General features: G+C 42.1%; 2 protein-coding genes and 2 long non-coding RNA genes across 4 annotated transcripts; 3 read left to right on the top strand and 1 right to left on the bottom strand.

The window, feature by feature from the left end:
• Positions 1-23,698: 23,698 nt before the first annotated feature.
• Positions 23,699-26,812, top strand: LOC133373190 (uncharacterized). Its single transcript, XR_009759625.1, has 4 exons — positions 23,699-23,817; positions 23,946-24,155; positions 24,959-25,044; positions 26,372-26,812. It is a non-coding gene; the product is annotated as an uncharacterized LOC133373190 (long non-coding RNA).
• A 1,054-nt stretch (positions 26,813-27,866) lies between these two features.
• Positions 27,867-31,601, top strand: BHLHE22 (basic helix-loop-helix family member e22). The gene has a single exon (XM_061602714.1). The coding sequence runs from the start codon at positions 28,559-28,561 to the stop codon at positions 29,486-29,488; it is 930 nt and encodes a 309-aa protein (XP_061458698.1). The 5' UTR covers positions 27,867-28,558; the 3' UTR covers positions 29,489-31,601.
• A 3,839-nt stretch (positions 31,602-35,440) lies between these two features.
• LOC133371974 (uncharacterized) lies at positions 35,441-50,995 on the top strand. The gene is made up of 3 exons (XR_009759436.1): positions 35,441-35,631; positions 49,491-49,550; positions 50,594-50,995. It is a non-coding gene; the product is annotated as an uncharacterized LOC133371974 (long non-coding RNA).
• Positions 41,435-210,822, bottom strand: LOC133371970 (cytochrome P450 7B1). The gene is made up of 6 exons (XM_061600067.1): positions 210,242-210,822; positions 92,392-92,528; positions 67,829-68,425; positions 67,132-67,338; positions 52,939-53,117; positions 41,435-45,036 (listed from the first exon to the last, which is right to left on the bottom strand). The coding sequence occupies exons 1-6, from the start codon at positions 210,805-210,807 to the stop codon at positions 44,749-44,751; spliced, it is 1,974 nt and encodes a 657-aa protein (XP_061456051.1). The 5' UTR covers positions 210,808-210,822; the 3' UTR covers positions 41,435-44,748.
• Between the last annotated feature and the right edge of the window lie 77,536 nt (positions 210,823-288,358).

Genomic DNA, 288,358 nt, shown 5'->3' on the forward strand with positions numbered 1-288,358 from the left:
GTCTGTTGACATCAGCTCCAGGAAATGGAGTTTTAGACCCTTCAGAGGCTCACTGTGAATTGTTTACAAGGCACTTTGAGGGTAAAGTTGCTCACCTCTGTAGCAATCTTGATGCCCCATCCACTTCTACTGTAGTCCACAATGAGGTGTCCAGTGCAAAGTCTACTGCAACTTCTTGGAAACGGTTTCAGTTGATGCAGCTTGATGATGTAGACAAGGTGCTTGCAATGATGCTGCCAGCAAACTGTCTTCTTGACGCTTGCCCTTCTTGGCTTATTAAAGCTTGCTGAGGGGGGTTGACCAAGTGGATCCAGAGTGTGGTCAGCGCATCATTGCAGGAGGGAGTGGTTCCAGCCACCTTGGAAGAGATGGTGATCTGACCATGTGATGTTCCTGCTTATATTGTAAATATGGTAAGTGCTGGTTATATAGAAGATATATGATAAGTGGAGTGAAAGAGGAGGGGGAATACATGAGCAGTAGAATGCTGAATGATTGGCTGAGCATTTGAATGGCTGGGAGTATAAATGGAAGAATGACAGTTGAATCTGGGTGGAGGTTTGGTGGTGAATTGAGGTGGTGGCTGTGAGGTGGTGTTTGGAGGTTGGTGTTGTTGAGAGTGAGTCGGAGTTCTGAGGCAATTAGTAAGAAGTCAAGTACATAACAGAATATAGATGAAGCCATACACTTGTGAAACATTTCTTAAGTAATCTTGTTATTTCTAATACTACATAAATATTTCTTGGTTAAACAAAAGCCTGATTCCTTCAGCTGGGAAACACAAACCAGGGGGGATAGCAAGTAACCAAGGCTGAACAGTTGTATCAAATGGTGGCAGCGGCGAAGGAAAAGATATTGTATCCAGTACGACAGAGAAACCCAGGGCTGTAAGCTTCAGTGCAAGAGGCTGCAGGGGGGTTTGGGAATTACCTATACCCATAGACACAAGGTATCGAGATAGCCTGGCAGAGACTAAGGCACAGTCTAAAGGTTATAAGAGATACAGAGTGTTGGGTAGCCTAGCAGTGGGATCTTTTGAGATCAGTGCTAGTGCTGTAAAGGGTAAGAATAAACCTGACGTTCCTGTCTGCTGGTAGCCACAAAGTGAGAGCTTCACAGGTGGTGCTGCGGAAGGACGCCACAGACCACTCCTGAAAAAGCCCACCCTGGACCCATTGGTTTGTGACAACTACCGACCGGTTGCAAATACCCCCTTTTTAGGGAAGGTGATTGAGAGGGTTGTGTCACAGCAATTGCAAGTACTCTTGGATGAAACAGATTATCTTGACCCATTCCAGTCTGGGTTCAGGCTGGTTATGGGACTGAATCAGCCTTGGTTGCCCTGATGGATGACCTTTATCAGGAGAAGGACAGGGGGAGTGTGACCCTGTTATTCTTACTTGATCTCTTAGCGTCTTTAGATACCATTGACCATGGTGTCCTTCTGGGCCAACTTGGTGAGATGGGTATTAAAGGCACTGTTTTACAGTGGTTCCAATCCTATCTCCAGGGTCGCTCTCAGAGAGTAGCATCGGTGACTGTGTTTTGGCCCCCTGGCAGTTGTGCTGTGGGGTGCCTCAGGGTACCATCCTGTCCCCCATGCTGTTTAACATTTATATGAAGCCCTTGGGAGCAGTCATCAGGAGATTTGGGGCAAGGTGTCAGCCCTATGCTGACAACACCCAGCTCTATTTCTCCGTAACATCTGAATCAGGAGAGGCTGTGCAAGCCCTGGAGCAGCGCCTGGACTCGGTGGTGGGCTGGATGAGGGTCAGTAAACTCAGTGTGAATCCTAACAAGATGGAGGCCCTGTGGGTTGGTGGTTCCAGAGTTCGGATGATTGGTCGGTTGCCTGCTTTGGATGGGGTTGTACTCCCTCTGCAAGAATAGGTTCGTAGTTGAGGGGTGCTCCTGGATCCATCTTTGTCACTAGAGGCCCAGGTGACCTCCATGGCTAGGAGTGCCTTTTACCAGCTTTGGCTAATAAGACAGCTGCGGCTGTTTCTGGACCGGGATTGCCACTCCCGTTGTCCACTCACTGGTAACCTCCAGGCTGGATTACTGTAATGATGTCTATGTGGGGTTGCCCTTGAGGTTGGTCCGGAAGTTGCAGCTGGTGCAAAATGAGGCTGTGAGACTGCTCACTGGGCAGGGTATCGCCAACGTGTCACCCCGTTGCTGAAAGAATTGCACTGGCTGCCCATTTGCTACCAGGCCAAGTTCAAGGTTCTAGTCTTGGTGTACAAAGCCCTATACAGCTTGGGACCAGGATACCTGAAAGACTGTTTTACCACTTATATACCCAGTCGATCACTGCACTCTGCAGGTGAGGGCCTCCTGCAGATATCATCTTATCAGAAGGTCCGTTCTGTACAATATAGGAAACGGACCTTTAGTGTGGTGGCACCTACCCTGTGGAATTCCCTTCCCTTAAATATTAGACAGGCGCCATCTCTATCTTTTCGGCACCTATTGAAGTCTTTCCTCTTTAAACAAGTCTTTTAAGTTAAGACCTATCCCAGTCTGCATCCGTGTTGGAATTGCATTTAATATGTTTTTTTAAAAAACCTTTTTTTCTAAACAATGCGTTTTTAACCTTTTTTATTTAAGATGTTTTTAAAGCTTTTTTTTAAATAATGTTTTAAAAGTTGTTTTGTTTTAATGTATTTTAAGGTCTGTTTTTATGATGGTTTAAAGTGTTTTTACTGTTTTTGTTTTCTGCCCTGGGCTCCTGCTGGGAGGAAGGGCAGGATATAAATTAAATAATAAATAAATAAATAGATAGATAAAATTTCACAGAGGAAAACCATGGTCCGGATCTGGATTATTTAAACCTGAGGCTGCTTTTTGCCACACTTTACAGAGAAAGGGCTGTCATGTCCAGTTTAGCCCTTGGTGTATGTTCAGGTCTTGGGGCCATCCTGAATGGCAAAAAAAGGGATAGCAAAATGTGCAATACCATTATGAAGGCCTCTGGGCTGGCCTGGCATAAAGACAAAGTCTCTTTATGATTGCTGTGCTTTAAGTTGCATTTCCAGCTCAAGTTGCATTTCAGGGCCAGAACTGAGGTCAGGGTTACCAACATCAGAAAAGTAACCAAAGTTTGGGTGGCTGAGGCACCAGTTGCCAGATATAAAAGGGAACAGACAGTTTCCCCACCTCATCTGGTTTCCCTGCCCATACTTTTAGGATACTTTTAGGACATAACCCTATGGTCCCTGGGAGGGTGTCCCATGTGCAATGAGATATTTTGTATGCCCCTCTCTGAGAGTGGACAGAGGAGATCTGCTCTTAGAGAGGTAGATGCCACCTCACAGGCCTCCTACCTGTGGCTGCAGAATGGTCCACAGCACTTCTGGATGCCTGATGTGAGAGAGGACAAAAATGAGACATGCCAGGGCTGTGCCAGGAGAGCTTGTGGATCCGTAGGATCTCAAGCCCTCCTGTTCCCCCAGAACCCTCCCTCCAGAATGGGGGGGCGACTGTGCCAGCCCTGGAGCTGTGATTATTTCCATCCAATTGCAAGCAATGGGAAAATTTTTAGAAAGAAAAATGGCCACTAAAGTTAACAAAAAATAGAAAAAGGAAAAGCCACCTTCCCCTTACCAACATCAGTTGACAGGACATAGGAAAAGATGGTCCCTTCACCTTGTTTCCTCCCTCTCCCTGCCCCATAGAATTGCTCTGTTAGATTTTTCAGTGTTGTTTGTTGTGCATATGCCTACTGGGTAAGGATGTGGGGGGAGGGGTCTGCACATATTCATATGTGGCATCAGCCCATGTGAGTGAATTTCCAAATGGCCATTGGAACTACCCGCAGTGAACAAGTAAGCCAGACAACCATTTAGGCTCCCTGCTCCCTCTCCCGCATGGTCATGTTTGGGTCTCAAATGATGGCAAGCAGGACTGGTGCTGCAGAAAGAAAGAGGGTGGCACAGTTGAAAAGGAGGAGCCACAGTGCCAGGCCATGACATTTTGCTGCCTAAAGGGGAACCTGGGCCCCACCAGCCATGCTCTAGTTCCTGCCTTTACCTCTCTGCTGTGATTGGTAGGGGCCCTGATACCATACATGGATGGTACTCTTTGGCAGCTGGGAATGTGTTAGCACATGAAATAGCTCTATCGGCTTATGCACAGAGCAATGTCTGTGATCACCACCACTATGGAAATCGCCACAGGATCTCATTTACAGGTACTAGATTTTTTAAAATAAAAATTGGCAATCCTCCCTGGGCTAGAAAACACATCCTCTATGTCTAAATTTGGGTTTGGCTCTTACAGACTCTCAAGTAACCAAGAAACCAACTTTTAGAACCGATGCTTTTAATTGCTGGAATCTTACCAATGTCTGAACAAAGTAGCACATGTAGGCTTATTGTTACTTGAATTTTAACGATTGTTAAAATGTCATAATCCATATATAACTTCTAGGTGTGTTAGGAAAGGAATTAGCTGCCACTGGTCAGAGTGCAAGGCAGTTGTCTCAAAAAAAGAATGGTGAAAACAGTGCCCCAGGAGTTTCCCCAATTCCTCCATTTTTCTTATGCTACATGAAGAAATAAACCTGCTTCACCATTGTGATACTTCCTGATACCATCAACATGAAACTTTATGCATTTAAGACATAGCTATGGTGGTTTAAAACTGGAGGAACATAATGATAAATCAGGCTGAGAAAGCTAAGCACTTTCCTTCTAAGAAGCCCTTTTCAGAATTTATTTCAGAATTGTGTCCAAGCAAACAGAAGGACTCCCAGATGGATAAGATGACCTCAGATGTCTTTTCCATCTCTAATTTCTAAGATTTGAATGCACCTTATGGTCCACTAGGTAAATAAGCGTTAAGTACGGATGTGTGAAACATGTCCTTTTATCTTGATGAAGTTTTCCACTTTGCCTCCCCATGCTCTTGGATACCCATATAATCTTGGGTACAGGTGCTTTCCCAAATAACTTCTGTGCGTGGGGGGTTTTCCTCCTGATAAAGCACAACTCTCATGGCAGCAGATCCTCCATGGCGCAGAGTGGTAAGCAGCAGTAACGCAGCCGAAGCTCTGCTCACGGCAAAAGTTCGATTCTGACAGGAGGAAGTCGAATTTCCGGTAAAAGGGGTTGAGATCCACTCAGCCTTCCATCCATCCGTGGTTGGTAAAATGAGTACCCGGCATATGCTGGGGGGTAAAGAAAGGCCAGGGAAGGAACTGGCAATCCCACCCCATATATACAGTCTGCCTAGTAAACGTTGCGAGACATCACCCTAAGAGTCGGAAACGACTCGCACTACAAGGGCGGGAACACCTTTACCTTTACCTTTACCTCATGGCAGCAGGCTAGCACTGTTGACTGTACTGCTAATTTTGGATGTTCATACATACTGAAATGTGCATCTCACTGGGAATTATGCAACACTGACTAACATTTACAGTTGGGTATGCGTTCCAATGTTCACTCAGCTTTTGTTTTCCCCCTTTTCTGTCCAACTTGCACAAGAATTGTTGCATCTAGTCATTTTCCCATCATTTTCTATCATTTCTTCTATCATTTTCCCCCAACAGAAGGTAAAATTGCTTCAGATGGACATAAGAGAAGTTCCTGAAAATGATTTTCATTAGGAGTGTGTACCGATCACAAGACTCAGCTCAGACCCTGATTTGGTGTTTTGGGAAACAGCTTGCTTCAATCTGATTCAGTCAGGGGTTCCAAAGTCAAATTTCACTTTGGAAAAATGAAGTGTTGCCCCCTCCTCTAGTTCACCATTATGGGGGGAAATGTTAATGGCTATATCTTTTTTAAAAACAGACGCACAGAGACACAGAAGGAAAGGAATTTGCAGGCTTAGTAGCCCCTCCAGAGTGGATATGGTATGACATATGCCAGTGAAATGTAGAGTACCAGACAAGGACCTGGGAAACTAGGATCCAAATCCCCACTTAGTCGGGAAGCTCATTGGGTGACCTTGGGCCATTCGCTATCTTTCAGCCTAACCTACCTCACAGGATTGCTGTGAAGATAAAATGTAGAGGTGAGAACCATGATCTCTTTGTAGGAAAGGCAGGATATAAATGCAAATAAATGAAGGTTTTTTTTCTGCATTGGGCACCTTTAAAGTTTATTTTTTAAAAAAGGTTCTGCTGTTGCTGCTGCTGCTGCTGTTGTTATTGCTGTTGCTGCTGTTGTTATATTATTGTTGTTATCAAAATTGGATGGAAGTTATAGGCATGAAAGCCTCTCCTGGGGGGATCAATCCTACCAAATTTCAGAAGAATGGGTGCAGTGGATTTTCTGCAAGAGCATCCTTTACAAGTCTGCAGTGATTCACCTAATCACCTTAGCATTCACCTCATTACCTTAGCATTTTGTGGAAAATTTGAATGAAAAGGGCATACATGAGAAAAGTGTCTCTACTGAAGAAATTTGCAAAACTACAGACAAATCAGTCCAAGGGGTTTGTTTTAGGTACCTTTAAAGTTTAACGGGGGTGAGACTAAAAAAAGGTCCACGTCCATAGCCTGGGGTACTCCTGGATCCAACATTGTCACTGGAGGCTCAAGTGGCCTCAGTGGGTAGGAGTGCCTATTTCCAGCTACAGTCCCTTTGGGCTACTGTACTCGATGCTCTGGAAACTTCCCGATTGGATTATTGTAACATGCTCCAAACCTTCAACTGGCCCAAAATGCAGAATCCATATTACTGCTGGGGGTTCTATTTTGTACTCACATAAACAGCTGCAGTTCTTGCCAGTTTGTTTCTGGGCACAATTCAAGGTGCTCACATTAGTGTTTAAAGTGCTAAACGGCTTTGGCCCCTAAGATCTTAAAGACCGCCTCCTTCCTTACAGACCCTCTTAGGTGTTATGATTGGTAGAGGGAGTCCTCTTGGTAATTCCACTGCCCTTAGAAGTTTGAGGAGTGGAGGTTCGAGAGAGGGCATTCTCTGTGGCATCCTCTAAGCTGTAGAATTTTCTCCCCACAGAGGTGCTTCTAGCACCTTCATGCAGTTTTTGTCTTTTCCCTGAATAATAATAATAATAATAATAATAATAATAGCTTTCCTCCCTGTGGTTTTCTGTCAGCAATTAAATAACATAAGGACCTATTGTCATCTAGGAAGCATTTATTGTGGAAAGAGAGAGAAAATATTAGCTAAGCATAAGATGTTCAGTATACCACTTTGCACTATTGTCATATCTTAAGGATGCTTTTGTATATTACATTAGACATTACTTTCCAATTTGTCACTTCAAACAATAAAGCCAAACCTTTAGTTATTACTTCAACATCCCTCCCCAAAGCACTGGAATTGAATAGACCTGCTAAAATCATTCCCTCTGATTAGAAGTTAGACTTGCCAGTCACAAAATGTTTTCCCTGTCCCCTTCCTGGCATATTCCTTGTAGACAAAGCTTGGAGACAAAGTTTTGCTTTTAGCAGACACACTGTCTGCAGTATTTTTTTGACATCTGAATCTCTGAGGTGCCCCAAATTGCTTCAGAAGACCCTGCTTCATTTCAGAGTTCTTCAGAGAGATCCTGCTTCATCTCAGACAAGCCCTGAATTGCTCTGAAGTGGGCCATCAACTTCAGTTAAGGATCAGAGGCCCATCCAAATCTGCTACACATCCATAATTCCATAAGTACAACAATATCCAAGTCAGAAGTCAAACATTGTGGATTGTTATGGCATTAAGACTTTAATTTTTAATCTGTGCTTTGCTCTAGATGTTATCAGGCATACAACTTATCAAACACAACTTATTTAACCAAGAAATTAAAATGATCTTCTATCTAGCAGTTGTTGGTCTCTAGTTGCTATCACCAAATATCTGAAATAGAGGTAAATTATTAAAACAGAGGCAGCAGCCACATGGGGCTCATCAAATCAAAGAACTTCCAATGCATCAGCTTCTACATCTATTTGATTGTGTGTGTGTGTGTGTGTGTGTTCAATTAGAGTCCTGACAATTTCTAAAAAAACAAAAACAAAAAACAACTAAAAACAACAAAAATGTAATGTGTCCTTCACTTTTGGGGATCTCTTGGCCCCAACTGCAGTAGCCCGCACAATTTGCTGTGGTCATTTCCAGCAATATGCCTGCCCTTACTGTGAGGTAAATTTGGCTAAAAATCCTTGTAGGACACAGAGAACAAGCTTTGCTTTATTATTGGTTACTTGTTGGAGTATAGTGCTGTTTTAGATGGCTGAGCTTTATGTATTATTTGCCTTATATGACACTGTGAGCACTTTTAGTGGAACTGCCCATGATATTTATTAATATTAAATGTATTAACTCACTGCTCTTTCCATTTTGTCTTCATTCTGATTCTCTTTATTATGGTATTTTGCTGCTTTAGATTGTTGAGTTGTATTTATATACTGTTTGCCTTGTATAATACCGTAAGCACTGTTAGTTGAATTGCATCTGAGAAAACACCTTGGCCTTCACAGTGTTCTTTAATCTTAGGTACCCAGATGTTCTTGGAATACAACTCCATCATTTGTGACCATTAGCTAAGCTGGATGGGGATGATAGGAGTTGTAGTCCACCATTATCTTGAGAAGACTACTGGCACCCTACCCTGCTTGCTAAAGCTTCTCTTTTCCTTTAAAAATGTTCAATCAGCCTTCCACAGCTTTTTCCTTTAAAAATGTTCCACCAGACCCTGATTCTAGACCAAGCCTAAATATGGTTCTGGTTTATGATTATTGTTTTGAATTCAAATGCAATTCAATGTAAACAAATGTAAAGTGATGCATGTTGCGGCAAAAAAAAATCTTACTTTCACATATACACTCATGGGGTCTGAACTGGCAGCTACTGACCAAGAACACAACCTTAGGGTCATAGTGAATTGCTTGATGAAGATGTCGACCCAGTGTGTGGCAGCTGTGAAAAGGGAAAATCCATGCTAGGGATCATTAGGAAATGTATTGAAAATAAAACTGCCGATATCATAAGGCCACTATACAAATCTAAGGTGCAACCACATTTGGAATGCTGTATTCAGTTCTGGTCACCTCACTTCAAAAGCGATAATGTAGAGTTGGAAAAGGTTCAGAAAAGGGCAACCAAACTGATCAAGGGGATGGAGCAACTCCATTATGAAGAAAGGTTGTAGTATTTGAGGTTTTTTAGTTTAGAGAAAAGGTGAGTAAGAGGCAACACGATAAAAGTTATAAAAATTATGCATGGCATGGAAAAAGTGGATAGAGAAAAGTTTTCCTCCCTTTGTCTTAACACTGGACCTTGTGGATGTTCAATTAAGATGAATGTTGGAAGATTCAGGAGAGACAAAATAAAGTACTACATATCATGCATAGTGAAGCTACACAATTCACTCCCGCAGGAGGCAGTGATAGCTATCAACATGTATTGCTTTAAAAGAGGATTCAACAAATACATGGAAGATAAGGCTATCAATGGCTACTAGCCATGATCACTATGCTCTTGCAGTTGGAGGCAGTATTCTTCTGAATACCAGCTTCTGGAAAGCACAGAAGGGGAGAGCGCTTTTGTGCTCAGGTCATGCTTGCAGGTTTCCCACAGGCATACAGTTGGCCAATGTGATAACAGGTTTCTGGACTAGATGGGCCATTGGTCTGATCCAACAGACTCTTCTTATGTTCTTATGACTTTTAAAGCTTGGATGTATTCCAGATTGGACTGAGAACTTCTTTTTTTCAGAATCTAAAGTAAACTTCAGAGCACGTGCAATCAGTATCCAATAGACTAGTGCCCAAAGGCAGCTACTGTTGAAATACATGCAGGAGAGTTATTTGATGTTAAAATCAATTTCTCTTGCTGAAATTTTTATAGATTGTTATAGAACTACATGAACCACAAAGCAAGATGACAAAATGTAAAGGTTATTTAATGGTGGGTTTTTTATTTTAAAAAAATCTATTTATTGAATTCTATGAAAGATATATGACAAGAAATACAATTAACACAAGGAAAAAATGGACCACATAAACAAATAAAATTTTTGCTTGGTGAGAATGTTCCTTATTTGGATCAATTCTTCCAGGATGCTTCCAGAGGGAGAATTTGTCATTGAGATATCACAAATGGGTCACTAGTAGCAGGGTTTCGTGGGGGGTTTTTTACTTATTGGATTTTTCCAGGAAAGTGAAAATCTGGATTAAATGCAGGGGCAACTGGCTGGCATTTTGATGCCAACAACATCACATGGGCAATGCAAAATAATCCTCATGAAAATTAATCTTTCGCGCATTGAGGAGAACCGATCTCACAAAATGCACCCATCAATTGCTTCTGTAAAGAAGTAGTATAGTTTTTTCCCCAATCAAGACTCCAAACTCTCTCTTATTTCCAGGTGAGTTTATTTATTATTACATTTGTATCCCATCCTTCCATCCAAAGGAGAATTGCCCAGTTTGCTTTGCAGCCGAATTTCCAAAATGCTCTCTGTCGTTGCTGATACTGGAAACTGTCATTCCTGGTACATAATATGATAAAACACATATGTTTAGAGATGTGGGAGAAACTTGATTCAGTTCACATTTAAAGACAAAAATACCTAATCTGGACTTTCCAAAACAATATTCAAACCAAAACACAACATTTTTTTTATATTTGCACTTCTCTGAATTTTGCAATGCAGTTCTCCAACCAAGAATGTGTATTAATGAATAAATGAGTACAAAAATGAATAAATTGTGCATAAAAATACAGATATTAGTGATAATGACATACTTGCATAGAAAAACGTGTATTTTAGAAGAAACGCACTAAAAAGCAGATGGTTTTTATGAGAACCTTTTTTAAAAAAAATGCAAACTGTTGTAGAAATATTGTCTATGGATTCACTTGCAGTTATACTGGTTTCAGTGCATCTCCACCTCTTGTGAATCCAGGGACACATGGTGTCAGTCAAACTCCACCCCCTTTTTACTCAGAACCTGGTATTCTTTAGATCAGATGTGTTTTCCCTTCAAGCCAGCTTCACACCAACTTCAAAACTGTTTGGTTAATCAACCTGTTGCAATTCTGAGGTGTGTCCAATGGAAATGCTTTGCTGTGGGTGGTCCTTAAAGGTCTGACATCATCAGATTTGTTTCAAGCTGCACCCAGACAAAACGGTCTTGCTTTGATCCCAGATTGGGAAAGTGGGAAACTGAGAAAAACCAAACCTACATGTGTGTAGTGCCATCAGCATATGTCACACCTACATTATAAGCTGTGATTTAACTTTCTGAAAACAGATGTAGGGTTGTTGTTTTTCTGAATGTGCACTGAAAAAACTCATAATTACTAAGCCAGCTCCAAACTGAACCAAGGAAGGTCCACTAATTACTAACTAAAACTGAAATGTAGGTAGCATGAACAGCTGATAAAAGGACAGTTTGCTTTCTGAAAATAACTACATTGGCTAAAAAGTACAATTGATTTCCGTCAACAGTACATTTGATTTCCTATGTGTTTTATATTCAAGTAGATTCAAAGTTGCATTTAAGCCTCATGTGTGAAGCTGTCCTAAATTGTGCAATTATTCTCTCTAAGTCTCCAATCCTATGCATATTTACCTGGAGTAAACCTCATTAAACTCAGTGGACTTACCTCCATGTATACATGCATAGGATTGCACAGTGAGCACAGAGATGCAAACTGTATCATTTCAGAGGGCAGTTGAATGACAGTTGTGCCTTTGGCTTTTGTAAGTTCCGGGTTAAAAAAAAATCCTGCTATTGATTGTTACATTTTAGTGGTTTTGCTGTTTTTGAGCATGTGATTTTAGATCTGGAGTTATTGTGCCATCTTGATCTATGGTAAGGCAGTGTGAAAAATCCTGTAATTAATTGATTGATTAATTAAATCAATTTGAAGGGCTTAATCCATCTCACATGGATGCAGCTGCATGGGTAAGAGAGAATTATCATATTGTGCATGAGTAACCTATGGGCAAGGGCCCTGGGGAGGAAAGGGACATCTGCATGTTTATATGGGAAGCATGCATAGTCCTCTTGTTAAAATACTAATCTCTCTCTCTCTCTCTCTCTCTCTCTCTCTCTCTCTCTCTCTCTCTCTCTCTCTCTCTCTCTCTCTCTCTCTTGTGTGTGTGTGTGTGTCCCCAAGAAGGTGAAGGAAGGGAATATAGCTCCATTAATACACATATTGATTCCCTTCCACATACATAGCTACACCCACAGGGAGAGTATTGGGCCCAAAGTAAGGTTTCCAAAAAAATAATTACAAGGTAACATGTTTAATCTATTATTAGTTATTGTTTTTCATCTGTTAATTATTAATTCATAGTTATTGTTTTCATCTAATTCAGTCTTAATGCAGACATATTTGTCTATTTTACAATGAAGACAAACTGAAATATAGAAATAACAGGAAAAAGATTTGGTACCTTGGATCTGCAGTTCCACATAATGTAACTGTAAAATACAGACTGAGATTTCTCTGTGCCAGCTCACATGTTCTCTTTTAGGGAATACCATTCCCATATCTTCAAAGCTTGGGAGATAAATAGCAAAACCTGGTTCTGGAAGGGAAAGTATTCTGCACAACTGATTACCATAAAAAGAAGAACATACATTTAAATCAAAAGTCAGTTGAGTTGGAAAAGGTTTAAGTTTATCAATAAATTATTTTTATGACTATAAAATGTATATAGGACCTAGAGCTTTGCTACAAGGAATCACTTGACTGTACCTGTATTGCTGGTGACATCTCTTGAAATATAAAGCTGACAATCAGGCATCTGAAAAACATGACGTACTAAAAGATTTTAATATGAATTTAGCAAAGTAATCAAAGAGAGGATCTACTATTTTATTTTTGTTATTTGGTAAGACACTAGGAGGTGACTGGAGAAAGAATATAGCTTACTTTTTAAAAATAGTTTCACAGTAAAAAAAAGATCTATTTGCATTAGATATTTGGATCTATGACTCTCAGATACAGGTAACTATATTTCTTGTATCATTTTTAGGTATAATGTTCTCAATAAATTATTGTATGGAGCTCACAAATGTTTCTAATTTGGGAGCCTGAGAATCTCTTGCTTGCTCACTGTCTTTTTGATATTTCATGGAAAGATGTATGATACTTTATCATCCCCTGTATTTCTGAACTTCAGAGGTGAATGCTAGTCCTTATGTACAAAAGGGATATATCAGCAGGCTTATTAGTGTTTGCAAAAGCACAAAAAAAGAAAATTGTACATTTGGCTTCTCTATATTAACTGGACAACCGTTAGGGGGGGAAATATTAAAGCCCACCCACCAAAATAGCCCAATGAGGACTGTTCATACTCAGTTGCCATGAATGGTGACTGGCTACTGGGGAAGAAAGTAGAAAAATAAGTGGGAGTGAGAATGGAATTGAGCATCCTGGAGGAGGGCATAAATGAATAACTGGAACGGTGAACAGAAGCATTCCATGTTGCAACATTTTATTGCAAGTCCCACTTGTGTTCTCATGCAGACGCTGCCAAATGGCAATGACTGCATTGGTGACCATATAAAGAAGTCCTAACCTGGAGAAAGTTATGATCGACTTGTTCCATTGTTTTTTGTTCTAACAGAGATTTAAGTATAACTAACTTTCTCAGTATTGGATGAGATCTTACTTTCAACATAGTATCAAAATGGCTTGTCCATCTTTACTGACTTGGCATTGTGGGTTCAGAGGCCCTATGTCCTAATCACTAATGTCTAGTACACAGTTTGGCAGCTTAAATGCCACTGAAGTTTATGTGAGTTTCACAGTATGCCTGTTGTGCAGGATTACAGCCAAACTTCCCTCAGTGACAAGGCCCATTCCTTTTCACAAGTGATGCTTAAATCTTTCTTTTTCTTTTTAAATGTCTGGAATTTCAACACAAAACCTACACCAGCTGGGATGTACAGCTGACTCTCTTCCATGTTCTATGCTACATTATCAATGTTTGCAAGCAGTGCAATCCCAGCTATAAGACATTCTTCCTAAAACCATGTGCAGTGGTGGCTGGTGCTCATTGGGACTGGTGGGTCGGAAGCCAAGGAGCCCAACAGAAGTGGAGACAGAGCCAATGACAGGCAGAGCCGGAGCCAATAACAAGCAGAGGCAACCAACTCTGGTTTTGTCCCCAACCTCCTCCTCACTGCCACGTTCTAGAAGATCAACATTAAGACTAAGAAGGAGGAAGCTGACTGGCAGTGCCACCCCCTGGACTTGTTGTAAGAAGACAGGCAGATGGAGGCTGGCTGATGGCAGACTGAGGTTGGTGGGGCAGTGCCCCACTTGTTCTAGTGGACCAGCCTCCACTAATCATGTGTGAAAAAAGGTCCTAAGAACACTAGCGGAGACCTAGTATTGACTCTGTCATAGCCAACATTGACTAGAATTTGCTATCCTACACTATGCAAAAATAAATTTCAATTATAACTTATGTCAGCCTTTCCCAACCAGTGTGCCTCCAGATGTTGTTGGACCGGCAACTGGTTTTCAGAAGCATACTGCCTCTGACTAGGGTGGCAGAGCACAGCCATCATGGCTAGTAGCCATTGATAGCCCTGTCCTCCATGAATTTGTCTAATCTTCTTTTAAAGCCATCCAAGCTGGTGGCCATTACTGCATCTTGTGGGAGCAAATTCCATAATTTAACTATGCACTGAGTAAAGAAGTACTTCCTTTTGTCTGTCCTGAATCTTCCAACATTCAGCTTCTTTGAATGTCCACAAGTTCTAGTATTATGAGAGAGGGAGAAGAACTTTTCTCTATCCACTTTCTCAATGCCATGCATAATTTTATACACTTCTATCATGTCTCCTCTGACCCGCCTTTTCTCTAAACTAAAAAGCCCCAAATGCTGCAACCTTTCCTCGTAAGGGAGTCACTCCATCCCCTTGATCATTCTGGTTGCCCTCTTCTGAACCTTTTCCAACTCTATAATATCCTTTTTCAGATGAGGCGACCAGATCTGTACACAGTATTCCAAATGCGGCCGCACCATAGATTTATACAATGGCATGATGATATCGACTGTTTTATTTTCAATACCTTTCCTAATTATCGCTAGCATGGAATTTGCCTTTTTCACAGCTGCCGCACACTGGGTCGACATTTTCATCGTGCTGTCCACTACAACCCCGAGGTCTCTCTCCTGGTTGGTCACCACCAGTTCAGACCCCATGAGCGCAGATGTGAAATTCAGATTTTTTAGCTCCAATATGCATAATTTTACACCTGTTTATATTGAATTGCATTTGCCATTTTCCCGCCCATTCACTCAGTTTGGAGAGGTCTTTTTGGAGCTCTTCGCAATCCCTTTTTGTTTTAACAACCCTGAACAATTTAATGTCGTCAGCAAACTTGGCCACTTCACTGCTCACTCCTAATTCTAGGTCATTAATGAACAAGTTGAAAAGTACAGGTCCCAATACCAATCCTTGAGGGACTCCACTTTCTACAGCCCTCCATTGGGAGAACTGTCCATTTATTCCTATTCTCTGCTTTCTGCTTCTTAACCATTTCCTTATCCACAAGAGGACCTCTTCTCTTATTCCATGACTGCTAAGCTTCCTCAGAGGTCTTTGGTGAGGTACCTTGTCAAACGCTTTTTGAAAGTCTAAGTACACTATGTCCACTGGATCACCTCTATCTATATGCTTGTTGACACTCTCAAAGAATTCTAATAGGTTACTGAGGCAGGACTTTCCCTTGCAGAAGCCATGCTGGCTCTGCTTCAGCAAGGCTTGTTCTTCTATGTGCTTAGTTAATCTAGCTTTAATCATACTTTCTACCAGTTTTCCAGGGACAGAAGTTAAGCTAACTGGCCTGTAATTTCCGGGATCCCCCCTGGATCCCTTTTTGAAGATTGGCATTACATTTGCAACTTTCCAGTCCTCAGGCACAGAGGAGGACCCGAGGGACAAGTTACATATTTTAGTTAGCAGATCAGCAATTTCACATTTGAGTTCTTTGAGAACTCTTGGGTGGATGCCATCTGGGCCTGGTGATTTGTCAGTTTTTATATTGTCTATTAAGGCTAGAACTTCCTCTCTTGCTACCACTATTTGTCTCAGTTCCTCAGAATGTTGATGGTGGCGGTTCTTGCGTGACACAGCATACGTTACTTTGGAGTTAAGTTGAGCAAGAAACTTCTCAGATGCATTAGATCAGGTTAAGAGTCTTTATTAAGACATTAGGGCCATCAGGCTTAAGAGTAAGTACATGTAGAGTTTCTTCAGTCACCCCCCCTTCTGGTACATCTCTCTCCAAAGGTAAACACAGAAGACAACCTCTCAGTTCAGAGGCAATATACAGAAGACACAACTTACAGACTCTGTTAGAACTTTCCCAGTTGCTATCTCACGTTACCATGACAACCACTGGCCTTGGAAGTCTGCGCTCTCTCAGGCCAGGAGATAACAGTTACTTCTCCAAACTTGCAGGCTTTATGGAAAACAACTAGAGACAGTAATGCCTATGGGTCAACAGCCCAACATATTCCCCTTTTTCCATCAAGACTGCAAAACTTTCCATTGCATCTATAACTTTTCCACTTCAGCAATACATTTCTACAATACAAAGGTAATACATTTCAATACATTGCATCATACAGATCCAAATTACATCTCAGTACATTGCAGTACATTTCAGAACATCTCTGTACATTTTGCTAGAACTTTATTCAATCAAATTTTGGCTGAACACAAGTCAAATACAGTGTCTCAGGATCCATTTCAACTTGTTTATGCATACCTGGGCTGGTAATTACCCCCACAGTAAATCTTTCAGGCGGTTTCCCTATGTTTGATCTTGTAGAATGTCTTAAAGGCACTAGGGCTTCTGCTCTCTCTGCCCCCCCCATTTGTGCTTGTGCTTGGCACAGCGTGCCCAGGATCCTCCATTTCCTCAGCCTTACGTTTCTTCGATCTTCGTTTCCCACAAAGATCTTCGTTTCATTTAAAGCATCTCTAAGTGGAATTTGTGTGCCTTCCACTTTTATGTCAAGATCTGGTTTAAATGTTTGCGCTTGTGTGTCACTTGCCCCTGTGTGAATGACTGCTTGCCTTTGATCCCAAGGCTTCTCTGCAACTTTAATGCTTCTGCTCAGAATTAATTGCTGTGTTTCTGGACACCAAACTCTGAAATATGCATTCTCTTGTGCTCTAGGTGCACGTTTGCCACGTCTCTTACCCTGTGGCTTGTCAATTCGGCTGTGATGCACTCTTTCAGGCATCAGCCTGACTGCATTACATGAATACTGTGGCTGTGAGCTTTTAACAGCTGTCTTCTTACAGCTCTGACCGTCATTCGCTTTCCGCCCCATTAAACTTAAGGCATCAGCACACTTCACACCCATGGTCATTTTAAACTGCCCTTGTGTCATGAAACCCTGACAGACAACTTTGCCTCTTTTCTGCACAAAACATTTTCCTCTGTCAAATGTCACACAATACCCAGAATTCACCAGTTTTCTGACTGACAATACGTTATGAGCCAATTCTGGTACAAACAAACAATCTGACAGTATTCCAAGTTTATCAAATTTCACCAGTCCTCGAGCCTCCACATTCTTCTGCGAACCATCCGCAAGTAAAACAAAGTCCTGCACATCTTCTGAAGTGTAAAACAAACTCCTGTCTGTGATTAATATATGGCTCGCACCGCTGTCAAGAATCCAGTTAACAGGTTCTAAATCTTGAGACTTCTGTTTACAAACAAAGTTCACACTGCCTTGTTTCCAGCCTCCGTCCCTGGAGTTTCGCTTGACTGCACAGTCTCTCTGGAGATGCCCACGAGCTCCGCAACCATAACAAGCCTTTAGCCGCTGCTGTTCCTGCTTGCTTCCGGCTGCCTCCCTCGGCACGGCACTTTTCGCCTCTTTGCTTCTGACAGCTTCCATCAGCTCGGCTCTCTGCGCCTTCTGCCTCCGCTGCCATTTCTGGGAGAAATCCTGCAACGCGTCCCACATCTGTTTAGCCGACGGCTCATCTCTCACACACATCAGTTGAGAATCCGATAGAGCCAAGATTATAAACGCCTGCGCCCTCTGGTCTCGACGCTTCCAGGCCTCGGTCGGTACCACCGGGGGGTTTCCTTCTATAACTTCCCATAAATCCTCTTTTACTAGGAAAGCACGCATCCTTGGCCTCCAACTGCTATAATTCTTTTCATTAAGTCGTTCCATTGGCAAGCCTCCAGACATGTTTACAGCCATCCTGCTCACCTCTGTCTGGCACAATCAATCACGCTGCCCTCTCTGGAACTCCATCTGCCATTCAGACCAGCAACTTACTCTTGTGTAACGCGCTGTGGATCTGGGCCCATAACCCTGTTGATGGTGGCGGTTCTTGCGTGACACAGCATACGTTACTTTGGAGTTAAGTTGAGCAAGAAACTTCTCAGATGCATTAGATCAGGTTAAGAGTCTTTATTAAGACATTAGGGCCATCAGGCTTAAGAGTAAGTACATGTAGAGTTTCTTCAGTCACCCCCCCTTCTGGTACATCTCTCTCCAAAGGTAAACACAGAAGACAACCTCTCAGTTCAGAGGCAATATACAGAAGACACAACTTACAGACTCTGTTAGAACTTTCCCAGTTGCTATCTCACGTTACCATGACAACCGCTGGCCTTGGAAGTCTGCGCTCTCTCAGGCCAGGAGATAACAGTTACTTCTCCAAACTTGCAGGCTTTATGGAAAACAATTAGAGACAGTAATGCCTATGGGTCAACAGCCCAACACAGAATCCCCTCCTGCAAATGTTAGTTCAGGTTCAGGGATCTGCACTATATCTTCCACTATGAAGACAGATGCAAAAAATTCATTTAGCTTCTCTGCAATCTCCTTATCGTTCTTTAGTACACCTTTGACTCCCGTATCATCCAAGGGTCCAATCGCCTCCCTAGATGGTCTCCTGCTTTGAATGTATTTATAGAATTTTTTGTTGTTGGTTTTTATGTTCTTAGCAATGTGCTCCTCAAATTCTTTTTTAGCATCCCTTATTGTCTTCTTGCATTTATTTTGCCAGAGTTTGTGTTCTTCTTTATTTTCTTCATTCAGACAAGACTTCCATTTTCTGAAGGAAGACTTTTTGCCTCTAAGAGCTTCCTTGACTTTGCTCGTTAACCATGCTGGCATCTTCTTGGCCCTGGTGGTACCTTTTCTGGTCTGCGGTATGCACTCCAGTTGAGCTTCTAATATGCTTTATGTTGGATTCCTGCATTGATCAGGGGGTTGGGCTTGATGGCCATGTAACCACCTTCTCTACTATTCTATAATTCTATGATTCTATAATATCTTTATAATTAAAAGACATGATTTTCAGTAGTATTAGTGTGCTGAAACATTCTCACTTACAAATGACTGCATCAACAAGTTGTTAGAATCAGTGATGGGTCATTATACCAACACTGTGAGTATTCTTTGATTCATATATATGACATCTGAAGCAGTGCTCAACAGAACAGAAACAATAAAATAATTGGAACAAAAATATTCCCCTAAACATAATAAAAATCAAAGCCAGCCAGTATAAAACAAAGCCCAAAACTTTTCAGATGAAAGTCAAAATAAAAAAATACCAGCTCCAGCTGCAGATAGCAAGCAAGCAATGACTTCTAGATGAGGCCAGTCCACAAGGGAAGATGGAACCAGGCATGCTTCACTTGGTAAAGTATTCTGCAGTGTGACACCAGTCATAGAAGTTATATGGTTCTGTGTTCTTTCTGTTTCTATTTTTGTAGAGGATGGGTTACAAAGAAGTGCTTCCCCCACAGATCTGAGGGAATAGGTAAGTACATACATATGGGAGGAGTGAACTTTAAGATATGCAAGGTCCAGACCGTGTAAAGCTTTAAAAATCTACATCAGCACTTTGAATTGGCCTTGGAAGCTAACAGGAAGCCAGAATAACTAAGCCAAGATACTAGTAGTAGTTGTTGTCATTGTCATAGTCAAAGTAGTAGTAATGTTTCAGGTTTTGTTCTCACACAGACCCCAGGGTAACTAAGAACATCTACAAACATAAGCTTAAAAACAGAGTTAAAACAATCTAAAATACAATATTAAAGAGACTAATTATTTTAAAAAGGACAATCAACAACAATTTGACTTCTTTTGATACTACATTATGACCAATGCTCTCCTTTTTTGTTATTTAATTGTTATGTACTGTTTTATACTGTACTGATAGTTGTATACCAAAAATGAAACAAAACTTTCTTGGAGGGGGAGGGAATACATCACTGTACACTTATACCAGTATCGTCACTCTTGTTATGTTCTGTAGGTTTGCACAAATAAACAGGTCTTGAGGTGATGTCTGAGTGAAATTAATGTGGGGAACAGCCAGATCTGCACAGGAAGGGAGTTCCATAAGCCTAGAATATGCTCCCTGGAACTCATTCCCATCATAAGAAGAGCTCTGCTGGACCAGGCCAAAGGCCCATCAAGTTCAGCATCCCTTTCTGACAGCGGCCAACCAGATGCTCATAAGATGCCCACATGCAGAACTTGAATGCAAGAGCACTCTCCCTATGTGATTGCCAGCAACTAGTATTCAGAGGCACACTGCATACTAAAGTGACCTGCAGCATTCTACACTAGTTGAAATTACTAAACTGTCTTCAAAGGTAGTCCCACATAGAGCTCTTTGCAGTAATCTGTTGGAGAGGTTACCCAACCACAGATGACCTAGGCCAAATCATTGCCTGGGACAAAAGGACAAAAGTCAGCTCAGCAGCTTAAGCTGGTGAAAGGCATCACTGGTCACTGCCTCCATCTGCAGCAGTTCTTCTAGAAGTTCTTCTAGAAGCTGCACACTTTGTCCTTTAGAAGAAAAGTCATCCCATCTGAAACAGGTGAAATCAAGGCACATGGGGAAAGCAGACTTAAGATATGCAACATGCTTGTATTTACGATCAGGATATTCTACTTTCAAGTGTTAGAGAAAATGATACTTGTCACACAAATACTAGCTACAATTTATTTGAACTTGTATTAACTAGTCTCAAAGATAAGTGAAGCAATTCTTCTGTTTTGCCAGGAGATGGGGCTGTGGATTTTAAATCGCTGACTAGAACACATAACGGAAAAACCCTTAAGTTCTCATCCAGGTTTCATTTTTTTAATTGAGAAGGACATTAAAGAGAACCACCAATGCTACATAACTTTATTCTATGTCTGAGTCGAAATAGACATAGTTTAAAATGCACAAAAATGGAATTGGGCGGGGGAGATAGTCTTTAATCACAAGCACATGATCTCTAAATATTATTAAAATGGCATTTTACCTGCATGTAAAATGTACTATATTTGGGGCCGTTTTATTTTGAGGCAGGTATTACCTTCTTTATTTTCGAGACAGATCTATATATGACAGATTACAGAGAACTGAAGCAACGTGTTCATTTGTACTTTGTCACGTGTGCATTGCATATGTACACCTTACTCTGTATAGCTGTAAAAAGTAATATAGAAAAGAAGTTAAGGAGGGCAACATAAAAATCCTGTGACCAGCTCCCCACCTCCTCAACATTCATCATGCTTCTAAACTGACGTGTCTCGGGAAGATTCTCACCTGGTTCCCCTACTGAGAAAGAGTGTGTGTGCTGTATGTATATTAATGGTCTGCAACATAAAGTTTCAAGTGAGAGCTTTACGTTTCTAAAAAGCAGGACAAACAGCAACAAAAGCCATTCGATGTTGGTCTACTGACAGAAATTCTATCCTACATTTAATGCTCTTCAACAAACCCATCCATATTTTCTCTTATGGTCTCCATCGCGTCATCTTCATCAAATGTTCTGGCGTTCTCTGCGTTACTCTAGTCTAGAAGCAGCGGGAACCATCAACACTAGCTACCTACAAAAAAAAATTGGACCGGAATTTAAGCGAACTGAAACTGCACTGATTTTTATAGTTATTCAAGAAGTTCTTATTTGGGACTGAGCTGTGAAAAAAACCTAAATCCTGGAAAATCTGGTTTGAGTGCTTGATGGATCGGTCTGCGAAGCATACCTCGAGTACTTTTTAAAAAGGTGTTTCCTGTTTTCTAAAAGGTGTTTTTTTCAACCCTGAACAAGAAACGTGCGCTCCATCAGCTCTCTTTCCCCCTCTTGAGGTTGTGCTTATGAAACTGTGAAATGCACAGCTCAAGGGATTGCTTTAATTACGGGATCAGTCCCTGGGGGTCGTGTTGATTTAACCCTGCTTGTGAAGGCAGACAAAAAGGGAAGCAATTTCCGAAGAAAAGGTACGACTCCCTCCTCGCTCCTCCTCCTCTCCCTCGCAGACACGGTGCTCTTCACAACTTTTCTGCCTTTGAGGACATCTAGAACCACTTCAGAGTCTGTTGCCGTCCAGCACGTCGAAGTCCAGACACGTAACGTATAAGAAAGGAATCATTTCAACGAGGGAAAAGCAGAGGAGAAGCGTAGGGACAATTTATTCGGAGCTGTCTAGATGTAGACGTTTTGGGTTATATTCCCACAAGAGCTTCTCTAGATCTTTTTCTTGGTCTATAGATCTACAGTCTCCCCCCCCTTCTCTTGCTCCGAAACATTGACCCAGCCTGTTATATAGACCACACACAAGTAACCATTTGGCGACCTCCCAACAGTCGCTAAAGGGAAGCAGGGCTTGGTGATCAACGCGAACCCCCACTGAATCCAGGGAAAGTTGATGCCATTTGTCAGAAGAGGCCTTGATTAGATCTCTCTCTCTCTCTCTCTCTCTCTCTCTCCTCGGCCTCTGGTTAAGCAGGGACAACACCAGAAAAACTAGCCACGGGTTCAATAACCCTGTTCCATGGGCTTCAGTGTGAGGTGTAACGCGACCCTAAGGGTGTTTATACAGAAGCCCGTCCGTCCCACAGAGTTCGAAACTTACTCCCTTGTAAACGGCGTAGGATTGCAGCTTTAAGACAGCGCGATCCTAGGCGTGTTTATTCAGAAGTAAGTCCGAGTGTGTTAAATGGGTCTTGTTCTTAGATAAGGAAGACAGCCTTAGTCACCGGTGCAATAATGCGTTGGGCAACATAGATTAACGCGAACCCGAAAGAAATCTTAACAAGGAGGGAAGAGGTCAGGAAGCTACTGGGTGCGTTTCGCTGAAAAAATGGAATGGAACCTTGGCGTTTTTACCTACAGCCCCAGTGCATAACTCGCACATTACTCGGAAGTAAGTTCCATGATTTTAGGCCAGAGTACAAAGCACACTGACTGGTAGTTCGGCTCTAAAATATGTTTACTCGGAAGCCAGACGGTGGGACTGGACTCGCAGCCACCTCACTACTTTTGCTGAGAAATCTGTGGTGCCTCTTGCAGGTAAATGTGATTAAACGTGGAACGCCCGTTTCCTATAGACGAGAAAGAATCCACATGTAATCGAGTCTCTAGCCCTTTGAAATGTCCCAACGAGATGAATGGAGTGGAGGGAGAAGAGGGAGGAAATCAAATATTGGTTTTACTACTAACCTCAATATCACCTGTTCTCGGAATGTCAAAGAAACTTTGAATATTTCCCAAGCTTTACAGAGCTTTAGGAATATGCGCTGTGAAGCTCTTTAATCTTTATAAAATACGCCTCGCTACGAGTAAACTGCTGCCTATGGCTGGCTACACATTCATCATGGGGTTTTCATAGCAAAAGAAAGCACAACTTTCTGCAGTACCTGGGGACATTGATTTACTTATTTATTTGCTGGGATATTCTCAAAAACAGGGGCGGTGGTATAGCTGCTAGATTGCGATCCGAATATGGCCAACTGAGTTAATCTCAGAGAAATTGAAATCTGTGCGCCTGAGGAGGAAGAAATTGTGTGTCTTCGGCTGCGATTGTAACCATAGACTCCTGGAAGTAAGTGCCATCGAAGTGTCATGAGATATCCCAAGAATATTACTTTAATCGGGATAGTTCCTAGAGCAGTTCCATTTATTTTTAAGAGCATACACCAGTTTGTTTGTTTCCTTGCCTACTTTTTAAAGCTAACGCTGGAATCCGACAACACACTAACGAGGCCTTAAACTCAGTTGAACACAGTGGGACTTACTTCGGAGTCAAGGTGCACAGGGTTTGCTATGAGTGTACTACCCGGTTTGCCACTTCATCAAGAGTTATCTATTGAGGTCTTTTAAGATTCCCCCGTGAATGGCTCCAGTGTCTTATCATCACTTTCTGGACTCGGAGGTGAACGGGTGAGCTGCCTCCGTTTAAAAGTATTGTCTGGGGGGGTGCTTTTTAGATGACGCGAGGCAGCTCTAATTGCTATTCTCATAAGTGCCAGTCACTATTTGATTTCTTATTTATTTATTTATTTATTTATTTATTTATTTATTTATTTATTTATACCCCGTCTTTCTTTCATCAAAGAACACAAGGCGGCATACATGTGGTTCCCAGGTAGTCTCCCATCCAGCCACAGACTAGACTCAGACCTGCTTAGTTTCAGCAAGGTAGTGGCCTCCTGCGCATTCAGGGACTCATGAAAATGCATGGTGTGATCTCGCTTTTCCTCTCTCAACACTTACCTGGAACATATATATTCAAGTGTGCTAAGGATAGGGAGTTACTCTGAAGTGGTTATCATTTGATGTGTTTTAAACATCCAAGCCTCCATGTGATCTGACAGTCCATGAAAACTGCTGGCTCTCCGTCTTTCATTAATAACCTGCCATATTTGGGCCTGTTGATGTTTAAATGGCTTTGCTGCTAAGAGAAGCTTGTAATGCTCATCCACCCCGGTTGCCTTCCTTGGGCCCTGCCTAACGTCAGGGCAGACCTCGGCCTGTCCAGGGCGATACTTTGCACGTACTGAATTGACTTTCCTGCTTTTGTGATGGGGCATAATTCTCCCAGCCCTGCCTGCTCGCCCCAGTTGCAAAGGGGAGGACCGCCCCGCAGTCTAGCAAAGTTCACCAGCAGTTTACGTTTCTTAGGCATAATGGCCAAGTTGCTTGATTTGTTAGCGCCTTCCGTCTCTGACTTCTTATCCCTATAGACTTGGGCGGGCTGTTTGCGACAACCGACATAACGGAAGAGAGGGAGCTTCGTCAGTGACATAGGGCTGCGCTACAATTAAACCAGGTAACGAGACATTGGCCAGATGTGTTTTCATTGCGCTGTAAGATAAACGCAGTCTTAAATGCCTGACAACTTCCCAGAAGCAATCAGCAAAAGTTTACGAGTGCATAAACCACAAAGACCAATTCCTCGGGTATTTTTTATAAGCCCTGCATTTGAAGCTTCCATAAAGTCTTCTGCCGGTTTCCAAACGAAAGTTAGCGGCGACTATTAAACAGCTATCTTCTCTGGGGAATTCAGGAGAGGAGTTTGCTACAGAGGAGCCGAGCGATTCAGGCGCAGGAATGGTTGTGAACTGTATGTGTTGTTGGAGCCGTGCATAGCTGGAAGGCTTACAGAAAGCTTGCCCGTCTTGGAGCAAGCGGGACAAACTACTGAGGATTGTTGAGGCGGTGTGTAGGGGCGGGGGAGGCCGGGAAGAGATGGAAACTCGCAGAGAGAGTACTGCTGCGTTTAATCAGGAAGTCATTGACCCTCTTTATGACGAGGATAGAAGGACGGACTCGCTGGGGAAAACGAAAGACACTCGGCGCCTTGAATCGCACTGTTGATGGTATGACCTAACAGTTCTTCCACCTGCTCATCTTAGAGTGGTCCACCTGTCCAGAGACTGACAGGGCATCAATCACTCAGCTAACCAGTCCCTCATTCTGCATGCGATCAGGCAGAGCTCTGGTAGTGATGATGAAATACCTTTAACACCACATCAACACTTGAGCTATTCAGCCTTTCCCAAACTGCTTAGTGGGCAAGATGAGCCGCCATCCGAAAAGTTTCAACGAAAAAGGGGGTGGGGTGGGGTGGGGTGGGGGTGACTGGAGAGTAAATGAAGCATCATAGATCAATGACGACGAAGCCGTCTGTCTTCTAAACACTAAAGCTATTAGCGGAAGGAGAAAAAGACTCTCCATCTCCATCACGTTTTAATAATAGTATCCCTCATCCCAGAAGTTGTAGAAGTTGATATTAAATATCCTGCTGATTAACAGGATTTTCAGGATACGGTTCTAGCGAAAATGCAGTTGCTAATTGAGAAACCAATAAGCTGTGTGACTGGCATGGACAGAGCCATTAGTAAGAAGGCTGTACATTGAAAGGTGGGGAGTTTGGGGTTCATCCAGGGACTTGAGTAGGAGTCAAATGCTGCTGCGGGAGGGGCGGGAGAAGAAGGGGGTCTCTTTAATCGGCTTGACTTGCTTCTTTGTGAAATGGAGAGGCACGAGGGCGACTGTGTGTATCACATTCGACTGCTCTGTAGATGTAAATCTCCAGTCAGTTGTGGGAAGAGAGATGGGAGGCTGAGGCTTGGCTTCTTTTCATTCTTTCCCAGGTGAAGAATTCAAATCGAGTCTGTTGTCGCCTGTTCCTTTTCTTCGCTGGAACAAGACACCCAACTGTTCTGATATTGCCATTCAAAAACAAGGTTCTGTGGCAAACCTCATTTGTGAATCTATTACAGAGATTAATAGATTATTTCTTCTTTTTCAGCTAATTCTCAATGGGGAAATTTAACCATATGGTAAGGAGAGAATTAGAATTTCATCACATTAGAGCAAAATGTAATGAAAAGAGTCCAACACCTGGGGCCAACTGTGAAAGACACAATTAAAAGGTTTTTAATGAAACCAGAGAAACCCAAAATTTCATAGCCTTCAGTTATTCTGTCACATAAGAATGATTTAATAGAAGTGTTGGGAAATATTATTTAGTGATATCATAAGAGTGGGGAAAGAACATATAAACATATATGCCCTGAGCTTTTAGAAAGCGAACAATGCAAAAAGAAAGAGCTGTGTGTTTTTTCCTTCTAGACTAGAGGATCAGAGGGATCTACTTTAAAGAAGAGTCTGGCTTCTTGGCTTCATACTGCCCGAAAAGTATGAAGAAGTGCCGGGGGAGGTTGGAAGCAGGTTGAGGATGACAATACGAATAAAACACGAGTCTGATGTAAAATAAATATCCATCTATTAAGGAAACCCCATCCTTTAAGCGCTCACTAATAAGAAACGCCGTCCACAAACTGTAAATCTGCAGGACTTTGATGGCAATGCCATCTTAAAACAAATTTAACCGGAAATAAGCCCCATGCTTTCGACGGTGGAGCCCACAACTTCCGAGTTAGGATCTCAGGCTAAATTCGGCTTACACCCAAGTCCTTGGTCTGAACGTGGTTTGGGAGTTGGGTGGTGAGAGGGAGGAGAGTCCTCCTTCCATAAGCACCCCAAATCAGTTCATTGAAGACTGTTGTTTTCCCATTTTTCCACTACAAATGAGTCTGATACCGTTGGAAGAATGGAAAGATGGGGAGAGTGGATGAGGAAAAGGTGTGTGTGGAGAAATCACCTTTCCAAAATACAAATAATAAAATAAAAGGGAGCGTTTACTTAAAAGTGAACAGTAATTAAGAGCAATGGGTTGAGCCCAAGGTGAAGTTCGACGGCCAATAAACAAGCAAGCAGTTCCTCCCCTCCCCTTTGTAAACAGGGCTGGCGTGGAGGGGCGTTATTCTGGTGTTGGCGCAAAGTTAGCAGAAGTCCGCTGGCAGCCCTGGGAGAAAAAGTGTACAATCCCCCACCCACCCCCGGCACCGCCGCTCAGTGATTTGCTGAAGAAGAAGGCAAAGAGCATTCTTCGACCTCAGTTGGGCTTTTAAGTGTGCTCATTGAGGAGTGAAAGTCGCCACACATGTCAAGCTTTAAAGGCAGTTGTTGGGTTCGTAATAGGACACAACGCCTTGCAAACATATGCGTTAAGCTGTGCCCACAGATGGCAGGGAGAATAATGGAGCAGGCGCCTTTTATAAAGCGCGAGCTGCTGCCTGTCTTCTCCTCCAGACCTGTGTGTGAAATGAAAACTCTTCAGACTCAGGGCCAAGCCTAGCGCCTGGGCTCGTTTGTGACCGTTTTAATCCTATTAATTAAAACGTTAACCTGATTGGATAGAAAGCTCTGTCCCAACAGGCGAGGCTTCTTCATAATAACCTTCTCAGCGAGATAATGAGGTAAAAGACTCCCCCGTCTGTGGCGGCGGCGGCAGCGGCAGTGGTGACGGACGGGCGGCGACAGAAGCAGCCGCAGCAGCAGCAGCAAGCGAAAGCTGCTGCTCGGCTTTCCCCCCCCCTTCTACCCTCCCTTGATGGGTCCCGGAAATATCTTGAAGGTGAATCCAAGCAAGATAAACGATACGAGAGGCTCGCTGGCAGCTCACAATGCTTGAGCCCTTCACAGGGTGAGAGGAGAGAGGCGCTGAGAGCGAGCGAGACGAAGAGAGGGACGCGCTCTGAGGGAGAGAAAGAACGCGCGCCAAAGAGGCCGGCCGAGCAGCCTCGCCTCAGAAAGACTGAAACGGCGGGAAGAAGAAGGAGCAGACGGAGGAGCCGCTCTCTGAGAGAAAGGGAGAGACCCCCTTCAGCCCCAGCCAGAGTCAGACCCCGGGCCCGACGCTTTGGAGGAGCGGAGCAGGAGAGGGAGGGGGACGGCAGGAGGAGCGGGAGGAGGTGAGCCCGCCAGCTGGGACCATGGAGAGGGCTCTGAACCTGCCTTCAGATGAGGACATATTCCACAAGAGTTTCAGCGCCTCGGCCAAGAGGATGGAGTCCGCCTTTCGCTCGCCTCCGGGGCTGGACCTGGCCGCCCATCAGCCGCAGCAGCGCGAGCCGCGGCAAGCGCCGCCGTCTCCCCTCAGCTGCTACGAGCCAGCCGACTCGGAGGTGCTGCTGAGGGAAGGCGCGGCTGGGGCGCTGGTGACCGGCGACCCTTTGGGTGGCTCGGTGTGCGTCAAGTACGGGCAAAGCACGACGAGTCGCAGCTCGGTGGCCGAGAGCAGCGGCGGGGAGCAGAGCCCCGACGACGACAGCGATGGGCGCTGCGAGCTGCTGCTGCGGGGCCCCGGCGGAGGTAGCGGGTCTGGGGTCGTTGTCGGCGCGGGGGGCGCCCTCCTGAAGGCGCCCGAGGGTGGCGCTTGCTCCAACAGCCACCACGGCGGCGGCGGCGGGGGCAAGAAGTCCAAGGAGCAGAAGGCGCTGCGCCTCAATATCAACGCCCGCGAGCGGCGGCGCATGCACGACCTGAACGACGCGCTCGACGAGCTGCGAGCCGTCATCCCTTACGCGCATAGTCCTTCCGTGCGGAAGCTCTCCAAGATCGCCACGCTTCTCCTTGCCAAGAACTACATCCTCATGCAGGCGCAGGCCCTCGACGAGATGCGCCGCCTGGTCGCCTATCTCAACCAGGGCCAAGCGATCTCGGCCGCCTCGCTGCCCAGTTCGGCGGCGGCGGCGGCGGCGGCGGCAGCCGCCTTGCACCCGGCGCTCGGGGCCTACGAGCAGGCAGCAGCGGGCTACCCTTTCAGCGCCGGCCTGCCGCCCGCCACCTCGTGTCCGGAGAAATGTGCCATTTTCAACAGCGTCTCGTCCAGTCTCTGCAAACAGTGCACGGAGAAGCCTTAAAAGAGACATGAACTCCAGCCCGCTCCCTCCATCCTTCCTTCCCTTGGGAGGACTTCTTCTGCAGCCGCCTTTAAGGGGAGGATCTTGGGGCAAAGGGGGGACTTAAGTGCAACTGAGACCTCAGCGAAATGTAAACACACGCACGCAAAATCGCAATTCTTGGGGTGGGTGGGTGTATGATTTTGGGTGAGTGTGGACAAAGAGAAATAGCAGATCGGGAGAAAAATCCTCCGTCCTCCACATGGTTTCTTTAAAACTTCCAAGTACTGGGAACTGCTATTAGCGGCAGAGGACTAGGAGGGGGGGTTGATTGGGTTTGGGCATGGGCTAGATGTGGTGGGAGCAAGTTGGATTGTAAACTCAGACAAATCAAGAAGGGCACTTAAAAAGTTTTTTAAATGTTATTTTATTTCATTGCTTCTGAGCCAGGAAAGAAACAAACTTGAAATGTAGACTTATTGAGATTAGACACGCGCAAAATTGCTCTGAAAATACCTGCATTTTTTATTTTCTCTGAACTTTTGAACCTGTGAAAATGCACAAAGTTTTGGTGAAGAGTGAGCTTAAAAAGAGATGACAAAACTCCTATTTGTGTGGATGAAGTGTTGCAGGTGTTTTTTTTTAAGATGTGCACCTTGTTTCTTTTCACTTTGCAATCCTTTGTACAAGAGGGCACTATATTTATTTCAATGGCCCTTTCACGTCAACAATATTCATTCTGTGTTGAAGGCATGGGTCTTCTGTGAATTTTCTTTTAAATGCTCCTTAAAATTCACATTAACTTTAAAAACTTTGTGCCAAGTGTTATAAAACGATTTGCTAAGGACATGTGAGCCAGAATCTTAATGTATCTGAGCTGCTGAGGCTTATGAAAGGTCATCTGGGTTTTAAGTTGCATCATCCCTGTATTTATAAATTGAGCTTTAATAAATTGCTTCAGTCCAAAAATGAGAGGAGAGGTGTATTCTTAATTGCTTAATGAAATGGGCTGTTGATGACTAGAAACAATCTGCAGCAGGAAGGGATTTGTTTCTAGTTGTTTACTGTTAGGAGAAGGCATCGGGCAATAGTTCTGGTCAAGAATTTGCAAAATGTTTTTTCCCAGATTGTAGTGACTGGTTTCTCAAAGAGAGTGAATAAGGTGAGGGGTTTTTTTACTATTGATTATGGAAGTTATTTTTGCTGAAGGTGGTCATCTTTCTTAGCTGTTCTTTCACATGCATTCCCCCTAAATGGTGATATAAGGCCCAGGAGTAATGTTGTATCAGTTTCCATAGAAAGTAGAATTCAAAATGAATTCATATGGATTGCTTTCAAAACCAGTCCATAACCCACTTAAACTGTGTTAGGAAATATTTTATTTCTAGGCCCCGAAATTATTTCTAGGCTCGCCCCTGCTGAGGGAAGGGGGGCGCTTGAATTTGGACCCAACAACTGTACTGGACTTTTAGCTGATTAATGTACAACCCAGTTAAGTGGAAGTCAGTTTTGCCCCAATTTGCATCTTAATCCTAACCACATGTATTTGGAGGTAAATCACACCATTCAGTGCAATTTTCTTCTGGCTAAGTTTGCTCAACAATGTGGGGGTCAAATATCTGTTCCAGATAAACAAGGTTGTAGTAGATCCAGCAATCTGTTTCAACAGAGGTTGTACAATCTTGTTTCCGAACATACTGCCTTGAAAATAAATACCACTGGAAGTCAATCTTCTTTCTAATATAAGGAAAATGGTGTGTTTTAGGGTCTGGGCCTTAATATCAGCATTTAAACTTCTGGTTTGTGAGTAGGATTAGCATCATTGGAACATAAAACATCTTAACTCTAAGTAACTTTGGCAAAAAAAAATATCCCTGAATTGTGGATCATGGTGCCAATCAAGTGTAGATCCAGAAAATCTTTCATTCCCTCTTTCTTCCCTCCCCACCTCGATGGGGCTTGGTATTTTCCGCTACTTGCTGATAATCCAAATTCAGTCTGTCAGCTCTGGATGGCAAAATGAGAGCCGTGATGGATCTGTTGGCAGGCCATGGATGTGTAAAGAGTGATATATGTTAAATAGGTCAATCTGATGATGACAGCGATGTATGATGGTTTGTATGTGTATCTATGTCGGAAAGAATCTTTATTAAAATATTTTGAACAAATCTTTATTACTCCGTGCTTTGTAAGAGAGGTGAAATGAATGCAACCACCCCACCGCTTTTCCTATATGCTTCGTTTGGGCAGGTCAGAAAAGGGGAGGCCCCTCTTGTTTAAAGGAGTGAAGTGTTGAGACGACCTTGTTGTTCGCCTATTTTCGGTCGAGGTGTAGAAGGGAGGGGAGGCTGCTTGCCCGGACGCATTCAGGAGCAGAAAAGGGGCGGTCAGTTTCTTGCTTTAGGAACACTGAAAGCTGTCATACTAGGAAGAAGACTATCTATGTTGGAAAAACTCCACCTCTTCTTGCAGGATCCCCCAAATGCCTCGGGTTAATCGGATAAGACCTGGAATCACGGACAGGTATGAAAGGACGCCTCAGCCAAACTCCACAGTGCCCTAGGCGGCGGCTCTGCTCTACCTGTGGCGTCCAGGCAGTTGACCCCCAAACGCAAGCAAGCCGCCCCCCTTCGCTAGATCCTCTCAGTCGGGGAGGTTGTTTTGGCAGGGTGAACGTCCCACATGTGTTCCTACACCTTTGGGGCCTGCGGGCTTCAGATTCCGGATTGTAGCTGTGGGTGGGAGAGAGGGTTCAGGTGTCTGGGGCCATTGCCCACTCCGGTCTGCTGGTCGATGTTGGTAGCGTCCTTTCGCTTTCTCCCCAGGAATGTCGTCATATGGTGTGACAGGCCAAGGCGTGCGGCGGGGGGGGCGGCTTAGGTGGGTAGAGGCTAAATGTTTGTTGCCCCACTTAGCATCGAGAGAAAGATGAATCAGAGCCTGTAACTTTTCAAGAATCATAACTATACAGAGCGGCTGAGGCAGCCCAGACAGGGTGGGCAGCAGCTCACCCCCAGGCGCCAGGGGAAACCGTCTCTCAGTATTTACTAGACAAAGCCTGGGTGCGTCTAATTACGATTATTAAAACAATTTCCATGACGATGTCTAATATTATGTTAATTTGAAAACAACTGTGTATGAAAACTGTCGACTATAATACCTAAATTCATTTAATGAAACACATCGTTAAGGCAATTAGACCTCCTGGATGTGATTAAGGAACATAATTACGACACTGTTCTGCGCCATAATTGGGTGTCTTTAATCAAGGGGTAAAGTGATCAGCAACACAGCCATTAGTTTGTATTGTTCTGTCTCTGCTGTCCATCATCCTGATTAGGAATTAAGCACAGCCAGAAGCCTGACTACCCCTCGATTGCACCCCCACGCACACCGACACGCACACTTCTTTTTAGGTACACTCATATGAACGTCGCGAGGCTCCTTGGATGCGAACTAGAGCCCCGCGCAGGCTTTCTCCCTTGCAGAAAAAGGCTGCCCTCCAAAGACGAAGCCAGCCTTTCCCCTGATGAGATGCTGCTCGGTTATTGCCAGGGGCTCAGGAAGGAAGGCAACAGGAAGGGGGCAGGTCCTTTAGCAAACGTGCAACTTGAGCAGCCAAAAAGGACTCTGGGGGGAATTTAAATCAGCGGCGGGCAAATGTGGCCAGTAGCGGTTCTCGACACGCGGCTGAAGTCCTGCCTCATCAACACACTTTCTGAAAAGTAAGTTCTATTCCACATCAATGGGATTTCCTCCCAAAGAAGGTCGGTTTAGAAGCGGGCTGTCTCTTATTCTCAAAAAATAGGCGCACCCCCTCCCCCAAATCGTGTTTGAGTCCCAGTAGCAAATGTCATTTTGACAGCATTGGCCCAGCGGCTTTACTTGGAAGCCGGCAGCAAAGCGTTTACACAGCTCGGTAGCAGCCGGAGGCTGCACTTCTTGATTCCGACAAGGGGAGCTCGACTGGAATAGTCCGGGTCTCTGGGCGCTGACTTGCACGGGGTGTGGACCACACCCTTCCACAGAGGGGGAGACATGGCCCTGGGTTTGCCTTTCCCAGGGCCCCTTCCTCTCACTCTGCCCCTTTTTCTACGGGGCCTGGAGAGCCAAAGTTTGGGGTGCTGGTAGGAGCAGCCCGGTGTGTCGCTTCTTGGGATGAGCCATCGTTTCTCTCTCCCTCCCTCTGGTGTTCTTCTCTCTCTTTCTGCTGATAAAGTGCTCCGGCAACTTGTTTAGCCTCCCTTTAGCAATGGCGCAGCTCTCTGGATTTTGACAGGTGGGCGATGGAGTTGTCAGCTGAGATAAGAAAGAGCCCTCCCTTACAAACGGCCTGACCTTACGTAGGCCGCCTTAACCGCCGACGAATCCCAGGAAGAGGGTGGGTGCGTGGGGGGGGGGGCTGCGTGGGGGGGGCGAAAGAGGACTCTCTCCCCCGCCCCGCCTTGGCCGATCGTCCACTTTCCGCGCAGAGAACAAAACAATTCACTAGGGCGGAAGACAGGGCTCGGCTTTCTCCTCAGGGCCAGGCTTGAAGGCTCCCTCCATGTGCCCCCCTGTAATTATGCGCCCTTCACTTCCCCCGTGTGGGAAACCTGAGACAGCTGCAGAGACTCGGGTGCTTCTGAACCCTTCGCTCCCATTACGCTGTACAATCAGCAGCGTCGCTGGGAATTGGTAGGGAACCAAAGCCCTTAGCTGCGCTCGCTGAGCAAGGCTGGAGCCTGGAGCCTTGCGTGGCGCATCTGATCTCTCTGCCCCCTCCCGGTGAGCCTCTCTGCGCGTGGCTCCTTCTCCCCCTCCCATTTCTTGCTTGATGGATCACTTAATCAGAAATGAATATTCCCCTTGAAGAGCTTTGGTTTCATTTCGAGCCACCCCTCCAAAACGAGGACCGTTTAGTCCTTCCAAGCGTCGCCCCCGTTCCTTTTTCACCTTGGTTGCCAAGGCAAGCTTCTCCCTCCCTCCCTTCGCCCCAGTTCTCATCCCGCGATTGTCCCAGCATGAGTGACATTGACTTTCCTAATGTAATGACTTATGAAAGATATAATCATGTGTTAAATTGAATCCTCCGTTTAACTGTTAATGGTGTGCTCTGGGCACATTTACGTATTAGATGCTATGGTAACTAATTACCACTAGAAAAAAAGGATAATACACTTTGCAGACTTTGACAAATAATTATGAGTGTTCACATCCCTGCTAGCAGTCAGTTGCAGCGGATCTGCTGGAATGAGTAAGGGATTAAATGAACGGATGGGTAAGTGAATTTATGTGCGTGGAAGGGATGAGATAATGAATAGCGGTCAAGTGAGTTTTCGTATTAAAAAAACCTGTAATGAAAATGTGATTTAGAATACGGGGACGGGGTAGGGAGAAAAGGAGACACGCGGAACGCTGCCTCTAAATTAAAAGCGCAATATAAACATCAGAACATATATATATATATATATATTTGCTTTAATTAAAAGAAGAAGCAGGCAAGGTGAATTATCCACGCGCCAGGAAACTTTGCGGCAATTAGCCCTGCCGATTCCGTCCGTTGCCCAGGCAGAGGAAAGCTCAGTAGGGAGACGCTAGTCCTCGTGCTTTTTCCAAGATTCGACTGCCATAGTACGGCATGGATTTTTGCCTTTGGTCGTAAAAGGCCTTTGAACCAGACAGCCGAAGGGAAATAAACTTTACAGAAAACTTTGGTCTTCTGTTAAAAGTCACGATAATGTTGGAACTTGGGGGAGGATAATAGGAGGTGACGGAGAAGTTCTGATTAACTTTTTCACCTCCAATCCGTCAAGCCAGGAAGCGGAGTCCACGACTGTTGCCGGGGCTCCTCGGGAAGCGATTAGTGACCGTTTCCTTCCTCGCTGGCGGCGTTGCTAATTGCCCTGGGACTCGGAGATTCCCCTCGGGTTCCTCCTTTTCCTCCAATGAGGCCGCTGGAAAGCGCCTTCTTCCCGCCCCTTGGAACGCTCGCCGATCCACCCTTTCGCTCCCGCTCACTTGGCTCGTCCCTTTCAACTCTTAGGCAAGGCTGAGCTTTTCCCTCCTTTTATTTATTTATTTATTTAAAAACCCTGCTCCCTACAAACCTGTCATCCTAGTAAAGGAGGCCCGGACAAAAGGGCAGCACCAGAACTTTCCCCCTTAAGAGTCCGCTTCAAAGCGTAAGTGATCTCACCGCTGAGCTTGTTTTTTGAACGATGGATCTAGTCTCTTTTATTCTCCTGCCCTTGTCCTAATCTGCTCGACAACCCCCCCCCCGACCCCAACAAATCCGTTAACACGAAGCACAGCTGATTCCAAGGCAGGGCATTTATATCTAAACTTAAAGGAAAGGACCACGGACCTCCAGCACTTAGGAAGCCTCACTGGCTTTCCAGTCCAGGCCCAACATGGTCCTCCTTGAGTTCAATGGGGTTGAAGTGGTGTCCGTAATGTCTTTCTTTCAGGCTTTTCTCTTCCTCCGCATTGTCTCGCAAACTCTAATTGAAGCTTGAAACCAAATTCCAAAGTATTGATGATGTGACCCTACTGAAAGCACGAGGACTAGCGACCACATTCAGGCTAAGGACCTCAGCTGAATTTGGTCAGGGTGGCTGCAAAGCCTGCTTGCAGACCGGGAAGAGGTGTAAGCCAGTTGGTAGCAGTATCTTATCCATAACAATTTCCCAGAGATCAGCTCCATTGCAAAGTTCCATTTGGAGAAAGCGTTTCCTAATGGGCCTAACTTTCATTGGAAGCGCCCAGCCTTGGAAAGAGTTAAATCTTCCCCTAACTGCCCTGCGGTTGTAAAATAGCAAGTAAATTTATGATGTGTTCCAAGCACTTTTATTGCTGTATTTTAAAATTCATACACACACACACAAGAACTAAGATGTGTGAGTAATTTGAAATCGTTGATGGCGGGGGAAACAGTTTAGCTGAAAGGGAGGCCTGTCTTATATAATTTTTTAAAATGTTTAAAAAGACATTTTAAAAAGGTCACACAAATTTAACAAGTTGGAGGTCTGCCATTCTGCACTCACTTACTTGGGAGCCAGATCTACTGAGCTCCATGGAATTTACGTTTTAGTAAAAATATACAGAATTGCTAGTAACCTTTACACCAAATGTTAAGGATCAAGTACTACTTAAGATTTATATTCATCTTGGGGGGGTGTTGACAGAGGGGTCTTAAAATGTATTTCTTTTTTGCAACTATTACTGTGTTTTAATTTATCCACTTCTCACCCATTTTAGTATTTAGTTCAAGAAGTTCAAGGATAACATTCTGGAAGATCAAGTGCATTTAAGTTCTTCCACACTACTGAATAAAAGTGGTAGATTTAGGAATGACTGGCACTGTGTCCTAATATTACCATATAACACAATGTGAAATGCATTGGAGAAAACTGCAGGATTACTTCAAGCCATAACTTTATATAATTGGAAATGGACAGCATTCTGTACCTTGAGATACAAGCGCTGTGCTGCCACATAATACAATTTAGGAGGAAATTATGTCCTTAACTATTAGTTCCTGGAACTGAAAGGAAATTGATCAGAATGTGGCATTGCATGTTATGGCATTTCATCCATAAAAAGGAGGCGGGCATCTACAGCAGAAATTCTCATATAGTTTATTATGACATTTTCCATCCACATTTTAAACAAATCAGACATATTGGTTCTGTATAATTCACTTTAGAAATTAACTAGGAAAAATGGATGATGTTGAGTCGGCATTAGGGTAATTCACAAGCAAGAAATAACAAAAAGTATTGACTTCCTGTCTGCTTGAGATTAACACAGCAGTTATTTGGAGAACTGATAAGAGCAAGTGCCAAAAATGTATCACCAATAGTAGTGTAATATACTTACTAATGTGTATCTAGCAACGTGGATTTTCTTCCCTCTGTGCCAGTAAAGAGGGCCAAATATCTCCATCCATTTTAAAAGTAACTCACATTCTAAATTAGCACTGTAGTTTCAAAATACATTTCTTTAGTGCACATGAATCTCAAGTTAGAACTGAGTGTTTAATTTTAATAAAATATAAAATATGCAGGCACAAAGATAAAGAGACCACATTAATGTGAACATGTAGAGGCTTCACAATGGGAGATGTGATCGATAATAAAAGGTTGATAGAATTGTTTTAATATGATTGCTTAATTATGACCACATTGCCTTTTCTATGTTCACTCAGTTTTTTCAGACATAGAATAAATGGTGAGTGCTCTGCTAGAAATTATAAAGCTTTAAAAAAGTGTAAAAATTACTTTACCTGATTACTATGACATGCTAGATAAATGCATGTAAAACCATCATTTTAAAGGGACATCCTAGAACTGCACCCATTGTAAATACTATTATTGTAACATTTAAACCTATTAAGACCTTTCATTCAGTGAATGAAATTTAAGCTAATTTTTAAACTTATCTTACATACAATTTACCATTTACTACCCTTTGTTTGATGTCAAACAAACATTAGCTATGAATATTACCCAGGGAAATTACTGTTATGCTTATTTTTACCTTGGCTTTATGATTAGGTCAATATCATTAAAATGTGGATTTAAGAAACCACCAGCATTCTATGCTTTTAGTATAAAGTAAGGATGGTAGTTTAATGAGTTGCTTAGCACTATATGGTTTTCAAAATATTAGTCCATTTATTAAATGTTACAAAGTTATGCAAGCTGTTTGCCAACCAAATATTTTTTCTATAAACTCCTATGGCATACACAAATGCATAGTTTAAATGGTCCGGTGCTAACAAGTCCTGTGTGACTAGGTCAGCGAAGGCTGTTTTTATAGAGTCACACAGGATGACAGGAATGGAAGAGATGATTGAATTGTTCACCAATAGCTTGATTCACACCATTTATCCTATGAGGCTGCTTGGATTTAAGTCCACTGAAGTCAATGGGATTAAGCTGGCTAGAATCCCAAATCCTTCCAATTGAATTAATTCATGGATTGTAAAGTATATGTATACTTTTAGGAACCACAAGTAAAGGCTAATTTCTATTTTGCCAAATTATATGGCAGAATGTAATTTATATGCCATCATTAGCAAACTCTCCACAAATAAGAGGTGTAGAAAAAGAACCTTTATAATGAAGTGACCCCTGGAAGGAAGAATAGAGTCAAATTTGTGCTTTCAGTGAGATGTTCCTTAGTGGAAGCTAGGCCAAAAGCTGGGCCTTTGAACCCCAGAAAAATAACCCCAAGTGATTATCAGTTGCTTATTTTTCTAAGTGTTTTTATATCACATTTTGATAATATTTTGAGGGTAATTTGCAAAAAATAATTTAAAAATGAAAATAAGGTAAACACCACAAAATTATAAAAGAACCATAAAGCAATAAAAATTAAAATTACATAGTAAACTCATGAAAATAAAACGTATTTTGCCTGGTGCAGATAAATAATACAACTCATATAACTAAGTTCTCTAGGTGGTTTACAGAGATGCAAAAAAGTATAATTGAAAATAAATTATGAAAATTACAACAAAACACATCTAAAACTAGCACAAATGCAATAGCTAAATAAAATTTAAAACTAGTGCAAAACTACAAGGGTTTATGGTGAAAGAATCTAACACGCCAGGAAAAAAATGTAATTGTAGTTAAAAGGAGTACAGACCTGGCACTAGGCAAGCCTCTTTGGGGACGGGATTCCACAAATTAGGGTGTCACCACCAAAAAGGCCCTCTCCGTAATAACCATCCACTTTAATTCCTTAAGCAGGGGAACCAGATGGAAAACCTCTAAAGATCTTAAGGACCATGAAGGATATATGGGAGAAACAGGGAAAGCATTCCACAGTTGGGATGCCACCATTTGGAAGGCCTTATCTGTGGCAGCCATCTGCTTCACCTCAGATGATGGGACACCCCCCAGGAGGTCCTTAATTGAAGATGTTAATGTATTGGTATTTTGATGTATCTTCATAAGGGTTTTAAAATTCAAACCCAGCACTTTTAATTGGGCCCAGATATGGGTTGGGAGGCACAGTACCAATAAAACATAATGATAGTGTCCAGTTTATTAGTGCAGTGTATTATTAACTACAGTTTCCAAACAGTCTTCAATGGCAGTCCTGTGTATTGTGCATTACAAATTATTTAATCTAGATGGAGAACTGAGACTAGCCTGTCCCTGCCCAGATAGGATAGCAGTTAGCATACTAGCTTGAGCTGATTAAAGTCACTCCAAGCCATAGAAGCAACTTGTGTCTCTAGTCTAGTGACAAATATGGATCAAGGAGCACATCCAAGCAGTAAACTTGTTCCTTCACAGGGACTACAACCCTACCTAGTACAGAATGAACTTCACTTATTTGGGCAGAAGAACCATCTACTCAATGTCCTTCTGTCTTATCTGAACACAGTTTCAGTTTATTGGCCTTCATCTAGCCCATCACCATGACTAAGCCCTGATTTACAATTTCCACAATTACTTGAATTTGATGAAAAGGAGAAAGAGATGAGTGCATGTTGATGACACCTCATCCTAAACATCTAGGTGATGTCATCTTGTGATTTTATGTAGATATTAAATAATTGGGGGTGGGGAATAGAATCCTGCAGAACCCATACCTTAAATGCCTAGGCTTGAGTGTTAGGCTTCCAGAACCACTGCAACATGGTCCCTCCAGTTCCCTCCTTATCCAGGAGGATGCCAGGGATGATGGTATCCAAAGCAGCCGAGAGGTCTACAGACATGGGGATCTTGTGGCAGTTCAGATGTTGTTGGACTCCATCCATCAGCCCCAGCCACCATGGCCAGTGGTCAGGGATGACCGGAGCTATAGTCCTACAACATTTGCAGGGCTACAGGTTCCCCATCCCTGGCCTAGGAGAATCAGCAGGGTCATGCTCCCCCTGTATGTCTCCTGACATAGGTACTCTATCAGGGTAACCAAAGCAAATATGCACTTATGGGTGAAAGTAAACAAATGTAGTCAGCAATGCTGTTATGCTGGCAGGAATCAAAATTACCCCTAATTTCAATTTTTTAGTGGTGTGGATGGAGCCAGTTCTGTCTGTCCACTAACAGTCTTGCCTATTGTGGTGCATTTACTTTGTGTCTCAGAATGGAATATGAGTCACTAGGTCAGAAATGGGGAACCTCAGATCCGGGGGCCAAATGCACCCCTGTAGGCCTCTCTGTTGGGACTCTCCCCAAGCCATACCTTTCCCCAGACACCCCCTCCCCAGGCCACACCCTTACTGGCCCTGCTTTACATCCTCCTTGAGTGTTTTTGCATGGCTGGAATGACTCCCTGATCATGCTTCTTGCTTGGATGGATGGGGGATAGAGGGGGTGTACAAGTGTTTATAGAATGTAACCTACTGTACAAAAGGCCTTTTCCCTTTGGCCTTGCCCATCACTGGCATGTGGCCTCCAGAAGGTTGCCCAGAAGGGAATGCAAAGCTTCCCCACTAGGAATTAACCCCACTTTTATCTAGACAGCTCTCCCCTGGATTCCTTTTCTCAGTCATGCTCTAGTGCAGCCTTTCCCAACTAGTGGGCCATCAGGTGTTGTTGGACCACAACTCCCATCAGCCTCAGCCAGCATTGCTGATGGTCAGGAAAGATGGGAATTGTGGTCCAAGACATCTGGTGGCCCACTAGTTGGGAAACGCTGCTCTAGTGTGATCCCCACTACCACCTCCAGAAATTGGCCATTTATATTTACCTAAATATTATTGCATATAATTATTATCTTGAAGTATTAATGCCCAGTATGGAGGAATTGATCAGTTAGCTGGCATTCTAAAACAGATAAAGTAGTGTCCCAAATGTACATGATATAGTTGTAAAATAATGGTTTCAATTTACTTGGTCAGAAATGTTCAAGTGCACATTTATCATGAAACAAATGAAAAAGCAAATAGTGGTATTGTTTAGAAATGCCAGTTTGTGATAGGGTCTTTTAATGTCAGAACAGCTAGCAGTAATGAGGCAAACGTTTATGACATCAGATATTTTATTAGTATAAAAATAGTAAATCAGAAAATATCATTACATAATTTGGCTTTAAAGATTTGATACAACTTATATCAGCTTCTAAAAATGTCCTTCTAGGATGTGGCTAATATACATACACCCTAGGGGATGATCCAATCAAAGTTAAGCACTGCTGAGTCCAACTATAAGTAAAGTCCAACTAAAGTCAGTGAAAAACAAATTAAAGCATGCACATGCTTCATCCTGTATCTGAAATAAATGATTTAAGATGTGCTCAACTTATTGTGCCTCTCATTTTCATATGACTAAGTGAAAATTCCTGAAGACATTTGGGCTGCAATCCTATAAATACTTGCCTGGGAGTAAGTCCTGTTAAACACAGTAAGCCTCACTTCAGAGTAAACATGTATAGGATTGTAATGTTAATATTGTCTAATCCTACAAAAAAATTAAGGATCACAGATTTCATGAATGACAGTTTGTAAGATTTTAACATCTATACATGCTAACTGAAACAAAGGGCCATATGTAACAAACTTGTTGCACTAGTGGAAGCCAGCACAAAGATGCCCGCTAGCACAATAGGACTTTCTCCTCCCTCAAATCTGCTTGGGAGGGTTGGGAGAAACCCCAGTGCACAAGGAGGGGGAAGGAGAGGGGATATTGTTACATCAGGCCAGCAGAACAATTTTCTTAGCACTACACTGAATACAACCTGTAAGTTTTACCTTCACTTATACTGAACTTCTTGATTTTTGTGAATGCTCAAGAGGATTATAATAACATACACTTACACTTTAGCTTCATTGCCTTGTAAAGTTTGCACATGCTTACCTGGAATGTGTTCCTGTATCCTTAAGAGGACACAAATGGCAGCAAGCAAAGAAGACTCCATTATCTCCTATCACAAAAATCCTGTTACATACTACCTGTCCTTCTGTGGAAGGACAGGGTCTTGCCATGACCTGCCTGCCATGGAACTAATAGAGCAAAATCTGCCATTTAAGTTACAGAGCAAAATTACTGAAAGAATTTCCACAAATTTAGAAGCTCATGAGCTGGTAAAATGGTACCAGTTATAAAAAGACAAGACTCAGTCATAAGCATTTCAGCAAAATCTATTTTAAGTTCTGATGAGTCTATTCTGCAGGGTTGGGGCTCTGTCTAGCACTTCCCAGTATGTTTCTATATGCAGACAGGATATGAATGGCAGGCGGGCACCTAGCAGCCAATTGTGCTTTTGGAGATCTCTTCCCTAGATTTCATTTGTACATTTACAAATCCTCTACTATTAGTTCCCACAGAGACACTTCAGCTACAGATCAGTGATTAATGTAATGTATACTTTGCCTTTGTATTTGACAAAGTGCCATAACGTCATATCGCATTATATTCCAACACATATTTAAAACTAGAATCCTAAAAGCACAGTGTGAATCAAAATATGGGTCGTGTTGAAAACAAGTACCTGCTTTTTATTTTTGACAGTTGCTAACAAAAAGGATGCCAAAGAAGGATTGATCATAATTCTACGAGGAGGCATTTTACAGCCCACATTTATACAACAGTGTCTATACTCAAGCTAATAAGGTGTAATAGCTAGGAGCTATGACTGCATATGTAGTGGCTGTAGTGTTTGTCCAGTCTTACAATATTATCAGGGCTTAATATGGACATGAAAGTTATATGAGAAAACAAAGCCTATTTCAAAGTGCAGGAGTATCAATAGTGACAAATAGTTTGTCCATTAATTCAGACTTTCCTAAATCTTGTGCTGCAGATAATTTCTTAGATGACCACAGATTCCTATATTACTGGCCACATTGGAGAGCCACTGGAGAAGGTTCCAACTTAAAACCTAGCTCCCTCTGCATGCTGATGCAGCTGCATTAAATGTGCAGGGGAAAGAGAAGATCTGCATTATGAGATTTGCACATGATCTGGAACAAGTCTGTTAAGACACTATGATTGGAATAAATTTTCAGTTTAAATTTAGTGTATGTCATTGCATCAAAAGGGCATTTAGGCCTATTCACTTCTGTTACTTTTATCATGATCTTGCAGACCACTTGGAATCACATTGCAGACCAGTAACAGTCCATGGACCAGAGCTTAAAGATCACTGCAGTACACTGAATGGTGAAATAGCAGCAAGGGAGTTTATGTTCATAAAGATGATTCCACATAAATATGACCCGACACAGGTATTTGTGATATTCTAAATCAAGGATTGTGGAACCACAGATGTGTTTGGATTACAACTCCCATCAGCCCCAGCCAGCACAGCCAATGGTCAGGAGGAAATTGTAGTCCAATAACATTTGGAAGGCCACAGATTCCTCTCACTAAATGGTGATTATTTATTCATGCAGAATATGCTATGAAACAACACATTTCTTGAAAATCTACAACATATATGGATATGTCCTTGAGTCCTTTCCTACAGATGTTAATATTGTGACATTCAGTACAGTTATGTTTCTGTAAGCGTTGACTAACTAAGGGTTGGTTATCACAATATTTTTTTTAGTCCGTGCAAACAATACTGAATATTATGGTTACACAATGACAGGGAGAAATGTAAGGAATGGGGTTGGGCAATAAGAGATGGAGAAAAATGTTAATTCCCCCCAAACATTCAGAACAAAGCAAAACAAAACAAATCCTCTAGTCCAGCATTTCCCAACTAGTGGGCCACCAGATGTTGTTGGACCACAATTCCCATCTTTCCTGACCATTGGCAATGCTGGCTGAGGCTGATGGGAGTTGTGGTCCAACAACACCTGGTGGCCCACTAGTTGGGAAAGGCTGTTTTAGTCCCTCCACCATATTAGTTCTCAACTAGAAAAGATTAAAATCCCAGATAAGATTCTATGTTGAATACAAATGGATGAATTTGTGAAAAAGGAGTAAATTGACATCAAAAGCAAGTTTTGTTGATGTCAGGTACTTTTCTTACAAGTAATAGGTGGCATAAAAATAACAGAGAGAGGATTGTTTGGGGAAGAGCAAGCCAAAGGTACTTTGTCAGTCCAAGCACCTACACCACCCAACTCAACAGGTGGGCCTCCAGATCTCCTGCCCTGCCATATAGCACCTGCTTCATTAGCAGAGCTAAAAAAGCAATAGCCACACCAAAGACACTGATGTTGATGGAAAATTTGTAAAAATAGAACATTTTACTCACATTAAAACATAGTTTGGCAGGAAGATCAATCATAATGTAAAGACACCTGAAAGATATGAATATTGTAGTGTAAAGGATGGAACAAAATCTGAGTAGGATATTTGTAATGTAAATAGTGGATTAGTGTATTAAGATCTTGGCCTGTAACGAAAGGCAATGTCAGTGTCTGGCATGAGGATACCGAGGCTCATTCTACTCTTATCCAGTCCAACTTGTTTCTCTTCCATTATTTCCCCATCAAAATATGTCAGCAATAAAACCAAAAATAGCTTAATTTCATTCACTGCAAAGAACCTGCCAGGACATTTGCTGATTCCAGAGCCAAAAGGCATCAGAAAGTATTTCAGCTTCCTTCCATGTTTGTAGAAGGTGGTTTTCTTCTTGCCATCCTCTATGAAACGATCAAATTTATATTTCTGAAAGACAGAGAACATGAGAATTAATATAGCGGAATAAATATAGTAGTTACAATGATACCAACAATGATCTGAAAAGCAGAAAGAGTAAGTAGCAGCTTTCTTTTTACTTATGTTACTTTTAGAAGGTAGGGCTGCACCTCTGTCTTAAGTGTGAAAATGTCGTAAGGACAACTATGAGTACAGCTCAAATCTGGAAGCACATCCTGAGGTTGCACATCTTATTTTGTAAACAGAGATCTATTAATCTTGCCGTGTTATATCTTCCACATATCCTAGACCAACTCACACAGTTTTTCTTTCCAGATTGCAGGCAACAAAACTTGACTTCTCACTGAGTTCAGTGCATCCATACAGCTGGTGACACACTGTGTCCTTTCACTTTTCCAACACAATCCTATGAATATTCAGCAAGTAATTTGAATGGGACTTACTTCCAGGGAAATGTGTACAGGATTGCAGCCTAAGTATTTCCAGGCTGTTTTAGTCCATACATGACAAGCAAATGATGTTGGACAAACAGGCTATTTGAGTTGTGATTATCCTGGTTCTGTAACTAATTAGATCCTTCCCAGAACTAAAAACATGTGATTTTAGGTATTGTGTATCCCAAAATAATCACAATTCCTTCCAATTAAAAGAACAGAATTAATGTCAGTAATTAGAATTTATTTTACACTAAGTGATGGAACATAACATCCATAGAAATAGTGGAAACAATTACAATAGCTGTAGCTCCCTCCCCGAGAGACACACACACAGAGGAATTTTTGCATGAAAAATGTGTATTAGACATCTTGACTCTCTTCGAAGTAGCTAGTAAAATTCAAAGCAGGGGTTAATCCCTCCGCAACACCCCAAGATAGTTAATTTGAAATTTGAAAAGAAGTCAGTGCAAAATCAAAAAAGTGCTTTGACAATAAAGGATAAGGGATGATAACTTTGAGCTTAAGAAACCTTGAGACTTTTACCCAAATTAAGTGAAGTCTTGTACCTCTTTAGTGGAGAAAAAAGTAATTTTCATGTGAAAAAAATCAGGAAGCAAACTGGTAATCACAAATTATCAGAGACAGGACACAGAAGATAGTGGACTTCTCTAGCTCTTTATGCTACTTTCAGTGACAGTCTGTGTGAAAAATGAGCTGGTACAAATAGACAGAAAAGTAACTGCCCGGATTGAAACATTGTATCCCCTCCCCGCTCTTCAGCCTAAAGTTTGCAAATACCAAATCTTATTTAAAGCAAGTCACACACAGTCCAGAAATTTGGAAAGTTTATCCTCAACACACTGAATTATCTGAATGACATACATTATGGAAATGTTATTAGACTTCTTTAATAAATCAAATTTGATTGATTAAGTTCAAATTCCAATCAACATTAGCAGAAATGACAATGCTGTATTCCATTGGTAATGGCTCTTACACAAGCGGCTTTATGATTTTTTATTTTTTTTTACTGCGAACAATGCATATCCATCAAGATGTTTGGAAGCTCGGAGGGTAGTGACAAGATCCAGGGCCTTTTCGGTGGTGGCCCCCAAATTGTGGAATAGTCTCCCAGAGGAGGTACACCTGGCGCCTACGTTGTTATCCTTTCGGCGCCAGGCTAAAACCTTTCTATTCTCCCAGGCATTTTAATTCATGTTAAAGTATTTTAATGTTTTAATGGTTTAGTGATCTTAATATTACATTATTGTTATTATGTATCTGTATTTTTATATTTTGTGATTTTTGTTGATTTATTGTATTATCTTATGTTGTACACCGCCAAGGGAGCCGTTGGTTATGGGCGGTTTATAAATGAAATTAAACTAAACTAAACTAAGATGCAGATATCTCCCACCAAGGAAGTGCTTCTTTCGATGGGAAAATCTAATTCCCATGGCACCAAACTCAATATTTATTTATTTATTGGTTCATTGAGTTCTACCAATGTATTTTGTCCCCTCTCAAGCTGCTTCAGGGATTGGAGGAAAGAGGATTATGATATCAGTTGTATTCATAGCTAGTTTTTGCAGGTTTATTCAGATTCTTATTCAAGTTGATTCTGGAAAGGGAGAATTGTATCTATTAAAATGTGCTAAATTAAATGTGGCAAGAGGACTTTCCAGCTGGCCCCCAATATTCTCTAAGTGTTATTACATCTGTCTTCACTCTAAGATTAGTGGTAGCTGTTGCATTTGTCCTAAGTACTGTTATTTAGTTTCAAATACATTGTAACTTTGTTACTGAATATTCAGGAAACATTGACAGTATTGCAAATTACCTGCAAAGGACCCTTTAAAAAAGAAAGAAGAAAACTGATATCTCCTGGATTTTGATCACACACCTTGATCTATGCAGTGGGTAGTAAATGCTTCTGAATCTAAACTACAGATGGCAGACCAGATTTCACAAATCTGGGCAACTCTCTGTAACAATGACTAATGCTGCAATTCTGTACAAATATTCTTGGGAGTAAACCCCAATAAACACAATGGGACTGACTTCTTTGTGCATATGCATAGGATTGCATAGTAAGGATTGTTCCATACCTTATGCAGAAGCCATGATACTGTGGGTTACATGAGGGTTTCCTAGAGCAAAACGTGTAAATGTGTATGTTCTTGCATCTTTAAGTACCTGTGTACTATGAGTTGGGGGCTCTACTCGGGCATTTACAGTGAACACATGTAGGGTTAAAATGGGAAGAGGGTTGGGTGTGCACTCAAGCCCCCGCTTCATTCCCACATGTGCCAGCTTCACTTTAGACCATTCCACATATCGTGCAAACGTCTGAAGGAGAATTCTAAGAACATTTGGGTGTACATGCTTAGAATCCTCCCTACAACCAGGAATCCTTACAATGCAACACATCAAATTTTAAGCACATTTACCCCCCAAACACATCCCTTTTTACATCTCAGAGCTGAATGCTGGAAGGTCTGAAGTGGGGGCCAGTATGCTTCCACCCCTCCCCACTTTAAGCCCACACATGTTCACCCCACAGGTGCACTTAGCTTGTATTAGAAACCAGGCTTTCAGTGTTGCAACTTCAGCTCTATGGAATCAATTATCAGCCAAAACGCCTGGTGTCATGATATCCCTACTGAATACATTTTTGTTTAAGAAGGATTTCTCTGAGGTGTAACTCAGTCATTTATGGAATATAAGTTGTATATCTGCAGAAATTGTTTTATTGCTTTTAAAATTTGTAAAGGCTTATTGTTTTTAGAGTTTGTTGCAATGATTTTATTGGGTTTAGAACTTGTGTATTATTCTGATTTTATTTGGTCCACTGCTTTGATGGCTTTATACTATGAGGCAGCCTTTAAGTTTGTTAAATAAATATTTAAATTTTAAAATGCATGAATAGGCCTAGGGACCCAAACCCAAACAGTGGTCCCATATATTTGTATAGGTGTTAAAAGGTGTGTGTGTCTATCAACCATATTTTAAATATTTGCTATATATTTAACACCAAAACCAGTAAAACAAATATATAAAACAAGAAATTCAGTAATAGCAGAGTCTAATCTTATGGGCCACGGATAGCCTAGCCCAAAAAAAAAAAAAAGTCCTCACAAGACATCTGAACAGGGCTGCTGTCAGATGAGTAGAAAGTGTCTGTTTCTACTGGGCCCAGAGCCATCAGGGGCCCACAATCTTCGCTTTCATTTTTTTTAAAGTTACGTTTCTAAGTTCTCTGAATCAAAAGGTATACACCAAAATGTGAGCCCCCCCATTTCTGAAAAATGAGCTAGCCCGCTGTTCCAAGTCCCCACTCCTTCAGCTGTTTAGCCAATGAGTGAAGTCAGAGCTGTAATTGATGACTGGGCACCATGAATTGTATTTTTGTTTCTAGCTAGTGGCTTCTTTCTCCTTACAGAATCCATTCGAGACCAGGTACTCCCCATGAGTTATTTTCTGCAGATTCTACTACATAATATTTGTGAGTGGGTGTTAAAGAATCCTCCACTCCCAACCCCCCAAAAGAGGCAAATGCAAACTGAAAGAGGCTTAGGACCTAAACTCCAGGCACTTGTTAAGAATTTACTGTAGAATTAACTTACAGTAAAATGGTATACGTGTCTACTGAGAAGTAAGTCTCTTTGTGTTTAATGGGGCTTACTCCCAGGTAGGGATGGTGTAGAATATTTGCAAAATCGGATTTGGTATTGAATTCTGGGATAATCCACAAGTTCATCTCATCATCAAACAGGCTCCCACTCTTTGCATGCATTCACAGCTGTTAGCGACACTGTAATATTTTTTTTAAAAAAATCGGCTGAGAGAATTACATAATTATTTATGTAATTATTTTTGTAATCTGCTGCTGATGTATACATTATATAAATATACAGTAGCATAATGAAGAAAATTATGTAATTTTTCAGAAAAAATAACAAAAAAAGGGGGGGGAGAACCAGGAATCGCAATAACTAGTGGATCACAATTCCTATTTTCAAACAGGAACTGGCAGCCCATTTGACTAATTGAAAAATGGAACGGAATTAGACAGAGAACCCCTAGGTAAGTATTGCAGCCTAGGCTTTCTTGTGAGGAAGGGGCAGAATAGGTTTCTTGGTGAGGGGGTCCTTGTGCACAGATCATGCCAAATGGGTGAAGCCTAGAGGTGTACTAATTGGAGGTGGAGAACAAAACAGTTTCTTTACAAAGATTCATCACTTTGGTTAAAGGAAGCAAATTTTGATGCCTATAATACAAGCAATAAGTCCCTGTTGCAGCCATTTTATGCCTTCTTCTATATCGTCACAACAACCATGTGAGGCAGGTTTGGTTGAGACTTGATGAGTGGCCCAAGGTGGGAAGTGAGCACAACAATGAGTTAACTGAGTTTAAAATGTGAAACTGCACACGTTCAGAGTATATATCAAGGTTGGCAAACCAGCTTTTGTTTGTTGAAAAAAAACAGGAGTGTAATGTAGTAATCAAAGCATGGAGGATTGGGGGGATGCTTGTTTTCCTGGCTCTGTGTGTGTTTATTTTTAGTGCCTCATCACCTCTTTTTTGCTGTGCTATATTACAAATTATGTAGTTACAGATACTAATTTTTAATATATGTCAAGTTGTCCAAATGTTTTGCTGCTGTTGTTTTTACAGCATGGAGCAGTGGAATGGTGGACTGGAGAGATATGTTCACTGTGTGCTTCATAACTGTTATCCAATCTCATGGTGTGCTGTTTTTTCCCCCTCTTTGGAAATACAGCAGTAGGATGTGTGGGTGGTTAAGCTGACTGTAGCAGCAATATGCAGGAAAGGGCGATTAGTTGCTTTTCCACCCACGGGGGCGAGAGGGGGGAATGTGGATTTTTGGGTGTGGGTTGGTGCTCCTGGTATAAACACTTAAATGCGGTGTTGTTGTTCAAAGAGGTTCAGAAAAGGGCAACCAGAATGATCAAGGGGATGGAACAACTCCCGCGTGAGGAAGGTTTGCAGCATTTGGGGCTTTTTAGTTTAGAGAAAAGGATGACATGATAGAAGTGTATAAAATTAGGCATGGGATGAAGAAAGTGGATACTGAAAAGTTTTTTCTCCCTCTCTCATAATGCTAGAACTCATGGACATCCAATGAAGCTGAATTTTGGAAGATTCAAGAAAGTACTACTTCACACAGTGCGTTGTTAAACTATGGAATTCACTCCCGCAGGAGGCAGTGATAGCCACCAGCTTGGATGGCTTTAAAAGAAGATTAGATAGATACATGAAAAATAAGGCTATGGCTACTAGCTCATGGTCAGAGATCATATGCTTTTGAATACCAGTTGCTGGAAACTGATATGTTCTTAAAGAGATCAAGGTGGTGTACATGGTTCTTCTGTTTCCATTTTATTCTCACAACAAGCCTGTGAGGTAGGTTAGGCTAAGAGTTTGGCACAAGGCCATCAAGTGAGCTTCATGGCTGAGTGGAGATTTCAAATCCTTTTTGCTCAAAAAGAAAAAATGTGTAGTTCTTATGGAGTATTAATAAATAACCACAACAAATGAATATGGTGCTTGCTTTTTAACTATTTAAATCTTGAATTTATCCAGATTTAAGCACCTGAACAGAATTGCTGTACATCTTAAATCACGTTTGACCCTCTCCATCTGACATACCATGCCTGGTCTTGCACCAGATGTAGCACTGCCAGCCTAAGATTAGCAAATGAAAGATCTACAGTAACACAACTCATTTACAGCTCATGAAACTTGAGTACTTTGCATGGATTAAGGTTGGCACTGGAGGACTGCAGGACTCTCATACCTTTAACAACTATGTGACAGGCAGGTATTAAAAACAGTAAGCCTTTTCTAGTATGGGGAAAGTATGCTGGACATTGCATTACTTGTGTGTGACCCTGATTTATTTTTGGGTTCTCCTCCCCCCTCCACTTATAAAAGAGGGCACAAATTTGCATATGGCATAAAAGGTGTGCAAATTTATATCATCTTTTGTGAGTGCAGCAGGGGCCCCAATCTACATACAGTATACTGGGCCCAGAAAATCCTGCATCTGAAACAACTGAAGCATGATGCTTCATATATGGCACAGGTAAAAGCAGTGCAGTGGCAATGGCAGAAATGTCCTGTTTTAGGATCGTTGCCCTATGATATTCTGTAGGGTGTGGTGTGACAAGTAAAATTTCCCCAGATTATCTCAGTTAGCCTTTCTCAACCTTTGGGTCCTCAGATGTTGTGGACTATGATTCCCATCATGCCTGACCATTGGCCATGCTGTCTGGGGTTGATGGAAGTTATAGTCCAATAATATCTGGGGATCCAAAGGTTGGGAAAGGCTGATCTAAGTGACCTTACAGGTCTATACAGGGGTAAGTAGTCTTTCAGGTAACCTCATCCTGAATTGTTAACGGCCTTATACATTAGTATAGTTAGTATGGAGAAATACAAATGTATTACCCCAAATAAACACACTTCTGAAGCAATCCTGAGTGAGGGTTAACATGGAAAGTAGAGTGTTGTATAAGTGGCCTCATTTTTAAAATAAATACATATAATGGTTTTCCTATTACAATATGTCCATGATTTTCTGGAAGTTTTGCAATTCAGAACAATCAGAAACAGACAGCAAGAGTTATTTCACATATAAGCAAAGAAAAAAAAAGTCCTCAAACCCATACATGACATATGTAAATCCACAGTAGTCATCTTATGTTTCTATTTTAAAAAAAAATCTTCTTTTATGGCCACCTTCCTCAAAAGAAGATCTCAGTAAAAATTTAGGGAAGGTGACAATACAATTTGCATGCAGGTGATGAACTTCTGGAGCTGCATTAAGAATGGGCTAGGGTGGATTAATTTCTAGCCTTTGATATTCATTAACTTTAGCTTCAGATGAGGGAAAAATACAAGGAAATGACACAATTACCCTCAAAGCTTCACTGCAGAGCAACAGCTTTACAATCTTGAGTTCACTACCCCATACTAATTGACCACTAAAGGGCCAATCCCTATAAAGAGAGGTGAAAAAGCATAAGGCTTAAGAAGACACCGCTATTATAAGGGCTTTAGAGAGTCAATGATGCTTTGGGGGCACTTAGCTAAATGGCCCACATTATTTGCTCTTTAAGCCACCTTCTATTATTCAGCCTTCTTTGGGCATCCAATGATCCACTTCCAAACAAAGCCTACATTTAGCCTCAAGTTTATGGTAGTCAAGGCACAATTGTCAGCTTCTCTCAAAGGGGTAGCAGTCAGTCTCATCACCATATTTCTCTCTACAGGCCATGAATCCTTTGACCTGCAGGCACCTTGAAAAGATCTGAAAGTAGAAAGATTTGTTCCACAAGAAGGAACAGCAGCCTCCACCCCGCACTTTTTTTAAAAAAAGATCTATATATTATAAAAGGACTGGCTGCTGAAATGTGCCTGAAGTGCTATGCGTAATACCAGCTTTTACCTTAGGAACTTCATAGACCTCAGGGTCCATGTGCAGAACTGGAGGATAAATTGCTACCCAGTCTCCTTTTCTTAAGTTGACTTCCTGATTTTCTTCAAGCTTGAGAATAAAATCTTCCTTGGCAATGCGAATGTTGGAGGAAGATGAACACAGTCGGAAACTCTCATTTATAGCACTTTCTGAATATAAATAAAGAAGAAAGGAAAAAATAAGAACCCCCAAAGCATTAAATATATAAGAGGTGACTGGAAGTTATAAGCTGTTTCAGCTGTCAAAAATCTATACTACAGGTCTACTAGAGCAGGCTAGCAAAGGAAGCTGGGGGGGGCAGGGAGAGCTAAATAGAGGTAATAAACTTTCCCAGAGGACTAGAGAAGAAGCAAAGCAATTCTGAACTTTTAAATATAATCCTTACTGATAGATCCAATGAATTTAGTTAGGCTCCAGGCAATACAGTGGATTTTGGGTGGAAAAAACATTAGGTGGGCATCATGTTGAAAACACCACAATCAAAGCAATTAATGCTTTTATGCATTTCCATACATTTCAAGGATTGTGCGCAAATACCAGATGCAGCATCGGTAGCTCTGTCCAGCCTGCTTTTCAAAAGCCCCAAGCTAGACTTCAACCATGCATTACAAAACCATCTCCTTGAATAACTGTACAGTCAACTGTGAGGCAAGAATATTGGGAATTAAAGAACCCTTAGTGATATCATCACATAATGAGTTCTACTGCTGGCTGAGCAAATTCAAATTGTGTGTGGTGCTTTTGACGAATTAATGGGGGGGGAAAACCCATATACAATGCAATATTCTGACACAAATCTGAAACCTTTTTCCAGAATCCCCCCATAACTTGGAAGGCTCTAGAAGGCAAATGTCCTTGCTTTCCCAGTGGCCTTCACCTCTTGCTCCTACCATGGCAGATTTTATGGCTAATTTCCGGCAATTTATCCTGGCAGTTTGAGGAGGAATTCCTTTGGGAATAATATGCATAATTTGCATAAATCATCCTGATAGCATGCATACCAGCATGTAGCTCCTGTCTGAGGCTGCATCTCTCACTTTGTAATCAAAACTGACTATTTTTCTACCAGCGTGGCTAGGCGCCGTAATAGGAGGCATGACTCCTTCAAGCCATCAGTGTGAAAATTAGCCTTTTCAATATCTACATCTATATAGATACACACACATACAAATAAGAGCTTCCTTTCCACAAAGGAATCAATAAATGGTTGCTTTCATTTTTAAAAAATATATAACCATCTAAGTGGAATGTGAAGCCCTGTTACGCCCTCAAACCCAAATGGTTAGTTCACTAGAGCTGGTAGCATTCCCAGCATGGAAATATCTGAAAAAGATAACAACAAATGTTCACTCACTAAAAATTAAATCTGATGCAGAGTGCAGAGCAAATAAAGTGGCCTTGGATGCTTTCTCGCATGAGTTTTCCCCTTAAACGTGCATTTGTCTAAAAAAATGAGATTGCGGTCAGCTCCGTGTGGCCAGCGCCATGATTCAATGTGACGTACAGTGAGGCTGTGCATATTCTTTTGGACTGCCTTCGTTATTATAATCAGGGAGAGTCAAATCTGCTTGCTGGTGACTCTGGTTCCAGAACATGGCCTCTACTGCAGATAGCCACAAGGCACCTGACATGATAGATTTCAACTGGCAGCACTCTGGCAACAAAAAACGTCACGCAGTACAAAGGAAAGGTCAAGACTCCACTCCTAGGCTGTCTCCAGCCTAGGAAAAATGAAGCCAACAACATCCTTTTAGTCTGCAGTGTAGAAATGGTAGCTGACATATGCAACACCATTGTACTCTGATGGAACCAAATGGGTGGGTGGGGAGCAAAGAAAGCACAACATCAACAACAGTAGTAGCGGCAGCAGCAAGCAAGCAAAATTACTAGGAAAAGTGCCACTGCTAAAATAGCCAAGTAACACAGGCAACATAGTCACGTCAGATTCGCCGGCATTCTCCCAGGAAGCATGGCAGTCAGTTGCCCAGTGCAGTATCACAAATGACAACTGGGCAAGCATATCTGATGCAGGAGCTAATCACAATAATAGAGCTCAGAGTGTGGCTTAGTGGTCAGATCATAAATGACAAATATGTTTTACCTTCCAGTACCAGATATGTGAGGGAAGGCAAGCTTGGCTCTAGCTCTGAGTGATCATGCTGATAATCCTTAGATGACAAAAGTAATGAGTCACATTATGATCAACAAAGGAGGATGGAGCTTGTGTGGTTCTGCAGCAGTCTACCATTAAAATAAACAAACAAAAAAGACATTCGTTTCCTCCCCCTCCCCTTCCCGTACAGTCCCTGTACTGCCCAAATTCGACGTCGAGAAGAATGACAATTGGATGATAAAACTGCAGCCTGTACTTGCTGTTGTCATACTTCAGTAGGCACAAGCCAGTGCTCCTGTCAGACCAGCTGGGTAGCTTGGGAGGCCTTCCATTCTGCACCATGAGGTACAGTAAATTATCCAGCATGGTAGAGCAACATCTGTTTCTGTGCTAGTGCCGAACAAACAAGGCAATTTAAAGCATACCAAGGGATAACCAAGCAGCAAATGAACATGACCCTCATTTTTCCTACCTTCCTACACACACACACACACACACACACACACACACACACACACACACACACACACACACACACACACACACACACACACACACACACGAGATGCTGAAACTTTAGCTACACACACAGAAAAGGGGCTGTCAGAAAAGTTGACATATTTTCTATGCAGAGAGAGAACAGACATCCCATAGTATTGTTTTTTCTAAAATCGGCTTCCCCCTTATATATTCTTTCCATTTCACCCTAGATCCTTTCTAAAAGTTGAAGCCGTTTCAATACACTTATAAATATGCAATCTTTAAACCTAATTTGCTATACTTAGTTCACATGCCTTCAAGCATTTGTCTTCCAATTTCCACTGAATAAATGCGTACTAATGAGAAATAGAGCAAGCTGCTGAGGCAAAGCTGGGCGACTTGAGCCTGGCCTGCCACCAGCTTGTGATAGGCAGGCAAATTGAGTTAAAATGAAAAGTCTTGTCAGCTGAAATACAACACAGTAGCCAAACAGCAAGCTGTCAATCATCCAGCTAAAACAAGGGACTGTAGGTAATAAAAGGTCATTGTGAATCATTAGTGAATTTGGCTTTCATAAGCAAGTTAATTTTAATTAAACATGATCTAGATCTGTAACTGTTTAATAACAAAACTTACTGCATGTAATGGATTGTTAATTTTATACTGAGCATTTAGCAGGTAAATAGGACCCTATAAGTATCAGGAGTGGCATGGAAGAAAAAAAGCTGGGATATGCAAATATTTTGGGCATGTATTTTCTGCATCCATTATGTAGTGACACAACCACATAATATCTGTAGAAAGATGTGAATCTGTAGTTTAGTTAAGGACTGAAAAGCTTCAAGTACATCACAGAATACAGACAAGGGGGACCTGTGGGAGGGACAAGCCACAGTCTATTGGCTCTAAAGGCCATGTGGAGAGGAACAAAAAAACCCACCCCACAGAAGGAACCCATGTGAGACTTCCTTATTGGGCTGGAGCAAACCCACCTCCAGCTAATGGTTGGGAGCAGCTTACATGACCATTGTATCTTTCAAAATGGCTTGCAATCCAATACACCGGCTAGTTTTTGTTCTTCTGCATTTTGGTGAAAATAAAGTTATTTTCCAAGCAATGCTCTTTTGGTGTAAAAGCCTGGAATGCTTCATGGAAAGAATAATTCACAATAGGAGTGTATGAACCAATTTAAAAAATCTATGCAACTAAAACAGGACCCAAGCTAAATGCATACTAGACATATACTAGCTGGTAAGACAGCTGTGGCCGTTTCTGGACCGGTATAGCCTGACCACTGTTGTCCATGTACTGGTAACCTCTGGGTTGGATTACTCTAATGTAATTTATGTGGGGCTGCCCTTTAGGTTGGTCTGGTACAAAATGCTGGAGCAGGGTATCGCCAACTGGAGCAGGGTATTGTCAGCATGTCACCCTGCTGCTGAAATAATTGCACTGGCTACCTATTAGCTACCGGGCTAAGTTCAAGATTCTGATTTTGGTGTACAAAGCCCTATACAGCTTGGGACCAGGATACCTGAAAGACCATCTTACCCTTTATATGTCCAGTTGATCAATACACTCTGAAGGTGAGGGCCTCCTGCAGATACCATCTTATAAGTCTGTTCTGCACAACATAGGCAATTGACCTTTAGTGTAATGGGACCTACCCTTTGGAATTCCCTCCCCTTAAATATTAGACAGGCGCCATCTCTGTTATCTTTTTGGTGCCTACTGAAGACCTTCCTCTTTCAACAAGCCTTTTAAGTAGAGACCTTACCTCAGTCTGCATCTGTGTTGGAATTGCTTTTTAAGATGCTTTTAAAGCTTTTTTTTAAAATGTTTTCAAAGATGTTTTGTCTTAGTATGTTTTTAAAGATATTTTGTTTTAATATATTTTAATGTTTGTTTTAATGATGTCTTATAGTGTTTTTGTTGGCCGCCCTGGGCTCCTACTGGGAATATATAATAATATAATAATATATTTTTACCCCCTTAAATCTCAGTGGTAGTCATAAAAACAGACCATTTCTATGTATCAGGTTCTGAATTAAAGCTCTACAGCAAAGCATAATGGCCAATTATGCATGTTGTTGTGAATAAATAAGTAATTTTTTAATTTTGTTGCAAAGCACACGGAGAACCACAGAAGTTGATGGTATTGTTATTGAGATCACTGAAAAAAATGTAAACTAGGCAACGGGATTTGATGAAGCATTATTTCCTTAGCATTTGCATTTTTAATTCTGTGATAAAAGCTGTGTCTGATAAAAAATGTTCCAGCATCTGGAAGATTTGTGATCAGCTTCAAGATTAGTTATATATTATCTATAACCAGGGCTGTGGAGTCAGTATGCCAAACCTTCGACTCCGACTCCTCTATTTTTCTACTGTCCGACTCCGACTCCACCCAAAATTTCTTCCAACTCCACAGCCCTGGAAAGGGCTGTAAATGTCTATTTAAATTGGAAGCTCTCACAGGAGCATTTTTATCGCTGCCTGAATATGCGCTGATCTTGGCATCACAGCATTTGTCTTCATCTGGGTCCTGTGTCATACACTGACACACAAAATGTTTTCCATCTTGGGTTATGGTGAAATGCTCAACTATAGCTGACTTCATGGGAAGCTCCTTTGACATCTTGAATTTATATTTTAAAAAATTTGTCAATCAAAATTTATTTTGCAACCAGAGTCAGAGTCTGTACATTTCTACCAACTCCGACTCTGACTCCACCCAAAATTGCTTCAGACTCCGACTCCGACTCCACAGCCCTGTCTATAACAAGAGGCAATACTGTAGTGGCTCTCAAGCAATTTAGAAAAGTAAGTAATCAATGGAAAATGTTTCATTAAAACTATCTTTCAGCACCATCTATGCGGCAGCTTGATAATCTATCCACAATGTTTTCACAGCTCATTGGTGGGCATGGATTCACCATCTAACAGTCTCTTTGATCATAGACTCTTATGGACACAGAGGGATAGAATGGAGATGAAGGAATCATAGCATATAAAACAGAAAAACAAACAGCAGGAATGCTATGCAAATTTTATTATATACAAGCATGAAAATGTATCCCCTTTCCATGTTATGAGGACAATTTGATAAAAGAAAAGATTTGAATGAGGAGTTGTAAAGTGGTTTAAATTTTATATCTCTGCCTGATCACTGAGGTGTTCAGGGGAGTCAGTGGTTCCCCATGGCTTGGATGCATGGCTCATATCCACCAGGAGCTGTGCATTCAACATTGTGGGCCCAGTTTAATGGTGAGTGGTGGCAACACTTGCAATCTCCAAAGGTAAAGAATTATATTTTTGTATGTTTGTTGGTGTTCTTCTTACTTTACTTCTTTCCTGTGTTACTAATGTTTCTACAGAAAATCCAAACTAGAAAATTTTATTTCCCTCATTATTCATCCCAGAAATCTGTGTCAAATTTATTTTTATTAATTTCAAAGCCTTTTTGTTGGTCAGTGTGATATGATGGTGAAGACAGCCTTTTGTGTTTCAAATTGGAGGTTATGTTTTATTTCTATTTTGGGTGCATTAACAGTGGAATCTGAAACTGCAGTTTGATGTAAAATCAGACTGATTACAATATGTTGCTACTTCAGCAATGACTCTAGCTGTTGGAAAAAAGAGGATGCATGTTTTCAGCCTGCTATGTTTAAACCACTTCATTTAAGGCAAGGTGGGCACGGTCAATTAAAAACATAGAGCACACCAAGCATTTTGCTAGAATATATTTCACCTCCCAATGTTTTATCTTGTGCAAATTGAGACACTCCTGAGGTCCACTGGAGACTCTTCTGCAGAAGTCAGTGCCATTATTCCACAATTATGTTTGGAGTTTTTTTTAGTCTAAATTTTGCAAAGGCTGTACTTCACGAGCTAGAGGGAGCCCCAGCTGACAAAGCGTCAAGGCAAGTTAAGCAGCAGAGCGAGTTCGGCAGCAGGGCGAGGAGGCCAGGGCTCCCCACTCTGCCCGTCTGTTCCCTGACTTCAATTAAACCGCAGTTTCCAACCCATTGACGTAATAAACCTTAAACAAAACTATGCAGGTAAGAAGCCAGCAGGGGTGTGGGGGCTTTCCAGTGTTTTGCACTGCCTGCAGCATGTACGACTATCTGCCTGTTGGACAGCAGTCATGGGTGTGCTCTCGGTGGAATGAGCTCCTGGCTCTCCGGGAATGACTTCATTTCCTTGAGGCCAAGGTGGCGGACCTGGAAAAGCTGAGAGAGGCAGAGAGTTGTGTGGAGGAGGCCTTCAGGGACATTATAGCTGTGTCCCACTCCAACGATGATAGCTCTTCTGCTATCATGGAGAACGATGGTCTCAGGGAAGGACAGCATCAAGCTGAGGAAGAGGGAAATGATCCCTTAGAAGGGACCCATTCCTTGGGGGATGAGCAGCTATCCTCTCGTGCCGAGGATATATCTCCAGGGGGTGGAGGGATCCTTGTAGTGGGTGATTTGATCATTAGGAACATAGACAGTGGGGTGTGTGATGGACGTACAGACCACAAGGTGTTTTGCCTGCCTGGTGTGAAGGTTGCGGACATCGCCCGTCGTTTAGATAGTTTGGTAGACAGTGCTGGTGAGGAGTCAGTGGTCGTGGTGCACGTTGGCACCAACAACATGGGGAAATGCAGCCGTGAGGTCCTGGAAGCAAAATTTAGGTTGCTAGGTAGGATGCTGAAAGCCAGGACCTCCAAGGTGGCTTTCTCTGAAATGCTACCGGTTCCATGCGCAGGACCAGCCAGACAGGCACAGCTCTGCAGTCTCAATGCGTGGATGAGACAATGGTGTCGGGTGGAAGGGTTTGGATTTGTTAGGCACTGGGGAACATTTTGGGACAAGCCGGGCCTGTACAAAAGGGACGGGCTCCATTTGAACCAGAATGGAACCAGACTGCTGGCACTTAAAATTAAAAAGGTGGCAGAGCAGCTTTTAAACTGACTGAGGGGGGAAACCCGACAGGAGCTGAGGAAGGTCCGGTTTGGACTAAGCCTCTCCCCTGGGATAAAATCCAAAGAAATGATGAAATTTTAAAAGGGGTAGGCCTAGAAGTAGGCATTGTGAGAGCAGGGGCACAGGATATCAATTCAGAAGGGCAAAATTACCACAGGCCTAACCACAAGTGCCAAAGACACTTGAAGAGAGACACTGCTTACAAGTGCCTGTATGCTAATACTAGGAGCCTCCGAACCAAGATGGGAGAACTGGAGTGCTTGGTCTTAGAGAAGAGCATTGATATAGTGAGCATAACCGAGACCTGGTGGAATGGAGAAAACCAGTGGGATACGGTTATCCCTGGATATAAACTATATCGGAAGGACAGGGAAGGGCGTATTGGTGGCGGAGTCGCTCTATATGTGAAAGAAGGCATTGAATCCAGCAAGCTCGAAACCCCAAAAGAGGCGGACTCCTCCACAGAATCGTTGTGGGTGGTGATACCATGCCCCAGGAGGGATTTAATACTGGGAACGATCTATCGTCCCCCTGATCAAAATGCTCAGGGAGACCTGGAAATGTCATATGAAATTGAGGAAGCATCCAAACTAGGAAATGTGGTAGTAATGGGTGACTTCAACTACCCAGACATAGACTGGCCGCATATGTGTTCCAGTCATGACAAAGAAGCAAAATTTCTAGATATTCTAAATGACTATTCCCTAGACCAGTTGGTCATGGAACCGACCAGAGGGACAGCAACCCTGGACTTAATCCTCAGTGGGGACCGGGACCTGGTGCGAGATGTAAGTGTTGTCGAACCGATTGGGAGCAGTGACCATAGTGCTATTAAATTAAACATACATGTAAATGGCCAATTGCCAAGAAAATCCAACACGGTCACATTTGACTTCAAAAGAGGAAACTTCACAAAAATGAGGGGATTGGTAAAAAGAAAGCTGAAAAACAAAGTCCAGAGGGTCACATCACTCGAAAATGCTTGGAAGTTGTTTAAAAACACTATATTAGAAGCTCAACTGGAGTGCATACCGCAGATCAGAAAAGGTACCGCCAGGGCCAAGAAGATGCCAGCATGGTTAACGAGCAAAGTCAAGGAAGCTCTTAGAGGCAAAAAGGCTTCCTTCAGAAAATGGAAGTCTTGTCCGAATGAAGAAAATAAAATAGAACACAAACTCTGGCAAAAGAAATGCAAGAAGACAATAAGGGATGCTAAAAAAGAATTTGAGGAGCACATTGCTAAGAACATAAAAACCAACAACAAAAAATTCTATAAATACATTCAAAGCAGGAGACCATCTAGGGAGGCGATTGGACCCTTGGATGATACGGGAGTCAAAGGTGTCCTAAAGAACGAGAAGGAGATTGCAGAGAAGCTAAATGAATTCTTTGCATCTGTCTTCACAGTGGAAGATATAGGGCAGATCCCTGAACCTGAACTAACATTTGCAGGAAGGGATTCTGAGGAACTGAGACAAATAGTGGTAACGAGAGATGAAGTTCTAGGCTTAATGGACAATATAAAAACTGACAAATCACCAGGCCCGGATGGCATCTACCCGAGAGTTCTCAAAAAACTCAAATGTGAAATTGCTGATCTGCTAACTAAAATATGTAACTTGTCCCTCGGGTCCTCCTCTGTGCCTGAGGACTGGAAAGTGGCAAATGTAACGCCAATCTTCAAAAAGGGATCCAGAGGGGATCCCGGAAATTACAGGCCAGTTAGCTTAACTTCTGTCCTTGGAAAACTGGTAGAAAGTATTATTAAAGCTAGATTAACTAAGCACATAGAAGAACAAGCCTTGCTGAAGCAGAGCCAGTATGGCTTCTGCAAGGGAAAGTCCTGTCTCAGTAACCTATTAGAATTCTTTGAGAGGGTCAACAAGCATATAGATAGAGGTGATCCAGTGAACATAGTGTACTTAGACTTTCAAAAAGCGTTTGACAAGGTACCTCACCAAAGACTTCTGAGGAAGCTTAGCAGTCATGGAATAAGAGGAGAGGTCCTCTTGTGGATAAGGAATTGGTTAAGAAGCAGAGAGTAGGAATAAATGGACAGTTCTCCCAATGGAGGGCTGTAGAAAGTGGAGTCCCTCAAGGATCGGTATTGGGACCTGTACTTTTCAACTTGTTCATTAGCAGTGAAGTGGCCAAGTTTGCTGACGACACTGAATTGTTCAGGGTTGTTGAAACAAAAAGGGATTGCAAAGAGCTCCAAAAAGACCTCTCCAAACTGAGTGAATGGGCGGAAATATGGCAAATACAATTCAATATAAACAAGTGTAAAATTATGCATATTGGAGCAAAAAAACTTAATTTCACATATAGGCTCATGGGGTCTGAACTGGTGGTGACCAACCAGGAGAGAGTCCTCGGGGTTGTAGTGGACAGCATGATGAAAATGTCAACCCAGTGTGCGGCAGCTGTGAAAAAGGCAAATTCCATGGTAGGGATAATTAGGAAAGGTATTGAAAATAAAACAGCCGATATCATAATGCCATTGTATAAATCTATGGTGCGGCCGCATTTGGAATACTGTGTACAGATCTGGTCGCCTCATCTCAAAAAGGATATTATAGAGTTGGAAAAGGTTCAGAAGAGGGCAACCAGAATGATCAAGGGGATGGAGCGACTCCCTTACGAGGAAAGGTTGCAGCATTTGGGCCTTTTTAGTTTAGAGAAAAGGCGGGTCAGAGGAGACATGATAGAAGTGTATAAAATTATGCATGAGAAAGTGGATAGAGAAAAGTTCTTCTCCCTCTCTCATAATACTAGAACTCGTGGACATTCAAAGAAGCTGAATGTTGGAAGATTCAGGACAGACAAAAGGAAGTACTTCTTTACTCAGCGCATAGTTAAAGTATGGAATTTGCTCCCACAAGATGCAGTAATGACCACCAGCTTGGATAGCTTTAAAAGAAGATTAGACAAATTCATGGAGGACAGGGCTATTAATGGCTACTAGCCATGATGGCTGTGCTCTGCCACCCTAGTCAGAGGCAGTATGCTTCTGAAAACCAGTTGCCAGAAGCCTCAGGAGGGGAGAGTGTTCTTGCACTCGGGTCCTGCTTGCGGGCTTCCCCCAGGCACCTGGTTGGCCACTGTGAGAACAGGATGCTGGACTAGATGGGCCGCTGGCCTGATCCAGCAGACTCTTCTTATGTTCTTATGTTCACATATTCACAGAAATAGAAACAAAAGAAAATGATTTCCTATAGGAAACTTCACTAAAATTGCAAAGGAAATCAGACATATTCAAAATGACCATCTGAACTATATCAACTGTCTTAATGTCGCTTCCTCCCTGCTAAAACAAGATCAGCACAGCACATATCTTGTTTCTATTATTTGGGCTGATTGCAGGTGTTGCCGCCACTCACCATATATGCAGAGGCATATGTTACCAAATTCTTGCAAGCTACACAGGAAGTGGATTGGACTGTGAAATACCAACCCAAATGGTGTTTGCATTTTGACCAATTTGTAGGGCAGTCCAATATCTCAGAGAGGAGTTCAGGTCTCCTGCTCCCCTGGTGCATTCACTATAGCTGCCCAATTTCCCTGCTTTTTAAAGTTTGATAGAAATAGCTGCGGGGTATAGGTATGTTCTTAAACAGCAAGGTTTTTTTCCTATTAGTGAATTTCCCTTCTTTTTAATCTGGGAGGTAAGAAATGGGATCCTATGCAAGTTTGCTGAGAATGGATTGATCATTGCATGCTTATTGAGTTCAATGGGATTTACTCCCCTGCAATCATGCTTAGGATAGGTGAAACTGACCACAGAGGATGGAGAGGAGAGGAGGAGGAGGGAGGGGAGGAAACGCAGAGGGGAGGACTGGGATAGGAGAGGGCAGGAGGGGGAGGGGTGGAGAAGGACAGGTTTGATCATTTGCATGTTTATTGAATTCAGTGTGATTTACTCCCATGCAATCATGCTTAGGATAGGTAAAACTGACCAGGGGGTGAGGGAGGGAGGGCTGGAATGGGCACGGGAGGAGGAAGAAAGAAGAGGAGGGGGGAGGAGAAAGGGAGAGGGGAAGGAGGGGAAAAGCAGGTCTGATCATTTGTATGCTTATAGAGTTCAATGGTATTTACTTCCGTGCAATCATGCTTAAGATAGGTAAAACTGACCATGGGGAGGAGGAAGGGGAGGGGGAGGAGGGGGAAAGGGAAGGGAAAGGAGGGGATGGGGAGGGGCAAAGGAAGGAAGAGGGAAGGGGAAAGAGGGAGGGGATAGGAGGAGGGGATAGGAGGGAGGGGATAGGAGGGAGGAGAAGGGAGGGTGGGTTTGATCATTTGCATACTTTTTGATTTCAATGGGATTTATTTCTACGCAATCATGTTTGAAAATGGAAATGGGCTGCCTTCAAGTCGATCCCCACCTATGGCTACCCTTTGAATAGGGTTTTCATGGTAAACGGTATTCAGAGGTGGTTTCACCATTGCCTTTCTCTGAGGCTGAGATGCAGTGACTGGCCCAAGATCAGCCAGTCAGCTTCATGACTGTGTGAGGATTTGAACCCTGGTCTCTCAGGTCATAGTCCAACACTGACCCAGGGAAGGGGCAGGGAGGGGAGGGGGAGGAAATTGGTTGGGTGGGTGGGCACTACAGCAGGCACATGTAGCCTCCCAACCAAACTTAAACCAAAGCTTTCCCTGTCCACATCCACACCAGGCCTTTATTTCACTTTGGACAGTCATGGATTCTCTCAAAGAATCCTGGGAAGTGTAGTTAGTGAAGGGTGCTGAGAATTGCTAGGAGACGCCCTGTTCCTCTCACAGACCTTCAAACAGATTGGCTGACTGTGAAACCAGTCTGGCCACTGAAGCACTCTCAGTGGAACCGGAGTGTCCTCTCAGCACCCTTCACAAACTACACATCCAGGATTTTCTGAGGGAAGCCATGACTGTCTCACGTGAAATCAAAGTCTGGTGTGGGTGTGGCCCTCTGATTAGGCAAGGCCAGCAGCTGTGAGGCTTTTAGAACACTGACGGTTCTTACTGAGCATGCCCTGCGTTATCATAGGCTGCCAGTCAAAATTTATTAAATTAATTAAAAATCAGCCAGGCATTTTTTAAACTTTTAAACTGCAGGAGATGAAGGTCAGAGTATGGGGCAAGGTCAGTATTAGGATTACAGGTACTCTGTGAATATGGCTGATTTTTAATGAATTTCAACAGATTATGAGAACTCTCAGAGAAAAAAGTCCAAAAGGGCTCTGGGTTTTTTCCCTCTTTTTTTAGACTTTGAACTCTCTATTCTCTCTGACTGTTTTGTGTACTGCTATGAAAATTGAGAGGGTTGTTAAGCAAGCGTTTCTGAGTTCAGAACTATAAGGTTTGTAAGGTTTTGTTTTGAAATGAGCTTATGGGAAGCATCAGAATGGCATGGGGGTATTTTCAATCTAACATTGCAGAATGTGAAAAACCCACGCTGGCTATAGTATACAGCCACTCTTGTGGCTGTATAATATATATATATATATATTGAGAGAATGAGCTCCTTCTTCAGTACCTAAAGAATAGCACAAACTTGTTGGCTAGATGTCTTAACACAAAGGAAGCAATGAGGTATTGAGTCAGCAAAGCACCCATGGTCTTGGTTGATCCTATGGCTACAACACCATGCACATTTACAAGTGCATTACTTGGCATTACTGTGTTCAGCATCAAATTAATGTTGTTGTGAGATTACTGCTTTATGTCAGGTGGTTCTAGAGATTTACCTGAACACTTGAACTAAAGCTATATTCCTGTGCTACTTACTTGCAATTAACTGAATGCCACAAGATTTTGAACCAGTTAAAATATTTGCAATGGGCATGTGGTACAGTCTGAACACGACTGCACCACTTCAGAAAGCATGAGGTGGCAGGAACTGGTCATTTAAAAGGGACCTGACAGAAACACCTCCTTACACATCAGAGCTCCTAGCCTGCCTGCCTGCCTGCCTGCCTCTCTCTCTCCCTCTGATTCTACACTTCTATGCAGAAATGCTACTAAGCAACAACCCTTGCCCCCTGAAGTAAGCATTCATAAAAACGGGGTGCCAGCCAAGCTTCCTAACACTCCGCACACACTTAATTGTTGTAAATAACTATTTTTGACTTGAAAATATTTCCTTCTCTTTCTGCTAAATTAGTGAGCTGCCAATCTGGATCAGTTAGAAAACACACTCTCTTTTATGCCTTAAAAGCTATCATTGTAAAATGATATAAAATATAATTATATTTGAGGGTAAACTGATACTTCTTTTCAATTTGTGGAAAGATCTGCCCAATACAGCACTGATGCCTCTGAAATGCATTACGACTTCAGCAGATGTTTAGAATCAAACTTCATATGCATAAACTTTTAGTAAATAACTGCAAAGCTTTGATTCAGCCTTTTCCATACCTTGCTTAGTTAATTACCTGGGCTTTTTATGTTTACATGCAGCGTGTGTATCTCCAGCTATAAACTACATAATTTATAATTGATGTAAATGGTTGTTATTATGTCAATTAAGCAGCTGTGTTCTCCACCTTCTCACTAAATAGAATGAGTGATAAACTGAGATTACAGGGAGATACCTACTTTTCTTCAGATAAAATAAATTACCTAGGTAGACCAGGTTGTCCAATTGTTCTCTGGTGAGGCGGATGTGGTATCCAGGCCTCCTTTCTTGACCTGTTGACTGTAGCAAATGGTCAATTTCGTCACGCACCACTGCAAGAGCTTTTGGGTGCCGCAGAAGATAATACATGGCCCAGAATGTAGCTGGAATCGTGTTTCCCACAGAGGCCCACATGAAGGCAAAATGATGTGCTGGGAGAAAATAAGTGAAGAGGAAGATTAATAGCGTTTATTACACTGATTAGATTTGCAGTGTGCTAATTAAAAGATGTTAGGACACAGACCCAGCCAAGGATCAGTGAATGCTAATGAGGACCAATAGGCTTCTGAAGTCTAATTTTCTGCTTAATGAGAATAGTTTGAAATGTAATTTCAGGGTGGGGGCGAAATAAAGGGAGGAAATGCAGCTGAGTTATAATCTCTCTCATTATCACCATTAAATATCTTGTTTTACCATCTCAGCCAAAAGAGAGAGCGAGAGAGAGAGGGCAAGAGAGAGAGAGAGAGGGAGGGAGAGAGAGAATCAATTATCATATAGGGTTGTTTCAGAGTAAAACATTTTATCATTAACCAATTAGAAAAAACATTAAAAATGTTCAAGGTCGCTATTTTGTCATTTTATTTCAAAGGTCACTAGTAAATTATATGATTCTAGACAAGCAATCATTAAAAAGTTTGCTACCTGCTTTGTCGTAATCTCCAAGCAACTCATACATATCAAATACATCTTTTCTGTATTGGACCACTTCTGAAGTCCCCAACCATCTTGCCATGTTTTTAGGCAAAAACATACTGATTAGTTCTTTCCGTATCCTCTTGGTTGCACCTAGCAATTCAATGGGTACATTTGTGGCTAAATAGGAAAAGTTGGCATCAAACTTCTTAAACTTGTCTCCAACTGCATCAGTAACACTGTAGCCATCTGCAATGGGATCTCTTCCATATAGTGTTACAAAACTGGCTTCAAATATTAAGGAGAAGCAGAATTTGTGCATTTTCTCCATTTCCCAGTCTGTTGCTTGTGAGAATCTCTTCTCAAATAGACACTGGAGGTTTTTCATCATGTTGTCAGAGAGTACATCCAATGGCTTGCCTAGAAGATACTGATAAGCCCTGTGCACATTTTCATTCATGTCTGGCCAGTTCTGATTTAGGATGGATGTGTGGCCAAATGCTTGGCTCGATATTTGATTAGCAAGTTCTCTAAAATCCAGATACTTGCTGTTTTTGGTCAAAGAAACAAACTGCAGGGGGTTCATTAGAAATGTAATATATCTGCCTGAAAAAGAAAAAGAAAAGGCGAAACTCAGTTTAAGCCAACCATTCTTGTTTGAGTACTTCCCTGTGTGGCACTGGTTGAATGATCACTAACGTGTGACAAATGAGATCTCTGAAAATATTTATGTACAAGATATGCCCAATAGAGAAAATGCATCCAAATAAAATAAAGTATAATAAATGAATATAGATGCTTAAATACAATAAATGAAACAATCGAAATGGATGCCTGAGCAACAAACTAATGTAGCAAACAATAAATTGCATTATTTTATTATTTTATTTATTAAATTTATATCCCGCCCTTCTTCCCAGAAGGAGCCCAAATTGTGCATTTCAACCATTTAGGTCTTCCTTAGTAGTCCCCCCCCAAAAAATCACACAATTTGTCACAGTAAATCAAGCCACCTAGGTAATCCATTTTGATGATGTGGTGTGCTAACCACTCATGACAGTGAAATTTATATGATAATAAGTCATACTGAGTAATTTTGAAGATAGTGTACTTTTAGGGCATCTTACAAAGTTCTATTTCCAAATACCAGCTACAGCCCACAAAACATTATTCCATTACTGCATTGATGCTCCTGGTAACAAATTATAAATGGCTGGTCTGTGTTCTCTTTATATAATTCCTTACATTTTAAAACAATATGACCTGTAGGATGAATTCAAGACCATCTATAATTTATTTACAAAACATTCCAATCCGAAACCTAAGCCCTACTTTCTTCAATAAGATTTATTACCTAGTGAGGTGGTCTAGAGCAGAGAAGGGGAATCTGTGGCCCACCAGATGTTGTTGGACTTCCAACAGCCAGCAGCCAGGCCAATAGTCAAGGATTATAGGAGTTCTAGTCCAACAATATCTAGTGGGCTGCAGGTTTCCCATTCCCATTAGAGTAATTCTATGCATGTTTATTCACGAGTGTGTTCAATCAATTGCATAGGATTACAGCCTACATTATTATAATCCATCAGGCTCAATATACTAGGAATCTTGTGATCACTGTGGCTGGTTGATGCTAGTAACTGATTCCACTCAGATTGAAGAAAGGAAAAATTGCATGCATACTCATTCTCCTTTAATAAAAGCTAGAATCATTCTCTTAGACACAGTGGCTTTCCACCTTTAGGGAATTAAAAAAACAACCACCATAAACAAACATAAGCAGGCTTTTAACCATTTAAGTCTCTGTCACCTTTATTTTTAAAAGGATGAATTTCCAAGAGATCCTCTAGATGCTGTTGCTGACCATATAGATCATCTGTACATGCTCTTGTGACCTCCTGTCTGGACAACTGTATGTATGTGGGGCTGTCCTTGCAAATGACCTGGAGATGTAGATGTACTGCCCTCAAGTTGATTCTGACTTATGGCAACCCTATGAATAGGGTTTTCATGAGGCTGAGAGGCAGTGACTGGCCCAAGGTCACCCAGTGAGCTTCATGGCTATGTGGGGATTCAAACCTTCGTCTCCCAGTAAATAGAATGCAGCTACTAGGCTGGCAAGTGGAGCAGCCTTATGGGGCAATGTGTCACCAGTTCTGAAAGTGCTGTACTGGCTGCAAGTAAGCTACTGTGCTAAATGCAAGGTACTAGTATATAAATCCCTAAATGGCTTGAAACGCAAGTACTTAAAAGAGCACCTTCCTCAGTATCAACCATCTCAGAAGATCGACAGGTGAGGTCTTATTGGTGGTGCCACCGCTGAGGGCTGCTTCGTTGGCACTGAAGCATGATGGGACCCGTCACTGGTGGCTCCCCATTTGTGGAATGCTCCCGCTGTGAAATCTGTCTCCTTTCCTCATGATTAACTTTCACGAGAAATTTACCCAGGCATTTGAGGGCTAAAATACACTGTTCCTGGCAGCCCTGTGATCACGGGTTGAGATAATGTTTTAAACTGTTTTTAGAATGTTTTGAACTATTTTTTGAACAATTTCTTTAAAAAGTTTTATTACTAATGTGTTTACCATCCTGAGCTCCTTTGGGAAGAAGGGTGGGATATAAATTGAATAAATAAATAAGTACTTCATGTTAGGCGAGATGGTGTCCATTGGGGCTGATGGGCCAAAGGGGCAGGGCAGAAGAAGCCAGGAACTCACAGAGTCAGAGACAGAGCTGAGGACAAGGCTGCAATTCCATGTCTGTTGATTTCAGTGGGGCTAGTTGTGATACAGCATAGGCTTAATTTTGATTGGCACTGGCCTATTAATGAAAATCAGTTATCATGTTAACATTTACAATCCCTTATACTTATAAGTCAAGGTGGTTTAGATGTTTCTGAAACTCAAATGTAAGAAGTGAATATAATGTAACATGCACACACATGAACAGTTCTTACATCTGCTGAGCCCAGCAATAAGTAATATTTGAAATGGTCTTCATATAATTTCAATTGTGTATTAAGCTATGGATTCCTTGACAATGCCCACAGTAGTATCTGTCCACAAAAAAACTGGGGGAAAAGTGAGTTATTCTGTTTTGCTTTATTGAGCATGATAAGTACACTCAGGATTAGGCTTGCTACCATTGTCTTTTAAAAATAGTGGCTCTTCAGATGTATCTTCCCTCACATAGTACTACAATATTCCCCCTAAGAACAGTGACAATCTCTTGAGAAGGGAAAAAGAGAGAGCTGTTATGACTTATTTCAAGTGCCTCCACCTATCATGAGCAATACAGCAGTAGATTCCAGAGGAGGGAGTGTATTCTCTAACTCGGGTGTAACAGTTTTTTATTACCTGAGCTGGCAACCATGCCACACAGTAAAAAAACCCCACACACTTAGGTTGGCTAGTAAAATTATAGCCAAGTGGGGAACCGCATGTTGGATGCCAATGCTAATGAGTGTTCTATTGGTTTCAGTTACAAAATGCATTTCAGTACGAAACCGAGTTTCGTTTTTGTAACTATTACAGTTTTAAGGATGCAGAGAAAACCCATATATATACACTAGGATATAGTGCTGCAGCCAACAGTGTCCCTCCACTGATGGAAGGCACTGGATCAAAAAGCCTTCTGTCAGTGCAGTGCTGGATTTACAGACAACCTAAGTAAGCTATAGTTTAGGGCAGCCTTTCCCAACTAGTGGGCCACCAGATGTTGTTGGACCACAACTCCCATCAGCCTCAGCCAGCATTGCCAATGGTCAGGAAAGATGGGAATTGTGGTCGAACAACATCTGGTGGCCCACTAGTCAGCGGCATCACTAGCGGGAGTGCGGGGGGGGTGTGGACCTCCGGTGCGCACCCTCCCAGGGGCATGGACGAGGTGGCTGGGCTTGCGTGCGCGCACACTCGAGGCCAGCCACCCCATCCATGCCCCTGGGAGGGCACGTGCCAGAGGGGCACCCAGCCGGAGAAGGCCTGGGAACGCCGGCACGCCTCCCTTGCCCTGCCGACACTGCTCCCAGTCTCGCGTGCCTGCCTGCCTCTGAGAAGGAGTTGGAGCAGCCTTGCCGGGCAGCAGCACGAGGCGGCTCTGGGTGTCACCCCCCTCATGGTGACACCCGGGTGCAGGCCACACCCTCCGCACCCCGGTAGCGACGCCCCTGCCACTAGTTGGGAAACGCTAGCTTAAGGCCTCGGATTATGAAATGGAAATGGACTGCCTTTAAATCGATTCCGACTTATGGCGACCCTATGAATAGGGTTTTCATGGTAAGTGGTATTCAGAGGGGGTTTATCATTGCCTTCCTCTGATGTTGAGAGGCAGTGACTGGCCCAAGGTCACCCAGTGAGCTTCATGGCTGTGTGGGGATTCGAACCCTGATCTTCCAGGTCATAGTCCAACACTCTAACCACTAAGCAACACTGGCTTATGAGGAGCCTCTAAATACAAAAAAATTCAAGCTTTACATAATTGGTTAAAAAATAAAGGAAACACTTTCATCTGATATGACAAAAATATATTAAATATACTCAATATGTGAATACAAAACTTGACTATTTCTATTTTCATTGTCCTTTCCATTGGAATAATACATGTTGGTAATGCTATGGGGCCTCTTTGACATAGTTTAGGGTCCCATTAGTTCATAATGGTTATCTCTGTTTTAAAATTTTAAAATCAAAGCCAGCTGATCTTCAGCCATAATGATTCCTTTATATTTTATACAGAGAAAACAAGAGTGGGAAAAGGCCATGCTTTCTAGTGCAATACCTGCTTAGAGCACTGTCATGTTTGGACAAAAGGTTTTATTAGAAGAAATTTGCATTTTGAGGATTACATCCCCTCCAACTACTAGGTCATACTGTACAATTTGGCTTCAAGTGACTCTTTTTACCAAGTACACTGTCCAAAATTAATCCAAGGCTTTGCTAAGTCTTGCCCTTTTCCTCTTTATTTCTGCCCCCTGCTTATCCCAGAAACCTGTGTGTTTCGTTTAACAGTTTGGCACACATCTAGGTTAAAAGCCAGACTTTTAATTTCTTGGAAATGGGGCACAGCCATTGCTTCTTTATCCCAGAATCCTACATGTGTATACTGATATCTGTAGTACCCAGGAGGGACATTTTCATCCCACAGTCTCCATCTTGAAACTGAGTCTACAAGCTGACCTCATAGCTAGAATATCAACCTAACTTTTAAACTTTTTGGTTATTATTTTCCCTCTTATCCCCTGCTTTGTATCTGATGATGAGTTCTGGAAAACTTGAAAGACTGCCATACTTTTGTGACATTTAGTTTGGTCCAATAAATGTATTGCCCAGCTGTGGATTTTGGAGGGTTTTTCCTTACAGACCAACATGGCTACCTTTGCTCTTTATGTGCTTAGGAAGCCCATTAATTCTGTTGTGCAAAATTACTCAAAATTGGTAGCAGCAACCTTTCAAATACAAGCTCAGGAAAAAAATACACATCTCTGAACAGTTTGCACTCTGAGAAAGAGTTATCTTCAGAGTTTTGCTCAAAACTCTTTAGAGACTTGAGCATTATTTTTTCCTGGCTGCATCTCAATTTTTTTACAAGGAAATAATCTTGGACTCACTTTTTATTATAGGCATCAAAGTTGTGACCAAGAGACAGAAAATACTACATTCTGCTCTGGTATTTAACAGGCTGATTTTGAATGCTATTAACCTGAAGATGTCAGCTAGCTTCCCAACTCTGAGCATTCAGGGTAAACAATTTAAGATTTCTTTAAAAATTAATTAATATTAATTTAAACCATCTGTCCACCATCTGCTATTTTCAGATGAAAAAATATGAGCTGCTTTCTTGTGATCTTCACTCCAACATTTTGGAAAACAATTCCCAATTCTTATATATCTAAATATCAACATAATTTCAAACAAATCGCTATGCAAGGATGGGCAACTAGTCTACTTTCACCCCTGTTTTGAATACAGTTGCCTGGAATAAGATCCTATATGATGCTGAGATGAGTCCATAAACTTTACTCCCCTAGGAATTATCTGGATTTGTTTCCAAGTAAAACTGTTTAGGACGGAGCTTTCAGTGTTTTTATACATACTCATTCAATGTAAGCACATGCAAAAGTAGGGCTTCATGCAATACAATCCTGACAAAGAAAGTGCCAGGACATCAACACCTCTATTAGCCTGATGATTTTTCAGTTATTACATGCCAAACAGTGAAGCCCCATTTTGCAAAGTATTGACTGAAATCAACATAATGACTGGAATGGAAGAAATAAAAATAAAAATGCAGTATGTGTTGAATTTTAATAAGGAAAAATAATTGCATGCCAAATCAAATTATGTTAATTTAGAAAACCAAAGCACTAATAAACTGCAACCCACCAAAACAACCATTTTCCAATCCTTACTTTAAATGATGGAGGGGGAAAAGAGAATAAACCCCACAAGGGGTAGCATTTGAAAACCTGTGACAATCTGTCTACACAAGTAACCAGAGACCGAATCCTTTATTATAAACCAATTACATGAAACAAGTAAGGCTGCGATCCTACAAACTCTTAGTTAAGACTAAGCCCCAGTGAACACAGTGGAACTGACTTCTGTGTAAATATGCACAGGATTGGGCTGCATGGTGAATTAATTTCAAAGGCGATTGCTTCTATGTAAAGCCTTTGATTGGAATCACATCTGTATGCTCATTACTGTAATTTTTTTTTACACTAACAGCTGCCCCAACCAAAGAATCAAGTTTTATGTTACCCAAGACCTAAATTTGAAAACACAAGACATGGTAGGGGCAAGGCCTGTGGGAATGAATATGTGCATATCCAATCTTATTGCCCTTTCCACATTTGAATAATGATGATGATGATGATGATGATGATGATGATGTAGTGCATGGGTCTCGCATGGCTCTCAGGACTGCAGCCCACACATTCAGGATTGGGCAATCAGCCTGTTTAAAATTGTTCTGTACTTCACCCTGACCATTCTGCTTTGCATTAAAGAATTGAGTAGGCATCACCACCATCTTGGTATTGCTTTTATCCTTAGCAGCAGGCACTGCATAATTTACTGCCTTTTTTGTTGTGTTAAATAAATAATTAAAAATAATTTAAGCAAGTTTAATTAAAATGTATTTGTATGCCTTGTTTCCACAGTTTATGGAGACTTCCATAAAAATAATGTAAAATCAGCACAGCCAATAAAAAAGCTAACCCAAACCCAACTTTTAACTGTGGTATACTTATTTTTGTTGACTGTGAGAGTTTGATCTCTCTGCTTCCCCCATCCCCCAACAAGTAAATATACATAGGTGACGACAGATCTTGCATTTCCTACATTCACTTGAAAACAATCTCCATTCTTTTGAAATGCTTGGCCGGTGAAGCCACAGCCAGAAATACCTCAGAAGCAGTTCTACTTTGTGTCTTCAAACACCAAGAGCCAAGCCTTCACTGCAAAATCACAAGCCAAAGTATCCATCTAACTGGTTGTGGGAGCCGATTCCCATATCTGCCAAGGAGTTCAAGAGATAAGACCACAAGTCTTCCTAAAAGTAGCACGCTTTCTGCATTAGATCCATTTCTACCAGGTCAACACATCCCCATCCTCCAAAAAAGAGTCATTTCTAGATGATAGCACCTAAGGACCTAATCTGTGCTGCTTGATCATCTAGGTAGGCAACAGCACTGTAAAACTTACAAGTCTTTGCATTTTTAATCATAAGGCCACCTCTATATCTACTGAAATGCTGTGAACAATTTCAGAGCTGAATCCACATTAATCTATCATAACAAAAGCAACCAAGAGTCTTGTAACAAATGTATGCTGGCATAAGCTTTTGTGCACTGCAGCCCATTTCCTCAGATGCAATGTTTGTGGTGAAGCTATTGTATATTTTTCATTCAGCCAAATCTTTCATTACAGTCTTTACAAACCTCCACTTGGCCCCCTGTATATTTGGAAGGTGGGGAGGGATGATGATCACATTTATGTAATAGTGGTCTTATTAGGAAGATTTTGCTGAATGGCTGACAATGATGTAGAGTAGTGATTCATCAGAATGACTTTGGGGGAAACGATTCTGCTGCACCACCACACTAAACCAATTAGAGAACTATTTTCTGCGACAGGTCAGGAATTTACTTTGTTTCTTGTGGAAAGATGTGCTTTTTAATTTCTTTATTAAGATGACATCCATGTCCCTTAAGACTTTTTGGGATGACAATCATTTGCTCATCACATGGGAAAGTACAATCAGTAAATCACGCAACGCCAGAAACTCCAAGCATCATTCCGCATTTTCCAAACGAACTACTCCAGGAACTAATAATTAGAACAATATATATTGGCAGTATTTTTTGACAGGACATTTAGCAACTCACCAAGTGGAGAACATAATGACAGAAGATACACAGTGGTGAAAAATGAAATTTTACTGCCTTCAAGTCGATTCTGACTTATGGCGACCCTAAGAATGGGGTTTTCATGGTAAGCGGTATTCATGGTAAGTGGTATTCAGAGGGGGTTTACCATTGCCTTCCTCTGATGCTGAGAGGCAGTGACTGGCCCAAGGTCACCCAGTGAGCTTCGTGGCTGCGTGGAGATTCGAACCCTGGTCTCCCAGGTCATAGTCCACCACCTTAATCACTACACCACACTGGCTCTCACACAGTGGTAGTGCTGTGATATTTTGATAGTTCTGTATACATCAATTTTGCCAATTCAGAAAGACATCATGAAATGCTGCATATATTGGTATCTGAGGTAATGATGCACATTGGTTGTTATAGCAGTGGATTTACTACTCTTTCTCCTTTATGGGCTGCCAATATTCATTATTAACAATAAAAAATTGGAAGGTTAAACAATAAGTGTCATCAAGTCACAAAAAACACTAATGTTCCAAAGAAAGAATATTACATATAACTCAGTCTATTTTGCTCATTATTTTATGACCGCCATAATGCAATAGGTTAAAAGTTGAAATCTGAGTAATAAATAAGTTATGTTCCTCTTAATTTGGATGCACACTGAAATTAACCTAACAGGCATATGAAATAATTAGCTGTCATATGTTTGAAAGTGTATCACACTTTAAAAAAATTATTCAAAAGTAGTGAGAACACTGCCATACCTATAGAGTGTGTACATAATTTATTACTCTCATTTGCTTATATTCAAAAGGAAATAATACCTTTGCGGTGGGGAAACTGAGTCTCTAAAATGAATTTCTTGCCTGCTATTTCATAATTTGCAATTAAAGCTCATTTAAAATAGTTTCTTAAAAACATATTTAGAAGGACCACATTTGGTCCCCAGGCCTGACATTCTCTATCCCTTATTTAGGGTTTTAAAAATAATGACCAGCAGTTTGAATTAGGCTTTGAAAGAGACCAGAAGTCAATGAAGGAGGTACAATATTGGGGTCACATGCTCTGAAAAATTGACCCCAGCATGAAATTTAGGTCAGAAATAGGACAGATTCTTTATTCTTTATTCTGTTTTCAAATGATAATCCACCCATCATGTATATCAGGGTAGCCAAAATGTTCTCCTTCAGAAGCTGTTGTACTCCCATCATTTTGACCATTGATCATGGTAGCTGGGGTTGATCTATGCAGGTACTGGAGCAGGGTACAAGACATAAAATAAACAAACCATAAAATAATCAAGAATGAAATAAGAAAACACATCATCAAAGCAGATAAAAGGCAGGTAAGAGCAGCAGCAGAGCAAGTGAAAAATTACTCACTTAAAAAGCCTTAACATGCTTAAAATGCCTAGGCAAACAAATAAGTATGATCCAGGTGCCAAAATGATGACAGCATTAGTGCCAGACACATAGAAGGCTGCTCCATAAATGGGACACCACTACAGAAAAGCCTTTCTTCTGTGTCACTGCGTAGTGGACTTCCCCTAATGATGGAATGTGGAGAAGAGCTCCCTCTTAATGCCTTCATTAAGGCACAGACAGGTTGGATAGGAAGAGGAACTCCTCCAGGTATTTGGGTCCAAGCTGTTTAGGGTTTTAAAGGTAAGCACCAGCACATTGGATTGGACTTGGAAGCCAACAGGCAGCCAATGTAACTCTTTCAGAGTTACAAACTCTATCCAGCTATATTGATTAAAATTCTGACAGCCACATTCTGCACTAATTGAACCATTCAAGCCATATTTAAGGGCAGTCCTGTGCACAATGCATTACAGCAATCCTACTGGGAGGTAAACAGCACATGCATCACCTTAACACAACTATCACTGCCCACAGGAACCATTACAACTGGTTAACTGGCTGAAGCTAGAAAAAGGCATTCCACAGCACTGAGGCCACATGGGGTTGTAGTGAAAATGCTGGATATAGGGGTACCCCCAGACTATGTACCTGTTTCTTCAAGAGAAGTGCAACCTTATCTAGGATAGGCTATACACCTAATTCCTGGGCATGGGAACCACTTACCTGCAATGCCTCCAACTTGTAAAGATTCCCTCTAGGATGTACACCTTAACATGGAGAGGGGGTTTGAGAGTGTTGAAGAAGCTGAGAGCAATGCCGTCAGGAGTCTACACCAAGAGTCTAGACTCCGAGCAGAGTCTCCCAAGGCAGAATGGTAAAAGCTGAGAAACCAGACTAAGATGCATCCAAACTCAGAGGAAGGAAATGCTAATCCACCTCTGAATACCTCTTACCATGAAAACCCTATGAACATAGTATCCAAAATGCAACATGAGATAGTACTGCAAGATGAGTCCCCCAGATCAGAAGGCACTCAGCGAGCTACTGGGGAAGAACAAAGGACAAGTACGAGTAGCGCTGTGACTAATGGTGCAGCTGGGTCAAAGCCAAAAGGAAGCCGAGAGGCTGATGCGCACAGATGCGAAAGGAAAGTCCAGAGTTGTATGACGCACACAATAGGAACATGGAATGTGAGAAGCAGTAATCAAGGAAAGTTAGAAATTGTCAAGCAAGAAATGGAAGGTATCAACATTACAATACTTGGCGTGAGTGAATTAAAATGGACAGGACCGGGACATTTTCAATCAGGGAACTACAAAATATTTTATCTAGGAAATGAGAAATGAAGAAGAAACGGGGCGCTTTAATAGTGAGAAGTGATGTAGCAAAAGCAATTAGGAGCTATTACACAAGGTCTGAGTGAGTGATATCAATGAGATTAAATGGGAAACCTATTAACATAACCATCTTCCAAGTCTATGCTCCAATGGCAAATGCAGAAGAAGAGGAATTGGAGAGATTTTATGCAGAAGTACAGGAAGAAATTGATCACACACCAAAACAAGATGTGCTGATAATCATGGGGGACTGGAATGCAAAAGTAGGGAACAGAGAAGCACTAGGAATTGTGGGGAAATGGGGCTTAGGAGATAGAAATGAAGCAGGAGAAAGACTTACTGAATTCTGTGAAGCCAATAATTTGTTTCTTGCAAACACATTTTTTGAGCAACCGACTGTACATGTGGACATCACCAAATGGTCAATATAGGAATGAAATTGATTATATAATTGGTAGCAGAAAATGGAGAAATTCCATACTTTCTGTGAAAACAAGAACAGGAGCAGACTGTGGTACAGATCATGAACTGGTAATATCGAAATGCAGAGTAAAGCTAAAGGAGAACAACAAAGCAATCATATTGCCAAAATACAATTTAAATAACATCTCAGAAGAATATAAACATCAAATAAGGAGCAGATTTGGGACTTTAAACTTAGTTGACAGAGAACAACTATGAAGTCAGAGACATTATCAGGGAAAAATGCAGAGGCAATACCTCTAGTTAAAAAGAAAGACCTCAATGGATGATTGAAGAAACTCTTAAAATGGTTAAAGAGAGAAGGAAAGCAAAAGCAAGAAGAGATAGAAACACGGTCAGAACCCTAAATGCAACAATACAGCGACTAGTACGTAAGGACAAAGAGAACTACTACAATAGTTATTGTACAGAAACAGAAGAGGACAACAAAAAGGGAAGAACAAGAGCCGTATTCCAAAAGATTACAGAAATGAAAGGGAAATTTAAACGAAGAGTAGGGATGTTGAATAATCAACAGAGGAACACACTGACTGACGGAGATGAAATAAAAGGAAGATGGAAGCAATACATTGAAGAACTCTATGAAAGAAATGCAAGGATGACAGATTCATTCATGGAGAAACTGTATGATGAAGAACCAGAAATTTTAGAATGTTAGGTGAAAGCTGCTCTTAAAATACTTGAAAGAAACAAATCACCAGGAACAGATGGCTTACCAATAGAGTTGCTGCAAGCTACTGAGACTGAAGCTGTCCACATTTTGAAAAACAAATTGTCAAAAAATATAGAAAACTAAACAATGGCTCACAGACTGGAAGTGTTCAATATACATCCCAATTCCAAAGAAAGGGGATTCCAGGGAATGCAGTAATTATCGAACTATTGCCTTAATATCCCATGCAAGTAAAGTAATGCTCAAGATTCTGCAACAAAGGCTCTTACCATATATGGAGCGAGAAATGGCAGATGTCGAAGCTGGATTTATAAAGGGAAGAAGAGGTACCAGAGATCATATTGCAAACATATGTTGGATACTGGAACGGACCAAGGAATTTCAGAAGGAAATCACCCTCTGCTTTATAGATTACAGCAAAGGCTTTGATTGTGTAGATCATGAAGAACTATGGAATGCTTTAAAAGAAATTGGGGTGCCACAGCATCTGATGTATCACTGAACACAAACGTCAGGATCATTCAGACCATGGTATTCAATCTCTATGTATGGATGTGAAAGTTGGACAGTAAAAAAAAGCGGGTAAAAGAAAAATCAACTCATTTGATATGTGGTGTTGGAGGAGAGCTTTGCGCATACCATGGAGCGCGAGAAAGACAAATAATTGGGTGTTAAAACAAATTAAACCAGAACTATCACTAGAAGCTAAAATGATGAAACTGAGGTTATCATAATTTGGACACATAATGAGAAGACATGATTCACTAGAAAAGACCATAATGCTGGGAAAAACAGAAGGGAGTAGAAAAAGAGGAAGACCAAAGAAGAGATGGATTGATTCCATAAAGAAAGCCACAGACCTGAACTTACAAGATCTGAACAGGGTGGTTTATAACAGATGTTCTTGGAGGTCACTGATTCATAGGGTCGCCATAAGTCGTAATTGACTTGAAGGCATATAACAACAAGAAATGCAGTCCCTTACCAAATCAAAGCCCCAGATTACTGCATCTCCCATCTTCTGACATATAATGTACACAGTTTTCTGTGTACATTGTATGATAAATGCTGGAGCTGCAACCCTGGTCAAACCTAGGATGTCTATACCCTATTGAAGTTGGTGAATATAAATAGCTTTTTGGACTTCAGCTTCACTGTTTAGGATTTAAAAAGCTAACAGTCCCATTTTGCAACTCATACGCACAATCTCTTAGACGGTGTAACCTATTTAACTTTGGTGCATTTATGTGTTCAGGTGCAGAATAGGGGAAAAGGTAAAGATTACAGAGACAGGAGCAGCTCCTGTTATTCTGCATTTATGAAGATGTGTGTTCAGAGCCATGGGTCATTGGAGACGTCATTTCACTGTTCTCATTTTAATGAATCCATGAATTAATACATCAATCAGTTTTCTGCACAACTGTCAGCTCCACTATATAAAATTAGATAGAAATACATTTTGCTCTTTTTTAAAAAAAATCCTGGCCATTGTCTAAATGTGAACTAGCATTTTCCTCTGTAGATGATATAATTGATTATCCCTTTAGCAGAGAGAAGAATTTAAATAAAACATGTATAATTTATGTTTGGCCAAAAGTATACAAAATATATTGTATATCTATACATTTTATGCATATGTGGTGCATATGTGCAAATATACAACTATACAGTTAAGATATGCACATTCTATAGAGTTCTGCACTTAAACTCATTGAAGAGTAGCTCTTCACCAACCCTATGCAAGATGACAAAATGCTTCAGAAACCATTTAATATGGCATGGAGTTCATATATAATATTCCATCCCACTAGGTATATGCAAGCCCTCAGGTACACCTGTCCTGACACTGGGGATCCAGCCTAGAAATGCATTGCATATGAAGAAATGGCTTCATTCATTCATTCATTCATTCATTCATTCATTCATTCATTCATTCAGGTATTCTGTACCAAATGGTCACAGAACAGTGTACAATGTATTAAAACATATCAATTCACCTTTCTAAAACCAATTAAAACATCAGTACGAAATAGACTCAATGTAATACTAAAAAAATAGCAAGTAGTATAAAATAGCAATGGATACTATACATACTGACCTCAGCAAATTATACCTCCTCACCACTACAGGCCTATTGGAAGAGGGGTATCTTTACTTGCCTCCTGAAAGAGGTGAGGCATGCCTCAGTGATGAGATTGGCAGTGGGAAGATTGTTCGAAAGTTTCGGACTCTTTCAAAGTTAGTTTTGGCTAACATAAGGGGGTGGGGGAAAATTCCCCCATTTGTTCCCTCCAGCTACAGTCCCTGCACAACCTCCCATGTCTGCAATCCTCAGGAGTTGCTTTTGAGGGGTATGTTTGTGCAAGGGGCTGCAACAGGAAGGGATGGGAAAGTCTTGTAGCATGACTAGAGCTCAGCTCACATTTTTCTGAATCTAAGCCACTGCCTATATAGTGATGTGTATTAAATATTGGTTTTCATGCAAATATATGTCATTTTTAAAAACAAGTATGTACTACCACCACAGAGACAGTATATATTCCTAATATCAGCAATGAAAGCCCTTCTTCATGTTGTATTTCAAAAAGAGATTGTACAGTTGGAAAAGGGCATCTGAAATTATCAAGGGCTGAAGCAACTTGAAAGGTCACAACATTTTGAGGTTAGTTTTTTTTTTAGTTTAGAAAAAAGATGACAGTGTGTGTAGGAGTCATGATAGAGCTATATAAAATTATGCAAAGTGTGGAGAAAGTGGATAGAGAGAGGTTTTTCTCCATCTCTCATAACAGTAGAATCCAAGGCTATTCAATGAAGCTGAATGGTGGGATATTCAGGAAAGAAGTAGATATTAAGCTATGGAATTCACATAGCACATATTAAGCTATGGAATTCACTGCTGTAAGATGGAATGATGGCCACCAATTGAGTGGCTTTAAAAGGGAATTAAACACATTCAGGGAGGATAAAGCTAGCAATGGCTACCAGTCATGATGGTTGCATACCACCTCCAGTATTAGAGGAAGAATGTCTCTGAATGCCAGTGACCATATTTGACTGGACACTGTGAGAACAGAATGTTGGACTAGATTATACAGCCACAAGAGTGGCTGTATGCCATAGCATGGATTTTTCACATTCTGCAATATTAGATTGAAAATATCCCCCATAAGCACACTTCAAAGCAAAACCTTACAGAACGTATAGTCCTGAACTCAGAAATGCCTGCTTAACAACCCTCTAAAGTTTTCATAGCAATACACAAAATACTCAGAGAGAATCGAGAGTTCAAAATGTCAAACAAGAGGGAAAAAATCCAGACCCCTGTTGGACTTTTATCTGTCAGTGGTCTCATAATTTGTTGAAATTTGGGGCCCAGTCCTGGCTTTTTTATATTACTTTTTACATTTATAGATCAGTCACCACAAATAATGATAGACTGGGGCCTGGCCATTATCATCCCAATATATAAAATGGGTCAAAAGGATGACCCCTCCAATTACCGCCCAATTAGTCTGCTTAGTATAGTAAGCAAGCTCTATGCTAGGCACCTGTTGTGGAAACTTTGCGGCTGGCTTGATCGGGCAAACGTATTAGTTTAGGAGCAAGCCAGCTTTAGGTCCAGTCATTCCACCACCGATCAATTTCTGATCTTATATCATCTGATTAGGAAATATAGCTGTAGGCCCAATGGAGCTCTTTTTTCAGCTGTCGTCGACTTTAAATCTGCACGATAGTATCTCCCAGAACAGGCTGTGGGCAAAACTGGAGGCCTCCTCTCTTGATCGCAGACTACTAATACAGGCATACCCCGCTTTAACATACGCAATGGGACCGGAGCGTGTATGTAGAGTGAAAATGTACTTAAAGTGAAGCAATTTTCTATGCATGTACTGCACGCAATCACCACTAGATGGCACTGGCGTCATGCCATTAAGTGTCCATAATTGTGAAGCACGCGTATGTTAAGCAGGGTATGGTGGCGTATGGAGCATGTACGTTATAGTGAGGTGACGTTAAGTGAAGCGACGTTAAGCCGGGTATGCCTGTATTAATTCGCACCTTGCATGAAAATCATTCTCTTAGAGTAAGGTGCAACCTGCAGGGTCATCTGTCCCCCTCGGCTCCACTAAACAGGGGAGTGAGACAGGGCTGTATTATGGCCCCCCTATTATTTAATTTTTACATCAACTCACCAGTCCCAACTTTAACAAACCCAGACTTTCATCCGCCCAAATTAATGAACCAATCCATTCCTGCCTTATTGTATGTGGATGATACTGTTATATTATCTTACTCAGAAGTAGGACTCAGGAGAGCTCTTGGAGCCTTTACGGCATACTGTACAGAGGAGGAGCTTACAATAAAATACGAAAAGACCAATCTTGGTCTTTTCTAAAAGCTAGACTAAGCTCAGATGGAGGATCAAAGGGCACCATATTGAACAGGTCAAGGTATATAAATACTTGAGTGCAGTTTTTCAAACAACTGACCTGTGGAAAGCCCAAATTGCACATCTTTCTGAGAATGCCTAAGAACTATCTCAGGTATTCTCAGATTTTTCTTTTCGAAAGGGATTTTTCATATCCCCTCTGTCATCAAAGATTTCCAGGGCAAGATGTTGGCCCAACTACTCTATGGCTCTCAGATATGCATTTATGAAGACTTTTGCTCCCTGGAGGCAATACAGTCCAAGTTTCTACAATCCATTTTTGGTATCCCATGTGGCATTCCCAATGCCCTACTCAGATTGGAATCTGAGCTGGTTTCTCTTGAAGCATGAGCATGGGTAAATGCATTAGGTTTCTGACTCAAACTAAATTTCATCCTTCAAGGATAACCCCTTTGATCTTAACAGACAACCTGACCTCTGGTTGGGTAAGTATGATGGAGGATAAATTACATCTTTACAGGTTTTCTCCCTTAGCTCTGGTTCAGCTGGGACATATAAGGCCAAAGAAATGATTAAGAACCAGATTAAGGATGTTTCCCTACAAGAAGACAGAGCTTGGGCCTCACATTACTTGTTTCCAGTGAATCACAATAGGAATTTTGTCCCTGAAGCCTATCTTTATGCACTGGAGATCCCTAAGTATCATAGAGACTGGCTCGTTTTAACTCTTTACCATTAGCCTTGTTGGAAGGGAGATATTTGCGCATTCCTTATTCCTAACGCATCTGTCCATGCCAATCGGGCAAGGATGAATCAATCACCCATGTCCTGTTATACTGTTCATATTATAAGGACATTAGTTCCTTTTATATTGCTCCAGTTGTAAAAAAACTTATCAGGTAGATCTGATATATTTTATACCTCCTTCCTTCTCTCAGATTTGAGAAATGAAATAACTTTTAAAGTGGCAAAATTTTGTGCCTTAGCATGTACTATAAGGAAACAGATGGTTAATGCATCTTAATTTTAGTATACCAGGTTTTATTTTTTTAAGTTTGTTTATATATAAGTTACATAATTTAACTTGTTTATATGTAATTCTTCTGCCTTTCTGCATTTAAATATTTGTACTTGAATGGCTGGTCAATGACCATAAACAATAAACATATGATACAATTTGTTGAAATTAATTAAAAATCAGCCATGTTCACAGAGTACCTGTAATACTATTTCTTACCTTGTCCCATAAACTGACCTTCATCTTGTGCAGTTTAAAAGTTAAAAAATGCCTGGCCGATTTTTAATTAATTAAGAAATTAACATTGGAGTCTATCATAATGTCAGGCATGCTCAGTAAGAACCAACTGTCAGTGTTCTAAAAGCCAGAGTTGCAGCTGTTTGGTTTGCTTAATCAGGTGGCCACACCCATACCAGACCTTTATTTTGCTTTAAACTGACATGACTTTCCCCAAAGAATCCTGGGAAATATAGTTTGTGAAGGGTGCTGAGAGTTGCTAGGAGACTCCCATGCCCCTGAGAGAGCTCCAGTGGCCAGAGTGGTTTAACAATCAGCCCTAGGGTTGCCAGGTCAGAAGCATCCCAAAACCTGAGATTTGAGGGGCAGGCCCGAGTGATGTCATTAAGCATGATACATTAATCATCAATCACAGTTGCTTGGAGCATACAATTAAAAATATATCTGATTGGAAATTAAAATAGAAATCTTAGCTAAAAGATGGAGCCTGGGTAGGGAACATTTAATCTAGCCTACTTGCTTTCAGCAAGAAGGGTTTAAGTGCCACCACTTACTAAGGGATTAAGCCCCATAGAACTCAACAAGACTGACTTCTAGTAGATATAGTTTGGATTGTCCTGTTGGTAAACCTTGATTAGGAATCCTCTGCAAAGACATCCATCTCCAAGCAGGGTTGGCAACCCCCTGCTTGGAATGCCATGCCCTTATCTTTTAATGTGGCTGCTCCAAACATCATTACAGATTTGACCCTTCACTTCAGAAAGAGGTCTGACAAATGAGTAAGAGTAAGAAGTATCTTCTAAAATTGTTCTTTTCAATTCACTCTTGAATGCACATCATACCTAGGGCAGATCCACACCATTCATTTATAGCACATTAAACACCCATTTGAAGCACATGAATCCCACCACAGAATCATGGGAACTGCAGTTTGTTAAAAGTGGTGAGAACTATAACTGTGAGGGGGAAACGACACTTCCCAGGATTCCTGTCCGAGGGCTTCTACATTCTAGCCCTCAGGATATTAAAGATTCATCGGTAACCCGCTGTAATGAGTTCGCTGGGCACTTCCAAGAGAACATTTTATGCATCCGCCGGGACTTAGACTCCAATGTTATGGCAGTTGAACCTAATGAGGTATCCGGAGCACAGTCTTGTCCTCATTTACTGGATGAATTTCAGTTGGTACAGCTTGAGGACGTTGACAAGGTACTTGGACTAGTGCGCGCAACCACTTCTGCACTAGATCCTTGCCCCTCTTGGCTTGTGAAAGCTGCCAGGGATGGAACAGCCGGCTGGGCCAGGGAGGTTATAAATGCCTCCTTGAGAGAGGGAGTGGTCCCTAGCTGCTTAAAAGAGGCGGTAGTGAGACCACTCCTGAAGATACCCTCCTTGGACCCAGATGATTTGAACAACTACAGACCGGTTGCGAACGTTCCATTTTTGGGCAAGGTCTTGGAACGGGTGGTTGCCAGCCAGCTCCAGGTGCTCTTGGATGAAACCGATTATCTTGATCCGTTTCAATCCGGTTTCAGGCCCGGTTTCGGCACCAAAACAGCCTTGGTCACCCTGTATGATGACCTATGTCGGGAGAGGGACAGGGGGAGTGTAACTCTGTTGATTCTCCTTGATCTCTCAGCTGCTTTTGATACCATCGACCATGGTATCCTTCTGGGAAGACTCGCGGAGTTGGGAGTTGGAGGTACTGCTTGGCAGTGGCTCCGCTCCTACTTGGCGGGTCGTCTCCAGAAGGTAGGCCTTGGGGAGCATTAGTCGATACCCTGGACTCTCCATTGTGGAGTCCCACAGGGATCGGTTTTGTCCCCCATGCTTTTTAACATCTATATGAAGCCGCTGGGCGCGGTCATCAGGAGTTTTGGAGTGCGTTGTCACCAGTACGCTGATGACACGCAACTCTATTTCTCCTTTTCATCTTCTTCAGGTGAGGCTGTTGATGTGCTGAACCGTTGCCTGGCCGCGATAATGGATTGGATGAGAGCTAACAAACTGAGGCTCAATCCTGACAAGACTGAGACGCTGTTGGTGACTACCTTCTCGGCCCAGATGATGGATGTTCAGCCTGTTCTGGATGGGGTTACACTCCCCCTGAAGGAACAGGTCCGTAGCTTGGGGGTTCTTTTCGATCCGTTCCTGTCCCTTGAGGCTCAGGTAGCCTCGGTGGCACGGAATGCGTTCTACCATCTTCGGTTGGTAGCCCAGCTACGCCCATATCTGGATGGCAACGACCTCGCCTCAGTTGTGCATGCTCTGGTAACCTCTAGACTGGATTACTGCAATGCGCTCTACGTGGGGCTGCCTTTGAAGACAGTCCGGAAACTTCAGCTAGGGCAAAACGCTGCAGCCAGACTGCTGACGAAGACCAGGTGGTCCACGCATATTACACCTGTTCTGGCGCGTTTGCACTGGCTGCCTATTTGTTTCCGGGCTAGATTCAAAGTGCTAGTTTTGACTTATAAAGCCTTACATGGTGCGGGACCACAGTACCTGGCGGAACGCCTCTCCCAATATGAACCTACCCGCTCACTACGTTCAACATCAAAGGCCCTCCTCCGAGTTCCAACCCACAGAGAGGCTCGGAGGGTTGCAACGAGATCTAGGGCCTTTTCAGTGGTGGCCCCCGAATCATGGAATAGTCTCCCCGACGAGGTGCGCCTGGTGCCCAATCTTTTATCTTTCTGGCGCCAGGTCAAAACTTTTTTATTCTCCCAGGCATTTTAATATTCTTAATATTTTTAATACTTAAACTTATTTTAACATATTTCACTTGTAGCTAATAATGTTTTAGGATGTTGAATGTTTGAAATGTATGTTTTGATGTTTTTATTGTGATTTTATTGTATTTTATAGTTGTAATAATTTTATGCTGTGCACCGCCCAGAGAGTCTTTGGGCGGTATAAAAATTGAACAAAATAAATAAATAAATAAAATTTAGTGGAAGTCATGCGCTTTAAATGTGAGTTGGATGTGCTTTAAACATATTGTGTGAATCCACTTAATAAATTTTGCCTGCATGTAAATTGTTTTAATTAATTTTTCAAAATGGAAGTGAGCTATAAACTGGAGTGGGTGACCAAGGGCTACACACCATCTCTCAGCCTATCTACCCCTTAGGATGAAAACAATGGAGAACCATGACCACCCCAAGGCATACTTAAAATGTAGAGGAAGTATTGTACAACCATAGTGTGAAATTGGATACTTATTGGGACACAGTATGACAAAATATTTATATAAGCATGACTATCAAATATGTTCATTATTTACACAACATTTGCAGGTGTAAAAATACACCCCATATAATAGTTTATTGTCAAAGCAGTTGGTCATTGAGGAACATTTTTTTAAAAAATCAGTATTAGTTTCCTACACAATAAAAACTGTGATACCTAGGTAAACCCTGCCTAATTGCTTTAAAAACAGGATTGGAGAGGGAGAAAAAGATTTACAACACAAACACAAGTCTGTGCTACGTTTACTCATTAATTTACAGCACAATCCTAACCATGTCTACTCAAAAGTAAGTCCTAATGGAGTTCAATGGGGTTTACTCCAGGTACATGGGTTTAGCATTGCTTCACTGCCAGAAAAGCAAGTATTGGATTAAATACTTTCATATTTCATAGCCCAGGGTCTGACTCTTGCACACAAGAGAAAAAAAAACTTTAAGCCATATTACTTACGCAAACCGCAAAATCTCAAAGCCACCATTTTCTGATGTTGAAATTAAGCCTAGGCATGCCTGGATCAACGTCACAACCCTGACTTCATTTATTGGCTACAATTCTGAAAGGGCGGGGTTAGAGCCAGAGATTGGAAAAGTTACTTTTTAAACTACAACTCCCATCAGCCCCAGCCAGCATGACCACGGGATTGGGCTGATGGGAGTTGTAGTTAGAGCTAGGAGCTGTTATAAAGATCTGTAAAACAGATTTAACAGTCACGCGGGGGGACAGTTGACATTTTGGTGTGTATCTCGGGAACCAGACCACCTAGAAGCTTACTTTTTTTAAAAATTGAAACTGAGAGTCTGGAGATTAAGGAATGCTAGCTGGAGAACCAGAAGGGACACCCAAAAACCGGAGACTCTGGCCAAAAACCAGAGACCTGGTAACTGTAGTCAGCCCCTTTTCTGGGAACTGTAGCTCTGTGAGGAGAATAGGGCCTCTAACTCTCAGCATCTTTCACAAACTACACTTCCCAGGATTCTTTGGGGGAAGTCATGACTGTCTAAAGTGAAATAAAGGTCTGATGTGTATGTGGCCAGGGACAGCTTTGGTTTAAATTTGGATGGGAGACTACATGTGCCTGCTGTAGAATAAAAAGGTTGGGGAAATCCCAGAAAATGATGCTTTTCACAATGTTTTCCTTTTGGAAAGGAAAAGGTCTCTCCCTCAGTCCAGTGCCCACCCACCCAATCTCCTCCCCTCCCTCTCTCCTCTCCCTTCTACCCCTCCCTGCCCCTCCCCCATGCCAGTTTCACGTATCCTAAGCATGATTGTACAGGAGGAAATCCCACTGAACTAAAAAAAATGCAAATGATTAAACCTGTCCTCCTGTCCTCCCCTCCTCCCCCCTCCTATCCCCTCCCTTTTGCCCCTTCCCTTCCCCTTCCTTCACCCCTCTCCATCCCCTTCCAATTCCCTCTCACCTCCTTCTTCTCCCTTCCTCTTACCTCTCCTTTCCCTTCCCCCTCCCCCATGGTCAGTTTTAAATATTCTCAGCATGATTGCATGGAAGTAAATTCCACTGAACTCAATAACCATGCAAATGATCAGATCTGACTTTCCCACCTCCCCCTCTCTCCTCCCCTTCTCTTCCCTTCTCCCTTCCTCTTTTCCTTCTTTCTCCTCCCCTGCCCACTCTAGCACTCCCTAACACCTCCTCCTCCTTTCCCACAATCAGTTTCACCTATCCTAAGTATGACTGCATGGGAGTAAATCCCACTGAATTCAATAAGCATGCAAATGATCAAACCTGCCCTCCTCCTTCCCTCCCCCTCCTGCCCGGTGCCATCTCCCTCCTCCCCTCTGCCATTCCTCCTCCCCATCCCCCCCGTGGTCAGTTTCACCTATCCTAAGCATGATTGCAGGAGAGTAAATCCCATTGAACTCAATAAGCATGCAAATGATCAATCCATTCTCAGCAAAATTGCACAGGATCCCATTTCTTACCTCCAGGATTAAAAAGCAGAGAAATTCACTAATAGGCAAAAAAAAAACCTTGTGATTTAAGAATGTACCTATAGCCAACAGATATTTCTATCAAAGTTTCAAAAGCAGGGAAATTGGGCAGCTATAGTGAATGCTCCCCAAGCACCCTGGACTCTCCAGTATGGGGTTCCACAGGGGTCAGTTCTGTCCCCCATGCTGTTCAACATCTACATGAAACCGTTGGGTGCGGTCATCCGGAGCTTTGGAGTACGTTGCCATCAGTATGCTGACGACACGCAGCTCTATTTCTCCTTTTCATCTTCAGCTGCGGCTGTCAATGTGCTGAACCAGTGCCTGGCTGCGACAATGGACTGGATGAGGGCTAATAAACTGAGGCTCAATCCAGACAAGACTGAGATGCTATTAGTGGGTGGTTCTTCTGACCAGATGGTGGATGTCCAACCTGTTCTGGATGGGGTTGCACTCCCCCTGAAGGAGCAGGTTCGTAGCTTGGGGGTTCTCCTAGAAGCATCTCTGTCACATGAGGCTCAGGTAGCCTTGGTGGCACGGAGTGCCTTCTACCAACTTCGGGTGGTGGCCCAACTACGTCCCTATCTGGACAGGGATAACCTGGCTTCAGTTGTCCATGCTCTGGTAACCTCCAAATTAGATTACTGCAATGCACTCTACGTGGAGCTGCCTTTGAAGACGGTTTGGAAACTGCAGCTTGTGCAAAATGCAGTGGCCAGACTGGTAACAGGGACCAGACGGTCCAAACATATAAAATCGATTCTGGCCCGCTTGCATTGGCTGCCTGTATGTTTCCGAGCTCGATTCAAGGTGCTGGTATTGACCTATAAAGCCTTACACGGCTTGGGACCACAATACCTGATGGAATGCCTCTCCCGACATGAACCCACCCGTACACTACGTTCAAGATCAAAGGCCCTCCTCCGGGTGCCTACTCTAAGGGAAGCTCAGAGGGTGGCAACAAGGGAGAGGGCCTTCTCAGTGGTGGCCCCCAAATTATGGAATGAGCTAACTGATGAGGTGCGCCTGGCGCCAACACTGTTATCTTTTCAGCCCCAAGGTCAAGACTTTCCTCTTCTCCCAGGCATTTTAGCATGTGTTTTTAAATTGTTTTTATATTGTTTTGAATTTTAAAATTGTGTTTTAAATTGTTTTTAAAATATGTTTTTAAATTGTGTATTTGTTTTAATGTTTTTGATTGCTGTAAACTGCCCAGAGAGCTTCGGCTATGGGGTGGTATACAAGCGCAATAAATAAATAAATAAATAAATAAATAAATAAATAATCCCTGACCGCTGGAAATTCTGGCTGAGACTGGTGACTGCTGGAATTCAGCAACATCTGGAGACTACAGGTTCATGATGCACTCTAGACAATCAGTTCTGACGTTTTTACGCATATCAACTGAAAAAAGCAAAACACCCAAACATCTGACCATAAGTATTTTTTTCTTCACTTACTAAGATGTCTTAAAGAAATAAATAGTATGCTTCTCACCTGCAATATGTATGGTAAACACATCTCCATATTTCTGTTGCAAAGATAATAAAAGCTTGGTAGCATCATTTCTAAACTTCAGGGCTTCTCCCAAGAAAGGAAGCCAACCATTTATTAAGGGAGGCTCCCCTGGTCTCCTGCAAATAAACAGAAAGCCCTGTTAATTCATATATACTTAATGAGATGAATATTTCACCATGTTATGGAGTGTTCTAGTGTGCACATGGTGCAAGGTCTTCCCCATTGAGGCAGCTCTACTCATGCAAGCAAGAAGCATGTAGGGAGCAGTCTCATAACAGGGGAATTCCTTGGGACTGCAGAGTTCCAGCTGCCAAGAATGACATAAACCCATGGATTGGGCCAATTATGCTCACTGTAAAGTAAACATGAAAAGAGATAACGTGATTCTCTAGGGCAGCCTTTCCCAACCAGTGTGCCTCCAGATGTTGCTGGACCACAACTCTCATCAGTCTCAGCCAGCATTGCCTATGGTCAGGAAAGATGGGAGTTGTGGTCCAATAACATCTGGAGGCGCACTGGTTGGGAAAGGCTGCTCTAGGGAACCAGTTCAAGGATAAAATAGAATCGTAACTAATCCACAGCTCCCCTTTTAAATCTCTCTAGGGCAACTTTCCATATTAAAGTATCATATACTAATCAGGGTTGTCAATAGTTTTTTCTCTAGAAAAACAAGACAGATTTTATGCACCACAATGTATTAAAAAAATTAAGACTTATATTCTGCATAGATATATATGTCAGATTTTGCTTATCTGAACATATAACTTTCAATGGATTAAAACAAATATCTCACTAGAAATGCAATAGCAAAATTATACAATCACTAAGAACCCCAAGCCAATATGTAGTTCACAGTACAAGTGACATTTGTCTCCTTAGCAGCCCTGCTTAGCTTCCTGAAACTGATTTTATACTAAGAAGCCAAGTCTTTTATAGAAAGGATTAAAACACGAATATAAAATAAAAAAACACTCTGATACTATAGTCCCAGCTGGAAAGGTGATTTACACTACATACAGAAAAACTTGATTTGATTCATTGCAAGATGTTTACTAGCTTGAATCTAATCAAAATCAAGGGATCACATGTTTTGCTGGATTAACCCTATCACAGCTCTCATGAAATGTTAGGTTTTTTAAAATAAAAAAAAAATTTTTAAAAAAACCTGGTGTTTTGAACAATATAGCTAAAAGGTAAAAAGTCTTCCAGCTTTCATAAAGCCAAGATCCAATTTTTTAAAAAAATTGGTTGATTAATTCACTTAAACAAAAATGATGAATAGATTGAATCTGCATAAATTTGCATATAAGAAGAGTAATAGTTCTAAGGAAAAATCTAACTATTCTATTGATTTAAAAATTGCCATCTTACATAGAATGCATTATTAATACAGAATTATCAGTGTACATGGATTTTCACAAGGAAACAGAGACTTAACCCTGCCCGAACAACCTTATAATATAAATTCTTAGAGTTGGGGAAGATGGGAAGGGGCAAGAGAAGGGGAAGAGACATGGATAGCAGGAGAAATGTGAGCAAATTTTATTACACAAACTTAGGTTCGCCCCTGTAGATGAAGACTAAATATTAAGTTTAAGGTTTCAAAGGAGTTTAAAGATGTTTCAAAAATTTAACTATTATCATCGGCAGAACAACTAAACAAGGAGTTTCCACCTTTTTGGGCCCCGGGGCAAATTTGGAAATCTACATTTTTTTCCATGGGCACCACAAAATACCCATTCCACAGAAGAAAAACTGGTTATTCTCAGCCCCCCTTAAACAGGCAAAACACCTACATTCCTCTGAAACAAATAAAACACAGGAAAAAAGCAGGCACTCCACCACCTACAATCACCCCCTAAAAACCAAGTTACCCTTTTGGGAGTGGGAGCCAAGGGGAGTGTCTGAGGGGACCAAGGATCTTTGGAAGCCCTGGATCTAAGCTATCACCAAGAGCACTGAGTGCACACAATGTTCCACTCCCTGCTATGGGAGAAGGGAGCTCCGCATACTTGGGAGGCACTTCTCTCAGCCATTGTACACAATGGCCCACTTGCACACAAAAGGCTCCATCACTGGCATGAGATCTTAACCAGACTTACTTGGATACATAAAAGCCAGCTTCAGAGAGGAGGAATTCCCCTTTCTTGCATCCAGCAACGGTATCAACAACTGTCTCTTCCTTCCCAATAAGAACAGATCAATGCTATGCATGACTTCATTTAGAGTGTTATCATATAACAATATTTTATAGTGTGGACCTGATTCAAGAGAAGAAAACACACGTACACAGCATCACCTATGGACAACATCCATGTGTCTAAATTGTGGCTTCTGCCTGCAAAGTACACATAATCAGACCCTGATCCTTTCCTAGTTATTCCTTTGTGTATTTTTACCAATAAAACCCATGATTTAAACACATGGGCACCCTTCATGCAAAATCCCACACACAACACAACCTATTTTAAATCCCATTGATGTTTATGATATTATTTAAGGAGCCTAGGTACAGGACTGAAGTCAATAAGAATGTGTATTTTGTACTCAGGAATCAGAATCCCAAGTATAAAAGTGAATATATTGAAGAGCCTTAAGTAACGTCTGATCACCTGTTAAAGACAGTTTTGAGGACTCTGTCAAGAAGGTCCCTTTCCCCCATTCAATCCTGCTTGCCAACTGATCAGCAACCTATATTACTATATTAGAACAGCACAGAAAAAGTTTATTTCAATCCTAACATTATTTTTCCCCTAAATGGCTCTATGATCTGGATCAGTATCATATTCACATTACAGATGAAGCTTGGTCCCAACAAGCAGAAGAGCCTCCCCAAGTCAGACATGCACCCTCCACAAGTTGGAGGGCAAGTGGGATGGTGTGGGTGGGGGCACAGAGCTCAGAGCATCCAGTTTTGGAAGGTTTTTACATGTGAGCACAACACTTGAACAGGGTTACTGTGACCTGCCTAAGTACATAAGATGAGTCTTGCTGGATCAAGCTAAAGGCCCAGCCAGTTCAACTTCCTGTTCTCATAGTGGCCAACTTGGATACTCATGGAAAGTCTGCAAGCGGGATCTGAGTACAACAGATAACTAACAGCCAAGCTGTTAACATCAAACATTTAGGGAGCCTCTCAAAATATTTTTTCCTTTTGGTGGTCTCACTATAAAACTGAAACGTGGCTTTGCAGTCCATCAACTCTTGACCAGTAGATGTACGAACAACAAGACACTTTGTTGTCTTTGACACTCTATTTTCTACAGTAAGTATACAAGAAAATCTCTAGCAGTTACTGTCTGTTGATTTGGCACAAATATTGCTCTGGATACAGAAAACTTGCTAATGGTTAATTCTTTGTGAAATGACAAAATGAGAGAAAAAGTAGAGATTAGATGGGATCATCTCTGCAGTGTCATGGCAGTCCACATCTGTCTTACAATTAGCGTCTCAAAGCTACTAAAGTATTCAGATGGTACACTTGTATTTTGGGGTGTGTGCGTGTGGTGGTGGTGGCCAGCATTCACTTTCGGACAATATATTGCATAAGTAACATTGTGATAGATACATTTATATAGAAAGTTTGTTATAGTCTAATTTAATGCACCTAATTTCAACCTCCCTGCTCTGTCATTTGGTCAAAAGACATTTTCTTCACAGGCTTTCTGCGGGGTAGAAAAGAGGCAGCTCAGAAATTCAGGAGGAAATTAACTTAATGCTCCAAGTATGGAAGATCACATCAGAGAGACATCTTGACATTGCAAAGACGTGAGGTTTATCATTTCCTTCAGACATGTTTAGCTCAGCAGCAAGATGCTTAATACTGTAAAACAAGGGGGACCTGAAACACAATGTTGCAGGGTGGAATGCTCCTTTTCAGTGTTCCAACCAGCCTGTCATACCTTCGGACAGAACTCTCCATTCCACTCCCCCTCCCAATTTCTCACCACCACCACAGACCAGTGATGCTGGTGGCTCCAGTGTTAGTGGGGCAATACTGAATTCGCTCTGTGTTTTAGTCCAAACTTTCAAGGAACTATCCAACGTGCTTTCAGCTGCCCCACTGACATAGGAGCCACCAGCCACCACTGCCACAGACACTCAGTGGCACTCTGTATCACTGATCATTCTAAGTCCTTATGGGCCATTTTCTTTTTGGACTCATTAGTTCCCCCCCCTCTACAAACTTTGGAGGTCCCCTTAGCATGCTGCCCTCTCCCTCTTGTTTTTCAGTGGCTCCATTTTGACTAAATGGTAGGGTCCCTCTTTCCGGCACTTCGCTTTCCGGCGCTTCGCTAATGCAGTGGTTTTGAATTGTATCCATGTTCCATATGTTCGGTGCTTGTTCCATTTTTGCAGCAGAAAATTGCCAGAATACAGAGAGATGGTGAGTGCACAAATTGATGGCGCCTGACGCCCTTCTCGGATTCAGCTACTGATCACATCATCAGAGCTTGGAAACGTTCCTTTCTTAAACTACAGTTCCGCTGATGGGAGTTTAGTTCAAAAAAGAAAAGTTTCCAAACTCTGACGACGAGCTCAGCAGCTGAATCTGAGAAGGGTGTCCAGCACCATTTTCTTGTCAAGCGAGGCGGTGGAGGGCAAGCGAGCGCATGAGCGAACAGGCAGGGGGGAGGGTGAGCGGGCAAGGGGGGATGAACAAGGGGGTGGCGAAGGGCGAGCGAGTGTGCGAGCAAACAGTGGGGAGAGCGAGTGGGCTAAGGGGGACGAATGAGGGAGGTGGCGGAGGGTGAGCGACCAGGCGCAGGCGGGCAGGCAGCTCCCTGCCACGGAGCCTGCCGCAGAAGGGAAGCACTACTCCCCCACCATAACGAGGGCGAGTGAGCGAGCGAGCAGGGGGGAGAGGGCGATGCACAGAAAAGCGGGACATCGATCAGCTGTTGTGCGGGGAGCTTCAGGAGCCAAGCGCTGTCAGCTGGATCTCCCTGCACTACAGCTGATTGATGTTCCCCTTTTCAGCGGTTTTCGCTTTACGACAGGGGTCTGGTCCCTAACCTGCCGTATAAGTGGGGCCCTACTGTAATCCTGTCAGCACTCAGTGGTTGAGTTCACTAATAGAAGGAGGGATATCATGTCAAGGCTTTGCATATTTCAGAGGAAAGTAGAATACTGGTACTGCTTATGATCCACAATAGACTGATAACACAAATGCAAAGGACAGGGAAGGACGTATTGGTGGCGGAGTCGCTCTATACGTGAAAGAAGGCATTGAATCCAGCAAGCTCGAAACCCCAAAAGAGGCAGACTCCTCCACAGAATCGTTGTGGGTGGTGATACCATGCCCCAGGAGGGACTTAATACTGGGAACGATCTATCATCCCCCTGATGAAAATGCTCAGGGAGACCTTGAGATGAGATATGAAATTGAGGAAGCATCCAAACTAGGAAATGTGGTAGTAATGGGTGACTTCAACTACCCGGACATAGACTGACCGCATATGTGTTCCAGTCATGACAAAGAAGCAAAGTTTCTAGATATTCTAAATGACTATTCCCTAGACCAGTTGGTCATGGAACCGACCAGAGGGATGGCAACCCTGGACTTAATCCTCAGTGGGGACCGGGACCTGGTGCAAGATGTAAGTGTTGTTGAACCGATTGGGAGCAGTGACCACAGTGCTATTAAATTAAACATACATGTAAATGGCCAATTGTCAAGAAAATCCAACACGGTCACATTTGACTTCAAAAGAGGAAACTTCACAAAAATGAGGGGATTGATAAAAAGAAAGCTGAAAAACAAAGTCCAGAGGGTCACATCACTCAAAAATGCTTGGAAGTTGTTTAAAAACACTATATTAGAAGCTCAACTGGAGTGCATACCGCAGACCAGAAAAGGTACCGGCAGGGCCAAGAAGATGCCAGCATGGTTAACGAGCAAAGTCAAGGAAGCTCTTAGAGGCAAAAAGTCTTCCTTCAAAAAATGGAAGTCTTGTCCAAATGAAGAAAATAAAGAAGAACACAAACTCTGGCAAAAGAAATGCAAGAAGACAATAAGGGATGCTAAAAAAGAATTTGAGGAGCACATTGCTAAGAACATAAAAACCAACAACAAAAAATTCTATAAATACATTCAAAGCAGGAGACCATCTAGGGAGACAATTGGACCCTTGGATGATAAGGGAGTCAAAGGTGTACTAAAGAACGAGAAGGAGATTGCAGAGAAGCTAAATGAATTCTTTGCATCTGTCTTCACAGTGGAAGATATAGGGCAGATCCCTGAACCTGAACTAACATTTGCAGGAAGGGATTCTGAGGAACTGGGACAAATAGTGGTAACGAGAGAGGAAGTTCTAGGCTTAATGGACAATATAAAAACTGACAAATCACCGGGCCCGGATGGCATCCACCCGAGAGTTCTCAAAGAACTCAAAGGTGAAATTGCTGATCTGCTAACTAAAATATGTAACTTGTCCCTCAGGTCCTCCTCCGTGCCTGAGGACTGGAAAGTGGCAAATGTAACGCCAATCTTCAAAAAGGGATCCAGAGGGGATCCCGGAAATTACAGGCCAGTTAGCTTAACTTCTGTCCCTGGAACACTGGTAGAAAGTATTATTAAAGCTAGATTAACTAAGCACATAGAAGAACAAGCCTTGCTGAAGCAGAGCCAGCATGGCTTCTGCAAGGGAAAGTCCTGTCTCAGTAACCTATTAGAATTCTTTGAGAGGGTCAACAAGCATATAGATAGAGGTGATCCAGTGGACATAGTGTACTTAGACTTTCAAAAAGCGTTTGACAAGGTACCTCACCAAAGGCTTCTGAGGAAGCTTAGCAGTCATGGAATAAGAGGAGAGGTCCTCTTGTGGATAAGAAATTGGTTAAGAAGCAGAAAGCAGAGAGTAGGAATAAACGGACAGTTCTCCCAATGGAGGGCTGTAGAAAGTGGAGTCCCTCAAGGATCGGTATTGGGACCTGTACTTTTCAACTTGTTCATTAATGACCTAGAATTAGGAGTGAGCAGTGAAGTGGCCAAGTTTGCTGATGACACTAAATTGTTCAGGGTTGTTAAAACAAAAAGGGATTGCAAAGAGCTCCAAAAAGACCTCTCCAAACTGAGTGAATGGGCAGAAAAATGGCAAATGCAATTCAATATAAACAAGTGTAAAATTATGCATATTGGAGCAAAAAATCTTAATTTCACATATACGCTCATGGGGTCTGAACTAGCGGTGACCGACCAGGAGAGAGACCTCGGGGTTGTAGTGGACAGCACGATGAAAATGTCGACCCAGTGTGCGGCAGCTGTGAAAAAGGCAAATTCCATGCTAGCGATAATTAGGAAAGGTATTGAAAATAAAACAGCCGATATCATAATGCCGTTGTATAAATCTATGGTGCGGCCGCATTTGGAATACTGTGTACAGTTCTGGTCGCCTCATCTCAAAAAGGATATTATAGAGTTGGAAAAGGTTCAGAAGAGGGCAACCAGAATGATCAAGGGGATGGAGCGACTCCCTTACGAGGAAAGGTTGCAGCATTTGGGGCTAAGTTTAGAGAAAAGGCGGGTCAGAGGAGACATGATAGAAGTGTATAAAATTATGCATGGTATTGAGAAAGTGGATAGAGAAAAGTTCTTCTCCCTCTCTCATAATACTAGAACTCGTGGACATTCAAAGAAGCTAAATGTTGGAAGATTCAGGACAGACAAAAGGAAGTACTTCTTTACTCAGCGCATAGTTGAACTATAGAATTTGCTCCCACAAGATGCAGTAATGGCCACCAGCTTGGATGGCTTTAAAAGAAGATTAGACAAATTCATGGAGGACAGGGCTATCAATGGCTACTAGCCATGATGGCTGTGCTCTGCCACCCTAGTCAGAGGCAGCATGCTTCTGAAAACCAGTTGCCGGAAGCCTCAGGAGGGGAGAGTGTTCTTGCACTCGGGTCCTGCTTGCGGGCTTCCCCCAGGCACCTGGTTGGCCACTGTGAGAACAGGATGCTGGACTAGATGGGCCACTGGCCTGATCCAGCAGGCTCTTCTTATGTTCTTATGCATCTTCATTTCTGTCTTTGCTTAGGAGGATGGAGGTCATTTTGATGACTTATGGCTCTCTGCCAACTGAGCTGAAATGGCATACTACTATATCAATAACATATTCATATAATAGCCTCCAAGTGTGTGTGGGTACAAATTAAATGTTTCATTGTACAAAAGGTATAAAACATATCCTCCTGTTATTTTATGATTCTTTAAACTATAGCACAAAATCCATTTATTTAATATAGAATTTGGGAGCTTAGCTGACATCATCTGCTTGTCTCTGTTTTAGCTAATGTTTTAAACGTCTTGGTTCTATAATGGAAAAATAAGCTGACGAAACAGCAGCAACACGTACCATGTACAATAATATATTTAACAATAAAATGGTTCCTAGTGACTGAGCACAGAAGAGAACATTTGAAAACTAGACAATGTTACCTTTTAATAGTGCAAGCCTATGCATATTTCCTTGAAGTAAGTCAGTATTCAGTGGGACTTATTCCAGATGTGTTCAGAATTGCAGCCTTACAATGCAATTCTGACTTCTGTTCAGAATTAAGCCCCATTGTATTCAGTGGCATTTACTCCCAAGTAAGTATAGGTGTGCACCACAAAACAATTTGGGAAAATCCTTTGAGAGACTATATTTTATTGATTTATTCTTGAGTAATTTTTTTTATCATGATGCAGATATAGAAGACGTTACTCAATATAGCAGCCTTTCCCAACCAGTGTGCCTCCAGATGTTGTCGGACCACAATTCCCATCTTTCCTGACCATTGGCAATGCTGGCTGAGGCTGATGGGAGTTGTGGTCCAACAACATCTGGAGGCACACTGGTTGAGAAAGGCTGCAATGTAGCTACAATCCAGATGCTTTGGACTGCATCAGCCCCAGCCAGCATGGCCAATTGCTAGGGATAATGGGAGCTGTAGTCTGCAGGGGGTGAGGTTAGGGAAGTCCGCAATATAGTTAGAGTGAGACTGAGCTTCAGTACACAATACAATATAAATATACATTTATTTACTTCTCAGAACCCCCCCCCCCACATATTTATATAGTACTGGCCTTTCATAAAACACCAGGACAGTGTACAAGGACATGTATTCAATAAAATATAAAAACATATATAGTCTGCCCCCATCAGCAACCTAGCTGCTGAATTCTGCACTAGCTAGAGCTTCTGGACCAGGCTCGAGGGCAGCCCCACACCGAGTACATTACAGTAATCCAGTTTTGAGATTACCAGTACATGGACTACAGGTTATCCCAGTCCAGATATGGCTGTAGCTAGCATACCAGGCAAAGCTGGTAAAAGAAATTCCTAGCTTGAGAGTTCACTTGGGCCTCTAGTGACAAAAAATGTATCCAGGAGTACTACTAGGCTACGTACCTGTACCTTTTGAGGGAGTGCCACCCCATCCACAACAGGCAACTAGCCTATCTTTCAGTTACTTAGATACATGTTTAAGATACTAAGCTATTTATAGTTCAGGGCTGCATGGGTAATTTTGTTCATCAAAGATTTTACAGCTAATTGGAAGCCACTATTCAATCTGTGTACAAGGGCCATAGCTAAGTGGTAGAGCATCTGTTTTGCAGGCAGAAGGTCACAGGTTCAGTCCCTGGCATCTCCAGGTAGGGCTGGGAGAGAGTCTGCTATCTTTCCTACTTAAGTAGGGCTGGGAGAAACAGTTGTCTGAAATCCCGGAGAGTCGCTGCCAGTCAGTGTAGACAACACTGAGCAAGATGGACCAATGGTCTGACTTAGTATAAGGCAGCTTCCTATTCCTATTTTTTCCAGTTTTCACAAAAGAGGAAAAGGTGTTTTTAATTCACCTCTAATATAATTTCAGTGTAGGAATTAGACAGGCAAATTCTTCTTGTGGAATATAATACATCATAAAATGTACATCACCTGTAGTTGCTATTCATGAATAGAAACCTTCTGTTTAATAATGTCTGTTTACATATAGTAATCTCTTGTTTGGGATAAGCATTAATCCAGATCTGTCTACACTATATATACACACACACACACTCTTACACACAAGTTCATTACTTATGATAATCTCTTTTGTGGACAATTCTTAACCTTCATCCTCCTGCCCGTCCTAAATCTAGCAAATCCACTCATGGAGTGTGATGATTGATGTCTATTCTTAGCATAATTTGCAAAACGAAGAATAATTGAAAAAGCCCACTATGAAGATACCACCCTGCAGAGGACTAGTGATGTGACCACATGGTTTTCTGGAGAAAAAACAAAATTCCAAAGGGCCTGAAAAAGAGCACATAACATGCATTTCCTTAGAAAATCATCTTTTCCATTTTACAAAGTGCCACTGCCAAAACAAATGGTAAAAGGAGCTGATGGAAAACAGTATTCCTGTTTAGATTTCCAGTTCAGGAACCAGGGAATGTATTTATTCTCTTCATTAAAAAAAAAGGGGGGATGCAAACATAAATTAGCAAGATAAAGTATTTTGTTCTTTCTTTACAGATGTATAGCAAAAGCTAATGTGAACATGTCAGAACAGTTTGCATATCTTCACTCACTATCAAAATATTTAAACAGCTTCAAAGTGACATGCAGCAACAATCCTGAGGGCTTCTAACATTATTGAACACTTGGGACTGTAATATGAACCCACAGGCTTTTTGCCCCAGAACAATATGCTATAGAAACATGGTGCAGAGGCTTTTGTTTTTTTACAATAATACTTCAGAAGCAAGGACTAAGGACAATAGGATTTAAATACCTCATGTTTTCTGAAGCTTGTCTGTTACGCAGTAATGAAGAAGGAAATATTATTATTTAGATTACGTTTCCTTACTGAGCTTCACACCATGCTGTTCTTATCCAAATATGGTGGATTATTAACTAGTGCCTCCAGTTGCCTTCTTTTATCAGATATGTGCAATTCAACTACAAGAGACAGGGCTTTCTCATCAGTGGCATCTAGGTTATGGAATGCCCTCCACAAAAAGGATTGCCGGATGGCTACATTGCAGTCTTTTTCTTTTCTTTTCTTTTCTTTTCTTTTCTGCATTACAGGCAAAAATATTTAAATTTCACCAAGTATTTTAATCTTCTGAAAATCTTAGTCTGTGTTTATAAGGATTTTATCTCCTTATGATTTTTTAAAAAATCATTTGGTATTATATACATCTTTGTGGTGGACCTCCCTAAAATCCAATTAGGAAGAAGGATGGTATATAAATGTTTTAAGGCATAATTACATATTTAAAAAGAAAAAAAGACATAGACGTAACACCTCATCTTTTTTGAACTTGTGAAGTATACTCCCTTGATCACTTTTACCTCAGGCATGATAATTTCCAAACGATTAGTTTTTTTATAAATCATGTTTCTTGTTTAGTAGTATTAGGAAACATTAGTTACTCCTTATATAATTTTTAATTGCTTTGTGTCATACAATTTTCCTGGGGGCAACAACAACTAAGGACCTTTTAAATTTTCCACAATGCCCCTGGATATAGTGTTACTCCATGTCATAGTTGGGAATTAAAATGGCCACCTGCTACTGCCAGATAAGCTTGTGGAACAGGGGCCTATTAACATGGGCTGCTTTAACACTGCACTTTATTCCATTATTCTGACGATTTCTCACATGGTAATTTGCACACTATACTTGATCTTTCACACAACGTACAAGGTAGCTCCAGAATTCTAGTGGAATGTAATGCAGGTTTAGCACAAATTTCTGTGATGATACCAGAAATAATCCGTTAGCAAGGCCGGGAAAATCATGGGAGTTTCTTGCTAGCTGCAGCTGTTCATGTGACAGGCATCCCAGCATGCAATGCATTCCCGCTCTTTTGTCGCACGGGTTTTTTTTGCCTGATGAAAATTGTACTGGTATTCTGGCAACAGCACAGATAGCAGCAGCATTTCCCACACGTACCCCTGTGTCAATACAACTAAAATAATCTAAAAAGTCAGATCCCAAACGGAGAGGGTTTGCATGGTGACCGGACTAGATCTTAGACCTCCTACACAGTGGAGAACAGTGTGCATGTGTATAATGGGTGAGGGACAAAAACAAGTCATATGAAAGACAATTATGCAAAATACCGGTATATTGGCTGAAGCTGTTGTTCCTTAATGCAACAGGTACTGCAGTGTGAAAGGAATGTTAGAAATAGGGACAGAAGTGCTACCTTTTTAATCCGTTAAACTAACGCAATCAGCCCATGTGTGAAATCAGCCATGGAAAGGGGCTCACCCAAGGGCAAGTTGCTGAGGGTCCCCTCAAAATATGGAACCAGCCCTGTGTTATAGTGTGTGAAATACAGCAGCATCTTTATTCATCTAGTCCTAGATTATTAACTTTTTAAACGTTTGAGAGTCTAACTACATGTGTACAATGGGGCACTTTTTCAAGGATTAAGCTAAAGCCCCTGGAAGCTTCAATTTCCTCACAATTATCTCCTAGACCTTGAGTTTCCCAGTTGCCCTCTTCTGATTCTGGACTTTATTTGTTTAAGTTAAAATGCATTTTAACTTACTCTGGCTTGCACAGTAAACTTACAGTTAATTTACTTGTGTGTGTGTGTTTAACAGAAATGCTAATTTGCTGACTGGTATTGTTTGTAGAAAGCTGCGTTTGCAAAATAGCTGGGAAAACTAGGCTTTGTTGTAATATCCAGCTGTGCTAAAGAAAAGTATCAAACTTTGTTGCAACGTCCAAGGTGAAAATGGGAAAAACAAGTTGTGAATAACAACTCCAAATATGGAACTAGGAAGAGAGGGGAAGGTACCAGTGGGCATGGTTAAAGTGATGTAAGGAAAATGAAAGTGATGTAGTTATGATGATAATGATGCTAATGTAATTAACATAACAAAGCTGATAAAAAGGCCAGCAATGCTTGATTTTGCCAGAACTGGCCAGGCTACTTCTCCACGTGCACGTGTTAGCAATAAAGATACTCCTTCTCCATCATTGTTTCGTCGTTTCTGAGACTCTATTGGGGTGAGTATTGGGAGCGAACTCAAGCCACCAGGACCCCTAAAAGGGACTGGGGCGTTTTGTTGGTAACACTCTGACCCCACTTTAGGAAACTCCTCTAAAAGGTCCATATTCATTGTTTTATTTCTGTCCACGCCAATTTTCTTCTGATCCTGATTTGCACAATTTGTGAATTCTCCCCTAGGAAAAGAAAAGCATTTACAGATATTTGCCACCATGTTCATTTTAAACAGCTTTTAATATCTAATTAAAAGACAAGGTCTTGACAGTAAGGGCAGTTTGGCAATGGAACCGACTGCCTAGGGAGGTGGTGGGATCCCCTTCGCTGGATGACTTCAAGCAGAGGCTGGACAGCTATCTGCGGGAGATGCTCTAGCTGTGGATTTCCTGCTGTGAGCAGGGGGTTGGACTCGATGGCCTACAAGGCCCCTTCCAAGTCTATGATTCTATGATTCTATGAAATGCTTTTCTTGAAGTATACAAGACAATCACTGCTACTGTAATGTTAAATCATAATCATGGCCATTTAAACTGGAAGGCCCAAGACCGCAAAATATTGAATGATTAAACTGATAGGAGCATTCCTGTGTTCACGAAAGCAAACACGTGCACATTACAAATATCTGAAGGATCACTTCCTTCCCTATAGATCCTCAAGTGTTAAGATCAGCAGAAGGGGCACTTCTGATAGTTCAACTACCATCAGAAGTTTGGGGAGGGGGTGGAAGCCCAAGAGAGGGCATTCTCTGTGGCTAGGGTTACCAGGTCTCTGGTTTTTGGCCAGAGTCTCCAGTTTTTGGGGGGTCCCCTCCAGTTCTCAGACTAGCACCCCTTAATCTCCAGACTCTCAGCTTCGATAAAAAAAAAGCAACTGCCCCCTCCGTGCGACTGTTAAATCTGTTTTACAGATCTTTATAACAGCTCCTAGCTCTAACTACAACTCCCATCAGCCCAATCCAGTGGCCATGCTGGCTGGGGCTGATGGGAGTTGTAGTTTAAAAAAGTAACTTTTCCAAGCTCTGGCTCTAACCCCGCCCTTTCAGAATTGTAGCCAATAAATGAAGCCAGGTTGTGACTTGTTGATCCAGGTATGCCTAGGCTTAATTTCAACGTCAGAAAATGGTGGCTTTGAGATTTTGCAGTTTGCATAAGTAATATGGCTTAAAGTTTTTTTTCCCTCTTGTGTGCAAGAGTCAGACCCTGGGCTATGAAATATGAAAGTATTTAATCCAATACTTGCTTTCTATGTACCTGGAGTAAACCCCATTGAACTCCATTAGGACTTACTTTGAGTAGACATGGTTAGGATTGTGCTGTAAATTAATGAGTAAACGTAGCACAGACTTGTGTTTGTGTTGTAAATCTTTTTCTCCCTCTCCAATCCTATTTTTAAAGCAATTAGGCAGGGTTTACCTAGGTATCACAGTTTTTATTATGTAGGAAACTAATACTGATTTTTAAAAAAAATGTTCCTCAATGACCAACTGCTTTGACAATAAACTATTATATGGGGTGTATTTTTACACCTGCAAGTGTGTATGTGTGTGTGTATGGAGCCTTTCCAACAACCCTGTGAGGTAGGGTTGGTGACTGGAAACCAAGGCAGCTCACAATAAGAAATAAATCACTTTAAAAACCAATAACCATAAAACAAGTATAAACAATTGCAAAATAGCTTAGTGGCATGATTCCAAATTTTGGGTTGGGTGAATGAAGTTTATTTATTTATTATTTGATTTATATCCCGCCCTTCCTCCCAGTAGGAGTACAGGGCGGCAAACAAAAGCACTAAAAACACTTTAAAAATAATAAAAACAGACTTTAAAATACATTAAAACAAAACATCTTTAAAAACATTTTTAAAAGCTTTAAAAACATTTTTTTAAAAAAAGAAAAGGTTTAAGAACATATTAAAAAGCAATTCCAACACAGACACAGACTGGGATAAGGTCTCAACTTAAAAGGCTTGTTAAAAGAACAAGTTCCTTATCACTTGAGGGTACAGTTTTCCCTGGCTGAGTAAGCCCCATTGAATACATTGGGACTTGCTTCTGAGTAAACAAACATAGGATTGCACTATAAATATCTTTACAGGTTGTGTAAATAATAAACATATTTGATAGTCATGCTTATATAAATTTTTGTCATACTGTGTCCCAATAAGTATCCGATTTCACACTATGGTTGTACAATACTTCCTTTATATTTTAAGTATGCCTTGGGGTGGTCATGGTTCTCCATTGTTTTCATCCTGAGGGGCAGATAGGCTGAGAGATGGTGAGTAGCCCATGGTCACCCACTACAGTTTATAGCTCATTTCCATTTGCAGGCAAAATTTATTAAGTGGATTCACACAATATGTTTAAAGCACATCCAACTCGCATTTAAAGCGCACGACTTCCACTAAAAAATCCTGGGAAGTGTTGTTCCCCCTCACAGTTATAGTTCTCACCACTCTTAACAAACTGCAGTTCCCATGATTCTGTGGTGGGATTCATGTGCTTCAAATGGGTGTTGAATGTGCTTTAAATGAATGGTGTGGATCTGCCCTAGGTATGATGTGCATTCAAGAGTGAATTAACAAGAACAATTTTAAAAGATACTTCTTACTCTTACTCATTTCTCAGACCTCTTTCTGAAGTGAAGGGTCAAATCTGTAATGATGTTTGGAGCAGCCACGTTAAAAGATAAGGGCAGGGCATTCCAGGCAGGGGGTTGCCAACCCTGCTTAGAGATGGATGTATTTGCAGAGGATTCCTAATCAAGGTTTACTAACAGGACAATCCAAACTATATCTACTCAGAAGTCAGTCCTGTTGAGTTCTATGGGGCTTAATCCCTTAGTAAGTGTGTTTAGAATTGCAGCTTTCAGGAGCATCCATCTTTACTCCCCAAAGTTCCCATCTAACATTTCCGCAACACTAGGCTCCTTTCTCCAGTGGCTTTCCGGTGACTGGCCTGGCTTGGGGGCACTTAAACCCTTCTTGCTGAAAGCAAGTAGGCTAGATTAAATGTTCCCTACCCAGGCTCCATCTTTTAGCTAAGATTTCTATTTTAATTTCCAATCAGATTTTTTTTTTATTGTATGCTCCAAGCAACTGTGATTGATGCTTAACGTATCATGCTTAATGACATCACTCAGGCCCGCCCGTGACATCACTAGGGCCCGCCCCATGACATCATTCAGGCCTGCCCCATGACACCACTCAGGCCCACCTCCATGACATCACTAGGGCCCGCCCCTCAAATCTCAGGTTTTGGGATGCTTCTGACCTGCCAACCCTATCTGTGGCAGTTGTGGAATTCTGTCCCCACAGAGGTGCATCTGGTATTTTCATTACGTACTTTTTGTCACATGCTGAAGATGGCCTCTGTTTTAACTTTTAAATGCGTTCTGAAAACCTTTCTGTTGTGCCAAGCAATTAAGAACATGTTCTTTCACAATAGCTGCTCTTTGTTTATATTGTATTTTTAATGTTTTTATTGTATGGTTGTTTTGTTTTTAACTTGTAAGCTGCTTTGATGTTTTAAATGAAATATTTATTTATTATTTATTTATATGTTTATCAAATTTATATCCCGCTCTTCCTTCCACAAGGAGTCCAGCACAGCAAACAAAAATACTAAAAACACTCTAAAACATCTTAAAAATGAATTAAAACAGAACATCTTTAACAACATATTAAAACAAAACATCTTTAAAAATATATTATTTTAAAAACAGCTTTCAAAACATCTTAAACAGCAATCCAACATAGATGCAGATTGGGATAAGTCTCTATTTAAAATGCTTGTTAAAAGAGGAAAGTCTTCATTAGGTACCTAAAGATAACAGAGATGGTGCCTGTTTAATATTTAAGGGGAGGGAATTCCAAAGCGTAGGTGACACAACACTAAAGGTCTGCTTCCTGTGTTGTATGGAATGGACCTCCTGATAAGATGCTGTCAGCAGGAGGCCCTCACCTGCACACAGGGCCGGATTATCCATTAGGCTTAGTAGGGTGAGCCTAGAGGCCTGGAGCTAATGGGGTCCACGGGCACTGGCCTGAGGGCCCCTGGAGCTACAGGGGACCCTCCACTCTTCTTCCGTGATCCGTGGAAGCATCCACAGACCGCCGTCTCCCCGCTTTACCTACCTTTCCGTTGTTTTTCGCAGCGTGCAGATTTGCCATCAATAAAGATGGCGGCCAAGGTTTCCTTAAGGGGCTAAAGCCTCTGCCGCCATCTTGGCTGTTAGCACGCATGCGTGCTACGTGCGCACGTTGCTGCCATCAACAAAGATGGCGGCAGAGGCTTCAGCTCCTTAGGGAAACCTCAGCTGCCATCTTGATTGATGGCAAACCTGCGCGCACAGCAAAAAACAATGGAAAGGTAGGTGAAGCGTGGGGATGGGGGGCCCAAACACCAATCAGCCTAGGGGCCCTCCTCAGCTTAATCCGGCCCTGCCTGCACAGCACAGTATATAAGGGGTATATAAAGGGTAAGATGATATTTCAGATATCCTGGTCCCAAGCTACATACGGCTTTGTATACCAAAGCCAGAACCTTGAACTTGACCCGGTAGCTAATGGGCAGCTAGTGCAATTCTTTCAGCAGCGGGTAACAAGTTGGTGATACTCTGCCCCAGTTAGCAGACATGGCAGCTGCAGCTTCCAGACCAACCTCAAGGGCAGTATATAAATAATAGTGTTATATAAACATATTTATAGATAAATAAATAAAATGCTTCTCTTTACCCTGGCCTAAGTATCGAAACACCTGAGGTATATGTTTTAGGATCCACCCTATTCTCTTTATTGCAATCTGTTCTAACTATTTTTAATGTTTTTTTTAATTGTTACAACCCACCATGGGCCATGGTGGTGAAGGGCCAGTAAGAAATCTAGATTGTGATGATGATGACGATACAGCAATAAATTAAAGAAAACAGCACAAGTCTTAATTTCTTGTAAATGTAAGGTACAGGCACTGCACCTAGTTTCATTGACAAAAACATATGCGGAGACATCGATAGAGAAGAGTCTGAAACAGAAAGTAGTTTATCATCAAGGAATTGCAGTTACTTAAGTACACGAATAAATTAGCTTTTTAAAATGCAATATTTATTTACTGCTTTCATTAGAGACCTCTATATAGACTACAACCTGGGACCTAGGTTAAGTTAACTTAAGGAAGTTTATAAAAGCAGTGTTTCCTGCCCTCTCCTCCAGCTTGCAGCTATCTGTGACCTCAGAAAAGCTTCTCTGGAGGATGGAGAGGGGATAGCCTGTGATAGAGGAACCACCACTTCCTAAGCTCAGCCAGGCTCATGTCAGCCAGGGCAGAATGTGTGTGTGTTTGTGGGTCAGCTTCCCCAACTTCCCCTCCCGAATTCAATTTTTAAATTCCTTTGTCACAGGTTTCAACAGGAGGCAAAATAGCTTATTCAGTTCCCGGGTTCTTCTGGGGCTGTGCATTGGGGAACATGAGGAGCCTGGATCCTCAGGAACCACCCTGACACACCCCTTTTCAGCCCCTCCAGCAGTCAGAGCACTGATGGCTGTTGAACTTTCTGCCACCACAGTGAGGAGACCTCTAGAGTCAGGCGTCTTTTTCTGCCCTCCATCTGCAGACAGCAAAGTTTGCAGGATTCAACAGCCCCTCAGCCTCTCTTTCCAACAGCATAGGATTCCTCCCTAAATTGTCAATGAGAGGCATGATTTCCATCAATAGTGGATCCATGCTAAATTAAAGAGTGAAGACAGTGCCATATACCTCTAGGGACAAAATGTGCAAATAGCCAGAAAATGCATATTATGATTTTACTTAATTGTTTTATAGATACATTATGGCACACTAAGTTAGCCTAGAGCCTGAGGCAGATGCTAAATAATAAGTTCTTGCACCATTATCTCAATTTTCCAATCAACAGCAAGGATGAAGATCTGTTGCATAGGCTGCATCCTTCTTTCAAATACATGACACTGGGAATAATTCCACTGCAGCTGGAATGACTGGTTAGTCAGAACAGGACCACATCTGGCTTGCCAAAAACAATGCAAACAAGAGAACTAAAATCATGCTGTTGATGTAGACTTATCCCCATTCACTATCAAACTAGTCTGTGGTTATGTCACATTTTAATCCAGGGCAACATAGTTGTAGTGTTTGATTAAGCTTGATCACGGGGGACTTCTAGATGCTAACAATGTGCAGCCAGAATTTCAGCTTGAGATTCAAGCGATTATGCCTAGAAGAAACTAAATTTGAAAGCAGGTGGCTGGCTGCTCTAGTGTCTGCATGATCATACACTTGTTTGTTAATACACACTACATTGCATTTTATGAACTATAGAACTGACTTCTATTGAGCTGTCTGACTTGTATCAGGATGAGGAAATAAACAAGACTGCAGTACAGCAGTGGCAAATGTCAGGCTTGCTGGATCTAGTTTGCTTTCTTTACTAGAACCTCAAGATCCACCAACCACAGCCAGGTGCAAGACTTATAGTTAGAAGTAAAGAACAGTAGGTAGCACATGTTGGACCTAGGAATTCATTTTGAGTACCAGAACTCAACTAAGCTCCCAGAGCTTTTACAAAAATCTCTACACCTGCTTAACTCAAGCTTTCTTTAGTTCAGCACCTTGTTTAAGGGGCAAAAGTTACCTTTTTGGTGTTAAACAATTGGAATCAGAAACCCTTACTGATCTGGGAAATCTCTAGGTCAGGGGCGGGTCACCTTTCTAGCCTGGTGGGCCAGATTGTTATCTTCCCCATTCCTTGTGGGCAAAGTGTGACAGGCTGGCACTTTGAGCTGACTGTCAGATCTTCAGAAGCCTCCCTCAATATGCTATTTTGTGCAGGGCTTTGATCCAGGCTTCTGAAGTCCAACAATCAGCTGATCAGTGGTGCCTGCAAACATCCTTTCTATTGAGCACCACCCTAGCCTGTCCTACCTGCCCCTATATATGAAAGGTGTAGGGCAAGTGGGCATGGCTTGGCCAAAATGGCCTTACGGACCAAATGGAGAGGCCGGGGGGGGGCTAATTAGGTCCACAATCTAGAGGCTCCCTTTCCAGCTCTTGGTCACTATTCTTCGCCCATGGATCCCCAGATGTTGATGGACTACAACTCCCATCATCCTTACCATTGACCATGCTGTCTGGGGATAATGGAAGTTGTAGTCCAACAACATCTGGGGATCCAAGGGCGAAGAATGTGTTCTAGGTCAGTGATTCCCAACCTTTATGAGTATGGGATCCCCTCTGTTTTTTAAAAGAGGAAAATGTCAAACATATGCCTTGCTTTCTGGACCTTCCATTCTAATCCTAACTGATACTGAGAAGTTTTCTCAGAAGAGACCAGGAGACCCTTGCTTCCTGAATGTAGTCAGTGGAAAACTGGTGGTGGGCAGATACAACAATGCTCTCCCCATCCCAACAGTTGGACAGGTTTTATGTGATCTAAATTATGATCTTTCACTTGGCATCATATACTGTAAAGTCCTGAAAGAGGATAGAGGTGTGAGCTCCAACTGCATGTCAGGTTCATGTATCTCCACATGGCAGACATGTGCAACTGCTATTAATTTAACATGCAGTGATAAACAGAACTCCCAGTATTTTCATGCATCAACTTTCACCACATTTGTAACACATGAAGCCATTCCATGTTGTGTGGTGTTTTGTGAAAACATTTTCCTGTGTGGATTGTGCTCATTTCATAACTGTGCAAATTGTTCAAATGATATATAGAATTGATATAATTACTATGTAGTCTGCAGAGAATTGAAGCATTCAATCCACCTATCTGAGTTTTGATACAACACATTTAGAAGCTCAATTAAAGTCCCTCCCCCACAATCAGATGTTTTGCGGCACCACATGGACATTCATCATGCTAACGTGGCTCTATTGAGTTGTGTGAGTCCAATAATGCTTGATATGATGTCAGGCCTTTTTGTTCAGCTCTTAGTTTTTGAACAATACCAACTTATTCTAGATGCTTAATAAACACAACTACCACAACTGCTACTACACTGATTTAGATATATATTTAGAGGTGCAGCTAGAGAAATATCCTGAGTAAGGCTGAGAGGATATGTTTGGCTGGTTGTTAGACCACATCTCTGAGGCCGGGGTCCTCAATTTTTGACTGGCTTGCTAATGACATTTGGGGGCAAAAAATTAAGCAGCCTGCTAGCACATTTCCAGTCCCGATTGTTCCATCAGAAGCAGCTTTTCATATTTAAGAAGGGATGCATGAAATACTTAGTTTGTCTGGACCCATCTACACAATACATTTGAAGCAGTATCATAACACTTCAAACAGCCATGGCTTCTCCCAAAGAATCCTGGGAACTGTACTTTGCTAAGGGTGCTGAGAGGAGATCCTCATTCCCCTCACTGACCTACAATTCCTGGAGTTCCCTGGGAAGAGGAATTGACTGATAAACCACTCCAGGATTTGTAGCTCTGTGAAGGGACTAGGGGTTTCCTGACAACTCTCAGCACCCTTCACATACTACAGTTCCCACAATTCTATAGCAATAGGCAACACTGAAAGATTTTTATTTAACAGAGAGATAACACTGCATCTCAGAAATTGTAGTTGTTTTTAAATGGTCTATGCTCCCAATATTTTTCCTTAACACATCAAGAATGATAGAAGCATCTTTTTGCTGTCAAAGTGATCAAAGGGAGATTGAGAAAGAATCTATAAGCAGATGCTGCCCAGTGACAAGCCTTAAAGAACAAGGTTGCAGGGCCAGATGTTTGAGTGACCTTCAGACTACAGAATATGTTGGCATGGTGTTGATTTAGATAGCTGTTGGCAGGGCCTTTCGATCCAGCCCTGGGCTCCTGCTAGGAGGAAGGGCGGGATATAAATCAAGCAATAAATAAATAAATAAATAAAAAGCCAAAATTATGGAAATATTATGGAAATATTTTCCCTTTACTTCTCTCCCCTAACTATAAAACCTGAAACTGCTGGTCAGTGGGACTGATGGCTGTCAAAGAAGTTGAATTCACCACACAACTCTGCCAGTAGGTATCACATCAAAAAGGAGTTAGCTGAATGAACATGGACATCTCCAGGCTATGCCATTTTATATCCCCCTCAACTTTCAACAGCTGTTTCTTGAGTGAATACAGATGTAAATTAATTATACAAAAATGTTTTACATTTTCAATATTGAACACTATGTAAAGCCATGGACACGACATAATTACAAAACACTATAATTAGTAAGTGGGTCTCTACCAACAGCAAACATTAAAAAAAACCCTTCTTATGATCATTTGGGTGCTTTAAATTATACATAAGACAGAAGAACTTTGAGCAAGTCCTGATGAAGTCCAGACAAATAATAAGAAATTTTGCCTGTCAGTAAAAGCATTTAGTTGCTTCATATATTTTACAAACGTCATTCTATTTCAAAAACGTTTTCTTGTTTCAGAGCATTCAAAAATATTTTTTATATTAAAGAGATTGACCTTTCTAAACTCACATTCTGACATTCTCTCCAGAATGAACAGCTACATATTGGTAGAACAAATATAGAAAGCAGAAAAGGTTTTGCTTTGTAACATTAAATGTGACTGAAGACTGTACAGCTCTTCTTATGTTTGTGGACATTTTGTCACTTTACCTGGAGAAATATACACTCCTTATTCTGAATCGCTGCTGATGTCCAGCACTTGTCAAAACTACTCTTTGTCAAGCATTTCACAAAGTGCTTCAAAATGACAGATCAGGATGTCTGAATAGATGGAGCCCCAGGAAAAACAGAACAGATAGTAAATTTATGACTCTAAACTACATCAAAGAGACTTCTGTCAACATCATGTCATAAGAAAAAAGGGGGGGGGAATGAACTGTTCATTTTAGACAGTTTTTAAAAAAATATTATATAAACACTTTTTCAAGTATGAGCTAAGTGTAAAGAAAAATTAATTCACATACAGTATGATATCCCATATGTACCAAAAATACATTTGATATAATCTAGGAATAACACAGTTCCACAAGTAGATACTGTCTGGCAGTTAAATCAGTGACATCTAAAAGAAATGTATGAAGTATCTATCAGTTTTAAAATAGGACAACCATCTGGCTATAAAGAAATAGAAACACTCTAGCCTGTTTGTTAGTTGGATTCTCAGAATCCTTCTACTGGTTTACTCTCAGTGAATCAATTTCCCTAATTCTCTATTTAAGGAAACTAACTGAGCAATCTTTTGATATTAGCAGGAAACATTACAGATTCTTTTTATTTGAATGATAGCATTCCCAAATTATTTTTGTTCCTATTTATTTATTTATTGTAAACTAAGCTCCCTAATGATCTCTTATTATACAGCCACAAGAGTGGCTGTATACTATAGCCAGCAGGGATTTTTCACATTCTGCAATGTTAAATCGAAAATACCCCCCATGCCATTCTGAGGCTTCCCATAAGCTCATTTCAAAACAAAACCTTACAAAACATATAGTCCTGAACTCAGAAACGATTGCTTAACAACCCTGTCAATTTTCAGGGCAATACACAAAACAGTCACAGAGAATAGACAGTTCAAAGTGTAAAAAGAGAGAAAAAAACCTCAGAGCCCTTTCGGACTTTTTTCTCTGAGTTCTCATAATCTGTTGAAATTCATTAAAAATCAGCCATATTCACAGAGTACCTGTAATCCTAATACTGACCTTGACCCATACTCTGACCTTCATCTTCTGCAGTTGAAAAGTTGAAAAAATGCCTGGCTGATTTTTAATTAATAAATTTTGGCTGGAACCCAATAATAACGCAGAGCATGCTCAGTAAGAGCCAACTGCCAGAGTTCTAAAAGCCTCACAGCTGCCGAGTTTAGCTAATCAGGGGGCCACACCCACACCAGACTTTGATTTCATGTGAGACAGTCATGGCTTCACTCAAAGAATCCTGGGAAATGTAGTTTGTGAAGGGTGCTAAAAGACTCCTATTCCCCTGAGAGAATGGTTTAACAGTCAGCCACTCTGATTGAAGGTCTGTGAGGGGAACAGGGCGTCTCCTAGCAACTCTCAGCACCCTTCACTAACTACACTTCCCAGGATTCTTTGAGAGAATCCATGACTGTCCAAAGTGAAATAAAGGCCTGGTGTGGATGTGGACAGGGAAAGCTTTGGTTTAAATTTGGTAGGAGGCTACATGTGTCTGCTGTAGAATAAAAAGGTGTGGGAAAGCCTGAAAAAGAATGATTCTGTTTACAATGTTTTCCTTTTGGAAAGGAAAGGGGCTTAGTGCCCACCCACCCAATCTCCTCCCCTCCCACTCCCTGCCCCTTCCCTGGGTCAGTGCTGGACTATGACCTGGGAGACCAGGATTCAAATCCCCACACAGCCATGAAGCTGACTGGGTGACCTTGGTCCAGTCACTGTCTCTTAGCCTCAGAGGAAGACAATGGTGAAATCACCTCTGAATACCGTTTACCATGAAAACCCTATTCAAAGGGTCGCAATAGGTGGGGATTGACTTGAAGGCAGTCCATTTTCATTTTCAAACATGATTGCATAGAAATAGATCCCACTGAACTAAAAAAATATGCAAATGATCAAACCCACCCTCCCTTCTCCTCCCTCCTATCCCCTCCTCTTGCACCTTCCCTCCCCCTTCCTTTGCCCCTCACTCCCCATCCCCTTCCAATCCCCTTTCCCCTTTCCCCTCCTCCCCTTCCTCCTCCCCATGGTCAGTTTTACCTATCTTAAACATGATTGCATGGAAGTAAATACCATTGAACTCTATAAGCATGCAAATGATCAAACCTGCCCTCCCCCTTCCTTTGCCCTCCTCCAATACACTCCTTCTCACTCCCCCTCCTCCTCCCCCATGGTCAGTTTTTCCTATCCTAACCAAGATTGCATAGGAGTAAATCCCATTGAAAATAAGCATGCAAATGATCAGACCTGCTTTTCCCCTCTCCTCTCCTCTCCCTTCCTCCTCCCCTGCCCACTCCAGCCCTCCCTCCCTTCCCCGCCCCTGGTCAGTTTTACCTATCCTAAGCATGATTGCATGGGAGTAAATCACACTGAATTTAATAAACATGCAAATGATCAAAACTGTCCTTCTCCTCCCCTCCCCATCCTGCCTGCTCCCCTCCCAGTCCTCCCCTCTGCATTTCCTCCCCTCCCTCCTCCTCCTCCCCTCCCCATCCTCTGTGGTCAGTTTCACCTATCCTAAGCATGATTGCAGGGGAGTAAATCCCATTGAACTCAATAAGCTTGCAAATGATCCATCCATTCTCAGCAAACTTGCACAGGATCCCATTTCTTACCTCCCAGACTAAAAAGCAGGGAAATTCACTAACAGGCAAAAAACCTTGTGGTTTAAGAATGTACCTATAGCCCATAGCTATTCTATCAAAGTTTAAAAAGCAGGGAAATTGGGCAACTATAGTGAATGCACCAGGGGAGCAGGAGACCTGAACTCCTCTCTGAGATATCGTACTGCCCTACAAATTGGTCAAAATGCAAACACCATTTCAGTTGGTCTTTCACAGTCCAATCCACTTCCTGTGTAGCTTGGAAGAATTTGGTAACATGTGCCTCAGAGCATATGTTGAGTGGTGGCAACACCTGCAATCAGCCCAAAGAATAGAAAGAAGATGTGCTGTGCTGATCTTGTTTTAGCAGGGAGGAAGCAACATTATCAAGACAGTTGATATCATTCAGATGGTCACTTTGAATATGTCTGATTTCCTTTGCAATTTTAGTGAAGTTTCCTATAGGAAATCATTTTCTTTTGTTTCTATTTCTGTGAATATGTGAAGTACAGCAACTCTTTGCAAAATTTAGACTAAAAAAACTCCAAACATAATTGTGGAATAATGGCACTGACTTCTGCAGAAGAGTCTCCAGTGGACCTCAGGAGTGTCTCAATTTGCACAAGATAAAACATTGGGAGGTGAAATATATTCTAGCAAAATGCTTGGTGTGCTCTATGTTTTTAATTGACCGTGCCCACCTTGCCTTAAATGAAGTGGTTTAAACATAGCAGGCTGAAAACATGCATCCTCTTTTTTCCAACAGCTAGAGTCATTGCTGAAGTAGCAACATATTGGAATCAGTCTGATTTTTCATCAAACTGCAGGTCCAGATTCCACTGTTAATGCACCCGAAATAGAAATAGAACATAACCTCCAATTTGAAACACAAAAGGCTTGTCTTCACCATCATATCACACTGACCAATAAAAAGGCTTTGAAATTAATAAAAATAAATTTGACACAGATTTCTGGGATGAATAATGAGGGAAATAAAATTTTCTAGTGTAGATTCTCTGTAGAAACATTAATAACACAGGAAAGAAGCAAAGTAAGAAGAACACCAGCAAACATACAAAAATATAATTCTCTGTCTTTGGAGATGGCAAGTGTTGCCACCACTCACCATATGCTCAGAGGCACATGTTACCAAATTCTTCCAAGCTACACAGGAAGTGGATTGGACTGTGAAAGACTGAGAATGAGAAAGTAAACTGCAGAATCAAGGAAATTACAGCCCCTATGGCACAGTATACACTTAACCATGAGTAAGAGGTGGAGAAATGAAAGCGATCAGGAGCACCCCTCAGGCTTGTATGCTCTTAAGGAAAAAGAAGAAGGAAAAAAAGACTGCTGCACCCCATGCAAGAAACACAAAAGGAAATGACTTGATCAAAAGTCTTATTTTTCTAAACATTTTGGAATGTAACTACTTGTGCAGCTGTTTGTATGAGGAATCATCTCTAGACCATAGTAAAAATCCATGTATTTCTTCTTGGAGTTGTCTGCTGGTAGCCCAGACTCAATTGCTTTGCACATTCTTTGTACTCAAATCAAACTTTTTCCTCATCCATACTTGTAGGCATGCCCTTTTTTGTTTACAAACTCCCCCTCCCTCCTTCTCATCTTGTTGTGTTGCTGATTGGTTCAGATTAGAAGGGAGAAGAATGAAAGACGCAATGGAAACCCAATAAAAGGAGGAGGCATGGAAGGAGATTAAACTTCGAGTCACAGCAACGGTCATCCTTCCTCAGCAACTGTTTGTAATTGCTGCTTCTCTCCTTTTTGGTGTAGAGTTGGTATTGGAAACTCCGGATCAAGAAAGGCGAAAGTGTGGGAAGGCTGTGATTGGGGAATAACATTATATGGATGAGGGTGAATTAATGGGCTTACATTTACAGATTGTACAGATGTATGGATGAGACCTGAGTGCGTTTGGTCTGCTTCTCCGGCTGTTTTTTATCCTCCTTCGTTTGCTTGAATGCTCTTCTCCCTCTCTTCTTTTAATTTCCCTTCTAGGGAGAACAATGGTTATTGTTATGTGAGCATTGTGTTAGGCTAACTAACCATTGTCTGTTTTAAACCAGAGTTTGAACCCTTGGGTAGAGAAGTGGCTTTCAAACTCAGGTTTCAAATGGACTTTGAAACCTGCTTCTACTCACAGGTTCAAACATTGGTTTAAAGTGGGGCCATGGGGAGCGTTCAACTTGATCCATAAAGGAAAGGAAAGGGAACTTTAAGCGGGAGAGGAGAGGAGAGGAACATGAAAGTGAGGGGGAAGAAGGAAGAAAGAGGGAAAGAAGGAGGTGGAAGGGGGAGGAGCATGGAAGCCTGAAGAGTTGAGAGACTTAGTGGGAAAGAGAATACCTACAGACAACCAATGGCACACATGAATTGTTAATTGCCATCTTAAAAATGGTTCCATTAACTGTGAGCCAGAAAAGTTTCATTGAATTCAACACAGTGCGAAATATATGGTTCCAAGTTGTTGTTTTAAAAAATTGCTTTAGTGTGCCCTGCTGAATGTGTAATACGCAGAAGCATTACTATCCATTAATGCTTAAGTATGGTCGAAAGGATAGCTGTTTTACTGTATGCACAGCTCAATATATCTTGCTTCCTACTTATGAAAAGATGTTTATTACCTGTAACTGTACAGAGGTGTGTGCTTCACAGCAGCAGAGACTGGTAATAAGCTTCCTTTTCTCATTTACATTGATAGCAAGCATTAGTGAAGATATATGCATTTCATTTCATGGTTCAGAAAGAACAAAGTATATGTATATGTGATAGCAGTGGGTGGTTAATGAAATGGTCTGACAAACATAAGCTAATACATAATCATACCAGAATACGGACAGGAACACCTGTTCCTGCTTCCCAGACTTACGATTCTTAAAGAAAGTTACTGTTTGCAAGAATGGAGACTGCTACTATTTAGACATCAATATGCTCCAAGGAAATTTTAAGTCATTTCCCCCCCAAAACACTAAAGGAATGGAGGGAGGGGGAGATTTTAATGATATGAAATCTCTTTTGCTTGTGTCCTAAGAGTAATGAAAACTTCACACATGCATGAAGCTCCAGTAATTATTTTAAACTGCCTTCTGTTGTCCCCCTGAGGAACACGGTGGTATTTGTTTGATGCAGTTTAATTAGTGTCAGGGTAATTAATGCTATGCTATCTACATGAGATCAAAACCTTCCTTTGTAACATTCTAGTAACTAAGAACCAAGGCAAGACATATATTTGGGGGGGGAAAGGAGACTGGAATAGGTAGGAGAGATTCAGAAGACCTAGCATGTTAAAACCTGTACTCTTGACTTGAAAACTATCCATAGGAGGGTGCAAACAAGCGCCATTCAATTCAATGGGCTGCCCCACTCAAGACCCACTGAAGATGTACAGTTTGCTCGTTGACATCCAGAATCACTGCCTTCAAATCCAGAGCTAAAATTCAAATGCATTCAAATTACACCATAAAGATATGAGATCAACTGCTTTCAGCACAAGTCAACTTCTTTTTCTATGGCTGTAATCAAATTAACTGAAACATTCACAGATACTATGCACCTTGTCAATTGTCAAAACCCTTTAATAATTAAATTACATACTTTTACAGAAACAGATCCCCACAGCGATTTATAAGAAACATGCAGTGCTACAAGGATGAACTATGTTTTTTTCTAAACAGCAGCAGCATTTATTTTAGTGATTTAGTGCAATTTTTCCATAACATCTTAAGAAAATCTCTATTTCAGGGTACACATGCACGCACAACACATACTTAAATGCCATCATAACAGAAAAGTAAAGAAAATATACACCACAAAATTTCTCAGATACACATACAAATACAGTATGATCTTCATAAATTCTCTTAAGCTTTCTCTCTCCTATTGGACACCTACAACCTCAGTATAAATCTCACAACATACAAACTCAGGCTGATTACCAGCTTAAGGAAATAGCTACAGCTATCTTGACTGGATAAATTATATCCTAAAGGTTGTTCCAGATTTTCTAATAAAGCCTCAGTCTGTGGATGGGGGGCGGGCTGTGAAGCAAAAGGGAGGAATGGAAAATGCTTAAGAATTTCACTCTCTTATGTAACCATGAAATTACAAGCTTGACATAATGCCTTTGTGATTGCTTTGACATAAAAAAAAAACCTTGACATGTATAAAGGAGAAGAGCCACTGATCTGGCACCAAATTATTATCCATGAGAAATAAAATACTATCATTAATATATTAATAATGGCTTCTTGCAATATTGAGTTGTGTAAACCTTATTTAAACAAGGATGGTTCCTCTTATAGAAATGCCCTAGGATGAAAACAATAGCTATCCTATACAGATTTAGTGAATATCTTACTTCAAAGCACAAAATATTAACTCTACAGCTGTTTGAAAAACTGCATTGGTGATCACTTCTGTGGAATGAAGGTTTAGCTTCCTTTCAAAGAATTCACTTAAGCTAGCAGCATATATCATAGTCTACAAAGGAAGGTCTATACTAAACACCTCCACCTTCAAGTTATTCATTACTAGGTGCCTGCTGGGATCAGCTGACTAGCAAAATATGCTTTTTCACATCTTTAGTTCTGCTTCCTGCAACCCAGTTGTTTATCAATTAAAATGATAAATATAAGTGACTTTGATAACACAAGCAACACATTATGCAGTAAAGTAACCCCTGGAAACCCTGCCATAAGAACTGTATGCAAAGTTCAACAACTGTGAAAGAACTATTAAAGAGGACACACAAACAAGTGACCTTGACTGACAAGCGCACTTCATTCCAGCAATAAACAGTGGCGGTGCTGATAAGTGTTCATTGGCGCAGAGAGTAATTACCTATCTGTCAGCATTGCTGGTGTATGCGAAATAGTATAAATGAAACATACATAATGTACAGCAATAATATCAGGCATGCAGAACCTAATGTATTATCATCATTCTCAGGGCCCAGGTTTATGTGGCTGCCACCACTGAGTAAATGGCTTCAAGCCATGATAATTTCATTCTAATCTCTGTTCCATATTATAATTTTCATAGCTAAAAGATACTGAGGAGCAATACGTTTCAATCAAGGACTAAATAGAACACAACCTGTAACGGTATATTTTATACACCTATATCTGTATCTATATATATATAACTTTATTTATTTTTGCTTTCTTTAAAAAATAGTCAAGGTATGAATAGGGCAGAATAAGCTGTAAATTTATGGACGACAGTGTCTGCAGCAGCAGCGTCACAATGTCTGGAGATGGGTTTTACATATCATGTAAATACCAGTGTTCTTTCTCTGATCTTTGGAATACCATTCAGTTTTCTAGGAAATTTCAGCTTCCTCTCCCACTATTATACTCTGGGTTAACTCTGACCAAAAGAAATGTGGGTTTTTTAAAAAAAATTTAAAGGGTGCTTAAAAATTTGGCTCATTCCCTTATTTAAGTGCAGCAAATTCATTATCTAACAGTCACAGCTGTTCTGTTACTGCCATCACATTTCCTTCTTTTTAGCTAAAACACTTTAAAAACAAAGTTACCTTTTAGAATTATCTGGGGGAGGAACAATGGTTCAGTGACAGAGCACATGTGTTGCATGCAGAAAATCCCAGGTTCAAAGCCTGGCATCCCAAGGTGAAAGGTTCAGGTAGCAGGTGATAGAATAGACCTGTGCCTGAGACCATGGAGAGTTGTTGCCAATAGATAATACTGGAGTACATGGACAAATAGTCTGACCTGGTTTAAGGCAATGCCCTATCTTCCTCTTGTTTAAAAAATTGCCATATAAAAAGCCATTTGGAAATACAGCAGTAATCACCAAAAACATGTGGGTTTGTGATGTCCTCAGAATGATGCATTTGAGGGCTCTTATTTTGAGTCCACATGATAAAACTTTGATCTGTGGGGATCAAGTCAGCCTACAGCAGACAAATATGTAAGCCCACCAAAAAGAACACCCACTAAGAATACCAGATCTTATTAATGCCCAAGAGCTTTACATATGCTATAGATTGAAAAAAAGGCCCCTGAAATATTGCAGAAGGTAAGATATTACAGCTTCCAAGGTTCTTTTCATCAATGACAAGTCCTATGGGACCTTAAGGTAAATCCTACCACCCAGATTTGAGCTTGAGCTACTGTACCATGGCATGGAACTTTTTGCTAATATTATGGGTTGACCCAGGATGCCTTGATGACATTGTCAATGTGTATAGCTGTGCCAGATCAGTATACAATAAGACCATACTCATCCATGATTTGCCTGGATCCATCTTTGTCGCTAGAGGCCCAAATGACCTCCATGGCTAGGAGTGCCTTTTACCAGCTTCGTCTGGTAAGACAATTGCAGCTGTTTCTGGACCGGGATAGCTGATGTTCATGCACTGGTAACCTCCAGGTTGGATTACAGTAGGGCCCTGCTTTGCGGCGGCCTGCTTTGCGGCGTTCAGCTAATATGGCAGCTTTCAATTAGAGTAAGGCCCCACTCATACGCTGCTTGTTCCACTTTTATGGTGTTTTTCAGGCGTCGGGCAGCATTCTATTGAATGAGTTCCACTTTTCAGTGGGTTTCGCTTTTAGGTGGGGTCTGGAACGTAACCCGCCTTATGAATGGGGCCCTACTGTACTGTAATGTGCTCTATGTGGGGCTGCCCTTGAGGTTGGTCCGGAAGCTGCAGCTGATGCAAAATGCGGAAGCGAGACTGCTCACTGGGGCAGGGTATTGCCAACATGTCACCCCGCTGATGAAAGCATTACACTGGCTGCCCATTAGCTACTGGGCTAAGTTCACGGTTCTGGTTTTGGTTTACAAAGCCCTATACAGGTTGGGACTGGTATACCCCTTACATATCCAGTCGATCACTACTCTCTTCAGGTGAGAGCCTCCTGCAGATGCCATCTTATGAGGAGGTCCATTCTGCACAACATAGGAAGCGGACCTTTAGTGTAGTGGCACCTACCCTTTGGAATTTCCTCCCCTTAAATATTAGACAGGCACCATCTCTGTTATCTTTTTGGTGCCTACTGAAGACTTTCAATAAGCCTTTTAAGTAGAGACCTTATCCCAGCCTGCATCTTGTGTTGGAACTGCTTTTTAAGATGTTTTTACTGCTTTTTTAAGAAGATGTTTTTAAAGATGGTTTGTTTTTATATATTTTAAAGTCTGTTTTTATGATGTTTTAGAGTGTTTTTAGTGTTTTTGTTGGCCACCCTGGGCTCCTACTGGAAGGGTGGGATATAAACAAACAAACAAACAAAATAATGGAGCACTGTTGCTAAGTCATCTCTGTCCAAAAGGGGCTGCAGCTAGCAAACCACCAGAGCTGGAAATGAGCACTCCTTGCCACCAAAGCCACCTGAGCCTTCAGTGACAATGCTGGATTGTACCCCGAAACTACAAATCTGCTCCTTCCTGGGGAGAACAGGTTGTCTTCCCATTCCCTGGACTCAAGGACCTGGAACACATAACGCTTCTGTCCTTTCAGGATTCAGTTTGTTGGCCCACATGCAGCCCATCGCTGCCTCCAGACACCTGCCTCTCTTGATTCAGATGTCACAGAGAGGTAGAGCTGAGTGTCATATGTATATTGGTGACACTTCACTCCGAAGTTCCTGATGTGCCCCTTGGTAAGAAACCTGCCAAAGTTCAGAGAAAAAGGTTTGGAGGCTAGATGACTGTACCTTTGTTATAATCCCACCCACCCAACCTTCCTAAATGTACCCTCCATGAGGAAAGCAGGACTATACTTTGTAATTCTTTGTTAACTCTGCTGTTTACTTCCTGCTCTCACAGTAAAAATGTGGACAATAAAGACCCATGTGTTTATTTCACCATGTATCCTGTAATTCATTGCAATTGGGAGTAAACTAGAAAAACAATTCACTGTGATTACAAGCTAGAACTGTCTATCAAAATGAAAGATCCTCTACCCCTCACATCTCTTCTATACCACCTACCTTCTTGAGCTCTGGGCATTTCCCCAGTCTGTTTTTTTTCTCAGAAAAGAGAAGGGGTGAGGAATAAAGAATATTGTGAATTTAACTTTTTGAAGACAACAGAGCTACTCAGCAGGTGGGGATCCCCTGAATATCCGCAACATGCCATGTTGATGGCATGATCTGACTTGGAAATGTGAGAGTCTGCTCTGGTTTGCCCTGTTATTTGGGGTACACACAGAGCCAATGCACACTCCAAGTATTTAGACAATAGCAGAAGCCAGCACAGACGTAGAAGTGATAGTTTAATAAGCTGCCAGCACCCCACATCAGTTGATGCTACTTAAGAATGTTCATAGGCAGCCTTCACGTACATGTGAGGCAAGTGAACACATAAAATATTAGGGGGGTTGCTCAATTATTTTTCTTTGTTAGAGGAACCTTCTTTGTTGATAAATTTCATCCATTTTCATCATTCCCACTCATTTCAACGGGAGACCCCAAGTGCTCTTCTGGTACTTGTAACTTTGGTGTCTTCCCCTGAATCACCATAATATTTTTAGGCATTCTACCTACTGCTGTTGCTGACCTGAATTTACATAGACACCTCACAGCATAAGTTCTCATGGCAGCTCACAAAATAAGTACAACAGTTAAAATACAATGTACCACAATAAAATTAAAATGCAAATAAAACACACAAAAATTAAGAGGACCAGACCATAAGACACAAAAACCCTGGGTAAACAAAAAGGTCTTCACCTCTCAGGGTAGGCTGTTCTGTAACTAGGGTGCCACAACTGAAAAGGCCCTCTCCTTGTGTTACCCACCTCACTTTCTTTGGTGGAGGAACTCAGAGAAGGGCCTCTGAAGAAGATGTGAAAATTCAGGCATCTCTTTGATAGAGAAGTCAGGCCACTTGTCATACTGATAGGTAATAGACAGCTTATATTATAGGCAGTTAAAGAAGGCATACCATTCAAAGTGATGAGTTCAGGCACACTAAATATTTCAGCTGAACCCCATTGGTGACAATCATTCCTGCTGTCTCAGTGCCCAGTTATTTGTTCCAGTTAGCTCACCTGCTAATTAGCTCATTCATTTCCTCAGTGTGGAAACAAGTGCAACTGTCAGATGGTAACCCTTTTTATCCACTTTTTAAACTGGCAGAAAAAGTAGATGAAGGAGACAAGACTGATATCTTCACTCAGACTCTGTATGGGCATGTGGTGCCCCAGGTCACAGTGTGAGTTGAAGGGAAGACATGCAACCTCTAACCCTTCTTTCTTTGGTCCTCACCATTGTTATGAAATGAGTATCTCTATTCTCTGGCTGCTGCCCCTAAGCACACCTTCTATCTCTGGAACTTACTGGCCCAGCCAACTCTGTACCGAGTAGTGTGGTAAGGTATGAGGTGAATAGCAAGGCCTCAGACACAAATAAAAATAAACAAAAATAAAATAAACAAAAATAAATCTAACATTTACTAGTAAATGTTTGTAAGGCAGCAATTTAAATAGTTGTGAATTTGGGGGGGGGACTGATTATAAAACAGTTTGAACAGTTAACCATAAGAGCAACTGAAAAAACACATAGGAAGATGCATCCAGCTAATCTTAGCCTAGACAGTTTCCCTACCCAACTTAGTTGCAATGTAGTTTCTAGTCATTTAAGGGTTCAGCTTCTTCCATTCCTGGAGTCTGGATCTACTGTAGCTCTTTGGCTTCTGATTTCAGCTCTTACTTCTTGCTCCAGCAGTGCTCTAACTCCATCTCTTACCACTTAAATTTGTATTTTCCAGCTTTATTTATATTTGTGCCTGAGGGGCAAAATAAGACACAGACACAGCAGTTTGGGTTGAACAAAGGGCCACTTTATTAACTATAACAAAAAACCCTTTTAAAGTGACCTGCAGAGGGAAAACCTAGGTGTGGGAACTGTATATAAGCAAGCAGCTTGCCATACAACTCGTGGGCAACCAGCCCCTGCTGGGGCAAGGGCAAGCCCATCTGCTTACCCCTTACCCTGGCCACACCCTGTAGGTGAGCAGGGGGGCCTTCCCATGTCACCAGCCCTCGGGGCCATAAAACTCCGGGTGGATGAGGTAAGTTGGCCCCAGAAGCAGCCCATATCCTGTCCTCGAGCCATAAAACCCTGACAGACAGGCCTCTGGAACTGCCAATCACCTCCAAAGGTGCCTAAGGGGGCCACCTAGCTGTCCTTACCTACTTCCCTTTCTGCACCTTCCCGCACCCGTGCCTTAACAAAACCTGCCCCACTCAGGGCATTAACATTTAGACCATGACAAATTAGCCGAATTAGCCAAAACCACCTATTATCATGACACCCCCTAACCTGATTCCCTCCCACCCTCACAGTGTGGAGCAGGCAAAAATCCTGCCCGCCGACCAGGGTGGACAGGATAAAATTCCTACTCGGCCCCGAAGCGACCTAGAACACACCATGAATGAGGGAGGGCGGGGTGGGCGACTCACGCCAAGAGGAGGAATAGGAGGGGCGCTGCCTTAAATAAGCCCCTGACGCTCCGCCCCTCCCATGCCACACATCATACGTGCATATTCCATGCAACACGCGACGCTGCCCACCTTCAAGACGGCGACTGCAGCGGCACCCCCAGCCGCAATTATGCTCCGCCCGTCCAGGCTGTGTGCGGGCGAGCGGAGAGTCATATGTGATTTCCACACATATATATTTCCTGTAAGTGTCAAAATCTTGGGCTGAACCTTTTAAAACGTCCTGATCGTAACAACCTCTAAAACAGAAATCAACCATTTTAAAACAAAGAACAGAAGAAAACAGTGGAACAATTATGTTCCTTTGCAGCTGTAAAAGAAAAATTACAGAAAACCATGGATTCTGAGGTATCCTATGTATCCTAATGGTCTTCAGTGGTCACAAAGCACACTGAAGTAGTTTTGTGTCAAGGTTACATAGGTGTGAATTAATCAGTTTACAAGAGCAAAAGCATAAAAATGCTTAAAGAATTTTTTTTTTTACTTAACAATTTGATGTAAATTTTTGTACTTTTTATGACAGGCTCTAAATATTTTATACAGAAAAGAAATCCCTTTTTTATACACTATAATTCTAATACCCATGGATATTCTGCCATCTTAAAGCATGCTTTGGGAGTGGACTAAGACAAGTTACACTCAAGCCAAGAATATGCTTGCGCTGGCTATAAATGTAGCATTTTAGGTCAAGGGCATTCTACAGAGTAGCTGCAAGCTAGAATGGAGATGCCAAACAACTGTATTTTGTCAAACATAGGAAAAACACATGAGGATGCAACTAATTTTCACTCTTGAGTCCTCCACCACACCTAAAACAATACTTTACAACTGTACGTAATTTACAGCTATATAGTAGTTTTGCTATGTTTAGAATGAACATTTTTAATCTACAGAAATTAAACTATTTGTAAAATTGGAATCCTGTCTCTCGTAAGTATTGACCCTAGTTTTTAGCATTAGCATAGACAGATAATTCCTATTTATTAATTTTAATTATTTCTTGAATTGAAATCCAACTTATCATCATTGCAAGTGATCTCAGGGTGAGTCACATAATAATAAAACCATATACACAACAAAATAAATTATTAAAACAATTCAAACCACATGAGCAAAATAAAACATTCACCCTCAATCTGCTCCTTCATAAAAATAAACCAAATGGCTCAATAAATTAACCCCCACCCTCATAAAAAGCCTGGAAGAAGATATAGGCTCTCACTTGGCCCCGAAAGCTAACCAAGTTTGGTGCCAGCTGTACATTTGAGGGAAGGGTATTCCACAACCAGGTCAACACTACTGAGAAGGCCATGTTATACTTTTGCAAGTTTTTGACCATGATCCAACACAAGAGCTAAGAGAAACTAAGGCCTACAGAACCAATGCAAACCGATGTATAGTCTAATTATGTTGGTCTCAGAATATGGCCTTGAACCAACAGCTAGCAAATGCATGGCAAAGCAGACCATTTGGACCAGATAAGGGGAACCTGTGGTCTTCCAGACATTGAACTACAACTCCCATAATGCTTGATTCATTCCCATGCAGGCTGGAGCTAATGGGAGTTGGAGGCCAACAACATCTGAAGCTCCAGCGGTTCTCCCTCTCTGATTTAGACCTAGGTCTCTTAGCTACATGTCTCAGCTATAGTTACCAGTTGTCAAAAAAAGTATATATTCTTCCCATTCCTTTTAGCATAACTCTTGGTGATTTTGGGATTAATGGGTCTATTTGGGATTAATGTGGTCCAAACCTCAATTGCAATGCAGAAGTGCTTCATCTTCATAAAGAAACTTCTGTTTTATGTCAAATCTAGCACAAACACTGTGACAAATGCTTGAAATGCTCCAAAGCAATTTAGCTGTCTCTTTTGCACAAAACCACCAGAGAAGATTGCTACTGAATTAAGATGATCCAAAAGGCCTAGATGTAGATGCATATTCCTCTTTAGCCCTTGTGATGTTCTCTCTCTGGTGCACCAGCACACAAATATGCCAATCTTCTTAAGTATATTTCATTTATTTAACATAAAATAGTTTTAATATTTACTTTAATCTAGTCCTTTGTTACACTGTACTGTCTGCCACCACCACAGTCTGATCTTTCTGCCAAGGCTCCCTGGCAAATAACCACCTCCAGAGTGTTTCCCTCCACAAGTCAGCAAACCTCTTAAAGGGCTATCACCACAGCCCTTTTCAGGTATTATTTTGTCTTACATGAACAGCTTCATGTGGGAAGAGCAGGGATAAATGCACTAAGCCTCTCCATCACCTCTATGTGATTTATAACCCTAATCTTCCATGGTTCCTATATGCAAGGGACCCTCCATGAGTACAGGAGCTTCCCTGTTTCAAAAGTTGGTCCTCCAACTTGTAGAGGGCAATGGAGGGAGTGTGTTTATCTCTACCCTCCTCCACATAATGCTACTCATGTGGGGCATTATTACATTTGAAGATGGCTAGTGACTCCAGAGAATTCATTTCTTGGTCACAGTGCCTAGACAAACACAACAAAAACCACCAAATGGTTAAATAATTCACCTTCCTTCCTTCTACTAAAAAGGCAGGTGACAAATAAGATGATGTTCTGAAGATAAATACTAATATTATGGTTCAGTTCACAGGCTTCAGAGACATACAGATATAAGAGCCCAAACTTTTTCAGTGATAACAAAGTAAGTAAATTAGGCATCAAAGTGTAGAATGCCTGTCTAATCCCTTTGCCCCTTCTCACTCTATTGAGAGGCAAACCTTTTAAGCAAACAAACTCCCAGAGGAGTAAGGATTTCAAGCTACTCTGTAAAGCTTTCAAATGAGCTATCTAGCCCTTTTCTATTCAGCTAGTCTTCAGGGCCTTGTGTGCCTGCCAGATTGCAGTTGCCTCTGGCTAAAGGGCCATTATTTGAAGGGGGGGGGTTAAAGCATTTAGAAATAAACTGATCAGTGATGCCTGCAATCCCTACTTTTGGCAGGGAGCCACATCTTTACCTGCCTCACCACCTGATGTCCTATGTAGGGCAAGTGGCCGTGGCTTGGGAAAAACAGCCTTGTGGGTTAACTTAGAACCCCATAATTAGGTCCACATGCTGGAGGCTTCCCACCACTGCTCTCCGCAATGAAAGTGCTGGGAACAACTGGAGTTCAATGTCACATTATACATTCTCTCTTGTTAAAACATACGTATGGAACCATTTTTAATATTATATTAAAACAAATGACTTTTTATGTTATACAATGTTAAATCCTGGAGAGGAAGAGAGGGAGACTGAGCACCACTCTACACGATCAAAAACTGGCCAAAAATAGAATACAAATGAGTTTAGGGCCTCCAGATATTGTTGGACTCCAGCTCCCATCAGCCCCAACCAACATAGCCAATGGTCAGGGATGATGGGAGTTGTTCATTCATCCTTCATTCATTGGCGATCACTCATGGCCGAGTAAGATTGTTTTCCAAGATAAGGTCTTTAACGGTGGGTCCGTAAGTGACTGTGGAGGCCAATTCTGGATCCACACAGCCTCCCACAGTGAGGACATAGGTTTCCAGATGGAAGATGGTCACGATGAGGATTTGCTTGACGTGCTTTCTGCTTAGCTCGTTTGTCCCTTTCGCCCTGTACTCGTGCTTCTTCAAAGTCCATAGAACCTTTGATAATGGCTGACCTCCAATTGGGACGCTCATGGGCCAAGGCTTCCCAGTTCTCGGTGCTTATGTTACTTTTTTTAGATTAGCTTTGAGAAGATCTTTAAACCTCTTTTGCTGTCCTCCAATATTCCATTTTCCATCCTTAAGCTGGGCGTAAAGTAGCTGCTTTGGAAGACGGTGATCAGGCATTCGAACAACATGGCGGGTCCAGCGAAGTTGATGTTGGAGGATCATTGTTTCAACACTGGTGGTCTTTGCTTCTTCCAATACGCTAACATTAGTCCGTCTGTCTTCCCAAGTAATTTGCAGAATTTTCCGGAGGCAGCGTTGGTGGAATCTTTCAAGAAGTTGGGAGTGGCGTTTATAGATGGTCCATGTTTCACAGGCATACAGTAAGGTTGGTAGTAGAGTGGCTTTGTATATAAGCATTTTGGTCTCCCTGCGAATATCCCTATCCTTGAACACTCTATGCTTCATTCGGGAGAATGCGGCACTCGCAGAGCTCAGACGATGCTGAATTTCAGCGTCAATGTCAGCTTTTACAGAGAGATGGCTGCCAAGATAAGAAAAGTAATCGACATTCTCCAGTGTCACACCATTAAGCTGGATTGATGGTGCTACAGAGGGATTGGTTCGCACTTGCTGACGTAGCACTTTGGTTTTTTTGATGTTAAGCGAGAGGCCAAGCTTTTCATATGCTTCTGCAAAGACATTTAGGATAGTTTGAAGATCTTCCTCTGATGTTGCGGAGACTATGTTATCATCGGCATATTGAAGTTCTATGACAGAGGTTGTAATTATCTTACTTTTTGGTTTCAGCCTGCTGAGATTAAAAAGCTTTCCATCTGTTCGATATGTGATTTCCACGCCAGTGGGAAGTTTCCCCTCAACAAGGTGTAGAATCATGGTGATGAAAATACATTTTGGTTGCAGCCTCCAAGAGGTCTTCTGTATCTTTAAAAGTTGTGCAGGGGGAAGGGAGAATTTCACCTTGTGGTTTTTCCCATTACAGTGTTGCAAGAAAACCTGCACTTGGCTGATTTTTTTTTCTCTTAAAGATACAGAATCATTCTCAGGCCCTGAGCCTGGCAACCCTACTCCAGTCACTCACTGAACTGAAATGCTGCTTTGAAGAGATCACAGCTAAGAGGATATTAATGCTCTTGTTTATTCCTGGGAGATGAATATGTTATTTTTCTTGTGCTGCTGCTTCTCATTTAGCTTATACAATAAGCCTCAAAAGCATAGTGCAGATTTGCTATCCAAATTGAGAGCAAAGAAAAAACAAACACTGCTTTGGAAATTATGCTCTGTCCCTCACCCACCCACCGCCCGATAGATTCAGTTTCAGGAGAGAATTCAAAAACATTTTGCGCTACTTTAAGGCCCAGGGCAGAGGAACCTTGAGCACTCCTCAAAAAGCACAAAGAATCACAAAGGCTACAAATATTTAAGGAGAAAAAGAATGCAGAATGAACAAAACAAAAGTTGTAAAATAATCCCTTGAAAACAAAAAAAATATACAAAGTGAGGAAAAGGTAACTAAAATCTGCTGCCTAGTTGGTTAGAATATAGAAACACAACCACTGTTTCAGTCCCAGGAACTGTAGGGTGCACAAACCTTTATTTATTTGGATACATATGAATGTAGAGTAAAGTAATGACAGCAAATCCTAGGATTAATTGTAGCCAGATAACCATCTTCAGGTCCGTGTGTGTTAATATTGCAGGACTGGATCTTGGGTTTTAAGAAATGTGTCCATTTAATCAGCAGCCTGGTTCAGATCTTGGGCTGATATATCATGTTTTGTCATTTATCAGGCCTGAGACTGTTGCATCTGAGCCAGGTCCTCATTCCTCCCCTTGCATGTGGAGGTTCAGATCCTGGTTTTGAGCAGTGAATTAAACCACAGTTTTCCTGTTTGGCTCTCATGGAAAACTGTAGTTTTACAAGTCAAACTTGGGTGTGTGAGGGGAGAGACAAAGAGGGAATGTGTGGGTATATGGCTCATTCTCAGGCTGGTAAATCATGGTTTACTGGCCCAAGATCATTATGTCTAAACTGGGCCAGTGACTAGTTCTGTAACAGATGGGTTTTATAAAGAGTTAAGAGGCTACAATGTTTCGTGCTCTCTCATTTGTCTTTCATGGAAATTGAAAGGAGAGAAAGACAGCCATATTGGCAATGCTGCACATAAGAAATGAAAACAGCTAGAGAATATACCCTGTCTTCAGTTCTATTTTACCTGGAGATAAAACCCACAAAGGATTAGATGAGACATGCTTCCAAACGGACCAAAATGAAGCATGCTTGTAATTAGGGTGTGTGGTCATGTTCAGCTGCAATGTTGTTGATTTTAAAGAAAACCCGTTTAGGCTGTAATCCTGTGACTACTGGGTGACCTTGGGTCATTCACTATCACCCAGTCTTACCTACCTTATAGGGTTGTTGTGAGAATAAAATTGGGAGGGGGAGAACCATGTTTGAATGCCACCTTGAGCTCTTTGGAGGAAAGGTGGGATATAAAATAAATATTTACCAGGGACTAAGCCCCAGTGAACTCAATGGGATTTCTTTTTGAGCAGATGCCTACAGGACTGGGCTGTTAAAAATGTGTCCCAGATTAAACAGGTAGCTAATCACACAGTAAACCGTGACTAGCATATACCATCTTAGATAAGACATTCCTCCTTGTCTGACAGAGAAGGAACAGCTTTACTATAAGCCCTATTCAGATATTCAGCCAAACACATGAGAGCATGAACTCTATCAGGAGGGTGTAGCCCAGAGTTGATAAAAATCAATGATTTTAAAAAATATCAATGCTTTGATTTAAATTGGATTTTTTTACTTAAAACGATTAGTAAAAAAAGATTATCATGAACAGTAATTATACATCTTCTGATTATACAGCCACAAGAGTGGCTGTATACTATAGTCAGCAGCAATTTTTCGCGTTCTACCATGTTAAATGAAAATTAAATGAAGAGCGTCCTCAACGAGGGAAATGGGCCTCGTTATTCTTCCCCCACTTTTTTCTCTCTCCTGGCTACAGCACCTCTTACTGTTTTGCTGTTTGCATGCCAGCCAGCCAGCCAACACGTGCGAGTGAAGTGGTGAAATCTTTTATTTAAACTGTAGCTTTGTAGGAGTTGCTGTGTGAAAGTGTTTCTCTGCCCACTACTTTCAAGGAGTGCAGTGCATATCCGACCTGTTAAAAATAGATTTGGTCAGCTCTTTCCTTTCCCCCTCCAGAAATCTGAGCTGTCCTGCCTGATGGTATTCTGAGATAAGGGATGTTTTTAGGATGCTGATGTGTGGTGGGAAGACCTAAAAGACTAAAATAAGGAATGCTTATTTTAAAATATTTTATTATATTATAAAATTTATATGCTTTTAAAAACGGTTTTGGCCACTGGTGATTAGATCATGTTAAAAAGAAAATAGAAGCCATAAAATGCAACATTAAATCTAGGCAATAAATAGAAGCATAAGAATAAATCAAAAGGTATCTTGGTGAAATTTTAAAAGCCAGTGTCATTCATATTATACAGCCACGAGAGTGGCTGTATACTATAGTCACAGCGATTTTTCGCATTCTATTATCTATATATGCGGTTTTTAATCTTTTTTCTAATGCTACTATTATGCTACTATTTTCTAATATTTTCTAATGCTACAATTATACTGTCGTCTCTTTCCACTCCCTTTTTTTGGTGCTGGCACCTGTAGCACTTTTATCAACAAGGAATGAATAGTGGCACCTCATTTTTAGCAAACAAACAAAAAGCTGTGTATATATAACACATACAGATATTATACAGCCACAAGAGTGGCTGTATACTATAGTCTATATATAAATATGACAGAATTGAGAGCCAGTGTGGTGTAGTGGTTAAGGGAGACCAGTGCTCAAATCCCCACTCAGCCATGAAGCTCACTGGGTGATCTTGAGCCAGTCAAGGACCTTGAGCCAGAGGAAAGCAATGATAAACCACCTCTGAATACCACTTACCATGAAAACCATATTCATAGGGTCGCCCATAAGTCGGAATAGACTTGAAAGGCAGTCCATTTAATTTTTTCAAAAGGCACCAACACACTTACTGTGGTAAAAACCTTTTTCTAGGAAAGAGCTGGTGTCATTATATGCTCCTAATGTACAATCCTAAATACACATAGTACACAGTAAAGATTGAATAGGTTTGGACTGGAGGTAATTGTATAAACACAGAAACGTAATTGTTTTCTAGTGTAGAATATGTTTTCTACTGCCGTCGCCGCCAAATTCCCCTCCCCCCTGTATTAAGTTGATAAATTACAATACTCTGAAAAAGGACTTTTAATGACATTTGAAATTCATATGTGGGGCATGGCTCAGCTAACATGTTTTAATCATATTTGGCTAATTATGGTTCTTTTTTTTTGGCCAATAGCCACTAATATTTCTAATGAGGGTATTGCCCCAGCGTGGATTTTGTCATTTCTTTCTTATGGACCAATCAGCACAACTACTTTTGTGTTTATGTTACACTTCTAATGTACTTGACTCTTATTTTTAAGAACCCTAATACATTACCAGCTATCCCCCCCTCAAGAAGTAACATAACTTCATAACATAACATAGGTTCATAAATTCACTGTAGATGTTTGCCAGCGTTTGAAAATATAAGCATTTATTAAGACTGTACCATCAATGTCAGGCAGAATGGTATTTACTTTTTCTATCAGATTTTAACTCTTTTTTAAAAAAATGTGCCATTCTTATAAGGATGCTTTTTCAAGCGTTGAATACCAAAATGTGTAGTCTTTAAAAAATGATGACCATTTCAGCAGGGCTTTCTTTCTAGAGAAAAGAGGGGCTGAGTCTGTCAAAAAGATGGCATATCAGTTCCTGGGAGGATGGCATATCACTCTCAGGGGCACTTGTGGCCACATCTGGAATGCCCACACAAACAGCCGCTAGGCTTTTAGCCACTTGGAGTAGCTGTTACCTCTGTGTGTTTTTGTGCTTTTGAAATGGAAAGGTAGCACTTGGACCTAGGGAAGAATGAATCTGTTTCAGCTTCTCTCAGTTTTTCATTTTCCAGTCTTCAGTGCACTCCATTTTCACATTAATTTGTGAATTCATATACATTTTTGTGTAGCTTTCCCCAATATACACATTTTTACAATCTTTTCCCTTTAATATAATGTAGTTTTGGTCATTATCTTTGCTAATCTATGCATTTTTGTGTACACTTTTTGGTTGGAGAATCACATCACAAAATTTAGAAAAATGCTAACTTTTGAAGAATAGTTGTGTTTCTGTTTGCTTATTGATTCAAGAAGTGCAGATTAGGTAGGTTTGCTTTAAAAAGTTAAGTGAACAAATTTATCTCCCATCCGTATTTAAAATCTGTATTTGATAGTTTTTATTTTTGAATTTTAATGTAGCAGTTTGCTTTTGAACCCTCTCAAACTATGAGACAGAATGGAATGGACTAGGATAGGAAGGAGTGCTTATGTATGAACGACAGCACATATGTTGTTATGTGCCTTCAAGTCGATTACGACTTATGGTGACCCTATGAATCAGTCACCACTCTGTTCAGATCTTGTAATTTCAGGTCTGTGCTTTCCTTTATGGAATCAATCCATCTCTTGATTGGTCTTCCTCTTTTTCTACTCCCTTCTGTTTTTCCCACCATTATTGTCTTTTCTAGTGAATCATGTCTTTTTATTATATGTTCAAAGTATGATAACCTCATCATTTTACCTTCTAGTGACAGTTCTGGTTTAATTTGATCTGACCCCCAATTATTTGTCTTTTTCGTGGTACATGGTATGCGTAAACCACATTTCAAATGAGTTGATTTTTCTCTTTTTTCACTGTCCAACTTTCACATCCATACATAGAGATTGTGAATACTATGGTCTGTATGATCCTGACTGTGGTGTTCAGTGATACATCTTTGTGTTTGAGGACCTTTTCTAGTTCTCTCATAGCTACCCTCCCCAGTCCTAGCCTTTTTCTGATTTCTTGACTATTGTCTCCATTTTGGTTAATGACTGTACACACAACTTTGCCCATAGTTAAGATGGCGGTGGCAGCATTGCCCCCACCCGCAACTATTCTCCGCTCATCCATGCTGCACGGGTGAGCGGAGCGTTATTTAGGTTTAGATTTCTTGTAACAGCATGTGACATAATTACAAAACATGTTCAGCCTTTCTATTGGATTCTTGTGTAGCTTGGAAGAAATTGGTGACATGTGCCTCTGAGCATATGGTAAGTGCTGGCAACACCTGCAATCAGTCTAAATAACAGAAACAAGACATACACTGTAGTAGTCTTGGTTTTGGAGGGAGCAAGCAACAATATTAAAGCGGTTGATGTTCAGATATTCATTTTATTTGATTTACTTTTCATTTTTAATGAAGTTTCTTATGGTAAACTCTTTTGTTTCTCTTTCTGTAAATATGTGAAGTATAGCAACATTTTGTATAATTTATGTTGAAAACCTTCAAGAACAGCTGTGGAGTAATGGCATGGACGATTCTGCAGAATAGCGTCCAGTAGACATGAGGACATGCTAAGGACAATCATGTAGCCCTTGTACTTGACTTTAATAGCTATACCAGTGCAGTTGCACAAGTGCAAGGGCCATAGGATTCTCTTCATTGTGTCCTCCAAGCACGCACTAGCTTACCTCTTATTTTTCTGTTGTACCACATTATAAAATGTGTATTCTCACAGTTCTGTCTGCTTTGGTTACAGTATTCTCAGTCTGTCACTGGTACTGTGTTCATACAGTGTCTGATCTCAAGGCTCCAACAGTGGAACTAAAGTCATAGTGTGCTGAGTAGGAGTCTTTTAGTTTGCACAAGCAATTGAATCATTCTGATTGGACAAACACTACTTGACTCTGACAAAACAGAAGAAGAGGCAGTGTTTTGTACCCCCTCCCCCCAAGAAATTAAATAGGGTGAGGAGTAGACATAACATTAACAAGCTGTTAAAAACAAGAGAAGCTTGGAGAAATGAGGGGAAAGGATGTAGATTACAGCAAAATTTCTCTGTCTTGCTTGGAAACGTGGTTTTAGCATGGTCATGAGGAAGGATGGAGAAAACCCAGCATTTTTTCATTCTGTATCCTGTATCCAGGTGGAGATTAAGGGTTTGTGGGGAAGGAAGGTTTTAACTTTCATTAATGCCAGGGAACAGAGATACCCATTTCTGCTACAGAGTTTATTATTGATTGAACAGTACTTTCCACCAAGAAACTGTATAACAAGATTCCGACTTATGGCGACCCTATGAACTGGGTTTTCATGAGGCTGAGAGGCAGTGACTGGCCCAAGGTCACCAGTGAGCTTCATGGCTATGTGAGGATTTGAACCCTGGTCTTCCAGGTCGTACTCGAACAACTTAACCACTACACTACACTGGCTCTTGGTTCATATGAACTGAGTGCCAAAAATATAACCAGTCTCTTTCCATTAAAAGAAATAAGAATAAGGAAAAGTGGAAACCTTAGGTCTGGAATTGTCTGTGGTTTCTGCCAGACAGCATATCAAATTATCGGACCTTTAATGCTTCCTTGTATTTCAGATACATCAGTTTCTATATTATAAAAGAAAATGTCAGCATGACAGATGCACAGATTTGCACATCATGTTAAATATATTTTTTATGAAATCTGAAGCTGCAATCCTAAACAGGATTGCATGGGAGTAAATCCCATTGAACTGAAAATCTGGCTTCCTGCAACTTGAGCCCATTATTCCGTATCTTGCACTCTGGGACAATCGAGAAGAGATCCTGGCCCTCTTTGGTGTGATAATCTTTGAAGAAGAATGCTATCATATATCCCCTCAATCTTCTTTTCTCAAGGCTGAACATGTCCATTCCTTTCAGTCTGTCCTCATACGGCTTTGTTTCCAGTCCTCTGATCATCCTGCTTCTCCTTCTCTGAACCTGCTCCTGTTTGTTTGCTTTCTTAAAGTGCAGTGTCTAGAATTGGATGCAACACTCAATATGAGGCCTAACCAGTGTTGAATAGATGGGAACTAATACTTTATGTAATTTGGAACTATGCTTCTGTTAATGCAGCCTAAAATAGAATTTGCCTTTTTTGCAGCCACATTGCACTGTTGGCTCATATTCAGCTTGTGATCAACAATCCCAAAATCCTTCTCATATGTAGTATTGCTGAGCCAAGTATCCCTCATCTTATAACTGTGCATTTGGTTTCTTCGTGCTAGGTGTAGAACTTTGCACTTATCCCTATTAAACTTCATTCTGTTCTTTTTTCTGTTCTTTTCAGCCCAATGCTCCAGCACATTAAGAGCACTTTGAATTTTGTTTCTATCTTCCAGGGTATTAGCTACCCCTCTCAATTTTGTATCATCTGCAGATTTGATATGAGTTCCCTGCACCTCCTCATTGAAGTAATTTAGAAAAACGTTGAAGAGTACTGGGCCCAGGACTGAGCCCTTTAGTACCATGCTCATTACCTCCCCCAAGTTTGAGAATGAATGATCTCATCATTCTCAGCAAACTTGCAAAGGAACTCTAAACGTGCAAGGGAACCCCACCTCCATTATAAAAAGCATGGAAATTCACTAATAGTTAAAAATCCTTGTGGTTCAAGAATATAGCTATAGCTACAGATATTTCTATCAAACTATAAAAAGCAGGAAAATTGGGCGGCTGTACTGAATGCACCACGGGATCAGGAGATGTGATCTCCTCTCTGAGATATTGTACTGCCCTACAAAGTTGTCAAAATGCAAACATAATTTGAGTTGGTCTTTCACAGTCCAATGTACTTCCTGTGTAGCTTGGAAGAATTTGATAACATGTGCCTCTGAGCATATGATGAGTGTTGGCAACACCTGCAATCTGCCCAAATAACAGAAACAAGACATGTGCTGTGCTGTGCTGTACTGGTCTCGTTTGAGCAGGGAGGAAGCAACAATATAAAGACAGTTGATGTAGTTCACATATTCACTTTAAATATGTTTGATTTACTTTGCAATTTTAGTGAAGTTTCCGATGGTATATTATTTTCTTTTGCTTTTGTTTCTGTGAATACTGTATGTGATGTACAGCAACACTTTGGAACACTAAAAAAAAGCTGGAAAAACAATTGTGGAATAATGGTACTGCCAGTTGTGCAGAATAATGTCCAATGGACATGAGGAGTGTCTCAGGCTGCACAACATAAAACAGTAGGAGGTGAATTAAATAAAAATATGCAAATTTTAAGTGTGCTTTCTGTTTTTAATGGACCATGCCCATCCTTCATTAACTAGAGTAGCTTAAGCATAGCAGGCTGAAGGCATACATCTTTGCAAAGCAAAGTTTATTTTTTCCAACAGCTAGATTTGTTGCTTAAGTAGCAGCATATTGTAAGTCTGATTTTATATCAAAGCTGCAGGCTTAGATGTAAATGTTAATGCACCCAAAATAGAAATATAATAAGAAGAGTCTGGCTGGGAGGGGGCCCCTAGCTCAGCTGCAGGACCCACACAGTTTGTATGCAGAAGGTCCCATACTCAATACCTGGCAATTCTACTTTACAAAGGGATCTCATGTAGAAGCACTGTGCACTTTATCTGAAACCTTGTACACTTGCTAATCAAGAGTATATAAGTCTGGGCCTACTGGGCCTATGTTGCGGATCAGGATAAAATAGCTTCATGGATTTTGCTCACTAAGCGAAATCAGCGTGACCTACAAAATGCAAGGTACTGTAACCTAGGTCCAAACACCAGCCCAAGGAAATGCAAATGCAAATGCCATCCAGAAACTCATTATATAGAATAGAAAGTTATTTTAATACAATAGAAAAAGTCACTTTAATATGTATATTGTTACGAGGCAGGGCCATGGAGCCTGCTAAACTACAATTCCCACCCCACACCCCCACCTAATGGTATGGCTGGTTATGCTTTCCCACGAGGTTTTGTGCGAAGAGTAACAAGGGCAGAAATTAAGATACAAAACTAAAGCTACAGCATAAATGTTCTGCATAATTGTTATCTTGTCCTTTGGCAAATTTCCCTCACCCACAGTGAATCCCATTGTTTGTTAGGAGCCTTAGTTTTCAGGGTCAGTTAGAGATACACACACACATACACAACATCACCAGACTTTCATACGCTCCTTGGAAGGGGGGCTGAGGAACACCAGAGCTCCGACACACGTGTACTACGCTCTCAAGGAACGCATCAAGGACTACAGGGACAGAACCGGGGAGACTCTGGGTCTCGGTGCAAAACCTTGAGACCAAGAGATTCCTTCCTAGTTTTGGATCAGAGCTCTTCCACATAGCTTCAGCTGTATTCAACCGCCCATTCCGGGCATAGGATAGGTAATATTTCCTACCTTTCACCTCTTATAGTAATAGGATCCTTTGATTTCTCTAGTTTAAAGTTATGAATGGGTTAGGATATTAATGATTAATGTTGCCATGCACCCAAGTAATTCTGTAATGCTTTCCTACTCTTTCTCTCAATAAAATCAAGCTTTGCTTTATTTTGGTTTGGACCTGCATTTCTTGGGTTAAATATATACACCATTTAAGCACATTTCAGGGCAAAGCGCTTGTTTTTATCCCTAGCAAAAGATCCCCTCCTCTCAAGGAGGTGTGTTTCATGGGACATGAGGGTGGCAAATGCACACACTCAGGTTCCCAAGAGCACATGTCGTAACAGACTGGTGGAGAATCAAGCAGGCAGCAAGGGTTGCAGGAACAAAGTAACATGTGAACAGTCCTGCAATCCAGGGAAACAGGTAGCCAAGTTCTGAATGTAACTGGAATGAGTGTAATTTCCTTTTCTTTCTTACTATGTTTTGCTGTCTCTTGTTGTAAAGTGAGTGGGGAAATGTCCTTTAAATGCTGTGGTACAACAGCTTTACTCATGAGTGACTTGATTTGGGAATGTGGCATTTGAAGGTGGCTCATCCCTGAACTTATTCTTTCTTATTCTTTGCATTTGGCTTTTGGTGTTGGAGATTTCTAAGCTATGGCAAAAGTGGTAGCCATGGAGGGAATAAAACGCTTTATGAGTCCAGTAGAGTGCCTAGAGAAATGGTTGATTAAGAAAGGAAGGTGTGTGTGGGATGATTATTGTTTTAAGACAGATGACCCTATGAAAACCATGACTGAGGCCTATGCGGGATATTGCAAAAAGTACAGGCCTTCCAAATCAAAGAAAAGTGCTGCAGCCGCTTGGGGACTTTATAATGCATGTCAGGATTTGTCAGATTTGTTAGAGGAAGAACGCAAGAAAAGTCAGGAGGCAAGGAGTAAGTTGGAGCAGGCAGAAGAGGCTTTTGAAAGGGAACGGGTAGATTTGAATGAAGGATGGAGAAATGATTGTGACAATTTTGGCCGTGAACGAATGAATATGGTAGCAGAAAAAATCAGGTGGGCTTCTTCTTTAAGACAAATGGAGAAGGAGAGAGATGATGCATTAATTCAGGCTGAAATAGCTCGTAAGGAGTTGAAAAAAGAAAAGGATGAATGTACCAGAGCAAAATTAACAGCTGAAAACTTGGTGGTTAGAGCACGAGAGCAACGGTTGAATGTTAGCCATGATGAGTGCAAAGCTCAAATTAAAGAACTCGAAAGACAGTTGCAGGTTCAACAGGGGCTGATGGCCACAGTCATGCATGTTTCAGGTGATGGTGATGAGGAATGGGGCCTTCCACACTCTCTTCCCCCCCTCCCGGAAGAGGCTGTATCATCTGCTCCTTTAAATCCTGAATGGAAGGAGTCACAGGTACTTGCACCCATTATAGTGAAAAATGTGGTGGAAGCCACTGGGATGGGACCAGCTCGTAATAAAATTGTCCAAGAGATTGTACGTTGGTCCCCTCCCCAGGCAAAGGCAGTGGCTGATAGTTTGGGTCCTCTGAACAAGGACACAGCTTTGACGTGGTTAACTAGGGCAGATGAGATGTATTCTACTGCTGATGCTCAAGATTTAATGCAAGTGGCAAGATATTGTGCCACGGAGCAGGATGCAGCGTCCATTGAGGCAACATTCAGAATGGGGAATGCAAGACAGGTGTATGATTGGATGAGAATTGTGATTAAGGCTCTGTTGCCGGGGATGAATGTGTTAAAGGCATATGTTATGGAGAGTCAAGGTGTAGGGGAAAGCCCAGAGGTTTATGTGAATCGGAAGAAATTCCTTGCACGTTTATCAGAGCATGTCAGGCTTCGGGAAGATGGCCAGTATGAGTATAATGACAGAGAATTTCTGGAAGCTGTACACATGGGGTTAAATGCTCAAACGAAGTTAGCAATAGGGAGAATGGATCTTGAAGGTGTTACTTGGCGAGAATTGAGTGTGGCTATTTCACTCTCTGAGCTCCTTCGAGAGGTTGGAGGGGGGCGAAAAGCTGCCACTACACCGAAGAAGGTTCAGCTCGAGCCAATTCAAACTGTCACATATACCAATCAGGGGCCTCATTCATCTGTTGTACCCAACGCAAATCGGGGACCCCAGGGAAGAGGAAACTATCGCCCTTTCTTGGCCCCTGGTTCCAATCGGGGTAATTTCACATCAACAGGGGGAGACAGGAGATCTGGGTTCAATAACTCCAGCAACAATCACAGCAACTTTTCTCCCTCCCATCAAGGCCCTACTCAAACCCGACAGGGGAATGAACTGGTGGATTTTGGGGATCCCTTCCGTAATCAGCTTTGGTCCATGCTTAGAAATGTGGGAGAAAATATGGATCAGTTCCATAAGCAACCCACTGAAGTCTTGGCAGAGGCCTTACACAGGAGATTGAAGGCACAGGCTCCTGATATGGCCCCTTCCACCTCTGCTTCTGTTTCCCCCCCTACTGCCCCCCTTGCTCCTACTGCTCCTATCCAGCTTCGCTGAGAAGAGCAGAGGCAGGCCATACAAGATGTTCATGATCGAACCTAGGGCTGCCCAGTTCCTGCTGCTCCAGTCACAACTGTGTCAATGTTAGCGCCAGCTTTGTGGGGCAGAATAAATGTGGAGGCCACCACTTGGGAACTGGGAACAGTGGCCAGAAAACCAGGCTTGGGTTTTTCGAATGAATCCAGCCTGCAAAAACCAGAGGTCTTTGGTACAAATTTTGTAGCTACGGGAGGAGGTGATTCTCTCCTAGAACAGGGTGTCATGGATCACAGTGCAGAACCATCTTTAGCACCACAGGAAAAGATTTCTTTGACTAAAGAAGTTGAAACTCCAGAAACAGCTGGAACCAAAAGGGCTCCTGTTATTGAGAAAAGTCCTGTTAATGCACTTAAAGAAGAACATGCACAAACACCCACTGGGCCCTCAAAAATTGTGGCTAAATTAGTGCCAGATGAATGGGGTAGACCCAGTGTGAAGGCTACAGTGGGAGAGTCAGGATGTGTAGCCCATATCTTAATTGATACAGGGGCCTCTGTAAATATACTAGACCCAGACTGGGTTACGAATGGCAGGCCCACACAGAAAAAAATAAATCTCATTGGATATGGGGGAAAGTCAGAGGAAGCAACTATCTGGCAAGATGTTCCTTTTACATTAGGAACATTAAAAGGAAAAATGGAGAGTGCAGTGCACAGGGGTAGAGAGGGAGGCATTTTGGGAGTCCCCTTCTTATGTTCACATCATCTGACAGTGGACCTGGCTAATGGAATCTTATGGCAAATTTTGAATAGTCCACTGGAAATGTCTGCTAGTCAACGGTGTGCAGCCATTAAGGCCCCATGCCCACTGGCTTTGGTGGAAGAAGACCCTTGGATATGGGATTTCCCACAGGTGTGGACCAAAAATAAAACGGAGTGTGGAAAAGTGGAAGCCAGTGTATTGATAGAAGGGGCTGATCCTCCCCCTCAACGCCAGTATAAATACCCAATACAGGCGGAAATAGGCATTCAGAAAACCATTGAGGCGTTATTGGAGCAAGGGGTGATAGTAAAAATGCAGTCAGTATGCAACTCTCCCCTGTGGCCCATCTTGAAAAAAACCACGGATTCCACCCCCACTTACCGTCTCACGGTGGATTATAGAATTTTGAATTCTTATACTCCCCCTGTTGCACCAGTAGTGGCCAAATATAATGAAATAATGGCCGCCGTGGCAGCAGGATCCCGTTGGTTTTCAGTAATTGATTTGGCCAATGCTTTCTTTGCTATCTCATTGCACCCAAGCTGCTGGTACAAATTTGCTTTCAGTTTCAAAGGGCAACAATTTTCATTTAGTCGGACCCCTCAAGGGTTCAACTCATCACCTTTGATCTGCCACTGCTATGTGACACGCATGTGGGAGAAGCTAAAAACAGAATCACAGAGTCATGTGCTTTCTTATGTGGATGATGTTCTGGTCCATTCACCCACAGAAGACTTAACTAGGGAGATCACACGAGAAGTGCTTTCCATCATACAAGACACTGGGTTCAAAGCTAGTCGAGAAAAAGCTCAGTTAGTATCGACCAAGGTGAAATATCTTGGAGTCTGTTTAGGGGAAGAAGGACATTCTCCTGATGCTCAACGGGTAGAGATAATCTCAAAACTTCCCGCTCCCACAGATGTGCACTCTTTAAGGGCTTTGCTGGGAACTTTAAACTTTTCCCGCAATTTCATTGAAATGTTTGCAGAAAAGGCCAAGCCCTTATACAAATTGCTCAAGAAGGATAGAAAGAGGAAGGGGGGCTGAGGAACACCAGAGCTCCGACACACGTGTACTACGCTCTCAAGGAACGCATCAAGGACTGCAGGGACAGAACCGGGGAGACTCTGGGTCTCGGTGCAAAACCATGAGACCAAGAGATTCCTTCCTAGTTTTGGATCAGGGCTCTTCCACATAGCTTCAGCTGTATTCAACCGCCCATTCCGGGCATAGGATAGGTAATATCTCCTACCTTTCACCTCTTATAGTAATAGGGTCCTTTGATTTCTTTAGTTTAAAGTTATGAATGGGTTAGGATATTAATGATTAATGTTGCCATGCACCCAAGTAATTCTGTAATGCTTTCCTACTTTTTCTCTCAATAAAATCAAGCTTTGCTTTATTTTGGTTTGGACCTGCATTTCTTGGGTTAAATATATACACCATTTAAGCACATTTCAGGGCAAAGCGCTTGTTTTTATCCCTAGCAAAAGATCCCCTTCTCTCAAGGAGGTGTGTTTCATGGGACATGAGGGTGGCAAATGCACACACTCAGGTTCCCAAGAGCACATGTCGTAACAATATGTATCTTATTGTATACTATAATATATAGTGTGATTTATTTTGATCTGAAGATTCAAGGTTTTAAAGAAATGGATATTATTATTATTATTATTGTTGTTATTATTATTATTATTATTATTATTTCCCCAAGGCTTGGAGTGGAAGAATGAAGATGTACAGGAAACTTGGCCTGGCCAAGATGCATGTGTTTAACCTGCTATATGGGCATGGTCTATACAAAACATAAAGCACACCTAGAAATTTGCATATTATCCAACAATTGTTTTTGGAGGTTTTTAATGTAAATTGTACAAAGTGTTGCTGTACTTCACATATTCACAGACTCTTTTCAGATTTAAGAATGTCAGAACTCACAGTTGCTTCTTAAGTGTATAATTTGTCATAGTGAGCCCTATGACTGCCATTCAGAGATTAAAGCAGAAGAGGTAGTAACTGCTGATACTTTGCAAAGTAATACAGATTGCAAGATGCACAATGTTTAAAGAAAGGGTCTCAAGCATATTTCTTTGTGTCTCCCCTGTAGAGTATAGGAAACATAGGAAGCTCCTTTATACCAAGTCGGACCATTGGTCCATCTAGCTCAGTACTGATTGACAAGGTTTCAGATAAGGATCTCTCCCACCAATAATTGGAGATGCTGGGTATTGAATGTGGGGACTTTTGCATGCAAAGCATGTTCTCTGCTGCTAAGCCATGACCCTCTTGTAAAAATAAAGGCATTCTTCATGGTAATATAACATTTAAAATACACTGCTCAACTATTTCTGTTACTGCTGGTGCTGACTTGCACAGGATCCCATCTCTTACCTCCCGGATTAAAAAGCAGGGAAATTCACTAATAGGCAAAAAACCTTGCGGTTTAAGAATGTACCTATAGCCCACAGATATTTCTACCAAACTTTAAAAAGCAGGGAAATTGGGCAGCTATAGTGAATGCACCAGGGGAGCAGGAGACCTGAACTCCTTTCTGAGATATTGTACTGCCTTACAAATTGGTCAAAATGCAAACACCATTTCAGTTGGTCTTTCACAGTCCAATCCACTTCCTGTGTAGCTTGGAAGAATTTGGTAACATGTGCCTCTGAGCATATGGTGAGTGGTGGCAACACCTGTAATCAGCCCAAAGAATAGAAAGAAGACACATGCTGTGCTCATCTTGTTTTAGTAGGGAGGAAGCAACATTATTAAGACAGTTGATATAGTTCAGATGGTCACTTTGAATATGTCTGATTTCCTTTGCAATTTTAGTGAAATTTCCTATAGGAAATCATTTTCTTTTGTTTCTATTTCTGTGAATATGTGAAGTACAGCAACACTTTGCAAAATTTACACTAAAAAAACTCCAAACATAATAATGGCACTGACGTCTGCAGAATATCTCCAGTGGACCTCAGGAGTGTGTCAAATTGCACAAGATAAAACAGTGGTAGGTGAAATATATTCTAGCAAAATGCTAGGTGTGCTCTATGTTTTTAATTGACTGTCCCACCTTACCTTAAATGAAGTGGTTTAAACATAGCAGGCTGAAAATATGCATCCTCTTTTTTCCAACAGCTAGAGTCATTGCCGAAGTAGCAACATATTGGAATCAGTCTGATTTTTCATCAAACTGCAGGTCCAAATTCCACTGTTAATGCACCCGAAATAGAAATAGAACATAACCTCCAATTTGAAACACAAAAGGCTGTCTTCACCATCGTATGACAATGACCAATAAAAAGGCTTTGAAATTAATAAAAATAAATTTGACACAGATTTCTGGGATGAATAATGAGGAAAATAAAATGTTCTAGTTTAGATTCTCTGTACAAATAGTAGTAACACAGAAAAGAAGCAAAGTAAGAAGAACACCAACAAACATACAAAAATATTTCTCTATCTTTGCAGATGGCAGGTGTTCCCACCACTCACCATATGCTCAGAGGCACATGTTACCAAATTCTTCCAAGCTACACAGGAAGTGGATTGGACTGTGAAAGACCAACCCAAATGGTGTTTGCATTTTGACCAATTTGTAGGGCAGTACAATATCTCAGAGAGGAGTTCAGGTCTTCTGCTCCCCTGGTGCATTCACTATAGCTGCCCAATTTCCCTTCTTTTTAAAGTTTGGTAGAAATATCTGTGGGCTATAGGTACATTCTTAAACCGCAAGGTTTTTTGCCTATTAGTGAATTATATTCTATGAATATGTTAACAGCAGTTTATGGAGATGGGAGATAACTTTTATCAGTCCTACTCTGCAGGTGGCATAAGAACATAAGAAGAGCCTGCTGGATCAGGCCAGTGGCCCATCTAGTCCAGCATCCTGTTCTCACAGTGGCCAACCAGGTGCCTGGGGGAAGCCCACAAACAGGACCTGAGTGCAAGAACATTCTCCCCTCCTGAGGCTTCCGGCAACTGGTTTTCAGAAGCATGCTGCCTCTGACTAGGGTACATGAAGTGTACTCTCTCTCTGTCTCTCAAAGCCTTGTCCCTCATGAAGTACAAAGATAGAGAAGGTCAATAAATAGAGAATTTGGGGAGATGGAGTAGATCTAAACAAGGAGAAGACCGCTAGAGTGGTAATCCAGCTCTTAACAGCAGTAACCTCTTCTGAAGGTGTAGAGATAATTTTTTCTTCTTCTGGACTAACTCTTTCTAAATTGAGAAATAATTTGGGAACTGAAAAAGCAGGAAAGCTTGTATTTCTTTTCCAGACAATGAACAAAGAAGGCAAAGGTGAAGAAGACTGAGTTCATTATAGCACCCAATATTTTAAGTTTCTCATGTTGACTTGGTTGAAATTGCCTAAATTTTGTTTCTTAAAGAATTTTACATTTATCTAAAAATTGAAATAGTTAACTATTCAAAAATCATGTTTTGTTAATGCTGTTGTTTGCTGAAGAAGAAAACTAACCAGAAGAATAAACAATTATTAGTACAATTCAAAAGCCTGTTTGGTGGTGGTGACTCTGGTACATCATGACAAAAATATCATGATTAATTGAACAGTTGGACCTGGTTTATCTCCTGAATGACTTCACAAGTTAATTCTGCTTTAGTACAAAAATGACCAAATTACCATCCCACTTTTTGAAGAAAATTAATCTGAAAACAATTCAGAATAATTGCTTAGTATGTCCCTACCTTCTAATGAAACCTACATATCTGAATATGTATTAAGGTTATATTAAACAAGAATGTGCTTCTACTAAAAATGATTAAATAGAATCTTCCTCATTAGTGATTTAACTGCGATTTAAATCATTAAAATTGAGTCCTTCAGAGAAGTAGTTTAAATCATGATTTAAATCAAATCAACCTTGGTGTAGTTTGTCCCAACATCATAGCATGCACTGGCACCACCCCTCCATTGCTGACTTTTATGCATTCAGAATTAAACTTCAAAGTGGAGGGGCACACAGGGAGGCTGGGGTGGAGCCAGTATGTGTGGCCCCGAGCCCCCTACACAGTTTACACTATTATGTGTTCAGCCTGAATATGGCTACAGTGCCTGCTGCAATAAGTGCACAGATCTAAAATTAAGAATGCCTTTTCTTGATATTATTTTACATTGATTATTCATAAAGCACCATTAATGCGCATGGCACTTTACAAAGTACAAGATGACAGGTCCTTGTCCTGAGCAGCTTACAGTCTAAAATGTGACACAGAAGAGAAACAGGGAAGAAGAAAAATGAATTGTTTGCTTCATTCACGTGCAAGTATGTACAGATGTTTTAAAAAAAACACCATTAATCAACTAAGATTACTTTAATTTGGGTGACAGACTCAGTTCTAAGCTATTTTGTTCAGCGTTGTAAATATAATCACTATACCCTGACCCTCCAAAACCCATAGAAAGAAATGGCAAATTTTGCAATCTGCATAAATTTATGCAAACCAAGCATATTTGCATGTATTTTATGTATTTTATTTTGCTTCTGAAGATCTACCTCCCTCCAAACTTTTGGAAACCCTACTGTGTCCTCCCACTACTTCTGAGTAGTGAAATAGGAACATGTACTTTTCAAAGAAATTAAAAAGCAAATTATTGGGAATGATGAATGCTGCATCCAATATTTATTTACTTATTTATTATATTTATATCCCGTCCTCCCTCCCTAAGGAGCCCACGGCAGCAACAGATCAGTAATTACTTAAATAAAATTAAAATAAAAAAAATCAAAAATTATTTTTTTTACAAAATATTGAATTTAATGCGTGGGCAGTGCAGTCCCATATTCTTTTAATGCAGACAGTGTGCTGTCTGTGCTATTACAATATGGAGTACCATAAAAGTCATTCATTAATCATTAGTGATCACTCGTGACCAAGTAACATTGTCTTCCAAGATAAGGTGTTTAACTTTATGAGTCCGTAAATGAATGTGGAGGCCAATCGTAGATCCACACAGTCTCCCACAGTGAGGACATAGGTTTCCAGATGGAAGACAGTCACAATGAGGATTTGCTTGACATGCCTTTCACTTAGCTAATTTGTCCCTTCACCCTGTACTCATGCTTCTTCCAAGTCCATATATAGCACCTTCAATAATAGCTGACCTCCAATTGGGATGTTCATGGGCCAAAACTTCCCAGTTCTCGATGCTCACGCTACATATTTTTAGATTTTTTTAAGAACACCTTTAAACCTCTTTTGCTGTTTTTTCCATCCTAAAGTTGGGAGTAACGTAGCTGCTTTGGAAGACGGTAATCAGGCATTCAGACAACATGGTTGGTCCAGTGAAGTTGATGTTGAAGGACATTGTTTCAACACTGGTGGTCTTTGCTTCTTCCAAAATGCTAACATTAGTCCATCTATCTTCCCAAGTAATTTGCAGAATTTTCCGGAGGCAGCGGTGGTGGAATCTTTGAAGAAGTTGCGAGTGGCGCTTATAAATGGTCCATATTTCACAGGCGTACAGTAAGGTTGGTAGTACAATAGCTTTGTATATAAGCATTTTGGTCTCCCTGCCAATATCCCGATCCTCAAACATTCTACGATTCATTCAGGAGAATGCAGCACTCACAGAGCTCAGACGATGTTGAATTTCAGCATCAATGTTAGCTTTTACAGAGAGATGGCTGCCAAGATAAGAAAAGTGATCAACATTCTCCAGCATCGCACCATTAAGGTGGATTAATGATGCTACAGAGGGACTAGTTTGCACCTGCTGATGAAGCATTTTTGGTTTTTTGACATTAAGTGAGAGCCCAATCTTTCCATATGCTTCTGCAAAGACATTTAAGATTGTTTGATGATCTTTCTCTGAATGTGTGGAGACTACATTATCATCAGCATACTGAAGTTCTATGACAGGATGTAATTACCTTTTTGCTTTCAGCCTACTGAGATTAAAAAGCTTTCCATCTGTTTGATATATGATTTCCACACCAGTAGGAAGTTTCCCCTCAATAGGGCGTAGAATCATAGCAATGAAAATAGCAAATCAGGTTGGAGCAATGATGCATCTGTGTATTACGCCTAATCCGACTCTGAATTGATCGCTCTGAAAGCCATTGTAATCCAAAATTGTCGCTGTCATGTTGTCATGAAGGAGTTGCAAACTATTCACAAATTTATCAGGGCATCCAGTTTTCAGAAGGATGGTCCAGAGAGCAGTTTGATTCACAGTATCAAAGACCTTAGTCAGATCAATGAATGCCATATATAAAGGTTGGTTTTGCTCCCGGCATTTTTCTTGAAGCTTTTGTGCAGTGAAGATCATGTCTACTGTCCCCCTGGAAGGGTAGAAACCATTTTGGGATTCGGGGAGGATATCTTCTGAGATAGGTAGGAGGCAATTTGCGATGATCCTTGCAATGATTTTATCTGCGGTAGCAAGAAGAGAGATGCCCCGATAGTTCCCACAATCTGTTCTATCACCTTTCTAAAAAAGAGTGATAATTATGGTGTCCCTAAAGTCTTGTGGGATCTCCTCCCCCATCCAGACTTTTTCGATGAGTTTATGAAATTGTTGTGTAAGTTCAGCCCCACCTTCTTTAAACACTTCAGCAGGAATCCCATCAGGTCCACTAGCTTTGTTATTCTTCATTTGATTAATGGCTTTACTGACTTCATCCAAATTAGGGGTTACTGCAAGCTCATCTCTAGTTTGTTGTTGTGGAATTTGTAAGACCTCACCAGCCACAATAGAGTTACAATTAAGGAAGTCGTGGTAATGCTCTTTCCAACACAGTGCAATGGGCTCTTTATCCTTAAGAAGTTTGGTACCATCCACTGAGCATAAGGGATTTGTACCAGAACTTGCCGGTCCATAGATGGTCTTTGTGGCATTAAAAAAGCCTGGTATATCACGAGCATCTGCAAAATGCTGGATTTCTTGAGCTTTCTTTATCCACCAGGTGTTCTTAAGTTTTCTAGTTGTTCGCTGGACCTCAGTCTTTCCACTGGTCTAGATTTTCTTCTTAGCAGCACAGTTAATGTCATTCTGCCATATCTGGAAGGCTTTCCTTTTTTTTGTCAATGATATGTTCAATCTCAGTATCATTCGCATCAAACCAATCCTGATGTTTCTTAGTTTGGTATCCAATAGTTTGTTCACATGCTGCAATAATGGAAGTCTTCAGTTTAATTCAGTGTTCCTCGGCGTTTTCAGGGAGTTCCATAGGTAGATATTTCTTAAGCATTGTTTGAAAACAAGCTTGCTTAATAGGATCTTGAAGGGTGTGGATATTCATTTTATGCCTTGGTTTTCTTCCTTGGAGCCTACGCTGAGGAACAATATTAATGGCCATAGTGGATCGAATTAATTAGTGATCTGTCCAGCAGTCATCAGCACTCGTCATGGCCCTAGTGAGGAGTATATGATCTCTAGCACGGACAATTACGTAATCCGGTAGATGCCAGTGTTTCGACTGAGGGTGCTTCCATGATGTTTTAAATTTATTTTTCTGGCAAAAGAGTGTGCTTGTAATAACAAGATTATGCTCTGCACATTTAGTCAGAAGTAGAATTCCATTCAGGTTGCTATTGCCAGCTCCTTCTTTCCCAATGGTTTCTGGCCATAGATCAAAATCACGCCCAACTCTTGCACTCAAATCGCCCAGGAAGATAATTTTATCCTCCTTAGGTATCTCTGATAACACAGTGTCCAGCTGTGTATAAAAATTTTCCTTGATGTCTTCATCAGCATCTAATTTTGGTGTATACACACTTACAATAGTTTGCTGTTTTTGGCAAGTTTTAACCAGAGAGTTGAGAGCCATTCGTTAATGCTGCTGCAGGGATGAGACTGTGCTGGGACCTTCAAGGGGCAAGCATTTCCACCTGCCTTGCCCCCCACCCCTGCTCTTAGTGACATTTGTTTGGGGACTGTCCTTTACCAGGAAGATGAATGTTTTTGGTTTGCTGTTCCTGTTCTTTTAGCTTTTCCGTTATTGTTAGTTTTTATTGTTAGTCTCTTAATGTTTTGATGTTTGCATGTTCTGCTTTGTACGTCGCTTAGAGTGGCTGACAATTCAGCCAGATAAGCGACTAATAAGTCGAATAAATAAATAAATAAAAAATGTCAATAGGCACTTCTGGCAAGAGCTTCACAAGATTATTTTTAATAGCAAAGCCTACTCCATGTATTTGTCATTCTTGTTCAGGCAGTCCTTTCCCAAAGAAGGTATAACCTCCTTTTTCTTCCTTCAATTGTCCTTATCCTGCTCTTCAAGTTTCTTGGAGTGCTGCTATGTCAATAGCACTCCCACTCACTGGATCATCTTGTAGTGGTGAGTGGGTTTGAATGTTCCATTGAACCCTGTGAGTGATGCTGTTGGGAGTCACGTACTCCCAGCAGGGTCAGCCACGGCAGTAAGGTCAAGGGAGAGGAAGCAGACAAAGAACAAGTGGAGAAGAACAGGTGGAGGATAACAATATGTATGTTACAATGGCTGTGAAGGTGGATGAAGGCTGCAGCAGATAAAATACTTCCAATCACTGTGGTATCCATGCCATTGGATCAAAGCCTTTTTCTGTCAAGATTGTGTGTTGATAGTTGTGTGCTGATCTCCCCACATGAAAAGAAATCATGCACAGTCTTCCAACCAAAATAAAACAAAACCAAAGTCCCGTTGTGACCAGAGAATGGTGATGGGGGCAGAACTGTGAAATCTGGAAGCCCTTAGTCATGGGCTGTGGATACAGATTCAGTCATCCTGGCTCAAGGACCGAGGCAGTTGAGTAGTTCAGCAGCTATATCCATGACTGAGCAGTCCTATTCAGAATCCACTCTGCTCACCCCGTACGAGGAGGGGGCTAGAAAAGGTGCCCTAAACATAGTCTGCCTCATCTCTCCCTGACTGGATTATTGCATCCAGTGGGGTCACCATTTAGCAGTCACAAAAGACAATTGAATTTTGGAACATGGAATACACAGACATTGCTGGACAACACAGATAGTGTACCAGGCCTCCCATAATCACAAGGGAGTTGAGACCATAAATATATGCCATGATTAAGGAGAACAGCAAAGACTGTGATGACATGTTCAGGTCTCAATATGTGCCAGGGCTCAATGCTGGCATGTGTACCATCTGAGGATGAAACCCTAGGAACATATAAAATACATGGAGAAAGAAAAAAATGATAATGTCTCAGAGCTGGTGCATTTTACTTATTACTAAGCAACTAAAAGAGTCCCTAGAAATGAGAAATTTAGAGGAAGGGCTTTCAGATCAGAAGATTGTGTTTCCATGCAGACTTGAATTCTGGAATTTATTTTTCTACAAATTGTGCACTTGGAGTATTACCTACAAAGGCAAAGAAGAACAGGCAAAGAGCACTGGGATATTACTTACATAGACAAAGAACAACAGGGATAGATGTGTCTGGTTACAAAGGTTTTGAAGAATGCAACAAAAAAATTACAATTAGGAGAACAGACATCTTGGGAGTAAGAATATTTTACTAATGAAAAAAACATGCTTAGGATTGGGTTGATACTTGATGAATAGTCTTGCATTTCTCTCTGATTCTCAGAAATACTCCAGTGGCCACAAGTCCAAGCTTACTCATGATGAAGCACAGAATCACTGCTTTTTAGAGTTGGAGGGGACATAGGAGGTCATCAAATCTAGCCCCCTGATCACTGCAGAAATCTTGGAACCACAGTTTCTGCTTAAATATCTTCAGCAAAGGAGAGCCCATCACCTCCCAAGGCAGTCTGATCCACTGCAGGAACAGCTCTTATCATTAAGTTCTTAACTTCTTTAGCCAAAGAGGGCAAGGCTATTAGTATTCATAGATGGCAGACTCCATTATACCTTTATATAAACATTACTACAAATGACAAGTTACTGAATTTCAACAGAACACGTGCTTAATGTCTACCATACATGGAAGAGAACAAAATATGTATCTGCCCTTATTAATTGTTGTTGTGAAGTCAGTAAACCCATGTTAAGTCAGCAGAGATATCTCTGTCTTTATTGTAATGAAACAGACCCCAAATTAATCTCTTTACATCAGCAATCAAGATCTTAATGGTCACGCCAGGCACTTTCTGCTAAGGAAATTGGAGCCGGTTGGTGCTACATAGTTAAGAAGGGGAGGTGGAGGGAATGACAAGAAAACTCTACAGTTCTGTAGCTTCAGATCATATGAAAACACAGCCAAATGTTTCCTGACAAATCCATGGCTCAAGTATATCAAGTGTATTCCTCATGGGCATAATAATGAATTCATATAAGGAATTAATTCTTCAGCACTCGGTTTCTCCTCCAAATAATTATTAAGCACCTCCTATCATGGAAATACAGAAACATAAGAAAGCAATGGTTGGAGATAATAGGGGAAAGGCTAAACAACCAAATAGGGGTAAATTTTTATTTATTATTTATTTATTTATTTAATTACGCTTTTAAACCACCCTATAGCAACGAGCTCTCAGGGCGGTGTACAGCAAGATAAAACCACATTTAAAAACGAACAAGTTTGGAGTACAGCATACAATATAAAACATATTTAAAAACAAAATTAGAATACAAATTAAAATAAAAATACAATTACAGTTAAAATTTAAAATAAAATTAAATTTAAGCTTAAAATGCCTGGGTGAAGAGGTAGGTTTTTACCTGGCGCCAAAAAGATAACAAAGAAGGCGCCAGGCATATCTCATCTGGGAGGGCATTCCATAATTCGGGGGCCGCCACTGAAAAGGCCCTAGATCTAATTGTTGTTCTCCGGGCCTCCCTATGAGTTGGGACCCGGAGAAGGGCCTTAGATGTCGAGCGCAGTGAACGGGTAGGTACATAGCGAGAGAGGCGTTCCATCAGATATTGCGGTCCGATGCCGTTAAGGGCTTTATAGGTAAGAACCAACACTTTGAATCTGGTCCAGAAACATATAGGTAGCCAGTGCAGTTGGGCCAGAATAGGTGTTATATGGTCGAATTTCTTCGTCCCAGTAAGAACTCTGGCCGCAGCATTCTGCACTAGCTGAAGTTTCCGAATCATCTTCAAAGGTAACCCTACGTAGAGTGCATTACAGTAATCCAATCTAGAGGTTACCAGAGCATGAATAACTGAGGCGAGGTTCTCCCTGTCCAGATAGGGTCGTAGTTGGGCTACCAGCCGAAGCTGGTAGAACGCATTCCGTGCCACCAAGGCTACCTGAGCCTCAAGTGACAGGAGCGGATCTAATAAGACCCCCAAACTACAGACCTGCTCCTTTAGGGGGAGTGTAACCCTATCCAGAGCAGGTCTGACATCAACCACCTGGGCAGAGTACCCCCCCACCAACAGCATCTCAGTCTTGTCAGGATTGAGTTTCAGTTTATTAGCTATCATCCAGTCCATTATCGCGGCCAGGCAGCGGTTCAGTACATTGACAGCCTCACCTGAGGAAGATGAAAAGGAGAAGTAGAGTTGCGTATCATCAGCATATTGCTGGAAACGCACTCCAAAATTCCTGATGACCTCACCCAGCGGCTTCATATAGATATTAAAAAGCATGGGGGACAGAACTGAACCCTGCGGGACCCCATATTGGAGTACCCAGGGACTCGAGTAATGCTCCCCAAGCATCACCTTCTGGAGGCGATTCCCAAGATAGGAGTGCAGCCACTGCCAAGCAGTGCCTCCAATTCCCAAGTCCGTGAGTCGCCCCAGAAGGATACCATGGTCGATGGTATCAAAAGCCGCTGAGAGATCAAGGAGAACCAACAGAGTTACACTCCCTCTGTCTTTCTCCCGACAGAGGTCATCATACAGGGCGACCAAGGCCGTTTCTGTACCAAACCCCGGCCGAAAGCCCGATTGAAATGGGTCCAGATAATCAGTTTCATCCAAGAGAGCCTGGAGTTGGTGAGCGACCACGTGCTCTAGAACCTTGCCCAGAAATGGAACATTTGCTACCGGTCTATAGTTGTTAAAATTATCAGGGTCCAAGGAGGGCTTTTTTAGGAGCGGTCTCACCACCGCCTGTTTCAGGCAGAGTGGGACCACTCCCTCTCGTAAAGAGGCATTAATCACCTCCTTGGCCCAACCGGCTGTTCCATTCCTGCTAGCTTTTATTAGCCATGAGGGGCAAGGATCCAGAGCAGAAGTGGTCGCCCGCACCTGTCCGAGCACCTTGTCCACATCCTCGAGCTGTACCAACTGAAACTCATCCAATAAAACCGGACAAGACTGTGTTCTGGACACCTCATTAGATTCAACTGCTACAATATTGGAGTCAAGGTCCCGGCGGATGTTAGTGATCTTATCTTGGAAGTGCCTCGCAAACTCATTACAGCGGGCTATTGATGGTTGTATTGCATCCGGAGGACCAGAGTGTAGAAGTCCCCAGACAACTTTATAAAGTTCCACTGGGCAGTTACAAGATGACTGAATAGAGGCAGCAAAGTACTGCTTCTTTGCTGCCCTCACCGCCTTCACATAACGTTTGGTAGAGGCCTTCACAAGAGCATAATTACAGCCATCGGGAGTTCGCCTCCATTTGCACTCAAGCCGTCTCCTTTCTTGCTTCATCACTCTTAGCTCCGAGGTAAACCAAGGAGCCAATTGAGCTCTGCAACGGAGAGGGCGCACCGGGGCGATTGTGTCAACTGCCCGGGTCATTTCCGTATTCCACAGAGTGACCAGGGTTTCGACAGAATCATCAGTTTTATCAGCCGGAATAAATATAGATAGGCAATCTGCAATTTTACAACCAGGGAGAGTTGTGGCTGACATATGCAGCCTCCGCTTGCCCTTTGTCATGTATGTGTTTCACCTCAAAAACTGTCAGTGACTTGTCAGAATGAATCAGAAAATCTGACCCTGTTCTGCAGTGGTGTACAAGATTGGACAGCACGACACCAAATTTCTGGTGATCTGTGTCAAGAACCGTATGAAAACAGATGTCCTTGTTATTCTATTGCTTGGGTACAAAGGAGAACCAGTCTTAGCTTTTCGACCCACATTTGGCAACAATAAGAGCTGAACTGGAGAAAAATAATACAGTACAATACATTTTTATTGGGGGGGGGATCCTGGGGATATCGGTCTAAGCTTAAAAAAAGAATACAACGTAGTTTTTTTTTTAATCTTTTCAGATTATCACAAGTATGTCATGCTACCCATCAAAGGATTTTCTAAACAAAATGGCTGTAACACTCAGAGATCAAAACAAGGAAACTCAGTTTGGGAAAGATTAGCCTTTGGGGTTTATAAACAGAGAAAAAAGTGACTGTTTCCTTATGTTTGCAAGTATCCTCACAATTCATTGACCAAAGCTGGACCAATTTCCATCAAAAAGCCTTAGCCATGTGTGCTGCTTGTGTGTAAAGGCTACTTGTGAGCAGGGTGATCATGCTAAGCTCCACCTTCCCATGTCACTATGCATACCATTCTCCACAATTCTGAGGACAAAGTCTGAACTGGGGTGGGCTCTTCTACTTGTGGAGGCTCCCTCACAACTAAGAATCCTGCAAAGCTGGGGTTCTAAAGCACACTGGAAGCCTCCACACGTAGAGGAGGCTCCTCACTTTAGAATTCACCCTCCAAATATTGGAAAACCATTAGCATAGCAACGTGGAGGGCAGAGCTTAATGCGCTCACACCTGCTCATGTTTAGTCCTTTTCCAACAGCAACAAGCCCAATTCGAGCTAAAATGGGAGGTGAAGTGCGTAACAGAATGAACTGAACCATTTCCAGATTCTTTGCCACATGAAGACTGATACTGCTAAATTGCTGTAACAAGTCAGGGAGAAATGTTATAGCCCAACCATCTCCCTGCTATGTGGGGTGGGCCTCTTACAACTTGCCCCTCCTTTCTTGCTGGGGCCTCAGAAAGAGAGAAAGGTGTTCTCTACCACCACAGCTCCTTCTTCATTGGGTTCTGAGAAAAGCACCAAAGAACCTTCCTCTACTACTTCAAGGGTAGCCAACATGCGTTCCAGTTGCTATTGGACTACAACTCCCATAAGTCCCAACAAATATGACCAGTGGTCAGGCATGATGGGAACTATAGTCCAATAATGTCTCGTGGACATCACACTGGCTACCCCTGCTCTATTGCCTTCTCCTCCCTGACTTGTAGACAGCTCTCCAAGCAGCACGCTTGTCAGTTCCATCATCATACGTATGATTAGGCCCTCACATAGAAGCAGGCTATAGTCTAAGCAATTCCTGGCAGGCAGAGTATTTAGGGGATTTTTATGTGGTGGGGGAACCTTCTAACTCTCCACAAAGACTCTGGAATAGTTAATAGTGAATGCATTTTAAAGATCATTTTTTAATAACTGTGTCATCGTATAGTGTACCTACAGTGACAGTCACAAAATGCATAAACAGCTGTAATTCTTTGAATTTATTTGACTTTCATGCATTTTATCTTGTCATTGGTATGGAATAAAACTCCTAACAGTTAAAAACAATAACACAAAAGACTTTGCCTTCCTAAACATTTTTCAAGGCTAGTTAAAAGTCCAAACAGCAGGGCTATTTATTCAAATTTAACACAGAGGACCACTGGTTCAGAGCTAATGAATGTATGGTTTATTAATCAAATGTATGTAGCTGAAAGGAGCCAACCACTGTTCACTTACAATTGAGATTTAACCCCGTTTTTAACATATTTTAATGAGCTACAGATTTGAATGTGGGCTTTGTTCATCTGTTGCTTCCACTCAATTGCAGTCTCGCCCTAAGAAGACACAAGACAGATTGATCAGGCTTCCCTTCATTGTGAGACTTAAATGAAGTGAACAGGGCCTTATGTTTCAAAACTAAATGAGACAATTAAAAAAACACCCTATCTGTCTGATGTTCTTAAATTTGATTAAGCTACTGCTACTAAATGTTTTTGCTATACTGTAAATAGTCTCTAGAAACACTTTTTCATTAGCATTGCCGCCAATGAATAAGTATAGCTGGGGGAAATTTGCACAATGAAATGTTTGTTTCGCAGTGGAAAACTTACTTTCCTAAAGCAGAGCTCGATAAGGATATATGAGTCCTCACACTCACTAGTTGGAAGCTATCATCAAGTAGCTTGATGATCAGTACCTGGAATGCACCTAGGATTTCAAAATTGACACTGGTAGGTTTTGGTTTCTGAAATAAGGCCACACATTTCCTTCCGTACAAAGTACTAACAACAGAAATCATGATTATCCATTATGAGAAAGGGTAGGCAACACAGCGCTCTCCATACCTCGCTTCTCCTCAGTACCGTTTGTCATTAATTTCATGAACAGTCCAACAGTGGTTGGACTCGATGGCCTTGTATGCCCCTTCCAACTCTACTATTCTATGATTCTAATTAAAGGAGTTTTTTACATTCCAAAAACATTATGATAATAACCAAACTCTGTACCTAGACTGCATTTGTGAGTGGAACACAATTTGCAGCTTGGACTATCCAGAGACCAAGAGGTGAGTCCCTTGGTGCAGGTCTTGAACTGCACTAACAGAAGCATAATGTTCCATGAAAAGAAATAGTTCTCCTGTTCTCTGTGCTGGTCTGGCCACATCTGGAGTAGTGTTCTGAGTGCCACATTTTAAGCACAGTGATAAATTGAGCATGGAGACACGCATGGTGAGAGGTCTGGAAACCAGGTCTTATGAGGTATGGTTGAAAGAGCTGAGTATGTTTAACAATAAGTTTAAGAAAGACAAAATCGGACTATTCACACAGAAGATGAAGGAGACTTGTTCTCTGGTCCTCCAGAGAGCAGGACTGGAACCAATGGGTAGAAATTGTAGAAAAGCAGATTTCAGCTAAATATTAGGAGATACTTCCTAATGGCAAGAACTGTTCAACAGTGGAACAGACTGCCTTGGGACATGGTGAGATTTCCTTTTCTGGAGATATAAGCATAGGCTGGACAGCAATCTGTCAAGGGTACAGTAGTTGAATCCTACATCGTAAACCCTGTTTTGAGCAATGAGATAGATTAGATGACCTCCAAGGTGCCTTCCAACTCTTTCATTCTACACAATATGAGTTCAAATGATTCCTCAAAATCATGATTGTCATGATTTTGTGATAGTAAATACAAAGTCATCTGACATTTTGCAAGACATCTGAAGTGACTGCCATTCGCAAAGGAAAGAAGTCACAAGAATTAGAAAAAATGCCAAAATACAAAGTATTTTGGTTGAATTTGCTGTGTAGACTACCATGTGGTGTTTTGCTAGTATTCACTACAACAAAAATGGAGGCAAAACAACTGGAGAGAAATTCTCAGACACACAAATCATAGGTTGATAGTTGCTGACATGTTGGGAACATGACTATTACTGTTAACAACATATTTATCTATTCAAGTGTATAGCAGATCCATACATCTCAGGACTGGGCTGTCTGTGGCACCTGTCTGAAGAGAATCAAGAGTCTGGAACTGAAACCAGGACCCAAGGGAAATCAGAACAAGTGGGAAAACCAAAAAGTAGGATCAGAGATAACGCACCAGGATCATAATCAGGGTCACAGAAAGAACCACAAAGTAGGACCAGTAGAACAAGCCAGGAGTCAAGACTGAAGAACAAGACCAGAAAAACAAGACATACTAGAGCTCAGGAAAACCTTGATGGTCAACAAAGTTCCACTGACAGAGAAAGTCCTCATATACTCCTTCCTGCCCCAAAGTAATCAATGCCCAGTCTAGATGGAGTCTGTCTGGAAAAAGGAATTTTCATGAGAAGCTGTAGTGACATTGCTTGCCACATGGGGCAGTGGTAAAAAGTGCCTGACATACATATTTTTTATTTATTTATTTTTTATTTATTTATTACATTTATATACCGCCCCATAGCCAAAGCTCTCTGGGCGGTTTCTTATTCCTTCTTAGAAAACAAAATATAGATTCATATTATAAAAGAATTGGAATATCCTATTAACCTTCCAGAACATTTTCCTTCTAAAGGTGTATATTGTACAGAGTAGAATATTTTATTTCAGTCTTGGAGGTTGTCAGAAATTGGAATTTGCTGCAATGTATTTTAATAGTGTTGTGTCTTCAGAGTCAATGGCAGCCTTACATGGCTGGCTGGATACTAAACCAGTTTGGCTCTGAATTCTTGATGGCATCATTTTATCTCATTTTAGTGAACGGATCCTGTTACCTAATAGATGTCTGTTAGGTCTGAATATATGTATATAAAATAAAGGTTTAAAGCAGGACTTTGAAAAAGATTGTAATTGCTTACTGTTTAGTAGCAGTGGACTTAGATTCTGTATATTGAAAGGGATATGATGGCATAAGAACATGATATAATGATTTTTTGCATAATGTTTTTGGATTCATTTTCCTCCACTGTCAGGATCTTCACTAGCAGAATCAGTGAATATTTTTTTGTAGCTGCATAGCATTAAACAAATTTCCCTTGACATTCAGTATATGTATGTAACTGAGAATAGAGTTCATTTCATTTAGTGTTCAATCATCTACTTCCAAGGCATTTGGTATATTATTACTTAGCTTTGATCATACTTTGTAGATTGCACACTTACAGGCATGCTGTGTGTTAAATAAAAGTTTCCATGTAGCACAGGTTACCAAGTGTGGTTTTTATATTATTGCCCTCATAATAAGTTCAAGGTGAGGTTTTCAGGCAGTAAGGTGCAAGTCAGTTTGCATATAAAGACTTCAGAAAAGCTATCTTGACATCTACCACTTATTCAGTTTTCTATCTATAATGCAAATGACTACAACTGTATTATGTTTAGCTTCTTCTTTAGAGGGCAACCATCTAATCTGAAAGAATGTTTTAAAAATCTGTACAAATACACGTGAAAGCAGCTCTGTTGTTCTTTCCCTTAAACGATAAACATAAAAGGTCCCTCGAGTTGTTGTTATAACGTTCACACCGTCTGTGGTAAGGACTGAATTTCCATTATGTTTCTAAAGCCTCAAAAAAACATGGGAAGGAACCAAAGTTTTAAGTCAAATAGAAAGCACTTAAGTCAAGACCACATGAATGTATAGCTGGGTAATGGACCTTTCATCTCTGAAATAAAAACAGTGCAATTCAATTGGAACTAAGGTGTCTCCCCCCCTTTGAAAAAGTCCATTTTAATGAGTTTCCATTTGATGCGTGGGTTGCTCTTTAATCGATGCTGCTCCATTGAAGTTTTACCCCAATGAAGACACAAGGCAGATTGTCCAAGCTTGCGGCTATTGTTGAGAGTTGATGAAGTGTGCGGGCCCTTATGGTTGATAACAGAAGTAGATGGTCAAAGCCAATAAATAAAACTTTAACTCAGATTGTTGGGTGCTTTCCACTGAAAAGGTTTCTATTAGCATGAATCTTTGGTTTTGAAGGACTTGTGAACCCAAAGGCAGCTTGTAGCTCTGTCACACAAACTAAGTCAGTCAGACAAGCAGCAATCTGTCCCATCTGATAAACACTGCTTTGTCTTTCAAAATTTCTCAACTTCTCTTCAGGAATCAACATTGTTAATGTCTTGACAGACTATTAACTTCATAAGACATGGCTGTTGGACTGTTGATTTTATCAGAAACATTTTTTTATGCTTGCAGAAGTAAAATTGTTTTGCCCTTGACAGGATCGTAATACTGCAGATACGAAAATAAACAATTTAGCCAATGCCAGATTGTCAAGTGTTTGGGGGCAAAATGGTAACATAGCCTCTATGATGGCACTAACATGTGTAGCAAGTGCAGAGACCTGTTAGGAAACTGGCTTTCCTTTAATTACAGGAAGAAATCCTAACTTAACCTATTTTTTCAATGACAGATGCAGTTCATTCTGCGGAGGCAGCAGTGTTAAAGTTGATCAGCTTTCCTTGTCACTTGGATTGACTGGCTCACAGAGGACAGGAGGGCAAATGTAAATACAGTTGAAATACTCTGCCACACTGATTGAAGAACTTTTCTAATTTAATTGCTGAATGAGTCAATTTCTCAATTATTTGCAGTATATCACTTTCTCTCCTTTGAAATAGGAGTGAATGTTTTGGTTCTGGTATTTCTGACTCACAATCATAGTTCAGCACAGTCGCCTTGGGAAACATTCAGCCTCTGAAAGGCAACATGAATCTGATTTAGTGCTCTATGGTTGATATAGAAGAATGCCACTGTTACTGCCCCCCCCCATGAGGTGGGTAAAAGGAAAATCAGAAAATTCTCTTTTGACTTTCTTCTGCCTGTTCACTCTAGTGAAATAAACAAATAATGCATTTTAAATGGTGATGACATTTTAAAACTAAGCTCTCTCAACTCATTATTATGTCTCCTTACATGCATGGTGCTACCTCAAATGGTATAACAAGAATGTGTTTGCTAATATTTGAGATGACATTATGGGTTGAATTCAGCTAGATCCTACTCAGAACAGACCCATTGAAATTAATGAACCTAAGGTAGTTATGCCTATTAACTTCAGCGGGTCTACTCTGGGCAAGACTAGCATTGATCACCATCCATTGCATGTTAGACAACTTACAAAGGAAGTAGTTCTATAAAGAAGCAAGGATTGAAAGGTACCTGCTTTTCAAGTCACTTGGGGTTCACCCTATGATGCCTTACCTCAGGAATGGGGAACCTGTGGTTCTCCCATCATTCCTAACCATTATGCATGCTGGCTGGGGCTGATGGAGAGAAGCTGAATGAATTCTTTCCTAACACCTGTTCTGCACTTGTAAGAAATCATTCTTTTAGTGTGGCAGCACATACTCTTTGGAGCTCTCTGCCTATTGACATCCAGCAGGTGCTTTCGCTGTATTCTTTTTGGTAAATGCATTTCTGTTTAGGCAAGCCTATCTGGACACTAGGGTTGCCAGGTTCTTGGCCTGAGACTGATCCTGTATCTTTAGAAGAAGAGAAAGTCAGCCAAGTGCAGGTGTTCTTGCAACTCTGTAATGGGAAAAACCACAAGGTGGAATTCTCCCTTGCCCCTGCACAGCTTTTAAAGATACAGAAGACCTCTTGGTTGCCAGGCCCGGTCTCCAAGAGGTCTTCTGTATCTTTAAAAGTTGGGGAGGGGGGAGGGAAAATTCCACCTTGTGGTTTTTCCCATTACAGAGTTGCAAGAACACCTGCACTTGGCTGACCTTCTCTTCTCCTAAAGATACAGGATCAGTCTCAGGCCATGGACCTGGCAACCCTACTAGACACATAGGTGTTGATGAGTTTTAAACTGTTTTTAATTTGCTGCCGTTTGATTTCTTTTTAATGTTTTTAATTACTTGTTTTTAATTGTTTTTATTGATAATTTTCACAATCAAGTGGTAGATAAAATTTTGTTAAATAAAAATAAAAAAAGAGTTGTTGTGTACAAAGCTGTAGTTTCAAACCCCAGTATGTCTAACTTAAAGGATCTCTTGGCAGGGCTAGGGAACACCTCTCTTCCTGAAATCCTAGAGATCCAGTAAGAGTAGACAATAATGGGGTAGATGGACTGATAGTCTAGCTCAGCATTAGACAGTTTCACATGTTCCAGTTTCCTTGTTAATGCCACATATAGGACTTACCTGTCATTACCAATAAGCCTCCCAACAGTTTGTTGCAGCCTATAAGCTTGGCACATAAGGTCTGCAAACTCCATCGTTTCCCTAAGGGTGTTCTAGGGACATCTGCTCTCAGGATGCTATTTCTGCAGTTTCTCAAAGGGTTATCAGATCTGCATTGTAAAAGACCTGAAGTTCAAAGGAATCTCACCATAAAGCTTGCTGAAGGCTAACAGCTATGAGTCTGCTGTAGGTTTGCTCTTTGTGTGCTGCAACCCAAGGGGAATTGCATGCTGCCCCCCCTTTTGTCACTAAAACCACTCAAAATGCTCGCCTACCTAAAATGCAATGCATACTTGAATGCTGGGGATCCAGGATCAATGTGTGTTTTTGTCACTGCGTTTTCAGTGATCCCTGCCCTCCCCCTCCAAAAAACCTCCACAACAACCCTCCCCATACTGATTGAGCTGCCTCTTGTACTCAAGGGCCAAGGGAACTTGTGGATATAATGCCGCTGTCTTCAGCATCGAGACAAGGGTGGAGCACTGATGTTAACCCAAGGGATATACTGTGCTCTTGTGCACTCGTAAGAGGACCCTGCCATCCTACCTCACTACCTGCTTTACTGGGGACATTTGCCTGCTGTTGTTACTCTTTCTTAGGCTGGGTGAGAACAACAGAACACCATGTGGCAAAGGTACCACTGCATCAGGCCGTTTACTAGTCTGGCTGCGAATGTGGTTAGAATCCTCACATATTGGAGATAGAACAAAAAATGTTTTGTAAGTGGAGAGAAATACTTGGTGGCTACATTTAAATAACTCCATAGCTGTAGGTCTTTTTTCCCCATGAGTCACTTGCCTACCTCTGCCAGACACATCCAAGCCTTGGGGAAGAACTTATCCCTGATTAGCATAGCTTGTTGGCTACAGACACTTCTTTCTTGGTGTACAATCTGACTAGAGCACTTAGAGATGCAATTTAATTTTGAGCTACTCTGCTTTCCAGACAATCAACACCCTAATGCTTATTTTGGGAAGCTTCATTTCATATCAGGCCTTATCTGTTTGCCACCTACAGTTTCCATTTGAACATTCTATTGTGTATCATAAACGTTTGGCAGGATATCCATTGTATCTTAAAATATATTGGAATACTCTTCAAGTAACAGCTTTTCTTTTTACATCACAAAGCTTCTTAAAAGGGCAGCAACTGTGATTGCTATTTAACTTTGATAGAGTTAATTTCTCAGTTCAGAAGTGCTGAAAACCTGCACAGATGTTGCTATTTCATGAGTCCTAATCCCATGGCCTGTTTCAACACTCATTCTGAGTGATGTCAAGGTATGATCTTGGTATGAGTGTTCAATAAAATGTTAGTAATATAGGAACCTGTCATTGGTCCATCAAGCCCACTATTGCCTACCCTAGCTGGCAGCAGCTTTCCAGTATTTCAGAGAGTAGTCTTTCCAAGCCCTATCTGCAGTTGCCAGGGATTGAACCTTCAGCATGCAAAGCATGTGTTCTACCACTATCTTCTGACCCTTCTCCCTTTAACCATAGGGTGGTTAAATGAGTGTTGAATGAATGATGGGTGATTCAAGTTTTGTATTATTTATTTCATTTTATGCTGCCTTTCATCTGAACACAGGGTAGTTCCAATTACAACCACCAACAAAACATTAATTAAACCATTAAATACTAAAACATTAGAAGAAAACCAGGAATTTACAACTCCCCATATCAGCACAGCAGAGCACTGAATCAGCACACATGACACTGTCTGCACCTCACTACCAACATATTGTAAGTCAATGGAAGGTTACCAGAGTATAAATTGTGCAATGCTATCTTAAGTCCAGGAACAGCCATAGCTACTGTGGTCACCTGGGCCTCCAGTGACAATGCTGGCTTGAGAAGCACCCTCAAGCTATGATTAATGATAATTAATTTATGATAATTTAGTGTTGTTGTTGTTTTAAAAAATGAAGGTACATGAGTTTTAACAAAGTTGTTCTGATGGCTGCATTTTTTGGTGAAGGACTAGTGGCTGTTTTCATACTCAGCAGGTTTTCCGCTTAACACCCAGTCCTATACTTTGAAGGTACAGCTGAATGTAAATATGTACACTTAGGAAATAATTGCAGTGGAACTTGCCTTTGTATAAATATGCATAGGATCAAGCTTGAAATAGTTTTTTTGATTGCTCCATAGCTGAACATTGTCTAAACAAGCAGCAAGTAACCACAAGAGCAGGATACTGAATGTTGACGCTCTATAATACCATCTACATAGTTGCCTGACCACACAGCACACAGATGTGTTCGTACTATGCACAAAATAGTACACAAATGCACATATAACCACTGATTCCTGTGGTGTAAACCCTTGATTTTATCCGGGGTTTAGTCTATGTACATATGCATTAACAAGGAACCTGTTGCCCTCCAGATGTTGTAGGACTACAACTTCCATCAGCTCCAGATAGCATGATTAATGGTCATGGATGATGATAGCTAGAGTCCATCAACCTCCGAAGACCACAGGTTTCCCGTCACTGGCTTAGAACAAAAGGGTATTGTGTGTTCCATTCCCAGAGGACTATCAAGTCCTGTTGGTCTCCTCTGATCCCCAGCAGGTACAAGGCCAACAAACCTGTGGAAAACTACAGCTATCTTACTATCAGTGATATCCAGCTAAGTAATACTCAGAGCAGACCTACTGAAATAAATGGACTTTAGTTACTGATTACTAATACTGCATATTTCCCTATTTTTGTGGGGTGTAATAGCTGACCAGTGCTACACTTCACCAAACATTGCTATTTGCAGGCAGGTAATTTGAATCTTACTTCGTGTCTATGCAAGAAGATTCCCTTCAATCCATCCCATTTCAAATGGATGCCTACTCCAAAAGATTGGTGAAGCCACTACTTATATATGATTCTGCTTTATTCTTTTCCTGCTTGATTAAACTGTAATTATGACAAGAGGTTTCTAGCTTTTACATACAAATAATGAAGGATCACTCTTGATATCAGCTTATCTTGCAACAACTGAAGACAGGCTGGGAACTGATTAACAGATAATGACTGAGAATACCTGATCAATTGCCCTGCCTTCACTGATGACAGTAGCAGTGAAAGTGTATGGAGACACTTTCCTCCCTATGGGACCATTACACTCTTTAAGATCAAGTGACAGAGCATTAGCAGCCGCACAATATTATTGGTACACCATGTGAGAATTCCTGAGCTGAAGTATGTAATCATACCTAGATTACTATATATCATGGGAATCCACTGCTCACCACCCAATTCCTATATATATATAGCTTGACTTAAATCAGCTTGTTAGGGCCCTCCGTGGCACAGAGTGGTAAGCAGCGGTAACGCAGCCGAAGCTCTGCTCATGGCCGGAGTTTGATTCCAACAGAAGGAGGAAGTCGAATCTCCGGTAAAAGGGGTCGAGGTCCACTCAGCTTTCCATACATCCGTGGTCGGTAAAATGAGTATCCAGCATATGCTGGGGGGTAAAGAACGGCTGGGGAAGGAACTGGCAATCCCACCCCATATATACGGTCTGCCTAGTAAACATCGCAAGACGTCACCCTAAGAGTCGGAAACGACTCACACTACAAGTGCAGGGACACCTTTACCCCTAAATCAGCTTGTTATCCTGTGGCTGGCTTCTTGTGAGGAAGTATGCATTTCTGCTTTTGACCTAGCTGAAGGCCACATTCTTTTTTATAATAATAAATAATAATAATAATAATAATAATAATACAGAAAAGTTATAACCATACTACATGCATGAAAAAATTATCCAAATAGGATACAAATTATTCACCATATTCATCAAGACGATTACAAATTATAAATACCAAGCTATATTTATGCCTGTTGTGGTAGCTTATTGAAAGCATCATAAATCCAATCACATTCAGATACAGAACCAGAGTTTTGAATATATTCAAGAAACTTTGGCTACTTATCCAGAAAACTGTCATTTCAGAGTTTTCCTTCCTATATCCTCAAGAAGTCTGTAACTTTAGCTATAACAACATAGTCCCCCACTTTTTCTCCCCATTCTTTCACTGATGGTATCACCAATTTTCCAACTTTTAGCATACAATATTTTTGTGGCCACTAGGAAGTAAGAAATCAATTAAATATGCTGGATATCTACAGAATATTTTAAATAATTTAACAAAGATCTTACCGAGTGTAAGCGTATCTGATAACCTATAATCGTAATCAGTTATTTCTGGATCGTTTTGCAACTGCACATGGACCACATTTTTTAAAAATGTAGGTTTGTCCACTTTGGGTCCCAAGAAACATCAAATAGCTGCAATACTGGCCAAGAAATCGACTCAGTAACTAGCTCTGCACCTGCCTTTTAGAGATTGCAGGGCAATCTGAACAGGCAAGTAATAAACCTTCCGGCAAGAGAGGGTGAAAAATTTTTTACAGGCTGAAACACAACAGTCAGATACTACAAGCAAGCCAAGCTGGGATGTGTCCCCTGTCTACTATGGAACACCTATCATTCATGAATCCTTAGCTTTCATTGCTGACTATGCTTCCTGTGTGCTGATGGCTGGATCATGGGCAAACTGACCTGATCATGGTCATGTACAGTATATAGCACCTCTTATTGTGGACACAGATTATATTCATTCTTCCTCTGCTTTATATTAGGATTTTAGCAATGAGAACCTCAGATATCTGCATTCTCTATGCAAGCACCTATTGACCCTTTGTGAAGAGCAATCTCGATCTAAATTTGCTAATTAGATCTCTCCTAAGGCACTGAAGTACAAAAGGTTGTATTTTATATTATTTAGGTCCTGTACTATTCTGAACTCTATACTGCAGACATTTCCACATCGCTTTAGGCATGAGATAAAAGATAATTCTTCAAAGTTCAAGCTAAAGCAAATGTCTTTTATGCAGCTAAAGAGATCTTAAAAGGAAAACTATCCCTCAATTAACAAGGCTAAGCATACTGTTGATCAAGTGGCATTCTACTAATATAGGATTCTGGGCATTAATTGGCCATTTATAACATTTCTCACAAATTCCATTAATATAGCATCCCTCTTATTGCTAGTAAACCTAATTCTCTTCTAAATCCTTACTGGAATGAAAGAGTTTACATCAGTCAATAAAAAACAGAAGACTTTAGTGCTGAAACATGGATTGCCAAAGAGAGTTTCATTTAATGCACCTTCTTAATTCTTATCTATACCAAAGGCTATGCAAAGAAACAGGTATGCTTGTAAAAATGGCTCCTGAAGCAACTAATTATGGTTTTTTTTTAAGTCTGTTGGTAAAGTAATACCAGAATATTTATGTAACTTTAAAGTTGACAACGAGGACATTGAACTTGCCAAGGATTCAATACCTTGGCACAGTCATTAACCAAAAGAGAGACAATAGTCAAGAAATCAGAAGGCAGCTATGAGAGAACTAGGAAAGGTCCTCAAATGCAAAGATGTATCACTGAACACTAAAGTCAGGATCATTCAGACCATGGTATTCCCAATCTCTATGTGTGGATGTGAAAGTTGGACAGTGAAAAAAGCAGATAAGAGAAAAATCAACTCATTTGAAATGTGGTGTTGGAGGAGTGCTTTGTGCATACTATGGACTGCAAAAAAGACAAATAATTGGGTGTTTGAACAAATTAAACCAGAACGATCACCAGAAGCTAAAATGATGAAACTGAGGTTATCATACTTTAGACACGTAATGAGACAACATGATTCACTAACAAAGACAATAATGCTGGAAAAAACAGAAGGGAGTAGAAAAAGAGGAAGACCAAGCAAGAGATGGACTGATTCCATAAAGGAAGCCACAGATCTGAACTTACAAGATCTGAACAGGGTGGTTTATAACAGATGCCACTGGAGGTCACTGATTCATAGGTTGCCATAAGTCGTAATCGACTTGAGGGCATATAACAACAACAAGGTAATGCTTAAAATAAGGCAAGTGGATCTGGAATGCTATCCGAAGCAGCATAGTTTCAGTGAAGGAGCATAGTTGCTCTTCCAGCTTCTGCTGACCATGAGCGGGAAAGGTGGGGCACAGGAGGTTGGCGTGATGCAGCAGGAGTGTCGGATTGGCTCCACCACTGCACACTGCATTGTACTGAGCTCCCATGCCTTTTCCTTCCCCCTCTTGGGCAGCAGCAGTGATCCACCACATTTGGAAGCCAGGACAGCAATGGTGCCTCACCCATGCTGGCACACTATGGGGTGCCACACGCCCCTGTGGTAAAGCATGCTTTGACTCGGGAACATGCTTTCAGAGTTATGGCACCAGTTCTCTGGAATTTTGAGTGCAACCACTTCATACTTTTCAGATATGATCAGAATGGGAAACAAATAGCACAGGAACCTGCAGTCAGTTTATGGAACCTGCTGCTGCTCACATTTTAGTTTAACTGTTCAAACAAAATTTATTCAAAAGTTATTTCCACTGATTCCAATGAAAGAGATGTAAGCATGTGCTCAAGCCTTAGAGCACAGCCTATAGCACCAGTGGGAAACCTCCAAACCATAGGCCTAATTAAACCTGGCAGGGGTCCTAATATGCCCCGTGAGACTGTTTTTCACAAGCCACACCCTCCTATGCCACACCTGATGACATATATGACATCAGATGTGGAGCAGATAAAGACACTGTTAAAAGGGAATGATCAGGAGCCTTAAAATGTGCTCTTGATTGTTCTAGAACAAATGGGCCTATGTTCAGAGCACCCAAGATAATCCAATCCATGCCAAAAGTAGGGCTTGGTCAGTGCTGATTAGCTGATCAGTGGTGCCTTCAAGCCCTGCTGGGATTGGCTACACTCTGAAGTATCAGTGCCGATCAGCTGTCCCCAGCTTCAGGTCTCAGATTCAATTCCTGGCATATCCAGGTAGGTCTGGAAGTGTCTGAAACCCAGGGGACCACTGCCAGTTGGTGTACACTACGCTGAGCTTGATGGACCAATGGTCTGACTTGGCATAAAATAACTTCCTATGTTCCTGTTATCTTATATCAAGAATTGAAAGCTCATTGGTGACATTCTGAAAAATCTCCTCAGCTGGAAGCCCCACTGGTAACAGATGATGCTGGTGGGAAAACGATGTACAACCAATGGCAACAGATAACATGATAACCCAAACAAATTGGCAAATCATGACACTCTCCCTACAGAAACTGATATAAACAGACTAGACAAGGCAGAAAGCATTTGCAAAGCTATTTTAATGTCATGTTATTCAGTGCAGATGGCCATCATTTTAGTACATCCCACCTTCCTTATTTTGTGTTACCAACACAAAGTTGTTAGTACTTTAAACTTTATTGCTGCATTTATTTTATTTAGCTTTCACTTCTTTATTGTGGTCAGGCTATAGCCAATCTAGGCCATGTGGTGTACTCTTCCTGATGCTCATTTGAACATACTATCCACTACCTGCATTCTGAGAAGATCCCAGGGAGGATTTACCACGGATTTTCCCCTGACTCTGAAGATAAACCAACAGAGCAGATACAAGCATTACCTCTGAGGGAATGTGGGAATGTTGCTTATTTGAAAGGATCCCATGTCAAAGGGCTTATTCCCAACATATCAGATGAATTTAAAAAATGTGAGATTTTGATGTGTGGATGCTTTCAAACAAGTGATCTCCAGCGTCCATTTTTAGGTTGAAGTCCTAAGAGGTTGTGCCATATGATCCCATGATGTGGCTTCACAAGAGAATCTATTACCTCTTGAGCTTACTAATGTTTCTTGCCCAGAAAAGCTGGACGAGGGTCGACCTGCTACTGTTGCACACTTAGCCAAATTGTGTACAGTGTCATAAGCAGTCTGCTGCAACTTGGTTACATAAGGATTATCTGTTAACTTAACCTCATACACACCACCACATTATGAATTGTCAAGGTGCATTACATAATTTAAATTACAATGGGTATTTGTCACATTCATTTCTGTCTGTGGATCTTCTTTCAACAAAACCAAAAAAGTATGCAAGCGATCAGTGAGAAAACAAGTTAGTTACCATTGGGCATCAGAATTACATGACTATTTTGATTTTTTGTTTGAAAGGCAACTGGTAAATTAATCCATTCTAATGAGATTTGTTGATGTTTATGGTATAGTTACAGTTACAAAGTCATTACTGCCATTTTAATTCAAGCTTATAATTCAAAATATTCAAAACTAAATAAAACAAGATGTCCTCATGTATAGTAATTGCCTGATCATACAAATACTTATTAAATATAAACACATATGCTTTTGTAGATTTGTTAGAAAGATTCGTTAATTGCTTAATGAAAGATGTCTTTCAGATACTAATGTCTTCATTTAGTTCAACAGATTAAATTTTATATGAGGAGATATTAGTATGCATGCAATGAAGTGGCAAGGCCAACTGAAGCAGCTTAGATGTTAATGGATGAAATGCAGCTATATCTAAACTAAAATCTATAATCCTTGTTGCATATGCTAAAGACAAAATTTCATGGATTTTATTTATAAAAAGCCATTTTTAATAGAGGACCGGACATCACAATATGTTTTGATTTATTTGCTGTTTCTATCATAAATAAATTATGAATTCTTTAAATTGTACATGAAACTAGTGTGAATGATTCTTAATGACAAAAAAGTCATCTTCCTATGCTACAAAAACCCCTCCACTTTGCTGACATTAGAAGTCCAAGCAAATATATTTAGTAATTATCTTGCTTATAGCAATTCCAGTTTGCGTTTAGCAAAAGCAATCTACTTTAATTGATTAATAAGTGGTAACGTCAACAACTTTTGCAAAAGCAAATTGCTGGCAATGCCAACAGACCTGTATCTTCATGTTTTGCTTCAAGCTAGAGCTTAGTCTGGCATGATCTTTTCTTTTCCCCCAGTAGGGTGCACGAGCCCACTAGCTTCCAAGTGTGTTTCCTACTGTGGTTACATCTTGGCCAGGATACAGATGCTCTGAACAAGACTTTGCATCCACAATGGGGTCATCCCACCACCTTCTTTTCAGATCAGAATGATCAGTACAAACAATAGTTTGATTTTGATTGCTCTATAGCACGCTTGGGTAGAGCCTCTGAATGCAAGAGAATTGCTCCAAAACAATGGTCTGGTTCATCATCCAAAGCGTCCCTTTTCAGACAGCTGCCTCTGCCACACTCACCCTGACAAACGTCCAGAAAAACAGATGGTTTCAGCATTCATGGGCAGTTTAGTGAAAACCCCAGAGTCAACTATTCAAGGCATTGTATCATCAAGCTGATAAAAAGAGCATTTTTGATACAAAAAAATAGAAATATAATTTATAAATTCTGCTCACACACAGTGACGTCATAGAATTGTCTTTTTTTTTAAAAAAAGGTCATATTGTAACAAAATGCTTTATACCCTGAATAAATGATTTTGTTACAACATGACTTCTTTTTTTAAAAAAAAAGAATGTGATGCCACTGTGAATGAGCAGAATTTTTAAATGCATTTTTAGCCTCAACAAATGATTTTTAGCACCTTGATGATATATCTTGAGTAGCTGAGCCAGCATTGTGGGCATACTGCACACAATATGATCCTGCATAAAAGTTAAAACCAGTGTCCAACTACAAAATATGAAATTGACAAGGGATAATTTGTCTGCGCTTCAAATATTCTGCTAGCCTATTGTTCGTTAAAAGGAAGCTGGGCCCATTGCCATCTTCTATAGATTTGCATTTAACTGACCCAACCGTTACCCAAGTTGGCTAGGTAGAAACATGTCTTCCAAACAAGATTCCACCCCCACCTTCTGCTCTACAGAATTCTTTCTGCTGTGATGGGGGCTGCCCCCTTCAATGCCAAAAGTAACTATTGAGAGGAGGGATTGAATTCAGAGGATGGCGATCATTTGTCACCTAAATTTCCCCTCTCTCCTCTGTCTTTTCAACAACAAAGGAATAGCACCTTTGGAATTTCACTATCAAAGGATTCAGAATGCAAATTCTAAACCCAATCCTTTACCACTGAACAAACACCCACCAACTCCAGGAAACCAGCAAGAAAGAAGACACTGGAAAGGATGATACAATATCTTATAAGCTCTTGAAACATGGGCACTGCTACCCAAGAATTACCTCCACACTGTCCCCTGCTGCCAAGAAGGAGCATTACCTCGCAGCATGAGAAAGGTTACATGCAGAAATCCCATTTAGGAGTAGTTTGGGAGTAGCTGGGGAAAAGTTGTTCTGATCCCCTGATACTTTTGCAAGGATTACGTAGTCTCTAGCCTGGTTGAAGACCCTGATCTACTGTGCAAAACTCTGCACTTTTTAGACCTCTATATCCAAAATTCTCCCCTACACAGCAGCCAGCAAAACAGACCAGCAGGCAGATACTGCTGAAAGAACTTAAAGTACACTTACCAGGAAATAGCTGCAATGAAATCATAGCAACTACTTCCTAGTAAGTGTACTTAGATTCTTAGAAACCTCATTGGGAAATAAGGTCCTTGGAAACAATGTCCACGTATTTCAGTAGAACTGTGTTTAGAAAAGAACTGCCTTAAAAAACTAGTTTAACATGCCATTGTATTTCATTGTAAATATGCATTCCAAGTCTAATGACTCTTAATTTTTCTTAAGGAAATAACATTTCATGCTTTAATTGAGCCCACAAAGTTCTGCAGCACAGATACCATCGGAGTAAAAGATTAGGGGTGTTCACATGTTACATTCAATGAGGGCACAATCTGTATACAGAATAGTTAGCTGTACAAATCAACATGTGCAAGTGCCTGTGTGTCAGGCCCAGGATGCGACTCAGGAACCAGACCAGAGGTTGTAGTTAATTCGTGTTTTATTAGAGTAATGTCCAACAAAGACTGCGCTTTCTCATGAAGCAATACAGGGATACAGGTCCTGCAACATTGGGAGAAAGTTGACAGAGCAAGGGGCTGCTTCCCGCCTGTTCTTTAAGAAGGGGCTAAATGGGCGCGCAACCTTTCGCTCCTCCTTAACTCCCCCTCAGGTACTGCCCGCCTTCCCCCCTTCTCTCCTGTCTTTTCAACCGTCTGCGTTTGCGTGGTGAGGGGGGAGGCATCACCTCCTCCTCTTCTGAAGTGTCCAATTCCCCTATGGGTGATAAAGGAGGAGCTGAGGGTAAACCATCTCTCCGCCTTTCTGCTGTGATCAGCCCTCCCTCTTGCTCTGAGCTGCGGAGAAGGGAGGGCCTGGGAATGTCTGGGGGGGATTCTAAAACTTCAAGGCTCTCAGGCTCCCCGTTGCTAGGCGACCCTATCTCTGGCATGTCCTCTGTTTCAGCTTCGCTCCACAGAGGGTAAGTTCCTCCCTCCTCCCTCTGCCAGCCATTTGAATCTTCTTCTGACAACCCCCCAGGAGCCCAGCTCATCCTCCCGACACCATCCCCCTTCTCAAGCTGTGCCCCCCTCCCCCTGTCTGGCTTCAGGTGGTGAGGAAAACGTTGATGGAAAAGTTTTACTAACTCTGGAGCATGCACATCATCTGCATTTTTCCATGATCTGTCAGCCACTCCATAGCCCTTCCAGTGAATCAAATACTGCAGCTTGTGGCGTCTGATCCTGGAATCCAAGATTTCCTCAACTTCAAACTCATGCTGCTCATTTATCAGGAGTGGGGACCCAGGAGGCTCCTCCGGCCGCAGCTCACTGGGAGGGGCAGCTTTCGTCAAGAGGGATCGATGAAACACAGGATGTATTTTAAACGTGTCAGGTAGCTTCAGCCGGTACGCCACGGGATTAATTTGAGTTTCTATTTCAAAAGGACCCACCCTTTTGTCTTGTAATTTTCTACATTTGCCCGGCATCTGGAGGAAACAGGTGGACAGCCATACCTGGTCTCCTGGTTGAAGGGGGGGGCCCTCCTTCCTGTGCAGGTCAGCAACTCGCTTGTACTCTGTTTTGGCTTCGTTTAACTGCTGTTTCAGTGTTTGTTGTGCCGCTTGCAATTCTTTTAGGAAGTCCTCAGCTGCCGGTACCAGCATTCCTTCTGAGCTGCTTGGAAAGACTTTAGGATGGAATCCATAATTCGCGAAGAATGGGGTTTGTTGAGTGCTGGAGTGTAGAGAATTGTTGTAGGCGAACTCTGCAAAATGCAAATATGATACCCAGTCAGTCTGTTGATAGGACACATAACTTCTTAAATATCTTTCCAAAACGGCGTTCAAGCGTTCCGTTTGCCCATCTGTCTGGGGGTGATGGGGGGAGGAGAGTTTTAATTCTGTCTGCAACTGTTTCCACATTGCTCTCCAAAATTTGGCTGTGAACTGAGTTCCTCGGTCTGAGACTACACTGTTTGGCAACCCATGCAGTCGGTAGACTTCTTTGATGAATAACTTGGCCGTTTCCTTAGCCTCTAAGGCCCCTGCACAAGGGAGGAAATGCGCCATTTTGGTGAGTAGATCTACCACGACTAAAACGGCTGTCATTCCTTGGGATTTGGGTAGATCAGTTATAAAATCCATGGAGAGATCCTTCCAGGGTTCATGTGGGACAGGTAGCGGTTGTAACAGTCCTGCTGGTTTTCCTGTTTGTGTTTTTGTATGCAGACAGACAGAACAGGACTTTACATAGCTTTCAATATCCCTACGCATTTTAGGCCACCAGAAGTCCTTGGCCACGTTCTGAAAGGTCTTGTAAATCCCAAAGTGTCCCGCTGTGATGGAATCATGGCACTGGCGTAGGATTCTGAGCCTTAATTCTCCTTCTGGCACATATCTGGCTGTTTTGAACCATAATAGTCCATTCCTCCAGTGAAAGGTTACTTCTGAGTCTTGACTTTGTCCCGTCTCCTGCCCATATTTTAGTACGTCTGCATCTTCTTGTTGTGCCTTTTTGAGTTCCTCTTCCCACGAACACTGGCATGATCCCAACATTAATTTCTCTGGCGGGATCACGTACTGAGGCTGGTCCTCGGATTCACTTTCTTTGTACTGTGGCTGTCTGGATAAGGCATCAGCTCTCTGGTTTTTGGCTTGGGCTTGGTAAGTGATCTTGAAGTTAAACCTGGTGAAGAACTGGGACCATCTTATTTGTCTCTGGTTCAGCTTTCTGGCAGTTTGGAGGCTTTCCAGGTTCTTGTGGTCGGAGCGCACTTCGATCTGATGAGGGGCCCCCTCTAGGTATTGTCTCCAGTTTTCAAAAGAGTCCTTGATGGCCAGCAGCTCCTTCTCCCAAACTGTGTAATTCTTCTCTGCATGCTTTAACTTCCGAGAGAAGTACGCACAGGGGTGCAGCTCCTTTCCTTCTTGGTCTAATTGCAGAAGGACCCCCCCGATAGCAAAATCTGAAGCATCTGCTTCCACGATGAAAGGGCGGGGCAGGTCAGCAAAGTGCAGAATGGGCTCGGAAGCGAACCTTCTCTTCAGCTCCTCAAAGGCCTGGGTGGCATTCTCTGTCCATTGAAACTTCTTCTTTCCCCTTAAACAGTCAGTCAGAGGAGCTGTCAATTTGGAAAACCCTGGAATGAACTTTCTGTAATAATTGGCAAACCCCAAAAACCGTTGTACATCCTTTTTGGTGACAGGTTGGCCCCAGTCCAATATACAGCTTACTTTCCCTGGGTCCATCTCCACGCCTTCCGCTGAGATTCGATATCCAAGGAAGTCTAGAGACTTGAGGTCAAATCCACATTTCTCTAATTTAGCATACAGGTGATTTTCTCTCAGTCTCTGCAACACCATCTTCACATGCTGGTCGTGGTCTTCCTGGTTCTTTGAGAACACCAGGATATCATCTAAGTAACAGATTACATATGTGTCCAACAAGTCTCTAAACACGTCGTTCATGAATTTTTGAAAAATTCCTGGACTTCCACAAAGTCCGAACGGCATGACCAGCTATTCATACTGTCCATAAGCGGTCAAGAACCCTGTTTTCCATTCATCTCCCTGCTTCATCCTGATCAGATTGTACGCTCCTCTCAAATCCAACTTCGTGAAGATTTTTGCAGAGCACAGTCGGTCCAACAACTCTGAGATCAGGGGCAGCGGGTAGCTGTTGGGGATGGTGATCTGGTTCAATGCGCGATAGTCATTACAGGGTCTGAGTTCCCCCCCTTCTTTTTCACAAACAATAGTGGCGCTCCAGCAGGGGATTGTGAGGGGCGTATGAATCCTCGTCTCAGGTTTTTATCCAGGAATTCCTTCAGGGCCTCCCTCTCATTCTCTGTGAGAGAGTAGATTCTCCCTGATGGAATGCTGGCTCCTGGCACTAGATCAATCGCACAGTCGTAAGGGCGGTGGGGGGGTAAAGTCTCTGCCTCCTTTTCATCAAACACATCTTTGAATTCTTCATACTTTGGCGGCAGGGTCACTTGCTCGATCTCTTGCACTGCCCCCGCTAAGGTGTTCTTGATTCCTTCAGGTTGACAGTTCTCCTGGCAATACTGTGAGGTGAACCACACCACTGCCTCCTTCCAACTTATTTTGGGTTCATGCTTTGCTAGCCAGGGCATTCCCAGAATCACCTCAAAGTTCGAGAGATCTGACACGTATAGCGAAATGAACTCTTCGTGCCCGGGGATTTGAAGTTTCACTTCCTCCGTGGCTTGTGTCACCCCTCCTGACTTCAGGGGTCTCCCATCGATAGTCTCCACAGCTAGGGGAGCGTTCAGTTTCCACCGGGAAATTCCATGACGCTTGACTAACTTTGCATCAATAAAATTTGTGGAGGCTCCACTGTCAATTAAGGCAGTGGAATTAAACACCACTCCTCTGGAAGTTGTAATCCGAATAGGCAAGACCAACACCCCCTTTGAGGGAGGTTGGATCGTTGGGGGGCCTTTATACAACGCTGCCCCCAGTCCACCGGCCTGCACGTGGACTGGGTGTTCTAGTTTCCCAACGGCTCAGCTTTCCCCCCTTTTAGTCCACAGTCTCTGGCCACGTGGCCCGGCTTTGAACAATAAAAGCATAAACGTTCTCGGCGGCGTCTTTCCTTTTCTTCTTCCGACAGTCTTGGCCTAGCCCCTCCCTGTCCCTCAGCTGCATTACCTGCCATTCCTGCAGAGGGAAGGGTCTTGCTGCGAGATGCCGAGGCTGAGTATCTCGGGACCTCCTGCTTCCTTTCCAGGCGCCTTCCTTCCATCCGGTGATCTATCTGTAGGCATAGCCGGATGAGCCCTGGTAGGTCAGCGGGGGGGGAGGTCCTGGCCAACTCATCCAGGATTTCAGCATTTAATCCACTCTGGTACATAAACATCAGGGCGGCGTCATTGTAACCAGTTTCCTGGGACAGAATTTTAAAAGCGTTAGTGTACTCGGAAACAGTCCCTTTAGCTTGCTTCAGAGCGCCTAGTTGCCGCGCTACTGTTTCAGCTCTTTGCGGGTCTTGGAACATCTCGGTCATCTCCTGTATAAATCCTCTGTACCTTCTTAAGGCAGTATCTTTTCTCACGAGATACGGAGTCACCCATTTTGCAGCTTCTCCCTCCAGGAGGCTAATCACGAAGGCCACTTTAGCCCCATCGTCTGGAAACTCCATGTGCCTGACATCCAGATATAACTCACATTGAGCCACGAAAGTTGCCAACTGATCACTTTGTCCCGCGTATTTTGGGGGCAATCCAATAGGAACCTTTACTGCAGCAGCTGGAGGGGCTGTTTGCATCTGGTCTATCGTGGCCTTCAAGGTTTGATTATCCGTCTTCAGCGCCTTGACTGCTGCTAGCAGGGCTTGGACATCCGTCTGCAATTCAGCTACCTTAGTCCTCAAGAGTTTCACTTCTTCCGTCTCAGAAGTGGGGTTCGTCCCCCCCGCTGCTCCCTTTGACATCTTGTCCCAGTCAAGTGAAGAGAGCGTTGAGGGTGATTTAGGTGGCTCTGTCAAGCTGTCAGGCCCAGGATGCGACTCAGGAACCAGACCAGAGGTTGTAGTTAATTCGTGTTTTATTAGAGTAATGTCCAACAAAGACTGCGCTTTCTCATGAAGCAATACAGGGATACAGGTCCTGCAACATTGGGAGAAAGTTGACAGAGCAAGGGGCTGCTTCCCGCCTGTTCTTTAAGAAGGGGCTAAATGGGCGCGCAACCTTTCGCTCCTCCTTAACTCCCCCTCAGGTACTGCCCGCCTTCCCCCCTTCTCTCCTGTCTTTTCAACCGTCTGCGTTTGCGTGGTGAGGGGGGAGGCATCACCTCCTCCTCTTCTGAAGTGTCCAATTCTCCTATGGGTGATAAAGGAGGAGCTGAGGGTAAACCATCTCTCCGCCTTTCTGCTGTGATCAGCCCTCCCTCTTGCTCTGAGCTGCGGAGAAGGGAGGGCCTGGGAATGTCTGGGGGGGATTCTAAAACTTCAAGGCTCTCAGGCTCCCCGTTGCTAGGCGACCCTATCTCTGGCATGTCCTCTGTTTCAGCTTCGCTCCACAGAGGGTAAGTTCCTCCCTCCTCCCTCTGACAGCCATTTGAATCCTCTTCTGACAACCCCCCAGGAGCCCAGCTCATCCTCCCGACACTGTGTGAAGGAGCGTGCATGCATAGAGATAACTTGTGCCTGTGTTAAATGCAACATGTGAGCAAGCCTATGACATCATCCCTTCAGGGATGGGGGGTGTGCTCTCTGTCATAAGTAGCCATAGGCTCACTTTTCTGACAAAGAGGGCTTCAATGTTTGCTGGTAAGAACTGCAGTGATGTTACACAGCTAGCAGTTCCTTTCATCCACCCCCTGCAAGTCCTGTACCACCTTCTAAAAGGTGGATGAAATCTCTTCTCTTGGATTGTGCTGCATCTGTGTTTCTCAAGCCTTGCAACTCAGACCACCCAAACCGTAAACACCCATTTATAACCTTCCCATCTTCTGGGTCTCGGGTCCTTCAGCTCGTTTGACTTTTTTCTTTTCCTTGCACACAGAAGTCTTGCCTCATTCCTCTTCCCATCCCCTTTAATGCATCCTCCTCTGGTACTTACGTCTTTCCCTTTTGTTGCGCCCCCAAGAGAAGTGTCTCTACCCTAGGGTGGACACCTCTGGTTCCACTTTCTCCCATGGGCCACTACCACCTCCTGACATTCTTAGTTCTAGGCAAGAGTAGCCACAGCCTAGCCATGCGCCTCCATCCTCAACATGGATGAGTTGTAGCAAATGTCAGTGGCCCCTCACAAAACAGCTGTGCAAATCCTACTTGCCTCCAATCTTCAGCTCAAAAAGAATCACTGATGGTAGGGGCCAAACTCTATGTAACCTATATGTGTTGCTGCAAGTCACATCAGCCATTTTCACTTGCTTAATAATAAGTGTGGGTGTAGGTGATTTTTAACTGAGAATGCAGCTTGAGGGAAATTCTACTCCCTCTCCTCAGCAGCGATTTCTGCACCCCCTCTGGCAATAGGGAAAAAAACCTCCCATTGGTGTGGATAGGATCCTCCCTCCCCCCATTGCTAACCTCTGCTCAGAGAACAGTTTTTACACAAATCACAGCTTAGAAAAGAAGGGTTAAATCTACACGTAGGCTGCAGTCCCAATTAAAAATCACCCCTCCCCAGAGAACAGCTGGAAGCCTTACCTGCCATTCTCATGCCAATTTCCACTAACCCCCCAAACCTGCTGCCTTTTCCTGTTAAATATTAGACAGGCACCATCTCTGTTGCCTTTTCCATGCCTACTGAAGACCTTTTTTCAACAAGCCTTTTAAGTAGATATCATTCCCAGCCTGCATCTGTACTGGCATGATTCCTAGATGATTTTAAAGGTTTTAATTGTTTTGTCGCTTGTGTGTTTGCCGCCTTGGTCTCCTTTGGGAGGAAGAGGGGGATATAAATTCTAAAACTGAAATTAAAATGGAAAATTAAAGAACTCTTCCATGTAGCCACTTAGCTACTCTTTGTTACATGCCCCAACTCATATATACCAACCCGTTCTACGCCCCAGTGGGCTAGCCCTGAGAGGAAGTATTCACTAATTACAGAACCACAGAAGCTGCCCCATTTTAACATCTGTCACAATCTCTATTAAACTTTTGTTCCTATTAAAATTGATCCTGGTTTGATAGACTGATATGCTAACCTACTTCCAAAATCTAGCTTTTTCTAACCATTGTAAATTAATAAGGAAATGTTGCAATTAAAAATGCAGTTTTTCTTTAAACAAAACTTGTCAGAAGAACTAGAAGAATCCATCATAAAACCCTGGAGGACACTGACTCAAGTAATTCACTTCATAAAAGTTGCCATTCATTAGTCTTGCTAAGTCCAGCAGAAAGCCTGGCTCAAAATGATAAATTAAGTGTTGCAGATCTGTTGGTATGAGTAAGCCCTTAAAACAGCTCAGTCTCCTTCTGATTTCACATGTACTGGGGGGGGGGAGAGAAAGTAGGGAAATTAAGAAGAATGCTCCTTTAAATCTCCACCATTTTCCCCTGTAGAGTTAATCACATGTGACAATGATTTGAGCCCATATTCAGAACGTGTTAAGTATCCTGTCCAGCTGAAATACAAACACTGTTTCAATTACTACAGGAGGCAGGTATGTATTAAAAAGACACTAACTTCCTTCAGTTCAAACTAGACACTTGAATTTACTTGCGTCCATGCAAGCATGGATGTATAGGCAGGCTGGTGATCCAGCGGTCATAAACAGTTTCTGCAATTGTGACCAAGATTTAAACAAACAATCATGACTTTCTGGAATATAACTCCAACCCATTAGTGATACAGGAGTTCAGAGCAGGGAGAATGATTGCACGTTACAAACATCAATCATTTTCACACTACTTGAGAGGAGCAGTTCAGGGTGGGGTTTTTTTATGTTGTGGATTTTACAATCTAAACACAGAAATTAAATTCCCATAGTCATAACTAGCATTCTCCAGTTGCTCTAAAATGGACATTAAGCTCCTGAAAGGGGTTGACAATGTCCTTTCAAATTATAGCTGCAGATTCAGATCACTGTAATATGACAAAATAGACTTCAAGTCTTCAAGCTTGGTGGAGATAGGACAATTCCAAAGAGGAGGATTTCTGTATGATCTGCCCTCTGCCGTTCATTCAAGAAACAGCTACCACTACAACTATTCACCATTTATTCTGTGCTGGGAGTGCGCTATGTACCATATAAAACACAGAAATTGTATGGACATTCAGTGCAGTATTCTTCAATCTTGGGTCTCAAGGTGTTGTCAGATTAATTCCTATCAACTCCAACTATTTTAGCCAATGGCCAAGGATGATGGGAGTTGTAGTCCAATAACATCTGGGGACCCAAGGATGAACAACAGTGATCCAGAGGAATACCAAATTCCATTAGGTCAGGGATTAGGAGCCTGTGGCCCTCCACATGTTGGACTACAGCTCCCAACATCCTTCACCATTGACCATGCTGGCTGGGATTAATGGGAACTGGAATACAACAACATCTGGAGGGCCACAGGTTTCCCCATCCCTGCATTAGGTGAACAAGGAAAGACTGGGAAGAGAGACCAGCTACTAGCAACAAAGAGCAAGGATGTCTTTGGAAGCTCAGGTGACTGTAGGAGATTCTGTAGGTGACCTTGAAGTTAAGTATCCTTCTGACATTGCCTGCAGGGTAAAGGAGACATTGCAATATCAGTTTCTTTCTGTATTATCAAAGTAACACCAGAAACTCTAGATCAAGTTGGAAGAGACCACAAGCTCCCATAGCAACTGTGGTGGAAGGAGTCATGTTATGGACTCCTGTCGCGAGACCCAGCGATTCTGGCATTACCATTATGGCACAGAAAGGAACTGTGCTGAAGAAGCTCTCCCAAGCTACAAACGTAACTTCAGAAGAGACTTCCAGAAGACTCAAAAGATTTATTAAGACCAGGTCTTAAAGACCCAGCAAGGGCTCCTCCAGGTGACCTGTTTTAACGTGCATTCATCCAGATTCCCTTGCACAAAGCTTAAGTGGAGGTTAGATTCTAACTGGTCTTTACTGAGGACTTGTTCTGATTCATTTGCAGGGAGCTTATACAACAATCAGCATTCTTTCTGATTTGCTTGTGCAGCATTTCTCCGTCTTACCATTACTCATTTGTTCATCCACACTTTTCAGTGCTTTTCCCCAGCGCTTTCCTAACCATAAAAAGTCCATTTTTTAAAAAGTGGATTTGTTGCACTAAATTGACAAAGTGTTTTGATTTACTTTAATTGCACAAGCCTAAATTTCTGGTATCTGCTTGAATCCCTTCCACAAAATACTGACCATCTGAGGGCAACCCAAGACACAATGGTATAAACTGACAGAAGGAAGCCATTCTGGTCAAAAGAAACATTGCACTAGGCAGGAAGACAGAGGAGGAGATAGAAAAACTTTTACTTATACCAAGAGTGCAAGAGAAAACAAGACAGGGAACACAGGGTGGAATTGGATACAACACCATTGTGGGGTTGCTGCTGATTGTTTCCCCCACCTCCATCAAACTTCAATCAACTTTAGGAAGGGTAATGTGCAACATCCAGGTTCTTGCTCCACATTACTGGCTACTGGGTAAGGGACAGAAGGCAGGGAAATATGCCATGTTATGATGTCCCATCACACATTTCCCTTTAAACATTAGGGGGAAAGAAGGGGAACCTGGACATAGTACTACTGTTCTCGGTTGCAATCCTGTTATCAAGGCTGGGCCACGGGCAGCAATCCAAAGTGAGGTGAGGCAGCAGCCAGAAGTCATGGGACAAGCCAGTAATCAGGACCATAGGATGAGTGAGAACCAAGGACAAATCACAAGACAGGATCAAGAAGCAAGCTAAAAATCAGGACCACAGAATATCCAAGGATGTAGGAACACACCAGAGCTCAGTGAGTTGCTCAACCAAGGCTCAGTTAGAAGAGGAAGCTCCTTCCAGCACAATCTAAACTCAAGATCCACCAGGATGCACAAGTTTGGAATAGGTGGGTCTTGTGGGCCGTTCCGGTTGTGCCAGCATAACTCTCTCAATCTGTCTGAGCCAGGACTATGCTGAGCCAGGACTTTTAAGCTGGCAAAACCTACACTAGGGCAAGTCTCAAAAAGGGGCATTCTGGGGGTGTGGCAAGGAGACTTATACCAATTCAAAACCTCTTTCAGTTCACTCCTGTATAGGGATGGGGGAGAATATCCACTAAATCAGACTTAGTACCGGATTTCGACATAATCCGACAATCCACTGTCTTTTCAGACCAGCACTGATTTCTTGCAACAGACTGCAGCTGTCATTGGCATGGTTTTTGTTTTTTTAAAAAAATCTCCTCCAAATTGTATTTTATTGTCTTCATAACTGGCTTTCCCCTAAGCTGATGCATTCTTAACTGCTGTCTAGGTGATAACAATTGCCATTTACATCCATTAACCTCCCTCCAAGTTTAGACAATTATCTGCCTAACTGATATGTAAATAGGGAAAAAAGGTGGAACAGCATAAGCATTTTCATTTTAAAAAAAAGTCACTTAAAAAAATCAGCAGATCAGCAATTGCGAAAGCAAACAGGAATAAAAAAAGGGCAGGTTGGCAACGAAAGTCGAACTCTTGGAATTCAATCAGATCGGAACTAGGCAGCAAACCCCATCAGGATTCCTTTTACTGACCACCATTAATTGCTGCAGTACATATAGCCAGCTGGGGTGCAATGATCCAGCAAAAGTCAGTTTGAGGCTCACATTCTATCGCTTCCATTTCTTCTTCATCAGGTCCTAATGCCATGCAGCATAGGTAGGAGAAGAGGGGAAAGGGGGCTTGGAAAAGGAGGCTTGGGCCCCTGGGCAATTTGATTTCTCAAAAAAACTTTCTGGCTGACTTGTTGGATGGAATCTGCTCCCAAATATTTCACCATTTTCCTCACTTGCGCAAGATGTTGTGTGTTTTAAAAGCAATTTTTGCTATAACAGTCCTCTGGGAAAAGTGGTTAGAGAGATTATGTTGTTTCAAAGTTCAAAATCTGACTGCCTGCCCAGAATTTGTAATGTAAAATATCCTTTTGTTTGCAGCGGCTGTTACAAATCAAAAAGCAATTACGTTTGCAAGATATTCACTGTGTGACTTTTTATCCTAAGGGGAATTCACAAAAATAGCTGTGTTAGAGATTTGCTTGTGAGTGGGGGTTTTTGTTTTGTTTTTTGCAAACATGCATCAGAAAACAAGATTGCCTGGAACAATTTTTATACTTTCAGTAGAAACTTTTACACATTTCATATTAATCCAAGAAGCCTGCTACAAACTGAAAAGAAATACAGTAACAACTGTGAATTTTACATAGTTACATCATTCTCCTGATGCATCACCCTCAAGTCCCACACAAGGAGAGCCCATACCTTTGGAGATTCTGCTACCTGGGAATACAGCCAGATGCACAATTCAAGTGAATGGAACGTGTACCCAAGAGAACAACTATTTCTCTAAACATATTTTCCAGACTATTTTTTACTGCCTCCAGTACCAAGATAATCAGTCTCCCCTATTAGGTCCTTACCAATACTTGCCCCTTAAAAATCCTAGCCACTATGCTCCTTGCTGCTACTCTAAAAACTCCAGTGTAGGGATCCTTACCCTGAGCAGGACTCCCAACAAGTCCCTTTGACTTAGTCCATGAAGGTACAACAGCTTTCCAGCACCACATCTTAAAGTGGCTCTTATCCAAGCTTTCTTTCATTTTTACTTGCTGTGACACTGTGCCACCAACCTCTAGTGGCATGATGACCAGTGATATTACTCCCAACCCTAGAGCTGCAGGGGTGGAGTCAGTCATCCTGGCAGTTTTAATACAATCCCCAGCCTCTTAGAGGAAGGGATGTAGCTCAGTGTATCTGCTGTATATGCAGAAGATCCCTGATTCAATCCCTGGTAGTTCTAGATAGGGCTAGGAGAGACCTATTTGAAATCCTGAAGAGCTACTGTTAGTCAGTCAGTGTAGACAATACTGGGCTAGATGGACCAATGGTCTGACTCAGAATAATGTAGCTTCCTGCACTTTTGTATCCCCTCCCCAGTTTCAAGGTAGGAAGGAAGGCTGGAGAAGTAATCTATTTTGCATGCAGATGGTCCCAGGTTCAATCTCCAGGTAGGGCTGAGAAAGACTCCTGCATGAAACCCTGGGGAGCCATTGCCAGTCAGCATAGATAAAACTGAGCTTGATGAACCAATGGTCTGACTTGATAAAAGGCAGCTTCCTAGGTTGTTGGACTCCTGCATTGCCAAGGCAGTGCAGGGCCATCCAGGAACCTCTGACTCCCTTTTCTTTCTTTGGTTGCACATCAGCCAAGCCAGCATTGGTTTCTAAGACCAACCAAAAATGGAAAGACCCTGCTCTTATCTTGAATTGGCCAGTCTTTCTTCACATTTCTGCTCACTATTGGTGAACTAAGAGGAAAGAGACCGAAGAACTTACCCTTCCTTGCATCATATGCTACCTAATTCAAACTCTGTTTGAATTTTTCCATATCTTTTTCCTGGACTTTCATATTCTCATTCTGCTTGAGGCTCATAACTGACTTTGAATGGATACCTTGTTCTCATCTCTAATCTCTCAGCCTCCCCTCTTTCCAATTTTGAGGGTTGTTCTTTTCCTTCATCACCAGCTTTGGACCTTCAGCATCCTTCTCCAATTCCTGTTTCCAAGGTTTCCCATGCCTGTGAATTTCAGGCTCTATTGTAAGTTCCAACTCCAAATCCACACGTTGTGCCTGCTGGTTCCGAGGAAGCATCTGCTAGGAGCTACCATGTATCCACACTAGGGCCACTGAATAATATTTTAGCTTATTTATTTATCCATTAAAAGTCAAACATTTTATCAATTACATTTAAAGAAAATGACACTCTCTTCTTCCCCTTTCCTTTTCTTCCTTCCGTATACAGAGAGGAGACTTCATGGTTTGTTAAAACCATAACTTCCCATAGTGTCCAAACCTGGAGACCAATTTAAATGCTCCCTGCAAACTTGGTTTGCAGTCCTGGGCACAGAAGGAGGAGGGAGTGCTTGAGCTCATCACATAGTTTGTTGTACTGGGAACAGGGATTAAATGTGTGTTTATGGATACACACACAAGAACACACAACAAGCTAGCCTTCCATTTATGTTAGGAAAAAAGAATGAAAGCCATCTGAAACCAGAGAACATTTAAATTCAATTTCTTAAAGTCTTCACATGAACATAATTTGAACAGATTTATTTCAGTGTGGAAATTAGATATAAATTCATGTAACGAAGTAGCTTGTTTTCTAAAATTATCACTATGCATTTGGTAACCACAGAACTGTAAATAATCTGGGAAGGAGTCGCAAGTAACAAGCAGATAATGGCAAACATTTGAATGTACCATGTGCAATATGTTGCCCTTTCCAGCCTTCAGAGAGATACATTTTCCAGATGATGGTTTTAAACAGCAACCCCCAGAGAAAGGCTGATGTCCCTGGTCATCTAATGCCAATTGCTGAGATCCCAAATTATCTACTAAAATTAAATATAGGATCAAAAAGAGGAAATAAAGAAGAGGGTGGGTACCTTTGCTATTGTCATGAGCTAATTACAGTAAAACTGACCATGGAAACATGATCCTCAGAGGCATAAACTGGTTCATCATTATGCTTTTTGAAAGTGCCACAGATTTGATATATAAATAACTGCAAGATCAGGTCTTAAGAGCATGTGGAGATCCAAGAACTTCTTGGCCGTGCTGAGAGCACAGCAGAATCCTACAATGGGCATTTGGTGCCTTGCTTCTGGCAATGCACAGAAGAGGCCTAATACAACAGTCTCTTTGTGCAAAGAATCCACCCAAGCTTTATTATGGGCAGTGCAACTTACTGCCTTGGAAACCTCCTTCAGGGCATGCAATTCGCCAGGCACTTGCCATTTCTACCGGGGACAGTACTAACAAACAAAATTGTTCCTCAACAGCCTGATTGCCAATTTCTGGTGTATCAGAAGTCTGGAGCAGCAAGTGTCCCCTTGCACTTCATCATCCAGCAAAATAAGAAGGAACGATGTCCAGCTGGGTGCCGCAGCAGAACAAATAGGAGAGGCAAAGGTGTATTGCCTTCCTTTGTTTATTTTCAGCATCTGTATGCCACCCATAATACAAAGTGATCTGGGTGGCTGTTTGTAGGGGAGACAGAAAAAGAAGTGACCTGTATGTAGGGGAAAAGGCTAGCAACAAGGTTCAGGAGAGGAAAGGCCTTCTCATGGGTGCCGTGGGTGATCCTGTATACAGGTAAAACTAGCTCTAAAGGTACATACTACAAGATCATTTCAAGTGTGTTTTTCTTTGGATTTCCTCCAAAGAGACAGTGTGGGGAAGGGGGGGGCAGAGGAAAATTGATTTCATAAATATTCATTGGGAACATGTTGAGAAAAGGAGGGACTAAATCCTGTTAATGATTGCTAGTGCTGAATTCTGGCCATTGTTCTGGTGTACTTCATCTGATGCAAGAACAAAGATGAAGAAAACAGTTGCAGATTTTTATAATGTGTTCCTATCAAAGAAAAATACAGACAACCTATTGTGTTGTCTATCGTTTTTCTTTTCCTCCTCCTCCTTTTGTACTTTAAGCAGAAACAGGACATCTCTGTTCACTGGATCAACACACACTTCCCATTTCCTTTGCATGCAAACAGGGGGTCTTTGTTCTAGATTCCTTCTTCCATCGGGCCTGTTCATTACCTCAGTGGTGTGGGAACTGCTATCCCACTGATTGCCCTATAGTGTTGTAGTAATGTTTCAAAGCCTGGCTCCATATGGGCAGAGCTAACTGATGAGGTCCTTCCCAACCAATTGTTGCCTGCCCTAAAATAGGAAGCTACAGTAGGGCCCCGCTTTACAGCGCTTTGCTTTACAGCATTCCGCTAATACAGCAGTTGTGAATTGTAGAAAGGCCCCACTTTACAGCGCTTGTTGTGCTTTTACGGTGGTTTTTTGCCGCCGGGCGCCATTTTGGGTCAATGTAAGTCAATGGGATCCACTTTACAGCGGTTTTCGCTTTACAGCGGGGATCCGGAACGTAACCCGCTGTATGAGCGGGGCCCTACTGTACCTTCTACTGAGTCAGACCATTGGTCCACCTAGCTCAGTATTGTCTACGTTTGTGATGGCTCTCCAGGATTTCCAGCAGGGAGTCATTCCCAGCCCAACCTAGAGATGCCAGGGATTGAACCTGGGTCCTTCTGCATGCACATGTTCTGCCACTGACCTGCAGCTGCTCAGCTACTCTTTCAACTCTTCTAAAGCTTTAACATGACTGAGCTAGATAGGCCTGTCAGGGGACAGAACTGCAGGGCCAGTATTGTTGCTGGTGGCAGCAGTGGCAGCAGCAACAGCAGCAATTTATATCATACCTTTAAAAATATTTTTCCCCACAAGGCAGCTGAGAGAATAAACAGAATACAGTAGGGCCCTGCTTTACGGCGCTTCGCTTTACAGCGATTCACTAATGCGGCGGTTTTCAATTAGGGAAAGTCCATGCATTAAGGCGCTTCTTCCATTTTTACGGGGGTATTTTTCCGTCGCGTGCGATTTTGACGTCATTTTCGTGTGACACATCCCATTATTGTCAATGGGTTTTGCTTTATGGAGGGGGTCCGGAATGGAACCCGCCATATGAGTGCGGCCCTACTGTATCAGATAGTTAAAGCATAATGGAAAAAAAAGTTCTACACAGAGAGAGATCTGAAGGAAGCATATCCACTGAAGAGGGCAGCATGCCAGCAAGTAGTGTTAATATTTATTATTTTTATTTATTTATTTATTAGACTTATATCCCACTCTTTCTCCCAGTAGGAGCCCAGGGCTGCTCATTCGCCCATTTGAAGAAAAATCTTATCCTGCAAGTACATTTTTGATGGAATTCACTGAAGGCAACTTTTTATTGACACTTCAATTGAACCTGGCTCTTATTCTTAACCCATTCCCTTCTGTTTTAACCTCACTAAGATTTCACTTAATATTAATGTTCATCTCAGAAGGAATTGGTACTTAAAGCCAACATATCTTGCCCGGGAGAATAAGACAAATTTGTCTAAGCTCCAGTGTTTCAGTAAGGCAGCCTTCTTCAGACTAGCACTCGCCAAGCAAGAAGTAAATTATACATGGAGCTGGGATTAAAAAAGACAATCAAAAGAGGAGTGTTAATAAATCTGCCCTCTGATGAGGATATTCTATTAGAAAATCATTTGTAAGTATATTAGCCTGTAAAAACAAATTGCTGATGGGTTCATGGGCTGAATGAAAATATTAAAGAGGCCATTAAATAACAGAGAGAATGGACAGAGCACACACTTTCTAACGATCAGAGTCAAAATTATTACTATATATATTTCTACCAGCACCAGCAGCACTCAGAAAACTATACTGACATCAGTAGATTTTTATATAACTAATTTTAGAATTGTAGCATAAGAGAACAATATGAACTTTTATTATGAAAGGACCCTGCACTTCTGAATTTATTATTTTGGATTAAGAGGGTGAAAGGCTGGAGTTAGTGCAGGAATATTAGTGTGGATAGGACAGGTAGGATTTTAAAGTGTTGAAAGAACAACCAGGAACTAAAGTGAAAGACTTAAAGACCATTAATGAAACTACATGCTTATGGACCTTGAAGTGAACTTGTGCTTTTGAAATAATCTGTTCTTAAATATTGGTGTGGGTTTTTTTGTTTCACTCACACATAACTCACCATTGGCTATGCTAAAGGTGGAGTCAGACACAGGTTATCTGTGGTGGCAGCAAGTACCTGAAGGATGTAAACAGCATCAGGGTACAGGGGCTCAATTCATAGCTACGAGCTTTAAAGAGACAAAGTGTTACCGGGGGGGGGTTGAGCCAGTACAGCAACCGGGGTGGGGGCAATAGTAAGGAATCCCTAATGTAGCATCACTATAGTTGGTTGTGTGTATAGGTAGAACCCATGTATCCCTCTGCTGATACAATGTGTCAGCGTGGTGAGGGAGCGTGACAGGAAGCCTTTTCGCAGGGTGGGAATATTACAGGAGGAAAGGACCACAGTTCATTGATTGCTTTCCATGCAAAAGGTTCCAGGACTGAGAAAGACTTCAGTCTGAAACTTTGGAGAGCCACTGACAGTCAGCACAGCCAGTACTGAGCTAGAAGGACCAGTAGTGTTACATAGATAATGGTCTGACTTGGTACAAGGGCAGCTTCCTATGTTTCTAATAATTGTAGAGAAAATGGCAATAGTAATAATAATTTCCTGTGACTCAGGAAAGGAGACATGGAAAGGCAATCGCATTCCCATTGTTTTCCGCCCACATTGTGAAATGAAGATAGAACCATCTGAATGCACTCATAAAGGTCTGATATACACCCATGTAGTAGAATAAAAATGCAACATTAATAAGAATGAGTAATTATGGAATAATGACAGGAAAACAAGCACAGCACATAGTATACATCAGGATTGAGGGTTTTTTCCTTTGTAAATCACTGCATTTTTAAGGAGGGGGCAAGATTAAACTACATTTAAGGAAATCATGAGACACAGGAGGTCCTCTTGGACAAACTTTCACTATACACACAAGTGCCAAAAAATGCAACAAATCCACAAGCACTTGGTCAAGAAGATTCACCCTTCTTGAACCAACTGCCAGTTTCCTGTGTTCCCAAAATATTTTTATCTACTGGCACACAGCTCTGCACCATATGGCACGGCACACTAGCAAGTAAAGAGCTAGATTTAAATATACAGAGAAATAAAAATAAATGTTATACCTATACAGGCACAAATAAAGATACACAGTCATAGACTCCAAAGTTCTTCTCACAAGAAGAATGTTGGGATTATTCCAAACTAAAACATAAAGCAACGCAAATCTATGGCACCTTACTAAGTGTTACCACTAAATATAACAGTCATTTAAATCATTATTTAAAGATTCTTTCCCCTATCACCATAGTTATAGATGGATGGTGCATGCTCCTTAAGTAGAAAAGAAAAAGTGATGGAGGTTTCAGCTTGGTGTTCTAAAAGGAAGTGACCCAGATTCGGGGTAGTATTCAGTGCTAGTCGTACTCAGTGTAGATCCACTTAAGTTAACAGATGTGACTAAATTATATTCATTAATTTCAATGGGTGTACTCTGAGTAGGACTCAGATGAATACAATTCTTAGTTTCTACCAACCACTATCTCAGGTTATATTCACTGGAAAAGCTGGGATGAATGTCACCTACTATTTATTTGTGATGTAAAACTTTTGTGTACTATCCTTCAATCCGGTGAACATCAAATATAAATAATAAATCATTTATAGCATGACATATACAATTTTAGCATGAGGTGGTTTTATTTTGTCTTGCTAATTACTGTTAGCCACCAGCTAACAGAAAGGCAGAGTATGACTATTTCAATCATCAAGATGGTAGCACTTATACCATCTTGGGTTGCTTTCACACTGCAATTTATTCCATTATTCCAATTGTTTGTTACCTGGTAATTTGAGCATTTTACTTGATTTTTCACATGATGCGAAAGCTACTTCTGGAAATCAAGTGGAATATAGTGGAAGTTTAGCACTCATTTCCATGATAAATGATTCCAAAAATAATCCATTTGCAAGCTTGGGAACCTAGAAAATTGCAGCAGTTTTGTGCTAGCTGCAGCTGCTCATGCGACAGGCATCCTGGCATGCAATGTGTTCCCACCCTTTAGGCGCACGTCAACCTTTTTTGCTTATTTTTTGTGCCTGACAAAAATTATACCGGTATTCGAGCATAGGCGCAGATAGCCGTTTCCCCTTCCTCCGTTTCTGCCTCTGCCTCCTCATGTGGATTAATATGTTTTAGACTGTTGCTTTTAAAACAACAATCAAAACCTGAAGACAGAGCTGAATGAGATTTAATAGAACTATGAACTCCATTTTTTTTTTTTAGAAGCTCAACCATACTTTGCAGCTGATGAACTACTGGTATATCAGCATACACCAGCAGAAATGGGGGGAGCCCACGATAACTCACACAATGAATTGTGGGAGAACTACAGTGCCTATGGAGAGCCAGCGTGGCGTAGTGGTTAGAGTGTTGAACTATGACCTGGAAGACCAGGGTTTGAATCCCCACACAGCCATGATGCTCACTGGGTAACCTTGACCCAGTCACTGCCTCTCAGCCTCAGAGGAAGGCAATGGTAAACCCCCTATGAATACCACTTACCATGAAAACCCTTTTATCTATCTAATCTCATCCATCCATCTCATCCATCCATCTCATCCATCCATCTCATCCATCCATCTCATCCATCCATCTCATCCCTCCCTCCCTCCCTCCCATCCATCCCTCCATCCCATCCATCCCTCCATCCCTCCATCCCTCCATCATCCCGCCCTTCTTCCCAGCAGGAGCCCAGGGCGGCAAACAGAAGCGCTAAAAACACTTTAAAACATCATAAAAACAGACCTTAAAATACATGAAAACAAAACAGCGTTAAAAACTTTTAAAAAAAACAGCTTTAAAAAGGGTTAAAAACACTATTAAAAACATATTAAGCAATTCTAACACAGCCACAGACTGGGATAGGTCTCAACTTAAAAGGCTTGTTGAAAGAGGAGGCGCCGAAAAGATAGCTGAGATGGCGCCTGCCTAATATTCAAAGGGAGGGAATTGCACAGGGTAGGTGCTGCCACACTAAAGGTCTGTTTCCTACGTTGTGCAGAACAAACCTCCTGATAAGATGGTATCTGCAGGAGACCCTCACCTGCAGAGCGCAGTGATTGACTGGGTATATAAGGGGTAAGACGGTCTTTCAGGTATCCTGGTCCCAAGCTGTATAGGGCTTTGTACACCAAGACTAGAACCTTGAACTTGGCCCGGTAGCAAATGGGCAGCCAGTGCAATTCTTTCAGTAGTGGGGCGACATGTTGGCGATACCCTGCCCCAGTGAGCAGTCTCATCACTGCATTTTGCACCAGCTGCAGCTTCCGGACCAACCTCAAGGGCAGCCCCACATAGAGGGCATTACAGTAATCCAGCCTGGAGGTTACCAGTGCGTGGACAACAGTGGTCAGGTTATCCCGGTCCAGAAACGGCCGCAGCTGTCTTACCAGCCGAAGCTGGTAAAAGGCACTCCTAGCCACTGAGGTCACCTGGGCCTCTAGCGACAAAGATGGATCCAGGAGCACCCCCAGAATACGGACCTGCTCTTTCAGAGGGAGTACGACCCCATCCAAAGCAGGCAACTGACCAACTATCCAAACTCAGGAACCACCAACCCACAGCGCCTCTGTCTTGTTAGGATTCAGACTCAGTTTATTCATAGGGTTGCCATAAGTCAGAATCGACTTGAAGGCAGTCCATTTCCATTTCACAGTGCCCATGTGTATAATGGGTGAGGGACAAAAACAAAACATTGTTCGCTGCAGCAGCATGAAAGCACAAAGCTGCTACATCAACTGAAAAACCCATGGTTCCTTAATGCAACAGATACTGTAGTGTGACAGGGATTTTAGAAATCGAGACAGAAGCACTACCATTTTAATCCACAAAACTGATGCAATAAGCCACATGTGTGAAAGCAGCCTTGCTTCCCTGTCTTGCCAGACCCTTGTAAGGATAAGACAAATTCAGGGAGCCTCGAAGAGTCACATGCAGCAAACCACTGGCTAACTTGATGCTAGTACAGAGGAATTTTAAATGTATATTTTTTCCAGTGCAAGAATCACCCAAAAGTATTCCTGTGTAGTTGGTCCTAGCAGTCAGCATCTTAAAAAACATGGTTCCAAAAGATGGTTGGCATATTTAAAAAGGAACTTAACATGTATTCCAGCCTATACGCATGCAAGCAGTCCAGTGGATGTGAATTGCTGTCATATGAAGATTGCATGTATATGAGCCAGCACTGTTTAAATCTGCCACTGGCCACATGGTTTATGTGTGGCAGCAGCATGGCTAAAGCAGGTCAAAGGTTAGTATTCAGGAGGAACAAGACTACCAGGGTTTAAGCCAGGACTCCACGCTTTTAGAATTCAGCCCATCCTTTGATTAATACTGCATTGTTACCAAAGCTGATCCTCCTAGCAATTTAATTCCCCAAAGCATTTTACAAGTCTAAACCTGAATCTCTCGTGTAAATACATGAAAAGGAGATATATGACCCTCCAACTGAGAACTGAGTGTGCAGTACATGTTGGTGCTCAAAATGAAGAAACATTCCTCTTCTCAATTTTGATTTGATCAACACAAAAAGCATAACATGCTAGATGTTAGCTAAATAAGCCCACACAAGTAGTTAATTTGAATGCTATTTTTATGCTATTAAAATCAAAATGGTAGACAATTATTTTTCTGCCATAAAAATATAAAATGGGGTATCTCAAACGATTCTGTTTAAAAGAAGAAAAAAGTTCAGAGCACATTGCCAGACAAGATGGAAAGAGAGGGAAACCTGGACAATTAGATAGTCAGCACAACAAAACGAACACACTCTTTCACTTTTACAAAAAATTAACAAACTTAAAATTTTCCTGGACAAATTTCTGATCTTTAATTCATAAGCAACCAACTGTAGAGAGAACGTGGGAAGTCAGATATGCACACTTCAAGTCAAATAATATTTCCAACAACATGTTTGTATGCTACAACATATTTGATATATATATAATTAAAGAGAGGTATATATCATTCCAACAACATTAATCTACTTTGCCTTAGTTTATAAAAGATCATGGACAATACATTATTAGAGAACGAAGACATTACAACTGGCAACACTTTCTAGATATAAATCACCTACTTTGTGGTTGTCAGTAGAGATTAAAGCAAGCTGAAACAGAAATATTTCTTAAATAAGCATCTTCATTAAATTATGTGAATATAAGTGATCAGATTTCAGAAAGATATCTCAAGATCTGTACATCTCTTTGGAAAATTTCTACTAACCCCACCAAAAATACTCCTTTGCCTAATTAATGGGCTGTTTGGAGACACTGTTTTCTACCCCAGAAATTTCAAGTATGTGTTTCAAGGGGCAGGGAACTTGTGGCCCTCCAGATGTTGCTCCCACCATCACTGACTGTCAGCCATGCTGGGGGACTGGTGGGAGTTGGCGTACAAGACCATCTGGTGGGTGTCAGGTTCCCCACTGCTACAGGGCTAGTTCCTGAAGGTGAGAAAATGGCAAATGAAATTCAACGTAAACAAGTGTGAAGTTATGCATAATGGAACAAAAAAATCTTAATTTCACATATACACTCATGGAGTCTGAACTGGTGGTGACTGACCAGGAACGAGACCTTGGATTCATAGTGGATAGTTCGATGAAAATGTCAACCCAGTGTGAGGCAGATGTGAAAAAGTTGAATTCCATGCTAGGGATCATTAGGAAAGGCATTGAAAATAAAACTGCTGATATCATAATGTTGTATAAATCTATGGTGAGGCCACATTTGCAATAATGTGTACAGTTCTGGTCACCTCACCTCAAAAAGTATATTGTAGAATGGGAAAAGGTGCCAAAAAAGGCAACCAGTATGATCAAGGGGATGGAGCCACTTCCCTATGAGGAAAGGTTGCAACATTTGAAGCTTTTTGCTTTAGGGAAATGGCAAGTCGGAGGCGACATGATAGAAATGTATAAAATTATGCATGGCATGGAAAAAATGGATAAATGTTTTTCTCCCTCTCTCACTAGAATTCATGGACATTCCGTGAAGCTGAATGTTGGAAGATTCAAGACAGACAAAAGAAAGTACTTCTTTATGCATCACACAGTTAAACTGTGGAATTTGCTCCCACAAGAGGCAGTGATGGCCACCAACTTGGAAGGTTTTAAAAGATTAGACAAATTCATGGAGGATAAGGCTATCAATGGGCTTCCCATGGGCATCTGGTCAGCCACTGTGATAACAGGATGTTGGACTAGATCCAGCAGGCTCTTCTTATGTTCTTATGATAGACATGCTAGACAGCAAAGGTGCTACAAGACTAACAATTATATTGCAGCATAAACTTTCATGGGTCAGAGTCCATTGTGTCAGATGAATGAAAAGTCAGGTCTGGTTCACTCAGAAACACATTATAACAATGCTGTTTAGTCCCCTGCTTAAAAGAGAGAAAGTGGCTTGTTAAAGAAGTTTCCTGCAGAGATTCAGCAACACCTATTGATTGTTCACTGTGTGTGAAAATGGGTCATCCTTTTTTTACAACACTTTTCAAGCTGTCCCTCAAACTTCTGCTAAACTTCTGCTACCTCACGTTTCTATTAAGATAATAATCAAAGCAGGTTATAATAAAATAGATAAAACATAAAGTAAAACAGTAAAAAGAAACATGAAAAGACCAACAACAGTAAATCAGAGTCTGAAACAGTATTTGTCTCAATTAGTTGAATTCTAAAAGATTAAGCAGAGTAAGAATAGTATTGAATTAAATGTTCATATATGGCAGAACACTTCAACATTAGAATATCTGCTGACAATTTAGAGCACTATAAATTAGAAGCTGCAAACTCTGTATATGTGGATCTGCAAGTTCTCAGCCTTGCAAATAAAATGCACAATCATTATGACTAGCCCACAAAAGTGTTACCCTGCTTGCCCATGGACACTTTTCCTTTTGTTGCATAAATGACATAAAGCGCTAAATGTTTGTATAGCTTGACTGTTTATTCTTACTATAGGCAACTGACAGTGTCTAAGGCTACTCTCCCAAGAAACAGAAATCATTTAACACCACAAGGCCTTTGATTCTCTATGATTTTATATCCAGCATGTCATTTCCTTGAACTAGGTTATAATTCTAAAATAGGGGTGTGGAATCTGTGGCCCTTCAGATTAGGGATGGGATCCATTGGCTGGTGCTAGGTCGAAAGCATTTTGTCAACCTAACAGGCTGGTATTTGAGTTCTTTTTTTGTCTGCTAGATGCTGCTTTTACCAATTCGTATTTTCCCTCACAAAATTTATTGATATTAATATTGATAATTTTAAGGAAATATTGATATTTTGAAAGGAAGTATCTCTGCTTTAGAACATCAGTATCTTCTTTGTGACAAATTACAGGCCTACCAACATCTCTCTTAAAGCAAATCAGCAGCTGTCAGACTCCTTTTATATAAAACACCAATATATGTAAGTGTATATAGTGACTTTTCTGTTTTGATCCAACCTTGGGAAGGATGGAAAGATAAGACCTTCTGCATTTCTATTTTTCAGTCTTGTAGTTTTACATTTCTTCTTTTTTGTTGGCAGGATATTGAATGCAAATACATTTGAGGGAGGGCATGTTTAGGATAGTTGCAGCCCAGAACATCTGGAAAGCTCCAGGTTGGTGAAAGCTGTCCTTGACCATATGGGAACAATCTACAACATGACTTCTTCCCACATCAGGATTGTTCCTCCTGAAAAGGAGGCAACTCTTGAATGAGAACGAGCTACAACATGAATTCCTTCCATATCGCAGAGCTTCTGATGTCACCACTAATGTGGCTACCATGTCGCTTGAAAAACATCAGAATCCTACCATTAGTAAGAATATTGCAGCTCCTCCAGCTTTATATCTCATTACTTTGGGGGCAAAGCATAGAACCAAAAATTCATATAGAGCCTACTGTGAAACATCTTGCTCCAGTGTCTTTTGTAGGAGGCATTCTGAACCTATTGTGAGAGAATAGTTGCATATCACCCTAGCAAAAACATTTGTTCTTTGTTCCCAATTGTCAGAATTTCTTCAGCAAATATATAAACATGTGGATGTTCTGTTTCTGGCCTTATTCTTTAGGGCAGATCATCACATTTTCTGATATTTGTTTTTGTTCTGTACATGCCAGGGACTCAAAAAAATCAGCCTATGAATATATAATCATTTCAGGATGGATTAACATGAGTTAAGATAACCTATTGCCTCATTCTGATTTAGCATGCTCATTTGGAAATCCTGTTTATATATTTCCCACTCTTTGGAGAGTATCTGGTTTATTTGTATTACTTCCAAACCAAGAACGTTTCTGCTGGTTTTACCTTTTCAGTTGTATCTTTTAACATCTTCAGAGGCTCAAATGGCTCATTTAGAGGAAGGATGTGAATGGCAAATGACTAATTCTATATCTAAAAGGATGTTAGATGCTTTTAATTGAAAGGAAAATAGCAAGAAGGTTTTACTGGGTAAAACACACATTATGGTTACCATACCATAGTAATGTACACTACTTATTGCCTTTTCATGATCATTCTCATTCAATAGCATATTGCTTTCCATGCTAGGTTGTTTATGCTTGAGAGATTAAATTTTGGTAGCAATATCCACCTAGAGTGGATGGACACATCTGGAGTGCCACATACAAGCTATTGCTTTTTTTAAATGAAGTATTGGTAAAAGCTGGATCGAGTACAATGAAAATGGATCTCACAGAATCATAGAATCGTAAAGTTGGAATGGGCCTATAAGGCCATCAAGTCAAACCCCCTGCTCAATGCAGGAATCCAGATTACAGTGTACATGACAGGTGGCTGTCCAGCTGCCTCTTGAATGCCTCCAGTGTTGGAGAGCCCACCACCTTCCTAGGGAATCAGTTCTATTGTCATACCACTCTAACATTTAGGAAGTTTTTCCTGATGTCCAGCTGAAATCTGGCTTCCTGCAATGAGCCCATTATTCCATGTTCTGCACTCTGGGATGATCGAGAAGAGATCCTGGCCCTCCTCTGTGTGACGACCTTTCAAGTACTTGAAGAGTGCTATTATATCTCCTCTCAGTCTTCTCTTCTCTAGGCTAAACATGCTCAGTTCTTTCAGTCACTCTTCATAGGACTTTGTTTCCACTCCCGTGATCATCCTCGTTGCCCTTCTCTGAACCTGTTCCAGTTTGTCTGTATCCTTCTTAAAGTGTGATGTCCAGAATTGGATGCAGTACTCAAGATGAGGCCTAACCAGTGCTGAATAGAGGGGAACCAATACTTCACGCAATTTGGAATCTATACTTCTGTTAATGCAGCCTAAAATAGCATTTGCCTTTGTTGCAGCCACATCACACTGTTGGCTCATGTTCAGCTTGTGATCAACAACAATCCCAAGATGCTTCTCACATGTAGTATTGCTTAGCCAAGTATCCCCTATCTTATAACTGTGTATTTGGTTTCTTTTTCCTAGGTGTAGAACTTTGCACTTCTCCCTGTTAAATCTCATTCTGTTGTTTTCAGCCCAATGTTCCAGCCTATTAAGATCCCTTTGAATTTTGTTTCTGTCTTCCAAGGTATTAGCTATCCCCCCCAATTTTGCATCATCTGCAAATTTGATACGTATTCCCTGCACCTCCTCATCCAAGTCATTAATGAAAATGTTGAAGAGCACTGGGCCCAGGACCGAGCCCTGTGGTACCCCGCTCATTAATTTTAGGTAAATATTATTTGGAGGCAATCTTATATAACAATCCTAAATATATCTTCCTGCATATGCAATGCTGGCCAAACATTCATCTGAAGAATATGTGCCAATATTGCTTATACTCAGGAGCTTTTACACAAGCAATTCAAAGCCACATGGTAAAAATACCAAAGCAATTGAACATGAAAATATACATATACTATTATTTTATTTCAATGTGCAGAATTCTTTGTGGGGCTAACGTACAACAACCAATTAGGGAACAACAAGAATTCTCTAAAGAATGGGCCAGTTTATAGCTTTTAGCAAAGTTGCATCTTTCATCTATATGTACTTCCAATTCTTCAGGTGCCACCACTATGTTTTTACTAGGCACGGAGCTTTTTGAGATGTGGCATTGTACCCTGGAATGCCCTCCCTAAGGAAATCCAAGAGGCCCACTCAATTTTATCACATTTAAAAATTAATTGAGAACTTCTGGTTTCTGCCAAGCTTTTTATAGCTATGGAGTTTTTCAATTTTAGATACTTTGCTGCCTTTAATTTAAGCAGGCTGAAAATGGTGTTATTCAATAATTGTTTAATAATTGTGATTCTACATCCACATTGAGATAGTTCATTACACATGTTGCCAATGCTACCAGAAGCACAACCCTACTCCTTCTAACCAAGCTGATTGGTAAAGAGGGTACTGCTCAGGGGTAGAATTTAGGGCAGGCCCAGCCTACCTAGTAGGCACCAGCAGAAGGAGGTGAGTGGGAGGGAGGCTATTTTAAGGCTCAGCACTAGAACACATGGCATGAAGAACAAGGAATTTCTAACCCTTGACAGGCAGTAATTACAGCTATCCTACATGTTCCTAAGATTGAGGGCAGAGGTATAGCCTCCATTTGCTAAGGCATGGTTTCCAAGAAGGGTCAAACTCTGATAAGAAATGAGCTACTTCTGATTTTACATTAGGTCTTGTCCCCCCCCCCCCCGCAATATGACTGAAATGGAAATGGACTGTCTTCAAGTCAATCCCAACTTATGGCGACCCTATGAATAGGGTTTTCATGGTAAGCGGTATTCAGAGGGGGTTTACCATTGCCTCCCTCTGAAGCTAGACTTCCCCAGCTGGCTAGGGCCTGCTCAGTTTGCCACAACTGCACAAGCCAGCTGATTACTACACCACCACAGCAGTAGATTGCCTGATCAGCAGCAGATTGGACTCGATGACCTTTGAGGTTCCTTCAAACTGTACGATTCTGTACTTTGCATTATTTACTATTATGGTTCATCCACTTTCACCCCCAGGTTCTAGATCATTCACAGCACAATCCAAAACCAAGTTCTGCTGGGATGAGCAACTTTGGAACACTCCTGATCACAAGGTGCAACAACCCCCAAGAGGTAGTTAAGCTTTGCCATGTAACAGCAACACCTTCTTCTCCCGCTCCACCTTCAGAGGGCAGGGGGCACAAGGCAAGTGGAGGTTGCAAGGAACAGCCTCTGCTGCCTCTCCTCTGCCTGTGGAAGGTGCAGATTTAAAGTCCCTGCCACAGCCTGCCATAACCCCAGCCCAGAAATCATGCAAGCAAGAGAAGGCGACGGCTATTCCTGCAGTGCTACCGCCTCTTGCTCACCCTCTCTCTGGCCCACATAGAAGACTGGTCCTGTGGTGCTGCCTGAAGACCACAAGCCACCGCCACCGCCACCGCCACCGCCTCTGCCTACTTGCCTGTCTTCTCTCTCTCCATCTCTGGACTGTGCAGCAGACAGGGTTGGTCCAGCTGGGTCCAATCCTTACCACCACCCCACTCAGATGGAGAGCACAACATGCAGGTGGGCAGAAGCAGCTGCTCACACAAGGAACATCCTCTCACTTGCTCATCCTCTGGGCAGCAGCACAGTGGGGACTGGATGCAGCAAGACTAATTCCCATTCCACACTGGCCAGAGAGGAAAAGTGACCACACAGGGCAGAGGAAGCAGCAAGGCCACCTCTGTAGTGCAGGAGCAACCATTCTCCCTTGCCCACTCTGGGTTGGGTGGGGAACACCTCTGGGCCCAATCCTTTCCCCTGTGTGGCCCAAAGACTGGGGGGAAGCAGGCGTGGTTAACGAGCAGAATCAAAGAAGCTACGAGAGGCAAGAAGGCTTTGTTTAGAAAATGGAAGTCTTGTCCATACAAGGGGGAGGACAAAAAAGAACAGAAGCTTTGGCCAAAGAAATGCAAGCAGACTGTGAGGGACGGAGAGTGGCACGCTGCAAAGACGGCATAGGCAGTGCCCTCACACACTTACAGCAGCCTCACAAAAAGACGGCAGATGGGCATGGGAGAGTGCAATAGCAGAACTAGCAAAAACCTCAGGGAGAAAGTCAAGGAGCAAAGGTTGTTGGTGGGCGCACAGCAACAAAGGAAAGACAAGGAGCAGGGGAAGGAACCATTGCAGCAGCAAAGCTGCTGGAGCTGGTTACTTACGGAAGAGTGGGAGTCAAGGAAAGCAGAAAGGAAATGGCTGTGAGAGAAATAGCTGTGAAAGAGATAGCTGAGGGAGGAATTCTGAGGTTATACATTTCAGAAGAGAGCCAGGGAAAGCAGAGCAAAAGGGATCACATGATGAGAACCTCCCAGAACCTTGAGTAAGGAACTGTTCTGGGTTTCTGGAGGCTTCCCTGATGAGGTGCTATAGGGAACAAGAATCCTGACACAGACAGTGAGGGATGCTAAACAAGAATTTGTTTAAAAACAAAGACCAACAACCAAAACTTCTAATACATCAGCAGCAGGAGAAAGGCTACAACCTTTGGATGACAAAAAGGTGTGCTGAAGGATAAGGAGATTGCAGAGAAGCTGAAATAATTCTTTGCATCTGTCTTCACAGCAGGAGATATGACAAGTCTTGTACCTGAAGTAACTTTCATAGGGAGTTTGAGGAACTCAAACAAACAGTGGTGACAAGAACTAAAGTTCTAGGCCTTATTGACAAATTAAAAACTGACATATCACTGGGTCCATATGGCATCCACTTGAAAGTTCTTAAAAAACTAAAATGTGAAATTGCTGATCATCTAACAAAAATATATCACTTGTCCCTAAGATCTGCCTCTATGCCTGAGGACTGGAAAGTGGCCAATGCAACACCAACATCCAAGGGGGTTCCTGGAAATTACAAGCCAGTTAGCTTAACATCTGTTCCAAGAAAACTGTGGAAAGCATTGTTAAGGACAGAATTATCAAGCATAAAGATGAACAAGTCTTTCTGATGTAGAACTGGCATCACTTCTGCAAAAGTTAAGTCCTAGCTTCCTCTTGTAACCCTAGATAATGAGTACCAACAAGCATATAAAGTTTAGACTTTCAAAAAGCTTTTGACAAAATACCTCATCAAAGCTCCTGAGTAAGCTTAGCAGTCATAGAATAAGGGGAGAGGTCCCCTTGTGGATCAGGAACTGGTGACATATCAGAAAGCAGGAATAAATGGACAGTTCTCCCAATGGAGAGATATCAAAAGTAGAGTCCCCTAAGGTTTGGTCTTATGTTCTTTAAGATGTTCAGAAATGGTTTAGAGAATGATTCTCAGAGTTTTCTCCCCATGGGCCACCAGATAATTACTGAGGTAGACCACTTATTGACTTTTCTGCCTATTGTAGCAATCGCAATTCCATAGAATTCAAACTGTAGTACACTAAAATACAATATAAGAAATAAAAGAATCAATAAAAATACAATTAAAAATGAATATTAATATTTAATGTGATGGATGTGCCATCTTCCACCTTCAGTCACAAATCCAGTCATGCTGCAGACCTGAATAAAGCTTGCAGGCCACCAGTGCTCCATGGACCACAGTTTGGGAACCCATGGTTTAGAGTTAGGGGTGAGTAATGGGGTAAGTTTGCTAATGATACCAAATTGTTTAGGGTAGTTAAAACAAAAAAGGATCTCTCCAACCTAGATGAATGGACAGTAAAATGGCAAGTGCAATTTAATGTAAACAAGTGTGAAGAGATGCACACTGGGGCAAAAAAATCTAAATTTTACACATGCACTCATGGTGTCTGAACAAGTGGTGACTGACCAGGAATGAGATCTTGGGTTGTAGCGGATAGCTTCATGAAGATGTCAACCCAGTGTGTGGCATCTGTGAAAAAGATGAATTCCATGCTATGGAACATTAGGAAAGGAACTGCCGCTATCATAATGCCATTATACAAATCTATGCAGCGACCACACTTGGAATACTGTGTATGGTGCTGGTCACCTCCCCTCAAAAAGGATATTGTAGAGTTGGAACAGGTCCAGAAAAGGGCAACCAAAATGATCAAGGGAATGGAGTAATTTCCCTATGAAGAAGGGTTACAACATCTGGGGCTTTTTAGTTTAAAGAAAAGATGAGTAAGAGGTGACATGACAGAAGTGTATAAAATTATGTATGGTGTGGAAAAAAATGGATATGAAGAAATTTTTCTCCCTGTCTCGCAATACTAGATCTTGGGGACATCCAGTGAAGCAGAATGTTGAGAAAAGAAAGTACTTCTTCACATAGTTAACCTATGGAATTTGCTCCCAAAGGTAGTGATGGCCACCCACTTCTATGGCTTTAAAAGAGGATGAAACAACAAATCCATGGAAGATGAGGCTATCAATGGGTGCTAACCACAATAGCTATGTTCTGCTCCACTGTTGGAGGCAATATGCATCTGAATATTAGTTGCTAGGAATCACAGGTGGGGAGAATGGTGTTGCGCTCAGGTTCTGCTTGTGGGATTTCCATGGGCATCTGGTTAGCTACTGTGAGAACTGAGTGCTACACTAGATGAACCCTTGGCCTTATCCAGCAAGGCTCTTTTTATGTTCTTAAGCAAATAGAGCTTTCCAGAGGAAGAGGGGTGAGGAGCAATAGATGGCAAGGACTGAGCCCAGCAAGCCCAATAACCCCCACTCCCACCCTCCCCCACACTGCTCAGAAGAAAAAAAACAGGGTGAGCAAGCAAAAGCAATGACACACACTCTCTCGGGAGTACCTCTCCCTGTCAAGTCATCCAGACAGGTACTAGCTGCTTCCAGATTGTCACTCACTGACTGGTAAAGTTCAGTCATGTACTTGCAAACTTAGGTTATGCAATTAAAGTGGATCTGGCCCTCTTGCACAACAAACCCTCTTTAAAAAAAACCCAAATATTTTTGTGGCAAGAAAAGTGACAGGAAAATACACTGGAAAGTGTGGGATAATGCCAACGTTGTGTGACATGGTGTAACTTCCATGCAAACAAATCAGAATGAATGCTCATAAACAGTAAGGTCCTACAGCCGCTGCACAACTTTTGTGAGGATAAATCAGGATGAATGATCAAACAGAAGCACTCACAGAGACAGTGGACAAGCAGGAGATCCTCTGCACCTGCAAGGTGCTTCCAGGCATATCTTCATTGTGGGATGGGCGCTCCTCTTGCTTGCAAGTTTTTTGCAGCTTCCACACAATGCCATTGGCATCAAAATGCCAGCCTGTATCCTACCCCTACCCCATTTAACGCAGATTTAGCCTCTCCAGAGGGAGGGAATCCGATAAGTCAAATAAAACCTCTTGCCAACGAGCCATTTGCAAATTGAGCCCCCGTCTAGAAGTACCCTCACCCTCTCTTGGTGGTGCGGCAGGGAGGAGGGGGTCCACAGGGGGCGGTGGCAAGGAGAAAGATGAACGGCCACCCAAAGCAGGTTGCCAAGTCTCCCCCTCCCCACACCCTCCCGAGAGATCGCCTCATTCGTCACAGCAAACGCAAAACTCCCGCGTGCGTGTGTGTGTGTGTTGTGCCAACTTCACAAGATTAATAGATTTCAGCGAGTCAACACACTAGCTAATCTTAAAACTCCCCCTTTTTCCTTCTGTACGAAGTTAACATCTGAAACAAAGTTAACTTTGAAACAGGATCGAAGTTCGCCTTCTCTCTGCCGATTCTTCCACTCATTCAGGTCTCAACAACCCTGTCCAGATCGGCTGCAAGCCAAGAGACGGCGAGCAGGCGGGCAAGCGATCTCTCCTTACCTTTTCCTCCGGCAGAAAACACAGAGCGCCCAAAGCGCCAGGACAGTAGCGAGCGCCAGGCCGTAGGTGTAAAGGGGCAGCAACTCAAGGAGGCCCATTTTAGGGGAGCTCTGTTCCTTCGACGTGCTTCTGCTACTCCTGCCGCGACAGAGCCCGTCCCTCTCCAGGAAAGTTAAGGCGCCTCCTGTACGGAAATTCCGCTCCTGATTCCCTCCAGCAGCGTTCCCGGAAGTTTTGGACAGAGCTGCAGAAAAGAACGAGCAACAACTTCGCGCCGATTGGAAGGCGAGAGCTCCGGGCGGCCTCAGAGGAGACTCTCCTCCCCTCCGAAGAAGATCGAGTGAAAGATCCACCGGGAAGGGCTGGAGGAAAGGGTCGTTCCTCGCTCCCCCCTCCCGTTCCCGTGGTCTCCCTTTCCCAGGGGAAGTTGGATCACTGAATACGGCTTCCCATTGAACGAAAGAAGGAAAGAAGCTGGTGGGAGCTGCACACGCGGAGTGAAGGAGGATAATTAGTCCAAATAAGCCGTTGCAGAAAGAAAAGGCGACAGAACGCCGCTCAGTCATCTGGGGAGAGCGTCGACTTGAGAGAATCACTTTCTGATTTTTATGAGTTTGTTAGATCTTGCCTGTTGCATCAAACTCCTCATTACAGCTGGTGATCTACTGAGCTCCTAATCTGGCAGGCCTGCAACAATGTTTCCCTAATGTAAGGGCAATGGGGGACAGAGGCTGAGTAGAGGCTGAGTTGAGCCTGTGGCCCTCCAGATGTTGTTGAACTCCAACTCCCATCAGCCCCAACTCCTATAATGCTGCAACCTTTCCTCATAGGGGAGCGGCTCCATCCCCTTGATTATTTGGTTGCCTTTCTGAACCTTTTCCAGTTCTACAATATCTTTTTGAGGTGAGGTGGCTAAAACTGTACACAATATCCCAGATTTATTTATTTATTTATTTATTAAATTTATTAGTCGCCCATCTGGCTGGTTGTCCAGCCACTCTGGGCGACGTACAAGATAAAAAACAATACATTAAAACATTAAAATTTAAAACCATAACAGTAAAAACCTAACTCACCCCAAAAGCCTGCCTGAAGAGCCAGGTCTTCAAGGCCCGGCGGAAGCTCATCATAGAAGGGGCATGGCGGAGATCATTTGGGAGAGAGTTCCACAGGGTGGGGGCCACTATTGAAAAAGCCCTCTCTCTAGTCCTCACCAGTCTAGCTGTTTTAACCGGTGGGATCGAGAGAAGGTCTTCTGAGGCTGATCTTGTTGAGCAGCATCCCTGACGATGCTGGAGGCGCTCCTTCAGATAGACTGGGCTAAAACCGTGTAGGGTTTTAAAGGTCAAAACCAACACCTTGAATTGGGCCCGGTAAACAACCGGTAGCCAGTGCAACTCCTTCAGCACTGGAGTGATGTGATCTTGCCAGCGGCTGCCTTTAATCAGACGAGCTGCCGCATTCTGTACCAGTTGCAGCTTCTGGACCATTTTCAAGGGTAACCCCACGTAGAGTGCATTACAGTAGTCTAGGCAAGAGGTGACCAGGGCATGTACTACCGGTGGGAGCAGATGGTTGGGAAGGTAGGGGAGCAGCCTCCGTATCAGATGGAGTTGATACAGCGCTGCCCGGCTCACAGCTGAGACTTGAGCCTCCATGGACAGCTGGGAGTCAAGAATGACCCCCAGGCTGCAGACCTGGTCTTTCAGGGGCAATCGTACCCCATTGAGCACCAGGTCCACATCCTCCAGCCTTCCCTTGTCTCCCACAAACAGTACCTCGGTTTTGTCAGAGTTCAGCTTCAGCTTATTCCTTCCCATCCAGCCACTCACCGACTCCAGGCACTTGGACAGGGTTTCTACAGCCAACCTTGGTGAAGATTTAAATGAGAGATAGAGCTGCGTGTCATCCGCATACTGATGACATTGCAGCCCAAATCTCCTGATGATTGCCCCCAGCGGCTTTATATAGATGTTGAACAGCATCGGGGAGAGGATGGAACCCTGTGGCACCCCACAAGTGAGAGGCCAAGGATCCGAGACCTCATCCTCCAATGCCACTCTTTGGTACCTACCAGAGAGGAAGGAATGGAACCACTGCAATACAGTGCCCCCCATGCCTAACCTCTTCAGGCGGTCCAGGAGGATAACGTGGTCAACGGTATCGAAAGCCGCTGAGAGATCAAGGAGGACAAGGAAGGTGCATTCGCCCCTATCCCACGCCCTCTTCATATCATCTACCAAGGCGACCAAGGCTGTTTCAGTCCCATGTCCAGGCCTGAAGCCCGATTGAAATGGATCCAGATAATCCGCTTCCTCCAAGTGCGCTTGCAACTGCTTTGCCACCACCCGCTCAACCGCCTTGCCTAAGAATGGCAAATTTGAGACTGCGCGAAAGTTGTTCAGATCTTGGGGATCCAAGGAGGGCTTCTTTAAGATTGGTTTTATTACTGCCTCCTTGAGCGATGATGGCATTACTCCCTCTTCGAGATATATATTTACCATCTTGATCCCCTCACCCAGTCTATCTTTGCAGCTCATAATGAGCCATGATGGGCAAGGATCGAGTAAGCAAGTGGTTGGCTTTAAGGTTGAAAGCACCTTGTCCACTTCATCAGATGGAAGAAGCTGGAACTGATCCCACACCACCAGAGCACCACTGGTCACCTCTGGCTCGCTCACTGTGTCCACAGCGCACAGAATAGCACTCTTAATACGATCGATTTTCTCCTCAAAGTGTTTAGCAAACTCGTCACAGGAGGCCTTAGCATGTTCCATTGGTTCCAGAGCAACTGGACCGACCAGGCTCCAGACCACTTGGAACAGTCTCCTGGGACAGCACTCTGCAGATGCAATAGAGGCAGCATAAAAATGTTTTTTTGCTGCCCTTATTGCCACATGATAGGCTGCCGCAGCCGCTCTAACATGTGTCCAATCGTCGTCAGAGCGAGATTTCCGCCACCGGCGCTCTATCCGTCTCACCTCCCGCCTCAGAATTCGCAACCGTGGGGTGAACCACGGTGCCGTCTGAGCTCTATTCAGGGGGAGAGGGCGTTTCGGAGCCACCTGGTCTAATGCCCCGGTGATTGCGGCATTCCACCCCTCCACCAGGGTCTCAGCCGAGTGGCTGTGTGCATGCTCCAGAGAGTCCCCAAGCGCATTCAGGAATCCATCAGGATGCATCAGATGCCTGGGGCGGACCATCTTAATAGGTTCTCCACCCCCATGGAGGGTTTGTGGCACCGAAAAGTCCATCCTCACCAAGTAGTGGTCTGACCATGACAAGGGGGTGATGGATGTACCCCCAATTTTCAGATCACTCCCCTCCTCTCCCGAGACAAACACAAGGTCGAGTGCATGACCGGCTACATGGGTGGGCCCCATTGTAATAAGGTGCAGCTCCCAGGAAGCCATGGTTTCCATAAAGTCCCGAGGCGCCCCAGTAAGGATGGCCTCTGAATGTACATTGAAGTCCCCCAATACCAGCAGGTTTGGGGACTGTACACGCACAGCCGAAACCACCTCCAGCACCTCAGCCAGGGAGTCCGTTGTGCAGCGGGGTGGACGGTACACGAGCAGAATCCCTAGACTGCCCTTTGGGCCCAACCTCCAGTACATGCAGTCTGCCACCTTGGTCTCACAGAGAGGAGGTCTGGTGAGAACCAGGGACCTTCGGTAAATAACCGCCACTCCCCCTCCCCGACTACCGACCCTCGGCTGCTGTGCATACGAGAACCCAGCTGGACACATGGCCGCAAGGATAGGAGCAGCAGCCTCATCCAGCAAGGTTTCTGTAATACATGCCAGGTCCGCGCTCTCATCCAATATCATATCATGGATGAGGGATGTTTTTTGGGCAACAGACCTGGCATTGCACAGCAGCAGTCGAAGGCCAGAGTATGGAGTCAAGCATCCCCCAGCTGTCTGTTGGCTCTGGACAGGCCCGGAACAGGGGACAGATATTATGCATCTCTCTCTAGTTCCTCTTACCTGACGTGACCTGCCCCTAGCTTTCCACCAGCATCTGCTGCCCAGCCTCGGTATTCATTGGCCTCCCACCCTTCCCCCATTTTGTCCCAACATACATCACTTTACATTTGTTTACATTGAATTGAATTTGCTGTTTTACCACAAATTCACTCCCTTTGGAGGCCTTCACAATCCCTTTTTGTTTTAACAGAGAAGAGGGCATGTATAGCAACTATTATTTCTGTTAAATAAACAGTTTGATTCCTCCTTAACTCAAGTATTATTCACATGGAGAGTAGGAACAGGTGAGAAATTTGAATCAGTTCTCATCTGAAGCCAAATCTATGCAACACACTTTCCCAAACAATGAGAACCGAAACACATCTAACCTTCAAAATTCACACTTACCCAAATTTTGCAATGCAGTTTGCCAACCAAACAATATTTACAAAAATGCTTATGCTGGGGAAACTGTGCATAAAAATGAATACATGAGTGAAAATAACATACAAAAATGCATTATATGACGAGAAATTGTTTGCAACAATGTGTACATTAGTCAAAACTACCTACAAAAATGTGTTTATTAGGAGAAATTTGCACTAAAATGCTAGAGAAATTTCATGAGGATTTTTTTTTAAAAAAAGAAATCATACAGAAATGTGAAGAAGTGGATTTAAGATTGGAAAAATGAGAAAATGAGAGAATTGAAACTGACAGAACTTTCCATCCCTAACTGAGAGCCAGCCTTACCAAAAGGTACTCTTGCACGGAGCTGCAGTCGATCAATGCTTCCTAATGAGCACACCCATAAGTTGCACATGTTTGCATGCCCACTTTACATCAGGGGTTGTCAACCTTTGGACTTCTGTGAGCACATTTGCAAACCAGCGAAGCTGTTGCATGTACCATGCGTGTGTTGCAACTTTTTCCTTCCCTACTACAACTCCCCTGAAATAACTCCTGTGCCACTAGGCTTGAAAAAAGCCTTGTTTTTGGCTAATGCAGACTTCTTTCAAGCCTAATTTCAGCAGGAGACAAGATCCTGCAGCTGCCGGAGAAGGCCTCTGTGGACATATGTGCACCCACAGCCACCATGTTGACAACCCACATTTTCAGGTGAACGAGTTAAATGGTTTGTTTATTTATTTATTTATTTATTTATTTATTTATTAAATTTATATACCGCCCGACTAGCAATAGCTCTCTGGGCGGTGAACATAAAATAGCATAAAAATACAATGAATAACAAAATAATACTAAAATACAATCATCAATCCAATACAATAAACATTTTAAAAAGTAAATCAGTGTAACTTAAAATGCTTCAGAGAATAGGAAGGTTTTGACCTGGCGCCGGAAGGAGAACAGAGTCGGCGCCAGGCGTACTTCCTCGGGGAGACTGTTCCATAGTTCGGGGGCCACCACTGAGAAGGCCCTAGATCTTGTCATCACCCTCCGGGCCTCCCTGTGAGTTGGAACCCGGAGGAGGGCCTTCGTAGCAGAACGTAGTGCACGGGCCGGTTCATATCGGAAGAGGTGTTCCGCAAGGTATCGTGGTCCCGCACCGTATAAGGCTTTATAGGTTAATACCAACACTTTGAATCTAGCCCGGAAATATATTGGCAACCAGTGCAAGCTGGCCAGAACAGGTGTTATATGCTCGGACCGCTTGGTCCTTGTCAGCAATCTGGCCGCCACATTTTGCACTAGTTGTAGCTTCCGAACTGTCTTCAAAGGTAGCCCTACGTAAAGCGCATTACAGTAATCCAAACGTGAGGTTACCAGAGCATGTACCACTGATGTAAGGTTGAGAATAGCAACCAGATTTTTTCTTAGGAGAGAAGGCAGATCAAACAATCTGCGCAGATTTGTGTAAAGAGAATTTGCTCCTTTGTGAAATTAAGATGCTGCCACTTTAGAAATTAGGCCAAATGAAGTCTGTTTCTGAAGACGTTTACCTGTCTTGTGTGTAGGGTTGCCAGGTTCTATCCCTGAGACTGATCCTGTATCTTTAGGAGAAGAGACAGTCAGCCAAGTGCAGGTGTTCTGGCAACCCTGTAATAGGAAAAACCACAAGGTGGAATTCTCCCTTCCCCTTGCACAACTTTTAAAGATACAGAAGATCTCTTAGTTGCCAGGCCCAGCCTCCAAGAGGTCTTTTGTATCTTTAAAAGTTCTGCAGGGGGGAGGGAGAATTCCAACTTGTGATTTTTCCCATTACAGGATTGCAAGAACACCTGCACTTGGCTGACTTTCATGTCTCCTAAAGATACAGGATCAGTCTCAGGGATTGAACCTGGCAACCCTACTTGTGTGAGTACCTAGAATAGTATTTTACCCCCACTGTGTAGCATTTCCCATTTATGTTTAGCATAGGAAAGCTGATCACACTTTGAAATATTTCCAGCTCCTAAAATTAGTATTGATAATATGCCTTTGTTTAAGGAATGTACAACTGATTCTCCCTCAACTGCTCCTCTGTTTCTGCCTGCCTTCCATTATCTCCCTGAGCTATTCATTTGCTCAGAAGGGAAAAGAGGCTTGGCAATGGGGACCCAGACAGCATCCCTCACTGGGCTAGATTTGGCCTATGGGTTATCAGGTGCAGATCCTGATGTATAAAATGTGCAACAGAGCATTGGATATTGCTATGTCTTTTTGGCTGCAACCATCCTTTAAAGAGCCAAATACAGGCTCTGTGTAAATTGATTATTTTGCTTTAATCAGACTTGAATTGGGTGATGGCTCATGCTGCTACAGATTTAAACATTGGGAACCATCTAAATCAAGAATGGGGAATTTGTGGCTCTCCAGGTGCTGATGACCTACACCTTCCATAATCCCTGTACATTGGCCATGTTTGCTGAGGCTGAGGTAAGTTGGAGTCCAACAACATCTGAAGGTAGTTCCCTATCCATGATCTATCTACAGCAATGCCATATTCAAAGGTCAAATTTGAAATGACTTGATGTGTGATGGCAAACAACAGAGACTGCCTAGCTGCTTTTCTTGTTCTGTTTTTCTGCATAGAAGTTTGATACTTTAAAAAAAATCCAGATGTCCCCTTCCTCAACCTCTCTTAGGGGAAAAGGTTTTCCTTACCTGCCCCCTCATTTCTTCCTTTAGTGAGCTGTTCTTACTTCAGCAGTACTCTTTTTTTTGTGTTGATATAAAGTGTTTGAAGTCAGGTTAAACTGATGAATTGTTCAATGACAGTGTGTACAAGGACCAGATTGAGGAATCCGGGATGGGATGAGAGACCCCAGCAGTGGACAACAAAACTCTATTCATACCCAGATTCTCACACCTGGATCTATTGGTTATAAACATACATCTGAATCATCAGAGATTGTCATACTCTACTTCTCCCTTAACTCATCTTCAGAAATACAAGATTATAGGCTGGTTGGGCATCCAGAGTCTATAAGTTCAAATACCTGCTCATGTCTCCTGGGTGTAAAGGGCCAGCTAAAGATCACCCCACAGTGAGTGGCTCAGGGGTTACGTGCCCTGCCAGCTGTGCAGCCGTGGGCAAGCTGCATAGTCCCAAGGAGCCCAGTTGTCCCCCAGTTGGCAGTTGTGGACCAGGAAGGGGCTGGCTTGTGCAGCTGTGACAAGCTGAGCAGGCCTTCACCATCTGGGAGGACTAGCCTCAGAGGGAGGCAATGGTAAACTCCCTCTGAATACCACTTACCATGCAAACCCTATTCATAGGGTAGCCATAAGTCGGGATCGACTGAAGGCAGTCCATTTCCATTTCAGAAGAGATGAACTTTGTTTTTATTTTATTTTTCATTTAACAAAAGTTACATACCATTTGATTGTAAATAGAACCTCTAAGCAGTCTACAAAAAACAAACATTAAAATTGTCAATAAAAGACAAAGTTAAAAACAAGTATTTTTCAAAAAATCCAAAATATAATTAAAATCAACAGGTAAGGTAAAAACAGATTAAAACATCAGCTTCTACATGTCTGAACAGGCTTGCCTGAACAAAAATGTTTTCAGCAGGTGCTGAAAAGAGTATAGCAAAGTTGTCTGCCTCATGTCAATAGGCAGCTAGTTCCAAAGTGTATTATTTATTTATTTATTAGATTTATATCCCACCCTTCCTCCTAGCAGGAGCCCAGTGTGGCAAGCAAAAGCACTGAAAACACTTTAAAACATAACAACAGACTTTAAAATATATTAAAACATCCTTGAAAACATATTAAAACAAAACATTTATTACTTATTTTATTTATTTAAAATATTTCTATCCCACCCTTCTACCCTATAATAGGGCACTCATGGTGGCTTACAAAAATAAAATCAAACACGTACATAATAAAATTGTAAACAGTAAAATCACAAAAATATTAAAATAAATTAAAATACATAAAATACAATTAAAATACATAAAATACAATATATATATACACCCACCCACACACATATATACATATATATAGGGGGTGGTACTAAAGGGACTACAAAGGTAAAATTTAATGTAAAAGGCATAAAATCAATGTCAGGCTCTACCTTCAGTCCCTCCCAAATGCTCTCTGGAACAAGATCGTTTCCAGAAGTCTCCGGAAAACCAACAGGGAGGGAGCAGAGTGGACTTCTTGGGGTAGGGTATTCCAAACCTTGGGGGCCACAGCTGAAAAAGCTCTCTCCCATATGCCTGTCAGTCTAACATCTTTTATTCCAGGCACTCAAAGGAGACCAGAGGCAGATGATCTTAAATCCCAGGCAGGTACATATGGGCATAAGTGGTCCCTCAGGTATATTGGTCCAAGGTCGTTTATTTATTTATTAAAAATATTTATAAGCCGCTCTATTTTCACAGAAACTCAGAGCGACGAACAACATAATAAAACATGTAGATAAAAGCACAAATACAGCAATAAAATTACAATCTCTATATTTAGAGGTCACAGTAAGCCCAATCCAATACTTAAAAACTCTAATTATTCATTTAAATTAAATGCAATCCGGAATAAAAACGTTTTAACCAGGCAGCGAAATGACAAAAGTGAAGAGGCAGAACGTATGTCCACAGGTAACGAGTTCCAGAGTCTAGGAGCAACAGCTGAGAATGCTCTATCTCTAGTCCCTGAAAGACGAACTAGTGAAACTGGCAGAATTGTAAGAAGAAAATCATTAGCGGATCTCAAGGGACGGGCGGGGGTTCGTAAACAGACAATCGATCGGACAGATAGACAGGGCCCAAGCCGTGAAGGGCTTTAAAGGACATCACCAGCACCTTGAATTGGGTCCGGAAGCAAATCGGCAACCAATGAAGTTGCTGTAACAGGGGAGTCGTGTGAACACGAAAACTAGCCCCGGTCAGCAACCTAGCTTTAGCACGTTGAACCAATTTTAGCTTCCGAACAGTCTTCAAGGGCAGCCCAACGTAGAGTGCGTTGCAGTAGTCCATCCGGGATGTAACCAGGGCGTGTGGCACCTTAGTCAATTCAGGCGTCTCCAGAAATGGACGCAGCTGGCGGACCAGCCTTAGCTGGGCGAAGGCGCTTCTGGAGACCGCCGAGACCTGGGCTTCCAGATTCAAGGCAGAGTCCAGGAGCACCCCCAAGCTGCGAACCTGGGTCTTCAGGGGGAGTGTAACCCCATCCAACATAGGTAAATTCCCCGTTGCCAGATTAGTCCCACGATTGACGTAGAGCATTTCTGTCTTATCAGGATTTAATTTCAACTTGTTTGCCTTCATCTAATCCATCACTGCAGACAGACATTGGTTCAGGGGAAGGACGGGTTCCTTGGCATCAGGCGGGAAGGAGAAATAAAGCTGAGTGTCATTAGCATATTGGTGATAACGAACTCCATATCCCCGGATGACATCACCCAGCGGCTTTACATAGATATTAAATAACAGTGGAGATAGGGCAGAACCCTGTGGAGCCCCACAGGTCAAAGGCCAAGGGGGTGAACAGGAATCTCCTAGTCTTACTCTCTGGAACCGGTCCTCCAGGAAGGAGCGAAGCCAGCACAAAACAGTACCCTCCAGTCCTAACCTGGATAGACGGTCCAGAAGGATACCATGGTCGATGGTATCAAAGGCCACAGAAAGATCCAAGAGAACCAACAGGGACACACACCCCCTGTCTAGTTCTTTCCGAAGGTCATCAACCAAGGTGACCAAAGCCGTTTCAGTCCCGTGGCCAGGCCTGAAACCAGATTGAAATGGATCAAGGTAGTCCGTTTCGATTAGAAACCGTTGGAGTTGAGTAGCCACCACACGCTCCACTATTTTACCCAGGAATGGCAGATTGGAGACTGGCCGATAATTGTTCAAACATAAAGGGTCTAGGGAGGGTTTTTTCAATAAAGGTCTTACACATGCCTCTTTAAGGCAACTTGGGAAGAAGCCCTGTTGCAAGGAGACATTAACTATTCCGCAGACCCAAGTAGCCAAAGTTCCTCTCGCTTGTTTTACAAGCCACGATGGACAAGGGTCAAGTGGGCAAGTGGTAGGTCTCATCTCTCCTAGTAATTTCTCTATATCTGCGTATTGAACAAGGGCTTTAAAGGTCAGAACCAGCACTTTGAATTGAGCCTGGAAACAAATTGGGAACCAGTGGAGTCGATATAGCACAGGGGTGATATGTTCCCTTTAAAAAAATGTTTTTTAAAAAAGCTTTTAAAAACATCTTTTTTTAAAAAAAGCTTTAAAAGCATATTAAAAAGCAATTCCAGCAGAGACACAGACTGGGATAAAGTCTCTACTTAAAAGGCTTGTTAAAACAGAAAGGACTTCAGTAGGTGCCAAAAAGATAACAGAGATGGTGCCTGTCTAATATTTAAGGGGAGGGAATTCCAAAGGGTAGGTGCACTACACTAAAGGTAGTTGTGTGGAATGGACTTCCTGATAGAATGGTATCTGCAGGAAGCCCTCACCTGCAGAGTGCAGTGATCAACTGGATATATAAGGAATAAGACGGTGTTCAGGTATCCTGGTCCCAAGCTGTATAGGGCTTTGTACACCAAAACTAAAACCTTGAACTTAGCCCGGAAGCTAATAGGTAGCCATTGCAATTATTTCAGCAGCAGGGTGACACAGCCGCATTTTGCACCAGCTGCAGCTTCCAGACAAACCTCAAGGGCAGCCCCACATAGAGCACATTGCAGTAATCCAGCCTGGAGGTTACCAGTGCATGGACAACAGTGGTCAGGCTATCTCGGTCCACAAATGGCTGCAGCTATCTTGCTAGCTGAAGGTGGTAAAAGGCACTCCTAGCCATGGAGGTCACCTGGGCCTCTAGCAACAAAGTTGGATCCAGGAGCACCCCCAAATATGGAACTGCTCTTTCAGAGGGAGTACGACCCCATCCAAAGCAGGCAACTGACAATTATCCAAACTCAGGAACCACCAACCCACAGTGCCTCCATCTTGCTATGATTCAGACTCAGTTTATTGGCCCTCATCCAGCCCACCACTGAGTCCAGGCAGTGGTCCAGGGCTTGCATGGCCTCTCTTAATTCAGATGTTTTAGGGAAATAGAGCTGGGTATTGTCGGCATACTTCTGATACCTTTCCGCAAATCTCCTGATGACCTCACCCAAGGGCTTCATAGAGATGTTAAACAGCATGGGGGACAAGATGGTACCCTGCGATACCCCACAGTACAACTGCCAGGGGGCCGAAAGACAATCACCCAATGCTATTCTCTGAAAAAGGCTCTGGAAATGGGATCAGAACCACTGTAAAACAGTGCCTGATACCCATCTCACCAAGTTGGCCCAGAAGGATACCATGGTCAATGGTATCAAAAGCAGCTGAGACATCAAGTAAGAATCCCCCTGTCCTTCTCCCGATAAAGGTCATCCATCAGGGCGATCAAGGGCGATTCAGACCCATAACCAGACTTTAACCCAAACTGGAATGGGTCAAGATAATCTGTTTCATCCAAGAGTACTTGCAATTGCTGAATCACTACACTCTAAATCTCCTTCCCTAGAAAGGGGGGTATTTGCCACCAGGCAGTAGTTGTCACAAACCAATGGGTCCAGGGTGGCCTTTTTCAGGAGCGGTCAGATCACCGCCTCTTTCAGGGCAACTGGAACCATTCCCTCCTGAAAGGATGCATTGACCACACTCTGGATCCACTTGGTTAAAGCCCCTCGGCAAGCTTTAATAAGACAAGAAGGGCAAGGGTCGAGAGGACACGTTGCTGGCCACATCGTTGCAAGCACCTTGTCTACACCATCACACTGCATCAAATGAAACCAATCCCAAGAAGTTGCAGCAGACATTGCACTGGATGACTCACTGGGGACTACTGTAGATGTGGATGGGGCATCAAGACTGCTATGGAGGTGAGCAACTTTACCCTCAAAGTGCCTTGCAAACAATTCACAGTGGGCCTCCAAAGGGTATAACACTCCATTTCCTGGAGTTGCTAGGTGCTACCACACTAAAACATCAGTTTCCTACAAGTGCAGAATGAATATTATGTAACAGTGCCAGTTCTGTTTATGTATTTTTAAATTTAAAATCATACCCCTTTGTAAAAGAAGCATAGTTCATAGACAACAGAGGATTGTGTCTGTGTATTTTTCCTTCTTTGCACTTCTAGAAATAGAAGTATTTGTAAATCTCAGAGAGCACAGTTTATTACATTTTTATCAGATTGTAACAGATCCAAGATGACTCAGTAATATTTGTAGCTTAGTGAGGATTTGATCCCAGGTTTCCTTGGTCTCTGTCTAACTGTCAGACTACTGCACCATATTAGCTGTCAGTGTTTAGGAGCTGAGGTTTCCATCCTGTATCCATTTATTTGAGAGTAAGTTCCACTGAATTCAGTGGGATGGACTTCTGAGTAAACATATCTAGGACTGCGCTGCAAATGTATCTGATATTTATCAGGAATGTGTGTGTTGTTTAGAATCATTTTCAGTTTCTATCCTGCTCCTAACGCCACTGATGTTCCTTCACAAAATGATAGCATTTGGGGCAGGATCTCTTGTGATGAACTCCATGGGCAGGACGACTTGTGTACAGGCAGAAGCTCTGAAAGGTATTGTTATGGGTTTGGGGGTTGAAATAGATTATTTCTGTGAGTCCCCTTCCATTCTCTGATTTGGAACCTGGAGGTGGGCTCTGCAGCTGAGAAACCTGCTCTGGCTGGTCAGATGAATCTCTTTTATTAATCTAATAGAGTGGCCAGGTGGGCTAATGGGTTTGCCAAGTGCCTATTAACTGGTGAATGGGCCAGAGAGATTCTATTGTTATTGAAACTCTTCAGAAGAGCCCCCTCCCTCCCAGGGACCTAAGAGAGGCTTGTGTTTTTTGTTAGTCTGAGGAAAGGCTGGGAACTGGAGATACACAGAGAGGCTGGCTCTCCTCCTATAAGCCTAAAGGAAAAGAAAGATCTATTGGACTGCTGATGCTTTGAACCCCTCTAAACTTATGTTAGAATGTGTGTGAATAAAAAGCATATTTCCTAAAAGACACCACAGTCTCCACTGACCTTCTTTCCAAGGAAACCTGGACTGGGCCAGCACAGGGACCCCTGGAGATCTCTCACCGCTCGGAGATTGGGGTGGTGTGCAACACTGATGTGAAAAGTGGGATTGAGTTTCCTGGAAGATACATTGGGAGCAAAGTGTGCCTGAGTCGAAACAGGCACAGAAATACACAAGTTGGCTTAGGAACAACGGAAATAACTAAGTCTGACTTAAGAGTTTTATAGGTTTGAATCTACACATTTTGCATATATAGGAACAGGAAAATAACCATCTGAGGACAATGTTGAAAACTAATGTCAGTAATGCTGGAAATATGTTTCAAATTTCTAGGAACCAGAATTGAAAGCCAAGATGAAAACTAATCATCTCTTTCAGTCATGGATGTCAGACTGTTCCCACACTAGGCAGAATAAGTGTTCATTCATTTTTTACAGACCATTTACATGACATCGTGCTCCTCCTGTTTTCTCCTGTTCTGCTTTCTTTCTGCCTTTCTTTCAGTGTTCAGGAAATGGAACTCTTTTTTAACATGACGGAACAGCTGCACGATTTCCCCAAGTGTAGATGATCCATTCATAAGAACATAAGAACATAAGAAGAGCCTGCTGGATCGGGCCAGTGGCCCATCTAGTCCAGCATCCTGTTCTCACAGTGGCCAACCAGGTGCCTGGGGGAAGCCCGCAAGCAGGACCCGAGTGCAAGAACACTCTCCCCTCCTGAGGCTTCCAGCAACAGGTTTTCAGAAGCATGCTGCCTCTGACTAGGGTGGCAGAGCACAGCCATCACAGCTAGTAGCCATTGATAGCCCTGTCCTCCATGAATTTGTCTAATCTTCTTTGAAAGCCATCCAAGCTGGTGGCCATTACTGCATCTTGTGGGAGCAAATTCCATAGTTTAACTATGCACTGAGTAAAGAAGTACTTCCTTTTGTCTGTCCTGAATCTTCCAACATTCAGCTTCTTTGAATGTCCACGAGTTCTAGTATTATGAGAGAGGGAGAAGAACTTTTCTCTATCCACTTTCTCAATGCCATGCATAATTTTATACACTTCTATCATGTCTCCTCTGACCCGCCTTTTCTCTAAACTAAAAAGCCCCAAATGCTGCAACCTTTCCTCGTAAGGGAGTCGCTCCATCCCCTTGATCATTCTGGTTGCCCTCTTCTGAACCTTTTCCAACTCTATAATATCCTTTTTGAGATGAGGCGACTAGAACTGTACACAGTATTCCAAATGCGGCCGCACCATAGATTGATACAACGGCATTATGATATCGGCTGTTTTATTTTCAATACCTTTCCTAATTATCGCTAGCATGGAATTTGCCTTTTTCACAGCTGCCGCACACTGGGTCGACATTTTCATCGTGCTGTCCACTACAACCCCGAGGTCTCTCTCCTGGTCGGGCACCGCCAGTTCAGACCCCATGAGCGTATATGTGAAATTAAGATTTTTTGCTCCAATATGCATAATTTTACATTTGTTTATATTGAATTGCATTTGCAATTCAACAGCTTTTCTGGCTGCATATCGCCTCTATAGAATTTGATTTAGCAATTTCATTCTCTGTAGACCATCCGTCCTTTTTAGGAATTCCCTTTGTAACTTAACTCTTCCCTTTCCAAATAGCATTGCCTTTATGTCTTTCTCTGCCCCTGCCCCCATCAAGAGTAGCAGCAGGGAGGCAATCATGATTGGGAGCGGCAGTGAGGGGGAAGGAAGTGTTTTCTTTCTATCTTTAGTATTTATTGCTTTAGTTATCAAAATATCTCAGTGTGGGTTATGGTTCAGTGAAGAATATAACCCACACCCAGCAAAATAAACAGCAAACAAAGGATCATAAAATAATTCATAAAAACTGTAAGAGCCTCTCATAACTATTATTTTACCACCAGGCTAAAATTCCTCAGCAGTCCAGAAAAACAGGTGGGGCTTTTTTCCCCCCGGACACAGAAATGCCAACAGTGTTGGCACCAGTCATATTTCTAGGGGGAGGGCATTCCATATTTAACCTTTATCCTTCATGCAATAGTCCAAATGAGAATCTCCCTCCAACAGTCTTCAGCTGGGAAAAGGAGGGTTGCTCACTTGGCTACAGAATGTTATTTGGATCCCAGAAGTCTGGAAGCAGAATTCTGGTTTCTATTCCAGCTTAAAGCAGAAGAGCAATTATTGGCTGCTGCTAAATTGTTCACATCTGGAAGCAACCTCCATCACTGTGGCAACATCGTCTTAAAAGTGCATTCACACTATTGAAAGATAGACAAAAACTATTGAAACCTAAATGAGAAAAGTATGACAACTTGTTAATTTCTATCTCATTTACAATATCCCCTTGCTACAACTAAGTGAAACTCTTGCCAAAAGTCCAGAGTAATATACTGATGACCCATTAAAAATGGTTAGAATATTGAATCTGTTACATGCATGATGCAAATTCCTTTGTTATTGTGCTTCCTTCCCAGAAGAATCAAGAGTAAATCTTACCCCATATGTATCTGAACTTGCACTCCTACAAGTACCATGCAGTGTGCACTCTGCTTTACTATATCAGAACCTGTACTTTGGAACCCCCTGCCTATTGATATTAGGCAGGTGTCGTCATTGTATTCCTATAGAAGCCTGTTGAAAACATTTCTGTTTTGACAGGCCTATCCAAACACATGATTTGGTTACATGTTTTATTGTGCTTTATTGGTCTTTATATGTTTTTAACAGTTTTAAAATGTTTTAAATATGGCTGTATTGTATTTTAATTGTATACACTGCAGATGCTTTTGCTGCCCTGGGGAAATTGGAAGGAAGGTCAGATATAAATTTAATAAATAAAACAAATTATTTGGACATTTTGCAAATGAACAGCTTTTTATGAGTTCAACCACAATGATACAGAGTTATTTCACACCTCTCCTGACCTTCCTGCACCTTCTGGCAAACCATCTGATCACACTTGAGATGTACCTCCCAGTCCCCTGCCACGGATCAGGACTGGGCAACCTGGTTCCCTCCAAATGTTATGGACTCCAACTTCCATCAGCCCCAGAGTCAGCATGGCCAATATTAGTTCAGCACTATCTGAGGGGCTACAGTTTCTTCACCTGTCCTATAGATAAAGCCAATGAACAGGTGAACTGAAAGTATGACACTGATTTCTGTGCTTCTGGGTCAAGGTAAACCCAATTCAGCCTCCTTTCCTTGTTGAATGAAAGTTTGGCAACTCCATTTGTATAATGGCCGCAGAAGCTGCTGCTATGGCTGCAGCATGTGTAGGCAAGGGAGGTGAGGTTGGACTTGCAGCACTTTAAAATGTTTTTGATTCACTGAATATTTTAGCAAGCTGCCAACATTCACCTGGGAACTTTGAGAGAGAAAGAAGGGAAATGAGGGTTTTACAACTTGCACTTAATGTAAACCTGAATGAAATGTTAACAGGGCACAGAGAAATAACTTTATTTGTGTCAAATGCAAAAGATCAGCTGCAAACAGCAAGCGAGTTGCAAGAATTCTTTGTAAGGGAAAGGGTTTTTAGCCAGTCTGCATTCAAGTGTGGCTTTTGCTCTTCCTGTTCATGTTGACTTTTTCAGTTGGGTTGTGCAACATAATCTGCGTTGAATTACATGTGACGTATAACTAATTTAAACATATATCCCATTCTGTGAAGCAGTTAATGACTTTTCCATTCTAGACAAAAACTGAAAGACAATTCAAAGATATTTTTAAAATTAAAAAAAATCACCCTGTAACTGACACAAGATGTTTGCAAAAAAAATATAAAGAAATAACAACTCACCTGTGAAAAATGCTCCACTTCGGCTTTGGCAATCCTCTAGAGGGGAAGCAAAGAAACTGCCACATGACTGTACATTAAAGTTGGACTCTCCACACCCTGCTTTATATGGCAATAAGACAGACAAGTGAACATGAACTAGAAATGTATAGAGGTCATGATGGTGTTTTTTAAATTTTTCTGATAACCCTTTTTATTTCCTGATACAACAAATGAACAGAAGCTGCTAAGATCAGGTCATCCTTTTCATTTTCATAAAAGATGATACTTGAATGGGGTTACTGTGCTCTTAATTCACTGGAGCTTGTACTAGAGAACATCTTTCTGGACTTTAGCCAAAATAATAAAAGTTCAAAAACTATAACATCCAAATGAAGAAGATTAATTAGACATAAAATATAATACTTTTGCAATCCTGGAAATTACAGGCTGGTTAGCTGAATGTCTGTTCTGGGAAACTGGTGGAAAGCATTGGGGGGGGTGTTTGTTTTGTTTTAGTGACACATTTTTATTCTGGAATTCTCATAAGCAGGAAACAAATCAAAACGAATACCTCCAAAAAAAGTTGAAGTATACAATTCTGAACCATTACAAGTATGGCTAAGGTAAGTAACTTCCCACCCTCATTCCACCCACCCCCAAGGTTCACCGTCAATGGATTTATGTGAAATCTATGGAGTCTCTCAGTTTCAAATATTCAAAGTCGAAAGAGTGAAATCAACATATCCAAGTGCAGCGGAAGAATTAAAATTTATCACATACCCAAAGAAAACCTTGCGATATTTCAGAGAATTGTCTGTGTAATGCAACACAGTACATAAATGGACACTAAGCTGCAGAGAAATCCACTGGCTTAGCTCTTCCTTTTGCTAGCTTTATTACTAACAATAAAATAAGCATATAGAAGAAGCCTTGCTGAAGCAGAACAAGCATGACTTCTGCAAGGGTAAGTCCTGTCTCATTAACCCATTACAATTCTTTCAGAGAATCAACAAGCATTATTATTGTTGTTGTTGTTGTTGTTGTTGTTGTTATACAATGATAATAATTAGACTTATATGCTGCCCTTCCTGGAATGGGATTGGGAGGCACTGTTTTATGGTGGCTCTGGACCCAGAAAGTAGTGCTGAGAGACTATTGCTCAGCCCCCTGGCTGTTGGCCTGTGGGGTACCGCAAGGTTCCATTCTGTCTCCCATGCTCTTTAACATTTATATGAAACCACTGGGAGAGGTCATCAGGAGATTTGGAGTGCAATGTCATCAATATGCTGATGACACTCAGCTCTGTCTCTCCCTACCACCTGATTGCAGGGAGGGAGTGCTCATCCTAAACCGGTGCCTGGAGGCTGTGAAGGGCTGGATGTGGGTTAACAAACTGAAGCTTAATCCAGACAAGACGGAAGTACTGCTGGTCAAGGGAAAAACTGCATCAGGGACAGGATTGCAACCTGTTCTGGATGGGGTTGCACTCCCCTTGAAGTAGCAGGTCTGCAGTTTGAGAGTCCTCCTGGATCCTCCCCTGCTGCTTGAATATCAGGTGGCTGCGGTAGCCAGGAGTGCTTTTGGCCAACTCAGACTGGTCTACCAGCTGCGTCCGTTCCTGGAGGCAGTTGACTTGGCCACAGTGACACATGCATTGGTGACATCGAGGCTTGATTACTGTAACACACTCTTATGTGGGGTTGCCTTTGAAAACGGTTTGGAAATTGCAGTTGGTTCAAAATGCAGCAGCCAGAGTGTTAACTGGAGCACGGCGCAGGGAGCATATTACCCCTGTGCTTTATTGATTCCACTGGCTCCCAATTTGTTTCCGGGCCCAATTCAAAGTGCTGGTTTTTACCTTTAAAGCCCTCAATGGCCTTGGACCAATGTACCTGAGGCACCACTTACGCCCATATGTACCTTCCCAGGATTTAAGATCATCTGCCTCTGGTCTCCTCTGCATGCCTGGAGTGAAAGATGTTAGATTGACAGGCACGTGGGGGAGAGCTTTTTCAGCTGTGGCCCTCAAGCTTTGGAATACTCTACCCCAAGAAGTTCGCTCTGCTCCGTCCCTGTTGGTTTTCCGGAGACTTTCCGGAGAGCCATTGGGAGGGACTGAAGGTAGAGCTTGACACTGATTTTATACCTTCTATGTTAAATTTTACTTTGTAGTCCCTTTAGTACCACCCCCTATATTTTTGTATATATGTCTGTGTGTGTATATATGTATATGTATATATAGTATTTTAATTGTATTTTATGTATTTTAATTTATTTTAATGTTTTTGTGATTTTACTGTTTACAATTTTATTATGTACATGTTTGATTTTATTTTTGTAAGCTGCCCTGAGTGCCCTATCATAGGGTAGAAGGGCGGGATAGAAATATTTTAAATAAGTAAATAAAATAAATTCCTCCCAGTAGGAGCCCAGCATATAGACAGAGGTACTCCAGTCGACAAGGTACCTCACCAAAGATTCCTAAGTAAGTTTAGCAGTCATAGAAAAAGGGGAGAGGTCCTCTTGTGGCTAGGAGTGGGGTTCCAAGCATTGGTATTGGGACCTGTGCTTTTTAACTTGTTCATAAACCATTTAGAGTTAGGGGTGAGCAGAGAGGTGGCCAAGTTTGCTGATGACACTAAATAGTTTAGGGTCATTACAACAAAAAGGGATTACGAAGAGCTCCAAAAGGACCTCTCCAACCTAGGTGAATGCGTGGTAAAATGGCAATTCATGTAAATAAATATAAAGTGATGCATGTTGGGACAATAAATCTTAATTTCACATACATGTTTGATGGGATCTGAACTGGTGGTGAATGAGACCTTGGGGTCATCATGGATAGCTTGATGAAGATGTTGACCTCGTGTGCGGCAGCTGTGAAAAAGGCAAACTCCACACTAGAGATCATTAGGAAAGGAGAAAAAACTGTTGATATCATAATGCCATTATACAAATCTATGGTGCTGCCACATATGGAATACTATGTATACTTCTAGTTGCCTCACCTTAACAAAGGTATTGTGTGGTGTTGTGGTTAAGGTGTTGGACTATGACCTGGGAGACCAGGGTTCAAATCCCCACATAGCCATGAAACTCACTGGGTGACCAAGGGCATGGAGCCATTCCCTTACGAGGAAAGGTTGCAGCATTTGAGGCTTTTTAGTTTAGAGAAAAGGTGAGCAAGAGGTGACATGATAGAAGTGTATAAAACTATACATGGCATGAAGAAAGTGGATGCAGAAAAGTTATTCTCCCTCTCATAACACTAGAACTCATGGACTAATGAAGCGAAGTGTTGGAAGATTCAGGATAGGCAAAAGAAGGTACTTCTTCACACAGAGCATAATTAAACTATGGAATTCACCTCTGCAGGAGGCAGTGGTGGACACCAAATTGGATGGCTTTAAAAGAGGATTAGAGAAGTGCATGGAGGATAAGGCTATCAATGGCTATTAGCCACGATGGCTATGCTCTTCCTCCACAGTTAGGGGCAGTATGTTTGTGAATACCAGTTGCTGGAAACCACAGGAGGGGAGAGGGCTTTTAAACTCAGCTCCTCCTGGTGGGCTTCCCAAAGGTATCTGGTTTTCACTGTGAGAACAAGATGCTGGATCCCATTCATTTGCTTTCCCCCATCCCCATCTTATACATGAATGGAGCAGACATTTGTTATGTGCCTTCAAGTTGACTACGACTTATGGCGACCCTATGAATCAGAGACCTCCAAGAGCATCTGTCATGAACCACCCAGTTCAGATCTTGTAAGTTCAGGTCTGTGGCTTCCTTTGGCTTTGTGAGTTTATGTTAGATCAAGTTTTAAGCATCTCTATGGACCATGAGGTCTTCATTCAGCCTCACCACTTGCTGAAGTTTCATGCCTATTTTTAATTATAACACAAAATTGTCTGTGACTTTGAATTACATTCTTAAAAAAAAAACCCTGTGCATTTTGGCTCTTCTCCTAGAGCAACTTGTGCTGCCGGAACCTCATAAGTGTCAATGGGATCCTGCCAGCCTAAGTGCTTTTAGGCTTGCAGCCTTAGCATTCAAAACTTTTTCAAAAATAGCGCCTACTATAAAATGATCAATGTTGTTTTGAAATATTCAGATGACACTATGCACTGCAGGAATCAATGAGTTACAACAGGACTTTGTAACCCCTTAGGGCTCTGCACATACGGTCTCTCCCTCTACGCTGTTTTGAAACTTTACCATAAAATTTGCAAAAAAAAGTGATTTGTGTTTTGGGACTCTCATTCATTTTGAGAAACTTTTTTTTTTATCAACTGCTAGAAATGGGCTGGAGCCAGTTGTGCCTGAAAAGCCTCCAGAGCAGATGGCCTAGCATGTTCAGCAAAGCACTGTCTGGAAATGTGATGCATTCTTTGCTAATGAAGAACCTCAAGGACCAGCCCCTCTGCTTATCATCAACCTTTGAATTTGCCCCATTCCCTTATTCTCACAGGCTCTATGGCAAATGAGAAAGAACAAGAGCCAAAGTGATATGAAAGCACATTACAGTTACGTTTTATGCCCTGTATTGTTAACACTTGCTTTTGCAAATATCCAGTAGTCAGACCTTAACAGTGCAATCCAGTTCATACTTACTCAGAAACAAGCCTCGTTGAGTTCAGTGGGTTAGTGTGTATAAGATGGCAGCCTAAAATGATCTACCCGTTTACATGCAAGAAAATAGATACTTTCAATCTTATATTTTCCTGTTTTGAAACTGGACATAAAGGGCCCATCCACAGATCCCCACACACAGCAGTGGGCTGCACCTATAATGGTGCACATAAGGACTTCTGTAAATGCCACTACAGAACAGATTATTATTGCTGTAAGTGATGACAGCAGCAGTAACCTGTTGGGATGGGAGAAATACCCAGTCCACTCCACAACTTCCTCAAACAGGTGATCAGCACAGTCAAAGCTGTCAATGCCATCTGTTAGGGGATGTGTAGGCAGATCTGATTACAATGTGTGCAGGTAAATGCAGGTATTTTGCACATGTTTGTTGTACGACACAAGGCAATCTGTACACAGAAGCCAGTTTCTGCCGGTGGCTTGTCTTTGCTGGAGAGGGAGTTAAAAACCTTTGAACTCCTTTGGCTTATTTAACTATTCCCAAATAAAATTGTTCCTATATACAGTAAGGCCCCACTCATATGGTGGGTTACATTCTAGACCCCCACCTAAAAGCGAAACCCACTGAAAAGTAGAACTCCATCAATAAAATGGCGCCCGACACCCAAAAAATGCTGTAAAAGCGGAACAAGTGCCATATGAGTGGGCCTTACTCTAATTGAAAGCTGCCATGTTAGTGGAATGCTGAAAAGCAGGCCGCCAAAAAGTGGGGCCCTACTGTACAGATAAGTAAAGATAAGTAGACTTCATCTACTTGGATGTTCTTTGATAAAGTCCTTCATTAAATACTCTTAGGTAGTATTCCTGTGTTCAGGCATTTGCTTGAACTTGCAATCTTGAAATGCAGGACAGGGGAGCACACGTAAGCCCTGCCACCAACATCAATGTGTACAGTGACCCTGCCCCCTTTCCTTGTGATGTAAGAAAGGTCTGCAGATGACTTTTACTTGGGTTTTCTTGAAATATCATGCATCCAGGAAAACACCTCCACACAACTCTAGCAATCTTTGGATGGAAGGGCAGGACTTCATATTGGTCAGTAACACTTGGTCAAAGCACAGGAAGCGGAGGTGTGTGCGGGTGGAATTGTCATTTTCACAATGGAAGCAGTGTGTTATCTCAACAAACAGACACTCACAGGGTCTGATCTATTTTGTGAAGAATGTTACTTATTCATAAATGATCTAGAACCATGGATGAATAGAGAGACAACTAAATTTATGAATGGTATCAGATTATTCAGGATAGTAAAGAACTGCTGCCAGTTCACACCAGGACTCAATTGCAAAACCCAGGGCAATTTATCCTGGCCAGGCACAACCCATGCCTCCCCTACCAGGGCTGAGTAAGCCAACAACAACCCTGCAAGGTAGGTAGACTGCTACGACCCCTTAAACCTGGTCACCCACTCTGGGACAAGGGGAAACCCAAAGTGCCAGAAATATACCTGCCAAGGATTCCAGAAGACAAGAGCCAAAGATACACTCCTTGTATTGGAGCCTTAAGCCAAAATACCCAAACATATGGTAGTCTGTGGCTAATTGTCCAAGGTCCTGAATTCAGAGCCAGTTTCCCCCTGCAATGAACACACACTGGTAAATAAGAGATAGCTTTATTAAATAAAATATAAGTGCACAAATATATGGCAGTAAAATAGTTCCTTAAACCAAACACCCTTGTGGGTTAGGTAAAATGCAGAGAGTTACAGTCACAGATAAACAGGAAAATATCTTCATGGTTCCACATCTCACCAGAGATGTATAGCCTGGATAGCTGATGGAATATGGAACCCCAACATCAGATAGCACCAGTAAACACTGGGAACAAAACCCTAAGCTCTGGATCCTATTTTTATGAGAAAATGCCCAGCAACAGCTAGAAATTAATTAGCCAATCATGGGGCTTTCTGGAGCTTTCGCGCCTAATGGTCACACACTCACCAACCTTCCCAGGCAGGTTGGCCTTGAAGTACCAGTCTCAGGCTGATAAGCAGGTGTTCTTGGTTACTCCTTAATTAACTGAATTCAGCTGTGAGAACTGACTATGTCATGACCTCTCAGAGGCTCCGTTTCAGGCAAGATGTTTCCCCCCACAATTCCTTGCCACAGAACCATTTTAGAAACCAAGTGATCTTGACAGTGTGGTACCCAATGCAAACAGTGAAGAGCTCCAAGAACATCTCTCCAAATTGGGTGAATGGACAATGACACAGCAGATGAACTTCAGTGCAGGCAAAGTGTAAAAAAGGTAAAGGTGTCCCCGCACTTATAGTGCGAGTCGTTTCTGACTCTTAGGGTGACATCTTGCAACGTTTACTAGGCAGACCGTATATATGGGGTGGGATTGCCAGTTACTTCTGTGGCCTTTCTTTACCCCCCAGCATATGCCGGGTACTCATTTTACCGACCACGGATGGATGCAAGGCTGAGTGGACCTTGATCCCTTTTACCAGAGATTTGACTTCCTCCTTCTGTTGGAATCGAACTCTGGCTGTGAGCAGAGCTTCGGCTGCGTTACCACCGCTTACCACTCTGCGCCAAGTAACACAAATTGGTGCAAAATACCCTAAAATTCATAGATGCACTGACAACGTCTAAACTGGTGGTGACTAACCAGGGAAGAGATGGGGGGGAGTCATAACTTAAAACATCAACTCAGAGTAGAGCAGCAAGCTATCTGAACCCTGAACCCCAAATGCATCCTTTGTTAGCTGGCTTTGGCAATATTTTCCTCTCATTTCTCCTCTCTTCCTGCCCTTGCCTTTAGCTTTCTTACAGTATGTATCTATGTATCTTTCTCTGCATCTGTCGTTAGCTCTGTTTGATTTTCTGTCTCAGAAAAAATGTAGCTATTGGCTGCAATTATGGTGCTGATGAGGCCTTTTGACCCTAACTTCAGTCCACCAGAGGTATCAGCTATGTTTCCATAACTACTATGGCTTAGGTCTTCATTTATCCTAGTCTATCCTTCCAGCTCTTCTACCGAATCTCCACTTGCTGTCTCATAGTCTGCATGGAATAGGAAAAAAAATCAGACCTGTTGTCTTTCCTTGGGAATTGTCTCTTTTAGGATTGAGACCTCGCTATCATATGTGCTCTTGAGGTTGCATGTGATCACTGGCTCCTGTGTCTTTCAGTGCATCTACAGCAAAACCAGTTGGTTCTTCCAGTATCTAATCGAGACCATGGCCCTCTGTTCCTCCCTCCAGCTAGAAGATTTATTTATGCCTGCGTAAACTCCTCCTTGTGCTCTTCTTAATATGATAGAAAAGGGAAAGACACAAGCTGCCCTTGCATGCCATGTTCATATATAACCCATACTCAGTGCAACATACTGTTCTTTCTCGCTTGCATGTGGTCTTGCTCTCTCCTCCCCCCACTCCGTTTGTTTCTTCAATATACATTTCTCCAGTTTTAAAGAAGGGTAACTTAGAGCTAGTCCATATGATCATCTTTATGCATGATGGGATTTGTATGTGTCGGCTTTTTCACTAGATGAGAGTGAGGCGAACACTATGACAGGAGTTCCAAAACTGTGGTCCATTGGTCTGTGGTGTGGCTGTTGGATCTGTGGCTGAAGATGGGACATGGTATATCCATCACATTGAATATTGATTTTTAAGTGTATTTTTATTTCTTCTTTTACTTCTTATATTGTATTTTATGATATTACATTCAAATTCTATGGAATTACAATTGCTGCAATAGGCGAAAAATCATTAAGTGGCCCACCAACACTCTCAGCAATTTTCAAGTGGTCTGTGGTGAAAAAAAAATTGGAAACCACTGAACTATGACATGTGTCTAGATTGAAACTCACCACATTGTGGTTCAACTCACTTTTCAAAGATTTTGAAAGCTGTGTTGACATGGTCATATGTCAAGAGTCAGAAAAGGATTGTGTGGATTTTCTTCTTCAAATTGGATTTCCATCCTCTCTCCATCATTCGCATTTTTCCTTTGCTTCCTCCCTCTTTCTCCCCACCTTTTCTCAGTGGGCTTTTCTCTCCACATACATGTGTACTGTCCTTTTCCTGCTCAATGGAATGGCCTCACACAGGAAGTATAAAGCATGACAGAAATGGGAAACTTTTTTATCAACAGGAAAAATCAATCACACACAGACAGACACAGACACACAACATGGAAGAGCAGTTAGGCAGCTGCCTTATAGTGAGTCAGAGCAATGGTCCATGTATCTCAGTATTGTCTAAACTGACTGGCAGTGGATCTCCAGGGTTTCAGACAATGGTCTCTCCCAGTCCTACCTGGAGATGCCACTGGGGATTGAAACTGGGACCTTCTGCGTGCAAAGGGGTGAAATTGCCCTTGAAGGACCAGGTCTGTAGCCTCGGGGTCATTCTTGACTCCCAGCTGTCCATGGAGGCTCAGGTTGTGGCAGTGAGCCGGGCAGCTTGGTATCAATTACATCTAATACAGAGGCTGCGACCCTACCTTCCTGTCCACCTTCTCCCATGGGTGGTACATGCCCTGGTCTCCTCTCGCTCAGACTACTGCAATGCGCTCTACGTTGGGTTACCCTTGAAAACGGTCCAGAAATTACAGCTGGTACAGAATGCGGTGGCACGTTTGATTAAGAACAGCCGTCGCCGTGATCACATCACTCCGGTGTTAGAAGATCTACACTGGTTACCAGTTGTTTACCGGGCCCAATTCAAGGTGTTGGTATTAACCTTTAAAGCCCTATATGGTTTCGGCCCAGTTTATCTAAAGGAGCGCCTCCAGCATCACCAAACATGCCGCCTGACGAGATCAGCCACTCAAGACCTTCTCTCGGTCCCACCAGTTAAAACAGCTAGGCTGGTGCGGACCAGAGAGAGGGCATTTTCGATTGTGGCCCCCACCCTCTGGAATTCTTTGCCCTATGGTCTTCGCCATGCCCCCTCCCTGCCAAGTTTCCGTCAAGCCTTGAAGACCTGGCTATTCAGGCAGGCCTACAAGATCCCGGGAGTAGATTAATTTTATCTTGCTACAGCTGTGGATGGTTTTAGATTAATTTTAGATTGTAGCTTGGTTACCATGTTGTATTTTATATATTGTATTTTATTCTAATTTGTACGTCGCCTAGAGTGGCCGCTGACCCGGCCAGATAGGTGACCCAGAAACAAAATTTTATTATATTATTATAAAGCAGATGCTCTGCCTGACTAGGAAGTGATTCCCAGAGTGGTGGTCCAAATAAAAAGAGTAGACCCACAGCTTCCACAGAATCATATGAAATTAGGACATAGACACGTAGCTGATGGTTCCCTCTTTCTTCTGTAGCTTGTAGGATACTTTTCTTCCATGAACATTTGTGACTAACCTATATAATGACAGCATTAATTGCTGCTATTGCCACCAATGACTACATATATAGAGGCTTGAGCCTTAAGCCCAACTCTCCTCCATCATCTGGCTCCAATTAGAGCAGGGCATAGCTTCCATGTTTCAAAATTGCTTGGCCAGTACTCAAACAGGGCATAGGTACGGTTATGCATTGCCCTGTTGTCACATCTGCTTGGGAGATCATGTCTAGATAACTGATTCTTCCATACTAGAATGATGCATGATTGATCAGTGGAATCATACATTTTACCACATGGATACCATCGTAGTTTATTTATTTATTTATTGCATTTGTATACCGCCCTATAGCCAAAACTCTCTGGGCAGTTTACAACAATTAAAAACAAATATACAAATTTAAAAACACATTTTAAAAAAGCAATTAAAAACACATGCTAAAATGCCTGGGAGAAGAGGAAAGTAGTTATCATTCCAAAAGCATTGCACTGGAAGGAAACATTATGTTGGAAAAATGCCAAAATCCATATTAGGACAATGCTTTTCTTAAGATAACAAACATATCACAAAAACATTTGAGTTCTCCAGAACTCTTCATTGGGTGACATGATAAACAAGGCAGGGCGGAATGTGGGGGGGGGAGAGAAAGAGAGAGAGGTTGGCTAGTGGTGGAGCCATGGAGTCTGCATTTGGTCACAGTCTTAAGATGGAATGTGGGAGGAGGTACCAGACATTCAAACAAGGCTGAGTTAGGTGCTATGTAAATTTTAGGTTGCACCTGGGGCTGCTGGGAAGAAAGAACATACAAAGGTTGGTTCTCCCATATTTGAAAATATAAAATCCAGCAGTGACCCAGGTCTGTCTCCATCTATAGGCAAAATTGTATTTTATCCACTATGTATGTTTTTATCCATTGTTTTTAATTAAAGTTGCTTTGAGTCCCTTTAGTGAGAAAAGCATCTAGCAAATATAATAAATAATGATAAAACACAGATTCCTTGGTAGGTGAAAAACAGGAATAAAGAAAAAAGTCTTCATATTTACAAAACTGGTGATTAATTTTATGTGATGCACTAGAGAGAGAAGAAAGAAAGAAAGAAAGAAAGAAAGAAAGAAAGAAAGAAAGAAAGAAAGAAAGAAAGAAAGAAAGAAAGAAAGAAAGAAAAGGCAAAGTGGGTAGCTTTACTAGCAGATGGAGTGTATGTTTCCACAGAGAATAAAATCCCATCAGATAGTATAAAAACCTCTTCTTTCAGTTTAGGATCCCATTGTTGAGTGGCTAAATGATGTTGGAAGAGGTTCTCAGACCCTAATTTGGTTTAAGTTGATTGGATTGGATGCAATTGAAATCAAAATCTGCTTATGTGCTCATCTTGTTGGCAAGGTCAGCCATATTGACCTAAGGCTTAGGTCAGCCAAATTATCACAAAGGGTGAGCTCTCAATGGAACAGACATAGACACCTGACTTTAAGCAGACTTTTAAAAACCACATATCCTATTAAACCTGTTGGTTCTTTTGGTTTCTCAGGGCACAGCTAGTTAAGCAAGGTAAGTTATCTTGACACAAAGCCCTGGAGCAGCTTTTCTTTGGGGGGATAAACAGAGTGATGCCAAGCTGGGTTGCTATCAGAATGCACAATGTGTCCTTGAAAAGTACAACTGAGGTGAGGGGAAGTTTTGAAGACAGCTTTTTATGTATTTATATGCATCCAACAGCAAAACAGTTAGCGTTGTTTTAGAACATATGTGTTGTGATCATAACCCACTTGAGTAGCCACTTTTGTTCTTAAATTCATGAACAAACCAGTATTCTCAAATTGCTGGTGTGGGTCCCTAGAGATGGGGCAGAAGTTCCATTCAGTTCACATTTTAATATAAGCCTACCTAATTTACACTTCCTCAAACAATACAGGAATAAAAACACGGCTATCCTTTGAAATGTGCACTTCTCTGAATTTTGTGATGCTGTTCTACAACCAAAGTGTACATAAAAATGCATATGCTAGTGAAATGAAATGAAATGCTAATGAGAATTACATCCAAAAATGTGTTGTTTAGGTACAATTGCTCACAAAAATGTGCATGTTAGGGAAACTGCACATGAAAATACTGACAATTTTCATGAAGGCTTTTAAAAACTTAATGTGATGTTGGAATGCGGTAAACTAAAATGAAGCATAGAAAAATGAGGAAGTGACGGAAAGTGACAGATTTGTCGATTCCTCTTTATCACTTTAGCCAATGCTTTAGTAGTGCCAGGAAACTGTTTATGTTGGACCCTCCTTTAAACATAGAGCTTTACCTTAGCATGATGTCGATACGTAATTCTGCCGAATCCAAAATCCAAAGCAGAGACGTTTAGCTCTCTTGCTTTAAGGTTCAGTATGTGTTTCCTGGAAATTAATGGACACTAGGAATTGATTTTAATAAGGCAGCCATGTTAATCTGTCAGTTTTGGTTCTCTTAATTTCTTATTTTTCCAGTGTTAAATTCAATTCTCCACATTTATGCAGCAGTTTATCATTTTTACTTTTAAAAACTCATGAAAATTCATCAGCATTTTAGTGCAGATTTCTCCTATTAAACATATTTTTCTATGCAGTTTTGACTAATGCACACATTTTTGCAAACAATTTTCCCTAATATAATGCATTTGTGGTAAGTTATTTACACCAATACATTCATTTTTATGCACACTTTCTCCCTAATATCTGCATTTTTGTAAACATTGGTTGGAGAACTGCATCACAAAATTTGGATAAATGCAAATGTTGAAAGAGGGTCACATACTGTTTCAGAAAGTGCAAATTGGGTAAATTTTCTTTTAAATGAGACCTGAATTAAATTTCTCCCCCATCCTTACTCCCATCCATTGGCCAAATAAACAAGAGTCATCAACTGCTATTCAAGCAAGAACATCAGCCTGGCCCCAACTGGATTTTAATGCCTGCTTATAAGACACCACTTCATCTGGCCTTAAAGGATTGATCTCCTTCCTTCACCTATTCCTTCTGGTTCCCTGCCCTTGTATGTCTTTGCAAGCCTTATGGTACCAGTCTTTTTTTTTTTAATTTGATGTGAGCTACTTTGGGAGACCATAATTGTCTGAAAAGCAGGATATAATAATAATAATAATGTAGAATGATGTCAGATAATATTAAGAAATTAAGAATTCCAGGCTTATGGTGACAACCGCTTCTGAAGGAATAATAAGAATATGAACAGTAAAATAGTAAAAAAAAAAAAAAAAGATATGGAGAGACTGAAGGAGAGCTGTCCTGCACATTGATGCTAAAATGAAAGGGCAAGATCTAAAGACGTATTGTAATAAATAATTAATATAGATCCATCAAAGCAAAATTATCAACAAAGAAATTAAAACTATAATGCTTATTTGTCTTATTTATTTATTGCACTTGTATACCACGCCATACCAGCTCTCTGGGTGGTTTACAGCAATCAAAAACATTAAATAAATAAATAAATTAAAACAAATATACAATTTCAAACACATATTTTAAAAACAATTTAAAACACAATTTTAAAATTTAAAACAATATAAAAACAATTTCAAACACATGCTAAAATGCCTGGGAGAAGAGGAAAGTCTTGACCAGGCACCGAAAACATAACAGTGTTGGCGCCAGGTGCACTTCATCACAAAATCATTCCATAATTTAGGGGCCACCACTAAGAAGGCCCTCTCCCTTGTTGCCACCCTCCGAGCTTCCCTTGGAGTAGGCACCCGGAGGAGGACCTTTGATCTTGACCGTAGTGTACGGGTGGGTTCGTATTGGGAGAGGCATTCCATCAGGTATTGTGGTCCCAAGCTGTGTAAGGCTTTATAGGTCAAAACCAGCACCTTGAATCGAGCTCGGAAACATATAGGCAGCCAATGCAAGCGGGCCAGAATCGGTTTTATATGTTCAGACCATCTGGTCCCTGTTAACAATCTGGCCGCTGCATTTTGCACAAGCTGCAGTTTCCGAACCGTCTTCAAAGGCAGCCCCATGTAGGCGCATTGCAGTAATCTAATTTGGAGGTTACCAGAGCATGGACAACTGAAGCCAGGTTATCTCTGTCCAGATAGGTACGTAGCTGGGCCACCAACCGAAGTTAGGCTACCTGAGCCTCAAGTGACAGAGATGGTTCTAGGAGAACCCCCAAACTACGAACCTGCTCCTTCAGGGGGAGTGCAACCCCATCCAGGACAGGTTGGACATCCACCATCTGGTCAGAAGAACCACCCACTAGCAGCATCTCAGTCTTGTCTGGATTGAGCCTCAGTTTATTAGCCCTCATCCAGTCCATTGTCGCAGCCAGGCACCAGTTCAGCACATTGACAGCCTCACCTGAAGAAGATGAAAAGGAGAAATAGAGCTGCGTGTCATCAGCATACTGATGGCAACGCACTCCAAACCTCCGGATGACCGCACCCAACGGTTTAATGCTTATTTAATGCTTATATAGTATAGGAATAACTAACTCAATTGTGGGGACTAGACTAAAGAGAAAATGAAATTCCTACCAAAATTCTGCTATTTGGAGAAGGAAGAGTCTAGGTTCTGCACAGGCATTCTTATCTCTGATATCAGTAGCCTTGACATTTATAGCCAAATGACAATATATTTTGCAAAACCCTCCCAAAAGCTACAAAACATTTAACCTCAACTAACATGGGAGGATTCCCAAATTGACAGGCCCTATTCTGAACATATGTGCACTGGTAGTTGGTGGCTTCATGTCAGTGGGGCAGTGGAATCTGCTCTGAGTTCTAGTCTGAACTTGCAATGAGCTGTCCAACATGCTGAAAGTTCAGACTACAACCGAGAGGCCGTTGCCGCCTATGTGCTGACTCTTACATGTCTCGTCTAGGATGTACTTCCTGTGGTTTTCTGTTTGATACACTCTTCCATTTTAAATTTAACTCTAGCCAATGAATCCTAATATATGCTATTCAAAAAACAAAGTTTAGGATTGTACAGAACAGAGTAGGCCTAGCAGGAAAATCAGTGTCCATTGTCAAAAGGATGACTGCAGGAAGCGGATAATTAATAACTGCTTGGAACTATAGTTACCACCACCACAACCTCTGGCACATCACAACTGCAAAAGCACTACAGCCTTTTTACATTATCACAAGCTGACCATCCTGAAAGAGGATAAAACTGAAGTCTTTCTTCATATTCCTGGCTCTAGAAGGCCTGTGCTAATGGGAGGGAAATTACTGATGATAGATGACATGATTGGGGCTGGGATCAATCTCTGTATATGTGTAATGCCAGTGGTACCTGGAAATGATCCCAGAAAAAAAATTATTACCAATGCAAGAATACTAGTGCAAGAACTATCAGCCCTCCCTTAAGGTGTCTATTTCTCTCTCCACCTCTCCCCGTCTCTCCAATTCATATGGTGCCAGTCAGCTCTCTAGCCAGCCTTCCTTGTTAGGTGGGCAGCCACATTTCTAGGTGGGGCATTTTGGGGGGGAGGTGCATAGTGCCAGCCAATCCCCCACTCCACTCACTGGTAAAGAGGATGTGAGGACCAGGCTGTTGTGTAAATTTGTATACAGTATTTGTTAGCAGAGATTGTCAACAGTCTGAAATAAGTGTGTGCCAGTGTGTGCATTTACCTAAGAAAGCAGGCTTTTACCCTGCATTGAGATCACTGAAACTTAAGACTTAGTAAAATAAGAAAAGCAACTTTATTTATGGAAATACATAGTAGATACAAAGGCATACCTAGTTCTAACTAACTAACTAAGTTGGAGGCACAACGCCCAGGCTTGGGAGTTGCCCTCATGGCTCAGGAGAGAGAGAGCAGAGACAAAGGTGCCTCCTCTCTCTCTCGGACAGTCAAAGAAGAGAACATGGGAAAGGGTGGAAGTAGGAGGGGCAGATAAGCTTCCCTAAGACATATCAGTCTAACAATGGACGGAAGTCAGTCAGAGCATCACAGGTAAAGGTAATCAAGCCTATCCATCTGGAGGACCCTAACACTATCTCCCTTCTGGAACATAAACAAAAGAACAAAATGAGAGTTGCTCTTGCCCCACTTCCTACACCTCTTCTCAACAAGTGTTTGGTTCAGCCCACAAGGTTCATCTTGTCTCGCAGCTTGCAATGTCTGACTTTGCCCAATGCCTTCTTGAGAGCGTCTGCAGTCATGTCTTCTGCTGGACAATACTCCACCTTGAGTAGTCCTTTGCATATCCAACTAGTTTGGGATCTCGGGTAGCTGCTAGCTTCAGTTTCATGGTTGTAGTGCCCTTTAGATATCTCGCCACTCTCTTTATTGCTTCCTAGTCCTCCTTGGTTGGTGAGCTGGTTTTTCAGCATAGGTATCCCACTGTTACCATCACATCTGGCCTGGTAACAGTACTGAAATACAGACTTTTTCTGATGGCTTGTCTTGTATCTCTCAACATTTCCTTTAGCATCTGGCTTTTTTTGAATTTCCTCTTGTAGTCTGCAGCTTTCCTTTCTTGAGGAAGCTTGGTCGGTGTCCAAGTTTAACATTTGTGTAGAGCTTTCAGCTCTTTCTTGGCTGCCTGTGTCCACCTCTCAGCTTCAGCTTTGGGTAAGGCTTCAATCTCTTTCCAGGTCTCTGGTTCTGGAAGTTCATCTCTTATGAGCAGGGGCGTCACAACGCAGGTGCGGGGGGTGCGGACCGCACCCAGGTGACACTGAGAGGGGGGTGACACCCGGAGCCGCCCCTAGCTCTCCTTTTGCTGGCGGTGCCCACCACCAAGGCCAGTTTTAAAGGACAGCCAGGGCACTGGCCCGAGGGCCCCGGAGCTACAGGAGCCCCTGAGGGGCCCTCCGCTCCCCTTCTGCAATCCACGCACCCCCCCTGCACGGCCCCCCACCTGTCTACAGTAGTCTTTACCATTGCCCTTAATTAAGATGGCGGCCGCAGTTTCCCTAATGTACTGAAGCCGCTGCCACCATCTTAGTTGATGGCAGAGTTGTGTATGTGTAGCACGCATGTGTGCTATCAACAAAGATGGCGGCGGAGACTTCATTCCCCTTAGGGAAACTGTGGCTGCCATCTTAATTAAGGGCAATGGTAAAGACTACTCTAGACAGGTAGGGGGGCCGCACGCGCACACCCACCCACCGGGCGGCCAGGGCAAGCTGATGCTCAAAGGCCCCCGCATGCCTGGAGCCGGCCCTGGGTGACACCATGAGTTATTGCACCAGGTGACACCAACCCTAGTGACGCCACTGCTTATGAGGTAAGCAAGTCTCTCTGGTGGTACACCTCTGCTGGTGCATTCAGTGCATCTGGGTGCTGGCACTTCAGCTGCCCCTCCTGGCTCTGTTGCCTGTTCTGGCTCAGTTGCCTCTTGTGGCTCAGATTCCTCGCCTTCCTGTACAGGTATATTATTGTTATACCTTCTGTGGTGGAAGCATAACTCAGCTTCTTCTTCCTTTTCGCTGTCATCTATTTGGTGTGGCATCCCTTCTGGTCAGTGTGCGCACTTTCCTTCATCAAAGTGGACAGCTTCGTACACTCCAACTTCACCAGTTTGGGGATCTATTACTCTGTATCCCTTCTGCATTGAAGAATATCCAATGAATATTACTTCCTTAGCAGTGTTGTCAAGTTTTGACCTCTTTTGTTTTGGAATGTGCACAAAGGCCTTGCATCCGAATACACGAAGGTGAGACATGCTTGGTGTTCGGTCATGCCGTAGCTCAAATAGCATTTTGTTGGTTGCAGGTGCAGAAAGTCAGTTTTGCAGGTAAGTGGCAGTAACCGCAGCTTCTCCCCAATACTTTCGTGGTAACTGTGCATCTTTCAACAAGGAACAAATAATCTGTCCAAGAGTCCAGTTCATGTGTCCAGCAACCCCATTTTGTTCTGGGTTGTAGACCACTGTAGTCTGGTGCTCTATGCTTTCCTCATGGAGAAAGTCATGCATAGCCATAAACACATATTCCCCTCCATTGTCAGATCTTATGATCTGTGGCTTTCTGCCAAATTTGTTGGACACAATCCTAACATAGTCCTTCAATTTTTGAAGTACTTGACTTTTCTCTTTTAGCAGGTACATTGTAGTATACCTCGAGTAGTCATCTATAAAAGTCAGCATGTATAAATTTCCACCCTGGGATGGCACTTTCATTGGCCCACAAAGATCAGTGTGAATTAATTCTAAAGGCTCTTTGGTTTTCCTCTCACTTTTCTTCGGAAATTTTGGTTTCACACTCTTTGTCTGTATACAGCACTCACATTTCTCTGTCCAATTGCATTGTCTCATTTTAATGCCTCTAGCCAAATTCTCTTTCTCTAGAGCACTTACTCTGGCTAAGCTGGCATGTCCCATTCTTCCATGCCAAATATGCAAACATTCAGAATTACAGGTTTCCTTGACCATATTTGCATGCATAGCTTCAAGGTATTCTAAATGTAAAAGTCAATTTTTCAGTTTTGCAGTGCAACAAATTTCTCCTTCATCCAGAACGTGGCAAAATTCTCCACTCATATAAAGTTCACCCCCCAATTCCATCATTTTAGTAGCACTTATTAAGTTGTCGTTAAAATCTGGAACATATAGGCAGTTTTTAAGTTCAAGCTGTCTTTCGCCTTCTGGATTTTGCAAAGCAGCTGCACTGAGCCTATTCCTTGACAATAAAAAATATCTCCAGAGGAGGTTTTTACTTCCTGTTTAAAGTTTTTAAAATACTTAAACACGTTTTTATCTTTTATTAGGTGGGTTGTACATCCTGAATCAATTAAAAATCTGTTTTTATAATCATCTTTCCTTTCACCAGATACATGGTAACTAGAAGCCTTTGTTTTTGCCTTTCTCTGTCCACTGGCTTCTATCCTTTCAGTCTGCCTTTGTTTAAAGTCAGGTTTTGCTCCTGTCTGATTTGGAGTTTTGTATGTGAAACCCCTGTTGCTGTGTTTGTCTATGCCCTTTTGTGGATTTGGGCAATGACTCATCCCTCTGTCTTTTCCATCTCTGCCTCTAGTAAGGTTTGCCTCTTGAGATAGACTGTGTCCATGTCTTTCCTTAAAATCCTGGTCCTTCAAATGTGATATGATCTGACTCATGTTTTGGTCAGAATTTTCTAGCACACAGGAAATTAATTTATAAGGCTCATGGATAGAACTCAGTAGTAGTGCCTTTTTCATTTCATCATCAGCCAGGCCCCTCCCGCATATCTGAAGTTCAATTAGCATCTTTGTAAATTTCTCTATGTGTGTATTCAGGCTGTCTGCTTCCTTCTCTTTCAGGGTAAACAATTCCTTGTAAAGGTACATCACATGATTCTTAGACTTTCTATTATATATTTCTTCTAGCTTCTGCCACATTTATTTTACATTGTTACATCCTATGCGAACATTTAGTGCCTCATCTGATAATGCAGAAATAAGCAGAGACTTCACTTTTGCATGCTTACGTCTCCAGGATGCTGTAGCAGTTTCATCCTCTGCTGATGGTTCAGGATCGGTCAAGATTCCGTTTAAATCTTCCCCTTCAAGGATAGCAGTGAACTGAAGATTCCACACCACATAATTATCCTTTCCAGCCTTGGGATGCTCTTAGGCGTTGATTCTTCAGCCATCCTTTCCTATCTTTTGTTCTGCTTTTCTTTCTCTAACTGAAAGTCTCCACTTTTGTTGATCTGTTTGTAAATCACACACAGTATTTAGCCTTTTTAGCTTTAGGCACAACTTGCAATTCAACTTAGTTTACTGGGCCAGCATAACCCTTGTTGTTGTGTAAATTTGTATATTTGTTAGCAGAGATTGTCAACGGTCTGAAATGCATGTGTGCGTTTACCTAAGAAAGCAGCCTTTTACCCTGCATTGAGATCACTGAGACTTAAGACTTAGTAAAATAAGAAAAGCTACTTTATTTATAGAAATACATAGTAGGTACAAAGGCATACCTAGTTCTAACTAACTAACTAAGTTGGAGGTGCAACGCCCAGGCTTGGGAGTTGCCCTCATGGCTCAGGAGAGACAGAGCAGAGACAAAGGTGTCTCCTCTCTCTCGGACAGTCGAAGAAGAAGAGAGGAAAGGGTGGAAGTAGGAGGGGCAGATAAGCTTCCCTAAGACATACAGACTAACAACGGAAGGAAGTCAGTCAGAGCATCACAGGTAAAGGTAATCAAGCCTATCCATCTGGAGGACGCTAACTCTATCTCCTGGAACATAAACAAAAGAACAAAATGAGAGTTGCTCTTGCCCCGCTTCCAACACAGGCCAGGGAAGGGAAAGGCAGTGATCTTCCCCCTTGCTCAGGCCTGTAGCCAGGAGGGGGCAAATGGGAGCACTGACACCCCAGAGTTGTGCCTCTCCCCACCCCCAGGATTTTCTTGGGAAATTGTTAATTTGTGACATGATAGACAATGGCAACCTCTGTTTAAAGAATGATAGCTTGTTTTAATAACAGGATCTGATTCCTCCTTATCTCTCAGTTTTTATTTCTGATTATGGCCCTGCTTGGGATCTCAGCTCCTCTTTGGCTCGACTTTGTCCATTTTCTCTTGCTGCTCCATATTCCTGAAATTGTCTTCTGGAGTACTTGTGGCCTGCTCCCTCAATTTCAGTTTTTAAGTCTTGTTTTAAAACCCTCCTTTTTTCCAAAGCTTTTGAAATTTCAGCTTAGGGTTTTTTTTAAAAAAAAAAAATCTGTATCTGTATAACTAGAGTTTGTGCATTTGAAGTTCTCACTTTGTCTTCTGTCTGTTTCCCCTCCCTTCCTTTGTTGTCTTCATTTTGTTTTATTTAGATTGTACACCTTTTTGGGCAGGGACTTGTTTTTATTGTTTTATTTTATGTACAGCGTTATGTGTATCTGATGGAGTTTTATAGATAAAATCATCATCCTCATCAGTCTTGGCTTCCCCCAAAGAATCCTGGGAACTGTAGTTTGTTAAGGGTGCTAAGAGATGTTAGGAAACCCCTATACCTGTCACAGAGTTACAATTTCCAAAGTTCCCTGAGAAGAGGGATTGATGGTTAAACCACTCTGAGAACTGTAGCTCTGTGAGGGGGAACAGGGGTCTCCTAACAACTTTGAGCATCCCTAACAAACTTCCCAGGATTCTTTGGGGAAATCCATGACTGTTTAAAGTGGTATGATTCTGTTTGAGATGTATAGTGCAGTTGGGGTTGTAGAGATATAAGAAAACATAGTGCTATACATATAGAAACCACAGAGTGTCAGAGCGACACAAAGCTTTGTGAGGGCCCTGCTTCAACTTAGAGGGGTTTATTTACATCTCTCTATGGCTTGGAGCGGGGCAAGACCCTTAAAGCACCTCAATTTGCCCCATTATTTGGTCCCTACACAGAACTGATGCACTGGTATATAATTGGCGAAAGCAGCTTACAGACCAATAAGAGTTATCTTGGCAAGAGTTTCTGGAATACATGCTCTGATCTCCACAAGGTGAGCACTTTTAAATATACAACACAAAACAAATCAAGAGAGATCCAACCTTTTCCAGAATCTTTTCCTTCCAGTTCTATGTAACTCATAACCTGAACAATAAAAACCGATCCTACCCTGATTTGAAATGTATACATATATAACCCTGTAAAACTTAGGATATTTATTGCATTCCAGCATAATTGTTGTGACACCCTTACAGTCACATGTCTGAATTAAAACAATACCCCAGTTGACCAGATGGCCAAGAGAAATAAATCTGTATTGCAACTAGGGAAACAGAAACTTTTTATCTCTGAGTTCTGATTTCTCATTAAATAGTAAGTTGCTTTTGACAGATGTGCTGTAGTTGTATTCATTTTTAATCTCAGCCATATGGCGGCATAGTCTAATGATATTTCAGAAATCTTTTAGATTTGTTATTAAAGATTGGATAGCACAACAATCATGAAAATTGTTAAGAACTGGAAGGGGGTGGGGAAGAGATTTTACAAATCAGATTGAAAAATCCAACAAAATTACTCCTGGTTCATAAATTGCAGAACAGGATGGCTTCCAAATTGCTAAGGCAAAAAATGTGCTATATAGTTCTAGTTTTTACAGTGTAAGAACAGAAAGTTGCTATATAGGGAGTCAGACCATTGGTCCATTTAGCCTAGTACTGTTAACTGGCAATAGAACTCCAGTGTCTTGGAAGGAGTTTCATTCTTACTTCTGTTATCTGACATTCTTTAGTTGAAGATGCCAGATGTGTCAGACCAGGGCAAACAGGGATAGTCAGTAGTGTGGTCCTTGTCTCCCAGCCTGGAGTGGAAGTAGACTTTGGTCGGACTGAGAAAGTGTCGTTCATTTGATGTAAATCCACCCTTGCAGAGCCTAGGATAAGGGGAAGCTGTTATTGAGAATCAATGGATCCTTGAGGTTCAGTCTGAGCCCAAGAGTGCCACTATATAGTAAACAGAGGGGAGGGCTTTGCTAAACTCCATCATCTTATCGGTGAAAGCCTAGATCTTCTTTGCAACACAGTACTCTAGCTGGGGACACTCCTGGCAAGATGAAAGTTGGCTGGCTAAGAAGAGTTTAGTTGATAAAGGGTGCCTGCTTCTTGATTGCTTTAATGACCATTGTACCTTAAGCAGATTGTTAAGTCTGGGGATGATTGTGTTTTTCTGTTTCATACATATAACAATCTCTGCACAGGCTCACAGTGGATATAAGAAAACCCCATATTCCCAGTTAGAAACCACTCAAGCCACAGGATTAATTTATAAAGTCAATGAGTTACAGTGCTTGCCAAGAAAATAAATAAAGTGTATTGCTGAGAAAGATGCTTTTAGGACACAACAGGAGTGGAGTGAGCATACATGTGCTCTCCTGCCTCATCACAGCCCACACAGCAGTGCATGAGTCCCAACAATTTTAAATCAAAATTTTTCCTGTTTGTTTACTACATCCAAGAGAGCAGTTTTCTCAGTTGTTTGTTAAACGAAACAGCTGTCTACCAAACAGCTGTTTCCCCTCCCCAAATTAGCAGATTGTGCAATAAAGGACACGGGAAGCTATTTAAATGTAGAAAGAGTTAGTGAGTTAGAGTTATTAAAGGAAGACAGTGGCAGATAGACTCTTATGTTCCCTGTTTATTCAACTTGTTATGCCTCAAGATGATTGGGGGTGAAATATGTTAGTTTCAGTCCATCAAGGTAACTGCTCTAAAAGTCCTGTGCAATCTTGACATGAGGTTTAGATTCTATCTTGCTGTGGCAGAAAAAATAGGGGGAATTCACATGAACACTCTCATGTACTGAAATCATGGATAAGTGGGTTATGAAGGCACATTGGCTAGCCCCATCCCATCCTGATAATGGCACACATCAGCCATACTCCCTGCTAGCTGCACAGCTGGCAGCCATGTAAAGGGACTCCACACGTACACACATAGGAAATCCTGGGCCAATAAGGATTCCCCCTCATGTTGAGGAACACTGTGGAGCAGCGGTAGAACAATAATATCCTTCCCATTCTACACTATCAAGAGGCTTGCCACAAGGGGCACCAGTGAGCAAACTAGGGGGCTACTATTTTGAACCACATGTCATACTGACATTTAGCTAAAGTGGGAGCTATTATAAGCAAAATGGTTGTGTACACTTAGCTTTGTGAAGTAATGAGACTAAACTATTTTAAGCTGAAATTTATAAGTGTGTGTGTGTTTTATTATGTCACATTCTGTACTGAAATTAGCAGCCTGGCCCAAGTAAATGGGATATGAGAATTATACAAACTTCCATACTTCAGCAATATCCATATTAATCTTATTGTTACTCTTTCCTGTCTCTTCCAGTGCTGTAGGAGCACTGTTGACTAACCACAAAGGCGCAGCTTGTTTTCTGTAAAAAAATAAAAAATAAACTTAGTTCTTTTGTCATGGAAAATTCCCTAAAATCCGTACTTCCCTGGGGGATTTCTAGACATGTCAAGTGAAAATTCTTCTAAGGAACATCTGTTTAGTCATACTAACTGTACAAAAAACATCTTCATAGCCATATAAATATGGAGTATATACTTTTGTGCTTCCCAGCCATTAATTACAGAGTATATTACAGTCTCATTTTACTCTGCATTAAACATCTGCTGCCAACAGAAGAAACAAGGAAAAATGCATGATTATATTGTCAGACCTAATAATTCAGAAATATTAATCAGCTCTCATAATCTTCAGTAATATTTCACATGCAAATGGCTCTTGATATTCATTTCTCCCCTTGATGTTCTCCTTTCATAAAACAATAAACACATTTAACGAACAAATATTAAATCATATCAGCAGATTTTTATTAGTCTCCAGGAATTTCTGCCAGATGTACTTTTACAGCATACATGTGAGCCATGATCCAAAAGACCTGCTTATGCAAATGGAATTAAATTATGCAAGTAGCCAGGGTTTGCTATGTGAGTATGTATGGATTAGAAGTGTGCACTGACCACAGGGTTCAGTTTGCACTGCAATTTGACACTTTGGAAAACAATCTACTTCAGTCTGAGACACTTCATAGGCTGCCTGATTTGTCTCAGGGTTAATCTGAGCCTACTTCATTTGCCACACTACTATTCACTACTGGGAAATATTTAGAAGTGGATGAAATTTGCATGCTAACGCCTCCAGAGTTGATAAAGCCTTCCAATGTATAGACAATCTATAGGTCTAGAGGCTTTTGTACTATACATCTTTAAAGTTTGATTATTATTTTTAGAGGAAATTCCAATTTTTTTAAAAAAATGGATGGAAGTGGATGAAGCTTGCAGGCAAGATTACTCCTTCTGAAAGCATGAATCTTGCCACATTTCGGAAGGATAGCTGCAGTTGTATTCCTGCAAGACCAGCTGTTATAGTTTTAGAGTGTGTAAAAAAGGAATAAAATAATATCATCTAGTGTTTTGTGGGTAATTGGCCTGAAAAATTGTAGTCATGAGACAGGTGCTTCTGGGTAAAAGAAACCAACCCTGCCGATTTGCAAAAGGGTCTGGGGCTTCTGTCCTTTAAAATTGATTTTGGGGTGGGAAGAACTAAAAGAGATTTACTTTCCAGGTAAAATAATTCCCTCTGATTACAAGTGTGACTGTTCAGTTGCAGGGAAACCCTGTGTCCATATTCTCCTCACTCTGGTGTTTGTTCTTCCTTCCCTCATCACCCCATACTAGTATTATGGCAAATAGCAAACTTAGAAACATTTGTTTTCAGCAGACGTTTACAACATTTTTTAAAAAAAAATTCTGGATCACTGAGGTGCTACAAAGTGCTTCAGGGATCCCCACTTCTTGCTACCTCATAGAGATCCCACTTTGCCTCTGATAAGACAAAAATCCCTCTGAGGCATCCCACTTTGCATCAGGATTCGGGATTATATTGCCAGTGCACCACCCACTGTTTTTTGTTTGTTTATTTATTACATTTATATCCTACCTTTCCTCTAAAGAGCTCAAGGTGGCCTACAAACACAGGTCTCCCCTTCCCAATTTTATCCTCACAACAACCCTGTGAGGTAGGTTTGGCTGAGAGACAGTGACTGTCCCAAGGTCAAGCAGTGGGCTTCATGGTCAGTTTGAACCCTGGTCTCCCAGGTCCTAGTTTGATGCATTAAAAATTAGAAGCAGTGTTCCTCATTGGTTGTGAGAACTGCAATAGTTAAAGCTCCTGGTAAAAGTTTCCATATACATATGGGTTCTCTTACATGAGCACAAAAGAGTTCTTTGCCTTGTAGTTTTAGAAGTACAGGTTTGCAATAGACCTGCTTCTATATCTTATCTAACTTGGCTGCAAACTGAGGCTGAGCTTGCCAAAGCATGTGATTGCAAACTGGATTTTCCAGATGGCAATAAAGAGATGAGCACCAATGATGGAGCTAAATAGGCCACAATTTTATTGCCTGAATAACAGCTTGCTATAAGTTTGACATTAACTAAAACTTACACAGACCATCAACAAGGAGAGCTATAAAGGTAGTCCCTATGACCAAGGGGACTGGCACAGTTATTCCTCCAAGGGACAGTTTCCTCCAGGCCAGCTCCATTCAGAGCTAACCATATACTGGGGCAAGCCTGTCCCAAGTCCAAAGATGGGGGGGGAATGCCAGCCAAGCCACAGCTGCTCAACCCTGTAGCCTGGCTCACACCCCTCTGGTCCCCAAGAATATGACAGCCAATATACCTGTCCTAACCTTCTCCTGCCTATCATTAAACAGAAGTAGTCCTATCCCCTTCTCTCTTTTACCTCCTAATTTGCTTCTCCATGACTGCTGGTCCACCTCCCAACTTGTGACAAAATTATCCAATCAGAATTAAATCAGTTAGAATCTCCCAGAGACAGTGCTCTGGAAATGGCAAAAAGCACTCACACCAAGGCCAATCAGGCAAGATGTGACAGAATTCCTTCTTACCACCAAACCAGCAACACTTGGAACAACTGCCTTAAGCCTGGGTGCTTGGAATGCTCTGCCTACCAAAAGGAACTATAATGAGACCAACAGGTGGGATTGCCTTATATGTTTTCCTTGGACCCAGAAAGTTCTAGATCCTGTATCTACAGGCCCAAACATACAGCCCTTCCCCCTACAAGTGCTGCTAGGGTTGCCAGGTCAGAAGCATCCCAAAGCCTGAGATTTCTGGGGAGAGCCCTAGTGATGTCATGGGGGCACGTCATAGTGATATCATCGGGATGGGCTGTAGTGATGTTACAGGGGCAGGCCCAAGCGATGTCATTAAGCATGATACATTAAACATCAACCACAGTTGCTTGGAGCATACAATTCAAACAAAAACATATCTCTGATTGGAAATTAAGATAGAAATTTTAGCTGAAAGATACAGCCTGGGTAGGGAACATTTAATCTGGCCTACTTGATTCTGGCAAGAAGGATTTAAGTGCCCTCAGGCCAGGCCAGTCACCAGAAGGCCATTGTAGGAAGAAAGGAGCCTAGTGTTGTGGAGATGTTAGATGGGAGCACTCAGGAGCAGGGGCGTCACTAACGGGGTGCGGGAGGTGTGGGCCGCACCCGGGTGACACCATGAGAGGGGTGACACCCAGAGCCACCCCGCTCCTAGGCACCGGGAAGCAGGTCAGCCGAGTGGCCGATTCCTCCCCAACCCAGCCACTTAGCTCATCGGTGCTCCAGCTCCGGGGGCCCGTGGGGAGTCCGGGGCTAAGGAGGAGCCAGCCCGGCCTGGCCTGGCCTGGCCTCCACCGCCTCCGCCTCTTTGCGGGTCTTGCTGAGGCTGCCAGGCCACTTGGGTGCCATCTCAGGAGCGGGCGGGGCCAGGTGCAGTTGCTAGGAGATGGTGCCTGAGCGGCCTGGCCAGGGCCGGCATAACACAGTAAGCAAAGAGCGTGGCAGGAGGGCGCAATGCTTGAGGGGCGCCACAGGCGCCCCTAAGCCTGGAAACAGGGATCAGAGCCGGAGCGAGTGCCCAGGAGAAGCGGGCCACGGCAGCGCACCTGAAAGTGGCCCTCAGCTTCAGCACTGCCGAGGACAGTGAGGCTGCCGGGGAACTGCAGGCACTCCTGGAGCAGGTGCTGAGCCCTTCGGCGGGCAGCGGTAGTGAGGCGGTGTCTGAGGCACTGACTTGGTGCCGTTGCCTGCTGGCGTGCGGTGAGCCCTGGGACAGCTTCATGCAGGCAGTGAGGGCCTATGACCCGGCCACACTCTGCGGCCTGGTGTGGACAGCCAACTTCGTGGCCTACTGCTGCCGAACCTGCGGCATCTCGCCATGCATGAGCTTCCGCGCCGAGTGCTTTCACCAAGGGGCGAGGGAGGTGCGCTGGCGTTCCCAGGCCTGCTTCTCTGGTTGGGTGCCCCTCCGGCGCGTGCCCTCCCACGGGCAGGGCTTGCTGGATGGCTGTGTGCGCGCATGCGCGCCAAGAGATTTGGGGGCTCACCAAGAAGTTACCGCACCGGGAGACACCAACCCTAGTGATGCCACTGCTCAGGAGTAAGGGTGGATGACCCTGAAGGCTGCATTCTAGTCACACTAAGTCCCATAGAACTCAATAGGACTTATTTCTGAGTAAATATGGTTTGGATTGTGTTGTTGGTAAAGCTTGACTAGGGATCTTATGCAAAGATATCCATATCCAAGCAGGGTTGGCAACCCCCTGCCTGCAATGCCCTGCCCGTACCTTTCAACATGGCTGCTCCAAACTTTATAGATTTGACTCTTCATTTCGGAAAGAGGTTTCAGAAATGAATAAGAGTAAGAAGATTCTCTACCCTTTTCTGTCTATCTTGTGGGCTGCTATAAACTCACTTTGACAGCCAATCCAATTCCAGTGAGCAATAATTAACAGAGAGAAAACACACATAGTTTGATCTACCTTCACAGCTTGGGAACAGCATTAGCAGCCATACTTCCCAGTATGTGATTTCTCTTTTGCCACTATTGGGCAAGAAAAAACCATCATGCAACCAACAAGGTGCATCATCAGTGAGTTTAAGGGGGTTGAACTGAGCGCATGGAACCACTGTTGTTGTTTCTATGGATGTAAGGGAGTTAGGCTAAAGGTAAATGAAATGCAAATAGAAAAATAAAAATAAAAGACAGTGATGATTACGTAAATACCATACCATACCAACAACAACAAAATTCCTATGAGTAAGGCAGAACACTCAGCATCCCCCAACCAGTCAGGATTTCTAACCAAAAACCAAAACTAAAAAAATCCTGGCAGCCAGTAAGCCAAGGTCACAGAAACCCCATGCAGCACAACCTGACCTGGGGGTTGCAGTTAGTGCAGAATTGTGTGGCACGATTGCTGACATGTGAGACCTTATCCGTGCACAATACCTCTGCTCCAAAATCTGCACTGGTGTGCTTTCCATGCTATGGGTGCCACATAGTACTTCGTCTGCTCTTGTAAGAAATCAGTCCTTAAGTGTGGCAGCACCTATGCTTTGGAATTCCTTGCCAATTGACATTAGGCAGATACCTTCATTATACTGTTTTCAGCACTTGCTAAAAATAATCTTTAGGCAAGCTATCCAGGCATGTAGAAGCTATTGTGTTTATCTGCTTTTAACTCATTGTTGGTTTTATTATTTTGAATGTTTTAAAATACCAGTCTTTAACTGTTTTTGCCAATAATTTTAATGTTTTAATTCCTTCTGTAAACCCCTTTTAGGTTTTTTACAATAAAGCAGTATATAAATGTTGCAAATAAAATATGTAAATAAGTTTTGGAGTCACTGTGGCCCTTGGGTCTCTTTCCACTTTTAGGAACAAAGGAATCTACCTTATACCAACTCAGGCCATTTGATACCATCTAGCTCAGTACTGATGACATGGGCTAGCATTGGCTCTCCAAGATTTCAGGCAATAGTCTTTTCCAGAAACTGAATATTGGGCCTTTGCATGCAAAGCATATGCACTACCACTGAGCTACAGCCCTTCCCCTGGTTAAAAAAGTATCATCTAAAATTGTTCTTTTCAGTTCACTAATGAATGCATATCATACCTAGGGCAGATCCACACCATTCATTTAAAGCACATTCAACACACATTTGAAGGACATGAATCACATCACAGAATCATGGGAACGGTAGTTTGTTAAGGGTGATGGGAACTATAACTGTGAGGGGGAAACTACACTTCCCAGGATTCTTTAGGGGAAATCATGTGCTACATGAAGAAATATTTATATTGCCATGACTGTCAAATATGTTTATTATTTACACAACCTGTAAAGATATTTGAAGTGCAATCCTATGTTTGTTTACTCAGAAGCAAGTTCCAATGTATTTAATGGGGCTTGCTCAAACAGGGAAGCATGCACAGAACTGCAGCCTCAAGTGATAAGGAGTACTCACCCAACCCAACATTCAGAATCATTCCACTTTAAGCTGTTTTGCAACTGTTTATACTTTTTATGGTTATTGGATTTTAAAGGGATTTATTTCTTGTTGTGAGCTGCCTTGGTTGTCAATCGGCAATCCGTCCTCACAGGGCTGTTGGGAAGACTCCATACACACACACTGGAGATGTAAAAATACATACACCCCATATAATAGTTTATTGCCAAAATGAGTTGGTCATGCAGAACATTTTAAAAAAATGAAATCAGTACCAGTTTCCCGCATAATAAAAGCAGCGATATCTATGTAAACCCTGCCTAATTGCTTTAAAAAATAGAATTGGAGAGGAACAGAAAGATTTACAACATAAACACAATCCTTTGCTATGTTCACTCAAAAGTCCCATTAGTTTACAGCATAATCCTAACCATGTCTACTCAAAAGTAAGTCCTATTGAATTCAATGGGGTTTACTCCAGGTATGTGGGATTAGCATTGCAGCTTTACTCCCAGAAAAGCAAGTATTGGATTAAAGCTTCATATTGGAAAAGTTTTCGAAACATTGCCATCTTCAACAGGTAAATTTAAACTTGTTTGACTCCTGAACACAAGAGGAAAAAAGACTTTTGGTACTGCTGAAAGCTATATACTTACTCAGTTTATGAGATTTTCAGATAAACAGGAAAAAACAATAGTTTTCTACCTTTGCAGTGGAGTAAGTACTGCCTGGAGGCCCAGAAATCCCTTGTCAATCATAACCTTGACTTCACTTATTGGCTACAAACCTGAAAGGGTGGGGTTAGAGCAGCCAACTAAGAGATCACGGGGCAGTGGCTGATGTTTTGGTGTATATACCAGACCACCTAGAAACTTTTTTTTAATGAAAGTGGAGAGTCTGGAGATTAAGCTGACTCACCTGGAGACCCTGAGTGGACCCCAAAAACCCAGAGTCTGTGGCCAAAAACCAGACATCTGGCAACCCTAGACTGCCTGTACTTTGCTGTTGCTGCAAAACAATCCCAGCCTGCAGGCTGTGCCACAGGGGTGAAGGCCCTTGCAAACAGTTCTTGTTTGTTTGCATCAGTTCCCTTCTACTGTGTTTCAGATCAAGAATGAACACATTGCAGAGGCCACTGAACTGTACCTATTGATTTGATTCCCATTGGATTTCACAAGTGGCTGTTGTCTCCTTCTGTTGACCCACTAATCTCTGCAGTGGATTGCACTGGTGCTAGGAGCCAGGATCTTACCTGGAATTGGATGTTGCTGGGTGTAGAGTCTTTAAAGAGCAATGGGATGGAGATGGCTTTGGATGAATGCTTAGAACAGCTCATACACCAGCTCTTTATATGGCAACTGATACCTGAGGCCTCTGCTCAAATTTCTGAGAGGTGTGTGTGTTCAAATCAGATTATCCCAACAAATGATTATCTCCACTGACAACAAGTAGTGATCCTGGCTTTTATCTTAATAATGTGGAGGTAGCTTCAAAACGGGTGGTCATGCGTCCCTCTTTACAAAGAACAGCCTTCTATTTCAAGGATTTGATCTCTCCAAACTGGGTAAATAGCAAATGTGGTTCAATGCAAGCAAATATATTCAACAAGCCTTTTTAAGTTGAGACCTATCCCAGTCTGCGTCTGTGTTATAATTGCTTTTAATATGTTTTCTTTAATAATGTTTTTAACCCTTTTTTTAAAAAAAAATATGTTTTTAAAGCTTTTTAAAAAATGTTTTTAACATTGTTTTGTTTTAATGTATTTTAAGGCCTTTTTATGATGTTTTAAAGTGTTTTTAGTGTTTGTGTTTGCCTCCCTGAGCTCCTGCTGGGAGGTAGGGCAGGATATAAATAAAATAATAAAAAAATAAAAATAAAATATAAAGTGATAGACATTGGGGCAGAAAAAGCCAACTTCCCAATATACGTTTACATATGGGGAATGAACTGTTGAGGATTGAGCAGGAAACAGATCTTTGAGTTGTCACAGGCTGCTCAATGAAAATTTTGACCCAATGTTTTGCACCTGTGAAGAAGGCAAATTCCATGTTAGGGATCATTAGAAAAGGGATTGAAAATAAAACTGCCAGTATCATAATGCTGTTATACACATCTATGGTGCAACTGCACTTGGAATACTGTGTTGATGAACCTCAAAAAGGATACTGTAGAGCTGGAAAAGGTTCAGAACAGCGCAACAAAGGTGATCATGGGGCTTGAACAATTCCTGGATGAGAAAGGTTGCAACATTTGGGAGGGGGTTGTTTAGAAAAAAGGCAAGTAAATTACATGATGCAGACATATGAAATGATGCATGAAGTGGATAAAGAGTTTTTCTACCTCTCTCACATTACTTAGATGGCCTTAAAGTAGCCTTAGATAAATTTATGGGGGATAGGGCAATCAATGGCTAGTTGCCAGGATGGCTGTGTACTACCTCCAGTGTCAGAGGTGATATGCCTCTGAATGCCGGTTGCTGGGGAGCACAAGTAGGGAGAGTGCTGTTGCGCTCATGTCCCTATTATAAGCTTCCCCCAGATATGTGCTTGTCTGCTGTGAGAACAGGGTGATTGACTAGAAGGTCTCTTCATACCAGCTTATGCCCAAGTCTGGTTTAAAGATAAACAATCATAAGAAGGGAGAGGAGGGGCCTTGAAGTGTCCAATCAACAGTTAGCACCTGGACAGCAGACTGGTCAGCCACACTGGTCACCTCGTCACAGTCTTCCCCACAATGGTAAGGTGTATTGTATTTCTATTAAGATTATAGTAATGATTTCTAAATTTGCATCTATACATAAACACATACATATGCAAATATGATGCATATGTGTGTCCCTTTTAGTCCTTTTTTTGGTAATGCATTTCCTGTCTCTCTCTTTTTTTTTTTTTTTTGGTCATGCATAAGAACCCATCCTGGCTTGAAATGACACCTCTGCTATCCTCACCGCCACCATAACCTATAGAACCAATCACCATGTTGTTGTTGTTTTTGCATTATACCACCTGAGGTTGGTCGGGTTTCCCACTAGCTGTTATTTATATAATGAAAAATGTGTACATTAAATAAAAAACTAGCCCAATTCAAGATGCTAAAGCCCTAAATGAGTTGAGATGCAATATCTGAAGGAATGTCTCTCTACCCATATTGACCTCACCTGTGCATTAATATGGTGGGGGGGGGTTACTCATGATGCCACGACCTAGTGAAGGTTTTGGGGGGAGGTGGCACAAAAGACGTCCTTTTTATGATGGCTCCCCATCTCTGGAATACTCTTCCCTCTGAGGTGCATCTGGGACCATCATTATAAACATTTTGATGATAAGTGAAAATGCACCTTTTCCCCCAGGCCTTTGGGAGGGGGCTGAGGAATGTGATGGTTCAGCTGAGATTATGTATACTTTATATTAGTCTTTTATTGGATTTTAGTTGGTGTAATGATTATTTTAAAAGGGAGTATATGAGATGTATCTGGTTTTATTTTACTTTCTTTTAATGAAGCTCAGGCTATGTATTTCCATACTAGGACCTCTTTGGGAGGGGTAGACTATAAATAGATAAGCCAGTCAGTTATTTATGTATAGTATAAAAATTTTAGCAATATATTTGGTATTATATTTGCATTGGTAACCTCCAGATGCAATTACTGTAATGTGCTCCATGTGGGGCTCCCCTTGAGGCTGGTTCGGAATCTGTAGCTGGTACAAAATGTGGTGGCGTGACTGCTCACTGCGACAGGATATTGCCAGCATGTCACTCCATTGCTGAAAGAATTGCACTGGCTGCCCATTAGCTACCAGGCCAAGTTCAAGGTTCTGCTTTTGGTGTACAAAGCCCTATACCATTTGGGACCAGAATACCCAAATGATTGTCTTACCCCTTATATACGCAGTCGATCACTGCATTCTGCAGGTGAGGGCTTCCTGCAGATACCATCTTATCAGGAGGTCCGTTCTGCACAACATAGGAAGCGGACCTTTAGTGTAGTGGCACCTACCCTTTGGAATTCCATTCCCTTAAATATTAAACAGGCACAATCTCTGTTATCTTTTGGTGCCTACTGAAGACCTTCCTCTGTCAACAAGCCTCTTAAGTAGAGACCTTATCCCAGTCTGTGTCTATTTTTGAAGTTGTTTTGTTTCGATATGTTTTTAAAGATGTTTTAATATATTTTAAAGTCTGCTTTTAAGATGTTTTAGAGTGTTTTTAGTGTTTTTGTTTGCTGCTCAGGGCTACTACTGGGACAAAGGGTGGGATATAATTTTTTATATTATGATTATTATGATTATTGGGAAGGATAGCTAATGCCCTGGAGGACAGAAACAAAATTTAAAGTAATCTTGATAGGCTGGAGCATTGGGCTGAAAACAACAGAATGAATTTAACAGGGATAAGTGCAAAGTTCTACACTTAGGAAAAAGAAACCAAATGCACAGTTATAAGATGGGGAATACTTGGCTCAGAAATACTACATGCAGGAAGGATCTTGGGATTGTTGTTGATAACAAGCTGAACATGAGCTAAAAGTGCGATGTGGCTGCAAAAAAGGCAAATGCTATTTTAGGCTGCATTAACAGAAGTATAGTTTCCAACTCATGTGAAGTACTAGTTCCCCTCTATTCTGCTGTGGTTAGGCCTCATCTTTAGTGCTGCGTCCAGTTCTGGACACTGCACTTTAAGAAGAATGCAAACAAACTGGAACATGCAACAAGAATGATCAGGGGACTGGAAATAAAGCCCTATGAGGAGAGACTGAAAGAACTGGGCATGTTTAGCCTTGAGAAGAGAAGACTGAGGGGAGATATGATAGTACTCTTCAAATACTTGAAAGCTTGTCACACATAGGAGGGCCAGGATCTTGTCTCAATCATCCCAGAGTGCAGGACACAGAATAATGGGCTCAAGTTACAGGAAGCCAGATTTTGGCTGAATACCAGAAAAAACTTCCTAACTATTCAAGCAGTATGACAATGGAACCAATTACCTGTCAGATATACTTTAAGTTGGATTCCTGCATTGAGTAGGTGGTTGGTATGATGGCCTTATAGGCCCCAACTCTACTATTCTATCATTCTATGATATAGATATTAATATTTGTAATGCAATATAAGTAAAAATAAATTATGTATAAATCAAAAGCATACACATTAATTCCATTCCATAATTAATGCCATATCTAATTTGACCCTCACCATGCTGCAGTAGTGAACTGGTCAGAAATATACCTACTCCTGATGAATAATCACCAAAATTTAGCTAAGTTGCAAACTCTAACTTCGTGAAGCCATGCTAGCAGCAAAATCCATCCTGTGATTAATCTTTTTTAGAGCCTATTTCTATCTCGATTCCCAGAATTTAACAAGTACAGACGTCACTACTCAGTAGGAAGAGATTGGTGCTCTGAATGTATCCTTAGTGAAATATCAGTGCAATAATATGCATCCTGCTTCAATGAAAGCCCTAAAAGTAACAATGTAAAGATCTACTGATTTGCTACACAAATCTGCCCCTTTATTGGAATCAGGCATCTGCTTTTTTACATTTGGAGTTACCCAAAGCAGTTTTTGCTCCATTCTGCCGAACTGTGCTACCTTAAAATGTCTTCTATTATGCTGTTACATTCTGCTGTGCATTCAACATCTGCTATCAACAGCCTAAACAACAAAAAGGCATGATTATGCTGTCAGACTTAATAATTCAGAAATATTAACCAGCTCTCATACCATCAGTGGTTTTTCATGTGTAATTGGTCCTTGATGTGTATTTTGTACTTAGGAGACTCTCCGCATACCAGCATAAGAGAATAAGTATTCCATCTTTCATGTAACTAACAGGGATCATTTCAGCTAAATGAAATCACTTCATCAGCAATAGTTTTTTGCCTTGGGAGAAAAAGAAAGAAAGTTCTAACCAGCCAAACACTGACTTAGAAAATAGCAGGGGGTGGCTTGCAATGAGGAAACCGCTTTGTGGGCAATTGTAGATTAAGAAGCCTATTTTGCTTTAAGGAAACTTGAGATCTGTGAAGAATGAACTGTGTATGAGATGTCTGTGAAATAATATCTTGCCTATTCAATAATCAAATGACTTGCTTGGTTAGCTGTGTTTCAGGTTTTTCCCCCTCCAACTTTAATTCAAACATCATTGTTGTCCTCTGTGAGTACTGAGCTAGAATGCTTATTAAAGAGCTTAAAGAGGTAATCTGCCATTCAAGAAGTGAGTGTCCTCCCTGTGGAAAGCAAGATGTCTGGATACAAAGCATATACAGTGCGTATAGAAGTATGTACAAGTGGAGGCCTATATAGTTTTGTAGACTTTGTTCATAATACCTTCTCTGCAGTCATCCTGAATTCACAGATCACTCTCATGCTATATACACACCATTCCTTAAGGCATTTGGAACTGTAGTTTAGCTCCTCACCGAGCTACGATTCCCAGCATCCTTAACAAAATACAGGTCCCAGGATTCTTAGCTGGGTATGCTTTGTATGTGCTTTAAATGTATGGTGTGTACACAGTCTCACATACATTGTTCTCTAGTACACAGCCATTCACTCATCCACCCTCTGCCTCTCTCACTGTACTGGTGGGAGTGAAAACATTGCTACCCCCCCTTCTCCCTGTATGCCTCTGCTGGTACTCTCACCACTGCTGCAAATTCAAGGTAAGAAGCGTGTTTGGTGGGAAGAAGAGAGCTAACAGAGACAGGCCAATGACTAGGGATGATGGAAGTTCGAGTCTATCCACATCTAGAGAGCCACAGGTCCCTACCCCACCCCTGTTTTAGAAGCTCAGGTTTGCCTCATTTATTGAGATTGCTTTGGTTTTATTTGATCTTTCTTGCCAGTATGGATGAGTTTGAGATACGAGTATGACCTCAGCTGGACCCACCCTGGGTCTTTCAAGGAAGCCAGTCAGCAGGTGTGGGGCCTTTATTAACTGTGAAATTCATTACTCAGTTCAGGAAGGTAAGGTGCTGGTTGGCTTCAAAGCTATGTCTGCTCAGTCCCTGATCTGTTACCCTCTTGCATTTGCAGGGGTGGGGCACAGTTTTTTATGATGAAGTCAAACAAGCAATAAGGTTTGACACCAACTGTGCTATTCAATGTGTCTTTTATTCAGATCAGCATTACATTAAGACCCTTCATAGCAAATAATACTTCACAAACCCCAGCTATTGGGGGGAGGGGAGCTCAGGGGAGTCAGTCCAGCTGTTCTCCTTAGATCTTCACAGATTCTATACCATTGATGCAGGCTGGTTGACGTCTCCTGTCTCTGTGCCATGTCTTTATAGCCAGCAGTGAGTAAGTCAGCTGACCAGCACACCGGCCACAGCTGGTGCTAGGTCAGCTGACCTTCTCTTACTTGAAAGTAGAGGCATACTTATTGGACAAGTCATAGTCTCACTTCAAAGGATCCATGACTCATCTGTTCTAGTCTTGTGGCAGGTGACCTAATAAATAAAGGATGTGTGACCTCCTGTGGCAGAGTTCACAACTCTGACTATTACAAAGCTCTACTTCTGTGTACTTTCAGACCCCCAAAAGTAGTATAAATGGGGCATCAAAGGGATAGATTGATGTATTCTGCATATTAACAGACAATGCAATGTCTTTTTACAATGCAGTCCCTTTGGATTGTTTTGTTTTTAAATCTGATATGAGTGCAGGTTATCCAGTTAGCTGTTATCCCCAGCTAGTTTGCCTCCAGCCTTTTATTTTTTGGGGATGGATGTTGAGTAATTGTTTGTCACTGAGCTCCAAGCACACCAGTCTGCTGAACTTCTGCCAGTGTGACTTTTCACCTGGATCTGTCTGTACTTATGGCCTTGGTTTATAAGAGTAGTATAAAGAGGTGAAGGATTATATGACAGAAGCAAATAGACCTTACAGATCCTGTTAGGTTTTCCTTTTTAACCTGTGATACTGTTGTCAGTGAGGCACTAAGGATGTAACTATGTGACTTCATGGGCATTGGGGATACTCTCAGATGATCCTGCTGATTCCTGGCAATCAAGTCCTGGCTGGGAGGTGGATGGTCATCTTCACAAGTCTTTTGAATTACATTTGTTCCATTCTTCCTGCCAGAAAGTCAGGATATAAACATGAGGCTGTTGGGAGAGATAAGAATTTATGGCACCCTCTCAACTGGGTGTTCTTTGATGTTGTTGGATTCCAACTTCCATCAGCTCCAGCCAGCATGGTCGATGGCTAAGGATGGTGGGAGATGTAGCCCAACAACTTCGGGAGAGACCAGGTTGGAGCAGGCTGATATGTGTTGTCAGGTGTCAAAAATATGCTGAAGACGCACAGATGTACTTCTGAAGAGGCAACATGAGTATCAAAGGGATGCAGGGCTATGCCTTTAGCTCATGCAGTTGTGTGGCTTATGCTGGCTTCCCCATCTTCTAGTGCAACTTCTGCAGGTTTTTCTACTTAGGAAGGCTCCCCACATGATCTTCCAGGGAGGAAACTCCATGAGTAAAAAGGCTCCCTAGGGCAGACATTACACTCACTAGTGTAGTGGCAAATTCAGAAGTTCATGATAGTCACAGCCACCACCACCCCTTTTTTAGCTGCTGGGTTGAGAATTAGATCCTTCTGCATGCCTTCTCCTGCAACAACAGACATCCCTAGGAGGCAATCAGCATGAAAGGAGAGAGTGTTATCTACTGAAGAGAATCTTCTCAGTGGCTGACTCACCTCATTCCACTCTGATTGGCTCCAATCAACAGGAAAAGACAGGAAGCATGTTAGAAGACTCTTCTCAGTGGGTAACACACTCCCCTCTTATGCTGCTTGGTTCATGGGATGCTGGAGGCATAGGGACCCTGCTGGGACCTTGCTCCCCAAAATGTAAGGAGACTAAGATCCCATAAGACTCTGGATGACTACACCCCCAATTATACTAGATCATGGGGAAGCTGGTTGTGACAGATTCTGGGGCAAAGGGGCACATGGAAGCACCTAGGATCCATCCCACACCCAGCCAAATAAAGCAAAGTGACAATTACCTTCTGCAAATGCTCCTTTATTGTCTGTGCCTTATAGTTTAGGGTCTAGCCCCTAGGGGTCCCTGGCATCTCATGAACTTCACAGGGCCCACTCTGCTGTCTTTATGCAGTCTCCAAAGTCTGTGTTTTATGGCACCTTTTATAGCAGAGAGTTCCTCCAGTTTGGCCTGGCAGGCACTGCCCCATTCCTGGCCTTCCTGTTGGCTTGTGGGCAGCATCCTCTGCCTATCTGGTGGCCCTGCTCCTTCCTCCACTAGCTTTGCTCATCTGGCAGCACTTTTCCTTGCCCTCTGCCAGATCTCAGGAAGCTTGGGGTTACCTGCCTGTTGCTCTGTCCCGCCTCTCTCAGGAGTCCCCGTCAGCAAAGAGATGGCTTGGGCAAAGGCAAGCCAAGGGGCAAAGCCACCCATCCCCATGCAACTTGTACCTGCTGATGGGGGAGAAGGCAGAGACAAGTCTGCAGCTGCCTGCCTGGGAGGCCCACACTGGTGCAATCCATGCAACAACACGGTGGGGCTATAAACATGAAACTCCACAGCTTTTAAAAAAAATTGTGCTGCCTCTTCATGGCTGTAATATATGAAGAGGGCTTTTGATTATTCAGCTTCTATCCATGGCTGGACCCTCCGTGGCGCAGAGTGGTAAGCGGCAGTAATGCAGCCGAAGCTCTGCTCACGGCCAGAGTTCGATTCCAATGGAAGGAGGAAGTCGAATCTCCAGTAAAAGGGGTCGAGGTCCACTCAGCCTTCCATCCATCCATGGTTGGTAAAATGAGTACCTGGCATACACTGGGAGGTAAAGAAAGGCCGGGGAAGGAACTGGCAAACCCACCCCATATATATGGTCTGCCTAGTAAACGTTGCAAGACATCACCCTAAGAGTCGGAAACGACTCGCACTATAAGTGCGGGGACACCTTTACTTTTTATCCATGGCTGAGAACTGGATCGAGGTGAGCCCCAGACAAAACTAAAATGATATTGAGGAGTGAGCCCGTGGAACTGAGAACATTGTAAGGCCTACCGGCTTGCATCAATTTTTGGAGGTCTAGGTTAAGTTGGCCAAGAGATTCATTCTTTCTGAATGTATTTTAATGGATTTCAAGATTTGTTCATTTGTTACCAATCCCAATCTTTGGCATGGTGCTGATTATACATTTAAATGAATTAATATGTATGTGGATATATGTGCATATGTGTGTGAAGGTCTTGCCAAAAAATCAACTTGCAAGAATGGGTTTTCCTTTGAAAAGCTTTTAATTAACCACAGTTCATAGAGTCTTCAAAAATGTCAAAACAGGGTGGGCTATAGCATGGGATGTGCTTGTAGCCTATAGCAAAGCTGCTGTCTCCCAGAGGGAGCACCAGGAGCTGGTGTTGCTGTTTCTAGAACTCTCCAAAGTGCCAAGCGAGCACATGCTCATTGCTCTTTGCCTTTAGGGTGTGCAGCTCACTCTTTGTTCCAGTGCTCAAAAGAGGAATGAAGCTGCACATTTTCAAACCTCAGAGAAATGCATGTGGCTGTTTCTGCATTTTTCAAAGTCTGTGGACTTGGAATTATGATCACTCGCAAGACAAAGACAGATGAATGAATAAGAAGTCTCTTGAAAAGGAAAAGTTCCCTCAAGGGTGAACAACACCATCATAATCAAAATCATCTTGTCTTTGTCCTTAGGACTGGCCCTACCATGAGGCATAGTAAGGCCGTTGCTCATGAGCTCTCTGGCCATACCTTTTTTGCAGGAAGGACAGCGGTCTCTGTACCACATGCCCCATCCTATACTCCCATAACTAACTTACTGTCCTCACATGTGGTGAATCAGCTGATCCCATCACCAATATTAGAATAAAGCCATCAAAGCATATAAGCAGGATATAAATCAATTAGTCGTTGTCGTTGTCATCATCTACTGCCAATCCACTTGGTTTCTGGACATGGAATGTGAAGAAGGCACCATCTCGTCCTTTGTCTGAGGCAGGAAAATGACTTGAGACAACCCTGCTTCTTCACCATTGCTGTTGTCTTTTTCTCTGGCTGTTACTAGTTGTTTGACCGATCAGAAAGTGTGGGCCTACCTTAAAAATACCAGTCTACTTTTTCGCCTGGGCATGACACTGAGACTGCATTTACAGAAGCCTTTGGAAGTATTTCAGCGTGTTTATGTTTTTACCTCATTTAAGTTGTGTCAGGGCTGGTGTTCTGGAATGAGTAAGTGAATGAGAGAACAGATTTATGCATGCCACAAAGTCCGTTCCTGAGCAACAAGTTAGTCTGTTCCTGAGCAACAAGTTGCTCAGGTTGTGGAGCCAGTCGAATATCAGCAGCTGTATAGGGCACCATGGAACCCTATTGGCTCATTGTGTCACCTGGCTACTGCTGAGTTAGTAGCTGCAGAACCACCCTCTGGAATTCTGCAGCAGTGGCACTCTCAACAACAGATAGCAATCTAGTGTAGTGCTCCGCAATAACACAGATGTTGTTGGACTATAGCTCCCATCATCACTGACCATTGGTTTAGCTGGTTGGGGCACCTTTCTTGGGCATGTGTGCTATGGCGGCATGTAAAACAAGGATCTGGGCCCTGCTGCTGGATTTCCTGGAAAGCACTGGTACCTCACACAACTTAGTTTTATTGTTGTTGTTGTGAGGTGCTTCTATCTATCTATCATCTATCATCTATCATTCCTTTTCTCTTCTTTTCTATCTGTCCTTTTCTCTTCTTTTCTATCTGTCCTTTTCTCTTCTTTTCTATCTGTCCTTTTCTCTTCTTTTCTATCTGTCCTTTTCTCTTCTTATCTTATCTATCTAAAGAGGTAAAACAAGACCTGAAATTCTTTGTCTGTACTGCTGCTGCTGCCAGAAATCACATAGCATTACGACTAGCGCTGGTGAACTCCAGCTACTATTTTCTTATGTTCTGTTTCCCCAACATTTTGTGGGTGGAGACATGAACATGACCTTTGAATAAAATTATCCAGCAAGACAATGGCCAACAGCCAAGACATTTCAGAGAGATAAGAGAGATGTGGTTGAACGCTATGGTTATTATTTAATCTGAAATGTTTGCTTGTCCAAAGTCACATCCATTGATGACTCTTTAAAAATATATTCCTCAGATGGAGACAGTAGTTACATTATACAGCCCTCCCCCTTCCTCCCTTCCCTTCCCTTCCCTTCCTCCTTCACTCTCCTGTCCCCTCCCCCACCTCCTCCTCCATGGTCAGTTTTACCTCTTCTAAGCATGATTGCATGGGAGTAAATCCCATTGAACTCAATAAGCATGCAAATAAGCAGACTTCCCTTTCCCCTCCCACTCTCTCCTCTCCTCCCCCTCTCTCCTTCCCCTCCCCTCCCGTCTCCCTTACTCCTCCCTCTTCCTTCTTCTTTCTCCCCTGCCCACTTTAGTCTTCCCTCCCTCTTCTCCTCCCCCCTTCTCCTCCTCCCCCATGGTCAGTTTCACCTATCCTAAGTGTGATTGCATGGGAGTAAATCCCCCTGAATTCAATAAGCATAAAAATTATCAAACCTGCCCTTCCCCTCCCAACTTCTCCCATCCCCCTCCTCCCCTTTGTGAAAGGCCAACCCAAATTGTGTTTGCATTTTTACAAAATTGTAGGACATTACAATATCTCAGAGAGGATGTCAGGTCTCCTGCTCCCCTGATGTATTCACTATAGCTATCCAATTTCCCTGCTTTTTAAAGTTTGATAGAAATATCTGTTGGCCATAGGTATGTTCTTAAAACACAAAGTTGTTTTGCGTATTAGTGAATAATCTTCAGAGAGTCAAAGCAATTAAAGCGTTGAAGATACAGATTTCACATGAATGTTTTAAAAAGATCTGAATTTTTAATGTGTTACCTTGACATCTTCTGGAGCTGACATGCACGTAACAGAAAATGAAGTATTACTTGATAAATGTCCAGTTAAAACACTAGACAATGTTCTTACATCCTTATCATTATTTTGTATGAAATAATTAATGGGAGGCCACAACATATTTGATATATGCTAGTTTGTCTTCAGGTGGTAGACTCCTTTGTTGTTGTTATGTGCCTTCAAGTTGATTACAACCTATGAACCAGCAAACTTATGAACCAGCGACCTCCAATAGCATCTGTTATAAACCACCCTGTTCAGATCTTGTAAGTTCAGTCTGTGGCTTCCTTTTTGGAATCAATCCATCTCTTGTTTGGTCTTCCTCTTTTTCTACTCCCTTCTGTTTTTCCCAGCATTATTGTCTTTTCTAGTGAATCATGTCTTCCCATTAGGTGTCCAAAGTATGATAACCTCAGTTTCATCGTTGTAGCTTCTAATGATAGTTCTGGTTAAATTTGTTCTGACACCCAGTTATTTGTCTTTTTCGTGGTCCATGGTATCTGCAAAGCTCTCCTCCAACACCACATTTCAAATGAGTTTATTCTTCTCTTATCTAATTTTTTCACTGTCCAACTTTCACATCCATACATAGAGATTGGGAATACCATGGTCTGAATGATCCTGACTTTAGTGTTCAGTGATACATTTTTGCATTTCTAGTTCTCTCATAGCTGCCCTTCCCAGTCCTAGCCTTCTTCTGATTTCTTGACTATTGTCTCCATTTTGGTTAGTGACTGTGCCAAGGTACTGATAATCCTTGACAAGTTCAATGTCCTCATTGTCAACTTTAAAGTTACATAAATCTTCTGTTGTGATTACTTCAGTCTTCTTGAGGTTCAGCTGTAGTACTGCTTTTGTGCTTTCCTCTTCAACTTTCATCAGCATTAGTTTCAAATCATTACTGGTTTTTGCTAGTAGTATGGTATTATCTGCATATCTTAAATTATTGATATTTCTCCTTCCAGTTTTCACACTTCCTTCATCTTGGTCCAATCCTGCTTTCCATATGATATGTTCTGCATATAGATTAAACAAATAAGGTGATAAAATACACCCTGTCTCACACCCTTTCAGATTGGAAACAAGTGGGTTCCTCCATATTCTGTCCTTACAGTAGCCTCTTGTCCAGAGAATAGGTTGCGCATCAGGACAATCAGATACTGTGGCACTTTACAGATAAAGCATTCCATAGTTTTTCATGATCTACACACTCAAAGGCTTTGCTGTAATCTATAAAGTATAGGGTGATTTTCTTCTGAAATTCCTTGCTCCGTTCCATTATCCAACGTATGTTTGCAATATGATCTCTGGTGCCTCTTCCCTTTCTAAATCCAGCTTGGACATCTGGCATTTCTCGCTCCATATATAGTAACAGCCTTTGTTGTAGAATCTTGATCATTATTTTACTTGCATATTAAGGCAATAGTTTGATAATTACTGCATTCCCTGGGATCCCCTTTCTTTGGAATCAGGATATATATTAAATGCTTCCAGTCTGTGGGATATTGTTTAGTTTTCCATATTTGTTGACAAATATTTGTCAAAATTTGGATAGAATCAATCTCAGTAACTTGTAGCAACTCTGTTGGTATGCCATCTATTCCTGGTGCTTTGTTTCTTCCAAATATTTTAAGAGCAGCTTTTACCTCACATTCTAAAATTTCTGGTTCTTCTTCATACGGTTCCTCTGTGAGTTAGTCTGTCATCCTTGCATCTCTTTCATATAGCTCTTTAGTGTATTGCTTCCATCTTCCTTTTATTTCATCTTGGTCAGTAAGTGTGTCCCCCTGTTGATTATTTAGCATCCCTACTCTTGGGTTAAATTTTCCTCTAATTTCTGTAATTTTTTGGAACAGGGCTCTTGTTCTACCCTTTTTGTTGTCCTCTTCTATTTCTATATAATAGCTATTGTAATAGTTCTCTTTGTCCCTACGTACTGTCGCTGTATTATTGTATTTAGGGTTCTGACCATGTTTCTATTTTGCTTTTGCTTTCCTTCTTTCTTTAACTCCTAAAGCAATGTCATTCATTTTTGAAGGTTGCGGTTTTGATTCTTATATTGAACATCAGCCTAGCCAAAAATTGTACATCTAATTTGGAAAGGCAAAGTCAGAGAGAAAGAAAGTTTGTTGTGCCTGCTGATTGTGAACTCTTTGCTACAGATTGGCTTTCTTAACCCTTTCATCTAAGCCAGGTCCAGGGAAACCCAGGTTCAAATCCCCACTCAGCCATGAAGTTCACTGACTGAGTTTAGGCTAGTCACTATTGTTTGGGGAAACCTACCTCCTGCTCCACGAGCTAGAGGGAGCCCCAGCTGATGAAGCGTCAAGGCCCCAGCTGACAAAGCGTCAAGGCGAGTTAAGCAGCAGAGCGAAAAGAGGGTAAGTAGCTCCCATTTATTCCATTATTTAAATTGAAGTAAAACAGCTCAGAGAAATAACTAATAAGGGCAGCCCAAGGTCACCCTGAGCTAGGAGCCAAATTCTGAAAGAACCTATATCTTAGGAGACAGATCCTAGGAGAAGGAAGCGTATAGAAAGCTAGTGTTCAACACCACCCTAGCAGGAAAGCTTCAGGGGACACTGTAAACAAGGCTAAATTCCAGTCGGAGAGAAGGGGGAAAAGGAAACTCCACCGATACATACAGGGAGAGAGTCAGCTCAGTCCTTGCTAAAAAGGGCAGCTTCAGCCTTCCTGAAACACAACCACAAGCTCTGTTTCCCTAGGTTAAAGAAAGGTCAGGCTGTTCTAGGTGGGAAAACAACAAACACAAAAGACTTGCCTGGAAGGCGCAGCCCCTTGCTGAGATTAAAAGCAGCCAAAAGCTTAAACAGCCCCGCCCCTCGCTCAGGAAGGAAGCCTGAGAGAATACTAAAGAGTTAAGCCCCAGCTGATAGCCATCAGCCTCAAGTAACACATCATTGGCTGGCAGCAGTAGCTGGGAGGAACCAGCCACACATATAAAGTCAGATTATCCTAGCGAGGGAGCCTGCTCCACGAGCTAGAGGGAGCCCCAGCTGACAAAGCGTCAAGGCAAGTTAAGCAGCAGAGCGACTTCGGCAGCAGGGCGAGGAGGCCAGGGCCCCCCACTCTGCCCGCCTGTTCCCTGACCTCAACTAAACCGCAGTCTCCAACCCATTGACGTAATAAACCTTAAACAAAACTATGCAGGTAAGAAGCCAGCAGGGGTGTGGGGGCTTTCCAGTGTCTTGCACCGCCTGCAGCATGTACGACTATCTGCCTGTTGGACAGAAGTCGTGGGTATGCTCTCGGTGCAATGAGCTCCTGGCTCTCCGGGAACGACTTCATTTCCTTGAGGCCAAGGTGGCGGACCTGGAAAAGCGGAGAGAGGCAGAGAGGTGTGTGGAGGAGGCCTTCAGGGACATTATAGCTGTGTCCCACTCCAACGATGATAGCTCTCCTGCTATCATGGACAACGATGGTCTCGGGGAAGGAGAGCATCCAGCTGAGGAAGAGGGAAACGATCCCTTAGAAGGGACCCATTCCTTGGGGGATGACCAGCTATCCTCTCGTGCCGAGGATATATCTCCAGGGGCTGGAGGGATCCTTGTAGTGGGTGATTTGATCATTAGGAACATAGACAGTGGGGTGTGTGATGAGCGTGTAGACCGCAAGGTGTTTTGCCTGCCTGGTGCGAAGGTTGCGGATATCGCCCGTCATTTAGATAGTTTGGTAGACAGTGCTGGGAAGGAGTCAGTGGTCGTGGTGCACATTGGCACCAACGACATGGGGAAATGCAGCCGTGAGGTCCTGGAAGCAAAATTTAGGTTGCTAGGTAGGATGCTGAAAGCCAGGACCTCCAAGGTGGCTTTCTCTGAAATGCTACCGGTTCCACGCGCAGGACCAGCCAGACAGGCCAGCTTCGCAGTCTCAATGCATGGATGAGACGATGGTGTCGGGTAGAAGGGTTTGGATTTGTTAGGCACTGGGGAACATTTTGGGACAAGCCTGGCCTGTACAAAAGGGACGGGCTCCACTTGAACCAGAATGGAACCAGACTGCTGGCACTTAAAATTAAAAAGGTGGCAGAGCAGCTTTTAAACTGACTGAGGGGGGAAACCCGACAGGAGCTGAGAAAGGTCCGGTTCGGAATAAACCTCCCCCCTGGGATAAAAACCAAAGAAATGATGAAATTTTAAAAGGGGTAGGCCTAGAAGTAGGCATTGTGAGAGCAGGGGCACAGGATATAAATTCAGAAGAGCAAAATTACCACAGGCCTAACCACAAGTGCCAAAGACACTTGAAGAGAGACACTGCTTACAAGTGCCTGTACGCTAATGCTAGGAGCCTGCGAACCAAGATGGGAGAACTGGAGTGCTTGGTCTTAGAGGAGAGCATTGATATAGTGAGCATAACGGAGACCTGGTGGAATGGAGAAAACCAGTGGGATACGGTTATCCCTGGATATAAACTATATCGGAAGGATAGGGAAGGACGTATTGGTGGTGGAGTCGCTCTATACGTGAAAGAAGGCATTGAATCCAGCAAGCTCGAAACCCCAAAAGAGGCAGACTCCTCCACAGAATCATTGTGGGTGGTGATACCATGCCCCAGGAGGGACTTAATACTGGGAACGATCTGTCGTTCCCCTGATCAAAATGCTCAGGGAGACCTTGAGATGAGATATGAAATTGAGGAAGCATCCAAACTAGGAAATGTGGTAGTAATGGGTGACTTCAACTACCCGGACATAGACTGGCTGCATATGTGTTCCAGTCATGACAAAGAAGCAAAATTTCTAGATATTCTAAATGACTATTCCCTAGACCAGTTGGTCATGGAACCGACCAGAGGGACGGCAACCCTGGACTTAATCCTCAGTGGGGACCGGGACCTGGTGCAAGATGTAAGTGTTGTTGAACCAATTGGGAGCAGTGACCACAGTGCTATTAAATTAAACATACATGTAACTGGCCAATTGCCAAGAAAATCCAACACGGTCACATTTGACTTCAAAAGAGGAAACTTCACAAAAATGAGGGGATTGGTAAAAAGAAAGCTGAAAAACAAAGTCCAGAGGGTCACATCACTCGAAAATGCTTGGAAGTTGTTTAAAAACACTATATTAGAAGCTCAACTGGAGTGCATACCGCAGATCAGAAAAGGTACCGCCAGGGCCAAGAAGATGCCAGCATGGTTAACGAGCAAAGTCAAAGAAGCTCTTAGAGGCAAAAAGTCTTCCTTCAAAAAATGGAAGTCTTGTCCAAATGAAGAAAATAAAAAAGAACACAAACTCTGGCAAAAGAAATGCAAGAAGACAATAAGGGATGCTAAAAAAGAATTTGAGGAGCACATTGCTAAGAACATAAAAACCAACAACAAAAAATTCTATAAATATATTCAAAGCAGGAGACCATCTAGGGAGACAATTGGACCCTTGGATGATACGGGAGTCAAAGGTGTACTAAAGAACGAGAAGGAGATTGCAGAGAAGCTAAATGAATTCTTTGCATCTGTCTTCACAGTGGAAGATATAGGGCAGATCCCTGAACCTGAACAAACATTTGCGGGAGGGGATTCTGAGGAACTGAGACAAATAGTGGTAACGAGAGAGGAAGTTCTAAGCTTAATGGACAATATAAAAACTGACAAATCAACGGGCCCGGATGGCATCCACCCGAGAGTTCTCAAAGAACTCAAATGTGAAATTGCTGATCTGCTAACTAAAATATGTAACTTGTCCCTCGGGTCCTCCTCCGTGCCTGAGGACTGGAAAGTGGCAAATGTAACGCCAATCTTCAAAAAGGGATCCAGAGGGGATCCTGGAAATTACAGGCCAGTTAGCTTAACTTCTGTCCCTGGAAAACTGGTAGAAAGTATTATTAAAGCTAGATTAACTAAGCACATAGAAGAACAAGCCTTGCTGAAGCAGAGCCAGCATGGCTTCTGCAAGGGAAAGTCCTGTCTCAGTAACCTATTAGAATTCTTTTTGAGTGTCAACAAGCATATAGATAGAGGTGATCCAGTGGACATAGTGTACTTAGACTTTCAAAAAGCGTTTGACAAGGTACCTCACCAAAGGCTTCTGAGGAAGCTTAGCAGTCATGGCATAAGAGGAGAGGTCCTCTTGTGGATAAGAAATTGGTTAAGAAGCAGAAAGCAGAGAGTAGGAATAAACGGACAGTTCTCCCAATGGAGGGCTGTAGAAAGTGGAGTCCCTCAAGGATCGGTATTGGGACCTGTACTTTTCAACTTGTTCATTAATGACCTAGAATTAGGAGTGAGCAGTGAAGTAGCCAAGTTTGCTGATGACACTAAATTGTTCAGGGTTGTTAAAACAAAAAGGGATTGCGAAGAGCTCCAAAAAGACCTCTCCAAACTGAGTGAATGGGCAGAAAAATGGCAAATGCAATTCAATATAAACAAGTGTAAAATTATGCATATTGGAGCAAAAAATCTGAATTTCACATATACGCTCATGGGATCTGAACTGGCGGTGACCGACCAGGAGATAGACCTCGGGGTTGTAGTGGACAGCACGATGAAAATGTCGACCCAGTGTGCGGCAGCTGTGAAAAAGGCAAATTCCATGCTAGCAATAATTAGGAAAGGTATTGAAAATAAAACAGCCGATATCATCATGCCATTGTAGAAATCTATGGTGCGGCCGCATTTGGAATACTGTGTACAGTTCTGGTTGCCTCATCTCAAAAAGGATATTATAGAGTTGGAAAAGGTTCAGAAGAGGGCAACCAGAATGATCAAGGGGATGGAGCGACTCCCTTACGAGGAAAGGTTGCAGCATTTGGGGCTTTTTAGTTTAGAGAAAAGGCGGGTCAGAGGAGACATGATAGAAGTGTATAAAATTATGCATGGCATTGAGAAAGTGGATAGAGAAAAGTTCTTCTCCCTCTCTCATAATACTAGAACTCATGGACATTCAAAGAAGCTGAATGTTGGAAGATTCAGGACAGACAAAAGGAAGTACTTCTTTACTCAGCGCATAGTTAAACTATGGAATTTGCTCCCACAAGATGCAGTAATGGCCACCAGCTTGGACGGCTTTAAAAGAAGATTAGACAAATTCATGGAGGACAGGGCTATCAATGGTTACTAGCCATGATGGCTGTGCTCTGCCACCCTAGTCAGAGGCAGCATGCTTCTGAAAACCAGTTGCCGGAAGCCTCAGGAGGGGAGAGTGTTCTTGCACTCGGGTCCTGCTTGCGGGCTTCCCCCAGGCACCTGGTTGGCCACTGTGAGAACAGGATGCTGGACTAGATGGGCCACTGGCCTGATCCAGCAGGCTCTTCTTATGTTCTTATGTTCTTATGTTCTTATGAGTTGTTCTGAGAATAAACTGGCCAAGGATGAACTATGCACTCCAACCTGGCATTTTGGAAAAGGGGTGGGAATAAAGTGCTATAAGATGAATATAATTTTATAGCATGGCATTTTTGACAATGCACTGAAAGCAGATCTTGGGACCACATCACATATACATCAGACATTTCAGATGACTATCTAAATATGTTAAGTGTGAAAGTAACAAGTCCATGTCTGCAGATATATGTATTATATATCAGGGAGCAGGGTTCAGCAACAGCTTCCATTTAGCCTCTCCATCATATGTGAAATGACTGTATAAAAAGGCAAAATTAGGGTGGGGATGGTGGATGTGACGAATACGTATGATGCAGAAAACTCTATTTCATACATACTTCAAACTCTGTTTCATATCTTTCTTCACAAGAAAGCCTTGTATTGGCAAGTTTGTTGGACTATGGCAGCTTCCATACAATCAGTTTAATGAGCATTCAGCCTGAGTTATTTGCAGAGAGATTAGCTGACTTCTTGTTTGTGGGGGGATCAGAGAGCTCGAGCATTATCCCACACTTTCCTCTGCATTTTCCTGTCACGTTCCTTTCCACAAAAGGTCTGATCTGTCAGGGAAATGGGCTTGTTTAGCAAGTGCTCCAAATCAGTTTTAATTGTGCAGTCTGGATTTGCTGGGGTGTGATTGAATCCCAGCCTTAGGTGAGGGAAGTACCCTCTGGTGAGGGATACCCAGTTCAAATTCCTACTAGGCCGTGAAACTCACTGGGTGACTTTGGGTCACAGTCTCTCTCTCTCTCTCTCTCTCAGCTAGCGATGGAAAGAACTGTCAATTTTGGTTCTCTCCGTTTCTCATTTTTCCAATCTTAAATTCACTTCTGTACCTTTTTGCAGCAATTTGTGATTTTTTTAAAAAAAATCCTCATTAAATTCTCCAGTATTTTAGTGCAAATTTCTCCTAATAAACACATTTAAAAGGGCAGTTTTGACTAATGTACTCATTTTTGCAAGCAATTTCTCCTCACGTATGCATTTTTGTAAACATTAGTTGGTTGGCAACCTGCATTGCAAAATTCGGATAACTGTGAATTTTGAAGGGTGGCTGTGTTTTGGTTCTCATTTTGTTTTGGAAAGTGCAAATTTGATAGAGTCATCTTGAAATGCAAACTAAATTGAATTTCCCACCCATCCCTACTCTCAGAAGGTTGGTGTGAGCATGGGGGGTGTTTAGGTTATAGGGTGGTTATATACTGTCGTAAGTGACTTAGAAGAAGGGTGGGGTAAAGGTAATAACTTTACTTGTTTTTAACATGTGAGGAAAGATATTGTGCTTAACAGGAGCTTTGCCAATTCAAATGAACTAGTCTAGAGTATAAATCAGTAAAGGTTCCTAATAGTAAAAGTTCCTAATAATAGTTTTTGTGATTATGTGTGAAATTAATACTGTTAAATACTGTATTCTGTAGTTTGGCTTAATGGATGCATTAGATCTTGCTTATACAGAAACAAAATCAGAAGCAAATCACAAAGCCACCATACAGACTACTTTCCAGCAATTGCTTGCAACAACAAAATAGCACAAACCATGAAACAAATGGTTGGGAACTTGAACAGAACTGAAAACAGCCTCCTTTGGAAGCTTTCTGGAACAAACGTATTGTTGCATGTTTTGTATTTGAGGATTCTGTGCCATATTATTCCCCACATCTGGGCTTTGGCAGGTGGAGAGGTATGCTTAACTTCCTCCATCTCAGTGCCATTATGTTGTATTTGTTTTCCATGTTTGCACAGATGTAACTGTAAAAACCTGATTCAAATGAGAGCTATGAGAGCTTGGGAAAACCCACCTGGAAAGGCAGCTTGGAGACACAGTAGAGTTTTGTTTTTTTTAAGAATGGCATCAAGAGATCATTATAAAAATACTAGAAAAAGTGACTGAGACCAGAATTGTAAAGATTCAAGAATAATGAAAAAGGCATGCAGTCTATTCTCTGGCTGTTCTTATTGGTAAATGAAGAGTTTGTATTATGAAGAAAAAAGATTCTGTGGTTGCTTGATTACTGTGGAGACTGTAGATCCAATGTGGCTATGATTCTCACGTGGACACAAACTAGGGTGACCTAAGTTGGAGCCTGACACATGCTGCTGGATTTTTGGTCTTCTGATAAGGGAGTGGTCCAGCTGAGCTAGCAAAGGTTTTGTGAAAAACTGGCAGGTAGATACTGACCAGCAGCATCAGAAAGTCAGAAGGCTGAGAGCTAAGCATCAGATGAGTTGTTCAGGAGGCAGCAGGAGCAAAGAGTTGGTCCATGAATCTGTTGAACCAACAGCTTCCAAAAAGCCACTGAACGTTTATGGCAAGGAAGCCAATGTGGTGTCCTCCAGATGTTATTTGATTACAGCTCCCATCACCCCCAGCCAATGTGGTCAATGCACAGGGATGATGGGCCCTGTTGTCCAGCAAAATCTGGAAGGCACGTTAGCTACCCCTGGTTTATGGAGTCAAAGCTGGCTGCCTGATCATTCTTGGCATGTGAGTGAGTCCCTGATCCTGACCATTCTTTAGATAAGGATTCTTCCATCTTCTCCTGGCGAGGGCTCTGAAATGGAATGCCTCGTGCTGCCACGTGAGCAGGGTGCAGTTGGGCTTGTTGCCTCTGAGAACTGGTATGAGCAAATATATGTTGCAAGTGCATCCCTATTTGTACCTGCAAAATCTTGAAGGGTATGCCCTCACCAAGAATCATCTCTTGCAAATGTCTCCCCTAAATAGCAATGGAAGTAGTGAAAAGATGGGTTTACAGCCCCTTTTGTTAGGTCAAAGGGACACCCATTGCAAAATCTTTTCTGTAGTGACCCTACCCTAGAATTAGTCCATCTCCAGTAGTCATAATCTGATCTTGCTGGTATTTCACTAGCACCATAATTGACTCATGTACAGATGTTCATTTGGAGGGATTTGATGTTTTAGTTGGTACTTTAATTTTTAGATCATAACATCTGTGTATATATGTTGTTTAATGATGGATTATAACTTGTATTGTAAGATGCTCAGGACTCAAGTGGAAAGATCAGGGTAATGAAACTGACATTTTCCCCTAAATTCCCCCTAAATTATTTGAAAGTGTCCTTTCATAATACTCAGTGAAGAGGGAAAAGACACCTCTAAGCAAATTTATAACAGAAAACAATAAATAGACTCAGAGGACAAAATGCAGGAAAGGCATTTAAAATGTTCTTTAAGACTCCAAAAGCATCCACATCGTTATAGCTTTTTAAAACGCTGCTTGCTTGCAAAAGGCTTTCCAGCTCGATCTGTCTTTGTTGATTGCTGATACCAGTTGACATTTTAACATGATTCTGTGTTTGCCAAAGCATCTTACGGTGCCACTTTCAACATCAGAGTCAATCTCGATGAACATTTGAATGCTTTTGCAAACCAACTTTCTCCCAATGAATAATTGAAGAGAGGAACAGCTTGTGGTGGATGCTCAGAACTAATTTTGCTATATAGAGAGGGAGCCAATGAAGATGCAACCAAAGCCCGGTACCATTTAAATACTCAGTACTTCGTCTGTTACCTTGACTAGTGTAAAGTTGGTTCCCAAGGTAAAAACTAAGTAGTCTGCTGGCATATGGTATAACCTCCATTTGAGCGCTAAAAGCTGGATACTGTTTTTGTGAAACAGATGTTGTTGAGTGCAGCAATGCACAACTGACTCTATCTAACAGCTGGGAATCCTCCGTGACCCATATAGCTGGAAATAAACATGGTCCTATCCTTGGCAAAGGGAGAAGGAGGCAAATTTTCATTTGTTAAAAAGGGCTTCTCAAAATGAAGAATAAACGTTTCCCACTCTAACCTGATTTTTATTCACCAGAGCCATCTCTCCGGCAGTTTCATGCAATGGCCTCACATTATTAGAGGCCCCCTTTGCCAGATGAAGGCTGCAGTTGCACTGACATATAGTGCAGATGGAAAATAAACATCTGCCTCAATCAAGAGAGAGGACCAACAGACAAGGCTGACGAATATTCTCTGGCATGGCTCTCTCTTTCAGGGAAACACATAAATGCTAGAGGACCAAAACCACTGGCATCGTCTGGTGCTGTCCTTATGTGGTTACTGACCATGAAGAGAGATGATTAGTATGCACTCTCCAAGGAGGAGTGGTGCAGATGCTCAGAGTGATATGCTTCCAACTCACTAGGATGGGGTTTGCTGTAGCCATGTATGCTAAGCTGTGGAGCAGCTTGGGTTTATTTTTTGCAATGTTTTTCAATGACATTTAGCACCCATAAATCCTCTCTGTTGTTGGAGTGGGGGAGGTCTTCCAGCAAAAGAATATATATATATATATATATATATATATATATATACATACATACACACACACCCTTCACAAGTTAATTTAGCATTTTGTCCCATATTGGTGAAAAAAATGGCTGCTGGGTTAAAATTTATTTCTATGTTGCCTTTCGGCACAAAAGCCCCAAGACAGCTCACAAAGGTCAATGCAAATGCAAAATTCATTCTTCAGATAGTACAAAAAAATACAACTTAACAACAGACTTAAAAGAGCAATAGCCCAATAATGTATAAAAAACTTAAAAATAAAACCCAAACTCATGACTAAAAGCAAAATATGATTCTTACCCAAATGCCAACATGGAATAGGAACCACCTCTCATTATTTTAAAAAAGTTATTTTAAAAAGGAAGGTGGGGGGCAGAGCCACTGGAAAGCTCACCCTTGAAGGTGCCAAAGTCTGTCCTCTGCAGTCATTACTGCTTCTCTTAGAATTACAAGGAATTAAGTCTTTAATTCAATTGACAGTGGAAAGAGAAAGGAGAGCAATGGTTGTTGCTGTTGGTGCTGCAGTGTGCAGGATTCCTGACATGTCTGAACACCGCTGTGAGCATTCTCACAGCAGTGCCCAGGCATTAGGCCTGAGGCCTGTGGTTGCTGTGGGCCTTTCCCACTGCCTCTGCTTCTTTGTAACCCTGGGACAGGGAGCGATGTGGAGGACTCGTGCTGGGATCAAGGAATGGACCTATTCCAGATTTTGTTTGGAGATGTCTAGGCTGATTCAGAATGGGCTCAAAGGGCAGGAATGGAATTTGGAGTCTGAGCCCTTCCACACTGAACTTCATCTTCAACTCTAGGGCCAGGCTAAGGCAGTGGAATATTACAGCCATAATCATATCCAGACTTGAAGCTCTTGTACTCCCAACTCAGGTTCCCTGAGGTCAGTCTCCGAGCTGGGGACTTAGGCTGGATCCTGCAGTGCAGCAGGCTGATGGCAGTGCTCTGTTGACCATGTAAGAGTACAAGGCCAAGGAGGCTCCTGATGTATACACCAGTCTTAGTCAATCAAGGGGTTTCATGCTGCCTCTGATCACAGGTTCTGATGTTCTTGCTAGTCCTTTCTGTGCCCAAAGAGGGCTCTATTTGAGCATGCAGTCCCAGACTGGCAGCTTGCCAGGTCTCAGTCTCAGATCACAAACTTCCTGGATGAAGCCCCTAAATCCCTGTCTGAGTCACTCAAATAATAACCACTAACATATAATGCCCCATTCGAAGATAACTGGGTACAGCAGAAGATCTCTGCACAGTGGTATTGTAACATCTCTGGTGGTGGTAACTTAGGGCTGTGCCAAATCTAATCTTATAACTTTAAAATCATGTTTGGTTGCTGGGAAGCTGCAACTCTCTTTTTGTCTTAGCTTCAGGAAGGCATGCAGTTCATCCACACCTTTACCCTTAAAATATATATATATATATCAGTTACTGCAGGGTTGGTAAACCTTTTTTGGCCTGAGGGCCACATGCCAGGGATGGGTGGGTCAGAGGCAAACAACAACTGTAAAATTGACCTTGGTACTATAGGCTAGTTTCTGCACAGACTCGCATACCTATATATTCTCCATCCAGGCAAGTAAAAGATATTACCAGAGCTCAGAGACACATTCCAGCCAGAAAAAAACACTCAAAGAGGGTGCAAAGCCGGGCAGGTGAGGGGTGTGGCCTGGAGAGGAGGGAGACGTAGGGAGACGCCCCGAGAACAAGATATAGAGCAATCATTTTGCACCAACAAGTCCTGATTTCACTTCTGAACCTTCTTCTGGATGGTGCTTCATCTCTTATCAGCTCTGTTTTGATGTGCTGATACCATATGGGCTCAGCATTATCCTGGGACTGTCCTTAAAGATTAGATGAAGATGGGGCTGCCCTAGAAGAGGACCCAGAAGCCTCAATTACTGCAGAATTTAACATCAGAATTTAATTGGTACAGTGAGATTTGTACACATCACTCCATTCTTGCACTGGTTGCCTGTTCACTTTCAGGCTCAAATTTAGGGCTCATCCAGACGACTGTAACATATGTGACACGATCGCTTTGTGTTTTCATTATTTTTCAGTCGTCCATATGATGCCGCGCGCTGTTGGGCATTTTCACACGGTTAAATCCGCTCCTGCAATACTGCAAATCATGCGATTTGCTTTTTTAAACCGGGAATAATCTGCTGTACCTTCAGGCGCTCGGATGCAATACCGCGGACTTTACAGCTGTGGGCGTTTGGTGGGCAGTTCTTGGGCGGTTCCCCATATCCCGTCCCTCATTCTCAGCCAATCATGTATTTCCACTGTTGCGCATGTGCGCAAATATCTGGGGAAAGCCTGGGGAAAAGGAACCTATCTGAGCAGACTGGGCAGCCGCTCAGCGTGAGATCTGCAGTTGTGGTTGTTCGTAAACTTTTTCAAGGGAGAAAATATTTATCTTTGCCTAACCTCCACCTCCCACCCCTCACCCCCGCATCAAATGTCCTTCTTGAATGTATTGGTCTTTGCTTCCAGGCATCCAGACTCGAGGGAGAGGGGGGGAGAAGAGAAATAGAGGCTTTCCTCTTGGATTACAGACACTCATGCACCCTTAGTCAATTTCGCTTTCCTGCCTGCAAGGCTACTCTCTTTGAGTCTTGTCAATTTCAACCACAGCCTGCAGGTTCTCCGCAGCCCAGCTGAGCTGAAAAGCATACAGTCACTTTTGCGAAATATGGCAAATACAAGCAAAAAACCCACAGGAATTATTGGCATATAAGTGGTTTGCTAGAGCATCTCAGCCACCCGCAACCATAGAGACTGGTGGTCTACCTTCCTAGATATGACACATTGTTACTTGCTGTTCTGGAGAAATAAGTGGAATTGCAATCATGTGTATTTCCAGAAACGTTAAAGGTAGAAAAGCATACAGTCGGTTTTGCGAAATATCGCAAATACAAACAAACAAAAATGCAGGAATTATAGGAATATAAGTGGTTTGCATGTTTCTTTTATCAGAGGGAATACTGCAAAGCCTATGCTGGTTGCTTCAGCGCAGATTGACCCAGCAGCACGTGGGGCTGTTTGCCTGCATTCCCTGCCCTAGCCAAGAGCGGCCACCCGTGGTGGGGGCTGTTTGCTTTCCTCAGGGGCAGCATTCCTGCTGCCGAGCCGCATAACGGTCCGGGGCTGAACCCTGCAGTGCATGAGCCCAAGGGTTACGGCAGTATTCGCCCGGCGATTACAAACGCTGATCCCTTGCACTGCCCACAATCCCCCTGGATGGTCAGGGGCACCTGGAGACACCCTCCTGGCCGGCGCTGCTCCAGAGTGGTGAGCGACAAGGAACTCCATTACCATCAGGAAATTCAAACTTTCGCGCTCGTACATTCAAGCGCATGTGCCTTGTTGTGCTTCGTTGCAAAGGGGGAGAGGAATATACATCATATTTTTGCGGACCAATTGGCTGATAGGGGGGAGTGTTATGGGCGGAGCTGGGAAAAAGCGAGAAGAAGTACGGGTCCTCTCACTGCGTGTGTGGGCGCAAAAAAAGGGGGTTTTTTATTGGGAAAGAGCGAACAAACAGGCAAAGTGAGGACTGTCAGATGACGAACTGGATATGGAAAACGTGGGTTATCCCGCTCCGTTTGGATGAGCCCTAAGTTGCCTAAACTTAGCTTTGAAGCCGCAAATGGCTTGGGTTCCAAATATGTGGAGTGCCTCTTGATCTTCTGCTAAAGGCTCTGCTCCAAGTGACTGCTTTGTCAGAAGTGTGCTATAAAATAACAAAGGACAGGGCATTTTCCATTGTAGTGCCCTGGCTCAGGAATGTCCTCCTTAGCTTTAGATGCCCGGATTAAGACATTTTTATTTATCCAGCCATCTAAAAAAAATTATATAATGCCGCAGCATTATTTTGTTATTTTATTGCTGTTTTTATTATTTTGATATTGCATGTGTTATACATAGGAATGGTTGAATATGTCATTTTCAGTTTCTTTCAGTTTCTCATTCATCAGCAATTTTGTGCAAATTTTTCCTATTATACACTTTTCTATATTTTCCATTTTGCCTAATAACACACTTTGGCAAAGCAATTTTCTCTAATATCATGCATTTTTTAATGTTATTTTCACTAATACATGCATGCATTTATATTCACATTTTATTATAGTAGATGTATTTTTGTACACGTTTCTTGGCCAGAGAACTGCATTGCAAAATCTGGATAATTTTGAAGGGTAGTTGTGCTTTGGTTTGCATATTTTTTCCAGAAAATGCGCATTTGTTAAGTGTGCCTTTAAATATGAAGTGAATCAAATTTCTTCTCCATTTCCATGTACACTGCTCTGGAATCTGAGCTGATGAAGAGCAGTACTGAAATGTTTTAAACAAGCAAGCATAGCAGGTAATACATGATACCGTCCTATAACAATCTGCTCTATCCCAACCTAAGCACTATTTTCCAGTGCATTCAGTGTAAGTGAAACTATCTGATGGTACTGCTGCTGGAAATTTATATTTTCTAGAATGTTAGAAAAAGTTTGACATCTGTAGAAAAAGATTCTGTTTGTTATAGTTCGCTGCTTCCTTCCCACTCCATGTTTAAATAAGGGGGTGTTTTGTTTATCGAGTCTCCCTTTTGACATTTCAATTTCCTGGCCTCCCTACTGTTGCCTACATTCTCTGATGTATTAGTGTTAAAAAATTAATTCACAATCATAGACTAAAGTAAGCTTGAAAATGTGGAACCAGTCCAGCTAATGACTTAAACCTTTCCAAAAATAAAATTAGAAAATTGTTTTTTCCACATTTGTAGCAAAATGACAGCAGTAAACTGCATAAGAATGTAAGAGCATTGCTGGATCAGACCAAATGCCTGTCTAGTCCAACATTCTCACATTGGCCCATCAGATACCCATGGGAAGCCCACAAGCAGAACTTGAATAAAATAGCATTCTTCCCAGTTGTGATTCACAGCAATTGGTATTCAGAGACATACTGCCTCTGATACTTGAGGTAATGTAGCCATCATAATTGTCACTGGTAGCCTAGATATTTTAACCTATGGAAACCAATGTGTTGGTGATAAAAATCTGTGATAAGCTATATAAAATTCTGTCACAGCAACCCAGATATGTGGTTAAATATAAAGCCAGCACTCCTATGCACATTTACCAAAGAGTAAATCCCACTGAACTTCTGAGTCCATAAGGTTGTGCTGTAACAGCCCAGTTCTAGATAAGTTGGTTATCTTGATTTCATAAGTTAGTCATCTTGATTTCAATCGATCTTATTGCCAGTTAAATGCAAAAAATGCAACCTAAGAACTGAAGTTTTCAATTGTAAATTAGTTTTAGCCTCATGGTGGTTGTGGACTAAATCTTGAACACAATCACATATAGTAATTACTCCATGCCTTTCAGTAGGGTTCTCACAGAAGACATTTCTTATAATGTTCGTAAGTTATATCTTTGAGGTAGCTATGAAATCAAGGTTTCTACAATCTACCTTATAAGTATCAAATAGCCTCTCTAAATGGAAATACACTACAAATATAGGAGAATTATTATTTATTTATTACATTTATACCCCACCTTTCTTTTCATGATAGAAACCCAAGGCGGCTTACATATGGTTCCCAGGCAATCTCCAATCCAGGTACTGACCAGACCTGACCCTGCTTAGCTTCAGCAGGGTGCTGGCCTCATGTACCTTCAGACCATAGCCTGGGACCTTACTTGAGGGAGCATCACAAAAGTTCTGTGGAGCTTCTGGCCCTGCCCCAAGCATTGGGCACATTGGCTGGCCGCGCTTCTAGAAGTCCATGTTTAATGTGGCATTTTCTGCAAAGAAAAAGTTGACAGCTTTTCCTTAGTAGACAAGCATGCTATCACATGGATGTCTAGAGGAGAGGAAAGCTATGTGCCTGATGCAAAGGTCAGGGCCATGGCTACAGTCCCCCCCCCACACTCTCATATTCCTTTCATGAGATCAGCGATGGACAAATCTGTCAATTTTGGTTCTCTAAGTTTCTCATTTTTTCAGTCTTTAATTCAGTTTTCCAGTTTTCCTTAACGGATTTCCATTTTTTTTAAAAAAAAATCTCATGAAAATTTTAGTGCAGATTTCTTCTACGAAATATTTTATGCAATTTTCACTAATATTCATATTTTTCCAAGCAGTTTTCACTAATATAATGCATTTTTGTATGTTATCATCACTAATATATGCATTTTTTGCATACTTTACACTAGTATAAGCATTTCTGTACAAATTCCTTGGCTGGAGAACTGCACTGCAAAATTTGAAGAAGTGCAAATTTCAAAGGATGGCTATGTTTCAGGTCGTACATTGGTTCAAAAAAGTGCAAAGTTGGTAGGTTCACCTTTAAATGCAAACTAAATTTAATTTCTCCCATCCCTACGCAAAGGCAGAAATTGTTCATCCATTCATGAAACTGAGTGCTAAACTCAGCTGTCTGTAAAGGGCTACACTTTATGCACAAATAAACATATAAAATCCTTGGCACAAATGTGTGTGTGTATGTATGTGTGTGTGTGTGTGTGTGTGTGTGTGTGTGTGTGTGTGTGTGTGTGTGTGTGTAAATACGCATGAAGAATAGCTTCAGAGGGGATGATTCAGAGCAGAGAAAGGGAGGGGTGCCCATTTCTCTGGTCCATATT

The sequence above is a fragment of the Rhineura floridana genome, chromosome 1 (genome assembly GCF_030035675.1).
Source record: "Rhineura floridana isolate rRhiFlo1 chromosome 1, rRhiFlo1.hap2, whole genome shotgun sequence".
Taxonomy (NCBI): Eukaryota; Metazoa; Chordata; class Lepidosauria; order Squamata; family Rhineuridae; genus Rhineura; species Rhineura floridana.

What these genes read in the sequence shown, in the direction of transcription:
- LOC133371970 (XM_061600067.1), bottom strand. Translation starts at nt 210,807, where the DNA reads ATGACTGAGCGGCGTTCTGTCGCCTTTTCTTTCTGCAACGGCTTATTT. An exon ending in GTTTACCATACATATTGCAG is followed by an intron (nt 68,426 to 92,391) that starts GTGAGAAGCATA and finishes TTTCTTTTTCAG; the next exon opens with GCAGATATATTACATTTCTA. An exon ending in TGGAGATTACGACAAAGCAG is followed by an intron (nt 67,339 to 67,828) that starts GTAGCAAACTTT and finishes ATTTTCTCCCAG; the next exon opens with CACATCATTTTGCCTTCATG.
- BHLHE22 (XM_061602714.1), top strand. Translation starts at nt 28,559, where the DNA reads ATGGAGAGGGCTCTGAACCTGCCTTCAGATGAGGACATATTCCACAAG.